The following is a 240,720-nucleotide window of genomic DNA, read 5'->3' as shown; positions in this document are numbered from 1 at the left end:
ATAGCAGAGGACCAAGATGAAGATTAAGGTGCATGTTATGATGATGGACGAGACAGCAATTGCAAATATTGGTAATACGGCCAATAATGATGGTGGGTTGTGGGTGACCTCCCTCTTCGGCATTTTGTAACGTCGAGGGGGGCAACTTTTCTCAAATTAGGACTTGGAAATTCTATGTCGTAGATTAAAGTGAATATCGGTTGGATAAAAATAAAAAGTTGGTTTCAGATTGGAGAAAGTTGGCAAATGTTATGCAGGGATTGTCACATTTTTCAGGGTGGTATTTTCCAAAATTTTAATTTCAATGAAGGTTATTTATAAGGGCTTTTGATTCAATAAGAGCAGATTAGTTAATTTTGAAATGATCAAAACTCAAAAAGTTTAAGGAAGGAAGTGAAAGTTGTAAGTTTTGCGTTCGAAGGGTGGTGCCTTACAACTGACATCACTAGTGCACAAGCTAAGCTTACATATGCAACATAAAAAGTACAACATTGTGTCAATTTCGAACATGAGTTGGAATATGAGTATTGAATTGTACATCAAAATCGTACCATCACGAGGGTAAAGTTGACGCATACGTAGGGATAGTTCTCTTATTGGACCCTCTTCCAACACAGTAATGGATAAGGGCATGATCATTTACATGTAAAAAAAAGTGTGCAATTTTTACATCATACTTACACATATGCATTTGTCCCGATTGATATTTGTTTAGCAGAATTGAAAATCGAGAGGGTATGAGCCGAACAAGAAATGCGGATTAATTATTCACTTTGCGGTGTGTTAATCGTATGTAGGAGTACGGAATTAGCGTGTACACATTTGTTTGTACAAGTTTTGGCTGGCAAATGAAAGTGTCAAGCGTGTTTTCCATCATAAATATAACACGATATCAAATTTAAAGTAGTGAGGAATCATAAACATGAAGTGATAAGTAAATCTGGGGGGTAAAATAGCTAATTTCACCCTCTTTCCCAAAAAGATACTTTAAATAGTTTCCCTCACGCAACAATTGGTTTGTAAAAATATTTTGTTAGAGTTTGTAAAATGTATGATACCAAATCTCAAAATTTTTTGCTAGTCTGAAATCTGAGTATGATTCATATGTATCTGTAGAATTTTCAGATGGTTTAAGTGACTCCGATCTATAATGTACCACCAAATGATGCTGTTATTGAGCAAGAAGCGGCTACTGCCACAGGTGTCAGTGGGACTGGTGATGCTAAAGGTAATACTCTTGGGCGCATTTGAATACTTGGTCACTCGGTCTTTAAAATACAGGTTTTAAGTTGATATTCATATAGTTTAATTCAAGTGTACATACATCTACACAATATGTAAATTTTGTGTTTACTTTTTATTTTTACTATAGGATAACAATTTGTGATTAATCGTCGTGTCATTAAAATTGTCACTTTGTTTGAACTTTTTTCTCAATTTTATAGTTTTAATTATATTTATCAAAACTGGAAATTTATACTTACATAATTACATTTTGTAAGATTATGAACACTTTCATGCCACCAATACAAATAAAGTCTCAAGTACTTAATTATTCACAAATAACTAGTGTGCATGATGCAAATGTATGACGACATGATGCTGTCACACAGGATAAAAGGACTAAAAATTATTATAACATTAACACTTTTTAATTTTCTATCAAAAAACTTTGCCTGACGAAGTTCACTGTATGTGAAAGAAAGCATGCAATAAAATCATTCAAGAAAATGTCCTCAGATGCCGATGAAATTACTTCAATTATACCATTATTCAGGTGAAATTTTCATCCGTAGGCTAAAAATAAGTTTTGAATACCATACCATAAGTACGACATATGAATTTCGAAATTTGTATAGGGACTACCGACCCCCACTTGTCCTGGTAATGGAACGACGCATATCGTCAACTTTCTGCTTGATGTTTTTTAAAAATACTTTTTTAAAAAACAAATTCTGCATTTCATTATCACATTACAGAAAAACGAATTATAATACCGCATTTTTTTAATGGAATACAATTTAGCACAACTTAAACGCCACTAAATAATTCATTTCATGCGTAAAATGCTTATGCATTCCTTACTCTGCATTGAATCAGTATAGCAAAAATGTGAGGGCAGAAATTCATGTAGATTTGCATTCAGTTTGTTTTTTTAGGAGAGAGAAGCTTTTTGGCGAGCTTTGCATCCGCCTGAAAGGAAGATGGAAAGTAGTCGTCGAAGTGCAGAAACTGGTGGTGCAAATGTGGCCAAAGTACGTTCCGTCCAAAATGTTGCCACCTCATAAGCCGTTCTGGGATTGAGGCATCGTCCTCACAACCGTCCTGTTTTATTCGTTACCGATCGTGGTTGCGCTATGTTCATGTATATACTAAGGACATTAACGCTGAACAATTCCATATGTAAAACATAATGCTTGTTCAGTGTTAATACAGAAATGATTTGTAAATTTCTGAAAATTTCAAAAATATAATTGTTTCGATTAAAGCGTTTTTTTAGACATAGCTTAATTTGCCATAAAGGACTTGTCGCAACAATACGCAAATTTTGTCATTTTCGCTTAAATCGCGTGTTAGATTCATCCTCTTGAAGCCTTTTTTACTCCCGATGGACAAAATATACAATGTGGCGTACGTTACTGCATCGAATTGCCCTATGCGGCAAAATAGATAGATGGACGACTATGCAATTTCTATAAATTAGTAGCGCATAGTTGGAAATAGTACTTTCGTGAAATGCGAGAGGAGTTAATGGGAAGAATTATTTCACTCGAGCTTTCAAGAATGCAGAATTTGCCGTCTTTGATAAATCCCAGCGATGGGAAACACGCTGTCAACATTCTTTGTCTTTTTCGCAAGGAGTTTGTACAACGCGAAAGGCTTCCACATCCAACCTTTTCGCACCATATTACTTTTGAGTGAACAAAGCACAGTACACGTTAACAAAGCTATGTATGAATGAAGTCAGATTTTTTATTCCTATTTGGTTGCGATGAATTGTATTGTTGTAAAATTTTTGGTTTTGAAAAAGTAAATATTAATTAATAATACATAAAACTAATGTATTAATATTAAGGTACCACAAGAGGTTGAATATTTCAATTTTTTCTGGACTTAGCAACATGATTTTTTGAGAAAATTGTGTAATTTGCCTGAGTCAAGCAATGAAGTATGGCTCAGTATAGCAACAAGGGCATTGGGGTATTTTTAAGAGCTCCCCGAGATCGAGGGGGTGGACTTTGAAGTAACAATGGCTGTTATTTGGAATCATTATATATTTCTGCAGGGCGTATAATCGGTTTGTGGGATCATTTGTGTCAGAAAATAAGATTTTAACTATTTTTGTCCTCGAAAATATGAAATAAAAGGAGGATCAAAAATAGAAAATGCTATTTCGAAAAGTATGGAAGACAATATGGAAATGAGACCCATTATGCTCCCCGTGTAAAACTATTTCGCACGATATGGGAGTCGTCGCACATTTGTGCTCAGAATGGTTTTGACGCTAGGACGTTTTAAAAAATTTCATCATGTTCGACTATTTTGGCTATAAATACATAAGTATAAGTAACAGAAAAAGGTGACATTTACCAAAATTTAGAGTACTGTATTTTTTACAAAATTTGTATTTGAACCAAATTCCCACCTACTATAGTTTCTGAGAAAATTACAATCAAAGTGGGTGGTAAAATTCCTTGCCAACTCTCTTGTGGTACCTTAACACACTCTAATTTGCAAATATTTTGTTATTACAAAAACGCAAAACATAATGTGATATTAAAATTTTGGCAGTTTTGTTGTGCAACAAAACCGCATGAGCCTTATCTTTAATTTGTTTTACAATTTGAGATTTATAAATATTTTCAATTGGCGTGGAGGTGAAGCATTTGCACTACGACAAATGATAGCTTTCTTCTTGCCTGGTAAAAATCGATATTATAATTACTAATGAATCTAATTTCTAAAATAGTTCAGATTTATCACAACTACACGTAATATTTAACAACTCATACTTATTCGATGCAGTAATTTGTAGTTTATGCATTCATGTAATACAGAATTAGTGACATATTTACTATAATATTGCATAGCAAATTGTCCTTGTCTCCATAAAGATGCAGCATTCGAGGAAGGAGAAACATACCTACATTACATACAAAAAGTGTATAAATTTGTCATTCCATATTAAATATTTACGAATATTGCACTTGTACCGGCAGATGTAAGGTGCTGAATTAAATAACGATTAACGACCAGGTTCAGGGTGAAAGTGCATGCATAAAACCAGCCTCCATTTTATGACCACGTATTCATTCACTACTTTGTTCTGTGGGTGGACCACCTTCTTCATCTTTTTCATGATGGAAGCCGTCCCCAATTACGGGAGCCCTTTGACCTACGCCTTGCCCGCCCTGACATGCATCTTCTCTGTCCTCAGAGACAGCCCAACTGGTCACAAAAGTTATCAAGGGTACGATTTTTAAATCAATATAGAAAAATACATAGAAAAATTCATGCTCCAATTTCTTTTCAGCTACCAAATCATGCGAATTTCCAACATTTCATCGAATGTGATGGGTTTTAAAATTTTGGAGGAGTTGTACAACTCCGACGTGCTGTTTGACTTTATGACGAGACCCAGCATGAAGGAACCCACGGATGTGATGCTCTGTCCAGAACAGGTGCAAAATGTTAAAAAGATCTTTGCCCAGTTTCACATCCCGTATGAAATTATGGTTCCAGATGTCGAAACGTAAGTAGCATGATTTTCATACAGCAGAATATATACATACTCGATAAGATTTATATATTCTACCCTAAAATATTTTCAGAGAACTCAACGCCGAGCTGAAGGCAAACAATTTAATCTTGAGGAAAAGTGAGGGCATGAATTGGAACGCGTACCAACGACTTTCAACCGTCAGTTTGTGTTCTTATTCATTTTGGAAAAAACATAAATTAAGTTTCTGACCAATATGTATGTAGATTCACGGCTGGATGGATTCCATGGCTGAAAAGTATCCAGCTCTCGTGTCCGTTGAAACGTACGGACTCAGCACGGAAGGTCGACCCATGAAATTGATGAAGATTACGACTGGAGGAACTCGAACTAAACCGGCGGTCTGGTTGGATGGTGGAATTCATGGTAAATTATCTACATAAAATTACATACACAGATTGCAAAATTTCAAAAAGTAGATCTAAATTTTATCCAGCTCGAGAATGGATTTCCCCCGCAACTGTTACATACATTGCGAACGAGCTAATACAACAAGCCATCCGTGGGGGGCCAGAGTACCGACTCGTCAACGCTGTAGATTGGTTCATTGTTAGTTCGTCGTGTTATATTTTTCTAAATACTTGAAGCCCTAAAATTTTAAATTGCTCTGCAAAGGTACCAAACATTAACCCCGACGGGTACGAGTACTCGCATACGAATGACAGATTATGGCGAAAAACACGATCTAACGATGGGAGTTTTATGGCCAATGTTTTTGGATGTCTAGGAACAGGTAGCTAATTTACATACGTGGAATTAATTAGTCACATCACTTCAGCCCAGCTTAAACATGGGTGACTATATAGACCCAAATCGCAATTGGGAATATAAATGGGGTGGGAAAGGAACCTCCAAGAATCCCTGCAGTTCGCAGTATCACGGACCAAAAGCTGCCTCCGAACCGGAAATCTCGCTCAGTCAGGCGTACATTCTCGAGAGGAAAGACCAGCTCAAACTTGTCCTAACTTTTCACAGCTACTCTCAAATGATTTTCACCCCGTGGGGCTACGACTATGTCCCTTTGGAGGACAAGGAAGAGCTCGAGAACGTGGGGAGGCAGGCGGCAAAGGCGTTGGAAGCCGTGCACGGGACCAAGTATCAAGTTGGAGCTTCTCCTGATCTCCTTTATCCTGGTATGACTTGTGATAAGATGTATTTACATACATAAATTTGTAAACGTGGGTTATCAATTAAATTTCAGCTGCTGGCGGCACTGAAGACTTTGCGAAGGGCGTGGCCGGGATAAAATTTGCGTACTGCTACGAATTGAGAGACACTGGAAAGCATGGCTTCAATCTGCCACCAGATCAGATAATTCCCACGGGAGAGGAAACTTTCGCCTCGGTGAAAGCGATAGTCGAAGGGGTCATGTCGTATCATCAGGTTGATGGGTTTTAAATAAGAGAAATGGAAATAAAAAGGAGTTTGTGCGATTTAGTTTTTTACAATTTTTGGTGATCATAAATTTTTTGCACACAAATATAAAAACAAATTCAACTTTCACCCGAATTTGAGCACGAAATCTGGACATAACATTCATTCTTTTTACATGAAAAAGTTCAGGGCGACGATTATAATTTATGGTTGTTGCATATAGGATTCATTGACCATTTGATAAGTGCTGACCCTCTGTCAAACTTTAACTTTTGTGAATATTTCAATAATAATATATATAAAATTGATCGAAAAATTGACCCCGGACTAGAGTCACACTTATTTCGAAGATGGATAAGATCAGTCAAATAATTGACCGGTGCGATTCTCAAGTATAAGTCGGAGAATATTCTAAATGGTTGTAGAAAGCTAAAATTCGAGAAATAGGTCATATTTAAGTACTACGCAGAAAATATTTTGACAGTGGAGGTTTCCCAATGTATGCTCACGGATTTTGATGAAACTAGTGTCAACCGAGCATAAATTTAATTAAAATGAAATATGTAAATGACAATATCTTCCAATGCTTAGATTCGGCGGAGCTGTTTACATCTGGGCCTGGGTAACCATTGTCGGCAAACAATTGTTTCAGGAAAGCTGCCGATTTTTTTGGAATTCTTGGTCGAGCTGGGTCAGTAAAGTTGACCCAGTGCACGCCGAAACGCTCCCTGTAGAATTATTATTACATAAGGTAGTACATAAATTTGCAAATCTATACGAAGAAGTGGATACTTACGAGTAGCCTCTCGCCCATTCAAAGTTGTCCATAAGACTCCACGCCGTGTAGCTAAAGGGTGGATTATCTTGCTCATTATTCCGCTATTTATAAGCTAAATCTAATTAACCAACCTTCGCACATCGCAACGGTCTTCTGTAATTGCTTGCAACATGGATTGCGTGTAATTTGTGTAATATTCCACCCTCAAATCATCCTCGAGACCGACCGCGTCAGAATCTGACCACCCGTTTTCCGTTACATAAACGAGTGGATTTCCATAATTGCGTTTGATCCATCTCAACAGATTTCCAAAGCCCCAGGGAACGGATCTCAACCAGTCACTGATAAGTAATAAATAAACAATTTCCTTGTTAAATTAGTACAAAATATACACATTAATTTTACTCAAACCTGGCAGATTCTGGCCATGTTGGATCTCGAGAGAATCCTACATCTTGGTCTTGACTCCAACCAGAATACTCCCCGACCTTATATGTACAAAGTTCTGTGGTGTAATGGTTTAACCCGAGGAAATCCCACGATCCTGATAAAATAAACGTGGTGGTGACACATGTTGCGATTAGCATGTTATGCAATATTTTAGCACAAACGTATTACCTTTGACTTGGGTTTCCCAGTATCGGTCAAATTCTGGAAGACGGCTTTGATCCAGACCTAGAATGTGCACATATATTTATAGAAATTGCCAGAAATTACCAAATTGTAATTTTAAAATTACCTTCCTCCTCACTCTTTTTGTCAACAAAAATTCTCATCTCGTCTGGATAATGACCATAAAATACAGGCCATGCAAACCATCCGTGCTGCAATAATTAGCATAATGTTAGTAATAAAATAGCTCCTATACACTGCACCCTGAAATCAAAGATGCAATTTTATTGAACTAGATTATACCTTGAATCGAACAGCTCTTTCGGCTGCTTCCACGTCGGATGGATTGTTTGGATCCAATGGGGCGTACCAGCCGGAGTCGATGGTAATTCCAACTCGACCGTTTTGAGCCTGGAAAAACTCGTCGTAATACATTCGATAAGCTCTAGCGTGGCTTTTGAGAATCGTGTGGGCACATTTATAAGGTTCCGTGTCTTCTCCTCTAATAATGAAAATTAAGAAAATAATATGTGTAGTTGGATAATTATAATATTGATTTTTTTCAGCTGCAAAACTTACGAAATTCCTGGAGCGTGCTTGCCATAACCATAACCGTGCATGCAAGTCACGAACGCTTCGTTGAAAGTTATCCATAGCTTAACGCGATCTCCAAATCGTTGATATGCTAATCTAGCAAAATTTTCAAAATGTGGGATCAGAGCTTCATTCGGCCAACCACCAATGTCTTGGAGAGGTTGAGGCAAGTCCCTACAGAATCATAGGGTTGTCAGATCTGACCATCATGAATGCAATCAGTGGCCAAAAAAGGTCTCACCAGTGATAAAGAGTGATCATGGGTTCGATGTTGTTGGCAATGAGCAAATTGATCAAATTGTTGTAATACGCGATTCCTGCCTCGCTAACCACAGCAAGCGTACCGTTTGGAAGGATCCTGCACACGAATTAATTTTCCATCTCATGTTTCTCATCATAATTTACTAACTCGATAACCAATAGTTTGATAAACGTTTGATAGTTTTACCTGGACCATGACAGGGAAAATCGGTAGTAGTCAGCCTATAAATTTTGTTAGTGTAATGTTAATTATTTGGATTTTTCAGGGTGCCATAAATTGACTTCCATGTTATCTAAATATTTGTATACCCCAATGTCTTTCAACATCTCAACATCTCGAGCATAATTGTGATAACTGTCGCAAGCTACATCCCCAGTGCTGGAATATTTAAAGTTTGGTTGTAAAATTAGGACAATTTGCAAAATTATTCTTAATAAATACCTGTTATCCGCAATATTTCCGGGAGTGTGAGTAAATCGGTCCCAAATATTCTCACCTTTTCCTATTTTTTTCAAGAAATCATACATTTTAGCATAAACGTGACAAGGTTAAGCTTCTAATTTTTACCATCCGCATCCCAACCCCCCTCAATTTGGTAGCTCGCAGTGGCAAACCCCCACCGGAAGTTGTCAGGAAATAAGGCACGGATCTGATTTTTCGGAGCTACTGATTTCGCCTCCTCTCCGAATCCGAGGAGCAACAGAGCGCCCAGAAATAAGCAAGAATTTAGCATTTTAACAATCGAGCTTCTCTCGAACACATAAAACGAACCACTGCCTCGTTCCAAATCTATATTTCAATTTAAATACTGTGTCCAGTACCTTTCTTATCATAATCCACAAATCAAACATGCCACAAAGTTATGATAACGTCTCCTCACTAAATCATCAGGATAATCTCAAGAATGCATGAAATCAACATATAAAAGTGTGCATGCAATATGAACAATCGGATTTATGCATTATCTGAATCACTCCTCATGATTGATGAATATATAAGATCACAAATATTTATAACAATTGCCAGGGGCTTATCAATTTTCTAGGAAACTGGGTTGGGTGACTGGGTTATATTTAATATGGGGCATGATTAGGTCGTGATAGGTCATCATCATTTCACGCTTGCTAAATATGGTAATTATATAATCGGAGTTTGGATGAAAATATGTTGATCATTAAATTGAAATATATGTTTAGAATTATTCAGCTTCTCAACAATCTTGATTTAATAAACATCCAAATGTTTTTGGCAAATATGTCAAGGGATGTACCAATTGGTATATGACTGGTCACAAATTTGTGTCCACTGTCCCATGAATCTAACTAAATATCACAGTCAAGACATGAGGTAATTAGTTAGCATATCACAGGTAATTAAAATTCGTCCACTTTCACAAATCCATTATTGGGTAAAGAGTTCTTTGAGAAATGCTGCAGATTTTTTGTCCTTCTCGTTCTGTCAGGGTCACTGAAGTTTATACCCAAATGCACGAAACCCCAATGCTCAAAACGCTGTCTGCATAGTAAAATAAAATTATTCAGTAATATTTTCAAACGTAAGAATTTACTTATTTATAACGCTTACGTGTATTTATCCACTCGCCCTGCAAATATTTTGTAATAATTTCTTGCTAAATTTTAGTTAGTTAAGTAAAAATACACATCATTCAAAATTATCGAAATTACCATTCAAAATTATCCGGCAAGCTCCAGCCCAAATATCCAATAACATTTCAGCCATTAATCGTCACTGCTCTGAGCAGTTGTTCGTATACTGTTTTAAATAGTTGACCCTGTCGTCGTCATTGCCGCATCGCTGAAGCCATTTTCCGTCAATGTTTCCATACGTTTTTCTGATCCAATTGGGGATGTGCCGAAATCCGGAGGGAACGACGCGCAGCCAGGAAGACGCCGACTTAGGCCAGGCGTCGTCTTGATAAGTGCTAAGGTCTTGATCTGTGTACCAGGATGGGGGGCCACGCGTTGGCTTGGCTGACACCATTTGCGTCGTGTAGTGATTAAGGCCGAGAAAATCGACAACGCCGCCTAGTAATAAATTACGATTAAATCAGACATTAATTAAATTATTGAGAAGGTATAAAGTATTTTTATACCAGACAGAAAAGTCGACCATTCTTCATCAAATGTTGGAAATCTGGATGAACTTCGTCCCTCATTTTGACTCTTTTCGTCCACATATTTTCTCACAATGTCGGGATATTTTCCAAAAATTAAAGGGCTCGCGAATAATCCGTGCTGATCTGGTTTAGTTGCACGTACGCACAGATTAATTGACAATCCAAATATATTTACAAGATGAATCACAGATATTTACAGAATTGCCTATTATTCATAATCAGCATATCCCGTGATTCTTCCATTGTACGAGTAATGACAACATATACATTTGCATATAACCAAATAACTCCAGCACATGAATACCAACAATGCATTGACCAGTTCAAGGTTATCGCACTGCCAGTGTCAGTGTCAATATGTGCTTGCTGGCTGTGTATTTACATACATATGCAATAGCAAATATAGCATAACATCTTTTTCATCTGACGTGCCTTAGTCATGCTGCTAAAAAGCATGCATGTGGTGAATCTCTACTGATATTACCCTCCACATTTGACATTGATAATTGTCAATTGAACAGCGTGAACGTGACCAACGGCCAACAAATTGTCTGTCAACACTAATCCAGAATCCCATCCAATTCATCAATTAAACCTGAATTTGTTTGTTTTGGGAGAAGGAGACGCGAGTTGTTTACATAAATAAAGAAGTAAATAAGCAGAGCTATCGTCATTCTCCAAGAAATTCAACTGGACCGACTGCATCACGTCTTCGTCTCTCGTATCAAGTAAATAGACACGTTTGTTATCTCACATACAGTAAATAGTACATATTTTTGTCTCATTTACGCACAGCTTTATATAATGAAATTCATTAATCATTCCTTAATTGTCTGCATTTCGACACGTAGACGAATGCAGTAGTGGAGACGTCTATTCAACGGTTTTATCCATCCCACGAGATAGATACTACCATAGAGTTTTATTAATATATAGATACTACTCCAGATAAAACAGGTAAACAAAAAATCCTACCATGCACTGATTTTATGCATGCAGTTTGGTTATCTTGCTGCACTTCATTTTTATTAGCGTAAAATACGAGCAATTCATTTCGCCTTCCTGTTCGCTATGTACAAGATGAATGAATTCAATAAGAACTAGTTTTTTTCTCATTATTTTTAAGCACAACAGTACAAAAATCTACATACAGCACAAGCATAAAAGAAATAAATATACGCACTGGAATAAATATACGATGGCCAACAATGACGATTCCTTCTACCACGTCTTTCCCAAAGGTTTCATCTGGGGCATGGCAAACTCCGCATATCAAACTGAAGGAGGTTGGAAAGCTGATGGTAATTACATAAAAATGTTACAATTAAATTTTATGACACTAAAAAAAGTGATGAGTGAGACGTGTGTCTGTTAATTTTTATCTGACTTGGCAATCATTGTTTTGATCGAATTACTTGCAAAAATATGACGCAGAATAGTGCATTCTTTCGAATAACAACAATTAAGTAGATACAAGAATGGCTAGAAAATAAGCAAACAACTCGTCTGGTCGTGCAAGATTTGAATGACATACATACATCCACATAAATAAATTGGTATGATTTCTATAAGGCAAGGGAGAAAGCATTTGGGACAGATTTTGTCATGAAGATGCGTCACGAATCAAGGATTCGAGCAATGGAGACGTGGCAATGGACAGCTATACGAAATACAAGGAGGATGTGAAACTTTTGAAGGATATGAATGTGCGTATATCACAATTTTTTGCTTAAAGGAACATTTAATAACATGACCTTGATTAGGCGAAAATGTACCGATTCTCAATTTCATGGCCGAGAGTTTTACCCAAAGGAACGAGTGAATTGGTCAACGAGGCTGGAATCGATTATTACAACAGGCTCATTGACGAACTCCTCGCGAATGGGATTGAACCCTGTGTGACATTGTTTCATTGGTAAATGTTACAGTTTAAAATTTACGAAGAAAATGGTGCACATTAATTTAAAATACACATTTACGAACTTTGAATCAAGGGATCTACCTCAACCCTTACAAGAAATGAATGGCTGGCTGAATGAGGAACTCGTCCAATTTTTTGCCGGTTAGTTAGTTACTTGATTAATTAGGACGTTTAATTAGGAAGTATTCCCAAGAAAAAATTCATGCGATTCATGCCATAAATTTGCAGAGTATGCTCGCTTATGCTTCTCACGATTTGGTGATCGTGTAAAATATTTTATAACCTTCAATGAACCTTGGGTGTTTTCCATGAAAGTCTACGATTTCGCTACGTTCGCTCCAGCCATTAAAGAGCCCTTGGAGTCCCCTTACAAAGCGGTTCATACGATGCTCAAATCGCACGCGGTTGCGTATCAAATCTACAAGAATGAATTCAAAGACAAGCAAAAGGGCAAAGTTGGATTTTCAGTGGACTCTTCCAATTACGGTCCCAAAGATCCCTCTTCCCCCACAGATTTAGAAGCAGCGGACAAAGCGTTTCAATTCAGAGTATACAAATTGATCAATTACTTTTAATTGCAATTAATACACATTTAATTGACCTATAATTCACTCAGCTTGGGTGGATAGTCAACCCCTTAATTAACGGGGACTATCCTCCCATAATGAAAGAATCGATTGCTCAACAATCCAAACTGGAGGGACGATCAACCTCCAGACTTCCAGTTTTTGATCCCGAATCGTCCACCATTCTGAAGGGTTCCATCGATTTCTTAGGCCTCAACTACTACACGGCCGAACTGGTGACCACCATCAAGGCCGGCGAAGAGGCCAACTGTCCGACAAACACGCCTGGCTGGAACCGTGACCTGGGTCTTGACCGAATTCGTGACCCTAACGGGAAGCTGTGCGGAGTTTGGTGGCAACGCGATGTCCCCACCGGACTACGGAACACGTTAAACTGGATAAAAAAGCAGTATGGAAATCCCCCCGTGATCATAACGGAGAACGGAAGAGCTGAGTCTGACGACCGATTGGAGGACGACGATCGCATCGCCTACTTCCGGGGTCACATTAATGAAACGTTAAAAGCCGTGTTGTTAGATTCTTGTGATGTACAAGGTGAATAATTAGCTTATTACGTACCGTCTGGCTTATGAGAACAATTTTTTGTAACGATGTTGCAAATATTATTTGCTTGTACACGTACAGGATACTTGGGTTGGTGTCTTCTGGATGTGTTCGAATGGTCTGACGGATATACGTAAGCATACATATTTAATATTAATAAATCAGTGCGTGGTGTGGAAGTGGGTGATTAACTGGGTTTCCCACGACTTGATACACGTTAATTACACCTGCATGCACTTTAATTTTCATTGTTGAAACAGTGTTGGATTCGGAGTACATCGTGTAGACCGTACCTCTCAGGAAAAGACCAGAACGCCAAAAAAGAGTGCAAAATATCTCGCACAAATTTTTAAAGAAAATGGGTTTCCCGACAAACAATGAATATAAGTAAATACGTTTATGCATTTTGGGTTGCCTATGTCATCACGTGAAAGTATGCCACTTATGACGGCGTTGTTATCTTTGTGGGAATAGGGTAACCCAGAGGAAGAAGACGAATAAATAGAGTAACATTGAGTATAAAACTATTGTTTCGCTCTCTTTCTAGCAATAAATATTATTGTCACACTCGATTTCTGTGAATTGTGGCAGTGATTTTACGAATTGCAAAAACGCAAAAATGCATGCAAATCTTTTCATCAACACACATACTTAATGACCTTCCTTTATTTTATTTATCAATATTGCGAGTAAAACCGGAATAATCAGTGATCTGAAGAATTTTTTCGTAATTAAGTACATTTACTGGACGGACTTTGCTTCAGTATCCTCGCGCGAGTATCGCCAAAGCACAGGATAAGACGGAATTGTTCTTCCAGATAATTTTTTATGATAAGAGGCGTAATTCAATCCGAAGTAATAACACGGTTGCAATAATTCTGGACATGTTCATTTTCACGATAAAATCTCATATTTACAGAGCGAGTCTCACACATTAATTGTTAAACAAGCGAATGATGGATCTATTAAATGTGCAAATTTTCTCCAACTCCTTCTCTCCCACAGATATATATATATGTCCATACATACATAACATATTTCTGCAAAAAAAGCCGGCGATTCATAACCATTAAAAAAAACGCCTGACCAACCAAACAAAAGGCCCTGTGAACGAGTTAGGTAAGAAAACCACTTACCAACCGCGGTGTAAATCCCCACATTAAAAACGGCTACACGTTATATCACGAAGGTTGCTCCTTGTCAATCAAATTGGTATTATTATCCAAAGGAAAATTATCTTTTGAGGGGATTTCCCAACGAAGCAGCAGTTGCTGAACCGGTTTACGGCTCAAGTTCATTTTCTGCGGCCTACCTACCAATTCCTACGAATTAAGAGTCAACAGTGTAGTTAATTCCCATGAGTGGCTGAAGTGACGCCTCGTGAAAACACAAGGATTTCTTGACGTCATTTTACCCCAGTAATGAAAATGTTAATGAGATTGTTTTCATTATGGCGATAAATCATTGAATTGTATGGATGCTAGTGTTTCTATTCGAGTAATTCTTATATCAATTAGACACATTTTTTTGCATCCCATCGGGAAAACTACGACTTGGCAGCAGCACGAGATGCATTATTGTTTCGCGTGGTGTGGTGACTTACGTACTTGTGTACTTTCCAATTTTACAACGATAATCATGTTATTAGAATTGCCGGAAACGACGACCTTTCATATTTTTAATATGCAACAAATGATAGCTCGCTGTTCGCCGTTTGCGGAGATATTTTTACTTTTTACGTCAATCAATACGTGACAAAATTGTCGCACTGGGATAAATTCAACAGCAATCTTTACAGAAGTTTGAGAAGTCTGTACTAGATAAATAAATACTAAAAAGTGCATTGATTCTATCTATGGATAAGTAAACTGGGTTCATATGCACAATCTCGCACACAAAATTTCCCCTCCGCATGATCTCACACACCGCAAACTGCATTATCAATTAATCGAATCAAACGCAATCACGAATCTGCCTCCTGTGCAAAATTCCCACATTATTTCTATACACTTACTTATCTTATTATGCACAGTCAGTTCTGTGAACTTTTCCGCTGTGTTGAGACATACATTTACTTAATCCATCGAGAACAAAATCCATCCATACATACATACATAATCTACTTCGCTTTAGCGTGGTCTTAATTGAGGAAAGTATTGCAGCAGGAGCTCGCAGTTCGCATAAAAAAATTTGCCAATGATGAAGAACCTGTTTATTTGTTCATCATGGAGTAAAGCTGAAATGAAATGCGGACCAGGAATCCCCCACGTCTCACCAGAATGTACATTTATTTAATAACTTGTTTATTATACACTCTTCACTTATTATTATTGACATGATCAAGTCTTATGTGTATGTATTTAAGTGGTTCACTTGCATGCAATCGAGTCAGACTCACTAGAGCAGTGATCGAGTGAAGAACTAATTTCTAGCAAGAAATTACGAATACGTGCATATTTTTGTGTGCCATTATTACTAACTAAAAGTGAAAAATAGTAGAAAATTGTTTAATAAAATTTCTACCATGCCTGTGCCAACGGAGGAAGAACACAGTCACAATAACCACGACTTTTTCGAACAGTTTCCTGAAAACTTTAAGTGGGGAAGCACCTCGTCCGCGACGCAGATCGAGGGCGCCTGGAATATTGATGGGAGAACGATGTCCTGGTGGGACTCGAGCAGTCGGAAGGGGTCCACCACGCTGGATCAGTCCCCACCTGAAGAGGGGGCTGATTCCTATAATAAATTCACGGAGGATGTCCTCCTTCTGAAAAATATGAATGTAAGTCATTTGAAAGATAGTGCAAATTTCCAATTTGAATAATTTTGCAAATTTTAATGAGTTGTTAATTTTACAGGCAACTTGTTACAAATTTTCCTTAAGCTGGTCTCGCCTCCTTCCTGACGGAACGACGCACAAAGTGAACAAGGCTGGCGTCGACTATTACAGCAATTTGATTGACACCCTGCTAAAAAATGGGATCGAGCCCATCATCGTCCTCTATCACTGGGACTTTCCCCAAGAACTCTTTGAACGCCACCCGCTCAACTGGATGGACAAAAATGTGATCAAAGCTTTCGGAAACTATGCCCAATTCTGTTTCAAGACGTTCGGAAGCCGTGTAAAGAGATGGATTGCGATCCACGATCCGTGGAAGCACAGCGAGTGTGGCTTCGGCTCGGGGGTTCATCCCCCAAATGTGCAAGGATGGAAGAAAGGAACTCCACTGAAAGTGTTCAAAAATTTGTTGAAAGCTCACTCCATCGCTTATCGAATCTACAATAAGGAATTCCGTAGAAGACAAGGTGGCAGTGTGGGGATCTCAATCAATTCAAAGTGCATTTCCACGTCAGAAAGACACTTTTGCAAGGATGAAATTGCAGTGCCAGATTTTGCGAGTTGTACTGAGGTAAGAATTCATTTCTGGAAAACAATTTTCTGAATCAATTTATTTTCTTGCATTTTATTAATTTTCCAATTTTTATTGTTTAGTTGAGAACAAATTTCAACCCGAACGCGTCGGCCGACTATGGTTCAATCTGTTGGGAAGAGATCAAACAGACTTGCGCAGACTTTGTCGACCTGACGAACGAAGACCTCCACTCTGAACTCACGCTGGCAGAAATCCGCGGAACCGGAAGTCTCGCCCAGAAGAGGAACAGTCTCCCAAACCTGAACAATACCCGGGTGGTTCTCAACACGATTAAGACTGATCTCAACAACCCTGAAGTGCTCCTTTGTGGGAAGGGGTATCCCTTGATTGGGGCAGAAATCACGAGTCTGGTCGACCTCAAGAGAACCCAGTACTTCAAAGCGCTGAGCAGCGAGATCCTCAAGGCTGTGATTCTTGACAAGTGCAACGTCGTCGGGTTTTTGCCAGGCACGCTGATCGACAGTTGGGAATGGGAGAACGGATTCACGATTTCGTATGGTCTTCACCAAGTCAAATTTGATAACCCGTTGAAGCACAGGATTCAAAGACTTTCGGCGAAATATTTGACTAAGCTGTTTGACATGCATGGGTTCTCGAAACATTGGGATATCCATTCTGTTGAGATGTTGTAGTTGTATTGTAGTCACTTTTAATTACTTGTTCGCCCTGTCACGATTTAAATTCCGATAGTAATTTATTAAATAAAATGGAATGCGTTATATATATACATATTTCTTGGAGTACTTGTTATTTAACTCATATGAAACAATATATTTAACTTGTCTCTTGAAATCATAAATTGCTATTCACGTATTAGTTACATTAGAGTTATTCTGTTCCCAATTATGCAATTAGCTTAATAGCTTCTCACATTTAGTTTCACAGACGATTTTCCTCGTGAGCGAAGGTTTTGTTTGCATGCAAAAAAAAATTAAATCAGAAACCATACGAATTGACATTGGGTGGGAGAGAGCTTTATTTATTAGCTTTATTTTGGTATTAATATTTCAATTCACTTCATAACCTTAATAAAGATTAATTTTGCGAATCCCCAGTTTTGGGAAAGACGACAAAATTCAATTGATCATTCGTGTACATTTTGACCAATCTGTTGTAAAATCGTCTTTTGGAGTCATCCGGAGCAGTTTCGTTGAATATGACGCCGCCCCCCGCAATGATGTGCAGCATGCTGAGGTAGGCCATGGAGTGGTACTCTGCCCTCACCCGGCCCAGCGTGTACTCCTCCAGAGCCATCCCCATGGCGCCCATGGCCGCCTGCAGCTCTCTGTGGTAATATTGCAACGTCTCCTCTAGTCCCGCCGTGAGCATGGATTCTTCACAATTTTGGATGAGAAAGAATGACAAATCCTTCGTGGGCATGGAACACATGCACGCCTACAACAAATATTCGCATTAGTATAATTATGATCAGAGAGCAATATGTAGGTATGCAAAATCGCAGATATGTACGTACTATTTACGAAAAAACGGCGAAATATTTATGAAATATGTACGAATAAGAATTTTCACAAAATGTGTATTTATGAATATAATGCTCTGGATTTTTTGTGATCCAATTTCTTTGAGCAAAAAAATTTCGTCTCAAAAAGCTGAAATATTTACAAAATATATGTATTTTTAAAAAATTACGTACGTATATATTACCAAATAAGAGCGGAAATATTTATGTCTGAAAACCTTAGAAGTACGTAAATTAAATATCACTTTGCAAGAAGGCATACCTGGAAATCAAAAAATACCACGGGATGTTCACCATTCTTCAAATTCTCATGTTTGTCACTCAGGAACATGAAATTGTTGACGTGCAAGTCATTATGAGCCACGACCCCCATCTGGTCCGCATTTGGTGTCAGAAACTGGAGATTTTCGTAAGCGTTGTCTCGCAGTATCTCCAAATGCTCCATAAGTCCGGTTGGCATTGCATGGAGTGGAAGCCCTGATGGGATTTGTGACCCCACTTGTTCATCCACGGCTTTGTCGGCATATTCTCTCATCAGCTTTTGAATGGTGTCAAATCCACTGTTGAAGAACATTTCCATCATATCCTTCGGATTGATCGATTGGTGATCGAGCAAAGGGACCATGCCGTAGTAGCTCTTAGCATCATCCAAATTCACCTTCTCGTAGGCCAATGACACAGCATGAAATAACGCCATGAGACGAATGCAGGGTTTGGCTTCGTCCCAGTTCAAGCTTTTCCCGAAACCTTCTGGCCACATTTCGAACCCGGTGGCTATCAAATCCTCCAGAATTAAGATTTGTTGATAACTTTCCGGATTGCTTGGGATTGCTTTGGATATGTTGTTAGATGCAGCATAGTAACATTTGGGGCGACGATAGCGAAAACTGGACGGTACATTTCTGACCTCTAGAAACTCGTCCCAAACGGGAAATAATTCCGTGTACATTTGGAGCTCCCTCTGAGCAAAGCCGTGTCGTACTGTAATATTTCGAAAAACGCTTCCTTCCGGGGGTAACGTTTTCAGGATGATGTTCAACATCTCGCCAGACTCCAGCTCGAGGCTGATCCTCTCGAGGGTACTCATCTGGCCGTGACCATTGCTGGCTTCTCCGTTCCATTGGAAGGACTTTACTTGATAAGCCGGGAAAAATACTGCCCTCAGCCAGGCCAGGGTCACATCCTCCTTAGATACGGGAACTTTGGGAATTACGTCCGGGGCTGACATGGTAAATACGTTATGCGCCTACGAAATGGTGGATGTAAGTTTTACAGGAGATTTATGTATATTCCTTGCACTCGGCTGACTTGTGAACACATGACTGAAAGGTTAACAACCTGCGTGGCTTTATATACACATTTTTACTCAAGGATGGTCGTTGAACCGTATTGTAGTGAGTTTTGCTGAATAAGATATTTTGGCATACATACCGCAAAAAAGTGACGCCCTGATTATATGTATGGTTGGACGCAACGAGATATACAATGATAGCGTCATTGACAATAGTTTTTTCTTGAGTTGAAGGTAGTTCATTGCACACTATTTTCACTGCACATATGTGCTTAACGAACTGATGGACAGCGTAGGCGACCTTGACAGATAAAGTATAGTTCATTCATGTGAGTAATCATCACTGGTTACATATGTATATTAGTATGTACCTATATATGCTGATATGTATGTATGCATACGCACATAAGTATAAGTACTAAAAAAGTGTGTTTAAATTGCAATGTACAAATTCCAATCATTTAGCTCACATCGCATCACCACCAATAAATAACCAAAGTTTACTACCATTGTGGGTCGTTCACCTTCAGAACTTAAAAAAGGTGAAATTATTTTTGGTCCAACCTGTGGGCTTTCAGTTTAGCCTGACGCCTCCGAAATCCACAGTCAGATTCTACCAATAATTTCAGTGACGACATCGACTTGCGGTAATTTCTTGGAGCCACGACCTGTCTTTTTTTGTTCTTTATCTTTATCTCCTTGTTTTTATCATCTCTTTGTCCACCCTCATTGGGGGAGCGTTAATATGCTTGGACTGTTGACGATAGACGACGACGCTTTATTATTTAGGTAGACGAATTAAATTAACGATCCCTGTTTTTTAGGAGCTCGGATGTCCGATCGTTGATTCTGGGGGTTGGTTAAACTTAAGAGAGGTTTCTAAATACGGCCTGAATCATAAGATGACAATATTTAAGATGTTAAGCTAAAATCAAGGAGGCAAATCCTACCATTTTTAGGTTTAGGTAAATTCTGGCACCTTAAATGTTTTTTTAAATTTAAATATGTTCAAGGAATAAACTTACAGATATCACCCTCCACAATTTTCCCTATTCTTCAATTAACTTTTGCTTATATCTCACTCTTGCAATTATTGTATCTGTCGTTCGTTTTTACTCCCAAATCGGAGATGAATTTCATAACAGTCATAGGTTGACAATGGTTCACCACGTAAGTAAAATTCAAGCCACAAATACTTTGAAAATAAAAGATCCGGCTAGTGGTGAAAGCTCCAAGATTTTCCATACATTAAATTATTATTAAATTATTATCCTGACAGAACAAACATTTGCAGAAAACGTTGTTTTTTACATTTTCTTATTTATTCAAGAATTTTAATTGTTGATTTCGTAAATACAATCATATAGATGTGCATGCATGGAGTATTTAGTGGAAATTTTAAGAAAATTTTTTTATTGTTTTGTCCAGCTTTGGGGTGCTATTATTTGCCCTCATTTTCAAAAATCTACGAAGAAAAATTGAAATATTTTCGAAAGTTTGGAAGTTATGCACAATAATTGTGAAGCGAAATGCACATCAATACGCTTTCCTAACGGTGAGAGTCCCCTTCTTCAAGCTGAGAGTTAAATCTTGCCCACTTTTAACATACTCTGCAACGTCGCAAGACACGTTTCCCAGCTCGTCGTCGGAACGGTTGTCGTCTTCGTCCAAAACCAGGAAGCGGAATGTCTAGAAAAACATGTTCAAGTGAAATTATAATATTTACCAAGATGTAGAGTTTAAATAGTGAAAGTATAATTTACAGATTTCACTGCTGGATTGTACGTAAATGTGTAAATATCTGGAAATTCGACACTCTCGAGATCCTGAAACTTTTGAGTGTTTCCAACAAATACTTCTTTCTCTGAGCCCGTCTGTGTATAAACCTTAATGTAAGGATCAGACGTTCCTAGGATATCTTTGTCCTCAACGTTCCTATAATTTAAGAAAATGTATGAAAATGTATGTTGCCAAAAATCAAATTACAATCACAATTCGTACACACTTGACGGAAAGTTTGAATCTCAGATCTACAATGGGTGACGGAGTTGATTTTGTGGGAGGTGGGGCCGTAGCTTTGGTGGGTGGGGGTGGTGGTGCGACCGGCTTGATTGGTGTGGGTGCTTCAATAGTTAACAAACTAGAAAATGACAAATTTTACGAGTTTAGAAAAGCTGGACGAAGATGACATGATGACGGGGATGACTATGAAAATTACCCAGTTTTGACCATGTTGACCGTAATTTTCTGCCCTTTCGTCACATAATCCTTGACATCCACCCAAACTTCACCGAGCCCATCAGAATCGCTACCATCAGAATCTCTCACTTCGAAAAACCATTTCTGAAAAGGTAAGTGTCAATTTCACATACTGTGTCAATTTTCTTTTAAACACGTTTTAAAAATTAACCTGATTTTTAGCTGGATCATACTGAAATTCAAATACTTTAGTCCAAACTGGATTATTGTTGTCCTGAATGATTTCAGAAATGCCTAATTTCTTCTGCTTAGAGCTTTCTCCTTCCGTGTATAGGACTTCCACGAACGGATCACTAGCTCCGGTTTTGTCCTTATTGGCCAAATCTTTAGCAGAGAGTTTAAATTGCAGCTTGGTCGGTGTATTAGCATTAAGGGGCAAGCTTTGTTGTTGTGCGGCGAGCACTGCAGCGGGCGTGGGTGTGACAGGCAGGATGGAGGCGATGGGAGTATTTTGCACGGGTGGTGCTGGGGTCACGACAGGAATCACCGTTTCGAGAATTACATAACTATAAATTAGCATGAAAAATTATTTAGCTGTTTACACATCTTATCATGATTATGCAAAACGCACCCTTTCTTGTTCAAATTCGCATTAAGATGTTGCCCCTTATCTACAAAATCTGCAACGTCGACGTACACTTGACCAATTTTGTCATCCTCTGCAATGAAGTACCATTTTATGATTTTGTCACCTAATTACGAGAATAATATATTCACAACCTCTCAAATTATCCTCGTCGTACAAGCGAAGAGTAAATCTCTGACGTTTCGACCTCACAAACTCGAAAGTAAAGACATCGCCCCAATCTAAAATTAATTAAATCAAGATTTATGTACGTCACTTTGTAATTTAAAGAAATTGATTAATTCTTACCAGGGTTCTCTGTGTCCGTCAAGGTTGAAGTTGTCCCAAGTTTTGTCTCCTCTTTGGCATTATCCTCCGTATAAGAGAGTTCAACGTAAGGATCACTAGTTCCCAGGTCGTCCTTATCTGGCAAATCCCTGTTTCAGGAAAACTTGATTTATTATAACTCAAAAATACACTAAATCATTAAAAAAAAAGTTGAATCATCACCTCGCCGAAATTTTGAACTTTAACGTCAACTTGTCAATCGGTGCAGCTTGAACTGCAGCAACTAACACGACAAGAAGAGAAATTAGTACTAATTTTGCCATATTTCCTTCGAGAGATGTGTCCCCTGAAGTATTCGCGACCAAGTGAAGACACAGTGATCCAGTGTCTCACCTTTTTATCGCAAACAATAAGCGTCCCCTCGTCTTTATATGGGCCGGAATCTGTAATGACGCTAATAAGCATTTAAGTACATGTGTAGCCGTAGTGGTCCACGGCATCCCAGCATAGCAACAAAAAAACAATAGAGTGGACAGGACAAACTTGTCTTACAGATTAGTACGCATGCATCTCCGTCCGTCCGTCCAGCCTCGTGGAATATGCACAATTGCAAAATTAGACAAGCGGCATAAAATTATGTAAAAATAATGGCGTGTAAGGTGAAGAAGAAGATGCATGGTTTTTATGCATGATTGTTCACCTGCCGTGATTTATTAGTGTTCATATATTTTAAGCAGTGACGAAGATGATGATGATGATTTACGATCAATTTATTTATTACTTGTTATTGTGGAAATATTGTATTATCCATATGCGTTAAGGTAGCTTTATACACATTTAGAGAGCAAGAGTCAAGGTAGACAACGAAGCCATAATGATTCAAGATTATAAAGTGGACCTTCATCAATTCTGGTGCGAAACGAAACTGCGACAATAATAATGCCATATTAAACTTGGAGTAAAAAAATCCTAATCCCGACACCACCCGTGGTCCGACTTTAATCTGTGATGAGGTGTGAAATTTACGAGGAGTAAATAATTCCTGGAAAAATGATCAAATATTCAAGACATCAAAAATTAATTTCAACGTTTTTTGCTCCAAGTAGAGTTGGAATATGTATGTAAGAAATTATTGCAATGTGCAATTTTCATCCAGTTGTCATTCCATTGTACATAAATACATGGATCCATTGTTGCAAATTGCAGGCTTTCCAGGAAAGTTCAACTCGACTATTATTAAATATTCTTACTTACCTTGAGACTTTACCGAGTTTAATTTCTTACCAAAATGTTACGTGCTGACGGGATGAGTATGAAATTACTTAAATCTCAACAAGCGATTAGTGTCAGCAAGTGATTAGTGTCGAATCCATTACAATTAAAGTATCAAACTAACATTTAATTCACTTCATCACGCACACATTCGTCCAATACATTGTTCCATCTCATTTTCTCATCTCTCCAGAAAAATGCATGAAATCTGCATGAAATCAATGTGCACCATTTTTTGCAACCTATTCTTCATCCCCAGTTGTACAAGCTTTCCAAAAAATTGCTCCCGTTATTTAGTTCAACCCCAGCCTTTCTTAAATTTTGGTTTACTTTTTATGTGTATTTTATATCGTAGATTAACTGTTATAGTATTTTGTCATTTTCTTTAACGTAGCTTATATAACTTTTTTATAGTGTCTTTGTAACATTATTTCATTTTTATAGACGGTGGTATGGCTTTGAGAGGATTCGAACTCGCAGAGAGTGCTGCAAAAGTAACTCGTTCCTGCGTTTACACAACTCGGGCCCTTGCTTCAAACCATCGGATTTACCAAATCACGTACCAACAACCTCCGTTATTAAAAGAGAGCATTTTCTTCTGCACAGTGTGCGTGATTAGTGATTGCAATTCACTCGCTGATTACTAGTTTCATCGTTAAAAACATGAGATAAATGCAAAAAACTAAAGAGACCAGTACAGTACGTGACACGTTCCAGCCGCTGATGTTACTGATTACGTAATTCTTCTCGTGAGAAGGTCATTACGTGGGGGGAAATATCAAGGAGTGTCAGATTGTGGTGCATGGTCGATGAATTTCATTTCAGATTTGGTTAAATCACGTTAAATATTTCAAAAATAAGAGCAGCACATTTACATTTTAATGGGAGAAAGCAGCAGAGAAAGTAAAAAAAATAGTTAAAGTTCGACGCCAAAAACTCAATTTTAGATTAAATTCGATATAATAAAATAGTTAAATGTTTGTTCACACTCAGGCGTAAAAATTTCAAAACTTGATGAAATCTAAATCTCAAAATATGTATTTTGTTCGGTGTAAAATACTTTTTTATCATTTTGCTAAATAAAACACAACTTCTGGATTCACCATCCATTTATATGGCATCTCTCTTCTCGTGATTTTGTGTAGAGCGTAGTCGTGGCATAAGAATCCCATCCTTTTATTTGGATGATCTCGGCCATTTACTTTCCGTGGTACAGCAGGTTCACACCATTTCATACCACACGACGAAGTGCAGTTAAAAAACCTCGTCGTATTGGATACCTACGCATACCATCCACATTTCCTTTTAGCTGCTGTTCTTATTATACATGGACACGAAGTCGTCTTTTGTATTGTTATTATTTTCATTAAAGGAGCTTCAACTTTGATCATAAAAGTGTTAAATAAACTATCGGGACAGCTGAAAGGAGACAAATATTGTCATAAATCATCGGTTGGTCGGTTGGTGGGTCGTTTTTTAAGTAAGTTGGACATTTACATTAGTGACCACTCAGCAAAATATTGTTCATTGATTTTATGCCCACTCATTTCCTTCCTTTTAAAGGCTTTTTTTGCAATTTGGCATTTAATTTTACTGTTTTATTGTAAACAAACTGTGCTTAATTATTAGTGAATGGCGAGATTGGAGAAACAATTAAGAAATTGATGGAATTATATAAGAGTTGCACTTTAAGCTACACATGCCACATGTTCGTTGAGGTGAAGTACGATAGATAACTCGAACTCATTTGTTAATGGTGTTAGTTATAAGTTAAAGTTAATCTGAGTTGTGTGGTGCGGTGTTACCAAACCAATTGTATTTAATAGTGTTGCAAAGTCGTTACAAAATTAATACAAGGAAGACTAACGCCAGCAGTTGAAATGAAATATTTTGAAGCTGATTAAAGTGCATTAACTTATTATTGGTATCGCTATATTGGTTCATTGACTGAATAAAACTGTCTGCAGTAGTGGATATTATGTACATACATGCATAATCCATACTAATGAGAGATACTGATTTACTATGCATGGTTGATTTTATTTATTCTGACTTATTTTAGTAGGTAGGTAGACTTGGTAGACAGTTTTTTATACATCCGTACATACATAGATGATAAGTCGAATTGTGCGTATTAATTAAAATATTTGTTTGTGGTGGTGGTGATGATGTCGTAAAATATATAGAGATGAGAGATAAGGTGGAAAAGTGGTTTCATAAAAATCCCAAAATGCAGCAGATTCGTCAAACTTGAAGTAAAGTGTGAGCTCCACGTCGTACGTGTTAATTATTCGTACTTTCACTATTTGTAGTTTGGTGAGATAAAATATTCCGTTTAGGAAGTGAGACTATTTTAAGATTATGTGTAAAGTGCAAATTTGTAGTTGAAGATAGCTTTGTAATTTGTGAAAATTTATAGTTGAAAACTTTTTTGTAGGACACGTGTAAAATTATTAGCATCTTGAAAATTAGCTTTCTTGGGACTTCGTCAAAAATAACTGAGCTGGAATTAGTGATTTCTATGCAAATTTTACATAATCTCGAATTGTTCTTGTGCAGACTGTTCAAATCCGGCCCGGTCATACACAAATAACAGAAATTGATCTCCCAAGCACGCTAAAACGCCAAATATTACTTGGCGTTGCTGCTGCCGATGAGAAAGATGCCACACAAAGTGGATAATACTCTGGACCCATCTCCTCCAGCCAATTCGAAACAGTCGGGTGCACCCAGTTCCCTCCTTTATAATGGTTCCAGATTCCAAGGACACCAAAAATCCAAAGGGAACAAGTACGATGTGGAAGTAGTCCTTTTGGTGAGACAATTTTTAAAGCGCCCTTAATTCTGATGAGTGTCAATAAATAATTTGTCGATTCCTGAATTTTAGCATGTCGACGAAGACAAAGGGTACTTGTGCGGATATCTCAAAATAAAAGGGCTTACCGACGAATATCCCACCCTCACAACATTTTTCGATGGAGAAATCATTAACAAGAACAATCCTTTTCTAACCCGAAAATGGGATGCGGACGAAGAAGTCGACCGTAAACATTGGGCAAAGTTTAGGTGGGTGTTTATTATCGTGTAGTTGTCGTATGAATCGGTATGTAACAATATGTTTATTTTTCATATAGTGCTTTCAGCCATTTCTCAAAAACTTTCAACTCTGATACCTTTGACTGTGAATCCCTCAAGAGGTCAGACTATGTCTTTATGCGGTGGAAAGAGCATTTTTTGGTTCCGGTATGAATTTACTTTGCAAATACCAAAATAATTTGTGGAGATCAATTTGTAATGAAATATTAATTATGCATGTAGGATCACACCATAAAAGACATCTCGGGGGCAAGCTTTGCCGGCTTCTACTACATTTGCTTTACCAAATCAGATTCTACAATCGAAGGATATTACTATCATCGAAGTTCAGAGTGGTTTCAGTCCCTAAATCTCAAACATATACCTGAGAAAAATGTCCAAATCTACCAATTTAGGTAAAATGTGTTACATACTTATTGGAGCATTAGGTATACTTTTAAGTTATTGACTGATCAACGCATATTGATTGATCACTTTGAGCCTAGGATAATTAATATTTGTACTGACTAAGTAAGACTACGTCCAAGTCGAGATGTATTTTGAACTAATCGTAAGATTTTTTAGGCGAAAATAACGCCTAAATCACTCAACTGGCGACGGTTAGAGATACCGTTTACGACCATTTACAACTACACTACAAAAGTTCTTGTCATTTAATACGTTTGTGGTGACGAAGTCGTCAGATTGCTTTTCATGGTGTCAATTTGACAGTCAAGTGGCATGTTTGCTTCCTAAAGCTACATACAAATTAATATTCACAACTTGGAGTTGAATAAGGTAGCTGTTTGCATAATAACAATTTTTTTACGTACTAACAAGCTTATTGTTCTAAATGTTAAGTTTTCCTATCCGTTTTCATTTTACATTTACATTTATTGCTACTGCAAAACTTTATAATGCTACGCGTTCGGTGACTCTACTTCCTCCCGGTAATGCCTTCCATTGTTAAATATCGTTTTACAAACAAAACCTAATCATATAATTTGTGTTTTTTAAAATACTTTTCTCGATATTATATTTATCTACCATGGAATGAGTCCAAATGGGACAAGGGATGCAATTGATACCAAAGTTTAGACGATAATTCTTAAAAATACTTGATTTGTTTGGTTGTGATTCTAGTTATAAATGTATTTATGATATCGGAAAAGTTGCCGTTGTTTTTAGTGAAAGTGAGTTTGATTTGACTGAAAATATTTGAAAATTGTGGTACGCAGATATTACTAAATATGATAATACATGTTATACAGTTTAGTTAGTTAGTATTTTAATTTATTGAATTGGATTGACCTGGAGAGCTTTATGTAGCTACCTCAGATTGTAATGTTGTTGCAACACCAAAATTGTTTAAATTATCATGTTAGTTAATACCTTTAAGCCAAAGCTGTCAAGTGCTACATTTCGAATACTCAATTGACTTGAGTATTGATTTTAACAGGTTTTGTGCTACTGCTACATAACTTATGACGTTGATAAAATAAATGTACCCAAAAATTATGTATGATCCAGTTAACATTTTCATTTATTTATTGTTGGAGTACATCACAATTATTATATGATTTGTTCACGTGTCTTGGAGTAGAATTTATAGGGTGGCGAGACGATATTATATTTTTTCTGTATTTTTTTTGCTAGTGAGACGAGCAATATTTTGTTCGAGACTTTATTTTTTGAAGATTTTAAAGAAGAATTTCTTGGAGTAACAGTCATAACTATTCTACACATTTGATAGTTAATTAATTTGATGTATGTATGTACGTATTATCATGAACCTTGATTTGAAGAAGGCGAGAATATGTATTATCTTAGTTAATGGTTGGACAATTTTTGTTTAGACAATGATATCTGGATAACTGTATGGAGCTAAATATGTACGGTCGTCCACTATTTAACTAACTAACGAATGAGTGTGATACTCTACAAAACTTAAAAAAACATCACAACGACTAAATAATCAATTAATTATCGAGTGTCCGCGGATATATTTGTTTAGTTCGAAACGGGAAATGTATCATATTTTTAGTGACAGATTTATAATTTACTGACAAACGTTTTATGTATGACTACAAGAGCAAAATACATTGAGGACTAAAATCACTTTCTCCTCCTCCTCCGTCTTCTACAACGCCTCGTCGTCCATCTTGTTCGGCTTGTTCAGGTTTACTAGTTAACGACCCTAATCAACTTATCACAGTCGTAATGCTCAGGTACTGGGTGGGCACGGCGAAAATTTCCTTGCACATTTCTGACGACTTTTGCTGTTCGTGGTTAAAGTCGTGAAATCGTACACTCCATAAATCAAGCTTCTTCAACTTTGGAAGCCTGCATTGATAGGTCAAAGGTCAAAATAAGTATGTACTTATCATATTATTTTGCGGATAAATTAATTTGTACGTACTTGTTCAGGATAGAGATCGAGCCATAAAATCTGCCGAGTGCCAAATATTTAAGGTTGGTCATCGGTTCGGGAAAAGTGAAGCGATGCAGGGGATGCTCCGGAATGTAGGGAAAACACAAGTGAAGCGTCTTCAACGTGGTAGCCGTCTGGGCGAAAAGGATTTCAAGAGACCGCTCCAAAATAACGTTCTGATTCTGGAACATAAGAAGGAGAAAGTTAGAGAGAGATAGCGGATAACTCGGAAAATGGGTCATGAATTTAATGACGACAGTCTATTTACATAAGCATGGATCGGATGATCGCACAAAAACGAGCTTGCAAAAATATTGATAATACTGTGCAAAAAGTGAGATTGCTGAGAAAATTGTACCCCATAAAAAGTAAGTGCTCCCTGCAAATCTCATTTCCATCTTTTTTCTTACTCTCATCATTTTTTTAATATATTTACATAGTTTACAAAATGATGGGAAGCTTGTCATTATTTGCGTTATCAACGTGGTTATCTTTCCTAAATACTATGATTACATAAACCTACCGGAAATGAGAAGTGGTGGATCTCTGCAAAGTCCAAGATAACAGTATTGAGCGGAAAGTTCTTCGTGGCCAACTCCACCATTTGGCCGGGATTGAAGGCAAGACAAAAGTTGAGGGTGGAAAGTCTGGGCAAATTCATGGAAAGAATGAGCCGACCCAAGAGAACGTTGATGTAGTCGTCGAAAAACTTTTTAGACCCCGGAATGCTAATTTCCTCCAGATTTGGCGTCGCCGAGAGTAACTCGGCCAAGAAGACTTTCACCCGGTCCGCGTCCCTCTCCGTCACGAGAATGTCCAACTCCAACTTCTTCACCGAGGACAAGATAACCCCGGAGTTATCATCGTCGTTGTTGTGGTTATCATCCTTCTCGAATAAGGATTCCGGACACCCCCACTTAATTTCTAGACGAAGCGTCTCCAAACTTGGGACGCGTCCCTTCCATATATTTCCCAAATGGGGTAGCCGCTTCGGAAAGTTGAGAGGGATCAGATCCGTGGTGTATTTCAGATCAACTATTTTCTGACCCATTGTGTCAAAGAAAGTCTCCAGAATTCCCGTCTCCTCGTCGAGATTGGAATTATCGGGGTCAAAGTTGAAGTGAAAGTTGGTATGAGACAGGATTCGTGCCGCGTTGGTGGTAGGATTAATGGGAACGACATGTTTTCTCTCCTTTTTCTTAATAGCTCCACTTTTATTGTCTTGTTGTTGTTGTTCGCCCAGCAGCAATTGTTCGTCCATTTCAGTTATGTGCTCATCTTCCTCTTCTCCGGAGATGGTGGTCATCGTCGTCGCATTTATCGTGGCTGGGATGGTGGACATAAGGGCCAGGTAAGAGGATAAATGTGACATCTTGTTAAAGGTTATGACTTCCTTTCGTCCCAAGTGGCGTGCGGCGATCTCATTGTACTGGGAATTCACGAGCCGACTATATCTCAACTCTGGGAGGTCCAAGTAGCTCAGGATATTGTCCACGATCTGAAAACATAAAAAAAACAATAAGAAATAAGTAATGAGCGATATGTCACTTCTTTTGGTCATTCGGGTGGGATTTATACTGCAGAACAATAAGACATGGTGGCATTATCTCTGTCCGCGTGTCACCTCCTCCGTTATTTCTCCACCCCACGACACCATGCACAACAGAAAGAAATCAATTAACACAACTGGCAGGAATTCTCTCCCAAGGAGACTTTCTTATGAAATAAACTGGGTGAAAGTGCAGAATTTCATCATCAAGGAACATATTTGCCCAGCTGTAAGTAAAACAATAATTGTGCAAGAGGGAAAACTAATGACAATCTTTTAACCGTATTACGGAGAAGAGTTTGCAGAATTTCGACATACTTTTGAAATTAAAGTGTCAACAACATCTCCCAAGTTTTCCTCCTTTTTTAGTCATTATAATTTATACTGTTTAAGCTGGAGATTCGTGCTTTCACCTCCTACTTTCATCACCAGAATGAAAAGGAAGGAGGACCACTCATGCAGTCTGTCCATTTCGCGTTGCTTGGGATCCTGCCAAGCACGACCACGAGCCAGCCAAGTGGAATGTAAATCTGCTACTGTGTCGAGATTGGGACAATATCTGACACGAGAAGGACGACATGACCGACTTTCTCATACTTTCTTTCTTTTCCTCTTTTCTCTCTCTGCCGGGGAGCTGTCGAGTCTGCGAAAACTTTCCCTTTTATTCTTCCTCTTTGAGTCTGAGTATAAAAATAAAACTGAAAGTGCATCCCGTCCTGCTTTTTGTCATGTTAGTATTTCTATTCTTGGTCTCCCCGGGTAGTTGGCAGCATTACCCTCTCATATTGACCAAGCCAAGGGAAAGTGTCTGAATTGATGCTGCACGTTACGACGACAGGCAGCCAGCATTGTCTTCTTTTGCTCCCTCATAACAAATTATGTATTAGTGCAAATGTCTTCGAGCTCTATGTACGACTCTCATTCGAGAAGAGAAAGTCTTTATTCTTGACTTTTTATGTTTCAGTGGATATGATTCCTCCACTGCAATACTCAAAAAAAAGTCTTGCACCACTGCAATAATAAATTGTGAAGATTTTCCCATTTAGTTTACTGCTGGATGGATGGCTTTCTCCCTCCGACATTAATCTCATCTATCCATCCATCTATTGAAAATATGCAGCAACAACATGATGAGAATTCCTCAGATATTTGAGAACAAATGTACAACAATAAAGTCGTCGTTTGTGAATTGTATTGGTTGCAATCTTGTTAGTCTCACGAACAAGGAAGCAGAAGAGTAAAGTTGAGCAGCTCGTTTCGCTCGATAAAAGTTGGACTGACTGGATATTTGAGTAAGTGTAATAACTTTCTCCACTCCACTTACTTGAAGAGGAGAACTTTCCTACAATCAGCGGAACGTGATTGGAATGTTGAGCAAGTCAGACTAATCCGACCTCTGAGTCCGTCCCCAGACTATCAACGGACGTTCGTTCGTAGGTTGTAATAGGAATGGTTCTACGTGTAAATATACATTATGTGAGTACCTCAAGTGTGCATTATCGAGGAGGATGCTCGATGGGACAAGTAAGCACGGACAAAAGTCGAGTTTAATTTAAATTATGCACGGACGTGATTATGCAACGGGTTTCCTGTCTTCGAATGACTACTTGATAAATGTGACCACTAAACTAACCGTAATGATCTCTCCGTTAAGTAAACTTTCTACTTTCTCCCTGAGTGGTTAAGTGATGACAATAATTAATGAAATATGGTCTCCCCGCATGTTCAGAATTTTTAGATTTCGTCATTAAACTAAAGTTTGTGTCTTGGGAGAGAGCGGAATTTTTGGGTTGTGTCCAGAATCGATTTCCATTTTCTCTGCTAAGCCAGCCAAATTATCAGGAAGACTGACAACAAAGTTTGACACATGAACTTGGCCCAAGTTTCGATCCTACGTATCTACGTCTGGTCTGAGTAACTATTGTTTATTGAGGATTTATGTATACTTTGCTTTGCTGGTGGGTAGGGACATGTGTATGTATTGATTATCGAAATGATGGGTATAAAAGTGTGCCTCGTGTGCATTTTGCATAAATAAATATGCATGTACATACATACTGCTACTGCTACTGCCGTATGATTATATTTTTCACCCAATCCACGTCATCTGCTTCTTTTGTCAAGGGCGCCGTAATGACAATCGGTTTTGAATATTCAATGGAAATCAAATATTTGAGATTGATGAGAACACTCAGCTCAGCACGAGAGGTTTCTCCAGATGACAAACACATAAAACAGTAAGCACCACCACGACCATTATTATTTCGAGAGAGGACGAATTCAAGTCATTCCATCAAGGAACAAAACCACTTTATATGTGCAAAACTCTGTCTGTGAATGACAGTTTCCTCCCACAAGGAGAAAGTTCTACTACCCACGATATGTACTTAGATACGTATGGACCTTGAACTTCTTAAACTGGATAACCAACAAGCCAACGACAATCGCATTAATAGAAAAAAAAATCAATTTCATACAATACACGATCATAAATAACTTGAGAGTACATTAAAATAAAGTATAATTCCATTTCCGTCGTCGCTAAGCTGTCCAACCCACTTATCTAATATGCATACATGATTCGCTATTTGTTGCCAAAAGTTGGGAGAGTACATTCATGGAAAATTTGGTAGAAATCCTCTCACAAAATTTTCCAGTATGACACACACTTTGCTTTTATGAAGTGCAAGACGTTCGGAGTGAGCTATGTACTTACTGATAGCCAAACATTTCGTGGGGCTGATTTCGTGTATTCATTCTGTATTCATATTACGTATTCATAATGTAATTGGTTCCCTGTTCGATACCGAATCAATAATGCAAAATTTCTCCCACTCATTTTCCACCGCTATCTACAAATATAAGCTCATGTGCATGTAGGTATGTATGCATCTACATAAAACCACATTACACCACCTAATGAATTTCTTATGTTCCCGTAGTATGGATATTATTGTGAGTGGGTAAAAGTTATTTCCAGCCAAAGGGCAGGACCTTGGGTTGGGCCTGCATGCATACATAATATCGTGGCCGTGATAATGGTGAACCTCAACTTGAATGAATCCACCAAATTGGAAATTGCCAATTATGAGTGAAGGTACATAACCGTGTGTACATACATAAACTGCGAAATGAGGGGGTGAGTGAGTGAGATTATGGGACGACCAATTTTTACCAATTTTTTCCATTTGCTCAAAACCTACGTATGTAAGAACATGCCTCCTTTTCAGGAGTTTCTATTCAATTTCTTCTCCTTTTATGATAAACTATGAGCTTCATTACCGGTGCCCTTTCTAACAAAAAATGCTAAAAATCAAATCTTTTCAGTTTCTTTTTTCAACTTGAAGTTATTAAAAACTTTGAAGAAACTGCAAAATTCCTTTTCACCCATCTTTTTTTCCTAATTTGGAAAATGGGGCACATTCATTTCAAAAGGTAAAGAACCTCGGCATACATACATAAACATGAAAACTTATGTACATACTGCGCGGCGTGCATGGTAGTCATCTTTCGACACGGCTATTATCATAGTTTAGTCATCCATCCGAACGGGAAAATATTTATGCAGCACTTTTTTTACCCTCCTGAGCACGCATTTTTTTCTGTTTTTAACTATTGACTCAAGTAATGTAAGTAATCACGTTAGTGTTTTGACTAGTGAATCTCACTCCTCAGTCCTTAGAATTTCGCTTCTCAAAAATCAACCACCAATGCGAATTCGACTGTTTTTTTCTTCTTCCAAGAAGTAAACACGGATGGGTGAGCATTAAGATGATTTTTTTTACTCAAGTCAAGTCTGCTACCTAATAATCCTGACTAAACGAGTATTATGTATGTACATACATACGTCGCAACTGATCGCATCACCACGGAAAGAAATATACATATGCGTACTTTCTGTGTACACAGTCTAAAATTAAATGGATCATTATATTGCGCAAGACTACCGACCCATTAAAGACATGCTGCTTTCAAAACCGAAAAGTAAATCTACCCCTTGTTACAATATTTACTGAGGGAGCGGTAAATAACTCTCGTGGGAGGTATTTCAACACACATCTATTTGTCTACATACATATTTCACCATTAAGCTTTAACGACTTTCCCCACAGATGGATGGATTTTGCAGATAAATAATTGCAATTTCGCAACAAAATATCGCCCCGAAAAATACAAAGGATAGACAAATTCGTAGACATATGTACATACACACCCATCCATCCATCCATGCTTTATTATTCTGCATGTGTTTGTGTAATCATGTGGAGCTTAATAACTTGGCGTGTGTATGACAAGCTTTATTTATTATTAGCCTCGACTGGGGAGGATGAAACCGGAACTGCAGTGTGAGATTACAGTGATTCACACCTAACTAACTGGGTTACGTACTCGGCCTGCCTGCCTGCACCACTTTTTGGCACGTAGTGCTAAATTTTGCATCCAACTTTTCCTCAGTGAGTGAGTGCGTTCGTTATGTATTAGTGGCAAACAAACGAGAGAGACTTCCTTCCGTCGTAAATAAATCTTGATTCCACGGGTCACAGGATTGCCTGAGTAATTTATGTGGTTCCGTGCAAGTTGTTTGTTGTAAGTAAGTCAGCCTGCCAGACAGGTCAAGCCAGCAGAGTTCTCGTGTCGTGTCAGAAATTACGAGTTGACATTTAAACCAGAAACATGATAAAGTTAAGAGTACCTACATTTATAAATTAGCATTTTGCATGTATCATGAAAATGTGGATACAATTTTTATATGCATATGATTCCATATTGTTAATTGATTTGATTGGACCTCGGTGGTCGTCCGTGCTTCACAATTTATGCAATTATTATTGCCAGCCGGTTAAATTTGCTTGCACGCCTTTTTCTAATTGTGTTCTTAGGAAGTGACGCATTATGAGGAGTATGATTGTCGCAATATGTTGGAACAGGAATTGATCGTGCACTCCGTACCGTTGAACTTGTATGCAAGGCTTGGTAAACTAGTCAATTTGGCATGTGGGCCATGCCGAGGGAAAAAAAGAGCACCCGGTACGACCATGCAGTTCTAAAAGCTAATCGATAATTGGACAGAACAGAATCATGTATATAAAGTCGCAAGCCGGCGGCGGCAGCGGCGACTACAACGAATGTCGCGATTAGTATGCAGTTCGTAAAAGTGTGTGTATGTACATAAAAGACTACTGCTTAATTAATTCGCCTGGAAATAAGCCTGACGAAATGGATGAAATCGTACTTACATGCGGAATACACAACGGATGCGGTCTGTCGAGATCCCAGACGAATTCGTCATGTTCGTATTCTTCTTCCCTCGCATAAAACGGTGGACCTTGAACGACCACAATTTCCTCGTCGTCGTCTTCTTCTCCTCCTCTTGACATCGTGATCCGATTCAGATCGCCCAAACTTTCCCTGGACGGGGACAATGGGAGAAAGTTGAGGTTTTTAATGGGATCCATCCTCTCTGCACTTTCTCTTTCTCTGATATCTTCCTCAACTTTTGGGGTGATAATCAATGTGTAATCAAAGCCTCGCAAAAATTCAATCAATCCAGTTTACTATCCTTTCTTCCCTTATGCAAATGGCTTTTGCAGACTTTCTCTCCCTAAACTTTTGGGTGAAAATGTCACTTTGAACTTTTTCTGTGTTGCTTTCCAAAGTGAAAAGTGGGTCACGGAGCGGTTTAGCGAGAATAATAAGTCCATGGATAACTACACGAGGCGAGATTCTCTTTCTCGGAAAAGAATGTGGTCGAAGTTGGTTAACTAAGGAAACGTGGTTCGTGGTGGTTGGTATTTACTACTCGTGGGAAAAACTGACTGACGACGACTCGATCTCTGCTGGTGCGGTTTGTTCCACCGACGAATCTCAAATGAAATGAGCACTCGAGGAAAGTTGGGCTTTTACAGGTTCCACAGCAGAGCGGTTTTCGTACTCCGGGAAAGTTTTTGCACTCTCCTCCGGCGAGACAAAAACCAAACCGCGTTTAACATCAGCACCAGCCAACCCCACGCTCACTTACAGATATTCTCGTCCGTTAGTTGTAGATTTCGCGTGTGCTTTTTGGTGCCTTTTGTACTTAATATCCGCATTCACGTACAACATTTACTGCATTGACTGTACAATTCGCAATGTCAAATGGCACACGTGTCGCTGCTTGCGGCAGGCAACTTTCTGGTATAAATAAGTATGTGCGATGAATCAATTATGCAGTGAGATTGCCTTTTTATTGGGTGTCTTGATATCCCATTCGGCCTGATAAGGAACTTATCTTAATCTCCGATGCAGAAATAACTGGGTAAACTTGCAGTTGTGAGTAATGCAGAAAAAATGAATTTGTTATACACATAAAATAAAACTGCACAAGTTTGACAGGGTACGAATCTGTGTGGATGGAAGTGCTTATCAATAATAAATCGTGGTTCCTCTTATCATGCTGTTCTCCAAATGAGAAACATCATTAGCAATCCGTTCGCTTTTATTTGTTTGTCAACTCGTACCCTTGTGTTTTATGGGAGCAATTTAAACGCATGTTATTTACATACTCGAGATATTCTCTGTACGTACGTGGTGGCTGAGCAAGTTTGTATGTATAAGCTGTCAAAATAAGTAATAATGGATCCACACTTAATTGCGTGATTCATCGGGTCGGGTGGGTGGATGGATGGGTGAGGAGACGCATAATATGTGAAGTCTGCGTAGGAAAAATACCAAGAAATTGTCACGTCATTGGACTTGTAGACATAAGACGAGTGGGTGAATGGATCACTTAGGTTAATAAAGGGATACGTGACCCATCACACTTATGTATGTGCATACAATCAAATCAAACAAACCCATTATTCAGGTTTGACTGCGTCGATTGTTGATGCATTCAGATTGGTAACAAACAACAATTATGTACATACATACAATGTCAATGAGTTAACCGGTGTGAAGGGCATACATACTTACAAACATGTAAATGTAAAGTTGTTGTGTTCAATTCTAATAAGTAGATACATACGTGCGCATATGTATGTACAAATTAATCGAAACGCAGACACAATCGCCTTGATTTCCGATGATTCGATGACGCAGATTCGTTCGCAACTTTTCTTGCTGTTTGTTTGCACTAATCTGTGCAAAAACTACAAGACAAATACACACTGCGGGATGGTGGTGGTGGTGGAAAATCAATGCTTATCTGATTTTGATGAGACGTTGAGTACCCCATCACGTCAACGCTTACTGAATGAAACATCGTTTCATCTCTGGAAAACTCAGCGGAGGGAATACGCACCACTTAAATTTCCTCCGTGGTCAGTTCAGTCAGCCCTCACGGGTCGTAAAACTTGACCTATTGCTTTACTTAATTTAAAGCAGAGGGACTGCTCGACTGGAGATATTTTTTACAGGATCTTCCTCTACCGTGCCTACATCTGTAATCCGATCCTCATTTTATAGTCTGTCTCAAAATGAAGAGATAGTTTTGGAAAATTCTACTATTTCTTAATAGCTTGGTCCTGGGGCCCACCGTTTTATTATATTATAGCTCAGGTATTTCTACAAGTTCATGCCAAGTTTCATTGAGTTTTGACTTAAGTCAAGAAATTTATTTGCAATCTTACAAAATTAGTCAAAACCAACTGTCTCAAAAGTAAGAGATAGGGCATTTTTTTTAATTTAAACATTTTATAAGATAATTCGAAGGGAGTAAGTACCCTCGAAACGTACTCTAGTATTTGGTAAAACCTTTCTTAGCTAGCATTAACGCGAATATTCATCGCTTCATGGAGTCGTTGAAGTGTTGAAGGGTCTCCAGTGGGAATTTGCCCATCCGCCATGCATCATTTGCCCCAATTCCTTTTTGGTTCGAAATTAACGCCCACCCGACGCGAGAAGTTGGCCCAAAAATTCTTCATGGGATTTAGGTCAGGACTGCTAGCCGGCTAAGCTAAGTTCCCGGCATTTTTCCTGGCAAAGAAATCCATGATTAAACGGGAAGCATGAATTTGGACGTTGTGCTTATGAATATCCAACCTCATCCGCAAATTCTCGGTCCCAAGCTGACGAGATTGGACTGGCGTACTCTCTGATAACCTCGTGAACCTGTTCTGTGTGTAATCGGTGCTATTTCGGTCTTTCCAGGATATCCAAATCCTCCTAAGATATTACAAAATTGCCCCTTAAAAATTACAAATTTAATTTAAATACGCTTCACATTTATTAACACATATTTTGGTATGTGGTATTTTCTAGACAAGAACATAGGTGATGCATGGGACTAGAAAAATATTCTGCATAAAAATATTCGTCTAAAAATATGAACCACAAATTTATATTGAATTTGTAATTTTTAATGGAAAATTTGGTAATATTGCGGGAGGTTTTGGATATCGTGGAAAGACCGAAATAGCACGAGTACACCCAGAACAGATTCACAAGGTTATCAGGGAGTACGCCAGTCAAATCTGGTCAGCTAGGGACCCAGAATTTTGCTGATAAGATGGGATATTCAGAATCACAACGCCCAAATTCATACTTCCCGTTCAATCATGGAGTTCTTTGCCAGGAAAAATGCCGGGAACTTGGCTTGGCCGGCTAGCAGTCCTGACCTAAATCCCATGAAGAATTTTTGGGCCAACTTCTCGCGTCGGGTTGACGTCAATTTCGAACCTAAAAGGAATTATAGCAAATGATGCATGGCCGATGGGCAAATATCCCTCTGGAGACCCTTTAGCACTTCAACGACTCCATGAAGCGATGAATATGGGCGCTAATTCTAGCTAGGAAAGGTTTTACCGAATACTAGAATAAGTTTCAAAGGTAGTTAGCCCCTTCAAATTAACTTATAAAATAATTAAATTTCAAAAAAATGCCCTATCTCTTACTTTTGAGACAGTCGAAATTGACTAATTTTTTAGACAGAGCGTATTACCTGTGCTTTTTATGATGCCTACGTCAATAGAAGGGCCTAAAATAAACATGAAAGCCAAGTCGGGGAAACCTTTAATTGAAATATGATACATTTTCTATCCAAAATGTGCAACCAGCGAAAACAAACTTTTGCACGGAGACGAATAGCAGTTTAATTAGTGAAGTTTTGGTGCCAGTAACTTTATCTGGGTCCCGTTCCCCTCGGAAAGCAATATATTAGCGAATGAAGCAATAAACCAAAATGTTACTCTCTCTATTCCTTTGTTTCGTGTGGTGATTAGCTTTCCAAATGAGGAGCCGAGCCGTTATCATTAAAAGAGAATCGGCACTAAAATGGCTGTGTCAAAACCGTGTATGTATTTGAACATTGATGTGAATAATGCATTTCCATTTCATGGGATGTGATGATATCTCGTGTTTCTTCCCATTGTTTTTAATACATAATATTTGCTGACTTAATGAGCTCACCGCCACAAAATGAGGGAGGAAAATATAATTTGAGCAATCAGTCGTGTGGTGGGTGCTTATATAGCTTATGTAACGTAAATCCTGGGATTTGGTGGGTCTTTGCCATTTTTATCATCGCGTCATGTCTCTTGGGCAATTTCCGTCTCACAAATCCGTCATTGGTGAATATGATCGTCGTTTAATTTGGTATTTTGATAAGCCCCCATTTATTTATGGTGGGTATTTAGTCGTGCATATGCTCTAATTAGTGAGGTAGTTAATAATGGTAATGTTTTTGTTGTGCAAGTTTCATCATAGTCCATTCATCATTAACGAAGTCAGTCAGCCAAAACAACCATTTTATTATCTAAACTGTTGATCTCCGCACAATGTGAAAAATATTTGCTTCCAAGAGCAAAATTGGTACGGGCGGAACGGAAATATCTAATTTCATGGGTTAACAGTAAATTCCTTTTTGTCATCGTGGCCAGAATATGAATTCAAATGATTGCACCCAATTTCAAACCCCGTCATAAAAATAGCACGAAACTTTTCCACCTTTTATACTTGACAATTGAACCGAATAAAAATGAGAATGTGGATTTGAGAATGCTTCAAAAGACCAGACCACGATCAAGCAAGATGCACGTCTTAAATTCCTCTAAAGGTAGATATGTATTTCTTGAATTTCTGCCTTCGTCACCGTCCCGTCTGGGAGGTGGAGATAGCGGAAAAATGGAAATATTCAGAGAGAGATCATCATTTTAATAATGCTCATCCTGAATTTTGATCTCGCAGAGAAATTGAGCTCTGCTTGGTGGAAACTAAGCCGTGTGTTTACTTTCACCACCACTTCCAAAATCTTTTAGGTAATGGAGGAGGGCGAATCTAAAATCTAAAATTACTTGTACAAATACCAAGAGAGATCACGTCCAGGATCAAAAACGGTATTATTGATCGGGCGAGAGTGAATAATAAAATATCGTATATCGTGGCCTGGCGTGGTATAATATTTCATAATTTCGCACATGTTTATCTTTCATAAAAGCCGAATTTTATTGCGTCAAGACAGATTTTATTTCATTTTTGTAAAGTGATAATTTCTCAACTTTCCTCGAAGAAGAAGGCGACGCTGGATGCGGTACTTAATAATTTGCAGACTTGCTGAAATGAAATGAACGAGGCAGCCGGCAGACCTTCAGATCCACACTTCCCCTCACATTACAAGAATAAAATGACACTTGACTATCGACAACGTGACATCTCGACCTGCCAAATTTTTCGTAGGAGACGAGTCTCTCGTGTGGCTACATATTGTCCCCTTATCCATAACCAATTCGTTCCAATATAGAAGAATTGAACAAGTGGTACGCACATTTTCCATCCCATCCTCAACACCCTCCTTCCTTCTTTTTACGAGCTTATTCTTATCGATCCTTCGCCCTGTTTGGTGACCCATATTCTAAAATTCGGGTCGTGTATATCCATCACACTAATACCACCACCATACCAGCTACACAATGAAGAGGAGGATGAGAGAAGAAGAGATCTCGAAACTTTTCGTCAGTTTGGGTTGGATGTTCCTTTTACTTCGCTTTATTCCTTCTGCTGCTTCAACTCCTTCCTCCATTAAGCAAATGCATCTGTGTCACAAAAGAGACAAATAAATGCAGTCCTTGCTGGCAATGAGAGTCCCATAAAAAAATTTGCCTTTCCATTTTACGCATACTTCGCCCACCTCCCACGGGAGGGAATATACAAGTGCATACATACCGAGTCAAAAAGCAAGGGCAACCGTGCCATTGAACAGTGGGCCAGATTTAATAAATTTTGGCCAAAAATGTATTTGAGCCGAATTTGAAGAACTAAAAATTAGATTTTGGTGTCCAACAATAACCTAAAGCACATATTATATAAGGAAATTTTTAATAGTCACCTGCCACACCCCCAGTGGGTGTGGCCCTCGGCGACTTTTTGATTCGTATGAAACCATGTCATATGATATATCATTTTTCTCAGCTCGACGAGGGGATCTCGACACAATTATTACAATATTGACACCACACCCCCAGTGGGTGTGGCTATAAGCAAATTGTCGATTTTAACGAAACCATGTCATGTAATATATCATTTTTCTCAGCTCGACCAGGGGGTTTCGACGGTATACCTAAAATCATTGTTCAGCGACTTTTCGATTTTAATTAAACCATTTCATGTCGTATAATGCATCATTTCTCTTAACTAAATGAGGGGAGTTTGGCAAAATAATTAGAATTGCATTACGTAAATTAAGAGAAACCCACGCTCAAAAAATTTAGTTTTTCACAATTCCTTGTTGCATTTTTCATAATTCCGAAATAGCATACAAAGTTTTAAATTATTAGAAGCGTATTTTTATAATTTTATTTTTAGTTTATAATTTTTGCGGAAAAATCTTTTAGTTCTTTCGTTTTTGATATAGCGTTAGAATTACAAAATATACAACTTTTTGACAAATTTAAATTTGAGTTAAAAATGCATTCAAAACCACCATAAGTAAAAACACGAGCATTCATGGAAACGCAAAAACACAGGTGGTGCTATTTCGGTGTGGAAGAAATTTAAAATCGGAGAAAACAACTTTCAGTGGCTGAACGCCACACCCACTGGGGCTGACTGGGGCATAGTTTCAAAATTCTAATAATTATGTCGAGATCCCATATGTAGAGCTGACAAAATTCTATATAACGTGACATGGCTTCTTTAAAATTCAAAAATGGCATAGGGTCACACCCACCGGGGGTGTGGTTTTTACATTTGAATTATTCTATCGAGATCCTCTCGTCGAGCTGATAAACATGATATAACAAATGGCGTTGTTTATTAAAGTCGAACATTTTCTGATAGCCACACTTACTTGGGGCGCGGTTTCCCAATTTTAGGTATGCCGTCGAGTCCCCCTTGTCGAGCTGAGAAAAATCATCACGTGACACGGCTCCGTTAAAATCTAAAAGTAGCCGAGGGCCACACCCACTGGGGGTGTGGCGTGTGAACTGAACATTGCTGGTGGTGCCCACGATGTCGAGGTATTTTCTCGACATTAACTTTGGTTTTTAGTTTTTGAAATTTAGCGGTATTCATAAATTAAATTTTATAATTTCTTTGACTTTGTGGCTAATTTCAAGGGGGTGTGGACGAATTTTTAAAAAGTCTGGAAATATTTGGTTCGCCCATTGATCTAAGGTTTCGAAAACCTCCACAAATTTGAAAATCGGTCAAAAATTTGAAAAGTAATCCGAGTAATTTCAACTGTCAAACCGAAGTACCTTCAAACTCACTTTAACCCAACCACTCCCATCGCAATTCGCAGGAACACTCTATTTCACTGTATTTCATCGATAGATTCAATTTCAGTGAAAATCTCATTTTCCCCCAGACCACACCCCCACGAGCTAGGGGGTGTGGCACAACTCGGGAACACTTAATTTTACCCTATTTCATCTATTGAATAAATTGCACGAAGAATCTCATTTTGCCCAGATCACACCCCCTGGCGCCAATGGGGGTGGTCCGATTAACCCCAAATGCTGATAGGATCCTCCACCTGGGGTTACATGTATGATGCCGGTGTTGGTTTTATTTAGCAACTTTTGCTTTCATGGGTTTAACAAATCCTTTGAACAAAAAAAGACGTACAATTTGATGCATTATATGACTCGGTAAATTTTCAAACGTCAAAAATGTGGACGATGTCGGGTCAGTTTCGTATACAACAAGGCCAGAAGTAACCTATGATATAAAAAGATCAGCCGGAACAGCCGGTGGCGAGTGGTGGGGCCCATTGAAACTTGTGTCCAATCATCCCAATGGTTTCTCAGATTTCTAAAGTCTTGTTACTTCAAAGCCAGAGTTCAATAATTGATGGAATTTTTCAACAATGATAATGGACTAGTACTCTATTCATTCAGTACAAAATTTACCCCGTAGTTCACCTTCAGTTAATGGCCACAAAATCATAGGTCCTGGCCCATCGTGCATTGGACGCTTTATTAGGTGCAGACTACGGAGCAAATAATATTTCAGAAACAGCAGCAACAAACCAATTTATCTCAACCTGATGAGAATGAATTACTGTACTCGCCGTGAAATAAAACATAAAGGGAAATGTTACACAAGCACAATATTTAGGGCTTTTTCCCAGACGTAGTTTTCGAGGAGTGTGTGGAAAATAAGAGAGAGAGAAAGCCAGGTTATTTATATTTTACACTCATGCACCCACCAGCGAGACATGATTTCATATCATTATGTATAAAACATGAAGGAGAAAGTTTCAATTTGCTACAGGCCACATACATAACAGATTTCTACGAACTGTGCATACATACATACCCGACTTTCTGCGTTGTTTTCCCCTATTTTAAGCACCAGGCTAAAACTTTTACCTTAAAACCGAATCAACATTTATTAACTGAAACATTGCTTCGCCTCGTCGTCAGACCCAATTTATCTCCGGCTTAATTGTCCACTCAGGATGAAAAAGAAGTGGGAGAGGAAATAATAAGGTGTTCCGAAAATAGATTTTGCTAGGTGCACTCTTATCTAAATTTTTTTTATTACGAGGAGAAAATGATCGTCTCCTATCTCCTTTTGATCCTGAAAAATTGGAGCGAGTGAAAGCTTGAGGAGCTTGAGGCGGTGGGTGAGAGATGGAAAACGGAAGAGTTGAAGGGGAAAGGCAACCCTTTTGTGAAAAGTTCCGCTGGGTGTTTTTAAAAGAGAAAGTTTCCTCGACTTGATGGTGGTCTGTCTGTTTATGGCAAGTGGAGGAAGAGAAGAAGCTGATGCTGTAGGGGACATAAAACCATTTACGAAACAAATGCAAACCGAATTACTACCTTCATTTCTAAATTGTGCGCTATTCTCTTCTCCATCCAAATCCAAGGGCTGGCTGGCCTTGCCTTCTGCTCCGGCTCATCCAGTGCACTGCTAAAAATCGGGTAGAGACAAATATGATAATAACTTCCTGGTAGTAGTTTGTTTCTGAGGGTAATTTTTTTCATTATAACAACTTTATTAAACGGTAATGCTCGTTATTACCAGTGGCAGTAAGGTCGTGTATGTACTCCGTATTGGTACTGATTTGTTAATAACTTCCTGCCGAATTGGTAGTAGTTTGTTTCCGAGTGGTACATTTTTCATTACCGCAACATTACCAAACGGTAATGCTCGTTATTACCAGTACCGATAGAGTTATATGTATGTGTACTTCACCCAGTAATAATTTAATACCAGTTTTCTAAGAGTGTGCACACAAGTGCTCGCCCGTTTCAAGTAGTGTTTTCCTTGATAATCGTGGTGAAAGCGAGTGAAAGCGTACAAGTAAAAACTGGTGAGCCTCCAGACCAGCTCAACTTCAAGGCAGATGCGATGATGACTACCGAACTGGTAGAAACGAGTAGTCTAAACATGAATACGAAGCTAAAAGTCTGTTAAATATTCCGCCGGCGGATGAGAATCCAGATTTGTGTCCTATTTTAGTATGTAGCATGAAATTCTGTTTTAAGCTGACACACTTGAAAAGAATTGAGTTTGAGAGAGTCGAGAGGCGGATTTTGAGAATTTGCTTGCTTTCTCTTTAGTTTAAAGCTTAGCAGGACGAGGACGAGGAGGGAGGCTGACAGGGTGGAAAAGTACAGAACTGTGTTGTTCTGTTCGAGAGTCAGCTTAAGGCGAAAGGAGGTTTAAGCCTCCTTTCGAGTCGTGTTTGATTGTTTGGTCCATGATCAAATAGTGAGATAAAAGGTTACGTTATTCCTGCTCCTCGTGGGTCGTGGCCTCCCATTTTCCAGCCTAACCGACAGACATATGTAGGCAGGCTTAACAAAGGTCTGTTGTGCTGCTGCTGCTGTGTAAATCATTTCTCCCGCTTTCACTCCCTTTCATCGGATTCCTTTCAATAATTCAATAAAGGTGAGAGGAGAGAGTAAAGTGGGCTATATTTACTTGTCATCGTCATCATCATCATCGTCTCCCTGACAAATCTGTCTCCCTTTGCCTGCCTCACTGGACGGCAGGATTAGCACAGTCTGGACTAGACTGGAAAAGCAAACAAGTTATAAAAAGACCTTTTGCCTCCTCTGAAAAGCCTAAAATTGCGTACGTTTAACCGTTCGGGGAATGGGTTTCGTAAATATTTAAGCAAGTAGCAGACTCGCAAAATGTGAACCTTGCCTTGAAATTCACATAGGTTTAGATTTGAGATGTTTTTTGCTTTCACCGGGATGAATACGACTCGTTGGGTTAGACTGCAGACAAAACCAGCATGTCCATTTTCAGGAGAAAGTCCATTTCCAATCAAAGATAAGATGTTCGTGCTGTGGTTGTCTCTCGTTCATAAAATAAAGAGAAAGCTGGAGAGAGAAAGTAGAAATTGGAGAATTTTTTATCCACCAGTTTCACTCTGTGGGATGGAAAGTTCGGAGAAAAGCTAAATAAAGTGTCCCTCACTTTATTGCTTTCCTCGGTCTTATCTTGTATCGCTTCCGGGAGAAATCGATCCCAAAAAAGGAAAAAAGAGGTAGCTTGTATGTATTTCGGTCATGGCGGGGTTGGTGCATTGTGATGGAGATGCAGCGTCTTCCAGCCATTTAATCATCAGAAATGGGAGTCTATCCTCAGATTGCTGGAGGTATGCGGACATGACGGGTGGGCAGAGGCAGGAAGGGTGCGGATGGAAGTGAAAGCGTATTTTGCCGATAGTTTTGTGCCCACATTTTTCTGCACGATGTTCCCAAAAGATCAAAAAGCAATTAGCTCTAATTGAAATACAAGTCATGATCGAAGATATACATTTATTTGGGCACGTTGAATGAAAGGAGAGCTAATTGCTAGCAACCCTGCAGAAATCAGGACAGATTGGTTAGAAGATCTCGATAATATTTGACCGGATTTAATATCCCGTATCGTCATGTCATGGCTGGGAAGAAAGGTTGTGAAGGGAATGGAATCCGATTTCTCGTCCGGTTTAATCTTACCCGTGTCCAGGAGGAAATTATCTCTATTGGGTCGACAAATTCCAGACTTTCTCCTGGTAGAAAGTCATAAATTGATGGATTACCAACCAACCGAAGTTCATGAACTGCAAGGCAGAAGAGAGGTTATCTGTTTAAGTGGAAATATGTATGCAATATTGCATACCATACATAGTTATGGACAGCAGCGGTCTTGTCTTTATCGAATAAACGTAGTAAATCAATCAGTTGAAACATATGTATGCAATTGGTAATAAATATTTACATGCATTCCGTCATGTTCAGTATTTCATTGACTTCTTAATGTCATGCTTTCCGAAAACAAATTCATGCCACGTTGAGAGACAGGAGCATAAAAATTCAGAGGATTCACAGGATAATTTAGCTTTTTTCGAAAAAAATAACGGCATGCAGATGAAACTTTCGTTGAAAATTAGTCTAACACCAACTTGTGAAATAACAAGCCCAGCTTTCTAACTTCCAGATACGCAGTTAATAACTTGGTATTATTAATTGCGAAGTGCGCCTAAAAATGGAGAGGTCGATCCCCTCTTGATAAGTCTCTTGCATGACGAATAATAGGATATGTCGCTAGGATCAAGAAAAACCCACGCACGTACAAGTTCAGAAATGTTCTCCCAATTGCAATTCACCCAAAGTCAAGAACAAGAAGTTAATAATAACCTCGCTCAAGTTATTTTCGAGTGGAGAAAAGGATTCCTCATCCGAAATAATGGATCGGACTTTTGATTAACTTGGGAACACAATGCAAACATGTTCCCGACTTTTAGCAATCCTTCCTCGCAACGGAAAAAAAGAGTTTGTTCAAACTTATAAATTTTAAAGGGCAAAAATAAACGAGTAGTTAGTTTGACTTGATAACTATTTACATGTGTACCCGACTGTTACATGGAGGTTATCTACTTCAATATCTCAAGTCACCCATCCACCACAGACATGCAACATTTGTCAACTTCTCGTACTTACAGGCCTATGTAATTAATTCGGCAATGCTTGGCTGGTCATGGCACGTTGTGACACGCACGCATGACAAGGTTAATGTCAGCCACGTTGTCGTTGTCCTTTGTACTTTCCACTTTATTGTTATCTAACTAGATCACATCACATATCACCCACCGCGATTTCTTCCTTGTCACGAGAATCTCTGGCTAGCGGAGGAAGTTGGACAAGTGCCATAACAAATAGGACGTGCTCCAACCTCTTCTTATAAGTTATCGCTTGTCCTCGTAGGTATTTTTTCACATGGCGAATCTTCCTACGGGACAAAATGTCACGTTCGAGAGACCCGAATGAAGACTCATTCGTTGCTAAAGTACGTATTTTTATGTAGGGCAAGCAGCAAAGATCTCATGGAGAGAGGATTAAGATATCTTAATTCATGTATGCATCAGATGCGACAGGAAACAACGGAACGAAATCAACGTCGTCTCGCCCTCGTCTGGCCGAGTCACACATGAATAATGAATAATTTGGCGAAAGCAAGCAAAGTCTATTCCTAGCTTAATTTTAAATGTTTCCTTTCCCACTTGGGAACAAGTTGGCTCTCTGATGTGCTCATTTTGCGAGGAAGGAAGCCTCACGAAGTGGGATAACATTTCCATTCGTCGTCTTCTCTCTCAGCATGTAATTAGAGTAATGATTATCTCTCCACTGGGCTACAATGAATTTCAAGGCGACCTGGTCGATCCATTGCCATCGTCGTGTACTTGGATATTCTTAAGACCCAGCCAAATTGGACTGGGGAGTCTCAACTCGACCAGCAACGAGTGAAAGTAAAGTACTCACTTTATCCTACTTTATACAGAACAAAGTGCAAGCATTTCCAATTCGTTCGGCCGTAATAAATCGCAAATTATACTAATAACAAGGAGTCAAGGGCACTCACTTCACCACGGCCACGTAGGTATTTATTTAGTAAAGGAAGCGTGTGCATGCAAGTAATGGATGGATGGGTTTCCCCACGTCTTCTCGTTCTCTCTCGACCACTTATTTGTCTCAAAGTCAGGGTTTCGGGTGGAATTAAGTCCTTTGCAATAAGAAGTAAGGAGGGATTTTTTGCAGGTATTTTGACCTGCAAGAAATGTGAGGGTCTAGAAACTACTTCTGGTCACTCATGTTCATACGGCTGGATGGCGCATATTTCTTGCACTTTCTCCCAGTTTCTTGCACCTCGCATTTCTTGCGTTTCTTTATTTGCAGTGCAAGAAATGTAGATCCCCAAGAAACGAAACACTGCCCAAAGTGCTTCTGCTGATAGTGCTTTCTCCAATTTTTGCACACAGCCCAGGTCGTTGTTTAGAATTAATTTCGACGACTAGAACATCGGTCGATGATGATTGCAGCAGAACTCGCTCTCCCTCATTCAGAAAATTTCCAATGTTTCGTCCCGTTCTTCTTTTCTGACAACGTCAAGGAACTAAACAACAATATTAAAACTGAATGGATGACATGTTGGCAGTCGTCGAAAGTAGAAAATCGTATTATGCAGAAAGCGAAATTGCATTTGTGCTCCACAGAATGGCCATTGACAGAAATTCGATGGCAATTCTACAGAAAATTCAGTCACCTTCCCGTTCTTTGCATAGAATTTGCATGAAAAGTGTACCATTTCTGGATGGAAAAGGGAATAATAAAATTTGCAAACTTTCTCCTCCAACTAAATAATCCTTCATTTCATTTCATCACATTTTCCAAGGACGGGGCACACCGGTGGCTGCACGTACACAATATTAACACATAACTAACTTGCTCTCTGATTTACGGGGAAGGTTGCCTTGTCAGACGTCGGGCTATAAATAGACCAGCGTAACAGTATCTGCTGCTGAGTAATGATCTTTACGAAAACCTGGGGGTGTTTTTTCCTTAAAAATTGTCTACTGTATGTACGCGACAGACACCTTAATCCACTTATCATGAGGGAAAACGTAGGTAAGTAACGCTGTCAGTAGGCATTAAACAATGAGACATCGTAAATAAAAAATGGATCTGAAATTTGCGTCATGTCTGTCTCGACTTTCACTTCATTTTACCTTTCATCAGCCGAACCTTGACATCTCGGCAGGTTTGACAAAGTCAAATTATTTTTTAGTGGAGAGAAAGAGAGGAATTTCACCTTTGATGAATTTACAGCAAATTAAGGATCCAAAATCAAATTAGAATTCCTTTCTCCAATTCTTTCATGTATGCAAGGCTTCAGTCGGACGGATGTCGGGGCTGGAATGTAATTTAATTCATTGAGAATTAATCGAATTGAAGAAGTCGCCGAGCCGGGTTCGGTGCGATATTGTTACATAGATTGAAATTTATACGGAATGTGAGACCTTTTCATGAATAGTAAAATTGAATAACTGAATTTGTCAAATGTCAAGTTAAAGTGAGACTTTATGCATTTTTTTTGCTATCTCTTTTCCATCGACGAGTGAAAGCAGGAGCTTCCGACAGTCGGAAAGTTACAGTATAAATTGATTAGATGAAGATGGATGGATGGGTGACATTGCTATCTACCTCGTTGTGCTACACGTTTCCACTGCTGGAATTTCGGTAGAATTTCGTCGAGTCAATTTTTTATGTAAATTTATTTGTTCTAGGAACTCAAATTTTTCGTGTATTTATCTGTATCGTAAAATAGGCTCAAGTTCATTATCAGCTCATAAGTGAGTGAAAGAAAGTAAAGGGGTTACAGCATTAAGGGGATACATTGATTCAATTATTTACAAGATGGGTGACATTGAATGTTAACAACTTGACTCGACTTCATGGCTGCATGCTCGTAAATGTTTGAGTGAGATTTGAATAATTCTTTACGATGAAATGGTTACAGACAGACAGACAGACGTAAGTGCTTATCCGTAGTAAATACACTTCGCATCGGACATTTATTTCAAAATTTGATATGCTTTTACGCAATAATGCTTTCTAAATGTAAATAACTCATTTTCTTCACATCCTGTGGACCCTAATTTCCTGCTCATTCGTCATCACTTTTGGATTTGTCGCCTTTTCTGTTTCGATATCTGAAGGTTCCATCTTGTTTGGTAAGTCATCATCCGGTTTCGAATGACCTCGTAATTTGTCTTGCTTTCTTTTCCGACTCTTCACCAGGGTTTTCTGGGACGGCGGAAACGTCCTTGTTGTCCATGGGATTTACCAGAGTGCGTTCCTTCTTTTCGGGGAGAACGATGCAAGTCATGTCGATCGTGGGGCAGGTATTAATGTTAGTGGCAGTGCTGCACATCTACCCGGGGGTGATTCAGATTTTTGAACCACGACGTCTGGAACATTCAAATTCCCTGCTTTTTCAACACCTATAGAATTGATATTCATATTTAAGTACGAATCCAGCATGGAAAAAATTTGAATGGCAAAGCACCTGAAGATCCGGATAATTTGAAAATAATGAAGAAAACAAAGGCGTACATGACCACGTAAAGCATGACGAATATCGAGCGAGGGATTTTTTTAAGGTACAACTCAATGCGACGACGCTCTTCGTCGGAAAGAGGGCCAATTATTTCTCCTGTTAGCTTTATTGACATCGGATCCATCTTAGTTTCTGTAAATAATATTCGAATTTAATATCGAATTCAGCATGAAAATTTCAGTAGTTTCATTTGTGACTTGGACTTTTGTAATGATAAAAGTTGGAAATACAAGTCACACATGAAAATGTTCTCTATCTACAAGTGTCTAAAAGCTGAAAAATAGTACCTATACCGACAATAAATTTGGTTATAAGGCCCCAAGATTATTTGACACTTTATCAGTCTATAAGGTTACGACAAATGGCCGAGTTACAAAATAAATTTTCATTTTTATTAGCCCGAATCTGGGCTTATGGAACCGTCATGTCCGTCCGTCCATAAACACGTTAGTAAAAATGGCTGAACCGATTGACTTGAAATTTTTACCGTGTACATATTGGACAAAGTTCGAAGATGGGCGAAATCGGTCAAGTGGTGGACCGGTGGGGTCATGTGAGTAGTTGGGATAAAATTTCGAAATTGTCGTAGAAAGCTGAAATTTGGTACAGAGGTAGCTATGACTTCTAATAGATAAAAATGATTTCAAGTTGGAAAAATTTTCATCTTGAGAGACCCTATGGGGTGACATACTGGTTTTTCAAAATCGATATATCGAGTTGAAATTTGGCAGAGAGGTGTTGCTTATGGGTCTTATTGGAAGAATAAGAAATGAAATTGGAAAAATTTTTATCTGGAGCGACCCTATGGGGTGACCTACACCGATGTTTAGAAATTGCTTTAAAAATATGAAATCCGGCACGGTGATACTTTATAGCTAGTCATGAAAGAATATGAAGTTAAAATGCCAAATAATAGAAAATATCTAACAAACATTTAGCTATCCACACCACGGAGGTTGGTAATATTAATATGTCGGTTTCGAAAAAAATAGAAGTGAGCTCTTTAAACACAAGCTAGCGACCTGAAATTTTCCGAAGTTCATCTTCGGGTAAAAAGTAAGGATAAGTTGAAGATCGACATGATGGGTTTTGTCGGTGGGGGTCTTTTAAGTGGTTAGGGTTGACAGAAAAAAAAAATTAAATGTCATAGAAAAGTCCCAAATTTGCCGTAGGAAGTTGAAATTTTGAGATTAAGCCCTACGGGTGAGACCATAGGGCCTAATCCATACAGATCTTTCAAAAATATGCCACTCCCACCAGTTAAATGGTGGGTTTGGACGACAACCGCAGTCTGACTCGGCTCATAAAGGCTGCCCACTGAAGATTTCAAGTTTACTATTCGAAATAGTACCCTCGAGATTTTCAGCTTAAAAAATCAAGCTAAAAATTACGATGATTTCATCTTTAAGAATTAAATCTCTATGTCTGTCCATTCAAAAGTTATTAAAGATCAAAGAGTTGTTTTTTTCGACCATCGGGAAGAAACAACTATTTTTAAAAATAATTATTTTATTTGTAACTCAACCATTTGTCGCAACCGTTAAGGGAGACTAACGTTACCTAGATACTAAATGTCAAGCAATCGTGATAAGGCCCGGTTTAACAAGTCTGACAAATAAATACAAATTGTCAAACATTACCAACACGAATTTCGAACTTGACAACCATATGCAAATATGCAAGAACCCATATATTTAGGCGCACAGAAAAATAATTTACATCTGTGACAAGTTATTTGAAATATTTATAATTTGTTAATAAAATACACTTATTTCTGTACAGAGTAACAGTTTACATCTTATTACTTTAAATTTTTCATGCAAGTTTTTAGGAGCAAATTGACACACTGCCACCGGTCCAACGGATGAACTTTCTCATTCAATTTTGAGAAAGTTGGTGCCTGAGACCCATGACTTTGCTAAGTGTTTAAGTTTTAGACTTTATTTGCATGTCAAATTTATTGCAATATATTTTTACATTAATTTTTCGAAAATGTAAATGGAATTGGTGGACAAGTGCGTTGGAAAGTTATCGGCGAGAGGATTCAGAATATATGCATGTATGCGAGCATTGATTGGCAATGCGTACATAAATCTCGCAGTCTCATGTGTCAATCAGAGTAACTGGACCAATTCTTCATTAATACATTTATTTAAAATTTTGATATGTTGTACGCAATAAATGCTTTCAAAACATGTGGACAATTCATTTTCTTCCCATCCTGTGAACCCCAATTTCCTGTACATCATCATTCCCCGTCACTTTTGGATTGGTGGGCTTTTCTATTTCGATATCCGAAGGTTCCATCTTGTTTGGTAAGTCATCCTCAGGATTCGAATGACCTCCTAATTTGTCCCCACCTGCTTTCTTTACCGACTCTTCACCAGAGTTTTCTGGGACAGGGGAAACATCATTGTTGTCCATGGGATTTAGCGGAGTGCGTTCCTTCTTTTCGGTGAGAACGATGTAAGTCACGTCGATCGTGGGGGCAGAAATTGGTGTGGGTGGCAGTGCAGCACTTATAACCGGGGGTGGTTTGGATTTATGCACCACGACGTGTGGAACATCCGAATGGCCTGATTTTTCGCCACCTATAGAATTTAGATTTATTTTTAAGCATATGCGAATCCACCATGAGAAAATTTAAATATGTAAATTTGAAAGTAACCCGAAAATCTGGACACGATGTCCACAATAATGGCGGCCACTCCAAGCATCCACAACATTTTGGGGACGATTGTGTACAAATCTGAGGTTTTGTAAGGTATAAAGTTATGCATATGTATGTAGCTGGACTGGAGTTACACGATGGTACATATAACTTTGCCCTACTTTTCTGCGAATTCAATCCGGAAGTCATAAATAAACAGGCACTTGTATTAGTAAATTTTCGTAATTATTTAATTATGCATGTGCCACTCAAATGTGCAGATTTTGTCAGATAATGACCTCGTACACTGTCCAGTAAAGTAAGTACGTGCAAGTGCATAAAGGACACATGCAAGGTTAAGAAAGCATACATATTTCAAATTACGTAAGTCAAGGTAAACAGAGACGACGGGAATCGCTTAAAATCTAAAATTTTAAGCGTACTTACTCAGACACCGCATTGTCCAAGAAATTAAGTGCATAGTCGTGTCCACACCTGGAAGCATATTAAATATGTCAACATGCAGACTTGATGGATGAGCATATCTGAATAATTCCATTGAAAAAACAAGCCCTAGACCCACTTTGTGTCTCTCTCCCACTCACTTTTTGCCCACCGTCTGACCATCTACACCATGGTGCTGGAAGGCTTCTCCTCCGCCCTCTACGTCGGCTGGGTGTCAGGCGTCCTCCCCCTCAAATCGCCCAAGGGTCCACCCACACCCTCCCCGATGAAGAGTGTCCACACCGTGGCCACCTTTCTGGGCTACGTGGTCATGACCCTGCTCTGGGTCGACTTCCACATCCGCCACTTGAAAGTCCTCCAGAAAGACAAAGACAACTCTGTCGAAAAGTTCCTCTCTCTCAGCTTATTCATTGGAGCGTCCATTTTCGACCTCTACTTCCGACTCTGCTTCCTCCTCCGGGTCAAAATTGTGGCCCGTTTTCTCAAAGCGTTGGAGACGGACATGGTCAAAATGACGCCATTTACCCGACTCGTCTCTCCCGAGGGAAGGAGGACATGGAACAACTACAAAAATCTCATCTTCGTCGTGCACACTTATCACTGCTTGGGCGCCGTGATAACCTCACTCTGGGTCGCCGCACTGATCCCGGACGACACAAAATTGCTAGGTTTCATCCCAAAGTCAGTCTACCCCATCATTTTCTTCCTCTTTGCAGCAGTTCCACTCGTGTCATCATTTTTCGTCTCGTTTTCCCTCGTCATCTGCACCACGAGTCATATCGAATGGGTGTTTGCTGATTTTTGTAAGTTTTTCGAGGAACAAATCGACCACCACGAGCAGCAGCTTTTGAATCCAATGAAACGAGACTTGGGTGAAATTTACTCGATAACGGGGTCCAAAACGAATAAAAATGTGGGATCGAATGCCGACGTGCTGAATAAATTTGAGCATTTGAAACTTATCTGTTCTCAATATGACAAAATTTGTGGCCCGTTACTGCTAGGATTGTTGGTCAGGGCGGTTTTCATCCTGATAAGCTCGGCAAACACGATGCTGCTCTATGATGGGGCGCACGGTGCGGAACATAAGAGGATCAAGCTTATCCTCAATGTGTATCATTTTGTGACGGAGATGAGTCAATTGGTTTTATTGCAGTTGGGACACGTCATGCAAAGCAAGGTAAATAAAAAAACGGTAGAAATAAAAATGAATGGACCCGTCGTCTCATTTTTTCCTTATCAGATTTCCGATAAGGAAGAAGACCTCCATCGGAAAGTCATCCTCATGAAAAATCTTGGTCCCCGAGATCAAATGAAGGAAGCAATCGCAATAATTTCCGAGTGGAAATGGTCAATTTCAGGAGGACCAGGATTCTTTGAGGTGGATCGTCCACTTTTATCAGGGGTGCGCAAATACATATTGATGAATTGCAATTAAAATTATTTATAATGCATTATTCTATTTGTTTGCATAATTAATTACACAAATCATCACTTGTTCAGGTGATTTCCAGTTTGATGACATATGTCACAATTCTGTTCCAAATGAATGTCGGTGCAGACGAAGGTGACTTGAAAATTGGAGATGGGACAACGTCACTTGATGGACAAAACACGACCACATTTTCCCCCCTGATCGAATAAGGGCAGTTTTGAAGTATAAACAAATTGTATGTATTTATATTTGTATAATTTTTAGGGAAGAAGGATAAATAAATAAATAGTAAAACTAACATTACTAATAAACTGAAGACATTTATGAAATAAAAATGAAAAATATGTTTACCAGATGAAATGTTTAAGACCGGTTTTCATATTTCTTGTAAAAGTAATTCCCAGGCAAGAAATTACAGCAGAGTTATTTTCCTCCAATCATGGACACGAACGAGAGCAACGCCACGAATCCCCAGTTTAGCGAAGTTCTGAATAATATTACAATTAAAATCATGCATGACTTTATGCATACAATTTGCACCATAAATAATTAACTTACTTATTTCCACTATTTTTCCCATTTTTCTTATCCTTGTCCTGATCAGACTTATTTTTGTCCTCCGTTCCCGACTTTGAGGCAGCTTTCCCCTCTTTCCCGGGGGCAGGAGGATGGCATGGATCGTCAGTGACATCGTTCGACTTGTACACCTTCATCTCATCCAACATCTTTTTGGCCTTGTCATGATCGTGGGTGCGGATTCCAGCCTCAATTTCAGCCACGATCTTCTTCAGACCATCATCACAGTCCAGGTACTTTTGGTCGAATCGTTTTTTCTCGTCGTCCAGATCATCGATGAGTTGGTCATGTTCGCCAATCTTCTCACTCGTCATGGGGGTCGACGAAGGCGAAACTGTGGACGCCGGAGTCGTCGTGTATGCGGGGGAGACTTGGAAGTTATCCGGCCCCACGGCCCCCACAGCAGAGATCAACCAGACCAACAAAGTTGCGACAAAGGGGGCAAGAATGTACCTCATTTTGAAAGTTGGAACCAGGGCTGCACGTTATAAAGGGACCTGAGAATCAGAGAGAGTTCGTCGTACGAAAGAATTATTTAGCAGTGCGATATCCAATCGTAACAATGGCTGCTTGATTGAAGAATGGAAATATGGAGCACGGCTTGGTGGATGACGAAGCGTTGTTTATCCTCAATTGATGAGTTCCGTGTAACTTAATTATAAACAAATAACAAATTTCTTAATTCAATCGAGCATAATATTTCTTTATGACTGCGCGATATTATTTGGCATGCCCTTTTAGCAGTGGTTTTGTTTGGTTTATTGGTTTGGTCAGCCACAAAGCGCATGCAAATCAGGAATGTACAGAAGGATACTGATTTCATTAAGCCGTAAACTCTGCTGCTACGTGATTTTTTCCAGGTTCATGTTACAGTCCGCCTGTACGTCAAACTTTGGAGGAAATTTGGCCACAACAAAATTTCTGATTTCTAAAAGTATGCGTCATATTCAATCCAGGAAGTAAATCAGACTTGTATTGTGGACACCATGAATGAAACGTGTATCAGACAACATGTTCATTTATCTGTACTTTATTTATTGACACATTTCTAATAGAAATTTTCTATGTATTACTTAATCCTGAAACTGTACAAATCCTCCGACTGTACTTGCCAGCAGGAGAAGCATCGTTTCATCCTTGATTCTTGTGTTCCTGTGAAAAGAGAAAAATGAGACAAGAGTAAATAACCCGAGTCTCACCAACTGGGGAAATTGAGACAGCGTGATTCTCGTTTTGACAGAGGTTCCCTTTCAGGAGAGACTTTCTAAATAATTTTCCAGGAAATGTCTAAAATATGACATTTATTTAGTCTTCATTTCCTACAAAATACCAAGCATCACGAAATCCACCCGGAATTAATTAACATAATCATGCCCCATTTTAGATTTTAATTATGCATTCTCTTGCTCTCTCGCTTTATTACTTACGCTCTACTGCTGAGAGAAGATCCCGACTGGGCCAATTTAACGTGTCCATCTCCTCCCAAAGTTGTTCCAAAAGTTGCAACTTTTGCATTAATGAGCTTTTGTAAAGAGTTTACTTTCTCGGCGAAAAGATCCGGACGGTTGAAAATTCCTTCTGCGGCGTCTCTCGCTTCGAAAAACTTTAAATTTATTAAATGGTCCGAACTTCCGTATTTGATGTAGAAATTCTGGTTGTGCTCCAAAAGTAGTTGGACATCCCGGATAAATTCTCTCTCATTCGGACTGGCAGCAGCGGCAGGAGGAGGAAGGTTGTTGAGATTAAGATATGGAAATAAGGCTGAGATTTTCACAAGACCAAGAAATGCGAATACAAAGAATTTGCAAGGTTTGTGTGCAAATAGATCCCACCACGACCAAGGCATTTTCGCTTCGCTGGATGAGAATTATATTATCGCGTGTCTGACTCCAGCTGGGTCGTGTATGCAAATGCAAATTTGTTGCATGCATATGTACAGCAGTAGCGTATGTTCAGTGCATATGTGTATCGATGCATGGTGGTTATGAAACTGTTCCAAACTGCCTCTGTCGTACTATTCACTTATTCTAATCTAATAGGAAGTTACATTTAAATGTGGACGAACTGGCTGACTGTTCAGCTTTCTTGAAATAATACATATGTAAGGTTACTTACTTACGAGGAATCAATCAAGGGAAATTAAACTCCTACTTTTGTTATCATTACAAAACAGAAAATACTGAAATTTCCAACAAAAATTGATTCACTTTAATCGAGAATGGTAAAAAAAATTGTCTTTATTTCACAACTTGTAATCTAGGATTAAAAAAAAGCTTATGATGAGTTTCGCAGGTCAAACGTTTTCATTACTTCAAACCTGAAAATCCAAACTTACTTTCGGAACCTTACCCCGCAAACATGACGCCTTTTCCGTCATCATCACCAGCAAATGTGTACTTCCAAGAGATCGACCTTTACGAAATATCGTACAAAACTGCCCCCGCCCAAGCCTCCATCAGATTTCAAGTTCCTGCAAATTTCACCGTGTTCCAAGACCATCATCACAAACCTGAATGCGAATCGTCATCAACGGGGGACAACAAAATCCGCGTGTTTCTCCTCGGAAGTGAATTTTGTCCAGATTTGTCCCACCTGAGTCAGTCGTTCTTTGACAGGATCGAGTTTCACGGCAGCATCCGGTACGAAAAACCAGTGTTTGAAATAATCGGTCACCTCAAGGAGCTCAAAAAGGTCAAATTCTTCCTCGGGAAGAGGCAAAGACTCGAATTTTTCGAATGGCTCGACTGGGACTGGACTCATCAGTTATGCATCAATCAGTCCGTGACAAGTTTGGCTATTTTTGTATCTAAAAAATTCTGCTGGAAATTGGACCATGAAGGGAAAGCAGCCACTCCTAGTGACGAGGAGCAGATGGACCAAGTGGTTTACGTGATTGAGAGAATTGTTCTCCGGATTTTAGCCCATGTTCCAATTTGCTACCCATCCCTGAGAAAGCTGACGATGAAAGCTCCAAATTCTATGCGGATTCATGAAGCCGTGCTCGACATGAGAAATAAATTGGAGCACTTAAAAAACATCAGGATTGGCTTTAGCGAAGATGACAATCAGGTGCATACGTTTTTTACCCTTCGTCTTTTTTACCCATTAATATAATGCTTCTGCTTAAATTTCTGTGCAGATTATCGTGTCTAAAAGGCTCAAGGATATGATATCCACTCCTCAACAGCAGGTTTTGGAAAACTGCGAATTGATAACGTCTCCTGAAGTGGAAGAGGATGATTATTATTACGAAGATCATGCCGAATCTGGGACACCTGAGCCTCTGCTGGAACAACTTGGACAAATTGATGATGACGATGTCCATATTAATTGTTCAATTGATGAGGAATTATGTGACAAGACTGACAACGAGGACGAGACTAGTGTTACAGATGAGGATGAGGCAGAATTAATTGCAATTGATGACAAGATTGTGGTTGACTTGGTACAAAAATGTGTTGAATCTTCGATTAATGAGGAGATTGAAAAATTAGAGGTAATACATAATCTAAATTTATTTGCATATATAAAAAAATTTTGTTAATTAAAAGAGTGAATTATTTTAGGAAAAATTTCTAACCGTGTTACCTGAACCGGCTCCTGCAAGTCTAGGAGAGGACAAAGAAGAATCGTCGCCAAACGCTTTGACCGGTATGGGACGAATATTGGAGTCCATGTTGGGTATTGGAAGTGGGAGTGATGTCGAGATTGGTGGTACTGGTGGTAGCATCGATCTAAAAAGATCCATTGTTAACATCGAACATCCCAAAAACGGAGAAAGTAAAAATCCCAATAATCTGTTATCAAATATCTTCAGTAAATTTCAGTGAGATTCCATCTCAAACAATTTAATTAATTAAACATGAGTTTACAATCCAAATAATATATATTTTTTGAATCTTTGTAAAATTTTCTAAACGTTGTGTTAATCATGAACTACTATTTATCACCATTTATACAAATTAAATATAAAGTATGTTACGAAATTCATTATATTTTCATTGAAGGGAAAGTTGGTTATATATAATTTGTAATATTTGTTTATTACTTGTATACTATGAACGGGCTAAAAATAAACCGTTAAATTATTATGTACTATATATATGTATTTGGATATCTGTACTACATCTATTTATTTGAAACAAAGGTCTTTATTGGGTAGTACTAATTTCGTGCAAAATGATTGCAGGTAAGTTTCTTCTTAATACCATCAATTTCATTGCATTTCGTACTCTGAATTCTTGTACCGGACAGTTTAGCCGTTGCAGTTTAGCCGTTGCAGTTTAGCATTGTAAGGACAAGGGCGCCTGGGATGGCTAAAGAAATGTACAACAAGTTTTTCTCGATTTTTGCGAATGAAACTCATACATAGATTTTTTTTAAACTTTAGGAGAACGAGAAAGCATTGCATGATGTGCAAAAAATGAATCATAAGAAAAAAATTAAAGAGTGAAAATTATAAAAATTCGAGAATTGCCGTTTACTATGCGATATGAAATGCTACCACATAAATTAGCTGACAAACGACACAAAAAGACTTTATTATAGAAATTGGTTTTATTTCTTTTGAATACAACAAAGAAAATGAGAAGAAGAATGAAAATACAGAAACATGGATAATCATCAATACGCGAGTATCAGATAGTAACATATTAATAAGTTACAATAATCATATTAATTATGTACTGACTGACTACCGCATACACAATCGGAATATTTGCACATCTCATGAAACGCATTTCTTACAATCAATGAATATTTACTTAAATAAATGTCCTATGATAGGACTCCTATCACCAATTATAAGAATAAGACAAGAATTTTCTTTGGAACTCTTCCCAACTGAACTGAACCAGTATTTAAATATATCAACCCAAGAACTCTACAAAATTATACTATTATATATTTGATTTGATAAATATTGCCTTCAATTAAATATCTTTGAACTTCATAAAAAATTATATTTTCGGAAAATTAATCTTTGACAGTCGCCTTAATATCCTGTCTACTTTCAAAAAGCAGCCAAAATATCAATCAATTCCACATTATTCATGAAAATACTTTTGAATATCTTTTTAAATTAACAATCATAATTAACTAACTAATAGTCTTTCTTTCTGTATATCAATATCTATAAGAATACACGAGGTAAAAGACAGCGAGGTGGCAATGAGTGATTCCTATTACTTTTCAGAGAATGACGACAAATGGTTCCTCCTCGCAAATCCACTTTGATCTAATTGCACCTCCCCTTACTTCACCCCTCTCGGAATTACAATCAGTCGGTTTTTTTAATAATTTATACGTATGTATGTAACTTACATAGGCTAATCGTAAGACTAGTTTAACTGGTATAACGCTCAGTCCATAGCACCAAAAAATATCTGAAAATTTTCATCTTACGTAAATGTAAGTTAAGTAACTGAAATTACTTACAAGCTCATTTCATATTTAAACACTAATATCGACCCCTCACCATTAATTATAATTTACGATTTTTATGATTCGGAACAAAAATACTGTTTCATCTGTGTGTTTTTGTATTACTATCAATTTTTATGATTTTGATTTAATCGTAGGATTACTTTGGTGTAAATTGAATGAGACCTGTATTACTAATTTGCTGAATATATATTAATCTTTGACAATCATTACTACATGGCTTTTTACTTTTATAAATACATAGCACAGACGGCACCTGGATATATTAAATCTAATGTGTTTTTTACGCATTTTGTTTTGGTAGATTATTTCATGACAAAATATAGAGATCACATTATTTCTGGTTTTGTTTCTAAATTCAAGAAGGTTATCTCGAGTAATCGGATGATGTGATTTGGATAGGATTGATTGAAGTAGTAGTTTTAGTTAGCACCATTTCCTCGAGGATCCATCGGAGGCGGAAAGAGATGTTGCAGACGGTGATCATTATCCAAAAGAAAGTCTTGTTGCATATCTTCGGGAGCGTCGAGCTCGATATCTTGATCATCATCTTGACCGAGTGCGAGAGCACCGTGAGCGAGAAACGGATTCAAATTAATATTTCCAGCAATATTATCATACTCCTCGTCCTCTGCGATTTCATTGGGTGGGGTTGGAATGTCATCTTCGTCATCAGAGTCGGATAACACGATGGCTTGGACGTTACGCTCTTCACCAAAATTCATGAATGCTTCATCCTCAACGAACATTGGGTGGAGTTCCATCAGCATCCTGAGCTCATCGTCATCCGGTAGGTTACCCATTGCTGGTGGAGGGACATGCATGGCAGCGGCAGCAGCTGGCGCAGCGACCCGACCCACTCGATGAACCATTCGAAGAGCGATGTAACGTCTTCTGAAAAGTAAAGCAAATAAACGAATATGAAAAATTTGCTCGAATAGACGTCTTAGAATAGACGTCTAAGTATAAAGAAATATGAACTCTTTGCTATTAATCGACGATTTCTTAAAATGTGAATATGGTGTGAAACTAGAGATTCGCTTAATTTAGATGTATATGCGTTTGTATTTAATAATAGTTCCTGTTGTGCTTTTTGTTCGTTTCTTTGTACTTTTCAAAGTGTGAACCAATAGCCTATCTGATTTGTTGGTCGTTTTCAAATAATAAAAACATTTATTTATCGACGTACCGACGATCCATCGCCATCAACATTCTTTCTCGCAGTGGGAGACGATCATATTCCTCATCTGGACCGTATCGCTCAGGGCGCACACATCTCCCCCTGTATGGATATCCAACTTGGCGGAAAGAATTATCAGTCAATTTAAGCTTTTGCATAGAGTATGGTTCCAAGATTAGAGTGGGGACATGTTGCATCTTCTCCTTCACGTAGAACTTTCCTTCCTCTGAAACATTCTCGCATTCGTGAATATCCAAAAACTGAAGCTGGGGCATCATGTCTGCGATTTTGAATAGACCCATATCCGAGATCTGCAATTTATTTTCATGAGTTAATAAAATACAAAAGGATAAAAATATACACGTAATATGCAAGTAAGATAAGACATACCGATGGAGAATGCAACGTTAGAGTTTCCAAATTCTTACAACCAACGATCCCAAACACGATGGAGATATCAGTAACGTCATCACAGACCAGTTTCAAGGTTTTGAGATCTGCAAACAAATAACCAATCTATTACATAATCTTGTGATAATAAAGTCATGTTAAGGTAATTTACGAATTATAAATTAATTATTAAACTATGATTAAATTTAGCTTACATTGAAGGCTTCCCAAAAACAGATCAGAACGGAACTTTGCTGGATCCACGAAAAGAAAGGTGGACGTTTCCGCCATGTCCTTGCATACTTCAAGCGGAACACCAGAAAGACCTTGATCAGTTACTTTTCCCTTAATGATTTCCAGCTCCTTGATATATGGAAGATTTCGATAAATGATTCCCAAGCCGGCATCGTCAACTTCAAACAATTTCAGGATACGGAGGAGCGGAAATGATGCCGCGAGTGAGATAATGTCTTCAGAATTAATGTACGAATCCGTGCGGAGCACTTGCAGGTTATGATCAACTTTTACTGCAGACATGGTCGACATAGGGCCCACGAGTTTGTGCACAAATCCGAAATAAGGCTCAAACTTTGAACCATTGATTGTCAATTTTCTGACCAGTTTCAGATTTTTCAACAAGTTCAGAGGTCCATGAAAATTCTTGAGGGCCAAATGTACGACTTGCTGCAAGTGGTGGACACGATCATGGGGTTTAATTTGAGAATAGGCAGGAAATGTGATTCCATCTGCGAAGAATCCATCGGGAAATGCAATCTCCAAGTATTGTAAGCTTGGACTCGCAGAGATCAAAAATTCTTTCAAAAATGAATTCTTTGTCCCCGTGTGCAGCTTGAGAATCACAGTGTTGAAACGATACCGCTTCTCGGTGAGTTTGGTCAACTCGGTGTTGCCCACCTCAATCGGGAAGTTGAGTGTTGAAAGCTTGGGGAGGAGAATGTTTGGATCAGTCAGTACTTGGACGAGAAGTCGAGACAAGCGAGCCCTTGCGCCAACAGCGGCAGGTTGAGGAATAGCTACCATTGGTCGATGGCCAATCACTCCAATATTCCCCCCCGCGCTAAGGGGAGGAATATCCGTCACCAGCAAACGCTCCAAGGATGGCATACTGCGAAGCAAGTCTTTGAGAATATTGATTGTCGCATCTTCATCTTGTTGACACCAACAAAGTGTCAGCTCTTTGATTTGATTAAACCGCAGTGAAGTCCAATCATCCCGTGGGGCTGGGAGAGCATGAGTACGACTGCTGCCTTGATGGTGATTTTCTTCAAGATGTTCAAGTTGATCATTGAGTTGAAACATTACAAAATTCAGTGGTGGAGGTGGAGGGTGACTGTTTCTTCGCAATGATAGTTTTCGTGGAAGAGATTTGATCGCCAAACGTTCCAAGTTGGGCAAGTGCTGAGCAATAATGTCAAACAGAGTCTCGATGAAGAGAGAAGCCTGGCGCAAGTCGAGTACCTTCACATGACTTCCAAAAATCGTCCAGAATCGTCGCATGATTTGTGGTTCAAGCAGATTCTCCATGTGAAGTTCGAAATGATGGTGAGGAAAGTACGTCGTGGTACTAAACTTTTCGAGATAGTACTTCATCGAGTCGATTTCCAAAAGGGCGACAATCTTTTTTGCCTGTAAAACGGCACAACTTTCTTCGTTCCACACCCGGCATACTTGACGGAATCTGTCGACATCAGCCATCCCCAATTTATTCATGATATCTCGGACCACCTGTACAAGTAAATTTAGAATCTTAAATTACATTGATAACATATTACCGATAATTATTATAATTTGTGTTTCATCCTTACGTCAGGAATGAGAAGCGGATGTGGCAAATTGTTAGGCCACTTAAAATCTTCAGGGTCACCATCGCTGTCGTCGCCTCCGTCTCCACCATCGTCGTCATCTCCTTCAAAGTCGATATTGTTGAAATCGATGGACATGTCCCCTCCCATCCCGTCAAAGTATGCACTCGTTTCTGGTGCTGATGTACCGTTCCTCCCACCACCGTTCATGTAGGTGACTGACTTGGAGCAGCCGGGCACTTCGTCGTCCCCACCCACCTGCGTGACCCCATTTTGTGTATTGTTCGGGGACATGTGTAATGAACAAGGAGGCAATGCCCGTTGTTGAATTTGTTGAAAATGTTGTTGAATCCCTCCCCCGACCATTATTAAAAGGGTGTCCTCCTTCGCACTTGGCAACCCTATATAATAAATAGGCAGAGTTTGCAAAAAATGTATTAAATTCAAAAATTAATACAATAATTAATTGTGCTTATAAATGCATTTATTAGTACAATTAATTATACTTTAGAATGATAAAAATGCATTAATTTAAAAACACACACCCACAAAATTGGGTCAATTAGTCAACCGAATTACGCCACCCACCTTATTAATTAGCCAATAGCCTCCGTCGTTCCACAAACGACAAGTATTTTATCAGTTCTTCCTCCCCTGATGTTATGATTGGAGTTTTTGGAAAGTGATGCAATACTTATGTAATTTAACTTTAATGGCTGACCAGACTTGATAATTGAATTATCAACCAAAATAGTTCTTCATTTTGTGGGGGGATTTCCTTCCTCTTTCCTCCTGCTCCTGCTGAAATCGAATGGACCGGTGGTGAAGCCTGGTTGGTTCTTTTTACAGCGAAGGAAGCAGCGTGCCATCGCTAAGGACCAAAATGAGACGAACGTTGATTTCTTAGATTTCCTGAAATGCAAAATGTCATTCGTTTGATATGACATTTTTCATAGCATGTGGCGAATTTGTTGTTTAAATTCGCGAAATTTGCACGTCTTGCTTTGCTTGTCATTGGGAGATTTGACTTTTGTTTCTGACAGGTAAAAGTTTAACCTTCAATTTAACATGAATTTAATTAATTTAAATTGTATGTAAATCTTGAATCAGGATTATGCAAAGCTGTAATCAGACGGTTTTCTATAATCTGCTGGAAATATGCTTAATTCTCATGCAGCTTTACCATCATTACAAAATACTCAATAATACTTTCCCATTTGTTAAATCGTTTTACAATTTTCAAGATCTTGGTGTGCAATTGAGCCATCCTTGACATATTTAAAATACATTCGAGAAAAGTGGATATTTTAAATAATAATGGCGAATTTGAGATGACCTGATCTTATTTACTCATACTTACATAAAGCGAGTATTAAAATGTGAAGGTGATAATATTCGCAGTTTACTATTTTTATTACACCCACGTACTTACTTACAAATACTCGATAAACACATGCAAACCCATTAATAAAAGAGTCCTCTTTATCATCTCTGTTCGCACAAAATCAAATGTGTCAAATCAACATGAAAGGCAAAAAAAATCCCAAGAATGCGTAAAAGTATTAAAAAAACACGTGCATGAAATATCACTTCGCAGCTACTGTAAAATAGTGGATGAGACAAGACAAATCGACTTAAATATTACTTAACACACACAATTTAATGATCATGCTAAATCGTGTATGCAAAACAAATACCACATGCAGCACGTTATGGAAAAAATAGTGATATTACGTACATACATACACACTTATTAACTTTAAGGGCTTGTGAAGTGGAGCGTCGTCAGGTCGAGGGTTGATACGATAGGCTGTGCTGTACAGTTCCCTTTGTTCGAAGGTGAATTGGTTTGGCCAAGTCAGACAAAAAACACAAAATTCATATGTATCTGCATTGTTGGGTTTCATTACATGAAAAGCTGTCGACCATCCAATTTCAATCAAGTGTAGTTTCCTTCCTTCCTTCCTGAAGGAATTTTGGGTAAGAAAATATTTATCGAGTAAAGTTGGTCGGCCTCATTTCATTTGAGATAAGGCTGAGATTGAGACTGATTGTGCATTTCAGAAATAAAGTGTTGCGTTATTTTATAGGTTTTTTTACCATGGGCGACTTGCGACAATTGGAGGATTGCTGTGAGGATGAGAAGTTGGCTTTGAAGCAGGTATGTAGTAAATTACATGAAATTTTCATTAAAGTACAAAACTTGAGATTTTAAGGTGATGTATAATTTCTGGAAATATGCTAATAGTTGAAGATAAACTTGGATTTTGACGAAAAATTCGATATGGACGATATGACGCTAATTCGATTTTTGCGAGGTGAAACATCACGTAATTAATTTGAATAGGCTGACAAATTTTTAATTTTATTATACATAATTAAACTCAACAGCCAGAAACTCTGACCTCAAAAAAACGGAAGCTATGATATCAGCCGTAAGTAAAATATTTATAAACTTACAAAAATTATTGAATAAAATGAAATAAAATAAAATATTTGCTTTAATTAAAGTCACTCGCATGGAGGACTCAATATGAAATTGACGACTTGATTATGTGGGACCCATCAGTCGAGATTGCGAGTGGATTTGATATTTACCATTGTGGATGCGACTTTGAAGGCAGACCAGGTAGGCAATTCCTCTCTCTTAAAGTGCATGCAAGTCCTGCATAATTACTGCAAAAAATTACTTCCAATCTGCACAGTGTATTACGCACCTCTGGGAATGTGGGCCTCTGCCAAAGATCTCTTCGACAATGGTCAAGAGGAGGACTGCTTACGTTACGCGGCGAAAACGATGGACATGGTGTACAAAGACTTGCTAAAAACGAAGCATCAAAATTTTGTCTGCATCGTCGACATTGCTGGAGCAACTTATAGAAAAGCTTTACACGAGTTGCAGAATTTCAAAGGTTTGATAATACTAAACATGCAAAATATTTCCATAATTCAATTAATTAAGTTTTTTGCAGGGATTCAAGACTTAATTTGGGTATTTAAAGAGTAAGTTGATAATTAGTTACATTATTTAAGCCCAATTAGTATTAATTAAGAACAATATGCATGTACGCATGTAGGTACGAAGCCAACTATCCTGAAACACTTCACAAAGCATTCATCATAAACAGTAAATATGCTTACATTTATTTTCCAATTTGTCTCATTTTCCCCATTTTATAATATATTACGATTATGTTTGATATTAGCACCTAAGGTATTCTACTGGGGATACAACATCGTCAAACCGCTCATGTCTGCGCGAACCTTATCAAAAATACGTATTTTCGAAACTTCCAATGCCTCATGGCAAACCGAACTGCGCGATTTGCTGCCCGAGTGCGCAATTCCAGAAATATTTGGGGGTTCTGGAAAAATGACGAGTTTTTATTGAAGTAGAAGATATTTAAATATTTTATTCTGTCACCGTTTTGTTTTGTTCGTTATTATTATTAAAGAGTTTAAAGTATTTGAATGGTGTGTAACCAAATAGTTGAAAGTCTTTCTTGTACTTTGCGTACAGTTTTTTCACATCGGTTAAAGTTAAGTTTTTAAAATAGCCATTGATAATTTTCCTGTTTGTCGACGTTCCAGTTTTATGGGCCCAACCCAGGCTGGCGACGTCGATTTTTGCATAGTTCAATGGTTGTCGAATCTCTCTGGCAAAGTTTTCCATCTTTATCACAATATTGTAGTCCACTTTGCATGGAGAGCATAATCTCGTAATTGGCATCCAGTGCTCGTCATATCTGAAATTTGAGAAGAAGTTATTAGACTACAAGATTTTCAACTACCGGTATTTGACATGTGTACCTTGCTACCGAAGTTTTCAGCAAATACTGCACAAATTCCGGCCATGTTGGTTCCTTCCTTGTCGTCGTGAAATTTCCGGTCATCCCCGTTTTTTCATCTTTGACCATAAATCTCCCATAATGGTCGTAGTAATAGCCATCTCTGCACAAATACAAAAATATTTTGTGGTGAGACTACTGATTAATCTAAAAATCCTCAATTTACCGATATTCCAAGTCCCTCTCATAGCTCTCCAACTTGTCCCTGTAAGCACTCAAAATCCTCTCGAATGGGTCTCTCACCACGACAAAGGTTTTAGAATCGCGGATCCTGTGCGTCATAACTTTTGATGAGAGGCGAGGATAATAGTTGCGGAGCAGTTTGTGAATTCTGGTCGTGTTGCTGATATCTTTGGCACCTGAGGAGTTATCGGACAAGTTTTGACAAAAATAGTAATGACGATCCTGGTGTAATGCAGAGTTTTAAAAATTATTTATGAGCACCTGCGAGACGTAGGAACATTTTCGTCAAAGTGGTCGAACCTGCCTTAGGAACCTTGCACCACACGAGGCTCTTTTTAGTCTTGACGTCTTCGTAGTAGTAAAAATAGTTCCAATTTATCCTTCAATAATGAAAATATCAGCAAATCTGACATATTTTGTTGGATTTTTGTGAAAATGACTTACGCCTCCTGTCGTGGAGACTGCTTACACAGCTTGTTCGTCTTGGAAGGGTCGTACCTTTTACTTTTATAAAATCTGGCCAGTCGAGCACTACTTGCGCCATGGTAGGCGATAAATACGACGATAAAAACGGCTACCACTGCGATAAAACCGATCAGCGCATTTTTGCAATGTGTCCATGAAGGTAAGGAGGAATAAGAACACGGAGGCACTTTCATAGCGGTCCAGACTCCCACCTGCGAACAACTCCATTAGGAATGGATTTTCGTGCCAGACTTCACACGAGGTGTGCTACACACAAATGTAAAAAATAACAATAATCTTATTATACGACACAAACAAAAACTGGGTCCGTTACGTTGATGGGCAAAAGGAGTTAAATTAGCAAATCAATTAGCTCATTTGCATCAAATTAGTGCACAATTCTCAGGAGGTGTACGGTGTTGACTGCAGCTATTTACAAGTACACATTTAAGCTCTAGAAATGCCAGAATAAATAGCAAAATCAGAAATGACGATGTCCAAACTAGATAAAGTTGCAAACGAGAAAGAGATTTGTAACAGAATTTTTTGAAAATCTTAATATTTTATTGACAAAGTTAACGCCATAATTATACTAAATGCAGATAAAGCCGTACGAGTAACAAGACGAGTTGACGAGGTAATGAATATTGGTTCGTAGTCAAAATGGGGAAATTATGTCTTTTTGTGTGTCCCTAATCTTGGATGAACTGCTTCTTATTGCCACCAAAGCGATTGGGCACAACTCCAAATTCCTTGAGAAGTCGGTTTTGATGTTGGTCTACTTGTCCGTGTTGTCCCAATTGTTGATGAGTTTCCTGTTTGGAGGAAATGTTGTGAAATGACGCCGTTCTTCTGGGTGAGTTGGACCGTTCTCCGCCTCGTTCTGCGGCGGATTCGACGGTAAGAACGTGTCGTGGAGCGCGTGCCGGGGTTTCAGAGTTGCGCCTCTCGCCATAAAAATTTGGCGGACTGACGCCCAACTTTTGGTGCTGGTGGGGATGATTATTGTGGATTTGTTGAGGCTGTGATATCGCGTGACCGTTGCTGTGACCGTGGTGATGATGATGGTGGTGGATCCTATTCGAAGATTGAGGAATATTGGTCAAGTCAGGATTAGATGGGAAGCTACTATTGTTCGAGGATGGAGGTGAGGATGACAACATGTCCGTTGACCCGGTCAACTCTTGGACGCGATTATGGCGAAAAGGCGACGCATCCCGACGTGGTCGCGGTATTCTCACGCCACGACTGTTTAACAGACTTTCGAAGGCTTGGAAAAGTTCACTAAAAGTGGGTCTCTCTTCTCGCCGTGGGGAAAAAATCCGATCCATAACTCCGCGTATTTCTTCGGAACAGGTGGGGTCTTGAAAATTTGAGGGGTTCATTCCATCCGCGATGAATCTACGCACTTCCTGTAATCGAAATTTTGATAATACTTTGGCACTGCGTTAGTATGCTTAAATATTTGAGTTTTTTTGTACCGGTTGCTTGTTTTCTGGTCCGTATGGCACCGCTCCCTGCGTAAAAATCTCGAACAGTAAAACACCGAAACTCCACACGTCAGACTCGACCGTAAAGATACATTCGACTATGCATTCCGATGCGGCGTGTCGATAAGGGAAAAGCTTCCCTCCCAACTATGTATAATACATTTCAATTGTGTAACTGATTTTTCTTCAGCTTTATCGTTGTTTAATTGCCTTTTGTTTCTAGCTTACCGCATAAGCACCGTCGTGATCCTCTGTCAAAAAACTGCAGAGGCCTAGATCCGCAATTTTAGCGACTTTCCCATCCAACAAGATATTTCTGGCTGCGAGGTCTTTGTGCAGAAAACTGAGTTTATGGAGAAATTCCATTCCATTACAAATATCTCGGCAAAATCGGACCAATGTTCTCTGAAATAATTTTATTGGTTAGGTTGGAAGCTCGATTTCTGTGTAAACTGCATATTTTTACCTCTTTTACATGATCCTTCTTGCGCATTACGTACTCCAATAAATTTCCATCCTTCATATATTCGAAAACCAGCCATGGAATATCTTGACAAAACGAGGCACAAATTTTACTTTAATAAAACCACGGGCATACTTTGAAATTTTGGTTTTTATATGTACCATCATCCACCATTCCTAAAAGTTTCACAATATTTTCATGGTCCAACACGGCAACTTTTGACAATTCATCGTACGCCGTTTCTCTCAATTTGGAATCAACATTGGGCAAAATTCCGATGAATTCTTGATAAAAGACTTTGACCGCGACCTGAACCTTGGCATCCTTCAGCGTTCCTGAGTGTCACACTAAATTATTAAATCCATATTTCTGCCCGTCATTGCATCACCACAAATTTTTGCATGCATAATTAATTCAAAAAATCTCGAAAATGGGGCACACACACCTTTCAAAACTTTACCAAAACTTCCACTCCCAATTTCCTTATGCAAGTCAATTCTGTTTTTGTTGAATAATTTGACAGAAATTGTCCTCTTTCTCTCCACGTCCATTTTGAAAGGTGGTATTTCTTATGGGATCAACAATTCAAGAAATTCTTTCCTTATTTAAAGTTCGTTAACGTTTCAACTCTGTCACCATATTCTATCTACACTGTACTCGCAAAAGTGTACAAATCAATCAATTTTTTTATCACAGATTCCAACTCACTCGTTGTATCGACCAAATGCCAAATCTCCATCAATTAACAAACCACCGTTCCATGAAGTGGACCGCTTTTGCCTTGCCAGTCAGGTGTGGGTAATACAATCGAGGTAAAAAGTCATGTTTTGCCACTTGTGCTCGTATCATATCATATCTTATCAGACTCGACTTGAAATAATTCATCATCATGATGTTGACCGGAGGAATGTCGTGTTCGCCGTAGTGGTGATGACTCTAAATAATGGCATTAAAGGCATGCATGCACTTCACTGAATCACTCTACGTCTGCACTCATTTATTAAACGTGCGGATAGACGCAAATATTTAAAACGATCAATCAACCATGAATGATATGGTCATATAGAGTTGACGTGCTTCTCGGAAAATTAAATACGCGACATTGCACTATTCGTAATAAATATGTACGAATTAGCTGCATTGCATGAGTAATGGTTTTATAGATTGAGCCAAATCTCAGTTGTTAAGGGAAGGATTATACTATGTGAGTGATTATGCAGCTCTCTATGGTACGATGAAGAGTTTTCATTGAAAATTAGTCATATGATAACGTTCTAAGTAATTTGCGATCAGATCAGGTTCAGGTGCATAGAGTTACATAAGCCAAAAATGATCAGGAACTCGTAACAGAAATTGCATCGTATGCAGGTCTGCAATGACTGACACTACTAATACTTTACCGGTTATAAAATTGAATTTCAAAATTTTAAAATCCAGAACTTCGCAAGGTTAGAAAAGAAGCGTTCAAATAATATTCCAAAGTTGAAATAATATAGAATTTATGCCAATATAGTCGAAAATATATACGCGAAAATGTGTGAAAGGCTCGAGTTTATTAAACCATTAAATAATACTATGCATCATAAATTGAGTTTATCTGGATTTCTTGTACAATGGTCCAGTTTGTTCCAGCTTTTTTACACAATCTCATAGTTTTAATGTCAAGCCAATCAAGTATCTGGGGTGGAGTATATAATACGCCGGCTAATGTTTATGTAGATATGAATCAGGACATGGTTGTAATGACATGTAGAAAAAATCCACCTAATTATGTATGTACAGTCATCTAGATAATTGCTTTTATGACGTTTTCGTAAATCTCCTCTCCTGACAATAGCGACTGACCACTCATGTGTAGAAAGCTGAAATGCATGCACACACGCTAGATACTCGTAAAAAACAGATAGATAAATGCATACACGAAATACAATGTCAACGGCAAAATTCAAGGTCGAACAACACTTCATTCATTTACTAAAAACTCGTCCATACATCATCCATCATACCCGGATCACCATTTCGTACAAGATCAGCTCCCGTAATAATATTTTCCACTCATCCCTATTTTTTTATAATTAACGTGAAATAAAACAAAAATAACAACAATGGCAAATTCGACGTACAAGTTGATCTATTTTAACGTAAAAGCGAGAGCTGAACCAATCAGTAAGCAGAATTAAGACTAAAACTAGACTAAAATTACCTAACCGATAAATTTTCAAAATTTTATTTGATTTTAAAATTTTGAAATATTTTAGGGTTCCTTTTCGCCGTGGCTGGAGTTCCATATGAAGATCGTCGCGTCGAAAGGGCAGATTGGCCCGCATTAAAAGAAGGTCAATATTTATGACAAATTTGTCAGATTTTAAGAATCTAAACTAAAAATTAATATTCTTCCTCTTTTTGTAGTGATGCCATGGGGTAAAATCCCAGTTTTGGAAGTTGACGGTCAAACCCTTGCCGAATCCACCGCCATATGTCGATTCTTAGCGAGGCGATTCAAGCTAACGGGCGCAAATGACCTTGAGGCTGCGAAATGCGACGAGTATGTTGACGCCGTCATGGATTTGCGAGCAGGTGGGTGAACCATAATTAGCGAGTATTAAAATAAAATATTATTTGTTCCCTAAAAAAGATAACGATTGTCGATTAAAGGTTGGCGAGCATTCCACTTTCTCGAGGACGAGGAAAAGAAGGCAGAATTGAAGAAGCAGTTCTTGGAGGTGCAAGTCCCTGCGTGCTTTTCAAAGTTTGAAAAAATTTTGGAAAAGAGTGGAGGTGTTTTTCTCCTTGGGGAAACTTACTCCTGGGCCGACCTTCACATCGCCCACACTTTGTCGTTCTTCGAAGAGACCGTGTCCCCCGACACGTTGAAGGGCTACCCAAAACTGCTCAAATTCAAGGAGGCTGTCTTCAACATTCCACAAATTAAGAAATGGGTCGAGGAGCGACCAAAGACCAATATGTAACACGATCCTTTATAAAATGTTCTTCGTATTTAAAGCATATCTGCAAATTTGGATGATCAATTCGGCTGTGTAATTCTGTTTGAGCAACAATAAATAAGAAGCAAAATTAAAATTATGAAGCTGAAAATTCTGCATGAATAACTTGCATGTACTTATTCATATTTTTCATGTAAGCATTGATCGATCGACAATGCTACATAGGTATGTAAATAATCTTGTACTCTTGTATGTCAATCAGCATAACTGGATCAATTCTTCTCCCAAAATTATGCCATGTACATATACAAATGATTTCGAGGACATTACTACGCCTACGCGAGAACATTCCATTCCAAAAGTGTGTTATTAAGCAATGCAAAAATAGTTTGGATGGAATAAGATACGGAACTGATGAGCACACAGATACTCATTGTAATAAAACCGTATTTATTTGTATCCCTGTTTGCAGATCATCGTATATCCTCTAATACTACTTTTTAGCCCGAGTCAGGGCTTATGGAACCGTCATGTCCGTCCGTCCGTCCGTCCGTCTGTCCGGCACGATAGAGCCAAAACGGCTGAACCGATTGACTTGAAATTTTTACCATATGCTTATTGGACAAAGTTAGGAGACGAGTTCGTAGATGGGCGAAATCGGTCAAGTGGTTGACCAGTGGGGATCATCGGAGTGGGTGGGGTCTTATGCACCAAAGTTTCAAAGTTGTCGTAGAAGGCTGAAATTGGGTACAGAGGTTGCTAATGGCTCCTAATAGATAAAAATGACTTCAAGTTGTAAAAATTTTCATCTTGAAGGACCCTATGGGGTCACTATGGGGTCACCGACACTGATTTTTCAAAATCGTCATAACAAGCTGAAATTAGGTAGAGAGGTTGCTAGTGGGTCTTAATGGAAGAAAATGACATGAAATTGGTGAAATTCTTATCTGGAGCGACCCTATTGGGTGCCCCATACCGATTTTTAGAAATTACTTTTAAAACATTAATCCGGCACTTCTTGATAGCAAATATAGCTTTAGAAGTTCAAAATGGTAATATTATGTCGGTAAATTCGGAGAAAAATTTAGAAACAGCTAGGACTCACGGAGTCAGGGACTCTGTCCCTGACTCGGGCTATATGGAGTCTGCACTGTAGGTTATTTGATAAGATGAGATGTTATGCATGCTCAATAATAACTTTCTGGGTTTAAAAATATACGCATTTTTTACTTTATTATTCATTCATTCAGCCAGAGTCGCACACCCTTTAACAACTTTTTTTTTCTACCAACTCTGACTCGATTTTTTATACAATTATCCCCGTAAAATGTCTTATAAACTGACCTATTTCGATTTCAAGGGGAGAGGAGAAGCCATACGACTCTTGCTGGCCACTGCCGGCGTAAAGTTTGCCGACGACAGGGTCAAACTGGAAAATTGGCCGAGCATTAAGCCACGTAAGCGTCTCACCTCGCCTCTCATCTTATCCTAACAGATAACAGATGTTGACTTATCCAGTTTTTAACTTTAGACACCCCTTGGGAAATGGTCCCCGTGTTGCACGTTGGCGATCGAAGTCTTTCTCAAAGTCTAACAATTTGTCGCTATATCGCCAGAAAGTTTAAGCTGATGGGTGCAAATGAATGGGAAGCGTCGAAATGTGACGAATATGCAGAAACGATTAACGACCTATATTTAGGTGAGTGGTTTTTAAATTATATGAGAATTTCAAGAATTTTGATAACTTTTAAAATTTTAGAATGGATAAAATTCAACTTTGAAGCTGACCCAGACAAGAAAGCCGAGCTGAAAAACGCCTTTTTGACCACCCTTGTTCCAAAATACCTCATAAAGCTGAACACTTTGCAGTCCAATAACGGAGGAAATTTTCTAGTTGGGAATACGCTGACATGGGCCGACATTTTTGTGGCAGATAAGCTTCAAACCTTTGAAGATACCGTGGATCAAGGAGTCCTAAATGAGTACCCACACCTTCGGAAAATGAAGGACGCCGTGTTTGCCGAGCCCAGAATTAAAGCTTACATCGAAGGACGATAACAGTTATTTAGTTTGTGTGCAATCTCGGAAAAAACATTGAATAAGTGTCACACCACATCATCATCGGCAGAATAATAAAACCTCACACAAAACGTAAATAATAGTCGTACAATTCTAATCAGCGGTGGGTGGGTGGTATTTGCGTGACGAGCAACGGTATGAATGAGATGATAAGTAAATGTCCACGTTCTTATCTTGTTTGTTTTGCTATTATATTATTATTATTATTACGTGTATACTTTATTCACAAATGCATGAAATTATGAATAACAAAAAGACAAAGGGTTTGCTGTTTGAGAGGAATATTATTTTTTATGAATAAAAACTTGACAAAATTCATAATATGGTGAAGGCAACAATACTATTAATACATGCAAATAAAACCTAAACTTTCGAAAAAATGGACACTGATAACTGATGACAACATTGTTCAGATCATAATAACAGAGTAGCACTAATTAACACACAATAATGCGTAAATTATATTTACTTTATCCATTATACATAATACGAAATAAATAACAGTGGCTGGGTCTACCTACGTTCGGTTTCGACATAATAATTTAGCAGATTTTTTAAAACTATTTTACCACAAAAAAACGAAACTAATAATACGAAGATGCGAGAAGCGAAATACTTAAGAGGTACTGAAAATTATAACAATTAGTATCATTATTTATGTATGGTATCAATTATTTAGTATCAATCAGAATCATCGATCATCAGAGTTATTATTATCTAACTAATCACCTTTATTATAAAGTTGGATAAAATATTAGCAGTTAAAATCAGCAGTTTCGTTTTCAAATGGTTTTGCTTCATTCATGATATAATTGTAGGAACAACAAAAGATTAACTATATTTTTAATTTTTAATCAAGATTCGTCAGAGTCGTGTAATTTTATTGTATTGTTCTCGTTCGTGGAGTGTGGATTGATTGAACGAGTTTTTTTTCTAATTTCCTAATCTGTAGGACGTGGAGGCCAAAAGTGGAATTCTAAATTCTTTGAGCTCTTTCTTGTCCTACTTTAATTTCCATTTCCCCTTTTCTATTATTGTTACTATTTGATGAATGGGCCAGATATATTGCAACCTTGAGTAAAATATTGAACAGTTCGTGACCACAAGTATATATTTTGTGGTGATTCTAGGGTGTTGGAGTTACTGCAATTTCCCACTCGATAAATGCCTTCGGACGAAAGACGATTCTCTCTTGTCTGTCATAACCTGCCTGGTTTTTAATAATAAAAAATGGGCGACAGAAAGTAAACTGAACACTTGTTTTTCGTAACAAATTGTGTGCTATAAAAAAAGTAAACATTTCAAAACATGTATTTATAGCACCATGCTTAATTGGCTGGCCAGACATAGATTCCTCCCTCCCTACGTATTTTTAACCCAAAAAGAAAGAACACGGATCGGAATTGTTGGAAATGCATAATTTGTATATATCGCTTTATAAAATGGAACTCTCTTGAATTTCACTTGCCATTATTGTTTTCCAAAGTTTTCTGTAAAAAATGTTAAAGGCTATAGTTTCCGGCTGCATGAAGAATCATAATATATTTCTATTTTGTTGTAATAAATTCTATTTATGATTTTTCTTCCTCGTTCGCGTATAGATTTTGTTTTGCCAAATTCTTGTGTTCGCCGAGTGAGACAGACTTCATTCATAGCCTGACTCTCCTTACAGAAAACCGTTTCGGGAGTGATTAGAGGACTACTAAATGACAGCGGAGAGTGGTCAAAAGTCTGATTGTCTCCGTCAGCTCATTTGTCCCCTATATCTCTCCATCCAACGAACTATAACACTTCATCAGTCTATGACTGCTACTAATTTAACCAGACGAACACAACATCAATATATTTTTAGGGGTTATCTTCCTCGAGAGGAAGATACTAAATCTCTGTTTTTAGAGTAGTTTATGTACAGTTTACAACAATGGATACAATACAAAACAATTGTTTTTAAAATAGTGTGATCAATTTTTACTAAAGCCTTCCTTTTGCAAACTTACTTTTTTGCATTTTACTGGTAAACGGTATACACGAAATTGAAATCTATTCATCTGGTCTTCATCTATAATACAATGAGTCTGGCCAGTGTACCAATATTTGCATGTTTTTCCTTTCACTCCACATTACATGGACAATCTCTTTTTTTACATCCTCATCCCCCCCCGTAGCTAACTAACTATTATCTGAACGATTTACTACACACTACGACACAACCTACTCGAAAATAAGTTACAACCCATACCACTCTAGTTAAAAAAATCGTGCATGTAAGTAAACTAGAACCATTTTCAGTATTGGTTAAAAAATGAACGGTTAAAATTTGAAGCGTTTGGCTTTCAATTCGAATACAAAATAATAATAACTAATGAATAGTAATAATTATAATGAAAAACTAGAACTCTAAACTCTCGTTAGGAAATTATCAATATTTTTAGCAGCAACAGCAGCAGTATAATTCACCTGCCGTTTCATTCGGTAACTTTCATTTTGCAGATTTTTTTCATAATATTTGTGGCGTGGTTGGTTATTGGACTTTGGGAAGGTTTATTATTTTTGGGACTATTATTGGCTGCCCAATATATTGTCTAACTATTACTTGTCATTACATTTTGTAATACTAATTTTTAAAGTTTTGCTCAAGTCATAATAATATTTCTTATATATCCATAATTATGTAGTTATATAACCTAGTTGCCTTTTCTTCTTCTTCTTGATAACAAGTTAATATTTTCTTCGGTATTACTCAGAAACTTAGTTCCCCAAAAGTCAAGAAAAAACTAGATGATACGCGGCATGGCATGTGAGGAGTCAATGTCAATGTCAAGCTACGTACTAATTAATAGCAAGCTTTGTTTTGGAATCCGTCCTGATGAACAAGAGACGAGTATTATCTAAACCTAACTATAGAAGATTAGTGCCATGAATTTATGCATGCATGGCCTTTCTGCATTTGAATCGTTGAGTAAACGTAGCACTGGAATTCTTCATATAAACCCGGATGGTTCAATGAATGGTTTTTTTGATAATAGATGTGAGACAAGTTGAGTGAGGTAGGTGAGTCCTACTTGCAATAAGTGATGATGGTTAAACCGTTTAGGTTTAAAGAACCAGCAGTAATATGACGTTCCCGTCTAACAATTTAGTCTGCAATTTTAAGAAGCAAAGAAAATAAGTTGCATGACTAAAATTTATATAATTAATTTGATAAGAATAAATGAATATGGCTTACCGCCTAACCGCGCCGAGTGCATCAAGCAAAGTACATGACCTTCTTGGTGTCGGCATGTACTGTAATTGCTCTCGCCATAGCTCCCGGAGTTCTATCGTCACTGCAACCACTTTGATGTGACCCTTCTCCACTGTCGTGCTCCTTTTCGACTAAATGATATCGAGCTCGGAATGCGACCAAGTGTGCGTAATATGCCGGAGCTGGAATTGAAAAAAGTTGTTAATTATATTGTAGTTTTACGTTTAAAATGCACTTTGTCAATTGTAAATAATATAGCTGCTTTGTATACTGTTTGACAGCATTCATGCATTCAATGAACTTTGCTACTGAAATTACCTGGAATGGAAACACTTCTAGTACAACGAACGTAAGTGTGACAGAGCTGGTATGTCAAACACTGCAGCTCATCTGCATCAAAGTGGTTATCGTCCCACAAAACATGATAATGAGATGGCCGACTTGTTCCCTAAAACAAAACCGAAATATATTAATACGTCACTCTTTAATAAGAATAAACAAACAATTGTAATCAACACTCACTTGAATTCCTTGGTGAGAGCACAAGTAAAAGTCAAACTCGGTAGGATGTGTAATTCCAACGTCTACGGTCGTGCCGGCAGGAATGTTCCCAGATTTACCAGACTGCTCCTTCTTATCGGCACAAAACAGACGTGTGTGATGGCGTTTCTGCACCACGATGAAAGTTATCCCTGGTTTGCTGTAATACAAAATGTATTTATTAATTTTGTCATATCTTATTACCCAAAATTAAATCATCTTGTCTAAGCTTGATATCAACTTACTAGTCTGCTTCTAATTTGATGCACGCCTCACGAATTGCCGTCAGTTCATGTTGAAGGACCTGTACAATTCATGAGTTATGAAGAAAAAGATTAGTAACTGTTCATGTTAGACACCTAGAACCCCAATGAATTAATACCTGGAGAAATTGTCCCTCGGACACTCCATCTCGGTAAAGAATAATACGGTGGGGTTTGTATCCACCTATAATTATTAAATTTCGTATTTTGATATTCAATCCGAATAGAGTTTTATTTTGTTTAGTGGTTTGTAAAATATAGGTCTCACCTGTGCTCTTGTAAAACATGATCAACAGTTCACGAACCATGGATGATAATTCTTGGATGATTTCTTGACGATGTTGCTGCACTCGCACAGTTGCTGCATAACGTGATGGATGAGCATCCATTGATCCGACGACAGCTATAAAATGGATGAAATGATTTAGTTACAAAATACATATTTTAATTATCATAACATTTCTCGCAAGATTAAAAAAATGAGCTAACCAGCAATCGAGGGTTTCTTATTGTCACCCGCTGGTGGGTGTGTCACATCAGCACCAAGGAACACAACTGGTTCGTTAAAGACCTGAACAAAATAACCATTATAAATCAGACAAATCATAAACAATATCAATCTCAGGGATTAAATGCTGTGAAATTATATGAATGTACCTTCGGCCGTATACTAGGCACAAGGATAGAATTGATGCCACCCAATTTTACGTTAATCTTCAAACACAGATTTGACAAGGTTTGAGGAGACGTTTTGTTAACATTTTTTGCTTGGACGCATTGTGTCGCCATCCCAAGAACTGTGTCACCCACTCGCTTTACTTCAGCATAGACTGGAGTTTTACCCGGAAGAACAACTACGACGAGTTGAAGCCCTTGGAAAGTTGACTTTAGGTACTTGAACATCGGTTCGACTTGATCAGGTCCGGTTGCATACTTGCAGAAACAAGGTTGTCCAATTATAGGCATTCCAGCGTCGTTACTGATTTTCTGCAGTTGTTGTGTAAATTGGCGCAGAGCATCTTCTCGTACCGTTCGTTGCGGAGCGAAGCAAGCAATGGCCCAAACTCTAATTTCCACACCAGTGAAAAACTGCTTCCCTCTCATATCCCATACACCCTGATTTGGCAGAGCTTGAGTTTTGGTCTAGAAAATTGGAAGAAGAACACATGCATAAAATAATAAGTTAACAAATAATAAAATATAATGATTGTAGCATTATTAAAGCGATTATAATCAATCATATGGATCATTTGGATCGCCGCCAGTACTGGTTTTATATAACATGAGAACTTTCATTAAACGCCAAAAAGTTTTTCAGCTCACCATCTGTATATTAAGAGAAATATTATTAAACCTGGATTCGATTTAGGATAAATTTGAAATAAGTGAGAATGTCGGTATTTACATATTGTGTAGTACTTACTCGTCCGCCATATTGAAGTTTAGGCGGAGGGAGCACGCGTCCTCTCACTTCCATCATGGAATTGCTAATTGTTAGTCCAAACTCTAGAATAGGCAGAACAGTAACAAGTTAGTCGAATGAAGATTGCTAGAATTTTTAAGAACATTGAAGACCTTGTACCTTGGACATACGGATCATTATTGAAGTCTGCTTTATGAACCAAATTGTTAATTTCCCTTTCTCTGTCCGGAGCCGAACGAGCAGTTGCTTTGATCATTGTGGAAGTTTGCATATCGGTCAATTTCTTGATGCAGCGTTGACCAGCCACGATGTTGCATACCTAAAAATTGTGAAAAATATTTATATTATTACTTTCTAACCGAAATGTTATTTAATCTAAGAATAAACAAAGAATCTCATCATGAAATAAATAGATTACCTCAAGAGGCAGATAAGTATGTTTGTGCTCTTGACCGACTTGGAGGCATGGAAGGTTCGGATACCGCAACTTCATTTTGTATTTGTCTAGGAAGTACTTGGCTACGGTGCACTCGACCTATTTTATAAAATTGGAAAAATAAAATAACCTTAATTGATGTATGAATAAAGTATACATACCGTTTGTCCGTTTTCCAGTTGGAGTGGGAAACTTTGCATTTGTGCTGGACGTCTCGTAACATTGCAGACACGATATTTCCTTTTCATATTCCCACAATGAGTTATTTCAATCTTAAGTCCCTTGATTTCCTTTGTAAACTTGACTCGGTGAGAGTCAGCAAGTGGCTTCCTCTGGTCATTGATATCGCGGATATCTAACACTTCGCACATAAACTCTATAACTGGTTGAGCCTATTAATGAAAAATACATTTCCACAATTATAATTACACGCATTTTAAATTTTGATATTGGAGTATCAGTTGGTTTGAATTATTTGTAATTATACCTTGTAGAATGCGGTAGCAGACACTGTAGAAAAATAAAAAGCGTTACAGTTAGGTAACAACCCGTACTAATTAATTAATACTGTTAATAATTACCATCAATGTTGAGCATCATTTTCCATTGAGACGGACGAACTGATTGATGGAATCCAAACCATACTTCTCTGCCCCCTCCGAGAGGGTGATAATAGCCGTCGGGGGACGAGAAGAAACTCCTGCCGACTGGTGTATACGTCATTGATGGCAAGTGTCTCATCACTACGTCTAATGCCTACAAACACAAATATAATTTCCACGTTAGTTAGCGGTATAATTACAGTAAAATTATACAAGGTTTGTTATTTTTTGGAAAATCAGAAAGACTAATCAATATGCATCATAGAACATCAATATCGAAAGATTTGTCATCATTTTTATAAATAACAAGAAATTTAGAATTTTAATTAGTTGATGGATGAATAAATACCTGTATAGCGTCATATGGAATTGTTCGAGATCGCCCTTCCAGTGCCTCTTCTAATGCATAAAGTGAAACACGAGCCACCCATTTAATCTGAACACGAAAAACTCTATCCTTTCCCTCCCCAGGCAATGTCACCTAAGAAAAAATAACACAATTAGCACATTATTGTAGAAAGTTCTACATATTAAAAGCAAGCACACTTTGTTACCAATATTATGAAAAGTTTAGATTGACTTACTTCGAGATCGACACGATCATTTCCAATTGGCAACGGGTCCCTTGTGTAAAGATTTGATCGTCCGTCGAACACGGGTTTAAGAGTCCCAAAAATTTTGGAGTAAGCGTGAACCATCGTTTCAATAATCTCTCTATTTACTTTACGTGGGCACTTGTCCGGTTGGATTGACACATCGTAATGGTGGATGAACCCTCGTGGCATAGAGATTTGGAAATGATTCGCTTTAAGGATAATTGGACGTCCCTCATGACCCAAGTCTGGTTAGGGTGAAATTAAAAATTTAATACGACTGTCTGGCATGGACAATCAATAATAATAACATAAATAAATCACAAAATTACTTACTTGGTCTTCTTGGACATAGAAATACTGCAGAAAAAATACCAGAAAAACGTAAATTTACATGATTACAAGCGGTAGGTAGCTAGATTCGACTTAATCGAGTCTACGAATCAAGAATGATTGTTCTTACCGGGCATCTCGGGTGAGGTAGGAGGTTGAATGGGAGGAGTGCCCTGTGGCATGAGGCCACCGATTCCGCCCGGAGGTACGACGACTGTACCCGGGGGGACCACGGTGGTGCCAGGAGGGGGGCCCACTGGCGGCCCCGGAACTATCCTATCCTGGCCTGGAAGATACGAAAGGGTTTCCATTTTTTTTACTATGTCAAGTAATTGATCCGGTTTTCTTTATGAAACAGGAAATGATTTAATCAACTTGAAGAATATAACGGACGGACGCGAGGATGAATATAAACCTGTACGATCACGTCCAACCAAAACCAAACCTGAACGCCAACTAATAAAGCCTCAAGACTATGCACGCCTCGTCTAATTTTAGTTTTCTGAAAGTGCCACTTTCCAGCCAGGGGATTGGTTAGGATATGATGCATGACAATAAATGTATGCATGTATGAAGGGTCGTCTACCCTTACACTGCCATCCTGGTAATGCATTAAGAAAGAATGAGCCTTTTTTCCAAAGGGTCTCAACTCAATCTTACACATAAAATGGAACCAAAAGTATTTTAGGGATGCATGCAGTTGCAGCAGGCCATGTAAATATGCAGCTGCTCGTCATTCACGAAACAAAGTCTTAAAATAAAGGTCAGACAGCATAGCTTTCACTCGTTCACCCACCCTTCTTCCAAGTAAAATACAACCCACATCATCATCATCGTCTGCTATGTATCTATCTCTATTCGCCAACTCAGGTTGTTGAGCTGCTTTTATCGATCCGGGTAGTGGAAGTAGTGAAGAATCGTCGTTTGGGTATTGGGAACGGAAAAGAACTGTAAATTATTATGCCTCGTTCTTCGTCTGGACATTCAGAGAACAGGTAATAATAGGTGTGGTTTAATAACAGGAGACGAACCAAATCAAATGTAAAGCATATTTGCTTAAAATGAGCCAGCCATGCATAAAGCCTTGTTCTTAAAAAATGTATTTAAATTTAAATCTCTCCTTGATGCAATATTATGCGTAAATTAAATCAGAAATTATCCTTATTTGCTGATCCCTTAAAGTAGAGAGCTACTTGCTTCATATCTATTGAAGATTAAACTAAAAATTTATCCCTCTAAAAACTACCCAGACAAGCAAAAGTGGGTGTTTTTGATAAATTTCTCTTGAAAAAATCAACAAATCCCCCTCCACCCCTCTTTTCTAAACTTAAAACCAGCCTGATTCCCTTAAAAGAACTGAACTAAAATTAACTAAACGAAAAATTCCATCCCCCTCTTTAAAATTATTGAAGAAAAGATCCCTTTAAAGTTGTAAATATTCATAAATAATTTCTAAATATGCTCCCCCCAAAAAATATCTACTAATGTCGCTTCATAAAGTGTGGGTCGTTACTTAATTGCACCACGGACAGGATAGGGCCTCCCTCCATTACTGTCATTGTTTTTCGATTCCTTCAACTTATTATTACAATCCGTTGTTTATTTATTCCCGTCGTATTATTAAACAAAGAACATCCGGATCGAACTTTTTCACTTTAAAGTGACGACGAAGACGAGGACACTCTCACAACCACAACACCGTGTTGGTGAGGAAAGTGAAGAATGCGAAAAATACTGGTATTAAAAAGGTACTTACTCTGTCCAACTGGGAACATTATAATTATATTTATACTTTAACTGAGGACCAATATTAAAGGAACACAAAAATGTGATCAATTTGAACGATCAAACTGGGAAGAAAGAGCCCTCTTCTCTATATGTTAGCCACCACCACCACCACTCCTCCGTTGCGTACTACTACTGCCTCAGAGGAGAAGAGCAAAATGGCTGGCCCAAGCCCAGTCACCACCAGCCAGCTAAAAAATTCAGTCGTCATCACACAATCACTAATTCCGTCATTTCACTCAATCTACATAATTCCTTCACTTTTCAAACACTAATTTCCATAAAAATCAAACCCACTTTTCAAAATCATCACAACAAATTCATCAACCAAACCAACTCCCCTAAAATATCATAAAGCCCCTCCTCCCACGGCCCACGCTATAAATTCAAACTAATGCTAACTTACTCAACTACTCGCTCAAATAATAATTGTTTAAAAATCTTGAAAAATTTGCAAATTACAAAAATATTCCAATTTCACCATCCTCCCTGAACATTACCTCCAACCCAGTTTTCTTCCTTGTGTCGCGCACTCATCACGTCGCCTCTCCTCAGTCGTCTCTTCTTGTATTTACCAATTAGCATTCACCCACCATCCAAATTCTTTGCTTGCCTTGCTGGCTCTTCCCATGCCGAAAAGTGAGGTCTGTTAAAAACGAGGATATCACGCAAAACCTAGGATAACCCATCTTATCGGAGTAATGATGATACAAAAGCAATACAAATACATGCATCTCCCGGATATCTCACCACGCAAAAAAACCCGTGAGACACCGAGCCGTTCCGTGGGCAGAATTGGTGGCGTTCTGTTGAGGGGAGCTCAACATTATTATACGCTTTTCACTGAAACGGCCGTTGAACTTGGACACCTATTTACTACGCACAGTGTAGAAAACACCTCATAAAAGAGCCTTTCAAAGGATTTACGATGTACGATTTTGACAAAAATACGGATTTTCAACCACATTTTATTTATTTTTCTGCAAAATGATACAAACTAGGGATATGCATAATAGCTCATTTTAAGTGGGGGTGTGGTTTTTTGAGTGATTTGAGACTTTTTTAAAAATCGGCAAATGGCCCTTTTTGACCACACCCACAACTGGAAACCAAAATAAACTATATTCACATGATAACTTCACCTTTTTGGTGAATTTTATGCACGGAATGATTTTTGGCCATTTTTTAAGGCATTTTGGACACTGTGTTCTGTTGAAAGAAAGTCAGTTGGCAAAGCTACAGCGCGGGAAATAAATTGTGGGGAAAATTCATAAATAACAATAATAATAGTACTAATTACAAATTAACTAATTATTATGGCTCAACGCAAATTGATATTTTGCACTCATTATAAGTTAAGTGAAGTTGTCTAGCAGCTTTAATTATGGGTAAACAGCGCCCTGTACCTCCTCACCTCGATAAGTTGTCAATAGTCCCTCCCCTTCCGACGGATAAAGCTACACAGTTCCTGTCAAATTTAACGTTACGATGTGACGAATTTATAACGGGAGGAATAAACATTGATAAAGCATTGATAAAGAGGAAGGAAAACGTAGAACAACTCACGAGGATTGCTACATCTGCGATTGAGAAAGAAGGTAAGAGAAACAATAAGAAAATATCCTTAATACGTAATATAAGGAAATATAGTTTTTGTGTTAAATTGACAAATCAAATGCTTAACTTTTTAATGTTTCAGAACAACTTGATATAGTTATAAACAAAGTGCTCGAACTACAACAACCAGAAAGTGAGGCAGAAACAGAATACAAACGTGTTAAATTAGAAAAGGCGCAGAAAACGGCGAAAATAAGAGTCGAATCCTTACAAAAGTGGGAAGTAAAGAATAAACAAACTACAGATACAGTGGACCGATGGCATCACGCACACGGTAAACTAATTTCAGCTAAAATCTAAAAAATACTGCTATAATAATTTAATTTCAATTTTCAGTCAAGTTAGAAAAACGCTTCGCTACTGCTGAGGCGTTGAGCGACGCCACGGGGAAAGTAATTGACGACCTGGGTTTACATTTTATCTTGGATGAAGATTGTTCACTAAATAAAAGTCATTTTGCTATCGGCATAAGAAATATTGTTCCGCACAACATGGAATTAACGGGAGTTCTTTACATGCTCGAGTTCAACAGTGAAAGTTGGACTTGTGCAGGTAATAATTTTCAGATTTCTTTATCACATGTGCTAAATTCGTTCGCCCATAATTGATTGATATTATTTGTCTCTGTAGAATTTACCAAAGTGGAACCAAGATTTCCAGAGGCGAAGGAGTTTTTGAGAGAAGTTAACAAAAGTAAAGATGTCGTCTATGCACTTTGCCTTGCAAGAAAATATTGGCGAATGCAGCTCACGCCTTCTACTATTCCCAAGGTGGTTGAAGTATCCATTAAGTGTAATAATAATAATAATAAGAGCAGTAGTAACAGTGAATCAGAAGAAAAGTCCCTAATGTTGTTTGATGATTCCAATACTTCCGACTAACGTATCTATAATTTGTAAATGTATTTTGACTACTCTAAAGCGATTGTTGATATAATTTACATTCAAATCAAAGATTATCATCAACTTATTTGTAATAGAATCATCAAACTTGTGTAAATATCTAAGATGTGCACAATATAATTTCATCATTTTAATTGCAACTACATAAAAAGCCGTAACATATTTTTTATCTTGTATGCATCATTGGGTGGAATAAATTTAAGAGGCCACTCGCTTTATTGGATATCCTAATATTTTTGCTTCATTAGTATAGACACTTTTGTACCACAACATTAAAGTAGATAATAAATAACTCTCATTGTGATGGCACACATGAAAATTTTTTTGAAACTCACATGGATGCAATATATCGTACTTACGAAATTGAAATGAAAAAATTTGCGAAACATTCCCAACTCGGTCTCCATAAACGCAGTCATAGGAATTTATAAGTTATTTACTCACTGCATAAATATAATTTTAGGATGATTTTGTAATTTCATTTGTTGTCGGATCAAAGTTACAATTGTTGAGTAGGTATTTTTTGTCCTTCTTTTTGTCACACAATGCCATTCCTAAAAAATAAGGATAACCGAATAACTCCAAAATGGAAGTCAGTGGACAATCTAACTCACAGAAATGGATATCGAGCTGCAGTTTTTGGAAAATCCATCAAGGAAAAGTACACGGGATGGTAAAATGCATACAAAAATGAAAATTTTGCACTGCTATGAATAAAGCTGAAAGCGTATGCAGAAAATTGGTCACTTCCACTCTTAACTTTCCCTGAAAATTCAGGTTCAAGGATAATATGAAACATGGCAAAGGATACCAAGTTTACGAAAACCAAACCTTTTATGAAGGAGACTGGGCCAACGATAAGCGGAATGGGCATGGATATCTCAGTTTTGTCTGCCCTTCTACAAAGAAAACTCTACGAATCTACACCGGAGGTATAAATCGCTAAGGACAAAGGACATCTGTACCACTTATATACTTATATATTCTTGTAATGCATAATTCTTTCGTGCATAAAATCCAGAGTGGAAAGATGACTTCCCATCGTCCGAAGGGATGAAAAGCTTTCCTGATGGGGGCCTATACAAAGGAGAGTTCAAGTTTGGGAAACGCCACGGATGGGGCACGTATCAATTACATCATTTTGAAATATTAAATATTTAAGCTAGCAGTAATATATTTAATACTAAAAAAACAGGTTGCATGTATTACGCGGATGGAGGGATTTACATCGGACAATGGGTGAAAGGTAATCAATTACAAAAGCCAGATTCGCAATATCGTATGCAATGTGAAAGGAATGAAATGTGTGATATGAATGAAATATCCGAGGATGAAAGATTGGGGATGAAGTGTCATCTCTTATTAATGAATTGTCTGTTATAGACATGCGACACGGCGTAGGTCGCTACCTAAACCACGAGACTGGAAATTACTACGAGGGGAGCTACAAGGTCGACAAGAAATGTGGGCTTGGGCGCTACCACTACTTGTCCACTGGTCAAGTGCAAGAAGGCGTCTGGTTCGACGACTTTCCCGAAGTGACCGAAATGCGAGACGATCTCAAACGACGAGACGGGGCTCCGAGGAAGACTGAATTTGAAATCCCACCATTGACCATACTTATGGATCCGCATCAAGTCTACTTGTCCAGAGCGCATGAAATCTTGGACAAAGTTAAAGAAGTTACGATGGAATAGTTGGGTAAAAAATTGCAGTATTTTACGAATGTGCGAATTTTTTGGGCAAATAATGTGTAATTTTTGCAAATGACGAAATTAAACATTTTAACCAGTCATTTTAACCTCTAGCAATATGTAAATACCTATGCACTGTTTAAAGTAAATTGCCTACTAAAAAGTTGGACTTTGACATTTGAATAGAAATGAACCTCCCCACTTCTGATCTACCTGTAAAGTGGTGTGTTGTTAGAGCTAAAGTCAACACGAATGGTCACATGCTAAACAGAAATAGAATTGACGCAATGCATTATTTTAACGTTTCATGATTCCACAATCGTCGGCTTTTAACATACCTATTTGCATATATATATATGCGAGACAAAGCAAAATAAATATGTACCGATTGGGTCAGATGACAGGATGATATGCAACTTTGGTACAAAAATTCTCAAGCACCTCTCGAACGAGCCGAACATTATTGTGAGAATCCAATGGGATTATATTAAATAAATAAATTTACGTCTTTTATTTATCACAAAATTATGACTCCATCTAAAAATAATATAGATAATAATCCTGCCTAATTTTTCTGCCATTTGTGCATAGGTATTAAAATATATATGCAGTTAACACATGAATGAAATGGTCATCATCTTGATATTTACTCAAGATTTATTTACTTACCTTGAGATAGTTTCATCGTGGTGATCGTGGTTTTCAATTTCATTTCATACCTCCACTCAAAGTTTCACTTTCTTTCATTTCATCTTAATTTCATGGTCAACTCCGCGGATTGCATAGTGAATATTTAAACATTGATTAATTTCTACGGTTGACGGTGCAAGGCAATCCCAAAATCAACACGTAGATATATACGTAGATATAAGATTAACACAAATAGTGCTCATCTTTTAAATACTTGCCCAAGTTTCTCTGCGACACTTATTTCCTGTTACCTATGAATTGACACGGCACAAAAGAATCCCATCATCCCATGAATTTATGGAAACATTTAAAAATCACATTCCATATTCTTTCTTGCCAAAAAGCTTGTGCGACCAAATCGAATCAATTTACAGCAATCTTTCTCTCTTTTTTGGCATCTTGCATATTGGAGGCAAAATCCTTTATCTTTTACGTACAACGACGACCCTAATGCGGAAAATTTTTATCGCAGTAACACAATCGAATAAAATAACAAACCGCTAATATTATTTATTTACAATACCTTTTTTTTGTTAAACATATATCTAAAACTATCTGAGACTCAGAGTGTCTCAGGTATTAGTTGAAATGAAACGAGTAAAAAAATTGTAAGAAGGTTAAGAAATAAAAATGACCATTGAAGATACGGTTCCTAAGTAGTTCTCCTTCCTTGTGCATGAAGAAGTGGTTTTTGGACGATGAAGATTTCTGAGATTTTTGAGACTGTCTGACAAAAATATAAATAAACTTATTTACATGGAAAAATTGAGTGCATGGACAGAGAAGCAGGTGTCATCATCAATGATACATTTCCAGTCCAGGAGAGATTAGGAGGGCGTGAAAGTGTGGTGTGGGCTAAATGTGGCAAGATTGCACTAATGAGAAAGCCCAGCCAGCCAACAGCCTTGTCAAGTCGTCCGTCTCATCTGTCCCACTGAATCTAGATCAACTTTCACTCCCAGACCACACCACCGCTGATAATGGCTTGGCTATTTCCGTCTCGCTTGAACACCACCAACTAAACTAACCAACTACTCCTCCTGAAAGAAGAAGGGGTTTAACCTTGAACCCTACGTAAGAATAAATTTGTATTACTGTTACATGTGACAAGTTCTGGTGACTTTCCATGATTACAGGTGGGCTTCTGGAGTAGTATCACTGGATAAGTGTCTCATTTTTAAGCTGTCATAATAGGTCGAGGGTAGAGAAAAGTAAGTACAAATATGCACACGCCACACACGGAAATGTGAGATGATATGAGACTAAGAGCGTTTATGACAACCTATGAAAACACTTGGAAAATCCATCATCTCCGATAAGATCTGTGTACATGTAAATATGCTTAGCCAGCACTCAGCAGGGAGTACATAAAATTTAAAATACAGGGAACGTGGAAGGATTCGCCTTGACCCGAAATGTTCCCAAATCAGTTTTCAGTTTTCTATCTACATAATAATCTTCAGAATAAAAAACATATTTGCTAAATAGATGCATGTGTTTTTAGCATTCTAAAATAAAATATTTACTTGATCAAATTAACTCCGTTTTTTTGTATTCCAGTTTTCCAACACCTATTTGATTCTTTTCGCTGCTAAACCCGAACTTTTTACTTACGACTTTAAACACCTCCAAAATTTCAGTACACCGTTACTTACGTAAAGCTATCAAATGAAAGTGTTGTATTGACCCGAGCGAGATCGTTTGGAAGGAGCAACAATGAGAAAATCCATACGGATCACCACAATAAAATGAGATTATAACCATTACATTACTACACTTTCCATTCCTCCAGCCAGACCGAATTCATATCCTGTCGTATAACATAACCTTCCTGGCTGCGTCAGCAATAAAAGCTGAAAGTTATTGTGAGGAGATGAATGGGAGGAGATGGCTACATGTGTAAAGTGAGGCTTATATTTAATAACTCCTCTCGTCCCCTCTCACCTCACCCTTTTTTCCATCCAAACAAAATCGAAATCGAACCAACATGAGAATTCTAAAGAGAATTTTCATGTCCAGATCCATGTCAATTTCTGTCTGGAGAAACGAGGGGATATTACATTACGTAACAAAATAGTTTCACTTTTCGAGAATTACCCACAAGAAATGTGCTCGAATTTCTTAAAGATATCCAAATTTTTTTGCATCCTAATTAAACTTGACAAACTGTGGATTAGATTAATAAAAGAAGAACCCCGCAGAACAAACTAGTGCAAAGCATGCATGCATACATACAAATCTCACCTAAAAAGTCGTGTGTCTCTTTAAAAACTCACGCATAAAAGCACTACATAAAACCTGTTCGAAATGTATCTCATCCTTTATTAAACTTGACTGACACGCAGCAAAGCACGCACAACTCCGAGCGCTCAGAAAAGTATGTACATATCCAACCTGAAAATTGTTTATTATGCATTTATCTACTTCTGTGTGTCCATTGGAAAAAGGTACTCACTTTTGTTGAGCAAAGTTCTTTTAGCAATCACGCTGCTATGTGTACACACAAAATGCGGACGCATCGTCGTCGTGCTACCTTCGTCTTCTTCCCTCCTCGACTTACCTGTGTTACCTGGACTTATTTTACCTGAGCTGTTCGCTATGTGAAGATTGAGCCACTCTGAAATGCAAAGAAGACGAGAATCCAATCCATCCAGAGGGATGCGACGACTTTACTTACTTTACTTACTGCCGTGGTTATGATGATGGCAACTTTTCATGCAATATGCAATGTAAATGCGTCGAGCTGCATGCATTGGCGAGAAGGCATGTAAAATGTTTAAGCCCTTTCCTCCAACTTGTTAGTCACGTTGATGCATTGCTCTCGACCAGTCGTTCATCATCATCATCATCACCACTTCAATGCAAGTCTTTAAACGATTTATTCAAATAAGTGGCAAATATCGGTGACTTGTAGGATTGACATTTTTCTATTAAATTAAACCGGCTTCACAAGTTAAGTAATTCAATAAGTTTAGTTTCTTCTAAAAAAATCAGCCTAATTTTTTGGATGACTTTGAAGCCAATTAATATAATTTTTAGTTGGATGTATTTAAAAACAAAAATATTTAAAGTGAATATATCCGTGATTTTTTTTAAAGAATTCGCATCTAATTAATACAGTGTCGGGTAAAGATTCTGCAGTTTAAATATTCCGTGATCGTGTCGTTAAGAAAAATTGGGCAAAAGCCGGTAGCCCTGCTCTTTATGCATGCGCTTGTCCCTGACATTTCACCAGGAGAAGATCAACACTATCCTATCCATCATCAGTCATAAAACCAAGCCAGCGTTGTTAATCACCACGTAATCAGATGCATGATTGATGCCGTACACGGACATTTACACTGTTGCAAAGTTAAAAACTGTTGTAAAACTCGATCCGTTTTAAATCTCTCAACCGAGTAAAAACTGATCGTCGTGGTGTGAGTGAGTGCGAGTATTTTTTTGGCAGATCGAACAAAAATTGAAGAAAAATACTCCGCTTTTAAAAACCACACTCATTCCGAGCCGTAAAAGTCATCTCATCTCGAAGAAGTGTTTATAGTACCCGTCGAACCCAACCAGCCAACCGAAGAAGTGATGATCACAGGATTGCATCCGTAAGTTTACATGATTTTTTTTTCTTTTTACAGATTTTTGCATTTCTTTGATTACTGACTGGCAGCGAAAATGCAGTAACAGTTTGAACATTCTGTGTCCCAATGCTTCGAAAATTTATGCCGATACGTATTGCCTCTCCCGTCAGATTGATTGGAGACGAATTTTTAGAATAGAGTAGACGTTTGAAAAGGTGTGATCGATACATGTGAACCTGTAACGCAATGATCCGTTTCAACAATATTGAGAGCATTTATCTATCATCCATCATCGTCCATTGTGCATCGAATTCCTCGTGGATTTCAAGGTTTACTATCTGCATAGTCTTAAAATGCATTTGTTTACTCACAAGACAACAACACTGCGATACTGCAGAGAAGACTCGTTTTTCGGTTAATGAACCGTAATTTCTGTTCGGTAGATCGGATCATTGTTATCTCCTGGTTGGATACGTACTTTATAATATAAAATCCAAAATGCCATGCTGCCTGCTGGCTGATCCTGCTACTGTACTGTCACCGTGCTGCTGGTGCTGGTCCTTGTCAAATTGATGATGCTGATTTAGATTAACTTGTCACTCGAGCAGCAGTGTTATCATTATTGTTATTATTTTATAGGAGACCTCTTCGTGCTTTCCTTTCTTTCCAACATTCTGTTACGTAAAATTGCTTCATTTCATTGTGTCAACCGGGATTTTCTTTTACGGACTTTGGTACATTTCCTAGTTTGGTGTAGTTTTTTCTTCATTGTGTTACAAAATCAGCAAGAATTCCTGAAGGCATTTTTATTTGTAATGGGAGGGAAAAAGTTTAATTAGAATTTTTTAATCATTAAGATTCCGTAATCGTCTTTAAGCAAATGAACCCTATTCATTCAAAGCTATTATTATTATTTAATCCGGTCCATTTTAAGACGGATAATCCAACAATGGAAAGGTCACAGATAGAAATTCAATCATGAATTTGTTATTTAATTCCACTCAGCAACTTATACGATGGTACATGCGATGGCATGTCATTCATACGTCGTAAGACACCACCCAGATTGATTCAAGTTTATTAAGGGTATCATTTAAGGCGAGTTTTGTTACATCATTTACTTCACCATTTAAAAGCAGTGACGGCTGAAGCCGTGGGGACATGTGGGGACATTAATATTGTAGGATGGGGGAGGGAGGGGTTTACATAACATGGGCAGATGATGGGGACATCGAATAACCGTGGGGACATTGTCCCTCTGTCCCCGCGCTTCCGCGGCCAGTACAGGAATAATAAGGGCTGAGCAATGTCATCTCTTTTTGTAGTACGGACCGATAAGGAATATTATGATGTTGTCGTTCACCAAGAGTTTACATATTTAGGCGAGAAGGAGTTGTTGACTGTTCATGAACTTTATCCTCTTAATTTCCATTGTTGTATGGGACGCTGTGAATGAATATGAAACTATGCGAGTGCGGGGGCAGGATAGTTGGAGGTATGCATGACGTGCGAATTATACTACGGACTAGGTTACAATGCCCATAATCATAATTTCTATTAAGTTGGACAAATTATTATCCAACTCGTGGTGCCCTTTATTATGCACGTATATAACTCGACACCAAATGGTAATTCATGCATTAACATACGCACATTAAATGCGAATAAAAACGTGAAGAAGACGAGCAATGAACGGATGCTGCTGCGTCTATTCATCGCATTCCTTATTATTACCGGTTGTCGTAAAACGTGGAAATAAAATAAACACGACAGAAAACCCATAACACACGCAGGTGGTGAATAAGTAGTAGTAGCATCATGTAATGGCTGAAATGATGATAATTGGTAATTGGTACGCTGCGGTGTAGGCAATGCGAATAAGGCGTGGGCACATGTGGTCGGGTTAATTTATTATTACGGATGAAGTTTAACGGTATTGTTGTCAGGTTTTTGCCATTTCCATGTCCCTCGACCGCATGGGACTTGCTTATTTATTGAAATATGCAGAAATTGGCCATGAAATGGAAACAAACAGTAACAAATGATAATATACTTCACTCGGTCGTCGGTGCGGATCGAGATGCATTAAAAGATGACGGACTTATCATAATCAAATCTTCCTAGCCCAACATACAGGCTACCGTTTGCTCCTGACATTGTTTTGTGTGACACGGTTCAATTTTATGTACGTATATGCGCATAAAAAATCGAATCCAATTTATTTAATGTGGCCGAGTAAGCAATCATTATTATTTGCAACATTTACCTTACACAGTTATTTGTGCATGCATATAAATTGCGAGATCATGAGGAAGGGGTTAACTCGAGGGTCACAAACAAAGTTAATAAGTACTTCACTTCACGGCTGTGCAATAAATATGCAGTTTTGTTTTTCGGACAGAAATATCAAGATCACTGGGCCAGCCAGCAGAGAAGAATTTAGTAAAAACTAGGAAAAATTATTTTCTTGTTGTTTTTTTAATTTCTTCATGAAAGCAGAAGTAACCCATGACCAACTCTCCGCTTAATAATATTTGCGTACGTGACGCCTAATTGCACACTTATCGAGTCATACTCATCACAGGAAAAGATGCAATTTCCTATCAGAGATAATTGTAAATGACGGCGAAATTGATGGATTGGATTGACAGGAGGGTAAGTCATAAGCCAAATCGAAATACTTTTCGTCTCACTGACTGGCGGACGGGTGTCCCAGAAAGAAGGAAAAATTAATTAATTGACTGCACCTCCTAGCAGAAGAAAATAGTGGGTAGAAAGATTAAGGGGGTGGTCCGTGATATCTCGAAATTGCATATCTTCTGATATCGAGAGGTACTTCACCGAGTAACTTTGATGTCAGCGGAGTCAAAGTCGTGCCCGGAATTTGGATACTTTTCTCGACAGGGAGAATTACCAGGTCATAATTTCATCCCATTAAATTGCTGCGTAACTCACTCAACTCAAGTAATAATTATTGTTTCCCCAAAAAGTTGTGATCACATTTTGCCTAATTTTATCGAGCCGACAAGAAGACAGCGTGGCATCGACCAAACAATGTACCACGTTTCAGGGTCTTTCCCACGACGAGAGGTGAGGTGACTGTGGCAGTGGGGATGACATTGGGACCGGATATTAGCCAAGTATTCTCGCAAAAGGATCATCATCTTCATGCAAATTACCACTTCACGAATTCGGTATTTTCTTCGCTTAAAATTATTATTATGTCTTCAAATCACGTCACTCGTACAATGGGAATTATGCGCGATTGGTGGTAGTACGTATGTATGTATGTACATACGCCGTATATATGACCGTGAATAGGTTTAAAGCCAATGGGGTTCTTATTATGCTATTACGCGTATGTATGTCTTTTTGACTTTGACTTCAATACCTGACTTGTGAATCACCAACCACTTTTGATTGCATGCCCTGCCGTAAAGTTAATTCCTTCTCTCCCAATTCTGCAAGAGTGTAAAAAAGATTGATGGATATTGGTTTCGGATAAAATTGCAAATTATGTTCTTTTGCAGATCGGCTTTTTTCTAAGAGGTTCTTCCTCTTACTTATTCTCTCGTTTGTTTGGTTTTGTCTGTTCCATTTCGCAATCTGTGTAGTAGTAGTTTTACATATGAATCGATATACACGGCCAAGTCATAAATCACCTCCATTTCTTCATATGTACATACACATATCGTACTACCGGTTTAATGAGCAGAATTTTAATTTGATTTTGTATTTATTCGGCTAATTTCCATTGCACAAAGCAAACCTTGTAAATAAATAAGAAGCTTGTGCTAGTTTCGCATTAGCAGGACTTTGTATAAGAAAAAAAGTTCATCTCTAGCCGCAAGAGTTAAGTCAGAAGGCGATTAATTAATGGTGTGTGGAAATTACAAACTTTACTAAATCCGATTGTACCAACAAAGTAAGTGTGTATTTACATTACATATGTAAAATACACACCCACACGTCCACAATGCTGACTCCATGTAAATATGAAAATATAATGGGATCAGCACTGCATATTTTCAACTTATCACCAATTAAAGCATCAGCACAACACCGCTAATCCATTAAGCACTTAAGCTATTTATCTACAAGCACACTTATTACCGGTTTAAAACTGTACCTCCTGCCACCAAATTCTAAAATTTATTATGAAAATCTGTCCTAGTCGTGTGGCACAAATTTTTTGGTGCGATTAAGTAATGTCTCGTACATACATGCATACATTTGATCGTTTTGGTTGCAAAACACCACAAGAGAAGCTCCAAAAACGCAGCATTTGTTCAAAAGTCAATAAACATTTAATTCTCTTGTACGTACATACTTATCGCTCTGTTGTTTGTTAAGCGCTTGGCAGGCAGCAATTTGTTGTACAAATCCTGCTGAATTTTATGAGTCAATTCATTATTTACCATCTCTCCTACGAACGGAGGGGAACCAAATAGAGAAGACATCAAGGATGATTCATCTCTGATTTTTTTTGCATGCATGCATACCTAACTTGATGTCTCTGTTGGTCAGACTTGGCTTGGTTGGGTGGGTACTCACATTTGTAACTGATCTCATTTCATCACACAAAGATTCTTGAACTTTTAGGCGAACAACAAAACCAACCTGTCAAAAGTGGGGAATGTCAAAGAGCCAATTTAATACAATGGTAGCAATAAGTACAAGTGAATGCAAAATATTTGTTAACACTGCAGTTAAAAAAACGGTATGGTATGTAGTAGTGTGTCATTACTTGTATTATTTTGTGGGGGTTGCACATTAGGAGATGGTGATAGGCACAGAATTTTAAGTGTTTGAAAGATTTCGAGATCTAAACAGGAATGATCATCGATCAGGATTAGATTAGAACTGGTCTGTTTATTACTAACAACGATAAATTTTACTTTGGCAGACGAACCAAATTGAATTTGATTGGTATTTGGCTCGTATACAAAAATTGTGAGGCGAACCACCTGCGAGGAGGAAAATTTTTTAATTGGACGGAAATGGAATCAAGTCCAAGTCCATCATATCATAATTCGTGGAAATAAATACACACGCCCCGTATTATCAAGTTACCGATATTTTTCATTTATTTATGTATCTACGACGCCTTGCCTTGTGGCTGGCAATGTCAAGTTCGTCGTATTGTTGAGAAGAAGAAGAATGGCCACCCCGATGTCGGTCCACTTTTACTTCCGTCTCATCCTCTGGTTTCATTTTAATGGCATTGTTTCCTGGAGAGATGGGCAAAGTTGATACTATCATGAAAAATGCATGTACTTAAATGCAAATTTCCGCTAACTAACCATCAACTTATTGCTTTACATATTATTCTGTGTTTCAAAAAGGAGCGGTTGCTTGCTTGCATGATAGTTTGGCATCTGGCGAGAGAAATGTTCATCAAACAGAACAATGGGAGACAATTGGAAATTTTTTTTTCTGACGGTTAAATGAACACACGTTGATTTGGTTTGGTTCATTGCACGGCATTTCATATCTTGGATTTAAAAGTCAAAGGACAGCAAGACGAAGAAGAAGATCGACGAGACAATTTAATGCTTAAATGAAGAAGAGGATGCGCATCGCGTGTGTGTGCGTACTCTAAATACTTAATAATCACACACGATAAAAAGCCACAAGAAAGGAAGAAAGCATATTAATTATTAGCATTGACTCGATGAGGCGAAATGATAAACTGTTCAATTTCTTACTTGGTTGGTAGGTCTGACAAGGAAAAAGAGAAAAGTGACATTAATACTACGATTGACAGATCTATGAGGATGAAGATGAGTCCATTTCGCTCCCTAATAAATAAATAAATGTTTTCAATCTCATTTGTCACGGTGGAACATCAGTTCATATGATTATTTTTTGTCCAACTTTTGAAATCAGGGAAGTCATCTGAATCATGATAAATTAATTGAGCATCAGTTACTCACTCGTCGTGATGAATGGCTCCTGTTCCTCCTAATGAGGCGACGTTTCTTCGTTTTCTACACAATTTTCCACCATTCCTCTTGACCTCACGTTCGCGACTGCTTCTTGTTGACGTTGACATCAAGTAAGCGGTTACTACATATGAAAACGTAGCGATTTTTTCCTCCACACATAAATTTTGACGTTTATCTGAATCTCGTAGTTTACTTCGATAAGTAAGTGGTTTCGTTTGTCTCGTGTCAAAAAAAAGTGACCAAAAACAAGAAAGAAACAATAAGTTAATATGTACAATCTGTCAAGAAATACAATGCAAGTGAACGCAAATCTTTGTGACATGACATTTTGAAAATTATTTATCTACAATCCTTTCCTTGACCGAGTGGTGTATTTGGCTATTACAATAAATAAATACATATTTATTTATGTAAGTACTTACTGTGCAAATAATGTGGTTAACATTCATGTTTTTCCGGATGTTCAGACATGAATTATGTATATAATACGTTTATTATTATTGTTATGCATGTCCATCCGGTTCTCTAAAAACTTATCTGATTGATAATGTCATATCAGGCAGCACAATTTCTAATTCGATAGAATTATGTAGCAGACGTATACTTAATGATATGCTTATCATTCTTCGTCAGGTGCAGCGTAAATAATAAGTTTTTATTTAAGAGTCGGTAAATACTTTTTAATTGTTGTTGTACTACAGAGAAAAGTGGGTTTTCTTTTCCTCGCAAAATGACTAAATAAGCAAGTTGCTGTGTAATTTGTCGTAATGCGAGCATAGATTTATGTGAATCTGATGAATCTAATAATTTTTAAGAGTATAATAATTTCTCGTTTTTTATACAAAAAAGTTAAGCACATAAACCATTTGGTTGGTGTGATTGGTTTGACTGGTAATTGAGTTATGCAGCTTGCCCTGTGTTTACTGTAAAATGGCAGAAACTCGTAATAATAATAATTTTAATTCGAATGAATGAATGAATGAGAAAATTAATGCTTCTTCTTTTTCATTGTTTGATTTATATTTGAATGATATCGGTTGGACAACTAATCCACTTTCGACCCACGAGGCCACGACTGGATTGACAAGAAAAAAATTCAAGCAAATCTGGGAAACGTAAAGTTGACATGAATCTGAATTAAAGAGAAGGAATTTTGCATGCATAACCCAAAATTTTTAATTTGCTACATTTCGACTCCAATTTTTGTAAATGTCGTTTGATCTATATAAAATTTAATGTAAGATGTAATTTTTTCTTCCCATTTATATTTCTTAATCTCAAACTCTATGATTTTTTCCACCGTTTAGTATAGATCTTATTCCAAGGTTTTTTCTAGAGTATTTAATAATAACAGCATAATATGATATACTCTAAGGTTTTTTCGGTTTGTCTTGTTCTTTTTTTGTCTTTTTTGTCTTCTTTTTTATAAAGCCAGTTTCATTTTATATTTTATTTTATATTTTTCGAAAACATGACATGAACATGTATGATACGATGATCTCAAAATTTTCTTCACTCACCAAAATTACCATTTCCAGTACCATTTTACTATAATTTACTATTAATACAACTATTTATTTGTAACAAAGCACAAAAATCTCACACCACCAAAACGTATGCTATTATTCACTCACTACACATCACGATCTTGAACTTGATATAATCCCACATTCCGTCAAGCTATAAAACATTTAACATAATTTTAAAGACTTTTCTTCTCAAGCAACAACTAGTCAAAAGATAATTGGATTAAATAGTTGTTCGATAAGGTTAAAAATACAAAATCAGACAAAACCTCCTCACCTCAAGCCAAGCACTATTATCCCCACAAATAGCAGGTCAATGTATGTATGTAATCCCATACGGTGTGCTCAACAATATAGAAATCTCCTCGAGGAAACAAAACAATGGGACTTCACACTCCTACCTGCACTTTGCTTGCAGTGAGTGCAGATGCAGTCAGAAAGTTTAATCCAAACTTACATATGTATAAAAATACCACGTCGTTTGATCCATGTAAATCAGAATGAAAATGAAATGAAATTTTAATTTGGCTCCTGCTCCACCATTCTTTTCTCATCTGTTCTAATTGGAAGGAAAATAATGTAAGTAACGCAACTCGCTGTGCAGAGATCGATCTCGAAATAAGTGGAAGAAAGAAGAAATGCACTTTTTGTTTTGTGCATGCGTATCAATTTTTTTCTTCGTTTCTTTACTTATTTGTGGTTGGTATTGAATGCAGGTCGAGTAATAAAAAAAATAATGATAACAAAGTTCTTATAATAGTTAAATAGTAGCAACTGATTGATGATACGGAGAAGTAAAGATATGTATGTTACGTTGTTACTTGCTGGTTTGATCTGTATTCATCCGTCACTAACTGCACTTTATGATTTTATTTTGTTTCACTAACTGTGGTGCAGTGCAGTTAGTGCGATGCAATGCAGATCATTCGTCCTCGTACCTGGCTGAACTGAGAAGCTGTGAGATGAAGTCGTATTGTGAAACTGAAAGTCCATTTATTCGTTTTCTACTCCAAACAAACTTGAGTGGGCGTAAGAACGCCACTAAAAATAAATAAAAATAATATTTTTTTTGCAAAATTTACTGGGTTTTTATTTTACTCAATGTAGTAAACCCAGTAGTGGCCAAAATGTGCATGGTTATCAATATTTTCATTTCACTGGTTAAAAAAAGTGTCGTTTTTTGTAAAGCTGTATCGTGTTAGTGGGACATCATCCCATTGTGGACGTCGATCGAGGTGGTTGTTGTTATTGTGGTTTTTGGTTTTTGGCGATGGACAGACAGCTAAAATTACGACATAATAATGAAAATGAGAAGGACCACAAGAGTTGACAGTAGTTGTGCATTCTTAACAAATAAATTGTGAGTGAGTGGGGACAAAATCGTGTTGAAAATGTGACTATTCGATATAGCAGGTCGTTCTCAGTAAATAATTTAGAATTTTAATCGGAAACATATTTGACTGACTTCAGAATTTTAAGACTGGAAATCAAATCAATAACTTTGCTGTAAAGGAGCCACATACATTTATAACCTCCACCCCTCAACGTAACATGACAATGACAGGTTAGTCGCAACTAAATGGATAACAAGCAACTTTTAATTGTAAATGAGCATAAAAACACCAATTAATAATGAGCATTATCTCTACATAAACTCACATTTGTATAAAAACTTGCAAAAACAATGACCACACAAATGAGAATTTTATACATGGCGAGATTTCTCTAATTATTACATGAAAAGAAATTCACCTAATGAACTGAAATAAATAGAAAATGTCAATAAATTTTTACTTTACGTGCATATGCACTTTAACTTGCTAACCAATATTGCACAAAAAAATTATTTGAAATACCTGATGTTGCAGAAAAGTTATAAATAATGCTAACTATTTAAGGATTGCAAACTAACCAACCAACTAAATAACTTTGTCTTCTGTTGTACGTACGTGCCGTACATATTTTTTGTGGTGAGGTGAGAGGAGGACGTATTAAATAAAGTGAATAAATTGATGGAAATTTTATTAATCGATCCCTTCTCTTGAACAAATATAGCTCCATCCATTGAAATATAACCTCACCTCTCGACTGGCTACTGCATCTGTCATTTGACGTCTCTCAATTTTTCATAACTCCGATTTCAGTATCATATTTAATAGTGACAAATAAATGCAAATGCAAAATGCAACCACAACAGCTTTCTGCACACTTTTGGCGAACAAACAGGGTGGCAACTTTTCAGTCCGTTGTTGCACTTCTACGTATCATCTTCTTGGTAAAATCGTCAATGAAAGTCTATTTGCAATATGCGCACGCATTTTACGCCTTTGTCGGAGAATTCGGCACATCTCCAACAAAGTGTTGTTGACTGACTTCCGCTAAATACAAAAGTGACGCCTCGGAAAGTACGAGTTTGACACCACATGGAAAATGCAAAGTCACATCGCTGGTGACACTCACTTATCGTCCATAGACACCAGCAGTTTAGTTCAGTTTACATAGAATTGTGTCGTTATAATATAAATTCAGTGCAAGTCTCTGCAATTATCGACACCTGGATGGATCGATTACTTATACATTATCATAATTTGGAATTTGGTCTTCCGCCCGGAAGGATTTTGAACAATGTCTGCCTTATTTTGTTGCCTTCTTAATTCAGTGAACAATTAGTACTTTGAAGCACAACAGGAGAGTTATTATTGGGGTGGATTGTTGTTAGTGCAGTTTATAGATACCACTCCAAACAAATTACTACTCGCTGTGCATGTAATAATAATGCGTTTATTTTATTCACGTCATATTGACAGTTGGATCAATTGATCATTAGCGTTACGAACATATTACGACGAGTACCACCACGTTTTACAATCCCCAACTGTCTCGTAGTCAATCATTCTTATGGAAAAGGAAGAGCCGCTCATTAGTATTCTTCTCTCGCCATCATCATAAATAATCCCATTTGATTTTGACGTGCTACAGATTTGGACATTTTATCATTACGCGATTATCGATTATAAAGAAAGTAGCGAGGAGATTTCTTTTTCTCGTCAATTTATTATGATAAGTTGTGAATGGGAGGGAGGTGACTTCTTGTTTGCAAGTTGGATAACATTTTTTAATTATAACAACAAAACTACTCATGAAAAAGTTAGTAAATTGCATCTCGAGTACTTTATCGCACGTGATGTGATCATGCTCTTACATAATTTTATTTCACGGAAGATTTTTTGCACGTTTTTTAAATTTTGCATCATTTTCTATGTTTCAGGAAATGTTGAACACTTGAGGAGACGTAACGGGTGGACACAACCAATTTAGGATTTTACATACATGATCATCAATTATGGCGACTCACCGTGAGTTAACGATTGATTGGAACATGTTGGATAACGACTGCAATAACTGGACGCTGCAAGGTAAATACATATTCTAAATTTTTGTTCTTATCATTTAGGATATCGTCGTAATTTCATGGTGCGTAATTAAGCGCATTGATTTGATTTACTCTGTTACACATGTCGTAAGAAAGAGAATAATAGCAAATTAGAATAGAATTGACAGTTGGGATGGAAAAAAAGGCAGATAAAAATGACGAAAACGCTCCTCTTCCGCGTGGTACTTGCTGCATTCATCCGTCTTTTTCTCATGAATTCGAGCATTTGTTCCCCGTTTACAAGATAACACGACGATCGCGTATCGTCGTCGATGAATGAATGACTAAAACTGAACATAATGAAACAGGATACATCGCACTTGTCGCGTCGTGCGTGATATCTTCTGGGCCAGTTCTGGCTGGGCAGCACAATATAATGCACTGATTGCGACAAATCGCACGAAATAACACACATGTTGGATTGGCCATGGTTCAGCAGAAGGGGATGGATTTTTATTCGAAAAAAGCATGAATGGTGTGAAGATGAGATGTTTTTTGGCATATGCACTCTTCTCATCCATGGTATTGGATTGGAACAAAAAGAGCAACTCGAGTAAATTGCGATGAACGTGTGCCAAATTTATTTTGCGATGCATGCACACATTTAAATATCTTTTAACGGAACAGGTGACTGTTTTTCTTGTGAATGACGTCTGTCGTCTGCTTCTGCTTTAAATATATTACGCAAGTAAATAAGTACGTTGTATAATACTTGTAAATACGAATCTGAGAATTTTTTAGGACCATATTCTTATTAACGAAGATGCAATGAGTCAGAAATTTAAGGAGTAAATGTGGTGTCTCAATTTCAAAATATTTGTTTGTCGCCGATGTTGGATAAGGTCCAGGGTTGACTTGAGTTGAGTCGAGTTCATCGAAATACTAAGCTTTTTTATTGGCCAATGTTGCGAAATGTGGCATAAAACACGTCCCATGTAATTAATTGGAGATCAAACAGATTCTGAAAACCAATGCTAAACACTATACATCATTTCGAAAATTGTTTAGCCAACGTGCATAAATTAACTCGTGTCCTTAACTGAGATTCGTGATGAGTACATACTTACTTTCTTACAAATAAGTATTCATCTCCGCTGGGAAAAAATCGACGATAACAACTTATTCACTCCTCGAGAGTAAGAAAAGCCTTCCAACATATCTACGACCTGCATAATATAATGGGCCGCAATTTAATTTCAATTTAAATCTTGGCCACTATTCAATTACTTGAACAAACTGATTAGCTGCAGATTTTATTGCACAGTTTGTCACTTAACCATTGTGTTCATCATATTATACACAACACAGCAGTGGTAGGAGAACTTTTTATAATTGCAATCTCTGGCCAGATCGTCGTCATTGACCTGAGACACAATCGAACTTTGTCAGAATCTGACCGAAATCAAATTTCATTTCTCATTTTCAATTCGACGAGAAGATAAAAACCTTTCTCTTTCTACGAGCATTAGATCATTATTATTATTATTATTGCTCTTTTGGCTGCTACTGATTTGCTGTAATTTAATTGAGAGGGGTTTAAACTGTTGTATGTATGGTTATAAAATGCCATTGGTGACACTCACTCACTCGCTACTTTATGCAAATATGTATAGAGCTTCAATTCATTTTATCCACTACTAATGGAGTCTCTTAAGTATTGATCATCTTTTTTGGTAAAAGTCCAATAAGTGTACGATTCAGGCATTCTACGCTGAATGCACGGTGACATTGTTAATTGTTGACTGAATTTGCTTTGAAAGAGTTAAGTGACTCAAATTTATTGTTAAGCGATTGAAAGGAAAAGTTCACAGCCCTTGAATTGATAAGGGTTCAAAGTTTTGTAAAAGTTTGTCTTGAATAGATTTCTTCTGGGTTGGCACAAAGAATCCCCGCAGCAGCAGATTTTAGTTCTTGTTGTTGCTAATTACGTCCTGACTTTTATTGCCCACAACATACAAATACAAATGCATACATGTAATCACCACCTATTTGTCAAGGAGCAGTTTTCTGGCTTGGTGGCGACGTGATTTCGTACTGTATGAAAAGATGTAGGAAGCAGAATGGATGGAATTAAGGAGGTGGTTTTATTTTACTCAGCAAAAATGGTAAATCTCAAGGTTTTTTAAAACATAAAAATGAACCTGATGCATTATTTCCAAAGCTGTAAATTTACAATTTAATAATAATGCACTTTATACAGCTAAAAGTGTGAAACGGAAAGTTTCAGAGAAGATTAAGGTCGTCGTCACTTTTATTTACTATTTGTTGGTTTGTGTTTTTACCATTTTTCGAGTGAAATCAGAAGAAATTTGTAATATTTTAGTAGATCAAAAACATTCTAATAAGAATGCGCATGATTTCAGATTTTATTACGTTTAACCCTTTCCTGATGAGGGGTGAACTTTGGTGTAAGTTGCACATTTACAGATTTCGCAGATATGTAGCAAACATGATTGAGGCATTTTTATTAGTTATTTGAAACTAGAAATTAGTATGTACTGTACTTTGGTCAGTCTACCATTATTAAACACTTTAATAACAACACAGTACACACGGACCAAAGACAAAACAGATCAGAAATTGCATGACGTGCTCTTATTTTACGTCTTAAATATGAATTATTGCCGCAAGCAGGCAGGCAGGATTAGTATCTGACTCAATAATTTCGGACCCTTTGAAATTATACGTGACCAGAAGCATCATGTTTTTTTTGCATGTTGCAACTACTAACTTGCAAAAAAGGTGGGTGGGGTGGATCATTTTGCTTATTGATCTGACTTGCTTGGTGTGCATTTAATGGCTTTATTATTATTATGTTATCGAGACTTTGTCAGGGTGCAACACGCACGCACACTTTTACCCAAGAAGAAATGGATGATGGATGACTTATCATGTACAACTTTTACTATTTTGTAAAAATTGAGAAAATCGAAGGCAAGATTAATGAGCGTTTTGTTCAGCGAAACAATGGGAGATGGGATCATAGCACCGTTGGGCAAATCTAGTGCAATTATGAAACACTTGACGTTTTAATTTCAAGAGATCCATCATCATCTTAATAAAGTTACGTACGACAGGTAAAAAATTCATGCTCAAAATTTGCGATATTTTCATGATTTTCGTATAAATAACGCATAAAATGCGGATATGTCAATTTGCCATTATTTCACCCACCTGTTTGCCAATTTCCTATACATATGTTGCCGAGATTGCTATTATTATCGATCAATGCAAAGTGCAAATCTAACGGCGACCTTGCACCTTCCATACGAGACTATCTCGCAACCAAACGTTATCCTTGCTGCCAAAATGTTCTTTTTCATACCTTTTCCTGGGCTGGCCTGAATAGAATTCTACATATTAGCACCATTAAAATGTCACAAAATTTATTACTTGTTATCCCAATTTTATGCTAATTGTGAACTCATAATAAAATTTGCGCAAGCAATTACACTAAATTTGCCAACTATCCGTATCACAAGTCATACACACGACGATAAAACAGTCTATTTTCTGGGTGGATCCGATCAATCATCAAAGCATTCAGTCAGATAAATAAGGTGCAAGATGCTGTTTTTGATAAGTCCACAACTCATTAAGGAATGTTCAATGTGAACTTACAACTTATTGTTCAGCATACAAATGTATGTACAATCAACCTGCCGACTAACCAAACTGAGCGAATTATCATTTATCATTACCATTGACTTCACATTCTTAATACAAACTGACCAATTAACGTATCCAGTTAATCATTAAGGCATTCTTACTTTGGATTGTGAATTTGTATTTATTAAATAACAAAATAATCATCACTTTCACTATCGCACATACATATCCATCCATTCGATTGGAAGTATTATTTATTACTATTTATTCTCTTATATTCATGCGTTTAATGAATAGGGGAAATTTAGCTGATTTTGGAATTGAATGGAATTTACAGATCATTTCGTCTCTAATTTTTAGTCACGCACACCGAAAACCTCATCCCTCATTCATCCTCATTCATCTTCTTTCTTCCCTGATTGCGTGTCTCCCCTGTGTAAAAAAAAGCAAACCCAATTTCGATGTCATTTCACACTTTAGCAAAGCGCATAAGGAAGGAATCACTGCTTAAATAAATCAACCAATCTTCTTCATGCATGCCCTTTATGGACGGAGGCATAGGGCAACCAAATTTAATTTTACGCCTGATTACGCACCTCTCTATTGGTTTCGATCATCTTCCCAAAAAATGGTGAAATTGGAATTAATGTGCTCGAGACGTTAATTAAGATGCGAAGATAAGTTATTGTTTGGAAAGAAACTCTTAACTTTTTTTCTCTGTGTGCGGTTAACTAGGAGCAAATTAGATTTATTATTTTTGTTGTGATTATTACACGTACAATTACCACACCACCGACCAAGTCGGTTATTAAATTGATGCGACGCGATGAGTACTGACTGACCTAGATGATTACTTATTTTATTATTATTATTATGGGGAAGATGTGCTAATGTTGATTAGAATTTGATGCATATTATCCTGAGGTGCTAATTGGCAGGAGTGGAGGGAGGGTGGAAACCTGCATGCTCAATTAGTATCTCGTTGTCATCTTTTATTATTTATTCGAACGCAATAAAAACTGTTTGTGCTAAATATTGGCGAGTGGGAGGTAAATGTGCAAAATTATAGATTATGGAAATCTACGAAGTTCTATAATTGACATAGTTTTCATTTTTCTCGCATCTCTCAAGAAAATTGCACGACGGGGAACAAGAAGATGAAGATGGGAGAAAAATATTTTTTTAACGAGAGCAGTGAACTAATTCGCTCGCAGGAAAAAAATTCTGACACGATAAATATTTTAGCAAATTAGCAATTTTTAAAAGCTTTTATAACTACGTATCGATTATCACGGATAGTTTGGAAATTATATTTTTTGCGGATATTTTAAGTATGTTACAGAGAATTGATTCTGCTTAAATCAATTTTGCTCTTTTTTGGGTATCAATCACTTTCTGCGCACCTGACTGATCGTAAAAAAAGGATCCCAACAAATAGTAGGTACGTATAATAAACAAGAAAGCGGAGAATCGAGTCTTTCATCAGGTTAAAAAATTCCTCCCATTGTGAAATAAAATTTTAATGGATTTCCAATTAGATCTATAAAAGTAAGTGGTGGAAACTACGATTTCTGCACAAAAGCAAATTAACCTGATCAGTTTCAAAAGAGGAAAAAATCGACAACAAGAAATAACAACACTGCTAAATTTTCGCTGTAAAGTTTCTTAAAGTAGAATCGATCGACTCCTATTTAATCACATTTTTCTTCTGTACATTTCATTTCATTTCTAGTTTGTGAACTGATTATAATATTTAATTAACACACTTTATCTTCATCATAAAACTGGGATACGGATACAGAATTTACGCAAAAATGCGCATCGTTCTCAATAATTTTGCATGAAAAATTTGCGACTTTCCTTTATTATTAAAAGGGGACTTGTTCCATGTATTTTACAGCTTTGGATTCAAATGTCATTATTTTCGTGATTGTATAAAAATGAATATTCCGATATTCATCCTCATCCTCAGCGGAGGACGCGCATCTTTCTCGACTTGACGAAATGGAAATGGGGAGACAAATTGAAAATTATTGAAATTTGATGTGACACACGATCCATTAACGAAAAGATAGCTTGTTGTTGAGGTGAAAAAATACAATTTGTTTTATAGCTTGTTCACGAACAAGACAACTATTGACAATCTTGTTATTCTTAACAAAAAGCTGAAATTATTTCTGTACAGCTAAATTATTGGGTCCTTATATCATCACATTCGTTCGCACCACTCGACACAAAGGGGAAAGTTCAGTTCACGAACGAAGAATCATAAAATTTTTCTCTAAAGCTTTTTAATTCCGACGACGACGTGTCAATTGAATTCAATTTATTCCGCAATAATTATTGTCGTCGTCCTTATTACGATTTAGGCAAACTATAACTAATAAGATTTTTGTGGGTTCTTATTTTACAAGTAATAAAATGTTTTTGACACTTTATTGCGAGAAAAATACAGAAATCTGAAATTGAAAAGTTTCCACTTTACCAAATCGTGTCACTTGACATGATGTGATGAAGGGTGAAGTATTGTTGTTATTATGGCCTTGTTAACCAGACCAGAGTTACACGAATTCATACAGATAATGCATACTTTTAAGAGGAGGTGGAGGTAAGGTTGTACCAAGAAATTGTACAATTTACGATGTGATCGCACATAAACAATAGAAAAACTTGTTGAAATTTGGGGAGGATAACTGCATGTGATAATAATTGGCCCCTCTCTTGTTATCGATGATCACTGGGATTTCATCATCGGAAAATTGGTACTTAACCTATAATAATTGAGCAAAATATAGTTTATCTACTGACTACCCGAACAAATATATTTGTATATTTTTAGAAAAAAAATTGTTTTCCATCCATCCATCCATCGTCACTGATCATCGGCTAAACTTGGTACATCAGCTACACAGCTTGCATTCCCATCAAAATGTCACGGTCATGTCTTGAACAGTTGTTACTGTGGCCTGCCACCTGCAGTTAGTTAGTTGGAGTAGTTTTTTTTGCCATAAACCATAAATTCCAAACGGATGCAGATAAAAACCGCAGCACAACACATTTTCTGAACAATTGAAGCAAAACTTTGTTCTAGTCTCTGAGTGAAAATATGTTGCACATCGGAACAATTGCCCACCACGAATCTTCAACATGAATATATATTTATTTATTTGAAATTATATCAATAAGGACGTCATTGACTTACAAATATGTAATTTTCCTGATTAATTATTTGGTCCATGAAAAATCTTCGGGTTATTTAATATTGCTTACATATTTCACTCCTCATGATCATTCGGATACATCGACACATTTTACTTTCATGATAAGAGAGCATTTTCATTCTGACCGAATAAAAAAAGTAAAAATCGTCGTATCCAACTCTACTAAAGTAGTGAATGCATAGATATATCGCTCCACTGATTTTTTGTCGGTGCGGTGCCATCACATGCCATTTCATCATTTGATACATATCCCATCCATCCCATACGTTTTAAGTATAACCTTGGTTTGAAAGACAAACCGTGGAGGAGTAGATGACTGGAAGAGTACTAAAACAACAATCAAATTACTTCAAGTCACCGTACCGAGAAAAAAATAAACGTTTCTTTTTACAACCAAGAAGAAGAAGAAACCTTGCTTGCTTATTCCTGCATGGCTGGATTTTGCTTAAACAAAACCGTATTCATCATCATTATTGGATACAAATTGAAGAAGATGAGCTTCTCTCTCGTTGCGTCAAGTTTTTACGACTCTTTTTCTATGCATTAAAGCTCCTTTTATTTTATTGTATTGGTGCTTAGACTAAGGAGGTGTCAAAATTTGCTAATTCATCATTGCAGAAGAATCAGAGATGTGTATGTATAGTACACGTCTTGAACGTATGTACGTGAGCCGCTGAGAATTTTGTATTCATCAAATTAAAATGAAATGCTGGCTGGTGTGATTATGCAAGAAAGAAAGTAAGCTGCTAATAATTAAATGAGGTCCGCGCATTTAAAAATTATGAGTGAGCAATATTTCAGATCAATGCTTAATTGATTTATTTGCGTGCGTGTTTGTGTGACATTGCGCAATTATCAAATTTTTCTTGCAAAATTAAATTAATTATGATTTAATTCGTTCCTACTCTGAGAGGAATTTTAAGAAATATTTTAGTAAAATAAAACATCCCAACATTTTTTTCTGGCGTGGTTTATGTAAAGGATTTTTTTTCTACGTGAGGAGACAAATCCCATCCCATCCGACCAAAATAACAAGATTCCTACATATTTTCTCTATGCAGGCAGGCAGCAGGCTTTTTGTAATTGTGCCTGTTTTCTACTAGGCGTCTAGAAAACGCCATGTCTTTCTTCATGGCAGACTGATTTTTCCCACAGATTCGATTCGATGCATCCCACTCCTCATCAGCGAGAGGCTTCTTTTATAATGGTTAATGAAAGTAAAGATGACTCGTGATTTAAATATGTTCGAGTGTGGAACCAAGTGTGAATATCCTTCTCTGACATTGAATTTATTTAAATGTTAAATGCTAAATGGGACATCAGGTGGGTTGGATTGGAGGGATGTGCGTAAGTAATTTCCATTTTTTAATCGGAGAAAACACAACAATTTGCAGCACTATTCTATTTATTAAAGGAAAAGTGTGCCTAATTAACCTAAGTGGTTATCTCAGGGGGGATGAATATCACTGCAAAATGCGTACTCACACACGCAGCCAGCCACTTCTTTCGAGTGATAATTGCTGAACTCATGCATAATTATCAATTTAATTGTATTGTATTAACAGCACTTTGCATACTTTATTGCCGGACAGAAAATACTGGTTTCTTTCTCAGTCTCTCTTCCTGCCTTGATTTGCATATGCTTTGTTATGACCACAACAATACATGCAATATCATACATATGTACACGCATCAACCAGGTTCGTAGATTTAAGTATGTAGTTTGCGATTAAATCGTTTACGGGACTTTGGCAGAATTTGCGGTAAAGGTTGTGGGAATTTTAGGCGTTTCTTTCTTTTTTCCTAAAGTGACGTAAATTCACGAATATTTGAGGTTACACTCAAATGTCAAAGGTCACCCGGCTTGCAACATTTTATTGACCATTCCACAAATTGAAGTTGTAAAAGAGTTAATCACTTTAATTTGTTTTATTGCTTGAACCAAATTTGTTTTATAAATTGGGGTAATAATAATCTCGACGAGAAATTATTTGCTGATTTGGTCTCTTTTATTGCACGAATTACTAGTTGAGGTGTGTAGTAGGCAAATATTGTAATAAAGGGATAATTTTGCTCGCCACATTATGAAAATGCATGTATACACAGAGATTTAATGGGGATAGGAAGTACACCTGATTTATATTTATAAAACCGTTACGTTACCATAATAATTGTGGCTAATGGGTCTGAATAATGAATGCAAGCTAATGCAAGTCAGTTATTAAACTTGGCCAAGTTTAATTGCAATTTTAAATATAAATAGTTCCATTCATAAATAAATGAAAAAAACGAGACAAGAGTGCACATTACGTATGAATTAAAAATTTAGCGTAATAGTAATAAGGAACAAGGCAGTGACCGAAAGGTACCTGCCTATCGCAATAACAGAAGCGATCTCTTTATGGCGAATTTGTTGAGTAATAATAAGAAACAAATTAAGCTTTTCCGTGCGTATAAAAGAATTCTGAAATTTTTCGAGTAAAAATGACCATCGTTCTGGAAGATTCATTAATCATCGCTTCATCACGAACGGTTTTTGCCCTACCAATTTTACCCTTGGTTTGGTCAAAGTCTGTACCAATTATGTACGCGATTTTTTACCCAACTGCCAATTCTGATGTTGGTATACCGCAAAATTCTCCATCGTCAGCCAGAGCAAAACCTTAATTATGGTTGGTCTTGTGATGAAACGTATGTACATGTGCATTTAATGTGGCGTATATCCAATACGGCTGGATTTATTAAGGGGTGCATCCCCCTTTATGGGAATGTCTTGTCCGTCTCTCCGTCTGTCTGTATCCACGATGACTTTAGAACGGGTTCGAATTTCGAGATGCGGCTTTCACCAACGTGTTTCTAATTTTTTTTTTTGGGGGGGGGGAGTTAAATTCGAAGATGAGTGTAGTAGGTCAAAAGGTCACCGCGCCACGGTGATAAGGTCAACAGTTAAAAATGTCGAATTTTTTGTGTCTACCGTTTTAGACGTTAGTTCATGGAAGACGACGTAAGGCATATCCCATGTGTGTTCACCCCTTTGCTACATTTCGTTTGCAACGGATTATTAGAGTTTGTTCCGTCGCAATTACTTTTTCTTTCTGCTGCAAGAAAAGAGTAAATGTGGGAGTTGAAGTAACAATGCGAAATGATGTTGGCAGTTTTACAATCCACACTGATTATGATGATTATGATGGTCATCGTGACGACTCGCAGGCAAACAGCATATGTCGGGAATGACTTGGAGATGAGAATTGTTCGAGATTATGTGTGGTACAAAAGGGGTAAAGTTATTGCCTGGAATTTCCTCCGTACATAATAATTAATCAATGCAAAACTTCGGATTCGACTCGAACGAGGAACTCACTAGTTTTGCTACCTACTTAATTTTAACGAAAAATTAAATGTTTCAATCGTGTAAACAATTTCACACGACCTTCTGCAACTTCTGAATGATGATGACCTTTAAATTCTCTGCTGCAATTATTGCACAACATTTTTGATCTGTTTTTGATCGTCCGTCCGTTGATGATCTCGCCACCGGACCAACTTCCGTAAAACATTTTCGTTTTAGCATAGTTTCATTATTTTTGAGTTGATCTACCGTCATGATAACTATATGATAACTGATATCCAATGTATCCTTGATACTATATATACGTAAATACATATACTGGGTCTCTTATATTATTGTTACTTATTTTTTGTGGTGGAGAATGCAATGGGAAATTTAATTTTTTGCATGAGATTACAACATTATGCAGAAACTACTAGATATGCACAATACACCACAAACTTAATGGTTGTGGGTTGATGTTGGTGTGAATCTGTGTAAATGAAAAATACTGAAATACTGCTGCATAACTACATGGGCATTCCGGCAGCTTTTGTTATGTTTCTTCTTACTTACCCTTCATGATTGGCTAGCTCTACATACCTTCATGAATGGCAATTTTCATTTAGGAAAGCCCAAACCGAGTTCATCATTTCCTGAGCTATTATTTCATCAATCGACTTCTCGTCAGTTTCGCTTAGTCGTGGACCGGAGAGAGATAAGCGATAAAAGCTACTCGTGGAAAATTTCGCAAATCGAAAGGATTTCTGACCGTTGCTGCACTTTCGGGTTAAAAATCAAAGATAAGAGATGACTTTGGTTGTCATCTTGTTACGCGAGAAAACTTATCATTCGTTACTCACATAAATATTGGCATCGAGACATCATTTTTACCAAGTGCCAATTCGTTTGTGCAACCAACGCCAACTTTTTACGTTTGTTTCTACGAAGTATTATTTACAAACGTTTCTTATTTTTAAATCTTGGCTAAGTAAATGTGTCCATAAATAAAATTTAGGTCGGTTTGTGTTACATATTTCAAGTAAATAGTAAAGTGAGTAAAAAAGTGCAACAAACTGAACTGCATACATACAACACACGTTTCGTAAACTAAACTAAAAACCTTATCCGCATTTTAATTTAAGCCGTGGCACGGACAAAAATGCATGTGCACAAGTTTTTCATCACACAAAAGTAACACCAAACACCATGCACGACGGAAATCAGTAGTTTCTTGAAGAGTTGGTCTTCTAAAATAAGTGCATTTTAGTAATTTTAATACACAGCCTGGCGTGACTACTTTGTCTCATTCAAGTATGTATTTAGACTAATAAGACTCTTATCGGGTACATTCTTTTATACAGAATCAACTCAAATATTCAATACTTATCGTAAACAAATTATTCAAAATTTTAACAGTTCCTCCTCATTCTCTGATTCCTAATTCTTTCCGTTTATGTAAACGTAAGTACTTGCTTTAATAAAGCTGTGAGTCTATGCAATGCATGGAACAAATGCCTGCATTTCCTGTCTGCTGCATGCAAAAGTGAACTATAAAACGAACTAATAAGCTCTACGAAACAAAATCTCTGCTAATTCTTCCCCGAGTCGAGTCAGAAGAGTGATAAAAGTCGTGATATGATTTTGTTTAAAATCTCTCAGACAATATAATAACATGGCAAATGAAACTTAAAAATTTAATGTGGACACACTACTCCCAAAGTAAAGCACGGTGCACCCTCGACTTGATCACCAACCATCGTCTCGTCGTCTCATTCATTAGTCTCAACTTGCCGTATACAACTAATAATTCCTCCCATTCACCAACAACAACCACAGCAAGATTTTAAGTGCTCATTTTTCTCAACTTTTTGTCGAAAGAAAGAAGGCTGCATCGTACATTATGGGACAAGTTTTAGTTTTAGATGCAGTCTGTAATGAACAGTGAAAAGGGATTGACTTGACTTCCGTCTTCACAAGTGTTGCTTTGCTGCATAAAAATAGTAAATATATTTAGTTTCAAAAGTCTGCTGGACAAAAGTCTGCCTTGTAATTGGACACAATTTTCTACTTAAAAGGGCACACGTACATATAACATTGTTATTATTTTTGGGGCTTCACATACATGTACGTGCGTGCGTCAATCCATCTATTTATCTGCTCAAGTAGCCTTTTTAAAGTGCCGATGAGTCAGGGTTTTTAACCTCGTGAAGTAAAGCACCTTAATTTTAGGAACCATTTTCTCCCAAACTATTTAATCTCATAAGTTCGTAGGACTCAAACAGTTTAGTACATAAATTGTAATAACGTTACTGCTGGTACTGCAAATTTTGTACCATTTTTCCTCGCTCCAGCTTCTTCCAGCGAAGCGAATGACGCCATCAGCACAAATTATTATTATGCAATTCCTACAGTAATTTTGCCACCGTGCAAATTATTTCCTTATCTTGCACGTCGATTGCTAAATTATTAAAGTGTTGATTAGTTTTTAGTTAGTTAGATACGTTTTCCAAGCAGATACACAGTTTATTGCTACGAAAGTCAGAATTGTTTTATATAAGCAAGCCCATTGTCCATTATTCTTTGTAAAGCAAAACAAAAATTAAAAAATCAATTAGTATTTGTAAATATTTTTTAGTTCGGTGAATTGTTAGTAACAGTTCATTTCCTTTGCAGTAGTTTTATTTCTACGTTTCAATAATCATTATTAAACAGTTTCTTTCTTCAGAGTCGATTAGTGTGTACGTGCGTGTCGAGTTTTTTTTGTTTTCTACGAGAAATTTAAACTGAGAAAATAAGTTTAAAATGGAGGTGATAAGTTCATCAAGCAATGCGCCCGATACGCCGGGAAGTTATCGGATCACTGTGCCGCCCCCACTGCCCTCCGCCCGGCAACAGCAGCTGAACAAGCAGCAACAGCTCGCCAAACTGAAATTGGCCAAGGCCACATTCGACGATATTAAAGGTTTGTTAACAATTTGTCGTCTGGGGTGAGAATTGTGCATCACTTTCACCCACCAGAACACGCAATGAGATTTGCATACATATTTATGCAAAGTAGGTGTAATAATTTGCATCCTACAACAAACACGCCACTGGTTTAGCAATAATAACAATATTGATGGTTTTTTATTTAGCTGCACTCCATTTAAGCTGACCAACCATGGCTTTTTTAACTCGGCAAAAAAATGAGTAGCCAACAATACACGAATTGTTATTTTGTTTAAATGGCCGAAATAATCCAAGTTAAAAAACATTTTGTAAAGATGATGCGCTCCGTTTATTTCAAAGGGAAAAGTTGTTTCGTAAAATAAAAAACTTAGTTTTTAAAAGTGTGACAGGAAAAATGAATGTTGGTGGGAAGAAGAAGACGCATTAATAAATTCTCTCAATTCTGGTGCTATCTTTTCATAACAAAAAGATATGTTATTATTATTTATTTCTTGCTTTGGTTGGTCGTGGCAGTGACCACGCATTAAAAAAAAACGAGTAATTTAATCTGATGGGCAATCAGAAAAATCTTATCAGATTAAAAAAAAGATGTTGAAGATATGTAAATACAATTTTCTATTTTTATTATTTGCAGACCTCCAGCTCGCCGCGGAATTGGGTCGGACCCTTTTAGAGAGGAATGAGGAACTGGAAACTGAGCTGAAACAGCAACAAGTCGTGATTGATGATCAAGCCCAAGAAATCGAGGTTTGTAACAAACATAACATACTTAATAATAGTTATCTTATTAGCGAAATGACGAGTGGATAAGAAAACAAAAACATGTCACTTAAAATATTATAATACGCAAAACTCGGTGGGTAGTCGGTGCATGTCATGTCCGGTCGCACCTAAAATAGAATTCGACAGCATCTCCCAACCTCAATTTCCTCTTATAACAAAGGCATCTCTCTAGCTGTACATTGATTCGTCGTCGTCGTCATGCTTCATTTCTTTAATCCACTCCAAAACCTTGAGTACGAGTGTGGATTTAGCCTCAATTAAAGTTGTTAAGCTGCATATAAATTGAGTGTTTGACATTCAAGGGAAAAGCACACGTTTGACGGGACAAGTACGTACATATTTTATTTATAAACATGTCGATTTAACAAACAACAATGCATTGCAATTTGCCAGTAGGTACGCAAGTCCTTCTGTTTGGATTGAATTTGTCGTGTTGTGAAATGTTAATGAGATATTTGTTGTGGTGTCATTACAGCAAAGAGATGCAAATAAAATAAGTGGTTACGTTAGTTTTGTGCGTGTCTTGGAGTAATTAAAGAAGCGGAATTGGTGGGGGGTTAAGACTTGCTTGTCACCTACTCGACTCTCCTCCAAATTGTCGGCATTCCTCGAAGATGTGTTTGTATTTATTGATGACAGACGAGTAATTATGCCATCTTCGTTTCATCAGGAGTAAAATTCCGCTCAATTTTTTTTACCATTGCAGACGAATTTTTGTATTGCGTATTTATGTACTAAAATTTGTAAACTTGTGACCAGAGGGTGGATATGTATTTATTTTCAACTTTTTCATTTGATGACGACCGACAGGCAAACTTTGTGGGTGCGTTCCTTAACTCGAATAGATCACAAAAATTTCAAATATTTTTACGTATTGTCACATACCTATTTCTAGGTTTTCAGACATATAAATATATTATAAAAATACGTAAATCTTACATGGTATTTTAAAAAATACGTTTTGTAAATTTTCAACGACGTGAGACGACTTTTTTGCAAAAAGAAATTAGATCATAAAAAACCCAGATGCAGATTTGATGTTTGCGTGTACATATTTCGTATAAATAAATTATTCGTATAAATTATTTTATAAATTATTCGTATTTCGTATAAATTCGTATTTTGACGTGTTTTACATAAATATTATTTTTAAATATTTCAGTGATTTTTCCCAATACAATTCAATACATATTATGCCATTTTTATTAAGGCAACAATCTTATTACTTATGTATGTACATGACCAGTATCCTATCATAACAAGCATTTAGTCGAGGGGCGTTTTCTTCCAAATGTTCTCACCGACCTGATTGACATCGCTTAACTCTGCGCTCATCTGCACCCATTATGATAAACTTTTAACTTAATTTTCTCACACCAGTTAGTCAAATACGTACGTACGTACGCAAATGATTAAACATTCCCAGATTAAAACTTGACATTTTTCATAACGAGGAAGGAAACAAGAAAGAAGCTACTTGCAAACATTGCTAAATACAAGAAGTTGGTCGTATCTATCTATCACTTTGTTGGTTGGGACATACAATTCTTGCTATTTGATAGTGCATTACATTTGCATTTATTCAATTTTACTCCTCGAATGACAAATGTGTTGAAAGGACATTGACTGTCTTCTTTATTAAACCGGATGAGATTTCTCACTTGATAAATGCTCAGCGAGAATGAAAATTGTTTTATCCGCTTCATTTTTACGAATATTCATTTACTTATTCACGCTTCAGATAGTAAAAAATACAAAAGTGTCAGAAATATGTGCGTCAATTCCTATGGCTCACTCACTCACTCTCAATAATAAATAGGCACTTGTTTTCCAAGTGTTAATTAGGCCACTGCACTGATTTTAATTGATCATCATTCTGCTCGCACGCAGGGCACTGAAAGAAAATGGAACAGTTTAGAAATACATATTTAGTAGGACACAAAAAAAACCGAAACATTTTTCACTCACAGGAGTCTCATTTCGTCGTCATTTTATTAATAGAGGTGTAATAAAAAGTAGGCACATTGATTCCTGCTGCATGAACTATCACAATTTTGTGTTTGTTAGCATTCGTAGAATTCGTAGAAAACACAATGAGAACTAAAGTCATGAATGAAATGGAAACAGTTAATTCATGATGCTGACGGAGATCGAGCTGTTAACATTTGCCATCAATAAAACATCTATAATGAGTAATGAAAGCGATTACAATGGCGGCGGTTCAATCGATGATCGGTCTCCTCGTGATTATAATTTAGTCTGATAAAAGGGACAAATTGGAAGACATAGCGGGTGGTACGTACGTAGTAGGTGGAAAACTCTTGCTAAAAAATTAGCTATGGCTCGGATGGCTTCAATTTCAATTTGAAAATTGGTGTTAATGAATTATTTTTTTGGGGTCCACGCCCACCTCGGAATATTTGATGTGTTATTTACACTTGGGACAATTTTGAGAGAAAAACGTCCCACTTGTCGGAAGTACATAAGCGGATTTATTTCAAAGATTTTAAAAACTTCTTCTTTTTTTATTATGTATTTAATTTTCCATAATTAAATTTAAAACGAAAATGCAATTCAGTGATCACGAGGTTTCGTTTATATGATTTTGATACAAGTTTTGTGAAAGTTCTCGTTGAAATCCTCTTCGAATTGAGTGGGGAGATAGTATTGTTAGAATTTATTTTTCGTGTTTATTTTATTGACACAATTGGATCTCGGGAAATGATAAGTGTATGAGGATTCACTTATTCGGTCATAAATACATATGCCGAACGAAACAAACCACTCGTGTTTTTTTTGTAAATTATAAATATACAAATCAACCCCAATCTCTCATCCCAAGTATAATTATGCGATGCCAGGTTATCAGAATAAAAGCAAGCTGGTGTATGTACCTATTTTAGAAATTAGTGATCTTTTCATAGAAGAATAGCATGCTTATCTTATACTTATCTTGCCGATATCATATCACATCAGGATCAAAATTGTGGTAGGAAATTCCTCCTATGAAATCGTGAACAGTGAACTTTTATTAATTGGTTATTCATGAAGAAAATCGTGCCGTGGCTGGTCGCATAGGTCAGCGGAGGCTAATTCTTGAATGAAATGGAAGTTCTCTTCTTGGATGGATCGTCGTCAATCGTGTCCTGACAGCCAGCAGCTCGCGTAATGTTGTAACCCTTTATTTATGAGATGTTTAATTTGAAATGTACTGCATGTAAACTAGTTTCTCCTCCTAACAACTGTAACAGACCACATAACACCATAAAAGTTGACTTTAGAAAAGATTCTTGTTTTGTTGGGGTTATCATCCATCGCTTTACGAGACGACAACTAAACTAATCACTCGTAGAAGTGCTTAAGCATCTAGACGACCAGACGGCCAAATGACGATTTATTGTTCACAGTAGACGCGTTAATTTCCGTTGCGTGGTGGGTGAGGTCATGCTGCGTCGTCTCGGCGTCTACTCGTTCCTAAGCATATTGACCAATGCAATGGTCGTCCAAGAAATTAAGCCGAACTGTAACAAAAGAGTAGAAAGAAACACATACAACATATTCAGCAAATAAAACAAAGAACTTTTTGCGAAATGGTTTCTACGTACATTATTTCATTATTACGCAAAAAACAGTGTGAAAAACTGCGTTATCGGTAATGTTGGTTAGTTTCGGCACTTTACCACCACCAACCACCACCACAAAGAATGAGATGCATGCATAACGCAAAAAAAGTACAGTGTACACAGAACAAAGTGCATTAAGGTATCGTAGCAAGCGAATAAAGATGCATTTTTACGAAAAGGGGGTCAAAGTAATCAATACCTTTGCAAAAAAGTAGAATCAATTCAATTCACAAAATGTTACGGTAGATCATCACAACTGACTCGAGTTGTTTCATTGTGGCGAAGTGAAAACAAAAGTTATCTCGTTAGTAGAAAGCAAATTGCAATAAAGTTACAATCATGCAAATTAAATGGCAATCCTCGGCACACCCTTGACTCACAATGGAGGTCTCCCAACGTATGCTCACAGATTTGGACCAAACTAGCGTAAATCGATCACAAATATAATTAGTATGAAATTCGCAAATAGAATATCTCCGCCAAACCTGCGCATTGGCAGATAGTTCTATTTGAAAATTTCATCCTAATTATATTTGTGATAGATTGACGCCAGTTTGGTCCAAATCTGTGCGCATACGTTGGGAGACCTCCATTGTCAGTCAGCGAGGATTCAGCACTTAAATGCTAAAACAAAGCTCACTTTACTTATATGGCTACCACCACCTGCAAGCAATTTGTTATCTTTCTTGTCCACGAATTTCTTGTAAAGAGTGTTTTTCAAAGGAACTCTTGTTCTCTATCCCACGCCACGCATGCGAGAAGTCGAATTACGAAGGGACGGATTAAAGATCGTGAACTTGTCGGAAAATTAATACGATGAGAATTTCAAATGAAATGAAAGGAAAAGTAATAATTGACGACATATGAATTCACAAAAGATGAATGAAACCACAGCTCTGTAATTACAGGGATTGGCAGGTGATGAAAATGAATCAGATTTCCTCTCTAGATTTTGTATGTAGACAGATCTTGATACTTTATTTATGTGTGTATTGGCTGATTGGGTGGTTCTTCTCGTTACGTGATGATGAGACAAGGGAAAATTAGTAAATTAGCATAACCGATTCGATTACTATTTATTTCACACCCAATTTTTAGAATAAAATGTCATCGGCATTTCTTAAAAGTTTTTTCTTTCTTCCGTTCGTAAATAATTTATGACCATTTTGTCAAAAATGTGCTTAATTTATGTATCACTTTCGGTACAAAAAGTTTCACATGTTGGTCTTCACCACAGGAAACCTTAACCAACTGCGGCTATATGCAGACAGACAAATTTATTTAGGTGCACTTACAAAGTTCTTACAAATTAGTGTTCATATACACGACGAAGATAGCGCATTTTATTCACTCACATCGTGTTCTAGATTGCTTGTCGAGTCTCAATTTTATTTTATGAAATTTTCACCCTTTCTTCAAAGTGATCCAAATCAAATTGAAATCTTCTGGATTGCAATCAAATCACGATTCTCTCGATTCTTTACATGAATTCGACAATGTATGCATAAATCGTTGGCAAATTGTCGTCTGAAAAATAAAGAGCAAACAAGTAGTAGATTTTATTTTATTCTATTTATTTGACATGTTTATTCATATTTTATCCAAAAGTTGATGGAAATGAGATGAAATTAAATCAGAGTGGAAGATTCGACTCGGATCAGAAACCATGCATGACGACCAGAGGCATTTTAAGGTTTCATTGGAATTGGGCGATTTCAGACGAGATCGACACTCGACAGCCAGCCAGACTTTCTTTCGCTAAATTATCGTACTTACTCCCAAATCCAAAGTTGTCTGTTTTTGCTTTGCTTTTCGATTGGGTAAGCATGGGAAAGTTTGATAAGTTACGAGACGACGACGATGAGTTAAAAGTATTTGTTATTAAGCGAAGACTTTGTCTGTCTGTCTTTCGGGAGGACGCATCGAGATACTCGAGATCAGTTTGCGGTATCATAGATATGACCCCAGGGGGAGGATCGATCAATTTTTGGGGCCAATCGGACTACCCCCTCGAGGTCAGAGGGTGTGGTCACATATTTTTTGGAGGAATTACTTGTTTCACCCTATTGCTACATTTCGTTTGCTACGGTTTATTGAATTATGATCCCATGCAACTCGGCAGTACAGGCACATTACAAACATGGAAAAGTCAATTATTTCGTGGGCCCATTTATCTCTGACAATCACTTAACACTTGTCCAACTGTATGCATCTGATTATGTGCATACAAAGTACAAACAACGTGTGCTGTGTGAAAAGTGTCGTGGCTTCTTGTCGCTTGATTAGTTACGCATTCCACTCGGCACGGCACAAGACGCTGAAATTCTCGCGAGTCAATTACGAAATTCATTCATGATACCTTTTGGAGAAACGTGGAGTGAGAAATGAATTATTGCATTTCTTCGACCCAACATGTTACACTGCTTACGCAAATACACACTTCCTTAATTTGGTGGCTTGACTTGACTGCGGTTATAGTTGACGGACTGGCTGTGATTTCATTGTTATTTGATTAACAATGCGTCTCATTATGAGCGATAAGAAGCCTCTCCTTGTTTGGAGCTTGGAGATGTCGGGTTAATTTGGATATTTGATTGAGAAATACAAATATTTAAATAGGTAGATCTTATATTAGTTGGTTAGTTCACTGTGTGAGATAAGTACGTCCATGAGTGCACAAAAAATGTCTCATATTTTGTTTGGGAAGTAATTAGCAGGTTATAATCGTGCCTTGCATGGTGGGCATTTCTGTTATACAATTATTTTTGTTGCATGATTGACCAGTCTCGTTCGGCCGGTTGCATAAGGACAATTGAATCTTAGGGAATAAAATCATGCTTTAAAAATAATAATATTGATAAATTAAACTGATCGATCGATCATTGACAGGAGTTTCATGACGCGGTTTAAATTGGAACACACACAATACTTTCATTCTTGATTTGCATGTTATTCTTTTTTTTGTTCATGATGGGAATTTATTTGCAAATGTTTATCATATCATAAATTGGACAAGGATTTCCTTCCCTTGTTCTAGATTATTCTTAAGGGTTAATCGTGGATTACATCTCGATTTATCAGCCTGTAAATTGTTTTTCCTTCACCTCTTACTTAGTTGTCACCTCACACACGACTTGGAAGTTGTGTACTTCTTCGTTAGTGATATAAATGATGATGTATGTATCGCAAGGATTTAATAATATCTTATCAATTTACTTATCGTAATGAATTACATTTCTGTAATTGTTGTTGTACTCGACTTATTTATGTATTGGTGGTGTAAGCAAGAGTAATTGTACGCAGAATATGTAAATTATTGCACGTGTACGTAAATGCGTGTGGCATTTGCAGTGCAGTTTTCATTTAGTTGAGAAAATTTGTATGACATGAAAAAAAAGAGGTAGCTGCATTTTTATACATATTTCAACATATGCGTATGTTAATGTTCCATAATATTTTAGCGTCTCAATAATTGGATGGAATTTCCGAACTTAAGATTTCCACCTTGATTTCTCACCTAATTTTTGTACACTTTTCCTTCATACGTACTTTATGTATTCGACATCCCGCTTATGTAAATCCCATGAAACAATAGGAAGACCTTTGTTTCCTCTACCTGCTCAACCCGCACCTGTCCATTGTACACTGTGACGCAAAACTATCTACCTCAACGCTACTGGATAAAATCATGGGTCTAAAATTTAGCTTCTTAACGAAATCCAACGCTATTCTTTCGTAAGAAAGTTTCCTTTTCTCGAAACCCCTCGACTTTGAATGTTCCCATCGTCATCATCCTTCCTGTAAGGTTAGGTTAGAAAACCCAAACGGAAGAACTCGACATAAAGTAGCTTACTGGCCAAAGTGGTAGAAGGCATACAGAAATAGCACTGGCCTAAACAACCTTGCCACTGCTATTGTCATTATATGTAAACGGGCCTCTTCTTATTCTATGTAATATGGGCTTCGTCCAAAATCCAAAATAAGAGCAGCAGGAAAAGAGTTATACACAGTTCTTATAGAGAAATCAGCAAAAGTGAAACGTTGACTTTACCACTGCCCGTTCAAGGTCTCGTACTTTTACAATACTGATAAATAAAATGATAGCAATTTTATCCGCAAAATGGTGTTGAATTACGAATCAAATTCAGATGATCTCAGTTTAATCATATTGTGTGTGTGTAATAAAGAGGAAGTTGAACCACACCATAAGCAAACTCACAAAGTGATAACAGATTTACCAGATTTTCCTCGTTTTTAATTTTATGCTGGGTTTACATACTAAGATCGAAGTTTGGATACAAAGTGTCACAAAACTAAAGTTTATATCATCAATGGGAGAAAAATTGTGAAAAGTTGAAAGTACAAAAAATGTACAATTTAGCTGCCACAAAGTAAGTTTATAGAATAATGGGATTTAGTAAAATTTGTCATCAGATTGGTTAAAGTACGTTATTTGGTTTGATAATGAATTGTCATAATTTTATGGTAATTAGTAATTACTCGTAATTTTATAACTATTAAAAAAATGATAGTAAATTTTCTCGTCATTTCCAGTTCCTTACGAAACAATCGATTTCCATGAAAGAAGAGAGTGCTAACCGTTCGAAAATTTACGAAAATTTGGAGTCGTCAATTTGCGAGCTGGAGAAAACCAATTCTCAATTGAGTAGGAAACACGAAGTGGATAAGAAGCGGATTCAAAGGTAATTACACATATTTCATAATATTTTATTCTGCTATCACCGACCATAAGAAATATGTCGAATTCTGTCAAATTCATTTATTTCCTGAAATTATTTTATGAAATACTTATCAACTTATTCCATACGTATGTAAACCTGTCCAATTAAACTTATCCTTTATTACTGTGTATGAGAACAAGCACAAAATATGCTGTCACATCAATTGCATAAAGAATTTGTATATAGGAAGAAGTTTTTTTCTTGCTTAAATACCCACAAAATAGCACTTTTCTTGGCAATCAAATCATTGCAGTTAAGTTCTCATCTTCAGTATTATACATAGTTTAGATAGGCCAAAATCATATTTAATTGCCTACTTTTAAATAATACTCAAATCCTCTCTCACAAAAAGATATGACGAAATTCTCAATGAATAAGAAATAATAAAAAACTACATAGTAAATACCCCCTCAGTCATCAACCTAATTAAACCAGCAGCAAAATAAATCCTTTATTTGTTGCATTCATATTAAAATCTAAGCAGGAAACGACGACGGTGAGCAAGGCGTCCTTTTTTATTAATAAATGCGTACGTACATAGAATTTATCTAATGAAATGGTTGGTTCCCGTAACAAGCAGCCACAGTCATTTTCATACAAATACAAACTAGTTTAATACTGAAACAATTAAGATTATAATTGATAGCGGAAATAGATCGTAATAAAAATAAGCAATTCAGATTTAATTCAATTAAGAAGAACACACTTCTGCTTTGATCGAAATGAATGCATGAGTGGATTTACGTGTAGTTGTTGAGCTATTTTTATTTATAAAGTAATAAATAATGGCATCTCGTAATGAATTGAATGAATGACCAAGTTGATAAGACGCGAAAAAAGAAGTGGCCATCTGCGATGTAAAGAATAATCATTAAAAATTATTGTCACGTAAGAAAATTAATTTTTTTCCTTAATTTTTTTTCAGTCTTGGCGAAAACATTGAATATCTCGAGAGGAAATGTGACGAATTAAATGTCACCCTGCAATCGTTGAAGAATGATCAAGGCAAGAAATCTGGCGGAAGTGCGGGCGGAGGAGGGGGAGGAAAATTGAATCGAAACTCGTACTTCAGTTTCGGATCGGATTCTTCAGAAGAAGAAATGAGTTCTGGATTCGGGTTGTTTAGGAAAAGATCGCATAGCTTGCAAGATTTGAGGCATGTTTACTAAACCATTAATCTCCAGTTAAGTAAAATTGGTTACGTTAGAATTCCTTGTTTGAATACTGCAGGGACTATACGCCATCACCGGATGAGTTTGATTCTGGCAATTCCAACAGCCCAGACCTTAAAACTTCCGAATCTGAATTTATCGACAGTTTGGAAAATCGTATCGAGGAACTGATCGCTTCGAGGAATAAGGAGAACGAGAAAGTTCGTCAGTTAGAAGCGCAGATTCACATTTTAGTTCAGGTAAAGTCAAAAATGCGTAGGATTGTTAGAAATATTTATGTAATTAATATCAATAATTTGGATTTATTCATGTCTTGTCGAAAACAGGAGAATGAACATCTTCAGCAACAAATTGTCCAAATTAGCAACGAGAAGGATGAAGAAGTTACTGAATTACGAAAGGTACCGGAATTGTCGAATCACATAATTTCATAACGTAAATTCAATGTAAATTTATTTTCCATCAGATTCTCCGCGATTCCTCCATTTACGGTTCTCAATCAAACCTCAACTCTGCATTCTCCACGCCTCTAACTTCCACCAGGAGGAACTCAGAAACAAATTCGACCCCTGGGCGTGGTGACCACATTAACCCCAGTGGAGATTTGCCTGCCAATAATAATGTCACAAATAGTACAGGAATTGGATCCACGGTGCTTTCCTCTTTCAATCGGACGTCATCATCCAACTCTTCGATATGCAAAAGATGTGCGGCTGAAATCCAAGTTTTAAGTTTGGTCAACTCTATCGAAAACGATGGGAATTTACTCTACGATTGGGACTTTGCCAATCCCGATGATGACATGGAATTCAGTTCGTTAGAACACGAACTCGCCAAAGCGACGGGAACTCCATACCGACGAGATAACCGATTTAGCGAAGAGTTCAAATTCAGCAATGGGATGATTCATCCTTCCAGCCCGTCCTCCAACTCGCAAACTGCTCCGAACAGTAGGAGAACAAGTTTCGAACCAATCCATAAAAATGGGAATGAAGCCATCTTTAATTCCCATCGGAAGATGATGGTTGATAATGCCAAACTAATCCACGGATACTCGGGTCACATGGACGTTGATGAAATGGATTACGATAGCACAGAAATTTCCAACATTTTCTTTGGCGATAACAGACATTCATCACTTACACCAACTCGAGCACACAGTCCGACAAAAGTGCGATTCAGCAATAATTTCGATGTACTAGACGGCAGCCATAATAATAATATTAACAACAATAATCACCAAGATGGAGAAATAAGCCCATCTTCCGGCTCGATAACGAGTGGGGATGAAATGGGAAGTTGTGATGATGACGAAAGAATGGATGAGGATCCGTGTCTTATCAAAGACAGGAAACCAGAATTTGCTAAAAACAAGAACAAATCGTCCAAATCGAAGAGAGCATACGGACCCTGGGGGTCGGAAGTATTGTCATCTAACCCTAAATCAAGTGATGGCACCAACAACAATATCCTGTTGTCCGGATCGACTTCGTCCGTCAAGAAGAATCCCAAATTTCTTGAGCTGCCAAAACGAATTCCAACCGATGATGAGGAAAGCGATAATGAAGATGCTGTTCATAATTGCCATGAAAAAATTGGTGTTAAATCCTCTGCAGAAGGATGTTTACCAACGATGGGCAGCATGGACGTCACGGATGAATTGGACCTCACAGAGAAAATCATAGAAGAGGAACCCTCATCCTTGCTGGTAAGAGTAATAAAACTGCATCGTTTCGTCATAAATTTTTACTAAGCCTGGGTGAATTGTATGATTTATAAAAAAAAACAATAATTGGTGGGCGAATTGTGGTTGAGGCGGGCTCATCTTCGAATAATTGAACTATTCTACAATTGCGAAAATTTACTGAAATCCGAATGATAATTAACCTTTATTTCATGGGACCATAACTAACTAATGACTCCACTTCTACTAACTAATAATTATAGTATGAAATCTTACCATTTCCAATAATAATTAACCAAAATGCTGTACAAAAAATTGCATCATCATTTCTTACTTAATCCTAATCCGATGAACCGCTATTTAACAATTATACTCGATTTAATAATCCATAATTATTTAATTTTTTTACTAACGTGTAAATACGAACGTCTTTAATCCAATTATGTAAATTACTACATTATATTTTGTTTGTTCTCTTTGAACTCCGTAGTATCGGGGGTTGGCCTATATTCTCTTTGGGTTTGAGTGCCTTTGGTTCCTGTTTCAATTCATGTTCTTCCTCACGACTGCGGTGATTCTGCCGGGCAGAAATAATATCGCGCCCCAAGTCGTCGCCCCTTCATCGACAACGTCGACGTCGACGACATCTCCAAAGTCAGCCAGGTTCTTCTTCTTCTTCTCGTCGAAAGGTCAACGGTTGACGCCACCAGTACCGTTGCCCATCAGCGGGAGAAAGTTGTAGCACTGACTCAAAGAACCAATAAAACTTAACTTATTATTATTGCCATCACACAAATACACAAGTACATCGAGAGATTCAAAAAGACTGATTTTTTTCAATCTCAGAAAAAAATATAAAACGCCAATAACGAATGGTATGTAAATCATCATCAATTGTATATAAATTTCCTCTTGAGTAGTTTGTATGCCTGTGTATGTAGTTTTTAGTTTGTTGTTTGTCTTGCCTAACCCGACTGTAAAAATGTGCTTATCAATATGTCTACTTATTGCATCCTCCAAGCATGTTAAGCTGCATGAAATGAAATAAGAGCAAAAATTTTACAGATTTTGCACACAACTTTTTTATGGCTCCCTTTTTTGCCCAGCTAAAGTGCACGTTTCTCTCCTGTTTACACGCACACAAAGTTTGGTCATGGACTAAAAAATTTATTATCTTTACCCCCAAAATATTTTTAGCTATGCCAAAATCCGAATTTCGATGAGGACGATACGATTTCCGAATGTTCTGAAGCGAGTGAGACGGGAACGTTGAGTACTTCGTCTGCTGGATCTGCGACATCGTCATCTTCAAATTCGTCATCATCCATCGTCTCCACGTCCTCATCGCCTCCAGAGTACAAGCAAATACTGACGAGTTTGTTCAGTATTTTTAACAATTCCAAGCGAAAGTACCCCATCCCGATGTATCCCTTTATTCAGGAAGCTCGGCGACAATCTGGCGGCCTCATTCATCACCATTCTTCTGGACGGAATCATTAGTTTTCCTATTATTCTGTCTTTTTTTCGTAAAAGACATTAATAATTTCTTATGTCGAAAAGATACTTATTATATTTTTATATACCTTTACTTTCAAAATACCAACGATTTTATTACCTGGTAGCTTATTTTCTAAAGTATGTAAAAGTAAGTGTCGGAGAAAGCATAAGAAGTGAAACGAAATATGCTACATATTTTATTAGTAAGTATGTAATTAATTATACGTAATTTTAGTTGCGTAATCATAAATAATTACTGCATACAATCGCCTAATTAACAAACGAGTACCTTGCGAACTTTAATTGCAATTGGAATAATTAACCTCTACACATTTAACAAAGAAAAATGTACAACCCAAGACCGGTTTGATAAATTATAAATTAAATATGTAACTAATAATTATGAAAGTATATTTCTAAATATTGATGAGAAGAAGAAGGGAAAACGCCATCCGAAACTATATTTCCATATTAATGGTGCCATTTAACTGCTGACCTTTAATAATTAAAAATAACAGAGTAATAATTAATTGATGTACCAATTAATAGACACTTTTTTAGCAGATTAGTTCGATTACTTTAGGTATATATGAATATCTACTATATTTTAGTAATAATAAAATGTGTCAACTAAATTATTGCGTCCCAAGAATCTGTAACATGATAATCATTCAAAATTCAAGTTACAATTTTGAAGCTCAGCATAAAAAATATGCTTTAATTCCAAAAAGAAGAGATTATATATTTTCACCCACTAAATTTTGTCCAATACTTGAAACTCAAGTCAAAAGTTACCATAAACCATACGATCCGAAGTTAGTAATTATAAGTAAGGAAGAAGATGAAAAAGAAATGATTAATGTTTAATAAATAAAATAAAAACAGCTAAACGACTTTTGAGTGAAACAGTGTAAAAACTTAGTGTCTGTTCATTTACTTTTTTGGTTTGGCGTTTATCACTCACTTCATCCCCCAAATTTCTATTTTGTTGATAGAACTGACCAGATGCCGATTCATAAAACTGCACATAATTGATCAGTCTGCTGCTAATCTAATCCAGCAATGCTGCACTTTAAGATGATTACATGTTTTAGTGGTTAGAAATGTGGTGATTCATATTAGATTAACGTCATGCACATTGTGGTGGGTCGTGGCGTGGGTTGCTGGCTAGATGATAAAATTCTCAATTGAATTGAATGCATCATGAATTTGTTAGATTGCAAAAAATCGAGTGTGACGCCGGTCATGTTTTTTTATCCGCATTACAGTGAGCACCGCGTTATCTGGAATTATGACAAATGTGCGCAATATATATAAAGAAAGTGCATATAAACAAATGATGATTCTGAAATTTCCCAGTAATGTGGTAAAAAAAAGTTTGCTAACGAGTTTCTTGGTGTCATAAGTATTTAATTCAATCCTCGTCTTTACCATTAACGAATTTGGCGTTACTTATTACCGCAACGCGAATTCGGCAATACGTACCTACATTCATATTACCACAGCAGAATAAATTAAATTTTACCCAGAAACCTGTATTTGTAATAATAAATTTTGTGCCATTCATATCTTGTAACGTGCAACAGTATGTAAAGGTCACCCTACATAGACATGCTGGAAACCTTGACATTCGTTTACTGGCTGTATGACATTTGCTAAAATTTGCTTAGATTTTATTAGTTCATGCATGAAACAATGTCGGATTAACACATAAAGTACATAACTTTGGAATAGGTTTTCAACATCTTTCTCTCACGTCTGAAAAACCTGACAGTTGTTACGAACAAATCAAGCCGAGCGTGTCGTGTTGAGGTGACATGAAATTATATAAATCGCAATTACTCATGTGCACAATAGCCCATCAAACAAAGTGAATTTAGTCCTTTGACAAGTACTGTAACGTGTTTCAAATCTACTTAATTTGCTCCTGTACTGAACCAAATTGCCGTGTTCGTTACTGGATCCAGTTAATTAATCGGGTCAGACTACTCAACTCCCATCCTATTTGGAAAGTCGCCAGGCATCCGTACGGATGAAATATCATGTAACCAATTATTCAGATGAGATTAGATGTGCACCAAGTCATTCCGAGAGTGTGTGTGAGATCGTGACAATTATTGCAGGGACAAAATTGTTCAGAATTTATATATATATTTAAGTTAGTGATGATTCATGAATCTCAGAAAAGTGTCGGATTTGCAAGTTCATTAAATCTTCTGTGTCGTGTTTCGTTCATGTTTTTATTTTTACATATAAAATTTCTCAGAGAGTCGCCTTCCCCACATTTCTCCCACACATAAACAACATCATCCCGATTTTATTACGAGATAAGATAATAACACCACGAGCACGACCACAACCACGCCATGAGACGTTCTGTCCTGTCGTGAACAGTCTCAGTTCACTTTCTGACGCTTCGTTGGAAGCAGTTTTAGCCCAATTTTCGGGTGATTCACAAACATTTACTTTTCAACAAGAAGCAGAAGTGGCATCTTTTTATTGCCATAAAATAACAGGGCAAGCAGACCTCGAAAATAAATTAAATGAAATTAGTGTGGAATAACAACATCAAAACCGCAGAATTTCCGGCTTGGTTTGCGACAAAAATAAACAAATAGCTACATTAAAACGTACAATTTTTCCGGGTGTATTTCAACTTGTAGGAATTAATAATCGTTCGAACATGCGAAAAAATTTGTGATGGTGAATCTGTGAAAAAATCTGGAAAGCGAATTTTAAAATCATGACGGTTACTGCTACTTTCTCCTGGACGGTGTTTCTATTTGTACTAATTTTGACCTCCTCCCTGATCACAATATCCACTTCGCAAAATAGCCCTACTCTTATCAATCCTAACCTCAGGTTGAATAAGTGCTTATACAACGAACTAGGTAAAATGAAGAATATTTATTTGCCAAGCACTATCATGGGGAATAATGAGAATGCGACTTTTCCGTAAGAAAATACTATTAAAATTGCATAATTTTATTTCGTCACAATTATCAGTAGCTATTCTTAATTGAATCAAGGTTGCAGTTAAAATGTGCGACACGACTGCCGCACTGTTTGCAACCTTGCTCGACAGAAATTCTGCGAGTCAGAATCCCATTTCCGGAAGTGCGTCCGTCCATCTTTAACGTGCACTTTACACCGAGTGGCTTTATTCGATATGGGTCGGACTTCTTCCCCCCGGACGAATATTGCATTTTAGGGTAAAACTGATTTTTACAAAAAATTGTAAATGTATGTACAAAAAATCTGTTCAATCTGAATATTTCTAGGAGTTCACAAGAATCTGTGACGATCGAGATATGTCGACCCGAATGTAAAAAAACGCATGGTACCCAACGCAATACCAGAAATATTTCAAATTGGTGCATTTTCGTAACTTTCTAATTTTGTCTTGATGAGCAGTCTGTGTTCCAAAATGCTGCTCGGCCGACAAAGTTCTCGACATGCAGTCCAACTCTTGTCAGTATTCGCTCCAGAGGATTTGGGAGCCGTTAGTGCACAAAACGGAAGATTTGCAGTTGTGTGGCGAGAAGAGGGCGAATATCCGCTTTCACTATTACCAAGCACCACCCTCCTGCCAAACACAAGCCTTCTTCCTCAAGTCCGTTCCAGGAGATTTGGAGAAATTCAGGGTCAGGTGAGTGAAAACTTAACTAATACCCAGGGTTTCGCTGTGGTTTTAACCACTGTCCAAAACAGCTGTCCAAAACTAGATAGTTTTAACCAGTTTTGGGCACCGAATTTTGGCGTCCAAATTCTCCAAAATAGAAAGTAGGGAAAATGTTACAAGTTCTTTATGATTGAATCTTTCGATAATCCGCTGGTGTATATGTAATCTCCTCTTCACTTTGAGCATTTTGGGGTGTATAGTTTAGAAAATTTCTTAATTTCTCTTAAGAAAACATTAGAAAAAAAGTTTTTCAGACAAAGGCGTTTTAAGTTACAATTTATGATTAATTAATTATAGAAGAACAGGGGTCCGGTATTGTAAAATTGGTTTAGGTTAGTTTACGAATTTTTACAAAATCAAGATACATACATGCGCAAGAAAATTTGTATAATTTGTGATTTTCCCTAGAGTTTTATTTATTTTGTCAACATTTGCCAGACGGATTTACGACGTCAAAGGTGTACAAATTTATCTGTAACAATGGACTGGGTGAATTGTCTCATTATATTTTAAGGTGAAAAAACTACTTGATGGAGAATGCATTGTGGAAAATGCCAAGATTTAATTAAATTTCTCACAATTTTGGTAGAAATGATTCATAGATTTCTTTTGTTTTCGCATTTCTAAAAATTCATTAGAACAGAAGATTTTCCAAATGCTCAAAATAATGAGAGATTACATATCTGGGCATAAATTTGCAAAAAAATCGTTAAGAAAGAATTTGTAACATTTTGACCCATTTTCCAATGTTCGACACTTTTGGACAGTTTTTGACGATTTTAATCGGTGCCCAGTCCTAAAGTCCAAAAGTAGTTTTGGACATTCAAAACGAAACACTGCTGACAAACTTTGCATAAACATTTCTATCTCGCAACCATTAATTGCTGCATGCATTCCATCCAGATTTCGACTCCTCGTCGATGGCAGCGTCGTTCTTCGTGAACTTCTCGCGAGCGAGTGGAAACGCCCCCAACCAGGTCAGTTCTGTTTGGACGGGGTACAAAATCTGGACACTGTTGGCCCTTACAGTGGTGACCCCTTAGACCAAGTTCTCCTTATTTGTGCCGATGACGAGGAGGAAATCGTATTAGGAAAAAATAATGCTACTGCTTTCTCCAACAACAAAAAGGTATGTCAGTTATTATGCAAATCAGCATTATACATATTTATTGTGGAATTAAGCTTGAATGTCTCTCTAATTAAGGCAATCACGGGTATATTGTACTCCATTCTTCTGTTTTTGGGGACACCATTCCTTCTCGTGACTGTAATCGTGTACATTTTGCTGTGGGGGAAACAGAACGTTCACGGCTGGACCCTCTTTTCCCACACCCTCGCCATGCTCCTCTTCTACTTGTTGCAAGGAATTACCAACGCTGTGTCCAGGCTGTACGACAGTGACGATAATGCGTCCACGAGTTGCATGTTAATTGGTAACCAATCATCAAACCATTTCAGTAATTAGTCAGACGCAGTAATTGATTCGACTTTAATCAGGAATCGCAAATCACTACTTTGCCCTCGCATCCTTCTGCTGGATGACCATGATCAATTACGATTTATGGTCAATGTTTCGGTAATGACAATGACACAATTATCAATGTGATGATTAAATTGGGTACAAAAAGACTTGCTAATTTCAGCTATTTGCAAAATACTGTTGGGAGATCGCGTGGAATGAAGAGATTTGTCGTGTACATGATAATCGGGTGGGGCGTCCCCTTCATTGCTGTTTTAATTTGTGTCGTACTCGACCTTGAATTCGGATTGTATGGCGACGATGGTGCCGAGTGTGCCACGGAGATCGTCGTGCCTCTCTATGGACACAAATCGTGCTACATTTTTGAACAGTCTAGGCCGTACTTTCTCTTCTACCCGATCGGAACCCTGATGGCGATTAACGTTATATTCGCTGGTCTCACAGCATTCAACATGTATAATCATAATCAAAGTTCGAAAATTGCGGAGAAAAAGTCGACCAAACATAAGCGAATGTGAGGATATGAAAATCTTTAATGAGAATGGAGGTCCCCCAACGTATGCTCACAGATTTTAACCACACTGGTGTCAATCGATCATAAATGTATTTAATATGAAATTTGCAAATGGCACTATTTGCCAATACTCAAGGTTGGCATCCAAAGAGGCGAAAACGTGGCCTAAAGTTGACACATGTTACAGGTTCTAAAGCTTACTGTGCGCTTTCTCCTCTTCGGATGCAAATATCTCTGCCAAACGTGACCTTTGGGAGTTCGCGTTTTCTGCAAATTTCATATCTTCTGTATTATACGCTGGAAATGTGTGTCCACAACGGAAGTGAAAGCAGGCGAAAGTTCATTTGCAACTAAATATGACCAAATTCCATCGCGTATCTTTTCACTTCAGACATCTCAATTTTAGATTTTGAACGCTGAACACGAATGTGGTGATAACCGTTTCGACCTATGACAATCCAGTAACCGTGTGGGTCAGGTAAAGGTCAAAAACATAGGACAAACGCTCGCCCGGCGGGAGACGAGCTTATACGCTAATTAATTATATTTGTGATCGATTGACACTAATTTGGTCAAAATATGTGAGCATACGTTGGGAGACCTCCATTGCAAATTGTAAAATGCCTGGAATATCTAAATGCGATTTTTGTCTAAAAGGTTTTCCGTTTGGTTTAAACTGTTCGTGGTGATGGGCCTGGCCCTGACCTCGGAAGTGGTGGTGTGGTACTTCAAAAAGAAGGACGAAACTCTGCCCTGGTATCTCATTTTCCCAGATGTTCTCAGCGTCATGCAGGCCATCGCCATTTTCATTTTGTTTGCATGCCAGCCAAAAATCATTAATCAACTTCATGACGCATATCCAAAACTGAGACGTGAGTTCTATCTCATTAAGAGTTGACAATATTTTATGTTATTCTAATCCTCATAAATCACATAGTGGCGAAACTGACGAACTCGGTGGGGTATAAAGTTCACAAGTTTCGGTGGGAATTTTGAATTTTTTTGCAAAAAACTGCAAATATCATCTGGCATTGTTTATGTTTTTAGTGGTTTCCAGTGGGAAGAGTATGTGTGGTGGTGGCTTCCCACCACGCATACTCAAATTACGCATATGACAAATTGAGACGAATCAGGAAAAAATGCAATTTTTTGAGCTTCTCAATCTTATACCGAGATTAAATGTGCACTCAAAAATGTGAAATTTGTTGAATTACAACTATTGATAGTTGGGCAACAAGGGAGCATGCCCTTTAAGGAATTGATATGCTACTTTTATTTATATTAAATGACCAATATCAATTTCCATCAAAATTTTGTTTTCCTCGAGATTAATTGATTAATATAAATAAAAGTAGCATATCAATTCCTTAAAGGGCATGCTCCCTTGTTGCGCAACTATCAATAGTTGTAATACATCAAGTCTCACATTTTTGAGTGCACATTTAATCTCGGTTTTCGAATTACAAGATCAAAAACCTGTGCAAAAAATAATGCATGGGGTAACATACGGGAGAAATATTGAGCGAGAGACTGTATTGGCTGATAGAGCGGCCAGAGCAAACTATTACGCCCCGTTAAATAAAGTGGTTTGTCGTCCAGTAATAATTGTTTTGATATTTGTTACAGCATTTCTGGACAACGTTCGTCAACTGCCGTGCTATAAAAGTAGGATGCAACAAACTATGCCTGCAAAAGTTTAGTTGCTTTTTACCATTTCTTTTTTGTATGCAATGTCGTTTTATGCAAATTTTTGAACAAGTAAATCGAATTATTTTCAAAAATAAACACTATCGAAAAGTTTATTTTCAAGTCAACCCGTTAAGGTAGATAAAGCTAAATACATAATAATTTTTAACGGGTGTGCATGATGCTAAATGTCCAACTACGTAATTGTACAGCTAACCTAAGCATTACAATTAAAGTTAATTATTAGTAAAATCCAATCTAATTAGTAAATGGTGAATATCAATGAAAGGATTGACACAGGATGGAGTGAAGTACAAGGCTTTTAGGCATTGTGTAATATTATTATTGAATTTGTGTGCGTAGATATAGAACAATAGTTGAGTAGTGGTTGATACCTAAAGAATTTTTCAGTTCAGAACAAGATCTCCTAACTTTTGGGTTGATATTAATAATGTAGTGTTAATATTCTAAATTATGTATTGGGATTTTGTTAGAGAACATTACAAACTGTTTCTAACTTAATAGTAGTATACAATCAGATCGGTAGGATTTTATGTATGTTGTGGTGGTTGGTTCCTCATTCAATTGACGCTGGCCATGTACCGCGATAAATTACAAGCGTTTCTTACAAATAGTTGAAATGAGCTATTCCCAGCTAGAATTGTACGAAATATTTATCGAAGACTACACACGTAGAGTCGAGGAACGAAATCTATGTAACTACTGGCATAAGAAACGTTTCAAGCAGCACCGCATACACTTGTCATAATTATCTGTATTACTATTATATCAATATTTACAAGATTTACGTTATCATAAGTACATTTGCCCGACGATGGGATTAACTTAACCTAGTAAATCACAAGTCAAACCAAATTCTACAAAAAAATTGCTACTATATCTACGTACACCACTTACAAGTTGGATGTATTGGTTCCTTCTACAAAAAAATGAGATAACGTTTGATCTTATTTTAAATGTAATGGATTGACTTAAAGTGAAGAAATAAATCCCACTATTATTATTCTAATGCTTGGTTTACTATAAAACCAAAAACGGCCTACACCATGATTAATATGGCAGCGATGAAGAAAACGCGAAACAAACTAACTTTTTATGTACAAATTAAATGTGTTTAGATTCTAGTTGCCATTCACGTTATCATCCCAAGGTCCTTCCTTTGCACCATCATCTGAAACTTTGCTTTCGACCGAGGCCACAGAGGCGTAGGACTTTTTGCTGCCATTGCTAGATGCGACGCTACTGCCACTCCTGGGAGTCGTATCTGAATAGGTTAACTGAGGTGTGTCGTTTATCATTGCTAGTCCGCGATTGATTAATTCGTTCCCAATGTTCAAATCCTATAGGAAATAATATTTATTATTTATGATGATTTTAAGATGTAAAATGTGCGTATTATTAGTTCTTGATATTTTGTATGCATAATTACCTTATCCAGTAATTCTACCCATAAAACAGTCTCTTTTGCATCACTTGATCCTTTCAAGTAATCTTTAACCTTTGCAGTTAAACTCTTCCACTGAGCACAAAATGTAAGGTCACAAAAAGTTACGATTGCATCATCGGACCACCTCTCGCCGGTGGTACAACTATTTCATATATACATAAAAGTTTATTTTGGTTTGGTACTATTTCCAGAAAGCCGTCATGGTTGTAGTGGACTAAATATTTTTGTACTTACCCTAAATTTAAAGTTGCTTGAATAGCTTGAAATCGTAACTTTAAAAACTCTGGATGAATTCGCCTGATATCAGATTGCTGAATGACTCGCCGATCTCCATAATCCACGTAGGAAACTTCAGCCGTGTCGTCTACCAAACTAATAATCTTTCCTCGATACCTGTACAAGTTAAAACATTGACTCAAAATAAATATAAAAAACAATTCAAAATAATACTTGTAAATACTCACATTTTTCCATCCACGTCAAAAGGAGCTGCAATTATTTCACCAGCACTTAACCCCAATAATGGCTCAGGTGGAAATTGTGAATACCACTCCGTCATGGACTCGGTAAGCTTATCCAAATCGATCGATTCATGACCCATAACTGAAAGAGACATCAATGTTTGTAAGAAACAATCCAAATGAAACAATACAAAACTAAATTCGATTTTAGACCTTGAATCCAAAAATCATTAGGATGATAAGCACATGAAACAAACACTTCCAAAACTCCGCTTTGTTTTGTGGATTGATGATTTCCGTTAACAGCGGCGGAGGGGTTAGCGGAAGTTGTTGGAAAACCGCCACCTGCAGACTTTCTTGGAGCCCGGCTTTGAGTCATCAGATCAATTTTTCGCCGCATTGACTGTTCTTCATCGACCTTTTCAATTATCATTTGTCTCGCATTAGCAATTTGTTCTTCCGTTCCTCGAAGGGTTACAAGCACCATACGAACAGCATCTGGTCCACCTATGAATTTGATTATTGAGGTTTTTATATATAAGCAACCGTTACTTTCAACATTTGGGTGTATTCTATTACCTCTGCTATGAAACTGATTGCCGGTATCAACATTCACCTTGGCCCTACTCAAGTCTTGAATTGCTACAAATTTACAAAGGAGAGAGAATAACAATTGACAACGTAAATACAGAATAGCCAGTCGATTTTTTTTCTATGAATATGTACTCACATCGAATATTTTCTCCTCCCTTGCCAATAATTCTTCCAACGGATGAATGTGGGATATGCATTGTTTGTGACGTGACGATGGGCTGTTCTATTATGTATTTTTCAATAAGAGATTCTGCAACGGTAACATCTTGAGGCTGGCCACGTATTAGACAAATTCGGTCACCATTTCCCAGAGCTGATCAAACAATAAGAATTATATTATAGATAATCAAGTTTTAGTTTTTGAAAAAATAGAGTAAAAATTAAGATGTTTGACCCATACATTCATCCTTAAATGTAATGATGGTATTCGAATCGGCCTGAATAGCTCTAATATGTGTCCCCTTCTTGCCAATCAGCCCAGGAACATGGTCTCTACTGATCTGCAATTCTCTCGTAATACCCGTCCGATCATAATCCGTCTCTGGCGTGATGGCTTGTTTTAAATTTTGACCGTGACCGTTTGCAGCATGGTTGACACTGTTTGACAGTGTTTGAGATGGTGGTAATGAGGTTTGTGGTTTAATTTCTTCTGAAGTCACGGTCTCAACGACAGGACTTTTGATGGGTTCTTCCTGCTTAATAGAAACTTCCTTATTGACAGAATCGTCCTTGTCTTGCGCAGGCCTTGGCGGTGATTTTTGTGTCGGAGGAATTGAATCGACTTCAGTCTTTGTTGGCGACTTATTAATTTGAGGTGAAGAAGGTTGTGCCGGTGGCGAAGGTTGCGCCGGTGGTGCGTCTTCATTTTTAACTCTAAAAGGAATAAAGTCCTCGGCTTCCATGTCATCTTTGGTAAGTTGGGGCGATGGAGATTTCACAATTATTTCTGTCTGATCAGAAAATGTCACTCGGTTTCTTTCTCCGCTGGAAACTCGTTTTTTCTTCCGTGCCAAGGAGGACGTTACAGTAGAGGCGTCTGAAGATGCATCCTCCTTCTTCTTTTGGCGAATGTAAACGAGATACATTATTCCGATCGCGGCCCCAATCGCTCCTCCAAACAAGATACGCGACACGAATGCTCGACTTAAACCGTTTGGTTCGGACATTTTGATTTACGAAATTGTTTATAGAGTTGCAGGAGTTATTCCAAAAACACGAAATTCAATAGAGTTTACTAGTTTTCCCTTTATCGTTCTTCTACGGTAATCATTGACATTTCCAATTTAGTAGAGTCTGAAATTGAAAATAATTTGCATTTTATTAATCATGTTGAACTTGAATACCAAATAGAATTAGATAATTTTTAATAGCTCACTTTTCAAGTTTAGTTCCGACTTTGATAATAAATGTACTTAAAATTGCTGTCAAATCAGGGTAATTCCACTTTCGGGTCTCGTTCTACAAACAAATTTGTAATAATTTATTACCAATCAATAAATTACGACTACGTAACATAAATTGCAAATTTCAAAGGTCACACCAAAGTCAAGAAAAGTCACAAGATCCTTCAAAAATGATAAATTTAGGAATTACATCACTCCAAAAAATCTAAAAATTTATATCTTCCAGTGCATCAAACTAGCTAAAGCTTTTATCGAAATGGAAAATTCATCCCGAGAGTCACATTTCTATAAGGTTTTGGAAGATTAATAATTTAATTGACTTACCAAATTGGGCGACTGTTTTGTTTCTTAACTTGCTTTGCGTGCAAGCATGCAGCAACCATTTCTTCATCCGCTCTGTAAATCAAAACCAATCCAGAGAAGGGAAACACGCGAAATGCAGCGCCAACACGCCAAACAAGCTGCTTTCGGCATTTAAGAAAGCAAGTTTTAAGTTTAAACAAAATTAGATTAATTAAAATTATTATTTTTCTTTAAATTAATTGCTATCTTGTGCTTGAAAAATTTGCTACTGTTGGCGTTTGGAGGTTACAAGAATAATAAGTAAGAATAAAAATGTAAGAGCAGAAACAACTATTTCTTTTCTCTTTGTCTATTTAAATTCTAAATTTTAGAAATATTTTAAAGTTTTTAAATTTATTGTATTAATTTGCTTTTGAAGATCTAATGGATCGTCACCATTCGGGCGGTCCTCCCCCAGTGGGTGTGCCACCACCTCCAGGAAGTTACAGTAGAGGAATGACCAACTCGTCTTCATTAGCTTATCCTCCTCCTCCTCCAATTATTTCCCATCATCCTGAGCAGAATAAGGAAAATCCTAAACTCGAACCACTTTTAATTGATTACCGACTGCAGCAGAATCAATTTTTGGGGGCCAGATTCATATTTGAATGTGGTATGAAGAAAAACATTAAGAATCATAAATATATTGCATACAGTTGATAATGTTTTATGTAATTCATGTTTTTAAATCAGGAGTCAAGATGGACGCCAGACCAATGACGATTGCGACAGCGGCAGTGCTGTACCACAGATTCTTCAAGGAAATGGATGATAAGAAATATGATATTTATGTAAGAATTGAATAAGAGATGTTATGCAAATTATGTATATAAATCTGATTTTACGCATTTTGTGATTTTAGCTAATTGCAGCTTGTTCCTTGTACTTGGCCGGAAAGCATGAAAATCAGCATTTAAAATTGCGTGATGTAATTAACGTTGCATACTGCACGATTCACCGGAATGAGTTACCTCTCGACTTAAACGACAAGTATTGGTCGTACCGTGATGCCATAGTGCAGTCAGAGCTGCTAATCATGAGAGTATTGAAATTCCAGACTGATTTCGTGTATCCACACAAGGTAAGTTGACTAGCACAGTATTAAGAGGTTCATTCAGTCCATTAAGTAACTTTGTTGCCAATTTGTTTGAATTATTTCAGTTTTTGGTCCATTATCTCAAGACGCTGGAGGAGTGGATTGGCTACGATGGCTTCAGCAAAGCTCCCGTAGCACGAACGGCGTGGTCACTGTAAGTTTTATGTTGTACAAAATAGTACAAATCATATGAGACTCATTGTCAGATTGGGTATTGGTTGATAATCTGAATTATAATTAGGCTTCAAGACTTTCACCACGATCCGTCTGTCATTTCATATCAACCTCAGGCTCTTGCTGTGGCTGCTATTAAATTGGCAATGGATATGAATGGAGCTCAAGTACCGCTGTGCTCCATGTCAGGGAAAAATAGTTGGGAAATGGTACAGAAAAATGGCCAACATAGACATAAACGTTTCAACTGCAAGTATTGAAAAATTACGTTTTTATAGATAATGTACCCAAACGTGGATACCGTCATCTTAGAAGAAATCATGTTCAAAATGCTGACAGTTTACGACAATGAAGCAACCATCTTTCCAGCCCTGCTATTCAGAGAGACGACTAATGGGAACTTAAAATAGTTCTAAAAATCCATTTAAATGTCAAGATCTTTTTTTCGTAATCGTACATGTCAGCCCGACAGTTCCCACTTTCTTATTTTGTTACGCAAGTAGTATAATTATATGTTTTCTATGTCTAGTTTGTCTACCATCTTTTACATTCTCGATTAATCGATTTCTTTATCCAAGAAAGAATATGTATTAAAAGGTTCGATTTATATTACGTTGTTTGTTTGACTAAATCATTGTATTCAAGTGTTATCCTCTCATCCTCCATTCCATGCACTAAACTAAATCCGCACTAAACAGATTAAGATAATACTTTCCACCATATTTCATTCAAGTGAGGACATTACAACTCGGACTTCAACTTCGTTCACTTTGCTACATCGATATATCGATCCATGGAATGCAAATGAAGCATCAACTTCTCACACACAAATTGAATGTGATAAGTTTGCAATGTAATTTGTTTGCCAAATGCCAAATACATAGTTTGCAAGAATCGCAATTTATTGGTCTCGTTCTCACCCCGAGTGAGACTTGCTGGGCGTGGAAAGTTTGACTTTCTCCAAGAAAAGGGAAAACAAATCTCGTCGCTCTTCATTCTTCTCTTTCCTTTAAAACTTTATTGTTCAAAATTTCTCAGTACTTTCTTCACAAACACATTTAATTTGTAAAATAATTACAAAAATTCTATCAATCAGTCAAGAAAAACAAGTGCCACATTAAGTAGAAGGAAATTTAGCTAGAGATAGTTTAAGTTTATCCGTCCATGCAATCTTATTCTTCTAACCGAAAACCGAATACGTGTCAACTTATAATTTATCTTACTTACCGTTCTTAAAATATGAATTAACAGTTAATTTAACAGTACGAACTTCGAATCAGGAATTGTCGTGAGGAAACTAATATAATTTGGGACGTCCTATTCGTGGGATGAATTATCAAGTCCTCCGTGTCCTTCATTCGACGACCCAGAATGTCGACCTTGCCAACGACTAGAATTGACACACTTTCTCCACCAAATGGTGCCCCTGATGGCGGAAGTCCGGCAAGTCATGACTCGGTGCAACAAATTCGCCTCATGGACTTTCCCTCGACTAACAACCATCAACAAAATGGGATTGGAGGAAGCAGTTCTGGAAATGGCACCCCCACCAGTCATCTATTCTCTGGGGGTGCAAATTACCACACAATCCCGACCCAAGTGCAACCAGTAATGCCAGTAACTAATAATCATAATCATCACCATAATTTCAACAACGACCTCAGTAACTTTACTCTAGTCAATTTATCTAATCAAAACGATAATGAGGGGGAGGAAGAAGGAAACGAGGAAGAAGAATCGCCCATGATTCCTCAGCCGCAGTATCACAAGAAAAGAAATTCAATCAATTATTTGCCCACGACGAAGCGTGGTTCATTTAGTTCCTATCAAATCCCTGCAACTGCAATGATGGGAGGAGGTGGGAATAATCATGGTGGGGGAAAATTGTCGTCATCTCTTTCATCATCGTCTGAAGATAGTGATACCGGATTCCTTGTACCACATCGAAATCATAATGGAGGTCCAAGAGTTCGAGGGAATAAGGAAGCGTGCCAATATCGTTTGCAGAAACAGAATGTTCCCTCGTCGCCATTAATGTCGCCGGATAGAGTGGTGGGCAGTACTTTCCAGCAGGGGAACAATCGGAAAAGACTGAAAAGGTGCTGAAGGAATGTGTTCATTTCCCTGGAATATATATATTAAGAAGACATTCAATTTCTAATTTTGTATGCATTTTTGTAGGAAACGATCCACTGGACGAAGAGTCACCAGCAATCGAAGCAGACCTCAAACTACAGAGGCAAGTGATTTGTTCCCAATTTGCTGTTGTTTTGGAGAGGAAGCAGATAACCGTGATACACGATCATCGCCTAATAGTGGATCTTCACTGACATCAAAATATCTTCGGTTTAGTTGTATCATTGTGATGATTATCTTTATCGCTACTTTTACCTCGATTATGGTCAGTCTTCAGAGGAAAGTCGACTCGTTAAGTTTTGAAGGTTGGTCATTATTATGTTTAACAACGATTCAGTAATTTCAAAATTCAATGTTGATGTTGATTGAAATTATTATTGTTTTGAAATTTAAGTCAGCAAACTAAAGTCAGACGGTCGTGACACGCCATCCCAAGTGCCCTCGGCGACTAACCAAACCAATCTGACTAATACTGTAAATGCCACCCTGGTGCAAGACCTAATTTCGAAACAAGAGCTACTGAACGTAACAATTACTTCACTAGCTTTAAAACTGACCGAGTTGACCGACAGAGTTTCTAGTTTAGAAAAGCAACCTTCAATTGAAGAAGTACGCAAGGACTTGGCTCATCTCGGCTCCGAGATGAAAGGAAGCATCGAGGAAATGCAGAAATCAATTGATAACTTAAAGCAGAAAGCCGCTGAAGATAGGGCTGCCTCGAGTGCTACGAATGACAGTAAACCGTCGCCTCCACAACAATTGCAGTCTTCTTCCATGTCAGCTTCAGTCGTTCCTCCAAACAACAATCAATAATAAAATTGATACAAAGATATACTTTTTAGCTGTACAGCCAAGATTCTATTTTATTTAACAGTTTTTTTTTCAAGATAAGAACCTTTGATTTAATTTAAATTGTTTTGACATAACATTATTAGAAAAAGAAAGTAGCCAAACCTTAATAGATTCTGGTAAATCTATGTAAATGTAAGCGCATACATAACTAGGCTACAAATATGTTTTTGCACTCGCTAAAATCGCCGGCGAAGAATTTTTTCTTAGAAATCTTGATGTGCAATTTTCAATTGACGTAAACGCCACTGCGCCACGCGTACATACACTCAATTATTTTGCCTTCAAATTGTAACTAGTTTTTAGAATAATACTTCATTCGAGTACTGTGTGAGCTACCAGGAATATTCTTGTCATGATGAGATAAATGAAATAGTCATGATCAACATATATATGTATACGTATTTTGCATAATATTGTTAGTAAAATGTAATTAATTATAGAAATCAATGTATGTTTTTAATTAACAGCGACAACAACGCAACTCAAAATAACTTGATTGCTGCAAAAAACTTAAGCCATTATGCCATTCATATCTGCACAACACCACCAAAGAAAGCCTAAGATTAGTTAATGCTATGCTATGTATAGTGCATACATACATCAATTTTTGTATCTACATAATTATATCAATCAATATGTTATTGCCAATAATATATTCTGGAATAAAATTAAATCCATTATAATAAATACTGATACAGTAGTACAAAGTTGTATACCTATGGTTTTTTATCTATGTATAACCACTGCACTGGCCAGACCGAATTCATACATGAATACATCCAAATCGTACATAAACGTGGGTTTTTAATAATTCATGAATTTCTGTATAATAAAATTGTTTCAATTAAAACATGGCTCAGAAATACCATCGTCATAAAGCGTCTGCATACACGTAGAATTTAGGGCAAAAATGTAATAAGGAAATCGGGAAGCGTGTAAGATTTGAACGCCAAAATCCAAGTTTCAGGCGTTTAGATTAAAATGACTGATTGGTGGTGGCACTTCGCCGACCAGAGTGACTCACATTTTATTGTGGGCCACCATTTTTTATTTTTGGGTTTCGTCTTCACTCCAGTTTTTTCACAAACCATTTCTGAAAAATTTCTGCTCCTTATTAATTTAAAATATTTTAATTCTTGAAGCAGCACCGTGATGTCAAATGCCGATCAATCCGTCGCTGGACCTTCTCACGCCGGAAATAGTAGCCAGGTCATGGCTGACACCATCTCCCCGACCTCGACGATAACAAGCAAAATCAATTCACATCAAAAGAGAACGGAACCTGAGGAACAATTTGTGGTGTATTTGAGCAGTGACGACGAGGATGAAGAGGACGAGATCGAGGAGAAGAAAAAGGTGAGGAAATGTGAATTTAAGGTGGTCCCTAACAATTTTGTAGTTGTACTTATTGTGGTTCTGTTGTTATCATTTTTCCAGAAAGTGGCTGACACACTAATGGAAATTAGACATTGGGTTAAAATAAAGAGAAAATCCTTCGCACGAAAAACCCCTGCCGTACCGGTGAGATTATACTGTTTCATTTCATATTTTCTCCGTTTTTAAGTTTGACTGATTCCTCCTGGTTATCATTTTGTGCAGATTTCCGAAGAGAGGTCTCCAGTTTCGGCTCGGATTATTGACCGCAAGTTTCACAGCCTTGTCACCGCGTTGGACGACCTTGTCGACGTTCTGGACGAGAATAGAGGATATCGCCTCTGCGAGATGAGAAGTGCCCAGCGTAATAAACTACGAAAAGTCGCAACAGCAACAGTGCCAGAAATAGTAGACTTCGTTCAAGACGAGGAAAGGTCGACAATTTCGGAACCGCCAGCCACACCAAGACCGTCGACTCCAACACTGCCAGTCGCTCCTCCAAGGCCAGTCTCGAACCAATTTGCAGCTCAGAGAAAATCAAGGCCAACTGGGAAGCGAATTCGGAAATTAAACGACTCTACCAAACTCAAGTCCACCTCTGACAGAAAAATGGTAATCTTTTCTTACATATTTAATTCTAACAATTTAATTTAATTTAATTATTATTTACTATTAAATAATAAGGGATTACTTGTGGCTAGTCAAGAGTAAAAGATTAAAGGGTTGCATTATGCTTCCAGTGGAAGCCTTCCACTTGCCTGTAAAGCCCGACTTCTTTCTACCTAATTATTGACTAATTAATATCCTTTGTCCAGAGTTCTAAAACCAAACGCCACCGCTGTCACAGTTGTCACAAGACGTTCTTCCACGAATCAGACCTGATCCGTCACGGCTTCATCCATCTCACCGAAGAAGAGAAGACCGTGGTGAAGCAGAATTGGAGACACGAGTGCTTCTTTTGCCAGAAGAGGTTCTCTTTGAAATCTATTTATCATGTTCACCTATTCACCCACACAAAGGAAAAATGCTTTCGTTGCGACCAGTGTGGGAAGCAGTACACGCAGAATAATAATTTGAAGGTGCATAAGCGCAACCACAGCGCTAACCCAAGACCATTCAATTGCGAAGAATGTGGCAAAGCGTTGTCATCCAAGCATGCTCTGTTCCTCCACAAAAAAATGGTCCATCAGAAGCTAAAGGACGTCGACTGTCCTCGGTGCCCCAAGAAGTTCAGTACCAAGGGGGAAATGGTCAAACATATGAACGGCGTGCATCTCAAAATTCCACGCCTCTGCCCCCACTGCAACAAGTCATTCACATATAAAGGGGGTCTTCTAACACATGTGAAGAAGGTTCATCCTTCAGAATCCCTTTCTTCTCTTGCTAAATGAAACTGCATCAACGGAGTTTTCAACCGTTTTAAATTATACAGATTAGTTTTTATTTTCTAATAAATAAATATTTAAATTAAATATAATTTTAAATAATGAAATGATACAATAGAATGAAATGCGTTCTTCTCACAGAATTTGTATTACAATTGCCAATAATAAAACCAATAAACAGAACACAGTTCTTGATCGTGGATAATTTTTATTAATATTAAAAATCTCTCGCAATGCGGGGACTTTTTATTTTCATAAAACCGTAGCTTTAGATTCGTGGCGATGAAATATTTTCTGTTGGCTGCCGAATTCCTTGTCTGATTAAAAAAAATTTTATAGATTTCCGACTTTTTCTTTCCATGTAAAAAGCTACACATACAAAATAAATGCAAGTTTACACACAAAAGATAAAAATATTGCTGTCCAATTTAATTATCCATCTTTCAATCATGATACCATTTCTGGGTTAATAATCATCGCAGTTATGCATTACTTACTTCTTACCACTATGTAAAGTACTTACTCAAGTAAAATCATAGGAGAGGACTAATAATGAACACACTTCTCAAAAATTACATCACACAAAGTCCTATACATCCATGCACAAAGTACATGGTTTAAAAAGCCGATGCGCAAATCGGTAAATTAAAGTCACGATCTATGTACTAAAAGCCATGTAAGAATCCACTTTTAAATTAAATATAGCTCTGCTGGCCGTACTGGAAAAATGTGTCCAATGGTTGAAACAGATAAATAATAATAATAACCTGATCTGCTCAAGGAAATCAAAGTTCAGCTTTTACGACTAGGCGTTTCTATATTCTCTTGTGTTATTATGATGAAAATTTTCCAATCTGATCATGACTGGGCCAATACAATATACCTCACTCACCGTTTATTTCTGGTCAATCAATTCTTCACCTGATGCTAAAGATCGTGCAATCCTGGCCATTTTTTTGTATGCAAACTCATCAAGTCTTCGTTCGTTCGTTAGTTAGTTGTCGACCCACCTATCAAACCGCTTTTTCATGCTAAATTTAATCGCACTACTCATCTCGGAAAGGAATCCTCTCCTTTGTTCCAGGCAAAGCCTTACATACAGCGATTAAACGACGCCTAGTTATAATTTTTGGTATAAATAAGCCCCCCAAAGTCTCAGTTAGTATCACCAGCTTTTCTAAACAATTTTATCCTACAACCTCCAACAAAACCAAAAACCAACCTTCAAAATGAACAAGCTTGTAAGTTTCCAGTTTTCTGGACTTTTGGGAACATTGTATTTTGAAAAGTATTAAATTTTTTAATTAACTTTTCTATAGTTTGTCGTCCTCCTCTTGGCCGCCGTCGTTGCCGCCGCCAGCGCCCAATACTACGGCTCCTACGGATATTCAGGCCTCGGATATTCCGGACTTGGATACTCTAACTACGGATACTCTGCCTACCCAGCTTACACTGGTAAATTGGAAATTTTCATAAAATTCAAAATTTTGAAAATATTTCAACTCATAATTTTCCCTTATCAGGATACTCCTCTGGATACTATGGTGGTCTCGGATACGGTGGTCTTGCTTACTACAAGAAGTAGATTCCCTTCTTCTTATTCCTAGGACGCAATCTTCTCCAATCAGCATTTTTGTAAATCAACTCGGCCCGTTTTCTTAATCAGCTATATAAAATTAGTTAAAATATGTCCAATTCCATCAGAAAAATAGGTTTTGTTTTCTCCATCAAACGAGTAAATAAATTTCTATTTGAGACATTTTCATCCTACTTTTAATCGTGTTTCGATCAAAACTACTTATTTTTTTCATCTTCATAATCAAATCATACAACAAAATTTGTATTTGCAACTCTTCTACAACTGTGAATATTTAGCTCTCCATACATGCAAACTAATGCATAAAAATGCAAACCATGCAAATTTTTGCAAATACTTTGTTATATGCTACACACGCAATGCAACGATACTGATCTTGACCTTGTAAAATGTTTAGATTAATAAAATAGAAGAAGACTCTGATTAACAAAACTTCATAACACATTCACCGACACAACAGCAGAATGGATTACCAAATATGTATGCACATATTTACTTACATATGCACCAGCTATCAGGGCAGGGAGTTGATGCTGATAATAACCCGTTTTACATGTGACTCTGATGCCTAAATAATATAATGTGGGTTACATTTTGTAAAGTAAACATTCAACGACCATTAAATCAGTTACGTACGTACATATGTAAATACTTTAACTTTAACGTGCTGTATAAATAAATATGATTCCAAACTGTAGTTCCAAACTGCTTAACTACTCCAAAATTCCAGCCATATTTTTTCAACGACTTGACTCCAGCAGTGAACTGGTGACTGTATACATAATGAGGACCTGATTACATTCATGCAGTAATTGATATTACACATACGCAGACATACACACATTAAAGTCAAGTGGTGTTGGTGTGTAGTAAATACTTATATAGCTTAAACCACAATTATTTATTACTTTTGCCTGGCGTGATGTTATCCGCAATTCCCAAATGTGTTCGCACATTTGCTGCTAGAGATTCTCTACAGCATATCTGGAGGAGCAACAGATTATTCGCGACAATGGTTGGTAATCAATTCAAGATCCTTTGTAAATTATTAATTCGTAAGTATTGAATACTGATTTATTACAGGGTGGAGACAGTTATACTTTAAAATACTTTAATTTTCGCGTGTTGGGCGAGCCGATAAGATGGTAAAAACTCAGTATTTAAGTAATAATTGGATTGAAATAATTAGTTAATTGGTGTAAAAAAATAGGCAATTTGCACTCGCCGGTGTTCCCTTTACGGATCAACGGATCGCACGAGATGAAGCTTGGGACGCTGAAGTGAAATACAGTAAGGACATTTAATTGTGTAAAATGACGAATAAAAATAAATATGTATATAAATGTCACAGAAATCGGATGGGGTCGCCTTCCCCTTTTGGTCATTGGCGAAAAGACTGAAATTTCCCAATCCGCAGCTATATCTCGGCATCTTGCGACAAAATATGGTCTCATGCCGACAAATGAGTTGCACAAAACTCGGTGCGACGAGTTGGTCGACAATCTTCAGGACATGAGATTATGTTAGTGGCATTAAATTTTATGAACAATTACGATTTAATGTAGGACTCATCGCCAAAATCTGCACATTATTAATCATTTATAGGCTCTGTGAATTTATTTAAAAGCTTTGAACGACAAATTTGTAGAATAGGGCCTTATGAATTTATTAAAAACGTACACTCCAGATTTTGACAGCTTTTTAAAGAGGAGATCTCAAGTTGAAGAAGCCTTCAGAAAAATTGGAACTTATCGAAACTGGCCTAAAAACTCGCTGCCATTCTATTAATCAACTTATTAGATACAAATTGTCGACCAGAATTTTAACATAAATTCCCAGAGTCGAGAGATAATTAAAAATGTGTCGATTTTGACAATTTTCATGATGAGTCATTGAGTCCTACATTAACTGTGTGTGTTTTTAACTAGTGTGGAGACCATACATCCGAGAAAGCGACCCCGTCAAGAAGAAAATACTCGAGAAGGAGATGGTTGAGGTCAACTTTCCCTTCTATCTCCCCAGATTTGAGGACTTCATCAAGAAAATGGGTGGCAAGGAAGGTTACGCTGTGGGCGACAGTTTGACCTGGGCTGACCTTTATTTGGCCAATTTCATCGAAATCTGGACCGATAATCATGGCAAGGAGTTGATCGCGTCGTATCCTCTGTTGCAACAGCACATGAAGAAGATATTGGACATTCCTCAAATCAAGGAGTGGAATGCCAAACGACCAGTAACAAAATTCTAAAATGGGTTTCATTTCGAAATAAAAATTCACAATTTATTGGAAAAAAGTGTTCAATTACATTAAAAACTCAATTGTTAAATACAAAACCAGTTTAAAACAAGTACATTAATGCAAATTAAAGGTTCAAAGCTTTGCTCGTGATCACGGCACTTTTTGGTGGAATCATATCATTTTCTGAAATCAGATCGGACAAAGTGTTGACCTGTTGGGGAATCGGATTCCTCATGGAGTTATTTTTAAGTTGTTGCAGCGTGGGGACATAAAAGCTGTTTTTGACGGGATATTCTGGAATAACTTTTTTGAAAATTTCTGGTTGTTGTTGTTTGGGTGGTTGGACGGGTTGAAAAGGTGGCACATGGTTTTCACCACCTTCTTGTTCCGAGAGATTGTCAGCTTGAAGATTCTGGTGCGATAATTCTGGTCGTGGTGGCGCCGGAGCCTTTGTCGAGTCCAGACTTAGCGGCTGATAACTGTTGTTATCACCTTCCGGCCAAAATTCTACTTCAACTTGGGCAATATCATCGTCCCTGTTTCCTGCTGAGATGACCCCAATGGATGCCACCGAATTTTCCTCGCATTCCTCATCCTTTCCCAACAAATGGATAACTTGAGGGGGATTATTTGTCGCGAATTCTTCCACGTCGACAATTGAACGCGTTGTTGTCACATCTTCAGAAGTTCTTATAGGTTTGCAAAACACATTGCTGAGGTGGCACAAAACTACAACGAAAGACATGAAAATATGTCTCGAATTCATTTTGAGGACAAAATAAAGCTGAATATCTGTTAGTAAAATGTTTAAAGATGGGGATGAACAAGTGCCCAGGAATGTTGCCGTTCGAGTTGGACGAAGAAGTGACTCCGCACTTGTTATAAAGTAAAACATGATGATGACGTCTTTACATCAAGAAAAATCCAACCGAGACAAAAAAGAGTGGAAATTCATGCATGCAAGGCATACTAATTAAAATTAATCTGTTTGATATTGTATAACACTGACCATTTTTATACATGTGCATTCTGATCTGACGATGATGTTGAATGAATTTCTTGGAAAAAAACGTCACAAAGTTTGCACGAATCAACTTACAACACTACAACTTCTGAATTTCTTTGAATAATTTTTGAAAACAATGAGACGAATGTAATGATTGCACAAGTTTTGAAATAGTATGCATAATGGTAAAATAGCTGGGAAAAATTCTCCAAACTATGAACGTATCTCGTTGATTAGCAATTAAGTTTCATTAAATACTTGTATGTATAAGTAAATTATACTTAATTTGAAAAATTTCCTGATTGATAAGTGTGGGTGGCTTGGAAGAGGAAAACCTCGCAGAGGTTTCATATTGGTCAATTTGGCTCTAAATGTGGCTTATGCATCCTTTTGCATCTGTACCTTCTATTCTATATAAATATTTGTATGTTCAATGCATGCATACATAAATGTGCAGATTATGCATGTACATACACACTTACATAAATACATTTAAATCCTTACCGAAATGTGCCCAAAGAGCACAAAGTTAACCCCATAATGATTGCATAAGCTCATTCATCCCACCAAACGTCACGATTTCATTCATCCCACTTTCACCGCTTTCTCCCCATTACAAAACCCATCTCTCTCTCTCCGAATCCCAACCTCAGAATAAAGAAACAGCACAAATGCATTATTAAGATTGAATGTGAATGATGCACATAACTGGGTTGCATAATTGCATAGCTTGCCTTCTCCGTAAACCACCCACCCTCCCACGAAAAATATATTATTATTAACCAAAATTCCCCTCCGAGTAAAAATTGTTTATCCATCTTTTGCATATTTCAGTATTTCTTTCAGACTTTTCCCCTCTCTGTTTGACCAAGAGGAGTTTTTAAGTTGGCTGGTTTTTGTTGAGCCTAGTTTCACCTGGGTGAAAGTAAATGTTTCTTCTCCAATTGTGGGGAAGAAGAGGAGAAGAGAGGATGAAGATGGATGAGGCAAAGTTGGCGAAATTAACTTAAAATGTAGATTAACTTTGCCTCTTGTGCTTCTCTCTGGGTTCAAGTCAAGTCTCAAGAATGAGTGTTGCCTGGCTGATAGTAGTGTTGCATAATAATAATGAAGCCACCACCAGCTTTCGTTGTTGGATGATGGGTTTCGTGCAGTACCGAAAATGCATATTCCTACGTTTTCAAGAGGAGGAAGGAGGAGGCATCCATTAAAAATAGAAATATGTAACTAGCAAGTTGAGAATATTCCTTGCGGAGGAGGACTGCCTGAGATAATAAACTCAAAGAACAGATATAATAAACTCACGGAAACGGAGTTTATTGGGATGCGTCCTCAAGGTGGAAAATTTGATATTTTTGACACCTCTACCTTTAACCTCGCTTACACGGTCAATGTGCGTTGAAATGATGGTTATTTTTTAAACCCCCGCCCCAAACTACGTCTAAAACGGCTAAAACAAAAAATTCGACATTTTTGACCTTCGACATCATCACCGTGGCGTCGTGACCTTTTTACCTACAAGGTCAGTTACCAAACTCCCTTTTTTAAAATTATATGTAGTAATCCGAAAACATAAATAAAATAGTTACTCATCGAGAGTTATCTTGCTGACAGACAGACAGACAGACGGACAAATCGATCGCAATAACTACACTTCATTTCATTCCGCTCGTTAATAATGTCACGTCAAGTTCTCTCCTCTCTGCTCGTCGTTTACCTGTGCCTCCTATTTCTTTTACCTTTGCATCTCTTATTCCATCCATTGTGCTCTTATCATCCTCATTGAGGTCTCGGTGCGTCCTGAACGGATCGGTTTTTGATGAAGCTCTTTCTTTGAAACTGAAATTTGAGATAGATTTGCTATCAGTTTCCCCTTTTCTCATCTATTTACATACTTAATATAGAACATTGAATTTATTTGGCCCTTTGCTGTGGTTCCTGCGAGTGGGACATCATCAAGGCTGGCTTTCTCTCCTTACATACCCAAATGCCAAATGGAATGAAATATGAGAGTACTTTCTCCTCTCTTCTCCGCCTTGTTCTGATTTTGTCCTCCTGCTGCTGCTCAGATTCTCGTTTGAAGTCTCAGCTTGCGGTTTAGTTAACTAAATAGGTTGGTCCTTGTCATTTCGAATATATATTTGGAAAATTGGGCTGGTGCGACAGTGTCTCTTCGCCATTATGGGAAAAGTTGAGAGGGTAAAAAATATATAAAAATACTGCGATTTATGGCCGTGTCAATAATGACGTGAATACATAGACGCAGGAAAAAATGTGACCTCTTCTTCTTATTCGTCTTCTCTTTTTTTGTACGTAGTTCCCGCTGTGTTTAGCCAAAAATGTGGTCCGTTCAAATAGAGGAGCCAGCAAATAGTACGAAATTGCTCAAGAAAATGGAAATGACACGGATTTCAATTTGTGGGAAGGAGGGGAAGAATGGGGTAGAAATTAGAGGAAATAGGGAATCGGGGAGGAAGGAGGGCGACCTTTTATTGCGGTAATGTGCCTCAAGGCCGGAAGTGCTTTCACTCCTTGGTGACTACTTACCACACGAGACGACGATCACTAGATTCTCGCCTCGTCTTACGCTATTACTCAGACTTCAGGACAATAAAGGAGCAGGAGAGAAAAGTCGAACAAATTCTATTTTTTTTATCAGTCTGACTTTCTCCGTGTGCTCTTAAATGTTACATTATTTCTCTGAATAATTGACCGCATACTGACAATATTTGTACAATTTCTTATGTAAGTTTTTGATTTGGACTCAATTTTGGGGAACACAAATTCTATTTTGTATCAGTCTGTCTTTATTCGTGTGGTATTTGCAGTTTTAAATGCAAGTTTTATGTTCTATCTATGTATTTCTGAATAATTACTTAAAATATTTCTACAATTACTCCTACAAGTTTTTGATTTGGTCTCATTATTAGCACACAGTTTGGCTAAAGATCACCCAATGAAGAGACTTGCACAAGTTACTAAACGAGGAAGGATACGTCCAGAGGAGTTTCATCTCTTAAAAGCTTTTTGCTCCTCCTTAAGCTTGCGGCTAACCTCACTCTCACTCACTCACCACGGATTTTGGCTAATGTTTCGAATTTATCATGATATTATGAATTCATGAGAAACATGTAAAGTCAAGGAATACATAAGCAAAGCGGTGGTTGGCTCTTTCTCAAGTATGTAACAGGAAAATAGTTGACGGCCTGGTTCTGGTTTGTCGTCTTCCTTTTTGGCGTTAAAACTCGTGTCACTTTTTTCCGTCCGATGAAAACATAACCTTTGCCATGTACGGAAAAAATGAAAACTTGGAGAAAGTACAGCTGGACTATGTATGCATCTCTCTAATGCAGTGCTTATCTACACGTATGGATAAATATGCAACATTTTTTTTTACTAAAGCCACAAAATAAATAAGTGGGAAGAGACAACATGATGAATGATCAATCGCCACGTGATAAATAGCGTGTCACAATATGTTGCCATTATTTATATTGCTTTTTCTCGGAATGGTCAAGCAAATTTCCTGGTTTTCCTCATCGGAATTAAGTATTTCGCACTGCCATAAAAATCCGTGTTTTCTTGATTGCGAATATTAATAGATAAGCAGTTGCATAAGTTGATTGAATATTGGAATACGCACAAAGCAAACTTTTATTAGCTTATTTTACACTTTCCGCAGTATTCTCAGGCCCACAAATAACGTGAAATAAATGTGTGAGGAGGAGGAGGAGGATGGCATTTCGGAATTTTATTTTAACCAATTTATCACTGGAGTCAGTTCTGTCAGAGTGTCCATATGTCATAGGTTTTCATCCCATATTTCGCCCAACAATTCACTGGGGAATTGTTATTTGTTGTGTTGCCCTCTCAGAGAGATAATTAATGGCTACATTTTATTAGAAAATTCTACTCGAAGCGATCCACGCACCAAAAACTCTTTACTTGACTTGAACTCACGTATTGTTGGGCCACACATGTGCCAATGAGGAACAAAACAATTAAATCAACACGCTGACAATATGTAACACTGACAATGGAGGTGTCCCAGCGTATGCTCTCAGATTTTGAGCAAACCAGTGTCAGTCGGTTACAAATTTAAGGAGCATGAAATTTGCAATCGACACTATCTGCAAATTGGCAGGAATATTTGCATATGAAAAGGAGAAAGCCTGCAGTAAATTTGGAAAATGTAAAATTTGTCAACTTTTGGGTGCATTTTCTCCTCTTTGGATGCAAATATCTCCGTCAAATCTGCGTATTGCGAGATCATGTCATTTATCAACAACTTCTTCAATTCTTCAACAATTCTTCAACAATTCTTCAACAACTGAAGAAAGGACAACCACTCCACAGCAAGAGCAAAATTCTCTCCCTTTCCCCATTTCTGGACGAAACTGGTGTTATCCGTGTTGGAGGTCGTCTCAAATCCTCATCACTTTCTCCAGACCAGAAAAATCCAATTCTCCTTCCGTATCATGGCCAGTTAACCCACCTCATCATCCAAGACGCCCATATCCGACACTTTCACGCCGGACCTCAACTAATGATGGCAGTGATCCAACGCCAGTTTTGGATCATCCGAGCCAGGGACGCTATTCGGTACTTTACACGAAAGTGCGTGAATTGTATTCGACAACGAGCCAGCACCATGCAGCAAGTGATGGCTGACCTCCCAGCATTTCGCGTCAATCAATCCCGACCCTTTCTCAAATGTGGTGTGGACTACGCTGGACCCTTCATGCTCAAGCCCCTACTCAAAAGAAGCAAGATCACAATCAAAGCGTATTTAGCAGTATTTGTATGCTGTGTAACTCGTGCCCTCCACCTAGAAGTCGTGAGTGACTTAACTACTGAGGCATTTCTCGCCGCCCTGAAGAGATTCATTGCCCGCAGAGGTCGACCCACCGATGTCTACAGTGACTGCGGTACCAATTTCGTTGGAGCCATGAACGAGATGAAGGATGTCATGAGACTTCTCCTTTCAAAATCCCATAATGACAAGATTGCAAATTACATGTCAACTGATGGAATAACCTGGCATCTAAATAGTCCTGCCTCTCCCCATTTTGGAGGACTCTGGGAAGCAGGAGTGAAATCTATCAAGTACCACCTCCGCCGAGTGATTGGCTTGCAACGCCTCAACTTCGAAGAGATGACGACAGTAATATGCCAAATAGAAGCAATCCTTAACTCAAGACCCCTCACAGCAGAATCCACTGATCCCCAGGATTTAGCTGCCTTAACGCCAGGCCACTTCTTAATCGGTGCCCCCTTGACTGCAATCCCTGAACCGTCACTCGACCACATCAAGCAAAATCAATTATCCCGTTGGCAACTGCTGCAGCAACTGATGCAGTCATTCTGGAAACGCTGGTCTGCAGAATATCTCACGCGCCTACAACAACGCCCAAAGTGGATGGCTGGAAACAAGAAGATATCAGTTGGTGAACTGGTACTTATCAAAGATGAGAACCTCCCCCAATTGAAGTGGAAGCTCGGACGCGTTCTCGCCCTTCATCCTGGACCCGATTCAATCGTTCGAGTCGTCACCCTCAAGACATCCAACGGTGAAATCAAACGCCCCATCGTGAAAATTTGCCCACTTTCCGTACCTTCATCCGACCCCAATCAAGACGACGATTTAGTGCTTACTTTGTAATTATTTTTGAAATAGTTATTTCAACCCGGCCGGAATGTTGGGATTCGTACAGTTTTAAACTTTAGTTCAAGTTTTATCCAAAATAACCTTCTATAATCATTATGCTATGCTTATTTATTTATGTAATTTTGTGCACTGACTTGAGTTCATTCCTTATCGTATTTTACATTTAAGTTACCCATGTAACTTCATTTGAGTAATTGTGTACGAGTTCATTTCCTTTAATCTCTATTGTGACTAATAAGTTGAACCCGAGTTCTAAGTATTCTTATTTTACCTTGACAGTAACTTTCCAGAAGGTCTAATTTTACATACTTAATTGCTCATTTACTTACCATAGGTTATAAATACAAGTTACATATTTTTCCTCGTTGTCATTCTGGTTACACAATTTGTCCAAGTCAGTCAGGTCACGTCAGTCTATTTTCCTAATCTCAATTTGCCTCAATTTGTATGAATTTAATAACTTGCATAAACTGACTACAATCAAGTACTTCACATTGCCATCTTATTTCTCACCGATCCACACACATATTTGCACACATTTCAATACCCATAATCAGGGAACATTCATTTTAATCACTCACACAAACCCCCTGCTCGTTGGGAGCCGTCATCCCCAACACGGAGAGCATACGCTGGAAGACCTCCGTTGTGAGGAGAGCGGACGAAATATCTCATGTTGACCATGTGAAAATAGGGGTTAAACAGAAAAAGGTGGCCAGTTATGCGTATTAAATATGGATACCACTTTCTGCCCAGCACTTTCCACCAGTTCCTTAAAATTATCCAACCCTGCATAGCAAATATTTTGTCCCGAGCGGAAATCGAGCTGGTGTGTGTATTTATATTATCGAAAAAATCTTGAGATGTCACATCACGTAGGCAGCCAACCAGCCAGACCTTCCACCCGGTTAGCAATGGGTTTGACAGTTTTCAACTATATGCGACACATAAAATCGAGGTCATCCCAGTCACCAACAGCAGACCGACCAGACTTCCTCGCAAACAGCCATGTACATTTTTTTACACGAAACAGGCGAATATTCCCCAGAGACAGTTTTATAATTGAAACGAAAATGACACGTCCTTTGAGATGCACATCAAAAAATCGAAATTACATAAAAACACGAAAATCCTATCTGATCCGGGATTCTGATCCGGAATGTATTTTTTTCCTCTCTTCTGTCTGGTCCTGAAATTCTAGGTGTGTGGAACGTGGTTTCTCTGTGTTGTTCACTTTTTCTTCCGACCACATTTCGTTGACATATCATTATCCGGCTGCAATGGATTGGATGATATTTCAATTTCAATTTTGTGGTTGTCTGCTCTAGAAATTCTTGACCTGACACTTTACGCAATCCTCGTCCTCCGTAATGCCGGGAATGAATCATAATTTCCTGTGGGATGGGATCCAGATACATAAATGAATACATATCTTCCACCCATAACTACTTGTGTCATGCTAATGGAAACATTTCACTTTCACCTGCTCCCTCTCCACTCGACTTTCTCCATCATCCATCCCACGGACAAACAGACCAACAAAAGCGTAGTCACGCATACATATGCACGAATCCTACACAAACCACACCACCCACCCCCACTTGGTCCGTTTTAACGGCACGTACACATCCACACTTTTACTCAAAGTGGTCATTAATTTCGTCGTCGTCAACCATTCTCAAATTTTGTGTCATCCTTTGTGTTGTTAAAGTGTGTAATGGGATCCTTTTGTGTGGCCATGTGAAAGAAACCGTGTTCGAATAAACCATGGGTGGCTGGATGGTGATGATGACGGAAAGAATTCCCCATTTTGTTCGTCAACATGTAAATTTTCATTTATTTCGTGAAACCAGTCCAGCAGTGGAGAAAGGATATTGCTAATTACTTTGCAATTAGGTTGTGTATGTATACAGAAGAAGTTCTCCCCCTAAAAACCTCAACCCTTTGCGTCACATCACTACCACCACCACGGCCGTTGAGAGGAGTGAATGAATTGAATGCTTTTGCTTCATTCAATCATCAGAGGAGGCTTGAGCCGTGCTGGGCGATGTAATAAATTCATAAAAGGAATTTCTGATGGGATATGATGGGCTCATTCTTTATGGTGAAATGAACATTATTTTCACTTTACGCAGCGACAACCCCCCATCGAGCGACCGGCTCCCTGTTGATCTTTCTCGTCCATCCACACTTCCTCCTCATCCTTTTAAACTGTGTTGCTGTTTATGTAGCTGGGATGTTGACGTGGTCCGTATTTCCAGCCCCCGTATTGTTCGTCCATTAGCTGTGAACTGGAAATTTGGAAATGCGTAATTTCTCTTTTGTTTGTCAGATTCGGAGCTGGAGGTGGATGAGGGGTTTTGGTGGAGAAAGAACTTATTAAGGCTGGTGATGAGGTTGCGTGATGGGTTTGAAAATAACAACTTTCTCTGGGCGAAAGTTTCTGCAACCTGTCAAACATCCGCTCGTCCAAATCATTACGATTATTATTTTCCGTCCCAAGTAATTTTCTCTGTTTAACGATATCTTCAATCATCCTCTGGAATGTGGGAGGAACGAAATTTGGGGTATTTACACAATAACATCTTTACTCTTCTGTCTCAAAAAGGGGGAATTGTTCTGTTACATAATGCATACGAGACGACATACAAAACTAGATCTGTTATTTACTAATACACAATATAGCATCTTGACGCTTAATTGTACGTCTGTCTAAAAAAGCGTGAATTTTCTGTTACATAATGCATTCATACGATATATAAAACTATGTATGTAATTCTTCACAGTGAAAATTACTTCTCTTAAATATTTGTTTCTACAATTAAATGAAGACAATAGAATTTGAATAACAACGACCAAACCAAACCATAAGCATCCATCCATCCACCATTAATAACCGTGTTCCAGGCGGGATGGTAATAATAATAACAAAGGTATTTAACTAAAAGTCTAATGCTTTGACATGATTACTCTCTCCACAGACACACCGACCAAACCACACACACACAATACAATAGAAGAATACAGAGATTAGTTCAAGCTGGATACACACGTTTGCTGTCATGAATGATCATCGTCGTCGTCGTCGAATTGAATGAGACGACTCTTCTCTTATGCAAGCTAAGTACATACAGTTCCAGCACATTTTACTTCTCTGGACTACGCCACAGATTGGTCTCGGACTCTCGAGATGTTAATTGCAACCTTGAACTCGTCTCTACTCCAAAAGTTTTTAACGCTTTAAACTTTCACGTACATAGCAGAGAACAAAACCTTTATTGCCAAAAGTGTGCATAATGCAGGCAGGCAGTAATATCTATGCATGAGGAGGTTAATCAACCAGACCACCAGTACGTACAGTAGAAGAGAGGGGATAATATCATCCAGTTAGCAATTTAATAATACGAGTGTGTGCTTGCTTTTGTTGTATAATAGCAAATAGTTTTTGTCCCGTCGTAATAATCCATCCGCATCCTGGTTGGGGAACTGCAGTGAATTCGAATTGTGTTGTCATTCCGATTTCATAAGTATTCCGTGCTGCTGCTGCGCTGGATTATTCCAGATCATAAATTATTTTAATCAAAATAATATTTACTCGGGCAAACAAACTTCATCATCATCATCTTCATAGCAAGCACGGCACGGCATGTTTTCCAGCTTAATAAATTCCTGCATAATAATAATAATAAGCCTGCAATGATTCATGTTGCGAGGAGGAATTATGTGTCCAAAAAGTAATGTCGAAGTGAAATTGTTGCCCATCGTGTTTTTGCAAATTTTTCTCGTTTTCTCGGGCGTTCGTGGGAGGTGGAATGACACCTACGATAAGTACGACTTGGCCTATTTGAGACGCGATTATTTGGCGAAATACTGTCCAACAGAGAACTTGGTGAGAACAAAAGAGTCATAAATTGCATCGTGGTTATCTTCTTGTTCACTCAGATTTGATGTCTCACTCCATAGTTTCTGAACTGCAGCAGCCAAAAACCACCCGGCCTGTCATTTCCCAACCTACCCGAAAACATTACGAGTGAAGAATTCTCGGACAAGTTCCATGGTCAGATTCAGTCCTGGTGTGAATCTTCATGGTCATCGCAGCGAGATTGTGAGAGGCAGAGGGAGCAATTCGTGGATTCCTGCTTCCTCACATTTCCATCCAGTTCGGTTGGATTTGATTTAATTTCTGCCCTTTTCGAGGCTGCGTGTCGCCAGAAAAACAATAATGATAATGCTACATCATCATCATCACCGATTGCATGTTTGTTGATCGATGCGGACATGTTATGGTTTGATGTGTTGTAATTATTTGTAATTTTCAGATTTGGTAATCCTCAGGAGAAACTTGCGTCACTGGTGGTACAATGAGCGTGATGTGGTCTCCTGTTTCAACGAGATTAGTCTGGAGTACTATAAACGGTAATTTTTATGATTTTTTTAAAAAGAAAAATATTGCAGAATAAGTCAGAGGGCGGATATGTATTTGGGAAAAAATCGCAAAATATATGTTTAATATTTACGAAAAAACGGCAAACTATAACGCCAAATACGTGGGAACAAAAACTTAAAAATTTCGGTAAATTGTATTTCAGAATATACTGCGGATTTGTAGTCGAATTTGTTTGAGGCAAAAAAATTCGTCTCGTATCATTTAAATATTTACAAAAGATGTATATGTATTTTTGAGAAATATCTAAAATATTTATAAATATATTTATGTACATATATGTCTGAAAACCTCGAAATATGTAACAATATGTGGAATAATTTTTTTTAAATTTTTCTGATCTATTAAAGTTAGGGAAAAATTCACAAAGTTTGATCCTCATTCAGTAGTCATCAAATGAACAACTTGAAAACAAATCCCTAACCGCACTCTGATACTAACAAATAAATTGTGCCCATTTTTACCTACTTATTTATGTACTTTTCAGGGACATCAACATGGTGCTAAACTGTCTCAAGTATCAACTCCGCTACAGAAATTGTGTAACAAACGAGCACGGTGGCGAAATGATCAAATGCGATAATTTATTTCAAAAACTTGCCGAAGCCGTGAAATCATCGTACTCAAGTTCTGGCTACGTTTACCTAACAAGCTATAACTTAACGTTAATTAACTCTGAAAAATTCCCCGTTGTCGGTGACCTTGCCACCCTTGGAGGGAACAGCAACACGCCTTGTACTTCGGGAGGGTTTGCCTATATCGCATTTTTCTCACTTTTGGTCCTCATCGTAATCACACTCGGACTGTTTTTGTCAGTAAAAGTGAAATGCATCAATGCAACGCAGTGGCGATATCAGGCAGGAGGAGGGGTGCGCCACCAAGAACTCGTCCAACAAGGCAGGAACTCCATCGAGATGTAATCGCTACCAAATTATGACAAGAAACCTATTGGCGGCGGAAGCAGGGGGACATTGGGGGGACATTGGGGGGACATTGTCCCCCCAGATTATCTGGGGCCCAGAAATTTGGCAAAATCGCGTTAATAAGTCCCTCCTCCTCCAATTCCACAACTGCTAACGTCCCCACATGTCCCCCCCAACTTCCGCCGCCACTGAACAAGCCTACCTCAACTCACTGTTGACTTTACTTGATTGCTTTTTGGGGCGAGAGAGTGCCTGCTGCATTATTCGAGTAGCGTGCCCTTGCCTTGAGCTATCAAGTGAAACAGAAGCCGGTCTCAGCATTTTGTTTTACACTGCAATTAGCAAATGTCTGTTTATTGATAAAACTCGATAAATTAATGTCAACATTGGATAAACCTTGGACTGTCGAAAATTTTTAGAGTGTGTAAGTGTAATACATATAACACCTCGAATCTACGCAGAAATATTTCGACCTGAATTTGCCAACGACAAACCCTTGAATTTTGCACGCTAAATATTTATTAATGCCCAAAAACTGCGCCATGTCCGCTATCGTGGGAAATAAAATGTTGGTTGATTACTTAACTTTACGCACTAAATTAGTGCCGTCGTTTCATGTAAATTCCTCTCTTCCACAAAAGTATTACTAGATTTTAGACGTTGTGCAATTTAAAAAATGTCATGGTCAGTACATAAGAAAAAAAGACGAAAACGATTGACTATGGAGTATTTATGACCAATCCTTCATTATTACCTTGTTTCACGAACAGATGAATTAAATATTAAACAATCAAAAACTAAATAAGAGACCGACCAGCTATATTTAATGACTTGATTATTTACTTATCATCATCATTACACACAGAACAAGGAATAAAATAAGTGGTCATCTCATCCGTATAGAATTTCTTATTGAAATGTGCATCATGCAAAATAAGAATATCTTCTCACCTTAAAAATTCATTGCACAATGCAACTAGCAGACGCGAATTGCATGTGATGGATGCAAATATCATCAGAATAAATATTCAGCTCACATGCATTTAAAAAATTCATGATTCAAATACTAAACGTCGACCTATTTATTTTCGTTCGATGCGTCTTCTTCCCATTCTTCCCTCGAGAATGGTCCTTTATTCACCCAGGGATTAAATTACCATGCTGTTCATCGCCCATTGTGCTGTATTTTATTCATCCTGTAGCCATATATGAGCGATCTTGTACGGATTGCTATTCCATGTCCTGTAGCCTGTCCAGCGAAGTGGCGAGTCTTGGGGAGCACGATAATTCTACCACTGGCTATTGCAGTGCTTTCTCAGCAAAAACTGAAATTTGGTGTCTCGTATCTCACATTAATGCTGATCTGTTGGAATTTTGCAGTCGAAAAAATTTGAAATTTGGCATTCACATTCATGAATATATTGTTAATCATAGTATATCATCAAATCCCGTTTGGATCGCTATAAATTTTTCAGGAAAAATCAAAAACCCTAAAAAACTCTTTTTTGATTTTTCCTGAAAAATTTATAGCGATCCAAACGGGATTTGATGATATACTATGATTAACAATATATTCATGAATATGAATGCCAAATTTCAAATTTTTTCGACTGCAAAATTCCAACAAATCAGCATTAATATGAGATACGAGGCACCAAATCCCGGTTTTTTCTGAGAAAGCACTGCAATAGCCACTGGTAGAATTATCGTGCTCCCCAAGACGCGCCACTTCGCTGAGCCTGTCTATTTCGGATTTTGCGAGAAAAAAATGCGAAATACCTTCTTTTCAAGACCTATTAAATTTCACTATTGATCATCACACACATGCAAAATCTAATCTTACATAAAAAAATGCCATTTGAAATTGACCAATTACATTTTGGCAATAAAACTACCAATATAGCATCCAATTCACTTTCCATAATAGATAATTCCCATAATGCGAAAATGACAGCGTGCATGTCTACCTGATTAAATGCGTAAGTAACTGATCCACTTAACTCAAACGGTCGTATTTATATATAGTGATTGACTGAAAATGACAATTTCTAATTTAGCACCGGTTTACGTACATAATTGTAATTGTGGATGAAAGCGAGAGTTAAATTTTACAGTAAAAGTCACAATTATTTCAGCCACAAAATAATTTATCGCTATTAAAGGGCTCAACTTGACAAATTGATTACGCAAAATTATTGTCCTCCTATTTTCATTGGAGCGAGAAGAACAGAAAATAAGACACCGGTTACAAGTGACAGGCGACGATAATAAACAGTAAAAGGTTACACACTACATTACGACTTGTTCACCAAATAAAGTACATGCGAAACATGGGCCCAATTATTTTATCGCTCATGAGGAACCAAATTACTCACTACGCTACAAATATAAACGAACGAACGAGAGTGTGGTTTGCTTGAGCGTAGGTAATCCTTGCCAGCCAATTACTCCTCAACGTATGTATCAGTAAGAACAAAGGCCGAGATCTGATTCTGTATGTATCAAGCCTTGTTTATGTATGTACAGCCTCAGCTCAATCACTCTCTAAAATATTTCAGAAGATGAAATCGACAAAAAGTTATATTTTGCTGATTAAGAAAAAAAGTTTCAATTGTCGTCGTTGTGCGTGCAAACAGGAAGCAGCGTGGACGAGAAATTTGAAAAATCAAGAGTTACACACATGCACGACTTGATTTATTTGTGACGTGTTTGCTTCCACTACTGCATTACAGCCGTAATTAAGGGATCAATAATAATTAATTTTATAAATGATGCTTGACGAGGCTTGATTATTGTCAAAAGTTGATGATTATGTATTTACAGATTCGCAAACTCACGAGTTTTACGCGATAATAAACATTATTATAAGTTTTCATAATAATAAAATAACGTAATAATGTGAACGGGACATGATTTTCGAAAAATAATTCATCATCGCCACACCACCAACGAACCACTTTCTACAGATGCGAACCAAGTAATTCTTCTCATCACTGAGGCAGCAGTTACATACTCGTAATGACATGAGATTCAGATAATCAAATAAAATTACTTCTTCTTCTTGAACAAATCGTTTACATGAAAAAGTTAGATTTACATACATCCCATCGAATTCACTTTAAATACTTATTCTTCCAATTCCACCACGTGATGATGACTTTGTTAAGTGTTGCATGGCAGAAAATGACGTCGACCTTCTTAAACCCATTAGGCTTACCTTTAACGTAACCAACGCTTCAATAACAGAGATACATACCTAATTGTTTTATTGGGAGGGGTACAAATTACGTATCTACGTACTCTCTTGCACATGAAACATTTAAAAATCCCGACCTCCAACAGACATCAGTATTAACAAATTCCTTCAAATTTGCCTAAAACTTGAATAAAATAGAGACCACGAAGAAAAAAAACACGAGTAAAACAAAACCTTTGACTTTCTGACACGCAAGGTGAGCTAAAATTGCATGCGGAATCATTCATTTATTGAGACCTTTCAGTTTTTGTGGGTATACAGACAGATTACATGTAAATTGTAAAGGTTTCCTCTGTAATACATGTGTTGTGCTGTATGGAGGAATGCCTGACAATGGCAATTTGTCTGATAGCATCAATCACTGCAGTATTGCATTACCTTATTATTTATTATTGACGGAGGGGGTACATTTCCAACAAAACAATTCCTCGTCTCACTCACCCCCTGATCGAAGTTTGTCGTCTCATACATACGAAAGATAAAGTTAACACAATGGTTCGATAGTGCGTTAAGTGATCTTCGAGTGGGGTGGGTGAGACCGTTCTTTTTCTCATTATTCTATTCCCCATCCATCCAACTGAACTAGTTATCACCACACCACACCACACCACACCACCAACCCATGCAGCAAAGTGATAGTGATCACTCGTGGATGTTGAATTGTTGACGACGACGAAGAAGAAAGAGCGTGCAGAAAATCTTTCAAGGAACCAAACCTTAGTACAAGACTGGCACTGGTAATGAAACCTCGCATAAGTGAGAAGTTGGGCAAAACTAATAAAAAGTGAACTTGCATCTCGCAAAGGAACCGGAATTCGTACGTATTATCAACAACGACGAGTGACCACTATGTACTCAACGAGTGACCAACTAACGTGACACACATATCTACTTGCAAGAAAGTAAATGCATATGTATGCATCTCGACTTCCTTGACGAATCTTTTTCATGAAGAAGTCGAGATTTTCGGAAATGTGTTCGCAAGTAGTTTTTAAAATCTTTGCAAGTAAATAATTTACGCAAGCTTTATTCTAAAGTGGTTGTCGAGAGTGTAAAGTTGTGTTAATATGTAAATCGAGTGTCATTTCCAAATTTTCATTACGTCGTTCTCCTTCCTATTAAATATTCCACTGTTTAAAAGGAAAGTTTCAATAACTTTGAAGTTTGGGAAACTGGAAAGTCAAAAAGTGTGCATGCATTTGCTGCTGGTGCTGATCCAGATTTAGGGTTTGAAGGAGCAAAGTAATTTAAATTTAACCAAAGTCAAGACGGAGGGCGACAAGGACTCCTCGCTGATTTTATATGGATCCATGAAAGTGCAAAGAAGTTGATTAAAATTCTAATTAAAATGGGCCAAGTGGGATTTATTAGGGGGCTCTGTCGAGGTAGCACTTCTTCTTCCAGCAGGAGGCTTAGAAATGAAATTCTACTCGTTGGACTTGTTTTGTTAAGTTTTTGTACCAAAGTGCTAACCACCCCTCAAGATTCCTCGCCAAGTGGAGATGATAGCATTCAGGAAAAGATGAGAAAATTCCTCAGTAATCATTGCAACAGACAGAATCAGACGCTGGAACAGGAGGAATATGTGAGAAGAAGTTATAAATTATAAATTATGTAACTGCCCAAAAATGTGGTGGGCAGTGTTTGCGAGTTTGCTACATTTCTTACAGTGCAAAGCTAGAAATGCAAGAAATGCGAGGTGCAAGAAACTGGGAGAGAGTGCAAGAAATATGCGCCATGTAGCCACGCGCCGTATGAAATATGGCGACGGGGTGTCGTTTCTTGCGCTTTGCATTTCTTGCAGGTCAAAATCGTTGCAAAAAACACTTTTTTGCAAGAGCTTATTTGCACGCGAAACACTGGTGGATGAAGAAATGTGTCTATTTCTTTCTAGGAAACGTTCATCAAATGTAACCCCACTCAGGCGGCAATGATAATCAAAAATATTGACTCACACCAAGAAGCCGATCCAGCCACGAGACACAAAGAGATTCAGAACGAGATCAACAAGCAGTGTGGCGACTGGCCGGTCAAGAGGGCTTGTCAGAAGAGAAACTTCAAATTGATCGAAAAATGTTTTGACGGGTGAGAACTGAGAAGAAGACCTACATATCAAAATAATATTCGCGAAGAAATGTGCACATGAAAAACATTTTTTTTCTCTCTTGATTCGCAGACAGCAGAAATTCGTCTTTTATTTTTTGCTCGCACTGACAGATACCATTTGCCAGGATGGAGATCAATTCGTCGGTATGTATGGATTCCTCCAGCTCTTTTCAACAAAGTTTCCTATTCATGTCATGAGATTTGTTTCCCAATTTTCAGAATTTTGGGAGTCAGGAGGCAACAAGTGCTTGAACGAGCATTTGATGAAATTGACGAACGAAATTTCAGATTGTTTAACATTCACGTCTACCATGACGAAGGATGAGTTGGACAAGTATGGAAATTTTTCTACGTCCATTTAAAAAAAATCATGATAATTTCACTTTTTTTTCAGAAACATTGACAAAATTACGGGCTGCATCGGAGACAAATTTGCCAACTGTGGAAGCCCCGAATCCAACAAAGTTATTCAAAACTTGTTACAGGATATTGAATCGTTTTATAATGAAATCAAAATTTCTGCCCTCACTTCATCCGCTGCACCTTCGCGATTCTCCTTGGCTGCTGGTGTTGCAACGCCATTTACAATTCTAATTAGCTCCTCACTATTTATAGCCGTGTCAATGCAGAATCTCTTCACTCCTGCTTTTCTGAGCTGATTGTATGTAAATGAGATGAGATGAGAATGCAGTACAGAAGATAATTGGGGAGACTGGTTTAATTAAGTTGTATTAAAGATAAGTAGTGAGTAAAAGTCGTCTCGCTGTAAACTGATCCTGTTATTAATGCGGTTTTATTATACGGTACTTAAAACAAGATAAAGAATTAAGTAGTGGCTCAAAAAAATGAAATGAAATGCAAAAAAACTAGTGAAACGAGAGATGAATTAAATGCGAATCACGGAATCAAGTTGTTATTTACAAAAGTGAGTGAATAATATATTTCTGAGAAATTGTTCAAAATATTAGTTTTATCCTCAGATCAGTGGCAGCGGAAGGGTGGGGACAGAGGAACATTGTCCCCACGGTTGTTCGATGTTCCCATCATCCGACCATGTTATTTAAACCCCTCCCTCCCCTATCCTACAATGGTAATGTCCCCAAATGTCCCCACGGTTTCCGCGGTCACTGCCGCCGAATTCCTGGCCTGATACGATTTGAATGTTTGGATTTTGGTGAGAATCACGGCTTCATCAAAAGTTAGACTTTCGGTTCGTTCGTGTTAATCCAGAAAGTCAACAATTTCGTCACTTGAATACATACGTCTCGAACACAAGGATTCAATTCCACTGATTTTTAATTCTATTATCCTTCCTCCTCATAATTTGCTTGCATTCATAACAATCTTGATCCATCCATTTCCCCTCCATCGGTAATCACGTTATGAAATTAATTTGACTTTTCATGCTAATAATGAGTTCATTAGAGACGTGAAATGTGAATCCCTCCCACAGAGAGGAATTCAATTAAGACATAGATCACTTTTTAAAATGACCTTTTAGATTTCATTATATAGAAGCTGATTAGAAACAAGTCAAGCTAAAAATTAAAAAAATGTGACATTTCAAGATAAATTGGTATAAAGTTAGTTAGTCGTTTCTTGCTTTCCGCTTTGTGATGCTTGCCAATATAAAATCATGAAATATCAAGACTTAAAACGCATCTGTAATACGAATTCCGTATTGCAAATACGTATTTTGTGACGATTTTGATGCCCAAATTGCACGGCTTTTTGCTTACATCGGAAAGGCAAAACATATTTATTTTGACAAAAGCAAAGTCATCCATGAAATTAAAACTTGCATTCGTTAGTGTTACTTCTTCAATTCTAAGATTTTAATCAGCGTCAAAAACTTATCCTTCTTAGTTGTGACTGCAGCTTAACCTAATTAATTAACAAAGTTGAACTAAACACCGATCGAGCTCATTTATCTCCCTTTATTAAATACTACTTCGTCAGAAGTACTTTCAAGTCAAGATGCAACAAATTTCAGAGCAGTCAAGTGCGATCGAGTCAAGTGCATCTTGCCACGGGGAATTGCAACTTTGAATCAATCTAGGATTACGAGGCGAAACTAAACTATTCAAAAAATAAAATGAATTTTCACTAGGAGGAAAAGCAAACTTGGTGAGGAGAAAAGCTGGATTTCATCGATTTGTCACAAAAGTGGGGAGACATTATTGACTGATCAGAATTATTTAATGAGAATTTTTTATTTGATGAGATTTCATTATTCCACCAGTAACAAATTTTTTAACCTTTTAACTTAATTTTTTAACTTCTTAAAAAAAATTATTAAAAAACTTATTACAAAAAATTTAAATGACATCAATATTTCAATATTTCCAATTCGACAACATTAACATTAGTTGATCTGCAGCTTCATTTGGCAGAAGGATTGTTGGATACATTTTAGGGATGAATCTTCTTCAGGTGTTTTCTAAGCTTCCCTTTTCTTGAGAATGACTTATTGCAGTGGGGACAGGGGTGCCGAATTTTGAGGTGAACGCTGTTCAGATGATCCACCATGTTCCCCTTGGTGCTGAACTTCTTGGGGCATTGGAGACAGTCTACGTCCTTCAGCTTCTTGTGAACTGATTTTTTGTGGATGAGCATAGATTGCTTGGTGGTAAAAGCTTGGCCACATTCTTCGCAATTGAATGGTCTTGGGTTGGCGCTGTGGCTGCGCTTGTGCACCCCTAAAGGACCCCTCTGGCAGTACTGCTTTCCACACTGGTCGCACCAAAATGTCTTCTCCTTCGTGTGGGTGACAAGGTGAACATGATAATCAGATTCTGCGGAGAACCTCTTCTGGCAAAAGAAACACACATGTTTCCAATTCTGCTTCACCACGGTCTTCTCTTCTTCGGTGAGATGGATGAAACCGTGACGGGTCAGGCCAGCTTTGGAGGAGAACGTTCTGCGACAAATGTTGCAGCGGTGGCGTTTAGTTTTGGAACTCTGGACAAAGGATATAATTCGTCAATTACTAGGTGGAAAACAGGCGTGTTTTACAGGCAAATGGAAGCATAATGCAACCCTTTAATCTTTTACTCTTGACTAGCCACAAGTAATCCCTTATTATTTAATAGTACATAATACTTAGAATTAAATATGTAAGAAAAGATTACCATTTTTCTGCCAGAGGTAGACTTGAGTTTGGTAGAGTCGTTTGATTTTTCGCTTCCCAGTCGGCCTTGATTTTCTCTGAGCTGCAAATTGCTTTGAGATTGACCTTGGTGGAGTGACAGGCGGTGTTGGAGTTGACGGTCTCGGTGTGGCTGGCGGTTCCGGAATTGTCGCCCTTTCCTCGTCTTGATCGCAGTCAACTATTTCTGGCACTGTTGCTGTTGCGACTTTTCGTTTATTACGCTGGGCTCTATTCTCGTCCAGAACGTCGACAAGGTCGTCCAACGCGGTGACAACGTTGTGAAACTTGCGATTGGCAATCCGAGCCTCTTCGGAAATCTGCACAAAATGATAACCAGGCAAAATGAGTCCAACAGTTGGACTCCAACTTCAAAGATACAGAATAAATTGGAAATGAAACAGTATAATCTCACCGGTACGGCAGGGTTGTTTGTTGCGAAGGATTTTCTCTTTATTTGAACCCAATGTTTAATATCCATCAGTGTGTCAACTATTTTCTGGAAAAATGATAACAACAGGACAATAAATAATACTGCACAATTATTAGGGACCACTTCAAAGTCGTCATTTCCTCACCATTTTCCTCTCCTCGATCTCGTTCTCCCCATCCTCGTCGTCACTGCTCAAATACACCACAAATTGTTCCTCAGGTTCCGTTCTCTTTTGATGCGAATTGATTTTGCTTGTTATCGTCGAGGTCGGGGAGATGGTGTCAGCCATGACCTGGCTACTATTTCCGGCGTGAGAAGGTCCAGCGACGGATTGATCGGCCTTTGACATCATGGTGCTGCTTCGAGAATTACAATTTTAATTGAATATGGAGCAGAACTTTTTGGAAATGACTTGCGAAAAAACTGAAGTGAGTGAGAATGATGATGAGATGAAAAAATTGAAGACGGAATAAAAAATGGTGGTCCAAAATGTGACTCAGCGATGAGTGCCACCACCACGAATTAAATAAAATCGTCACGTCTGTAACTCGGATTTTGGCGTTCAAGTTGAACAGATGAAGCTGAAATTTTACATTTTACAAATATACATGAAGTAATTAATACATAACACAAATTGCGCTTTATTAAAATAATATTGGTCATGGACAATGACTCATGGTCTTCGAAATTAGCTTGACATCAAATTTTAGCCACGAAGGGCTAAATCTTTCTTACATCACACGAAGTAAAGGTTTACTTTAAAAAAAAAGCTTTCGCAATTTCAAGATTTGCAAACGACTTGTTAGTTTTTAAAAATTTTGTAAGTTCCAAATACGTGTAATAGTTTGTGCAACTTATTATAATGTACTAATTCCATACAGCGTTAATTCATAATTATCGCACATTAAATTTAAAATACCTACACATTTAAGGCTTGTTTAACCGAAGTCATACTCTTTAAATGTCGTATTTGCATGATTAAAATTTTCTCACAAAAAATTAATCAGCTCTTCAATTATTGCGAGTTCCAAATGTCAGCACATATGTATCACACCAGATTCTGTAATTAGATATCTACTTGTAATGCAATTTGTTTTCCTAGATTGCATTTTCACCCTGAAAATCATGCACAAGTTCTTTTCATCTCGCTCACTTAAATGGTTGATGAGCCCATTCAAGGCTATTTAATGAGCTTGGTTCTGAAATCCTCCTCTCCGTTGCCCCTCCAAGATAAAAGTTTAATCCGATTATTTGGGAAAGTTGACCTTCTTGTGAAGTCAATTATGAAATGAGGAGTGCGGATTATGAGACCAAACTGAAAGAAAGTCAAGTTTCCTCCACCCTCAATCAAACCCCTCCATTCTTCCAGGATCAACATGCATAACTCTCTGATTTTGCAACTTTGAATAGATTCATTTCAAACTTGGACAAACTAATTGGTTTAATTAATTTTAATTGAAAGTTGATCAAGTTGATGAAATAGAATAAAATAAAAGTTTTAATTATCTCCTATTGAAACTTGTTTGCGAAATGAAGCCATGCTGAAACTGCGCAAAATTCGCCCACCTATATACCTACCCAGGTTATAAATAGTTTCGAAAGTTGCCTTATAAAATGAAATGAAACCAAACCACACTGAACACATTAGTAATTTCACCTAAATTCAAAAACTAGGATTTACAACACGGCAGCAAAACTTATTATCACACGTAGCATCATAAGTAGAGATCGGTTATGTATGCATTTTCAATTTCTTCGTTTGATGACGACCGACGGTCAAACTTTGTGGGTGTGTTCCCTAACTCGCATAGAGGACAAAAATTTCAAAATGTTTTTACATATTGTTACATATTTCGAGGTTTTCAAACATACAAATATTTATAAATATTTCGGCTATTATTTGACAAATATTTTTCAAAAACAAATACATTTGTAAATATTTCAACGACGTTAGACAAAATTTCTGAAATTCGTGTTTTTAGTACATACAGAGGTGTATTTTTGTAAATTTGTTTTCGTAAATATTAAATACTAGCGTATAGCCCGGCCAAGGCCGGGTTCTAGGGTTCCAGTGGGGGGTGTGCCCAAAGCGAAAAATTCGTCATACTATACTTTAAATAACTCCCACTGGAGACTTTGTCATACCACATGCATACATCAGAGTGAGGGTTTGCCCAAGTCATGCTGCATTTTAATTAATCTGGTCACAGTACAATTTGATTTCCCCCTGTGGGAGTAGTTGAATAGCTAATTACTTAAATTCCCGTCGCGTGGGAGTAACTGCATAGCTAACTATTTAAATTCCCACGCTTCACGCTCCCGTTAAGTTCCATAAACCCCGTTAGCTTCTACAATTAACGCCAAGCTATTGACGGATTCGGATTCAGCGTCAAAAATATATTCAAATTGATATGGGACATCACGAATACGCCATATTTGGACACCACGGTCACGGCAAGGTCACGCGGGCCTCGGAGGTCAAAACCATTAACGGCGTTGGATTTAGTGTCAAAAATACATTCGAATTGATATGCGACATCACGAATAAGCCATATTTACCCCCCACGGTCACGGGAAGGTCACGCGGGCCTCGGAGGTCAAAACCATTAACGGCGTTGGATTTAGCGTCAAAAATACATTCGAATTGATATGCCACTCGTTGCAGGTGGAGTGTCTCAAACTAAAATAATTAATTAATAGTGTTTATCAAGATCACTTATCATGATAACCACTATTGATGAGTGATGTGATGTATGTATGTATACTGCACACTCAATTTACTTGCGCACTGTGTTTATATATTAAAACATTTAATTTGAGTTTGATGGCAAGTGTACGTACGCGAAAGTCACGTGCAGGCGAAGTGAGACTCGTGCAGAAAATTCATGCATGCAGTTTTTGCTCCGCTTTCCTCTTTGTCTCCTCTACGGGGCAACTTGCATTGAGAGCCACAGGGACTCAGTCAGCGACTTAACACTAACGCTTTATTAGAGTGGATATTTAAAAAAAATAGCCAAATGTTTTACATATTTTGCAAATATTTCAACGAATTTCCTTGCTAAAAAGATTTGACCACACAAAATTTACAAAGTTTAAAAATGTAAATTTTGTAAAATTCTTATTTTTATGCTATTTTTCCGTGCGCATTTCGTGCATATTTTGGTGTTTTTCCCTTTAATACATATTATAGCAGTTTTTCATGAATGCATATCCACCCTTTGATCATAACCAGCAAGATATACGTTCCAGGTCGAACAAACCACCACATCGCACATCAACTCAATCCAACCAAAATCTGCTCACAGATTTGGGTGAAAGTGTTTTCATCCCATTCAATTCTCACAGCTCGGTGTTCATCTCGTATGTACACACATATGTTTGCCCGTGTTGTTTGGAGGAATAACCCGACATAAATATTGTGAATGTAACAAAAGTCATTTGTTTTGGGTTTTGTGGTTGCGTAGTTTTCAATGTGATGTGGTTATAGCACGCTCTGCTTTCTGCTTTCTACAGACCGGCCCCGCACATATCTCAGCAGCGAAAGCAATGGGGAAAGCATACGTATGAACGTAGTTGTCCTGTCTTTCCGGCTTTTCCATTTCAGTTCCGTAAATCATTGTGACGACAGCCTTGCACTGGAATACAAATTACTTACTTTCTCCACTAGCCAGCCACACCATCACCGCCAACAATCCTAATCCATTATTCCGAGCACTTTTGCTAAACAGCTTCTACCTAAGGGAACGATGGTGGGCATGTGATGTTATGTTGTGCCGGATAAAGTGGGATAACCGTGTTTAATGTTTTGTGCCAGTTTTGTACGTACATAGATATCTACTTAATATTCTCGTGTGTTTACATATGTACATACATACGCACAGACGCCAATGATACCAATCATGATTCGACTTACTAGGGAGGGAGGTCTTCTAGCGTATGCTCTCCGATTTTGAGCAAACTAGTGTCAATTGATTACAAATGTAATTAGTATGAAATTCGCAAATCGCACTATCTGTCAATGTTCAGGTTTTGCGGAGATATTTGCATCCGAAGAGGAGAAAGCGCGCACCAAAGTTTACAAATTTTGCACTTCCCAGATTTACTGCGCACTTTCTCCGATTCGGATGCAAATATCTCCGCAAAACCTGAGCACAGGCAGATCGTGCCATTTGCAAATTTAATACTAATTAAATTTGTGATCGATTTACACTAGTTTTCTTAAAATCGGAGAGCATACGCTGGGAGACCTCCATTGTTATATATCACTACACATAAATAAACCTAATCTATATTTTAGTAAACGTCTCAAGTTGGGAGGGTTCCCTCTCTCGCGAGGATTTCGGAATTTGTGAGATTTTAAATTGATCAGCAATCTGTAAACTATTTTGAGACCCATTCATGCCTTAAATTTGACCATTTCCTTCAAGTGGAAACACTTTGAGGTGAAACACTACAGAAAACAAATCTGCCAAGTAGCATTGCACCCACACACTTTCCCTCCCCATTCTTCCTCCTCTTACGGGCTGCATACTTACATATCGCCGCCATATATTTGCCGGGATCATCACAAATCTCCTGTTTTGTGGATACAGCTAAATCTATCCGACCAAAAAGGGAGCATTTGTCCAAATGAAATTGCTCGTTGAACAAATCCAAAGCAATTTTCTGTATTAAGTGGTGAATTGTATGCCTCGCAGAGAGGAACTAAATCAACTCGTTGTATCGTATTTTTCCAGTGTTAACACTTTAATGCAAAGTAAACTCTTTTCTTTAAGCCTCCAAAATTTATGCGGCCCAAAACCAACCAACCCGCAATTGGCACCCTCGTTCGCACATGCATATAAGAGGTCAGTCCGAGCATAATGTGGGTCACCCCATCGTCTCCTTCACACACATGGAATTATTACTCCGCACAGCTTCTAACTGTGAACATAATTTTCCATAAACTTTCCCAACTTTCACCACATGAAGAAGAATGAGAGTAAAAAAGTTGGTCACTCATAAAAAGTTGTGGCGTGAGTGAGTGGCTAGAAGAACAGCAGGGCTAAAAGTATGGAGTCCAACATACTTACGATGTGTAGTAGTAAAACCACCAACTTTAGTGGAAAAGATGTTTCACCACGAACGAACGAACGACCAGCCCTCTCGACACCACTTTCCCCAAAGGTTCTTCTTCTTCTTCTTGGAGTAGTGTGGAGGGATATGTATTTAAGAGCCTGCTTCTTCTGCTGGTGGGTGGGTGGTGGTCGTGGTCGTGGAAATGATGGGGAAACAACCAACAACTTTTTTTTCAGAAATTACTAATGAAGTTTTACATGCATACTCGCTTTCTCCCCTTAATTTACGAATGCAGAACACCCACTCAGCAAGAAGTGGATACTTTCTCCTCCTCCCAAGAAGTTGCAACATGATTTATCAGCCCGAAATAGATATGTACACACTCGGATCGAGATAAGTATGAACCTTGTTAATAGATATTTTCCTCCCAGACGTTTCGATTAAGCGTCCGTCTCACTAAATGCGGGGGAATAAAGAAGATAAATATGCAGTATTGGACACCTCGGGTCAAACTGCAATATTGCTCCAAGAAGCAAGCCGGCTGGCCAAGAACAAGCAGAACAACAACCCCCATCATCATTTTTATGGCTTTAAGCAACCCACAAGGTACCCGGGTAAGTAAATACGTAAGTAGTTTATTCGAGGAGGCGAAATTTCCATGGTCTGGCAGTTTAGAATCTCCTGGTAGTGACGGGAGGAGGAGGAGGCCGAGGACACGACCAGACCAAGTTTTGTATCATAATGCTAAAACAAAATTTAGTTTTTAGATGGTCCAAGTACAAGATTAAACTGACACTTCTTTCTTTCTCCCTCTCTTCCTCGGCGGAGTGGGCAGAAGAAGGAAACAAAAAAGAAAGCACCGCTAACTCCCATCTTGGCATGTTTTGTGCTCTCAGAGAGAGAGAGAAGTAGATCAGGAGGATGAGTGTGGATCCATAATAAGTGGGAGAAGAAGAAGGCCATCAGACTTTGTTGGTGAAAATATAACTCAAAAAGAAAAAGAGGAGAAAACATGTTGAGCGCGGGTTGTGTCTTATCCGTCGTTGAGAAAGTGATTTATTAATCATTAAATCTAGAAGGATGTTCTCAGCATCCGCCGTCGTGGTCCTTTTTATACATTCCCCTTGCATTCCACCACGACCACCACGACCAACAAGGACGCAACCCTTCCTCCAACCAGTACCCAACCAAGCAGGGAAACGACGACGACACGAACAAAGCGCTGTCTTCGAATGCGATGCAATGCTTATTCAAGAAAACAGTTTGTATCTTCTTCTTCTTCTCGGAGGAGGAAAAGTGGTGCGATGACAGGACGTGGTTGCCTGCATCGTATTGTTGCCAAGAAAAGAAGAAAGCAGTTTGCTAAAATTTTGGCGGATTTACTATCTCTCGCAATAAGTTGGGCCATCTATTTTAAACATTCCACTCCTCCTCCTCCTCCCACTTATTATCACGACCAGCCTGCCATCCATGCAGCCACGGCCACATATCTTTCCCAGCTGTTTTCTCAGACGCGGTGTGGTTGATGGAGATAACTTACAACGTAGAGCACAAAGTGGAGAAAGTGAATGTGTGCAGAGTCGACAGGATGAGAAAGTGCCGTGTGGTGGCCGCCACGCAATTACAGAATGTATTGTATGAGATCACTTCTTGATGGAATAATTTAGAAATCATCGTTTCTCCCTGCATCGTAATAAATCTCGGTGGGCTGCTTTGTACAAGAACGGGACGAACTTTCCAAGCGATTCATAACTTATCTTTTCCTGCTTGGGTGAAAGTAAGTTTATGTATGTATGTATATTTGGATAGGTGGGTCTAATCAGTGTTTCGGGTGCAAGTAACCACCTGCAAGAAATAACGGGAAGAAAGTGGTTTCTTGCAGCTATTTTGACCTGCAAGAAATGCAAGGCGCAAGAAACTACGTCCCGCCGCTAAACTTCATACGGCGCGTGGCTAGATGGCGCAAATTTCTTGCACTTTCTCCCAGTTTCTTGCACCTCGCATTTCTTAAGTTTCTTCCTTTGCACTGCAAGAAATGTAGCAACCCCGCAAGAAACGAAACACTCCGTTTAATAGAGCACATTAGAAAAATTGGTGCCCAAAAACAGGAAATAATTCACCATTTGCCCCCAATTACGAGCCGAGTAGGATGTAAGTACTTTACGGAAAAGTGTGAACTGCTCGTTACACACATTCCTACATACTTTCACTCCCACGAAGAAAAAAGTGGGCAGCAGAGGAGAAAACAGCGGTGCACTCAGTTAATCGGGACGAGAAATTAGTATCTAATTTAAAGATCTGCTTTGGAGGAAAAGTTGGAGGAGCAGGAGAGCAAACAAACAAGAGTACTGGTCGGTATCTTAGTGGGGGATCACCATTAACACGCTCAAATTGAAAGTTACATCCGACAGGGGTTGTATGTATGTGCTAATTTCTAAAGTTAAGGTACCTTTATTAGCCCAAAAGTTGCCTATGAAGTAGTAACAAGCAACTGAGTAAATAGCAGTAAAGTACTTACTCCTCCTCCTTCGTACGTAAGTAGTTAGGAAAAGTTTGTTTCTAAATTCTTTAGTACATACGAACGAACAAATATTTTCGATCCAATAATTACTGTACATACATACGTACACTTTATTTTAACGAGATAGATTCTTATCCCGCGTTAGATGTACGATTTCTCGGGGAAAAAAGAAAAGTCAAAAGAAAAAGAGCGTTCGAACAAAAATTGAAATGCTTCTGCGACGCAGATTAGTTTAAATATTTAAATTTTTCTGCCTCCGCCTCATTCAGTATTAACTGAAACGATGTAGGCGGGCAGCAACTGTTTGCATGCATTCCTGCTTTTTCGTCTTTTAATTATTTCTAATTCAACCATTTTAATCACGCCTTTTAATTAAAAGTTTTGGGAGAAAGTCTGAGAAAGTTGTTGTGTGTGAGAGACTTTCTTTTTCCCATGTTGGTCTGGTCGTTTATTTTTCAGTGAAACAAATTGGTTTTGCAATCCGTTAGTGTGCATTGTGTATTGTGGTTTGGCTGGCTCCGCATTGTCTTCAGCAGCGTCGAGTCGGAAAACAAATAATTCTAAGCTGGCTCGTTTAGAGCTTTTGTTCATTAAGGAGAAGAAGTGATTTGCTTCAACTTTGAAATTGAGCTTGTGCACTAATGTGCAAATTTTACTTGACGAATATTCAATTACTTTTAAAAACGGGACATGTACACAATTGCAATGCGGAATCGTAACTAGTCACGCTATTTACCTTTTTGCTTGAGAATTTTAAAAATTGCTGTAGCTGGGAGTATGATTTTGAGAACAGTGTTTCGGGTGAAAGTAGACATTTGTAAGAAATAACGGGGAGAAAGTGGTATTTTGCAGCTACTTTTGACATGAAAGAAATGCAAGAAAGGTACAAGAAACTTCGCCCAGCCGCCATTTATAGTTCATCCGGGGGGCTAAATAGCGCATATTTCTTGCACTTTCTCCCAGTTTCTTGCACCCCCCATTTCTTGCGTTTCTTGTTTTCCACTGCAAGAAATGTAGCAAACCCACAAGAAACGAAACCCTCTTTGCAAGATTATAGATCAGCCATTGTGACGTGCCGAACAACTCGCGTGTGCCGTTATTTCCCAAAAAAGGAAACTTGACGGCCATTGCGAAAAGTAAAAAGTACTTTCTCATCGTCTCCGTAACGCTGGTTGCTGGTTTGGTGGTGATGCGGATGAACTTATTTTCCACAGGGTCGAACTTTTCTGGGTCTTCTTTTCTTGCCCAATTTCATTCCTCGTTTCACATTTTTGTTGGAAGTCTCTGTTGTGGGAACGGGACCAAAAGATGAGAAGAAGAAGGAGGAGGAAGGAGGAAAGCCATCAGGAAAATTAGTCTCAAGAGCCTTGGGGTGTCCCCATGTTTAATGTTTTTGGCTACAGATAGATAGACACTCACTCCAACCAAGAAGACGCAGAGTTACCCACAGATAGATAAGTAATGCGATACTCGACGAGATTGTCAGAACCCAACAATCACCCACCAACCAACCTTCCCTCACGGAAAAGCAGCCATGAAAGCACAAGTTGATCACTTGTCGTCCAATGGAGAGAAAATAATTTGAGGTTTAAGGGTAAACTCGCTCGCGACTCGTGCCGTGCGTGGTTGGTGACTTTACACAATAATCAAAGTCCTGCTTCTCCACCAAACCAAACCACTGATCCGATCCGACCTAGTACATACAAAATCACGGAGAGAAAGTCAAACCAAGCCAGATAGCTTTCCCAATCTCGGAGGAAGAGTTAAGTCCCGTTTTCCCAAATAATATCGACTCCACCTTCGATATTATTCGCTCCCAACAACCCAAAATTTAGCCTCTCTATTTCTCTAATACTGACATATCCAGATCCGATAAAATGATGACACTCCCCAGGACAGGAAGTTATCCGGAATACCAATTCGGGTATGGGATTGGCTTCTAGTGTACACTCTGAAATCAGCTCTTGCCATCATACCCACCAACCAGTGAGATACATGCACAAAGAGTTTGTTCCCCAGGATTCCGGTCCATACAACAAACACACACAACAACTTGTGCAAATACAAGTACAAATAGTGGAGGACAAAGAGGAGATACGACGGCTCAAAGATCAATGTTGGTTTAGAGGTTCATCCTCCTCCTCCTCCATCCACCGACCCGTTTTAGGAGGAAACCAACTCGTGGGGATAAATCTTTTCTCCAGTTAATCTTGTGTAACTGAGATAGAACACATACACGGAAGCGTGGCACATATTTCATTTCATTATTATTTCAGGAAAGCAGTGGCCGCCGCGGAAGCTGTAGGGACGTTAACATTGTAGGATAGGGGAGAGAGGGGTTTGCATAACATGGGGAGATGATGGGGACATCGAACAACCGTGGGGACATTGTCCCTCCGTCCCCACCCACGCTTCCGCGGCCACTGAAGTAAAGGTCGGATATCGAACAATGTTTGGTTTGAGACCGCACTACACGATTTTCCTCCTCCTGCTGCTGCTGCGGCATGAGGCGAGATGATTATTTATATGATATTGATTGATACTGGATACAGTTTCTGCTGGGTGGAGGATGACGTGCTCCGATTACCGCATCAAGCAATGAATGATTGATGTCGACAAGTTTATTATAAGTTGAATTGAGGGGTAAGTTGCAACAAAGGGGAGGAGGCGGAGGGGAAGGAATTAAATTCGGCCGAGGGGAGCAAGAAGTTGGGTGAAAGTAAAATTTCCCTTACATGTCCATCATTTTCATAACTTTCACTTTATTAAAATCTTGTTCGGCTTACACAAATTCGGACATAATGATAAATACATCCGCGTATTATTACTGCATACACAATGTAACCTAATTGTTAATAAAGCAAGAAGGACACAATATTAATAAATACCATGTATTTATCCACCAAACTTTCTCTTCCCCTCACTTACTTCTTATTAGATAGATAGACATAAATTCTAATAATAATATTTACCAAAGTTGCAAATCCTCCCTTCTACTTTGTTCTCTTGCTAGTGTCTAAATTATTTTATTAAAAACTTAAAACTTTCTCCTTATCACATTAATAACATTCATACATACGTTATTTGTAAATTACTAAATATTCGTACTTTCTCTCCCACCCTAAAAAACCGTTTGGATATGTTTACGGAAATTTATTCCATACTTTCCTAAGATTCCATACATAAGTCCTCGTACATATTTATGTATCTATTTAAATTAATTGTGTATGTAATTATAGTATGGAATCTATACCATAGATTATTGATTGCCTCTCTGCATATCTTTTTTAATTACTTTTCCGAGCCGACTCTTTCCCCTGATTCTTATTTATTTATTTATTAATGATCCAATTATTTATTAGTTAAATTCGAATCTGTTTTTTCTTACTGTGTTATGATTTTTTTTCGTGGACAAAGTTTCCCTCGTCATCATCGAAAGTACATATTTATGCATGCATTTAGTGGTTTGATTTGATTTGATGTGGTGGCAGCCGTGTTAATATTAACACTACCGCATTTTTGCTATTAAACAAGTTGGAGCACATTCAGTTTTTCCTCCTCCTCGCTGTTTTTTTTTAAACAGGATGACAGGGGTACTTACAAGTCTACTCACTAGACACGTACGGTAATTACATACATGTGCACTTACACAAATAATAAGTAAACATCACAGTTTGTTGACATTATCACAGAGATGGTGAAAAAATTAAAGCTGGTGGTTGGGTTAAGAAGGAGCATTTTTTAGGGGGTAAGACTGTAAGACAGACAGAAGGGAAGACGACGACGGTGACGATTGATAAGAAATAAGTACATAAAACATGTATCTAATTACCTAAAATACAAATTCAGATTACGTAAATGTGTGAAGTGGAGCATAAGTTCCTTCCAAATCTCGTGGTTAAGAACATTTTGAAGAACAATTGATCAGGACATGATTACTTCTCCCCCAAACAACAAACCAAACTTATCAAGTTAGTCGTCTTGTTCTTGTTGTTGGTCTTTGTCTTCTTGGTTTACACTGTAAGTAAATACTTTGTTGACTTAACTCCTTGTTGGGAACTTGGTTGATTGGGTGTTTTGATGTGATGACAAGTTGAGATAGGAAGAAAGGAGGAGGGAAACAAAGGAGAGGAAGAGGACGCAGCAGGGATGCGGATATGATAGACCACTAATGGCCGAGCTGATATCTTCACATCTCCCTGAAAATTAGAAACAAACGAGCCCATGGTTAATAATAACAACTTTGCATTCCACACGACCGGCAGAGCTCGAGCTACTAATTCGTATATACCCAGTGGCCGCGGAAGCTGTGGGACATTGGGGGACATTAACATTGTAGGGGTTTATATAAGATGGGGAGATGATGGGGACATCGAATAACCGATTGTCCCCTTGTCCCCACGCTTCCGTGGCCACTGACTAAAGTTTTAAGTGGCAGTGTTACGCAGGCAGGATTGGATGGACGAATTTGGCTCAGTAATCGGAAACTTGGTTGGGACGTACAATAGTTGGCCAAGAATTTAGAAAGCGATATACAATACAATGATACAAACTTTATGGGTTAATTAGGGACGAAATTAGAGCTCATGGTGGAGAGCGAAAGGGTTACTTTGTTGAATTCAAAATTGACAAAAGAACTCCTTCCTGGGCAAACTAACTACGGAATCTAGTCGAATTTCCTTTGTAAATTGCATCCTACTCAGTGTGGGACATTGCCACACTACTGATCCAAATTCGAGACATGGTGGTTCTCCTGCCATGTATTTAAACTTGTTCAGCTCAACTACCATGTAACGCGGTGCTATCATCATGAATGGTAAACTTTCCCCCATCCAGTTAGCAAATTAATCCACTCGCCACCATCACCACACACAACTGACTGCAACATTCTCTCGTGGAGGTGGGCAAGCTTGCCAAAAGAGTTTCATTTATTTTACAGAAACCTCTTCAACTTAAAATGGAGGTCTCCCAGCGTATGCGATCAGATTTTGACGAAATTAGTGGCGATCGATCACAAATTTAATTAATGTGAAATTTGCCAAAAGCACAATCTGCCAATGGTCACGTTTGGCGGAGATATTTGCGTCCGAAGAGGAGAAAGCGCGCAGTAAATTTGGAAAGTGTAAAATTTGTCAATTTTTAGGAGCGTCTTCTCTTTGACTGCGAATGTCTCCATCAAAACTGAGCATTGGAAGATCGTGCCTTGATTGAAGAAAGTGTAAAACTTGTCAATTTTTGTGTGCGTTTTCTCCTCTTCCGATGCAAATATCTCTGCCAATCGTGAGTATTGGCAAATAGTTCCTTTTCCAAATTTCATATCAGCTAAATTTGACGTCCATTGACACTAATTTGGTCCAAAATCTAAATCGGTGAGCATACGCTGGGCCACCTCCATTGTTAGTATTTCAACAGCTCGCTTTAGTACCGAGTGAAAGTTTTGAAAGCACACAGAGTAATAAGGGAAAGTCCTCTTATGCAAGTCGTCCCTGCTCCAACTTACTCACCATGACTTGTAACGTTGAAAGCCAGCGCGCCCTCAATCCCAGGGGCTACGTTGCGTCTGCAGGAGTCTGCAATGCTCGAAAAGTGGAGAATCCTTTTGAATTCTGGGGCAGAATCTTCACCATCGCTGCCACCACCACCACCAGAGGACGGATCATCACCACCCCCAGAGGTTCGAGGCTTCGTTAACGTGAGCCTGTTCTGCTGCGGCTCTAACGTTTCGCGGAAGACGAAGCAGTAGCGCCGGGCCCCCGTGGAGGCGCGGGAGAGTGGCGTCGTTATCAGGTAGCTCACCCCCATCTCCTCCCACCACCCGTGACAGGCATACTCGGCACGAAACAGACCTGTTTGTCGGACAAAAGAAGTAAATACATTCTTAGAAAACTGGTATTAAATCATTCCTGACTAAATGATTCTACCGGCACTGGTAATAACGGGCGTTACCGTTGAATAATGGTATGGTAATGAAAAATTTACCACTTACCAACAAAATACTACCAATCCGGTAAGAAGTTATTACCAAATCAATACCAGTACGGACTATTCTATATGCGACTCTACCGACACTGGTAATAACGGGAATTACCGTTTAATAATCTTGTAGTAATGAAATGTTTACCACTCAGAAATAAACTACTACCAATCCGGTATGAAATTACTACCAAATCAATACCAGTACCGGAGTACGTATATGACTCTACCGGATTTGTATCAGTGCCCCAATCCTTAATTGGTTCATAATTCGCCCCCTAATTACCAACTACCCATTGGAACTAATCTAATTTAAAAATATCTATCGCATCAGAAAAGTGGTACATGGTTAGTTACCACAATAATTATTGGGGCTGGGTTACGCTATCAGAATCTAATCTAATGAATAAACTAGCCCCATATCCGAGCGATACAATCAGCCCGGCTTAATGGAGAGTCATCCTTGTTGCGAGAAGAGGAGGAGGAGACCACGATGGAATATTTATTATATCGCGTGTCTCCCTCTTTATGTGTCCTGCTTTTGCTGGGTGTGTGTCCCAATTTCCCGGAATTCGCACTACTTTGCGAATAAAATGTTCCGGGAGCAGAATCAAAATGCATTTACCTCACAGCCTGACTTTCTCTCTCACTGATTTTCACACTTTCACCAAAATTCTGTCGGCCTTCACTTTCACTTTGGCCCGTTTGGCTTGAGGCTTTCGTGCAAAATGTATAACGAGCGAAAATAAATATACCCGCAATGACATCCGCGTTCGAACATCCCGACCTGAACTGCAACGTGTCCAAAGTAGAGCAGCCGATTCGCAACGTGGTGAAGCCCTCCGACCCGCACTGATCCTTCACCTCCCGCCCGTCTCGGACCAACCCCGTGACAGCGAATTGTCCCAAATTCGGACATTGCCTTGTTTCCGGTGTGCTTGCTGTGTGGATAGAAAAAAGTACTCTTTTAGCGTCACAAATTCAAAGGATTTTTTCATTTTCATTCCGCTCTGGTGGGGAAAGTGAAAGGAAAAAAACTTTGTCGGTCAGTCGTCCGTCCGTCCATCCACGACTTTTTAAATTTTAGGGTAGGTTGAAAAAAGTGAGACAAGGGAGCCACTAATTTTCCTGCTCGGCTTTCTCCACCGGGAGGAGAAAGTAGGTAGAGAAAGCTAGTCTTTGTTGTTCAAGTAAAAGTAGGGGCTGCATGTGATGGGGCATTGTGCATTAGGTCAATGCACAAGAGGACATTTATTGCTCCCTCCTCATCTCGTTCGTACAATGCTCCAGAGCAAATGTTGAATCTAGCGGAACTCAAATGGCAATGACTATGATGTCATTATGTGCAAAATAAATGCTCCCGGAATGGAACAAACAGAACAGAAAGAAGGAAGGAGAGGAGATGCTTTTCGCTACAGTAGTAAACTTTAACTTCGGTGTACACCCAGGCGCCGCGGAAGCCGGGGGGACATTAACATTGGGGGATAGGGGAGGGAGGGGTTTGTATAACATGGGGGGGATGAGGGGGACATCGAATAACCGTGGGGACATTTTCTCTACGCTTCCGCGGCCACTGTGCACCCCCAACTTTTCCCTCCTAGTCTACCCACACCCTGCCTGGCCTGGACTATAACCAGGTCGAAAGTGGACATAACGTTAAGATTAAGTAGACTAAATTCCTCTAGAAATCCGCTCACTCACTGCCCCCATGCTTTACGACGATACAACTTCTTCTCTCCAGGCAGCAGTTTCACCGGGTTCTATTTCTTCTCAGGAAGAAGAAGAAAAAAAACTGCTTTTCGGATTGGATTTACTCACAATGAAAAGTTTGGAAATAACGGAAGAACAAGTGGGAAAAGAAAGGATGGAATGGTGGTATAATCTAAAATGAGAAACCAGATCAACAAGATGTGAAAGTTTTTTTTCGTGTGGGAATTCGAGACAACTTGTTTATATTGGGCACGACAAAAATAAAATACGACAAGAAGAAGAGCAAGTGATGGAGTGAAAGTTGGTTGAGACAATAATCGATAAGATTCCGCCTGCTCAAAAACTTTTCCCATATAAAATTTTTATAATTGATAAGAGAAATCCAATCCATCTCACAGGGTCGATTTGCTAAATTTTTTATAGAAATAATGGAATCCCTCCAAAAATTTGAACTCACTTCACTCCCACCACAAAACTTTTTATAGTAACAACAGACGAAGAAGAAGAAGAATGCAACTGAGTGAAAGTTATGGGTTTACGAAACGGAACGAAATAAAGTAGGGGCAAGCAGTGGTAGTTAGAAATAATGTGAGTGCACAAATCACTTCATATCCTCTAAACCCCGACAGACTAGGGAAGAAAAGGAGAGGAAAAGAACTGGACTAGATTTTTGAATAGGATGTGAAAAGGTGAAAGTAATTCTATACGTAGTTATTTGCTCCAGTTTGTTCTTCCATTTTCCGTCTCACATCCCCACATAATTTTCCCGTAGAGGAAACAACAACCATGTACGTACGAGGAGAGCATCAGTGTTTCGGGGGCAAGTAAGTAACCACTTGCAAGAAACAACGGAGAGAAAGTGGTTTCTTGCAGCTATATATTTTGACTTGCAAGAAATGCAAGGCACAAGAAACTGCGACTCGCCGCTGGAAATAGTTAATACGGTGGGCGGCTAAATGGCGCCTATTTTGACCACTTTCTTGCTTCCCAGTGCAAGAAATGTAGCAAACCCGCAAGAAATCAAACACTAGGTGAAAGTAACCACTTGCAAGAAATAACGGGAAGAAAGTATTTTTGCAGGTATTTTGACCTGCAAGAAATGCAAGGCGCAATAAACTACGCCCGACACTGTACTTCATACGGCGCGTGGCTAGATGGTGCATATTTCTTGCACTTTCTCCCAGTTTCTTGCACCTCACATTTCTTGTATTTCTTGCCTTGCACTGCAAGAAATGCAGCAAACCCGCAAGAAACCAAACCCTGCCTAGCATACATACATAACAGGAGCTACTCCATTGTTTAGTGTGGGTGGTTCAAATAACGAACCCACGATTCACTAACACTTTCACCCCAATAAAGAAAGTAACGAGGAAGAGGGAGCAAAGGAAAAAAAATCCAAGGTTTGATTGGACCCATCAACCGTGTTCGTACTCGTTCTTTATGCTTGCATTAACTAATACAAGGGCAGAACAATTGCAATATGTACACACTGCGAGGACTTATTATTAGCCAGCCGAGCAGAAGTAAGACATAGATGTCGACCTTGTTTGAAGTTGGGAAATAATGATGATTTGGAAGAACGGTGTGCTCTACATACTGAGGACGCTGGTCGATAAAAGGGTACCCAGGGAGGGAGGGAGAATAAATGCGGAGAAAATAAGTGGTACTTACAGACGAGGGTGACATAAGGCAGCTGGCCATGGTTGAAGGAGGAGATGTGACAAGCATCGTCAGGACGACGGGCGATACTCCCTGAAATGAGAATCGGAGAGGGAATGTGTAATTAAAAATTAATTATGCAACGCCTCGATGGACGGAACACCTGCTGGTGTGGGTCTCCTACATACGCAGTTGGACGACTGTACCCACTTCCCAGTGTCATTCGATTGTGACGTAAATTGCAGTGGAATTCTGGAGAAAATGTGGGTCTGCATGTGGGGTCACTATTCCTGCTGCACACTTGTGCGAGCTACATATTTACCTGGTCTAGACGAGATTTGGATAAAGTTTAACCTACTTAAAATTTCTAGGTCACTGATTTGTTTCCGAAAAAAAACGTGATAATAATGCTAACTTGTTATTTTTTAAAACTGTACATTTCGAAGCGTGCTTTTAAATTAGGAGATCGTTTTTACAGTTGGACAAATAATCTGATTATCTTAACTTAAATAAACACAATTGAACTAATTATAATTGTACAAATAATTAATTGCACAGTTTTTGTACCTCTTGTTACATAATTATCGCAACTTCCAAAATACGTCTTTTCCCACTAATGAAACTAATCCAAACTATTTCCTTTGTGGTTTTTGGATCGTTTTCATCACATTTCTCTCATCTCTTGATCGATTACACAGTTCAAAGAAAATCTCATTATTACGGCGAGCTTTGATTTGTCAAATTATACGCTTTGAACGGGAAGAGATATTCTGTAGGAGTCCTTCATCTGCTGACTTGTGTTTGCAAATCGTCCACTTTGCCATCGATCCGTAACTTATTACGCGTTAATCACAAGACTAAAACCAAAACTCACCCATCTGCATTTCCACGATGTGACCATCACGTCTGTAAATCGCGGTGCACATGTATCCACTCTGGCTGCAAATTGGATAAGCAACGCAACATACTCATTAATTATTCAGTTGCGATATGATTACCCCGTCAAATTAGTACGTGCATTAGTATATTAATCGTAAATTATTGAAACAGAAACAAAGTCGCAAACTTTCCTGGTACAAATTTCCGCTAGTCCAATTATTCACTAAATTATTGACCACTTCGTGACACGGCTTCTTCCCAATTCATGTAGGGACGTATACTTTTACTCGCATAAAGTTGTAATTGCTAGTCTCTGGATGGAGAGAAAGTGTGGGATGACATGTCATAAATTAATGAGCATGTTCCACTGAACTAAATACACGTCACTATGTATATATTCGCAGTCAGGGGCCGCGCAAGGAAGTGTGGGGACAGGGCGACAATATCCCCACGGTTATTCGATGTCCCACCCTCTCCCCATATTATATAAACCCCTCCCTCCCCTATCCCACGTGAAAATGATTGAGTTGTACGCCAAAATTATTATTTCTTTAGTTTCTAGAGGAAGTTCTTCTTCTGGTACCTTAATAATTTATAAAATTGGTTAGATAACTCCTGGTCTTGGTCCATGTATTCAACAAAATAGCGCATTATTAATAATAAAAGGAATATAAATATGAAAAAAGTATGCCCTTAAAAATTCTCAAAGGTTATCAGGAGTAATTTGTTTATTTTGATTGTTATCCCTTGGATCGGCCCAGTGGCTGCGGGACAGAGGAACAATGTCCCACGGTTATTCGATGTCCCCCGCATCTCCCCATGTTATACAAACCTCTCCCCTCCCCTATCCCACAATGCTAATGTCCCCACAGCTTCCGCGGCCACTGTTTCGCAAACCAGATAAAGTTCTGCTGCCCAGCCCACGGAATTCATTCACCAAGCGAACTGCATCAAACTGCTCGCGTCGTATTATTAAGTAAGTCGGCGACGAAGGGAGTACTTTGTCACAACCAAATTGCTGTTGGCGTGACTCGAGATGTAAATTATGATTAATATTTATTGCTTTCTTCGCTGGTGAAAAGGTGTGATATGCATCTCCTGAATTTAAATTTGGTTCCATTTTTTATTTGTACGTCAACTTGTCCCAGTTGAATTTGAAAATTTTCACATTTCTTCGTAATAATAGCGCAGTTTTACTCATGATATAATGTTTCCTGCACTGTATTTCTATAATATTTCATTGTAATAATAATAATGGAATGGTGATTCAATGAACATTTTATGTACTTTCTCTCTTTCTTTTACCTCCGTGTTTGCTTGTCGTGTTACACAACAAGCACTCTGTCGAGGCCATGCATAATTCCATTTGGCGAAACATTCCCAGTGAACGAGGTCCATTTAAAATTTAATGTTTCAAATTTTCAAACGGCATATCTAGTAGCGGAGATATGCATATGTTTTTGAATGAGTGGGAGGGTTGCAGTGATGCGATTTGAATGGGACTTATTCCTCCGTGTCGACAAGGACAAGTGGTGAATAAACCGTATTCTGAATGTGTGTGCTACGTGTTGGTTGGTAAATTCGGTGCAGTAAACGACGACGCAACACTTTTATTTATTCATGGCCATTTCTTCTTCTCCTCACCCTCGTTGGCTGGATGGAATAAATGCTGAATGAATTCCACGTGTTGTGGGAGGTTCGTGTCATCTCATTTTATTAACAAATAGTCGCACTCATTCATGATCACGACGAGCATTGTGGTGGGTGTGTGAATATGGTGGAAGTCTATGTTTACGATTGTGTCGTCTAGTCGTTGGTTGGTGCCAAAGAGTTGTGTGTGCCGTCAGTCAGAGGTGAAGGAAGGGGTGAAAAGCTGTTGTATGATTTACTCTTGTACATACATACATGACGACATGAGAGCAACTTTATTATTAAAGAAAGTATGTAGAATAAACCGTGTCATAAGAACGTAAAGAAGTGGCGTTATACAGTAAAATGTAAAATGTAAAATGAATGATACACGAAAATTATGTGATTTATGACATTTGATCTCGTCCTTACGGCCATGGGTTTGTCGGAGGTCAAAAATATTAACGGGGTTGACTTCGTGGTCAAATTTCCTTTAAAATGACACCCATGTGAAAATTAAGGTCAAGTTTAATTTGGGCCACACCCCTAGCGTTGTGGGGAGTGGTCCGATTGACCCAAATATCGAACTCGACCGACGACTAAAAATTAGAAGCACAATTACGAAAATGGCGTTTGATTGTGTTGAGGCATTCTGGAAATATCCTGCCATAACCGAAAAAATTCAAGGTTTTTCATCATTCAGAGCCAAAGTTTACATAGGTAAATGCTTACTTTTGATTTACTGGCCTATCTAGTTTGCAACTTTGTTTCTCCTCTTGACAATGAAAGCATACATAACTTACCACTCGGACGTGACATGCAACGCGAGGACGACCCTGTCCAGCGTGGGGTTATCCGTAATGTGATGACAGACTGCGGTCATGGTCAGTGTGGAAGGCCCCATCCCCGCCGCGTCCGACGAGTTGCTCACTTTGAGCACACTCGAGTCGAAGTTGAAGGTTGATCTCTGGTCGAGGGTGTGCCACTGGTGAACTTGCACCCACGAGGGGAACTGACACTTGGGCAGTGGTGGGGCTGAAACAAGTACGATTTATTCCTCTCAAAACGTGCGTAGCAATGAGCTTAGCGGTGCGTACGTGCAGTCAGAAATAAGAAAACTCGCTGTGTAAATTTTTGATAAGCCGCCACCGCCGCGTTGCTCGTTGGAGAGATCAGTAAACTGGGAAACCACGAGAGGAGGATTTTCTGGGTTATGTTTTCCAGGCTCTGGAGACTCTGGAGTGAACCCGAGATAAAAAAACTGATCCAACCAACCGGACTTGAGCTGCTGGCGGACTTTCACTTTCTTCTTCCTCGATTGCTGACAAGTTGGTTTCTTTTACTCGAAAAGTGCACTATTTGCTACGTACCTGCTCCCTCCCTCCTTCATGCTACATGACCACATAACCATTCATGCTGATACAGCCAGCATTTTCCTAATTCCTCCCAAACCAACTTCAACCAGGAGATAAAAACACTTGCACAAAGTTGAATTGGGTTTTGTGCAGGAGAAGAAAAGATTGACAGTGGCCGCGGAAGCTGTGGGGACATCGGGGGACATTAATATTGTAGGATAGGGGGAGGGAGGGGTTTGTATAACATGGGCAAATGATGGGGACATCAAAACATTGTCCCTTTGTCCCCACGCTTCCGCGGCCACTGGAGACTGCTTATCTATGGTTCCTTAACTTTCTAGTTACTCGAATCCTTCACTCACCCTTCTTGAGAATCAATGTTCTCGATCCGTCCATTGGAGTGAGACCGTTGCAAGTTGCATCGCCACTCTGCGCCACGCGAAACAGGATGTCCGACGACCCACCGGATCCTTGACCTTGAGGTGCCACGCGGGTCGATGAGGTCAGTGCCGCTGCGGCGGAACTATTGCTCAAACTGCCCTGAACAACTTGGATCGTGGGGGAGGAGAAAATCCCACCTTTTTTGCTCTTCTCGTATACAAAGCACCTGACAAAAAAAGTAATTATTTATTAAAGCTTGTTAACAAATGTTGATTATTTTTTAGATTATTTGTACCTGAAACGCTCTTCGTACGAGGCGTGATGCTGGTAGCGAATAAGCCCTAAGAGATAGCGAGAACTGCCCTCTTTCCAGGTACCCAGACACGTCAACTCTTCAACTGCAAGGGAGAAAATTATGGAAATTTTAATATATTTTGGTTAAATTGGATTAGTTATACGCCAAAATTGTATTTCTTTAGTTTATCAATTTATATAATTGGTTAGATTAACGAACTCTTGTTCCTGTCCCATTCAACAAAACAACGCATTAATAATAAAAACAAATATACGGATGAAAAAAGTATGCCCTTAAAAATTCTAAAAGGTTATCAGGAGTAAGTTGTTTATTTTTATTGTTATCCCTTGGATCGGCCCAGTGGCCGCGCAAGGAAGCGTGGGACAATGTCCCCAAGGTTATTCAATGTCCCCTTCTTGTGCCAATGTTATATAAAAACCCCTGCCTCCTCCTATCCTACAATGTTAATGTCCCCCGATGTCCCCACGGCTTCCGCGGCCACTTGGCTCGGCGAACGCCACACTTTTTTTACATGAAAACTATTATGGAAAACCCGAGCAATTGAATCCTGACCCTTAAAATTTGATATAAATATCTCTTAAAACTATTAGATTCCAAAATATCCCAAGTTTCACTTCAAACATCTCGTGGAAACTTTCCCACAAAGATTTATTCTGGATGCAATTCCGTATTTATAAACCCTTCGTTAAATCCTTTCGCTTAAATAATTTTATTGAAAATTAAAACTCAGATCACGTTCCTCCTGCATCTGATGATATGGAAGTTGAACATTCTTCTCCTCCGCAGTTCCTCCAAGTCTCTAAACTTAACGGAAAGTATCAAGTTTGCATTAGCCAAGTTACGTAAACTTTGCGGCCGGGAAAGTAAGTTGCTTGCTTGCAGCCCATCCCTTCTTCATATCCCATTCATTCATTCGTGACCGTGTGGTACGGCATTCCGATTGATATGCAGCCCTGCAATCGATGGAGTTTCGGGAACACGTGAACAAATTTTACGAGAGTGGAAATTGAAATTTGTGTCCGGATAATGAGTTGAGTAATCCAAAATTTGGTTAGCTTTCATCTTGCAGGGGAAGAAATTTAGAAAATGTTTCACAAATCCGGATAATAATGCCGTCGGTTAGTTATCGGTGTGATTGGTACAATGGACAAAAAGGAAGGGGAAAAGAAAGAACAACCCCGAGATCAGACTTGCACAGCTTATTTGATTATCATAAATTTTGAGGGGAAAGTTTTCACCAAGTTTTTGAAACATTGTGAGTGTTTTGGATGTGATGATGACGACGGCAGTGATATCTCTGTCGTATCGTAGAGACAACTTCTTCTCAAAGTGAAAGTGAGTGCTGGACATGGAGAAAGCCAAACCGCAAGATTATTCTCTCCATGTTGCTTCCTGGCTGCAGTACACCCTACTTTTTTTCACTTCACCCGCGGAACAAAGGAAAGTGGAAAGTTTTTCTGTTTTTTTTTCTTCTCGAAAAGAAAAAGAGGGAAAACTTTTGGCTGTGGCTTTTTGAGAAACGTTGCCTCGTTAAGCTAAGTTTCTGGGAATCTTTTACTGTGTGACACGACAACAATATGCTGACTATATGCATGCTGACTTTTCATTGTCAATAGACTTCTAGTAGTGATGTGATGTCCTCGTACGTATGTATGTGTTACAGAAATGTAAAAAATATTTCTTTCTTGGAACAGACAAACGAAACTTTGGTAAAAATGCAGTTTTCTTTTAGAACAGCACAGATGTATGTATGCCTCGAGAGAAAGTTGCTGCGCTGGTGGGTGGGTGGGTGACAGCCAGCAGCCGGGTTGATTGACGGTATGAATGCGTTGTAAAAGTGCAATTCTGACTTTTTTAAGGAATTTTATTGACTGAGATTTATACAAATGTTTAGTTCCACACTTGTAGAGAACGGGTATTAAAGTGTCACTGACCCGAGTTTGTGACTCTTCTGGCACTGGTTATATATAACGGGCATTACCGTTTAGTAATTTTGTGGTAATGAAAAATTTACTACTAATCCTAAGAAACAAACTAGTACCAATCCGGTAAAAGTTGTTACCAAATCAATACCAGGACATACGTGACTACCAGATTTCTAGCATTGCGAGTACAGGTCACACCGTTGGTCAACTTTTTTTTACAGTATATTTTTTCAATTTTAGATGCACATAATCCTTCAATTAAAGTTCAGAGACCAATTTAGTGCCAAATACTGCTGGCTAAAATATCTGTATGTGCTTGTTCTTCAGACAAAAGAAAGTCCTGCTTGACAGTTGATTTGATGCTTTTAAGGCTTAGGGCTTTATCGTGTTTCATTTTGGGTGAGCATGTCCTCGTGCTTTTTTTCACTTCCACCTCATCTGTGAGAAATCGGCTTAAAGGCTCCTCTGCTTCTGCCTGTCTTTGTGTAAAACAAAGAGCGCAGAATTTTTCTCTCTGGCCGCGCTTGGCTTCTTTTCCATCCAACAAGGGAAAATAAATTCACATAAATATTCAAGGGAAGGAAGAGCACAAAATTTCCCAGGAGAGAGCTCTTTCCTCTTTTGTGAAGAATTCCCGTAGGAAGAATACAACCGCATTTTTATATCTCATCGGCCAAGAAGAAACCCCGCAAAATCCCAGATATGAAATGGTCCAAATTGGAAACGTACATTTGCATTTCATCGCTTTCTATGAGGTGGATGCAGACTTATGAGCATTGTCAGGAGTGACGGGAAGCATAGAATTGATATTCGTGTAGCGCAGTCTAAATGTATGTAGAATCTATGAAAAATGTGTAAGTCGGATGTGTTAAAATTGGTTTTAACCTATGTTAACCGGCATTAATTAAAGTCCGGGATGAGTACATTTGTCAACATCAATTTTGTGCTACCAATTTTTTGGTTCTATTTTTTGAAATTTTGCTCACACATTGAGATATGCAAATAGACGTGATTGGGGAAATTTACCAAACAAAAATTAGGTACGTAATTTTTTTTGCTCCTTATGTTTTAAATCTCAATCTTAGGAATTGTCCAATGTGTCACTAAACTCAAGCAACAGATATAATAAACTCGTGGAAGTGGAGTGCATTGATATGAATACTTGAGGTGCATCATTTGCTAAGAAAATTTGACATTTTTGACGTTTCGGCATTTTATGACATTTGATTTTGTTCACACGCTCACCAGGTCGATGCACGTCGAAACGATCATGATTTTTGGAATACCACCCCGATTAACTTCTAAAACCGGCAGAACAAAATATTACACACTTGCGACATTTTACATCATCGCCCAACGGTCTTTCGACTTATAAGATCAATTAACGAACTCTCTCTTACTTTAAAAATTAGATATCGATATCCGAAAGCATAACCAGTAAAAGATTGATTATTTCGAAAGCTATCATGTTGACAGATAAATTAACAGACGGACAAATCGATCCCACAAACTATTTTAGCTTCACTTCTCTCCCCGCTCGTTAATAAAATTAAGAATTTGTACAATCTTAACCAATAAAAGCCAAACCACATTTCATTCCATACAGCTCAATGTAAGGAAGAATGTGACAAAAAGTAGAAATTCCAATCAAAGATTGGAATGAGATTAGGTTACTTCTCTCTCTCTCTCTTCTCCTTCCTCTCCTTTTCTCGTCGTGCCACCATTTTCCACGATAGCTTTTCCAACTTGGAGAGACGACGAAGGAGAAACCTCCCAAAATGTGAATAGTCATCACCCATTTGCACTTTTGGAATTGCCAATTTCATCTTTTCCTCCAGGATGAAAATGCTGTCTTGGCACCACCAGAATAGTAAAATATTCTCCGTATAACAGTTTCCTGTTCGTGGTTTGGTTTGGTTTTCGTACCGGAAGGAGTCAAGATTTAAATTGAAATGCACTTTTTGCCTGCATAAAATAAAACTTGTCCAACTGACTGCGTGAGTAAGTGAGAGTTGGTCGGCGGTTTTAAGTTTTTTCCTCCTCCTCTGCAAGTTGTATATCAAGTTGTAAATCTCGAGGGGGGAGGCTGAAATATTTCAGACGCTCCGAAATTAGTACGACCCGTCGGAAAAGGAAGGATAAACTTTTTCCCGTGTTGGTTAGTTTAGTTTATCGGTTACGTAACTCCTTCCCGCGAAAGAGAGAGAAAAACATTTCGCAATCACCGGTTGCAGAAGGAAGAGATAGTTAGTGCCAAGCAATGGCCGCGGAAGGCGTGGGGACATCGGGGGACGTTAACATTGTAGGATAGGGGAGGGAGGGGTTTATATAGCATGGGGAGATGATGGGGACATCTAATAACCGTGGGGACATTGTCCCACGTTTCTGCGGACACTGGATTGCCGGGTAGTAAAAATATAGGTGAGGCCGGACTCGGGCAGGAAAGGAGAACCGCGGGTAATGAAGCAGGAGAGGATGAATGGGATTCTGGGGAACTAGAGCTCGTAAAGATATCTCGGATTAGAATATAATTAACCTGAATTCTCTCTTATTGGTTTTTTATCTGGGGAAAAGCGCAGCATCGCAAACGAACGACTCAAGGACCACTAGACCAAAACTCTCTCGATAGTTTGCTCCCACTTTGTCCCCGATAATTTGGAATTGAGCGAGAGAAAAGCGAGAGGATTTAAAATATATGGGCAAGAAAGGTGGGCAAGAGAGCAAACCAACTAATTTGAGAAGATATCACCCGAAAACCAAGAAGATTTCCAGATTCCACTTCTACAAAAAGTAGACACCGAGACGCAATAATTCTTCTTTCCTGAAGGACCACCATTACCACCACTAACCAACCAAAATACCAATCAAGTTAGTTGGCTTCCCTGTGAAATGAGGTGGAATAGGATAAATGAATCTCTCAGGGAACTTGCTACATGAAAATGGGTAGTTGTTCCCATGCTGGACGAAGGGAGGCCTCAACTTTCTCCTCTCGAGAAAGTAACAGTACTTAGCGAGTCGGGACTTTAAAAATTCTGCAACTTTTGCAACTTGGACATTAAACGATTTCTCATTTCTCATCATGTCCGTGGTGGAAGAGGAGGTAACACGAAGCTTTCTTTGTCGGCAATTTATTCCGCCATGTAATGAAACATTATTCACGCGGGGAGCAGAAAAGGAAAAGAGCCGAGTGCTTCATTTTTTCCTCGGAAATGTTGGCCAAGTGGATGGGGAGTAATTTAAAAGGCTTCTTTTTTCAGTAGAAAGAATGGGTTTGCTTGTTCATAAGAGAGAATGAATTTTTAATTACCTGTGGACTCGGTTCCCTTAACGTCCGGACAGGACTCGTAGTTGAGGAGTTGCCTGGAAGGGTGGGGATAAAAAAGTGTATTAGAACGACTTATAATTTAAGGAGAAGACTGCAGGTGGGGAACAAAGAGGGACACGTTTTAAATATTGATTCAGCAAGAAAGGCACCTGTTCGGAGAAAGTTGGAGATAAAATTGCTAATTATTTGTTAACCTAGGCAGTGAGAGTTTAGCGTGGAAATCGATCTGCCGAAAATTGGCACATTTTCTACGGAAAGTGTCTGCAAAGTTTTGGCAGGTGCTAGCAGAAAAATATTCTTCGCATTGTACGCTAATTGTATTTATATTCGGAGAAATTGTGCCGAATTTGCAAAGTTTTGCTCAAAAATTGGCCAATTTTCGACGGGGCGTTTTACGAATTGTTACAAGTTTCGATTATTACTTATTAAGAAATTTAAGCTACCGATATCAGCTTTTAGACATTACATAAAATCCTGCACATTATACACTAATTGTAAATTCAGAGAAATTTTGCAAGAAGTGAAAGTTTTGCAGACAAATTGGCCAATTTTGACAAAGTGTTCCCACTATTGTTGTAACCAGTTTGTATTATTGCTACAAAACATGCTCATTTATTTACCTGGAAGGTTGGATGCAGGACTCGATGGTGGAAACTAATTATAGAAAAACACAATCAATACCCATTTAAAATTTAGCACGACAAAAAAATATGTATTTACCCGGGTAGCTACAATCGCCCTGGCCACGATTATACGTGAAGGTGAATGGTCCCTTAAAAGGGCACTCAATAGGCTGCCCATTCAGTCGAAACAATGAGAAAAGGTTAGCATCACCCGTTATAGTTGAGCAAACGTTCTTTAATGATCTCCGATCTTTTATGCAAAACGCTGCAAAAAGAAGACAAAATGTAATTAGTTTCTGCTGGGGTAAAATGCGACGCTTTCTCTTTCATTCTCTGCCACTCTTACTTTCTTTGTATTGCAGTATATTTCTATCCTTCTCGTGGAAAACTGTGCAGCGATAACAGTTCTCCTTTCTGCAAAGGAAAATTTCATTAAATATTTAACCCCGTTTTGTTCCAGGTATATAACAAACAAATGGTACGTACTCGTTGTAGAATAAAAATTTGTCCCCGTCATTCTCCAAACATTTTCCTTTGATGTTGATAAAACTCGAGTTGATTGAAATGGTTTGATGAACTCCGGACTGGAACCAGTTTCCTTCCCAGCGTCCGGGCAATTGACATCTTTCACCGCCTGGAAAATTGGGAGAAAGTGGTAATTAATTGAAGACAACAAGTTAGAAATTCACACTGCTACGAATTTTGTTCTCTGAACTCCGTGTCACAAACATCGCCACACCACAAATCTCGTTTGTATAAATTCCTGGGAAGAAAATTGTGTTGACTTTTTCCCCTAAAAGATTAATCCGTTGGGCAGAAATTCTGCCAAAACAATGCTTAACTACAGGAGTCATACGTTACAGAAAATAACGAGGACGGAATGAGACAACACAAAACAAAGCAAAACAATAGGCAACAAAACTGAATGTCATGCCACAACCAACAAGGATTCGCTAAGTAGTTAAACATTTGGTTTTTGCTCTCGAACGAAAGCTACGCAACATTCCACACAACCTCAGCCTGTGGCCTGTGTCAACAAAAAGACAAAAGACGACAACTCCAAAACCTGAGAAAGACATGATATCTACCAAAGAGAAACTACACACAGACACGATTCAGAAAAAAAAACAAAGATCAAGATTCGCTTTATGTATGGATATAGTTGGTTGGTTGGTTGGTTGCTGATCTATAGAGACGACTTGAAATGAAACACATGACACAATTTCCCATCCGCCTGGGCATGAGGTTCCAGTGCTTCGTTTCTTGCAGGTTTGCTACATTTCTTGCACTGCATTTTTGGGAAGAAACGCAAGAAATGCGAGGTGCAAGAAATGCGAGGTGCAAGAAACTGGGGGAAAGTGCACGAAATACGCGCCATCTAGCCACGTTCCGTATGAGCTATAGCGGCGGGGCGTAGTTTCTTGCGACTTACATTTCTTGCAGGTCAAAATACCTCCAAGAAACCACTTTCTTCCCGTTATATCTTGCAAGTGATTCTTTCCCCCGAAACCCTGTACCCTCCATTTTTTGCACAGTTGTGTCCCTCTCTCCCTCGCTACACGGTTGGTTGTTTCTGCAATATAAATCACGTTTTTTCCCCTCCGAAATGGCCTACCCTCCTCCCACCGTAAATAAACAAGGGAAATATTCCAACCCAGCCATCATCAACATTCAGACGGAGAGAGAGAGGACCAGCGACCATTTCCAGCAGCAGGGCATGTAAGAGAAAGTATGTGTACCAACATTAGGATTAGACGACGACGACGACTCGAGGAAAAGACCAACAACGAGTTAAGGAACCATTTCGAACCACAAATGTGGCTGCCGAGGGATGAGAATTATTCCCCGAGTGGGATTTCAGAGTGCAATTTTCCTCCTATCAAATGCATTCAGATGAGACAAGATGAATAATATTAGGGGCAATGGGAAGCAATACTCGTTTCTTCCGTATCTCTTCTTTTCACAAGTTTTGGCAAATGTTGGTCCTCTTCTGGTCTTCTGGTCCTCTGCTGACTCGCAGTATTGGCACGGCCACTGCTGTGCACCGCACTTTTCACAAAACGTAGCAGAGGTTAAACCACAAATCCTGTGAGCCGATAAATGACCTGACTTCATTCGTGATAAATTGGACATCACAAGTGGCTTTCTTTTCCACCAGAGAGAGTCAATTTGGATTTATGGGAAATAGATTATTTCACAAGTTCGTAAAAAAAAGAAGTCGCAATTTTTTTTTGCAGCCATCCGTCCCCGTAAAAATTCGCTTAATTCCATCCAGGTGAAAGTACATCACGTACGACCATGTATACACAATTACCATTTCTACTAACCCACTTTGGCACACAAAGAGTTGAAATAAATTGAATTTCCATTCCCTCCTCCGATTATTCAGGGATTTCTTCTCTTCTCGCACAAAATTTGGCAAGATTTTCATCCCAAAAAAGACGACCCAAAATCGACGACACACATTATTTCCATATATGCAATGCCAGTTATCTAGTTGTAAACAAGCGCAATATGAGTCGTCTCCTCTCTCTGCTGAAAATTTGATCCCATTCCAACCATCTACCTCTCTCCGTGTGGGCCTCTGATCTGAATCTCGCAGGATTTCGAATCGTCGTCGTCGTCATCTCAGAAAATCTCCAAGAATGTGTGTGTACCAAGAAAAGGAGCAGAAGCAATCGATAATAAAAAGAGTTTTTATTGGGGGAAAAGGAAAATAAGGGAAATTAATGACTCCCCAGACATCCAGTCCAAATGGAATGACGGAATGACTCCTATAAAGACACAGCCAAGCCAAACCAATTCACCATCAACATGCCAACAAACCCACCACCACGACTGCTAAAAACTTCAACTCTGCCTGTCTCTCTCTCTCTCCAGTGACCGCGGACAGAGGAACAATGTCCCCACGGTTGTTCGAGGTTCCCATTATCTCCCCATGTTATATAAACCCCACCCTCCCCCATCCTACAATGTTAGCGTCCCCAGATGTCCCACAGCTTCCGCGGCCACTGTCTCTCTCTCTCTCCGTGGTGGCAAACTTATTTAGAGAGAGAACTCTTAAACTCAACCAGCATCTTAGTTTGAGTTTAATACGCAATCCAGAACTGTGGCAGTAATTCTTTGACCCGTCTAACCCTTTTATGTCCCATACTTTCCTTTCCCACTAGTTGAGATGCAGCTGCTTTGTTGTGTGGGAAAGTGGCTGGATGGATGACGGAGAATGGTTGGCAGGCAAAATCTGACAGTCTCTCTTTTCCCTCAAAAATCTCATTTTCTCTCAGAAGAAGAAACCTCATTGTGAAAAAATCCTGCCCGAAAAAAAACGGGAGGATGCCTTTAAGGAAGAATTAACACAGTAAATGACAACCAAACAACATACAAGGGAACAAACGACCTCTTCTCTCCACGAGGCAAACAAGTGCCGATTTCTCCATGATTATTTCTCATGATGACAACAACTCCTCGTAAATTCCTTCTTTATAGCGACATTACATTACCCGACTAAAAAGTTGAGAGAGAGAGAAATGTCAAATTTCTGGCAACTGTTGTATGGAAATTTTCCCAATGATGTGTCCCACTCAGAAATTCCGGGTAGTTTGTAGAGGAAAACTTTGAGCTAACAAGGACTCTGCACTAGTAGGACTTCTGTTGTCCAATATTATCATGATTATATTCCCATTATCCAGCATCATTGAGCAAATTCTCGGAAACATTCAGCCACGCAAAGTAGTTGAAAGTATGTCTTTGTCGTCGTTCCCGTTCCGAGAATTTTGCTCCCTTTTACATCTTGGCGATGACATGGAGCGCAGAAATTGATTGTAGAAAATGAGGCGAGGACTTTGTCAACATAAGATTCAATCTCTTCTTGCAAGATTATGAACCACAACAGCAAGATCAACTAAACCAGAGGGAGGACGACAAGCTTGATTAGATTTCATGTTGCAAAAGCAATATTTGCCAAGTAAAGAATCCCTCCAGTTCATAATTTTAATTAGCTTTGCTTGCTCCCTTCACAAATCCAATATCGTCATCTTGTCGAAAGTCTCAAGATAGATACATGGGAGTAATCTACAAACAATCAAATATCCAATCACATAAAGATTAGATGGCATGTCAACTCGAAATTATCTGCTGCTGAAATCTCCTTATTTCTCTAACCGAGACAGAAATTGTGATGAAGATGAATAGCTAAGGAGGAGGAGGAGAAGAAGCAACTTATCTCACTTTTGGGGGACTTGATGAAAACCAAAAGCCACCTCTACAGACCAACTAGGGTTTCGTTTCTTGCAGGTTTGCTAAATTTCTTGGACTGGAAAGCAAGAAACTGGGAGAAATTAAAGGTGCAAGAAATGCAAGAAATGCGAGGTGCAAGAAACGCAAGAAATGCAAGGTGCAAGAAACGCAAAAAAATGCGAGGTGCAAGAAACGCAAGAAATGCAGGGTGCACGAAACTGGGAGAAAGTGCAACAAATATGCGCCATCCAGCCACGCGCCGTATGAAATATAGCGGCGGGGCGTAGTTTCTAGCGCCTTGCATTTCTTGCAGGCTAAAATACCCGCAAGAAACCACTTTCTTCCCATCATATCTTGCACTGGCACCCGAAACACTGCCACCAACTTTACCAGGAAAATTCTATAGCTGTATTATTCTTCAGCTACTTTAGCTACTCGTTTACCCAGTAAATATAAATATGTACGAGTTGACAGTGCCGTATATTTCCGCGAGAAGGTTGTAAAGTCAGGAAGAAAAGAGTAACAAACAGAAGAGCAAAGCCATTAATGTCAAGTCGAGTCAACAACATCAAATGAACATTACAATAACGTGTATAAATAGCGAAAAGAGGGAAAATAAGAGCCAATTCAATGAAGACGAAGGGCTGTGTACGACTACGACACACTTTGTATGCACAAGTGGGTCTATATGGGTGGCAATGCAATGGTGGTAATAAAAAGTAGAGAATCATGCATGATATGGCAGAGAGAGGAACAGTTTGTGAAAAAGAGAGCTTCTTTTCGAGACCAAGTCAACTGACAAAGATTGGAATTTTGGTCGTTGCAGACAAAAAATTGAAATTATTATGTTTTCTGAAGAAAGGCGATGTTCTATTAGCAGGGCTGAATTTATGGCGTGACAAATGTCTAAATTTCGTTGGCCAATGAAGACGCCACAAATAATTTTTTGAGACAAGATAAATTTAATAAATTCTGTTAGGTTTTCCTGTGGGTTTTCGGTTCGCGTGAAATTCATCCAAATTCTAAATTGTCTAAATTTTGTTGCCCAATGAAGCCACAAACATTTTTTCAGACAAAGCGCAAACGATAAATGTGTCAGATCAGATTTGATTTTCATCCTTTATAATTTCAATGAGTTGGTCGAAGCCACGAATAAATTGAGAAGGAGAACTTTTCCATAAAAACTTTTTTTACAAGACAAAAATTCTATTCGCTTATGAAGTTAATTAATTTCTTAATTCGTAAAATGCAAAAATTCATCTAATTTTATATACATCATTCTGAAGAAATTTGCAACTTGATATTCATATTAGTAACTAAATGGACTAATTTCTGCGCATTGAGTCGAGAATTAGAGTCATCAAACAATAAATAAATCGAGCATTTAGCATTGTGCTAAGATTTTCCTAATTACTAATCGATGATTCCCCCTCGTTTTAATTTTGGCCGGACTCCCACGCTTCCACTTCCAGCCTCTGTATATTTTACTTTACATTACCCTGTAGTTCCCCACGTTTAGATGATTCCGACATGAACACAATACGTACAAAGGGCTCCTTTGTTTTAAGAGATTAGCGCTCATCAAATTCATTTAACTCCGTTTAAGTTTACCAGAGCAAATATTTCAAAATTAGCGGATATCTTGATCACAAAGATCAAAACTAAACGAACAACTTAATCGTTTCCCAATTATTTCGCTCGTGAATTGAACACTTCCAATTTCGGGATAATTCGAAAATTACAGACCTCACAAAGAACATAATTGACAACCCGACTCGTTATTATTCACGTCATTCATTCATTTCCTACGCTGAGTTTTGAATTGAAACTGCACCAGTCAGTCACGCACACGCCCAGCAGCACCAGCACCACCTAAGAGTCAACAAAACCAGTGGCAAAAATACGTACAGTTTATTCCAAGTAAATAGAGCTAATGGGGCAAAAATTCTCTCCTTCAATTTCTTCAATTTCCCAAGAGACTCTTCCTCCTCCGAAGGAGTCGGGATGTCGGAGAGAAGCCTGCCCAATAACACCCGGGTAGCAGCACCAGAAAACCCGGTTTGAACGAATACTTTAAAATATTATTAGCCCACCAGCAGAAGAGTCAGAGATTTGAGAGATACGCACGACTGGAAAATTCCGTTCCTTCCAACTCCATTAAAAATTTATTGAATAATGTTTCTCTCCCACTGCACTCATGCAAATGAGGCACAGGTTGACATAAACAAACACATCATTAAAATTTAGGGCATTCTTGTATGTCCCGTTCAGAAAAAAAATTGACGGTTTCATGGCCCACACTTTTTTCCCCAGACTTGGCACTGAACCACCCTTTCCGAAAAATGAGTAAATTGCTTGTAAATTCGTTACGACCGCTTTTCCTGGGTGTGTCGCACAGCCAAAGTGCTTGTTTTTAGCGGGGAAGAGAGGTTTATAAAAGTGCAGCTTTATTGACACCTTGGGACCTCCCACGGTACATCCGACACGGTCATAACTATTCGCACTTTGCCAGAGAAAAAAAAGTAGCTCCATCCATTCTCTAAAAAATCAATCTACTTACAACGATCCCATTACGAACGAGTCGACGACGACGACGAGTGAGCATGATATTAATCGCGAAAAAGAGGGAGAAACTAGAACAAAGAGGACAATAGCTACTTAGCACAAAAAACTGCCACTTCGACAAAACTCGTCGCTGGTTTGTCAACGTCAAGCAGCTGTCACGTTTCGTATTAGTATTTGTATCAATCAGGCATGTTGATCCGATACCGGGAGAGAGAGAAAGTTTCCGGGTTAAACAACCAGCCAGCCAGCAACCTCACCTATCAACATCGCCTCCTCGTCGTCTCTCTAACAATCAAACATCGCTGGATGAGAAAGTTGGATGGATGGCGAAAAAAAGAAAGAAAACTAGTTATTGATTTGCTTAGCTGCATGTAAAAGAGCATCCACGCAGCACTTCACGACTTTCTCCTCGTTCTAAAAGTAATTTGTGTACATTAAGATTTATTTAATAAAGTGGTCTCGTTTACTTATCGGAGGAGGCACAAATTAGGGTCGAGATTATACATGAGTGGTCTGGTCTGGTCGAATTACTTAATTTGTTTGTACTGGTGGCACACTTTATTAGCGCGAGTAATTTGTTTGCTGTAACACCACCCATGCCAGCCACCTAGCTATTTACTAAGAGAGCAAGTCTCAATAATGGCACTACTCTCAACTCCAACTTTTGGGCTCAACTTGAGAAGAAATCAATCAAGACTTTCTCCATTAATTTTATCAAGAAGCAAACCAAGTCGAACAATCCTTACTTGCACATTCTTGGTCGTGGTCGTGGTCTTATCCATTCTCCGCTCTCGTGCCTCTCTCCCTAGATAAAAGGCACATTCAATTCGCCTCTCACTAAATCAAACCACATCACTAACTCCTTCTCCTCCGGCTTTGCTGCAACCATTACCACAATCCGGCCAAGGAAGTACGTAGTCCTCCTAATAACGTTGCATTACATCACCCACCACCCACATTCAGTCACGGATGAGGAGGAGGAAGAGAAATCGGTGAGGAAATACAACCATGTCCACCAATAAGTACTTAAATAAGGTATGAGGAGAAAAAAGAGAAAGTTAGCTGGCTCTCATCTCGATAAGACGAATGTACGAACATACAACTCAATTCAATGAAGAAATCGGGCCTGATCTTCTCTTCCTCTTCTTTATCCTGATCCGACAAAAAAAGCGATATGATTCATGCACCACGCTCGCTCTCTCATCCTCTCTCTTATCTCGCTAATGTGAAGCTTAACGACAAAAACGTTGGTTGTAAAGATAACTCGGAGGAACAATGAGGAAGAAAGAGTCGTGCGGCACGTGAGAGAGTGGGGCCAAAGATTCGGGAAATGATGAGGATTTGAAAATAGTTCCGAAGTGAGATAAGCTGAAATCGAATTTATTTATTTTTTGGGAATATATCAATTATTACAAAATTAATATGAGACTGGGGCAAAGAATTTCTGAAATGAAAATATTTCCGATTTCGAAGGGAGATAAGCCAAAAAATAAATATTTTTTGGGAATATACTGATCAATTACGAAATTAATGGAAGTGGACGTGCATCACTTTCTCCTACATAACTTGTCACTCAAAGAAAGCTGTTACGTTTCGCACCTATCACTTTTCGAGGAGAAAGAGACACCTGGGAATCGTATTTTGCTTTTGTTGTTGGCAAGATAGTATCGAGTGGCGTTTAGATACTCTCAAATGAATCGATTCCGAGCAAACCTTACATTTCCCACCGTTCATTCAGTCAGTACCCTCCTGAATAACATTCTCGTTCCGGGACTAACAAATGTACATACATACATGGTGCGTATCTATTCAACAAAATGAAAAACATGCAGAGAAAGTACGACGACCGCATCATTGTAAGTACATGAATGCATTCTCTGAAAATCTCCTTCCTTGGCAATAAGTAAGCTTCTGAATTTCAAACTTGTACGTACGTCTATGTATGTCAGACTCCATTATATTCCAGTCTGCGTCCACACGCACATCAAGATCAACTGCCATCATGCCATCACATCCCATTACCAGCGAGAGAACCACCTTCATTGGCCGGATAATGCGAGTGTATGTGCAAGGCTCAGGTTGGCATAACGAGCCACAGTACGTAGTGGAACAAGGGGGAAAAGACAGACGGAGGAGGAGATGGGGCCAGAATAACTTCCAAGGAAGGAAGGATCGACGACTATCTAACGAATCTAAATCTACTTCTATCTCTGGTCGACCAACTTTCTCTCTCTCGTTTCACGGATGATCAAAATCTAGAACGAGTGTACGGGAGCGTGCACGAGTTTTGGGTAAATTTGGTCCAAATTAGGATTTTACATGACATAAATTACAAATTATGGCACAGATGGCAACCCCAATTATAATTATTTCTTTGTTTGCACGCCCTGAAATTGTCGCCTGTTTCGTAATGAGGCCTAATTTCGCGTCGTGAAGTGTACTCAAGTCCTCTTCTTCTTCTTGTTCTTCGTCTCGTTTAAGTTGGTACTTTCTCCACTTTCACTTTCTCCTCCTTCCTCCTCGGTCCATGGGCAGAGGAGCGTGTGTGCGCGGGTGAAGTGTTCTTTTCACGGTGCGTGAGTGAGCACTCGAACAAAATTCGAATGAATCCATCATCTAAACCTAAACCTGCTGATTGCACCGGTGGGACGTGATGTTAGTTCTGCATACTTGAGCGAACCCATCGTTCGTATCTACCAACCAACCAAGGACCACGGTGTTTCCGTAAAATAATGACGGTATGTACACTCTAAGAAATTTTAGTACCACCGGATTATCACCGAGTTTTTAGAATACATGACTTTACCGGATGGTGATAATATGTCATCGCTCGGTTACAGCAGAATCATCCCGCGGGGGAACACCTACCACTGTCTCGGTGACCGTCTATCACCAAGCGGAAGCATTTTACCACCGAAATGATAATAACTTCTATTACCAGAGCCACGTTTGTCACCGTATTTTTTAGAGTGCTAATACATCCACCTTCGTACATACATGCGGTTCACCACCACCTATAACTCACCATATCCCCAAATTCTTCGAAGACGACGCAGCGAAGAACTCGACTGAAAAGGAATACTACACAAATTGGCAACGCGAGTTGATCAGGACGAGAAAATCGAATAATGTGTGGTTCGCTTCACACATGGAAATCTGTGAAATTCCTACGCGGCTTTGAAATTTCTAACCAAATTTATCGCCCTGCACATTAATTAACCTTTCCCTCTCTAATCGTGGTAACCTACCCGACCCGACCCACTAATGCGTAAAGCTTGTCGGCCCACATTCCTGAATAAATATTGGTAAATTTTTCATCGATCGGCGGAACTAAAATTCTTTAAAAACTCTCACACACACACACCACACACTTTCCCAATAAAGTCGGTGTAGTGGTGGTGGTTTAGTTAACAAGTATAAAAAATAGTTGCTCCACTACTTTCTCTCCTACCACAAAATTTTGTTCAGTGAACTGTTGTGTTCTCATCCATCCATCTCCCTAGCTCGCTCTCCACCCGGCGTTTTCCATTGACTGCACTTACTCGACCATAGTGAAGTTCTTCTTCTTCTCAGGACCACCAGGCCACATTCCTCTGTTCATCCATCCACAGGACAGCGTAGAGCCAAATAACGGCCCAACTTTCTCCAGAGATAGATCGATGCGAAGTTCAGTTCAGATACGTACGTTCGTTCCTATGGCATCATGTGTGTATAGTATGTACGATACACCAAGCAACGGCTGCCTGGTGCAGTTCCTCGCCTCATCCAGAAGCGTACATATAATGTGTAGGGAAAAGCAGGATTGTGTGAGAAAGGAACATGACAAGGGCAAGGCGAGAATTTAACACGAGTGCTGAGAAATAGATCGTCCATTATGTTCAAGTACCACACACGTAGTTCGTTATTGCATTACACTCATTGCGTTTTATAACTGAGATCGTCGGACAGTAGTCCAGCCTAAAATCTACTTCCTACTTCCGAGCTAAAGCTCAAGTTCCGTTTTATCCGATTTATTCTTGGACTGGACATTTCGACGAACCAGCAGAACAGAACAGAAGATAACACCATCCGGCACCGTACTTTCTCCAACTGCTGCTCCTGCTTTCTCTGGAATTAGTGCTTGCCTTATTATTTTTCGCTTTATTGCGAGTAAAAATAGAAAAAAGAATGGTACAGTCAGTGAAACATGTTTTGTAGGAGTCTTATTGGACGGGTGGGAAGTGAAAGTGTACAAAAATGAGGAGGCTTTTTCTTAGTAACGTGGCACTCGGGAGTTTCTCATTCAGTTGAAAAAAAGTTGTAATCCTTCGGATATAGAAGATATTTGGCTAACAAGGTGAAAGTAGCAACTAGTTTTATTTATCAACCTGCGTACATAATTTCGGAGTGAAAAAATTGTATAAAGTTTACACTGACTACCTCATTTTCAAATTATGTAGGTACTGATATTTCTACATCTAAAATAATCCAAAAAAGTACAATTCCCTTAATAAACGAGTATACAAAATATGCCCGAAATCCCAACCAACCCCACCCCATTGTCACTCTTACATTTGGAATCCTTCCATTTTAACCATAATTTATTAGACAACAACAAATAACAACATGCAGCGAAACTCTGGCGTAAGAGCCACGGATCACGCACGTTCGTAATAACATTCCCACTTTCTCTCTCCTCTCACAGATACGTACGTACATACGAATTCTTGGCGTTGTTTGTGCTGTTGTGGGAGTACGGCACCAGAGAAAAAGCTCCATTCGCATAATACCAATCATCATTACGAGATGATGAGCTAAGCTTCACGCTGTTGAACTCCTACTCCCAACCCGCACCACGAACGACGTAGGTAAAAAACCCGCCTGGATATTATTACGGTGCCATTCTTCAATTTATTGCAACTTCACTCAGCTTTCTCTTGCTTTCTCCGTCCACGAAATAGCACAAAGCAAGCGACTCCGTGCCTACGAGTGAGTCTGGTGGTGGTGGTGGTGGTTGCTTTGGTAGTATGTAGCGATGCGGAGAAAAGGGCACTTGTACAGACAACCTTATTTATTTTTATGACAGGCAGGCTAACACAACACGGTTGCACTTCAACAACTCAAACGTCACTCTTACTTTCTCCTCCGTCTTCCCTTTAATCCCGAGACTGCGAGGAGAAGAATTACCCCAAAGTAGCCGCCGATGTAGGAACTGTGTTAATCTGGAGAGTTGTTGTTGTTCCCGCACTCTAAGAAATTTCACCAACAGATTATCACCGACCGGTAGTATCTGCGACTTAACCGGATGGGGATAATATTTGGGTACAGCGGAATCACCACGTGGGAACATCCACCACGTGCTCGGTGTCAATCTATTTCCAAGCGGAAGCATACTACTACCACCGAAATGGTAACAACCCCGATCACCGGACCCACATTTGTCACCCGATTTTTTTTAGAGTGCACTACGAGTGGAGAAAGAGAGATGGTTATGAAAGAGGCGGAGGGCGAGACCCGTGAGGCTGCTTTTCTTCGTCGTGATCATGATGAGTAGGCAACAGACAGACGAAACTGGCAAGTTATGACTTAACATTCTCCATATTTTGTGATGAAATTGGATTTTGCTCGTCCGACCTGCATCAGTAGCAGTTCAACCAAATCCCACTTTTCAAAAGGTGAATACACAACTTAATGAGGTTCGAGTTTACGGAGGAGAAAGGAAATGGAGGAGGGAATTCATAAAGCTGACCCAAATTCGGACGGAATATGAACTAGTATTGATTTATGTGCATGGGTTATACACAAGCTAATCGTATTTATTTGGCGGAAAGAAGAAGAAAAAATTCCGGTTGCAAATAAAAATAGGGTGAGTTTGTAACCGAATCGGATATAAATTCAAATTTGCAAGAAGGTAATTAATTAATCTAAGATTGTATCCAAAACATGCAAATAATACAAACTCATTACTATTTATAACATAATTATAGTTTAATTATTTGTAACTTTCCCCAAGTGAAAATTACTTAAAATACCTCATAATAAGATGCTACTCAGTGTAGTGAATCCATTAACGAGAAATAACACGCTTTATAACACGAGAAATCATCACTTATCACGACTCACTCACGAGTCTCATTTTTGTTCGAATTCTCCCATCCACAAAAAGGTAAGCACATCAGAACCTGAAGATCCCATCTCGTCGACTTTCCCCCGATAAACTGCGAACCCTGCACAACACCACTGTTGATTTCTCCTTCATCTCTATTGTTCCCAAAACACGTATTCCACCGCCTCCCACCAACGCCCTCCATGTCTGGCAGTGTTGCAAGATAACCAACTTTTTGTTCCCATTCTGCTCCTCTCCAAATCACATAACACCCCTTTTGTTCCACGTAAGTTGGCTGGCGAGACTGGAGTCTCCTCAAGGACTTTCTCCTCACTTGCAAGAAAAGCAGCTTTTCCTCTGCACACCAACCAAACGTCGTCATCATCCACATCATCCTGCATGACGAGATCTTCTCTTTTCTCTCGCCCCGTCCGTAGGTTATCATCATCAGCGCGAGAAAAGGGAGGAAAGTGGAGAAGTAAACAAAACATAACAATGCACCAAAGCCCAAGTGCCAACCGAGTGATAAGGATAAGAGACGTAAACCTTTGTAAATGGCGACGTTTTCGCCCGCCCGCCCGCCTGCCGACAGCACTTGTCACCCAATGCAAGAAAATGTATCAGAGATGGAATCTCCCTCTCCTTCTTCTTCTTCTGGGAAGGGAGAAAGTTTTCTCGAATCGCAATTTCACCGAGTGCTTATCTACTTGAAGAATATGGCTTCAAGTACATGTACATAAGTACGTACGTACAGGATGTGAAAACAAAAGGAGAAGACTTTTTCCTCCTTGGATGATGATGGTTTCCTAAAAATATATTTATTTTTTGCCCAAGTCAGTCGTACATATCTTCCTTTTGCACTATTTTGTTTCGTGATTAATCTCACGCTAAGTAAAATGGGGCCATCAAATCGTCTCGTACAATACAGAAATTTGGAACAATGAGGGATTTTGAGATAGTAAACTCTTATTTATTTTGAGCACCTGGAGCAACAAATGAGCAGAGAAGAGGAGAAGAAGAAGGCCACAACAAAAAACGTGGGTCAAAGATTACAATCGCAGCTTTGAACTTCCAAATGGTCAAAGAAAGCCCATCAATTTACTTCCGAGCTCATCCCACCACGAGAAAAAAGAGAGTTCATTGTATGGCCATATCCCGGAATGAAGAAGGAGAGAGAGACGAAAAGGAGGAGGATGAAGGACGCGAAGGCCAGGAATATAAATATATCCATCTATCTACTCCCACCCAGAACCGCACTTTTACTTGTGGATGTGCGAAGTGACTGCGGAAGCCGTGGGGACATTGGGGGACGTTAGCATTGTAGAATGGGGGAGGGAGGGGTTTGTATACTATGGGCAGATGATGAGGGGGGCATCGAACAACCGTGGGGACATTGACTGGTATGAATAAAACCAGGGAAATCCTCCAAGGAAACGGGAAAGGCATTTGCCTGAGGGAAAGTCTCTCAGGTCAAGGCTATTGCCCCTTTTCGTATGAATAAACTTTTGCCTTTCTCGCCAGGCAAATCCCCCTGGTTTCGGGCAATTCCCCTAACTTTAATTACATGTAATTAAAATAATACCATCGCAACTAAGACAAATGCATTTTCCAAAATTTCTGACCATGTTTTTGATCAAATTCTTAAAGAAATGTACCCCTAGTGACCCCCACTGGTTTGTGATGTTGGTTAAAAAAGCTGAAATTCGGTATGGTACAGGCTAATCTCAGAATTGCAAAAATTAAATAAATTTCAGTGTTGTATATGAGTGTAGGTATTTGATTTCATGTGTTTGAAAATGTATTTGATTTTTTGAACACCCTCCAAACTCAATCAGAGTAATCCGAAAAAACCATCTTCAAATACTAGCCAAAAAATTCAGTTTTCTCGGAATTTACAAACTCTTGTACGATTTTAGTCCCAGTTGTCGTACAGTTGACAGTTGTTTTATAATATCCAACATCAAACTAATTTTTGAATTTTTATAGATTTTCGAAATTTTCCTAACCAGGAAAAAAATTAAAATTCTAACTTCCTAACTTTGTATAGACCTAAAAATCATCTAATTTTTGTAAGAAAAACCTACGGCGATGAACAGGTTTCAAAATCGCCTTTAAATGGAAGAAGGGAAAGTTGAGACACGAAAATTCGAGTTTAAAACCCGCACGCAATAGACCCTTAAAAGATTAATAAATGAGCGAAAGCGGAATTTTTCCAAAAAAAAAATTTTGGAAAATTTTCAACATTTGCAATTACATAAGTGCATTTAATATGCAATTTGGGAGATACCGGTAGCTTGACCCGTTGGATATCGACCCCGAAATTTGAATTTAAAAAAGTTTCAGAAAACATTTTCAGTTTTTTAATGAAAATATAAAGTACATTTTTTCGATGTCGATAGCAAATAAAAATCTGCATATTTTTGTCGATAAATCTTGTTTTGTAAGTTTTAAGGCCCTAACATGTCCAACTAGTGTCCAACGTTCATAAAAGGTGCAGCAGATGCTTAAAAACTAAGTTTTACTGGTAATTCCGTTAGTTAGGGTCAGCATAATAGCTGATCGGTAACTTTTGGGGAGATTGCCTGAAGGAAAGGCTTTCACCTTGGTTTTATTCATACAAAAGTCCCCGTCTCCAGGGAAAATCTTGAGGTTGAGGGAAAGGCTATTCCCTTTTTCCTTTCCCTCGGGGAAAAGCAAATGCCTAAATTTTTATTCATATAATTACGGGCATTTCCCCGATTTTTTCCGGAAAAAGGATTTCCCTGGTTTTATTCATATCACCCATTGTCCCTGTGTCCTCAGGGTTCCGCGGGGACTGGATGTGGCCGACTTGATACGACTTTCTCCTCTCCAATAACTTACAGCTTCTCCTTCCTCTCCCATAAACGGAAGAGCTGTTTTTGATGGAGAAAGTAAAGTGAAAGTTGTCACAGGTCCAATATTTTTTAGATGATTTTGAACAAAGTGGTGAAAAGCAGGTTGATCCAATTTTTCTCGGAAATAAAAACATGAAAAGAGAGAAAGTGTCGCCGTGTTCTCCTTGACCCTCGACCGAGAAATGGACTCGATCTCGAGTGATCGTGATGATGATGATGACGATGCGACGTAAATTCCTCGTATGGCCAAAACCCTTCATCTTTTGTTACGTTAACAAATGTGTAACCCTTAAGTTGAGAGGAAGACGTCAATATTTTACTTTTTTAAGCTGCTACACACATGCTTAGCAGAGGGCGGATATGTATTTATTTTCAAATTTTTAATTTCATGACGACCGACGGTCAAACTTTGTGCATTTGTTCCTTAACTTGTGTAGAGCTCGTAAATTTCGGGATATTTTCAAATTTTTACATATTTATAGGTTTTCAGACATAAATATATTTATAAATATTTCCGCAATTATTTGAATATTTTAGACACTTTTTCAAAGATACACATTTTGCAAATATTTCAACCGTGAGACGTAATTTCCTCAATGAAGTTGGACCACAAAGAATCCAGTGAACTTGTTTTAAAAAATATGAATTTTGTGAAAATTCTTATTTATTGTTTTTTCGTATATATTTCGTAAATATTTTGGTAAAAGTATTAAATCCATATTTCAGCTATTTTTCGCAAATACATATCCGCCCTCTGATCCTTACATATCATGTATTTTGGTCGTTCCTACCCCGTTGTCCCTTTAACTTTAAGGAGGAGGAGAATGAATGGATGACGAGTAGGATGAGGGGCGACTTTTTCAGATATTGATATTGCCAAGAATAAGGAAGACGGGATATAATCGTAATTTTTAACTGTCATATTCCTTTCCAATTTCGGCTCCACATTTTCCCCTCCCTCTGGGTTAGTAGGCACCCCGGCTATCCATCACCACAAGTAAGCACTACATACGAGGATATGGACCCCATCAGACTTTCTCTCCAGCATGACCAACTTATTTCATCGCACACACACAACTTTTGAAAAATTTTATATTTATTTACTTACTACCCTCCAAAACTTTTATTTACAATCTTGCAAATTTGCCTAAACCATGGGTGACACTTGGACTCGTAAACAAATCCCACCGGAAATGGTGAAAGGTTACGAACCAAAATGTGCAAAGTTCACCCACCCAGCCACTCTAAATAATCCACTGTTTACTATCCCTCAAAACCAAGCTTTCTCTCGTACACACTTTATATTTTACTTTGCTCACTCAAGGGAAAGAAGAATGCTTTGTTCTACATCTGACTGCTCGGTCGGATTTTCTTCGCCACGAATAACAGCAGAAATCGCATCGAGTATTGGTTGGACGGAGCGGATTGTAAAAAAAGTCTGTGTCCCTTCGTACACACGTTCAATAAGTGAAGTTGAGGAAAGAATGTTCATAAAAGTCGACCTTTGGTGGGAGACCAGGTTGCTTTCTCTTTTGCTTTCTCTACGCTTGTGGAGCTTATTCAACAAAGGCGGCAGGCCAGGCGAGGCGAGCGAGTATATATTGGCTCTATTTTCCTAAGGGAATAATAATTCAAGTCCTGCTCCACTCGGTCCAACTTTCTGAATGAAATGGTAAGTAATGTAATGCATGTAATGTAATGTGTCTGGCCGGCATCACAGATCGAGTACGTTACGTACGTAGTTTTTTAGGTGGTGTTTTTTTAGTCACTCTTTTTTAATGGGTGGTCCATCTGGTGCCTACTTTCTCTCGTGTATTTAGAGCTGCTCAACAGATTTTCGACTACGTATTGAAAGCTATGTACGAATCAATAAGTAAACGGCAAGCAAACCTAAGGTATTTTAGTGCGGAGACGCAAAGTATACGTACAAGGTGGTGGTTAAAGTGTTGAACCCCTGCCAAAATTCTGATGGGGAGACGAAATCAGAGTAAACTGACTCGTGAGAAGGGGACCCAGCGTGATAAAGTAGTTGTTCCATGAAGAAGGACAATCCCTAAATCCGTACCAACTCAGCAGAATAAAAGCCAAACCAAACATACTTGATCTTCCAGTGCCAATGCCAAATATCGAGGATAAACAGTCTTCCCATCCAGCCAAATAGTGTTGCTCCATTACAATCAGCTCCCCCGTAATAATCGTGATTGCTTCAATTTACCAAAAAAAGGAATGCATAGATTATCCCATCAAACTTTTACGTAAGAAAATAAGACAAAAAGTCATGAATGTTATTCACATCAAGAAATTGCTCGCAGACTTTTCCCGAGAGCCTTTTCCAAGGCAGATTTGTTGTTCTCTCTGCCAAAAAGGGGAATATATACGAATTTTAAAAAGTCTAGACTAGTTTGCATTGGCACAACAATAATAATATTATTCTTTGCGAAGGAGGAGGAAGCGCAAAAAAGAAGAGACATGTTTAGGTATTATTATATTATTGCCAGCATTTCATTACTTTTTGGGACATGTCATTCTACGTGACAAGATTATGATACCTTTGCTTAAATGAGAATAAGAGGAGTCACTCCAAAACTCTGGAGCTGGAAAGTTGGCTCGTCCTAAGTGCTGGTCCATGTTCTCGTTAAGTTTCAAGTTGGCCTCTTAAAGTAGGTGAGTAAACTTGGGAATGCTATGCTGAATTTTCATTGGGAAGGAATCCCGTCATTCGCCAGAGAAGATGTGCCAGGGAGACGGTTTATATTATGCTTTACCTCCCACCAGTGCCCGCGGAAGGCGTGGGGACATTAACATTGTGGGGTAGGGGAGGGCGGGGTTTATACAACATGGGCAGATGATAGGGACAACGGTGGGGACATTGTCCCTCTGTCCCCCTCCGCGGTCACTGGCTCCCACCCCTCGTCCTCGGAAGAAGGAGGATGCCGTGCTGTCAGGGATGGCGAAAATGCAAATGACGGAAACGTAAACCCGGTGGACTTCTTGGATGAGTATGCAGCAGAGAAAAAGGAATAGTTGAGATGACGTATTTCAAGATTTTTCCCCCAGAATAAAGTAAAAACGCGCGTCTCAAAAAAATTCTGCTGAACAAGAAATCATCATCCCATATTTATTGATGGTCCATGTACGTATGTCGATACAGCTTTTTTTCCAGGGTTTTGTTTGCCTTGGAGGTAAAGTAGCTAAACATGAAGAAAAAAAATCAGTGAACTGTTTTAAAAGAGAAAGTTGAAGAGTTACAAAGGGAGAAATCCACATCACTTTTTCCACCACGTTTTCTGTTCTGGTTAAACCAGTGGGTCCTGACAGGGAGTTATTGTTCCCTATAAGTTACCCGTTGGTGGACGACGGCGGAATGTGGAAAGAGGAGAGAAAGTCACAGGAAGTGTAAACTGAACCGTATTATTTATTATGTGGGTCACAAGGACATATTCGATATGAATGCAAAATCATGATACTACCCACTACCCACCCAGCTCAATTTTTTGTTGGGCTATGTCCAATTTTCAAATTGAGAGAGTCTCCGTGTGACTGAGCACATTGAGACCGTCCACTTTGTGAATTTTGTGGATCGATGAATTTCTTTCCACACGAGCCAAGCCAAGCTCTGGCTGGATTTCCCTGCGAAAAAGGGACTCTCTCTCGACGAGGACGACTATAAACAAACAAGGGAAAGTCGACACACTTCGTGTCTTACTTACTTAAAGACTATTAAAGCCGTAACTCAAAGAGCCAAAGGAACGAAACCAGCCATGCCACGCCACGCCACGCCGTGATCATGGAGGCATTAACTTCATGAACCAACAAAGAAGGAAAGTTTTCTTCGTTGTAAGTAACTAGCCAAATATTCACTCTCTGTCCCACTCTACTAATGGTCTCCCTTGGTTTGAATAGTTCGAAAATGGTGCAAACTTGGGAGACTTATCTTCCAGCCAGCCAGGGTATGGATATAGTTAGCGTCCTAATAACCAACTTTGCCTGCCTGAAACCAACGACCATGACAGACTTGACATTGTGAATGGCATTTCCAAAACCAATGAGAAAACCAGAACTAGAACTGAACTGAAACTATGCACAAATATCGGGAGGTAATGTATTTTTTGGGAAAAAATACGTTACTGCCAATAAGTCGCAGGGCATGACAGCAACTTCCGCAGCATGTAATAATATGCAAATAAGTGAGTCTCCAAAACAGATCGATGCATGTTTCACTTCCTTAAAAAGATTACAATCAGGAACAGATTTGAGGTCCGTCTTAGTTTCCAAAGTGTTCTTTAAAATTGACATGATTGTGGAAATATCCAAAGTCGGGCAAGTAAACTTTAAGGAAACGTGAATTCAAAGTTTGCCTCATTTCCACTGTCAACATTATGGTTCGGGATGAAATTATGCAGTTAAGAAGACTGGAATCTGCTGGGTGAGGTTTTTAGGTTCTACTTCCTTCCTGTCAGCCCAGAGTCACAGTTGAAATACCTGTTTGAAATTATTATATTATGATTTTTCGTCGTCAGCTTGCGTCTGGGTCGACCTTTCCTTCTTATTAAGTACTACTTACATCCTTACTTATACGAATTTATATGGAGTATGCAGCAGCGAGTCAAAAGTCATATTCTACACATATCCGTACCATTAACCTTGTAGGGAAGGAAGAAGAACGCACCATTTCTGTCGCCCGATTTTACTTTATGTTTCATAAAGTAAGTCATACCTCGCGACGACCCACCCACCCACCCCGAGAAACCTCAAGAATTGAGAAAGGATGAGTTTTGATACTTTATTCTATTACGGACGTAAACCAAAAAGTTTTCATCTCTTCCTTTATTCCTCCTGCCATCCAGCCGTTTGGCTGGCATGAGACGCACCAGATGTTTCTCGGGAGAAGTGTAAGGTTGAAAAATGGGTCAATTTTTGTCAAGTCTAAAAAATTCAAATTCAGACATGATTCATAAGTCCTCCTGCGTAGCCAAATCTAAGCGATTCGCGTCGGAATCAGGCATCAGGCATGCCAAATTTTTTTATGACAAGTTCTCCTCTCTCCTGATTCATCACACGGCGAGGGCGAGGGCTGTGCACCCACCAGTTTTTTCCCACACCACCACGCATGCAAACTCTGATATGAATTCCTGCCACTTATTTTTGCGGTTTTTTATTTAATGTCTACATTTGCTCGGCTAAATGAGAACCAACCAGTTCCACATTAATCATCCTGCAAAAACAAGAGTCGTCTTATGTAGATATTTTTGTGTGGGGAAAATCCGTCCCATTTTATTTTTGCACACCGGGTTTCTTCCCGATATAATTCTTAATAATCTTGACATTAACGACGTGACCGAGTGATACGGAATATTTAGATTGCTTGGTTCGAGGCAGAAGGATAATATTTTTGGCGTGGTGGTAATCCCCCCTCGCCCAAAAGATACTACTACCTACTGCTACTCCACGACGTCGACATCATTTGACACACCAAAATTCGTATGATGTGGATGGAATGGAAGTGACGCTGATGACATAAGATTGGCAAGGAGGCATGCTCATTAGAATATTTGTGAAATACGATTTCCGTCCTCCACCGTAAGTAGTAAGTAGTAAATTGTAAAATGCTTTTAATAAACAGTCTTAAACGAACATGAAAAAGTGGCGTCATACTGTAAAATTTAACATGAAACTAAATGAAAATTATGTTATTTATGACCTTTGACCTCGTCCTCACGGTCATGGGTAGGTTGGAGGTTAAAAATATGAAGTTGAGTTCTTGAGTTCGTGGTGAAATTTACTTTTAAATGACTCCTCATATAAAAATTTAAGTTAAATTTGATCATGAACCACACCCCCTCGTGCTGTGGGGGATGGTCTAATTAACCCCATCGAATTCGATCGAGAACTAAAAACCAGAAGCACAATGGCGAAAACGGCGTTAGATTATGTAGATATATTCTGGAGATATTTTGCTTAGGGACGGACATACGGACGGACAAAACGATCACAATAAACGCCACTTAATAATACTTATCCCATATGTCGTCTAGTAAGTACCTAATACATGAATATGAATACCGTGGAATATTTCCTAAAATAAAATTGATTTCCATTCCACGAAAATTCCATGTACTAATGAAACCATGTACTTGGCTGGCATTGGCATTTTTGTTGTGATGTTTTCCTTGTAGCACAAAATGTACAAAGTTTGACTCACGTCTAAACAAGCAATAATCTTATCATTAGTTTGAAAAAGAGGCAACACAAAAAAATCCACCCATGACAAGCAAAACACTCACTTCACACAAATCCTGTTTTCCTCCCGTGCCAAAAAATGCATGCAATATTTTCCCGAAGAATACCCGCATTCATTCCATCCAGCAGTAGTGATTTAACCTTCTTCTTACCTCTGGCTTCAGCTGTCGCGGACGCATCCAAGGAGGAAGACACTAATGAGGAATGCCCACTCTCCCCACCAGCCGCGGTGAAGAAGAAGATCATCGTAAAAATCAGCCGACCGGAGAGCAGAAGCATCATCTCCATCTTTTAGCGTTCGGCTCTGACACTTTTATTCCAACGATTCAAATTAGCTCCGAAATCGGGGAGGAGAGAATCTGTAACATACAAATTAAAAGGAGTTCCATTAAAATGAAAATGGAGAGTTTTTTGGGTCCTGATAAATTACAAAAGTCTGTTTTACTTCAATCTACGCAGACAAGTGAACGAATAATCACCCATCCAAAAGTAAAAGAGATGGATTTCCATCCCAGCCACGGAAGAAGGAAAACGTGCCCTGTGAAAAGTTCCATTAACGGATAAAGTTGCGACGACGAGTGAATGCTTTTTGTCTGTCGCCGCACACACACGCACTTTCACTTAGGGCACATATTTACCTGGTTGGTTGACCACCATTATTTAGGTGGGACAGACAACCTCGCATGTCAGATACATATGTACATAGATCAAGAATTATGCGGTTATCCGACATTCTGACACGGCCTGCTTTCTCCAAAATATGTACCTACATTCCAACCACGACATTAACAGCAAACCCGAGTAAATCATTTATTCCGGAAATATATTATATTATATGCAAATATAGGATCAGAAATCCCTAGAAATTCGTGTATCCCGAACCCGTGATTGGAATTGGAGTGGAGAGAAATTTAATTGAGCAGATATATCAATGCCATTTGTGAATGCGTTTAAAGGTAATGGTTTCACGGAAGAAGAAGAATCATTCCCCAGCAGCAGCAGGAGGAGTGGAAAGACTGCTGCAAAAACAAGACAGGGATATCTCCGCGGAAAGTCTGTTGCTGTATAATGTATTGCTCAACCCTTTAATTTATTGCTTATAGAATATTCCCTCGGTAATAATCTGGAATTTGGATCAGACTCTCCTAAGTTGGCCTGGCTGGTGGATGGATGGGCATGCAATTCATTATTTTTCCTCAAACTTATTCCTCTCGGCTGGCATAAATCTTTCACACTTTTGATTCCTGGCCTTTCCTTCCGAACAATAACACGGTTTTTCTTCTTCTTTTGTGGAGAATAATGAAAATGACTCGGGATGAAACATAATTACGAAAAGAGGAGAGCTACCTAGACGAGGTTATGATCAAGTATTTAGGGCGGTACGTGTCGAGGGGAGAAGGATGGTGATTTAATAAAATAAGGAGAAATTCAGTGTTTCCGAAATTCAGTGAAAGAAACAACGGCAAGAAAATTTCTAGCAGTAATTTTTACCTGCAAGAAATGCAAGGGACACGAAATAACGTCAAGAAAGTGGTTTCTTGCAGATATTTTGACCTGCAAGAAATGCAAGGTGCAAGAAACTAGGTCCCGTCGCTATTCTTCATACGGCGCGTGGCTAAATGGCGCATATTTCGTGCACTTTCTCCCAGTTTCTTGCACCTCGCATTTCTTACATTTCTTGTTTTGCACTGCAAGAAATGTAGCAAGAAACGAAACCCTGGAGAAATTCCAGTTTTTTTTCGCTAAAAAGGAAAATTTGACTGTCTCATTTTTTTGAAGTGTGTCATTATTACTGTCAACTTCGCGAATACATATTTTACTCTCTCAACTCGACTAAGTATTTATTCACGAACGACGACACGTATTTATTGCACGTACACCTTAAAAATAATGAAATGAAGACCAACTCAATTCTATATTCTGTAATATACTTTTACACGCTCGTTTCACAATTTTCTCTGCCTTTTATTACTCCCCGAGAGTTAAACTGTATCGAACAAAGTAATTGCATTCGGACCCTTTTGTGCGCAAAAATTGAGTCAATTTCAAAAACACAATTTCAATTTGAAGCCCGACGTAGCATTTCTCTCATTTTACTGCCGATCAACTTCTGTCACTTTCAACTTGAGAGTACGCAGTGAATTTTACAGGCTCACACAAAACCCACCAACCCACCAACCAACTGATGCTACCGAGCACTGAGCAGCAAGGAGAGAGTCAAAATGACTTAGTGAAACTGGATGAGTTTGGTGATTTTATTTGGCAAAACATTTTCTAAAGCTAGTTACGCCCTTCTCTCTGGTACTAAAACGACACTTTTATGGCACTGGTGCAAAAACAATGAATCAACTTTAGTATACAATCAACCACGAGGATCCAAACCCAGCCCGGTCTCGTTTTCAGTTCCAAGGAGTGCATGAAACCCAAGGCAAGCTTCAAGTCTACCACACTCTAAGAAATTTTGCCATGCACCGGATTATTACCGACGGGTGACTTTACCGGATGATGATAAATTTTACCGCTCGGTTACAGTGGAATTATCACGTGGGATTAGCTCGGCCACAGTCTATCACCTAACAGAAGCATACACTCTTAAAAACCCGGTGTTAATATCGTCACCGAACGGTTTGCATACGTTGCTTAACCAAATGGTGATAATGTCTTTCACCACATGGTGATAAACCTTGCCCGAACAGTGACAAATTGTCACCGGCTGCTGTTAATTTTACCATTAGATGAGCAACATTATCACCGCACAGTGAAATGTACACCGTTCGGTGACGATTAACACCGGATTATTAAGAGTGTACTACTACCGAAATGATAACAACCCTGATCACCAAAGCTAATTTTGTCACCGGATTTTTTAGAGTGTACGCCACGATGATGAAGGGACGCCGCCCGATGGACGTACTTTTACTGCCTATCCCATCCTATGAAGTAAGAAGGAGCGACCAACTTAGCATGGACGGATGGAATTTACGGCTTCACAAAAGATGGATATGGATAATCCGCTTTGTTCGTGACTCTGCTATTGTCATTTTGCTCCAAGTTGTGCTTTATTTTCTGTGAAAACTTGAATGGTCGCTGTGTATCAATTCTGAGATAAGGATGGAATGGCTTATTGCGAAAAGGAGCTGGAGAGTAAATGGTTTATTTCCAGCTTGGGAATTGCGAAATTCCCATTCATCCAGTGGTCATTTTATGCTCTACTTCCACGTATTCTTCTTCCCTTCGTCTAATACAAGAATGGATATGACAATGTGCAAACCAAATTCACTTAAAAGAAAGGGACAAAGTCAATCTAATCCTTATTCGAATGGCCGTATTGATGGTGTCATTTCCTTTGTCATTTTTGATAAGGTGTGTTTGCCTTGCTGATTTTTTTACGCGTGGAAATTGGTTATTTACTTAAAACTCAGTATCAGTGTTTCCTTTCTTTCGGATTTGCTACATTTCTTGCAGTGCAAATCAAACAACGCAAGAAATGCGAGGTGCAAGAAACTGCAAGAAATATGGGCCATCAAGCCAGGCGCCGTATGAAAAATAGCGCAGGGACGTAGTTTCTTGCGCCTTGCAAGTCAAAATACCTGCACTTGACGGGGAGAAACCACTTTCTCCCCGTTATTTCTTGCAAGTGGTTACCTGCACCCGAAAGTGAGCAGTACGCCTAAATTCGGGACATTTTCTGTTGGACACAGCAGGTTAAACTCTCCGCGTACAAATCTCCTCATCCATCTCGTATCGTCACATGTCTGGCTGCCGAGAAGATGAGCCAAGTTAGTTTAGCTTTTAGAATTTCGGACCAATTTGCCGTAAAGTCAAAGTCCCAAATCTCGAAGGCTCTCACAAAATAGTTTATGCCTGCCAAAATCCACCACAGCCAAGCCAGCCAGCGAGATCTTCCCCTCTAGGGAAAGCCAATTTCGGTCCACTGCCAACCAGCCAGCACTACCACCACATCACACGAGACCACCTCCTCCTCCTCAGCCCGACCACCACTTTCTCTCACCGCCAAGGGCTAGCGAGGTAAACGATCCACGAGAGAAAATTCACGCCCAGTCTCGGATTTAAATACACAATCCCTTAACCGTTTCCTTCCTTCCGCGGAATTATATTTCCAAAATCCAACCAACCCAACTAAACAGTCGGCCGAGAGTAAAAGTGAAGCGAGGCAAATTCTGCGTGTGTATGTAGGTGTAAGCTGGCTGGCTCATATTTCATGTATGTATGCAACCAGGAGCATCACTTTCACCCACCGCCACACCACCACCACCACGTCTCACAATCCAATCTCAGCTCTTGGCCGGAATACAGAGAAGCATGAAAAGTGATGCATTTGGAATTTTACTCACAAACTTGTACAGAATTCACCTCTCTTCTTCTCCACCCACCCAAACCAAACCACACGGGCAAATAATATCTGTTGGCAGAAGAGATTGCCTTCATTTTGCGACGGCACAATGCAAAGGAGACCACACACCGAATGTCAGGCACATTAGTGAAGGTCTTCTCACCACCGCAAAATTATATTCGCCAAAATGAAGTCACTCATCCGCAGATTTTCGTCGTGGTGGTGATGGCAGTGGTAAAATGAGATTGACTAAGGCATCAGAAATGCTCGATTTAAAATGCAAATTAGCCTTGATTCAATTCTGGGGTGTGAATGCATTCTCACTTTATCACAAAAGAAGAGCAAGACGTAGAAGTAAATACGAAGGCATATCCGCTATACAAAGTGCAATACATCTCCAGTTCAGCATCGCCAGATTCCAAAGATTCCATTCCGTCCCCACCACCACCACCGACGCCACTTCAATCCTGCAGAATTCTAGGCGAGGAGGCAACTTGTCACCCGCAGGCGGACCAGCTCACTCCATCACCAACAAAACCAAGAGAATCTTCAACATGCAAAATACTTGTATCAAAAGCAAGTCCTTTGTGTTCGCATAAATTCGAAATTTGCATTAAGATGGCCTCGAAAACATCCGAGGAGACGAGGCTGCTTTGAACTTTAATTACTGTGCTGCCTCTTTATTAAGAAATATCCTCCTATCCTACTTTCCCAGAGAAACATGAAAGCACAGATTTTTACTCGCAATTAAAAAGTTACCGGATCATGGTGTACTGCATTTGACCTTAATGAAGGCATCCTTTAATATATCCCGGTTAGCCAGGGTTTCGTTTCTTGCGAGTTTTGCTACATTTCTTGCAGTGCAAGGCAAGAAATGCGAGGTGCAAGAAACTGCACCATTTGGTGAAAGAAAATTCAACAAAGTGCAAAAAACTGTACGAAAGTGCAAGAAATAGGCGCCATCTAACCACACGCCTTATGAACTACAGCGTCGTGACGTAATTTCCTGCCCCTTGCATTTCTTGCAGGTCAAAATACCTGCAAAAACACACTTTCTCCCCGTCATTTCTTGCACGCGGTTACTTACCCCCTCTGAAACCCTGCCATTCACCAAAGGAGACAAGAAGACAAGTAAAATCCAGCCAGGCCATGAAAATAGTTAATCTCATTCTAATTTTCCTGCTTCATTTCTCCATTAAAAATAAGGATCTCTCTCTCCCTCTCCCTACATCTTATAACGCGCTACAGATTTATATTTTCCTCCGGGAAGAGATAACCGACGACTAAATAAAATGGCTCAATTCTCCACCCACCTTAAAACGCCACTCTTTACGACACTTCCCCACGAGGAAATGAGTAGGTGGCTCATATTTGTTTTTAAATTGAGCGTAGAGAAGCCAATTAACCCATTCTCGTGAGGAGGCAGAGGGTACATAAACCTCGTTACAGAAGAAAACCTGCACGGATTAACTTGTGCCAGTCTTTCTTTATTAATGCTGTTTAATTTTATGCCTCCGTGAGGATAAAATTTGCCTCACAACCTTTAACTCGCTCGACTTTATCGTTTCGGTTGTTTTAATGAATTTTCACTTTGTTTTATGCCACTTTAAAATGACGGAATTGATCCCTCGCGGCGTGCGAATATTAAGAGAGGCGCCTTATCCGAGGTGAAAGTTGGGGTGAAAGTCGAATTTTTGCCAAGTTTACGTAACTATGTAGAACATGTATCGTCACGTATGTATCCACTTTTTGGCTAAAAGACGGGAACAAATCTGCTCTCACTGCTGTAACATAATCCTCCGGATTAGGAAAACATTTGTATTCTCATCTTACCACTTTGTGCAGATACGTAAATGCAATGCACAAGGAGAAAATGTTTCGGATTTGAATTCGCAAATCGAATCGGGCACCGGGAGCAAGTGGGTCGGTTTCGTCGGAGTAGGAATGGCTGTTGCTGACAGCACTATACCCACACGCGGACTATGGTGTATTTCCTACGTACCTTTTGTTCCGTCCCGACGAGAGGGTAAAGAACAACCTGGCCTGGATTCAGAAGCTGAGGACTGAGAACCCTCTTCAGACTTGTAGATATTTTAATGATGGCAACACGAAATGAAAACCACTTTAGAGTCGTCGGAAACAATGGAAATTGGACAAATCCAATGGAAATGTTTGCTTCGTGGGAGTCTATCTCGGGTTGGGTTTCTCTTTTTAATTCAATTGGATCTACGTATGTATTTCAGTCTCGTATGTATCAGAGTACAAGCGATAAGTGAGGCGAGGAGTAATTTCGATGCGTGCAAGAGTACCTTTTAAAACAAAGTGGCACAAACAGATTATGACGACCGCACGACATGGACGCTCGCTTTTGAAATTATTGAGTTGAGAGATGGTCAATCGTTTTGGACACGTGCGACTCGAAATACAGACGCATTTCTAGCAAAATTACGGTCCAGCTTTCTCTTTTGGTTCATAAATACTTCTTACGACTTGGGTACACTTTAAGAAATTTACCATCAGATTATCACCGACCGGTGAGTATATGCGATTTTACCGGATGGTGATAATATTGTTACCGGAATTACCACGTGGGAACACACACCACTAGTTCTATCACCAAATGGAAGCATGCTACCACCGAAATGGTAACAACCCCGATCACCAGAGTCGCATTTGTCCCGGATTTTTAAGAGTGTATTATTACGCAATACGTACGTACGTAAGGTGGGCTGACAACTCTTTGAAATCGGAGACAGTTAATCCTTCCCTGTGATGTTTGCTTTGCTTTCCTCTCTTCTGCCAACCTTGAGTGGAGTGGAGGACGAGGAAGAAGCTTTGAAATTTTCACGAGTTAAGCTTATCATTGTGATTTGAACTGCTTTCTCCTTCGCAGGAGGAAGGACACGTGCAGCAGATTTGTTCATGTATACTTCTTCCATAAGAAGCAAGGTGGATGGATGGATGGAAGGGCGAGCGCAGCTTCAAAGGATGTACATCAAGTTTGTTTACATATTAATACCGCCAGTCTACATACTAGCCTTCGGCGAGCTGGGAACCATTATCAGTAAATACGTATGTACATACGTAGCTGCGATAACAACGTCGCAAAAGTTTAATGATGTGGATCTTATCGAGTTATTAGAAGAGGAAGTTGCTGATATTATTGCCCAAAAAGTGAAAGTGATCACTTTCACTTGAATATGATACCGGCCAGGGGTGATTGTTACATTCTGTGGACGTCGTATGTACATATTGGTAAATAGGAGAAGATAATGAGGAAATCGAATCCTATATCAACCAAAGTTCTGGGAAAAGTAAACAATGGTGACAATGGTTCCTATGTGACATATTAGTTGCGCATTTAGCTACGTATGTATTACTGTTTTCAAACAATGGAGGTCTCCGGACGTATGCTCACAGATTTTGAGCAAACTAGTGTCATTCGATTACAAATTTAGTTATTATGAAATCAACAAATGACACAATCCGCCAATGTTCAGGTTTGGCGGAGATATTTGCATCCGAAGAGGAGAAAGTGCATCCAAAAGTTGCCAAATTTTAAACTTTCCAAATTTACTGTGCACTTTCTCCTCTTCTGCAAATATCTCTGCCAAACATGCCCATTGGCAGATTATGTAATTTGCAAATTTCACAAAATTTCACATTAATTAAATTTGTCAACGATTGACACTTATTGGTTCGAAATCGGAGATCACACGCTGGGAGACCTCCATTTTCAGTAACGTCCCTACTACATAATGCTTTCTCCTTATCATCATCCCCACCAATTTCTGTCCTCCCCCTCCACATCGACACAATTCCGCATTAAACTTGCTGCCCACCGATTATCAACAATTTCCCCAAAAATCTTTTAAAACTAAAAAAAAACTAAACTTTTTTCCCTTCCTCATTCATTCCACTCCACATATCTCCTGAACCCTATTAAGGAAATGTTTCTCCCGTAAGTAATGCACTCGAGCATTAAATTATCGCCCAAGGAACTCGATACAAAACACGAGTTAAGTGAAGACTGCGGAGAAAAAAGGGGAAGCAAAACTTCTCCTGCGAAAAGAAACTTTGAAATAGATCTACCTGCTACAGTACAAAAAGTGTGTAAAAGAAGGCCTAAAAAAGTTCAAAGTTTCGTAATTTTCTACACAAAAAAAGAAGAGAACTATGATGTTTCTCTCCGTCCAGGGAATAGAATAAAGTCGACCAAGAAACTTATATATAATTCTTCGTGAGAGATAAATTTGCGAGATATTAATCGACGCATGCACGACGAGGGGAGCAATTATTTTACGCTTTTCTTCATAAAATACATACACCCCAGAAATTCTACGTAATCAAATTATGCAAAGTTTTTCCCGGGAACGTGTTTCGTAATATTTCCTTCCACATTAATAATAATCCCGGAAAGAGAAAAGCTCCTTACTAGTTACCTTTAATAACTAGCAATTAATTTTAATCGAGCCTTATAACTGACGCAATTAGACGGTATCATTCAATAGAAAAGTAACTAAATTACTAATAATCTCTGGATCATTACGAGGCTTCAATTATCCTCATTATTATTTTCCGAAGCCCACAAATTGCAGCGACATAACGACGTAACACCACCACCATCAAAAAAGGACAAGAACATCTGTCGTAATATTTAGCAGACTCTCTGACCAAGTTTCGTCTAGCTCCTTTTTATTCCGAGACAACGACTACTTAACTTTATTGCATTACTGTTTATCCGATTTGTCCTGTCAAATTTGTCACCCACGGAACCTGAACCGGATCAGATAAGGGGATTCTCCTCCTGCTATTTAGAAGCAGAGGAAAAAATACAGAGAGGGAAAAAGTAAAAGAATTTTCCTCCAACTAATCTGATCCGTGTCATCGTCGCCGTTGTCTCGTTACCGGAATTTACAAAAATTAGAGATACTTATTTACAGCAAGATGTTGAAAAAAGTCGAGGAGATAAAATCAGTCACTCCATATTTTGTGGAGGAAGAGGATTTTCAGACTCGGGCTAATTTACCACCCTGTCTTCAGAAACCTTGTTGTGCTGTCATTGCCACTTATTGTGTTATGTCAATCGGCTGGGTCGAACCTTTTATCGTGTAAAGTAAAAGTTGGCAGGAGATTCTCTCCTTTCGTACGTAGAAGCAAAGTCAAGTAAAGTTCGGTTCGTGTCAAAATGTGAGATACGACCGTGGCGAGAGAGATATGTACAGTTCTTCCTCCGCCTATTTACATGATGATGATAACACGGTGTGTGGCGTGGCGGGCAGTGTTTCGGATGCAAAGAAGTAACAGTTTGCAAGAAATAACGGGTAGAAAGTGGTTTCTGGTAGGTATTTTGACCTCTAAGAAATGCGAGGCGCGAGAAACTACGCCCCGGCGCGCATATTTCATAAAGCGCGTGGCTGGATGGCGCATATTTCTTGCACTTTCTCCCAATTTCGTGCACCTCACATTTCTGCGTTTTTTGTATTCCACTATTTCCACTGCAAGAAATGTATGTAGCAAACCCGTAAAAAACGAAACACTGTTTGTGTCCCGTCTCTTCTACAAAGCATGAGAAGAACTCTGTATGGAGGAATATTGAGCAACTAATTTTATTTTACAACTTTTCCTCACTATACAGCCGACCACTTATGCATAGTGACTGAGAGTGAAGTGTCACTACTCTTTCTTACAGCTCATGCATTTTTCATACAACTTTTCCAGATTAGATTAAAAAGAAGAAGAGGAATAAGAGGGCTGGAAAACATGGCAGATGATGAACCCGATTAGGATGCTAATCTGTCAAGGAAATTGGAGAGGCTGAGCGAGAGAAAGTGAGTGAGAAAGAAAGGCAGAGAGACAATTAGACAGCCAACAGTTTTCTCAAACATCACCTCATTTTTCTTCCCCAACTTTTATAAGCGTTGTCAACCAGGCCAAATATCACTCCTACTTTTACATCATTACATGGATAGAATTGCAATTTCTGTTGCAATCTGCCCCCTAGATTCATTTCCGGACCGGAAGTGTGCATTTTTATCGCAAAAATGAAACTATCTTATACAATTTGTTTTGATAAGGTTCATCATCATCAACTTACCTCACTATTTTTCCTGTGCGTACAGTTTTTGCGGTCGTATGATTGTGATCCAGTGAATAAATCTTTTCGCGTATTATCCCCAATTTTTTCACTCCGTTGCGTCCCCGCTGCACACACGGGCATGCACGAAGAAGAAGACTACGTATAAAATATTTTGTGGAATTCTTGTCGAGCTTGAATGGAAAGTCAAGTCAAGTGAACAACCTCAAGCTGCTTAGATTCCAGGCTGAATGCAAGTGTACGGTTGGGTGAATTGTTAAAAAATTGATTCACTTTCACCGGCAAGAAGAGATGCAGCAGCCACGACACGATTCTTCTTCTTGCTTATTCTTCCTCCACCGTGAACCACGACGACGACGACACAACTTACAAAATCAGTTTATTCGACGACATTGTCGTGGTTTTGTGGGGCCAGCAAAGGAGGAAATTTATTTTTCTTCTCGGTATATACCTCAGCACGAAGGTTTCTTCGATCAGAGAGGAGCTTGTTGGGAGGAGGAGAAAGTCTTTACTGGTGAAATTGGGACCACCACATCACTAACAAACAAGTTCAAAGTCAGATGTGAGGTGGGCACACAGAGTCAAAGAAAAAAAGTAGTCGGTGGTCGTGGCGGAGAAAGTTTTTTTTTGTCAAATAGAAATACGTGCACCGTTGGAGTTGATTGGATTGAAGTTTAATTTCCAGAATTACTGGAGATTGGGATGTTAGCAAACATTTGAGAAATTTTACAATCAGATGAAACTTACAAGAATGACACTTTTTGTAAAACCGGTGTAAAATGAAAACTAAAAATTGAACATTTAGAAGTCGGCAATTTATTTGCCATTCTTCTGCCTTATTACGCGTGAAAATTCACATGTTATAATCACGAAAAAAAATATGGTAGAAGATGAGACACCGCTTTCAGCACACACTTCGCGAGCGAGCAAATGTTTGGCTATCACGCCAAAATAAGAGCAAATGTTTGCTGCCCAACACCAAAATCTGGACTGAACTCAACCTCACCGAGTGCATGAGGTTGACTCTGCTGCTCTGCTCTCTCACTTTCCGAGGAAAATGGGAAACCCTGAGAAAATCGAAGAGATTCAGCTGCAGCGTGGAGAGAGAACGAGACGTAGCGTGTACGAACTACCCGGGTATTCTGCCCAGAATGATGAAGATGAAGAGAAATGCTGGGGTTCTGGTTCAAGCAGCTAGATTAAAACTGCACCAAGCAGGATTTCTCTAGTGCACCTCAGCCGAGTTGTATGTACATACACACTTTCCCCCACGACGAACCAACCAGTTTTGCGCAGTGATGACTTTGGTTGGTCAAATGGGAAAATGTTTCTTCCAAGGAGAGAAATTGTAGAAAGGGAGACAAAACCGGTCTCCGGATTTCACCAGCACATCGTATTCTTCACCCAGCCAGCTTTCTCTGCATGCAAGCTTTCCTTCTTAAGCAGCACTTACGACCACCACCTCTTCAGCCAGGAGATGAAATACACGAAGGAAAACCTGGACGCCATCGCTTTCACTCCTTCTCATTCTTTTCCTCCTCTCATTCCATTTTATTTCGATTAGATTCGACACTTATTCACCGTGTGCGTGTGAAGTGAAAGGATGCATTTTTCTGTAAGGATTGATAATAAAGATGTTGAATTAGATGGGAACGAAGAGAAGTGCTCTCTCTCTCTTATCAGTTGAATTTTTTTTTCTCGGTGAGGTCTACTTACTCAACTGCTTTCTACATATGTACGACTTTATTATAGGGGAAGAAGAAGAGGTGAAAGTGGATGCAGATGAAATCCAAATTCACTCGTATTCTTCGTTTCGAAGTGCATATGTGTAGAAACGTGTTGATTGGAAATGTAAGGGTCCCCTGAAACACTCTTAGAAATCCAGGATTAAACTAATACCAAGCGGTATTCATGTATGACTCTACCAAGGTGGTATTAATAAGTAATACCGATTTTACAAAATTTTACCTGAAATTTTTACGGACCGGTATTATTTCAATACCAAGTGGTAGCAACGTTAACACCGAGAAATCAATACCTGCCCAGATTTCTAACAGTGCACAAAACTGACAGGAGTGCAGTAACTCTCCCTTTTTCACGTAGACGCAGATGTTTCCTGCAATTGGAAAGTCTTAAATTTTGTGTCACTTCTCATCCAGGATTTTCTCATTCCTACATCGCTGCCAAATAAGAAAGTTGACAACAATAAAATATAACCAAGTCTGAAATTGTGATAAAAAAGACCTCCGTAGGTATGCATTCATGAAAAAAAAGAGCAGCCACATTTTTTCCCACGTAGATACATAATAACCCAGCATGTATGTCAGTCAATGTTCAGCTCAGCATAATTATTCATGCGAGAGCAAACATTTGCTAAAAATCGGTGTTTGTTTTGTCGTGCCAGGGAAAATCTGGCCTCCGCCCAACACAATTATTGACAATGCCTTTGGGTCGGATAAGAAAATGGACTTGCTGCTCCTGGAGGGAGGCAAGACTTGTCTTCTTTGTCCATACCACTACCACGACGGCCTGCACAATCCTTCCCCACATTACGTAATATATTGGATGAAAATAAAATGAGTGCAGTTTGGTCGTATGGCTTTTCAGAGAACTGAACGTGTTGGTAATAGGGGAAGAAAAAGAAGAGGAATCATGAATTCATACGAGGCAGTCATCCGTGTGAAATGCCCATGTAAATCAAAATGATAGAACCATCAATAACTTTTTTTGCGAATAAAGGTCTACTTAAAACGTATGCTTGCTTTTTCTCTCTGCGCCCTTTCTGCACATTATGGCCCATTTCTTTATCCTCCCTTGTGTGTACATAAGATCCCCAGTTGAACAGAATACAGACATTAAGCTCAAAGGTCAACTTATGTATTATTTGTTCAGATTATATAAGTATTTGTAGCCCAGTAAAATTTCAAATATATAAAAAAAACAAGTAGATATTAAAAAGCGTAACAATTCTTTCCTTTAAAAAAGTTATTTGTAAAATGCCTGAACTTTATTAAGAGTGGAATTTTCAATAATTTTTTAATGTGCTTGATGAAGGTGACTATGAAATCTTGTGACTTTTCAAATAAAATCCTAAATTATCCCCAAAAACTACAAGAAATGTCTGTTCAAAATTTCAAATAATTATTTCCCATTCCAAATATTACGGATAAATACTTTTATGTATCCTCCGAGTCGGTGAATCCACCACCACCACGACGACGACCACCACCAGCCATAAAAACATAATAGAGTTTAGCAGATTCCATGCATCATCATAAAGTTAATCTGTGCCGCCCGGGGTATAAAAATGTTGTAAGAAGAAGAGCTCTCTTTCTCTCTCTGGGCTGAAAGGAGTCGCAGTCGTAGGAGTAGCTGCATTGCAGGCGGAAGGAAGGAAGGAGAGAGAACCTTGGCAAATATGATGAATTAAAGCCAGCCTAAAAATAACAAAGGGGAAGAAGAAAACTCAATTTCCATTTTCACCAAAACCACTCACCCCAAGCGGCGGAAGCAACATTTAACCCGTACGAATGCGTAAGTACGATCCATCCGAATAGTCATTTAAGCTTTCACTTGTCACTTTTGATTTTGTTATGTAACTTTCCCACCACCCAAAGAGAGCCGAAGAGAGGAAATGAACTTTATCGCGATGATTTGCTTAACTGTTGACATTTCAATGCTGCACTGAGCAGCAGCCTTGGTAAAAGCAAAATTCGGAGCAATCCTTCCTTTCTCCGGGTACCAGAGGAGCGAGGATGGAAGGAAATCTTCACTTCCTTCCGCCCCGAACTTTCCCAAGTATTGTGTGAGGAGGACTATCGCTATTCAAACTATTTACTGCTCGAATATCGAATTCAATACCAAATTTAATTTCACTTGATGAATTGAAAAGTCAGATCTGGTTGGTGAGTTGAGTGGGAGAGAAATTCGGATCCAGCTTATTCCATTGAATTTCGTGGTGAATGATGACGGCCTTTTATTACTTTTGCATTGTGACAATTCTACAAAATTATTACGTAACGGGGTGGGCAGTAATTTTGCTGAACGTTGGTAGTTGAGAAATTTTGGTGATAAATATTCCAAATTTTTTGGGTGTTTCCTTTCCTTCCACTTTGCGCGAGCATGACCGTGATGATGATGAATGAATAATCTTCATGACATGAGGACATGACATGACACGAAGCACAATGGAGGTCTCCCAGCGTGTGCGATCCGATTTTGAGCAAACTAGTGTCAATCGGTCCCAAATTTAGTTAATATGAAATTTTCAAAAGACACGATCTCCCAATGGGCACGTTTGGCAGAGATATTTGCATCCAAAAAGGAGAAAATGCGCAGTTAATTTGGAAAGTTTAAAATTTGGCAACTTTAGCGTGCATTTTTTCCTCTTTGGATGTAAATATCTCTGCCAAACGTGCCCATTGGGAGATCGTGTCTTTTGCAAACGTATTAGTCAAATTTGCGATCGATTGACACTAATTTGCTCAAAATCTGTGAACATACGCTGGGAGACCTCCATTGTCAGTCATGAACTCCTCTTCCATTCTGCAACCACCCACATCCCGTCGATTGACGGCATCTGTGTGATGTGAACATTCCCGACAAGGCGAATATAATGCACTTATCGTTATTAACCCATCCACCACCACCACCACCTCCTCCTCGGAGGGTAATAAGGGAAGGAAGACATAAAACGGCGAGAAAAAACGGCATGCTCCCTCATATTCATACACATGCACATTCACGCATACCAA

General features: G+C 38.5%; 33 protein-coding genes and 2 long non-coding RNA genes across 58 annotated transcripts; 20 read left to right on the top strand and 15 right to left on the bottom strand.

Moving 5' to 3' along the window:
• Positions 1-4,308: 4,308 nt before the first annotated feature.
• On the top strand, positions 4,309-6,228 carry LOC110860514 (carboxypeptidase B). Its single transcript, XM_022109570.2, has 8 exons — positions 4,309-4,471; positions 4,535-4,753; positions 4,833-4,920; positions 4,987-5,146; positions 5,217-5,329; positions 5,396-5,513; positions 5,587-5,913; positions 5,982-6,228. Exons 1-8 carry the CDS (start codon positions 4,359-4,361, stop codon positions 6,176-6,178), a joined length of 1,335 nt encoding a protein of 444 aa, XP_021965262.1. The 5' UTR covers positions 4,309-4,358; the 3' UTR covers positions 6,179-6,228.
• A 61-nt stretch (positions 6,229-6,289) lies between these two features.
• Positions 6,290-9,386, bottom strand: LOC110860515 (myrosinase 1). Its single transcript, XM_022109571.2, has 13 exons — positions 8,968-9,386; positions 8,842-8,902; positions 8,709-8,778; positions 8,587-8,621; positions 8,380-8,496; positions 8,124-8,312; positions 7,848-8,046; positions 7,672-7,756; positions 7,551-7,607; positions 7,344-7,476; positions 7,064-7,273; positions 6,951-7,001; positions 6,290-6,882 (listed from the first exon to the last, which is right to left on the bottom strand). The coding sequence occupies exons 1-13, from the start codon at positions 9,131-9,133 to the stop codon at positions 6,684-6,686; spliced, it is 1,572 nt and encodes a 523-aa protein (XP_021965263.1). The 5' UTR covers positions 9,134-9,386; the 3' UTR covers positions 6,290-6,683.
• Positions 9,387-10,880: 1,494 nt separating this feature from the next.
• Positions 10,881-14,187, top strand: LOC110860551 (myrosinase 1). Its single transcript, XM_022109613.2, has 11 exons — positions 10,881-11,265; positions 11,389-11,494; positions 11,664-11,838; positions 12,110-12,243; positions 12,301-12,452; positions 12,532-12,599; positions 12,687-13,006; positions 13,075-13,579; positions 13,670-13,721; positions 13,849-13,975; positions 14,063-14,187. The coding sequence occupies exons 3-10, from the start codon at positions 11,736-11,738 to the stop codon at positions 13,967-13,969; spliced, it is 1,455 nt and encodes a 484-aa protein (XP_021965305.1). The 5' UTR covers positions 10,881-11,265; positions 11,389-11,494; positions 11,664-11,735; the 3' UTR covers positions 13,970-13,975; positions 14,063-14,187.
• A 1,782-nt stretch (positions 14,188-15,969) lies between these two features.
• LOC110860519 (cytosolic beta-glucosidase) lies at positions 15,970-17,749 on the top strand. The gene is made up of 3 exons (XM_022109574.2): positions 15,970-16,370; positions 16,447-16,998; positions 17,082-17,749. The coding sequence occupies exons 1-3, from the start codon at positions 16,113-16,115 to the stop codon at positions 17,652-17,654; spliced, it is 1,383 nt and encodes a 460-aa protein (XP_021965266.1). The 5' UTR covers positions 15,970-16,112; the 3' UTR covers positions 17,655-17,749.
• Positions 17,750-17,974: 225 nt separating this feature from the next.
• Positions 17,975-19,849, bottom strand: LOC110860679. Its single transcript, XM_022109771.2, has 2 exons — positions 18,765-19,849; positions 17,975-18,417 (listed from the first exon to the last, which is right to left on the bottom strand). Exons 1-2 carry the CDS (start codon positions 19,728-19,730, stop codon positions 18,058-18,060), a joined length of 1,326 nt encoding a protein of 441 aa, XP_021965463.1. The 5' UTR covers positions 19,731-19,849; the 3' UTR covers positions 17,975-18,057.
• Positions 19,850-21,093: 1,244 nt separating this feature from the next.
• On the bottom strand, positions 21,094-23,324 carry LOC110860713 (synaptotagmin-5). The gene is made up of 9 exons (XM_022109803.2): positions 23,128-23,324; positions 22,927-23,054; positions 22,773-22,859; positions 22,624-22,711; positions 22,204-22,558; positions 22,012-22,136; positions 21,799-21,933; positions 21,557-21,728; positions 21,094-21,482 (listed from the first exon to the last, which is right to left on the bottom strand). Exons 1-9 carry the CDS (start codon positions 23,226-23,228, stop codon positions 21,330-21,332), a joined length of 1,344 nt encoding a protein of 447 aa, XP_021965495.1. The 5' UTR covers positions 23,229-23,324; the 3' UTR covers positions 21,094-21,329.
• Positions 23,325-25,359: 2,035 nt separating this feature from the next.
• On the top strand, positions 25,360-28,772 carry LOC110860714 (glucose-induced degradation protein 4 homolog). 2 transcript variants are annotated; one of them, XM_022109804.2, is made up of 5 exons: positions 25,360-25,657; positions 26,737-26,992; positions 27,065-27,243; positions 27,312-27,420; positions 27,496-28,772. In XM_022109804.2, exons 2-5 carry the CDS (start codon positions 26,831-26,833, stop codon positions 27,670-27,672), a joined length of 627 nt encoding a protein of 208 aa, XP_021965496.1. In that variant the 5' UTR covers positions 25,360-25,657; positions 26,737-26,830; the 3' UTR covers positions 27,673-28,772. The 2 variants fall into 2 exon arrangements, with proteins under 2 accessions (XP_021965496.1, XP_035716348.1); XM_035860455.1 differs by lacking the exon at positions 25,360-25,657 and adding an exon at positions 25,739-26,242.
• Positions 28,773-28,774: 2 nt separating this feature from the next.
• LOC110860712 lies at positions 28,775-37,709 on the bottom strand. The gene is made up of 4 exons (XM_022109802.2): positions 36,470-37,709; positions 30,207-31,181; positions 29,672-29,865; positions 28,775-29,595 (listed from the first exon to the last, which is right to left on the bottom strand). Exons 1-4 carry the CDS (start codon positions 36,686-36,688, stop codon positions 29,454-29,456), a joined length of 1,530 nt encoding a protein of 509 aa, XP_021965494.1. The 5' UTR covers positions 36,689-37,709; the 3' UTR covers positions 28,775-29,453.
• Positions 37,710-54,178: 16,469 nt separating this feature from the next.
• On the bottom strand, positions 54,179-55,459 carry LOC110860678. Of its 2 annotated transcripts, XM_022109769.2 has the most exons (4): positions 55,302-55,459; positions 55,144-55,191; positions 54,715-54,795; positions 54,179-54,637 (listed from the first exon to the last, which is right to left on the bottom strand). In XM_022109769.2, exons 1-4 carry the CDS (start codon positions 55,321-55,323, stop codon positions 54,252-54,254), a joined length of 537 nt encoding a protein of 178 aa, XP_021965461.1. In that variant the 5' UTR covers positions 55,324-55,459; the 3' UTR covers positions 54,179-54,251. The 2 variants fall into 2 exon arrangements, with proteins under 2 accessions (XP_021965461.1, XP_035716383.1); XM_035860490.1 differs by having other exon boundaries at positions 55,144-55,413.
• Positions 55,305-56,805, top strand: LOC118439314. Its single transcript, XM_035860545.1, has 3 exons — positions 55,305-56,341; positions 56,405-56,566; positions 56,665-56,805. The coding sequence occupies exons 1-3, from the start codon at positions 55,331-55,333 to the stop codon at positions 56,803-56,805; spliced, it is 1,314 nt and encodes a 437-aa protein (XP_035716438.1). The 5' UTR covers positions 55,305-55,330.
• LOC110860592 lies at positions 56,563-59,070 on the bottom strand. Of its 2 annotated transcripts, XR_004837343.1 has the most exons (4): positions 58,600-59,070; positions 57,155-58,324; positions 56,948-57,083; positions 56,563-56,793 (listed from the first exon to the last, which is right to left on the bottom strand). XR_004837343.1 is itself a non-coding variant. In XM_022109658.2 (3 exons), exons 2-3 carry the CDS (start codon positions 57,628-57,630, stop codon positions 57,020-57,022), a joined length of 540 nt encoding a protein of 179 aa, XP_021965350.1. In that variant the 5' UTR covers positions 57,631-58,324; positions 58,600-59,070; the 3' UTR covers positions 56,822-57,019. The 2 variants fall into 2 exon arrangements, 1 of the variants encoding a protein (XP_021965350.1); XM_022109658.2 differs by lacking the exon at positions 56,563-56,793 and having other exon boundaries at positions 56,822-57,083.
• Positions 59,071-59,244: 174 nt separating this feature from the next.
• LOC110860529 lies at positions 59,245-61,274 on the top strand. The gene is made up of 4 exons (XM_022109588.2): positions 59,245-59,393; positions 59,465-60,241; positions 60,312-60,668; positions 60,739-61,274. The coding sequence occupies exons 1-4, from the start codon at positions 59,391-59,393 to the stop codon at positions 61,000-61,002; spliced, it is 1,401 nt and encodes a 466-aa protein (XP_021965280.1). The 5' UTR covers positions 59,245-59,390; the 3' UTR covers positions 61,003-61,274.
• Positions 61,275-61,707: 433 nt separating this feature from the next.
• Positions 61,708-66,863, bottom strand: LOC110860564. 2 transcript variants are annotated; one of them, XM_035860480.1, is made up of 6 exons: positions 66,596-66,863; positions 66,011-66,408; positions 64,400-65,930; positions 64,185-64,291; positions 63,804-64,105; positions 61,708-63,505 (listed from the first exon to the last, which is right to left on the bottom strand). In XM_035860480.1, exons 2-6 carry the CDS (start codon positions 66,371-66,373, stop codon positions 63,037-63,039), a joined length of 2,772 nt encoding a protein of 923 aa, XP_035716373.1. In that variant the 5' UTR covers positions 66,374-66,408; positions 66,596-66,863; the 3' UTR covers positions 61,708-63,036. The 2 variants fall into 2 exon arrangements, with proteins under 2 accessions (XP_035716373.1, XP_021965317.1); XM_022109625.2 differs by having other exon boundaries at positions 61,708-63,508; positions 66,596-66,859.
• Positions 66,864-67,396: 533 nt separating this feature from the next.
• Positions 67,397-69,494, top strand: LOC110860522 (SEC14-like protein 2). Its single transcript, XM_022109579.2, has 9 exons — positions 67,397-67,987; positions 68,098-68,168; positions 68,256-68,325; positions 68,399-68,442; positions 68,519-68,636; positions 68,713-68,919; positions 68,980-69,010; positions 69,085-69,134; positions 69,214-69,494. Exons 2-9 carry the CDS (start codon positions 68,109-68,111, stop codon positions 69,396-69,398), a joined length of 765 nt encoding a protein of 254 aa, XP_021965271.1. The 5' UTR covers positions 67,397-67,987; positions 68,098-68,108; the 3' UTR covers positions 69,399-69,494.
• LOC110860521 (carbohydrate sulfotransferase 8) lies at positions 69,395-70,717 on the bottom strand. Of its 2 annotated transcripts, none has more exons than XM_022109578.2 (5): positions 70,483-70,717; positions 70,300-70,418; positions 70,022-70,214; positions 69,818-69,958; positions 69,395-69,753 (listed from the first exon to the last, which is right to left on the bottom strand). In XM_022109578.2, the coding sequence occupies exons 1-5, from the start codon at positions 70,695-70,697 to the stop codon at positions 69,420-69,422; spliced, it is 1,002 nt and encodes a 333-aa protein (XP_021965270.2). In that variant the 5' UTR covers positions 70,698-70,717; the 3' UTR covers positions 69,395-69,419. The 2 variants fall into 2 exon arrangements, with proteins under 2 accessions (XP_021965270.2, XP_021965269.1); XM_022109577.2 differs by having other exon boundaries at positions 70,300-70,386; positions 70,483-70,692.
• A 327-nt stretch (positions 70,718-71,044) lies between these two features.
• LOC110860520 (receptor-type tyrosine-protein kinase FLT3) lies at positions 71,045-73,262 on the bottom strand. The gene is made up of 6 exons (XM_022109576.2): positions 72,902-73,262; positions 72,618-72,791; positions 72,460-72,542; positions 72,222-72,398; positions 71,985-72,140; positions 71,045-71,915 (listed from the first exon to the last, which is right to left on the bottom strand). Exons 1-6 carry the CDS (start codon positions 73,005-73,007, stop codon positions 71,196-71,198), a joined length of 1,416 nt encoding a protein of 471 aa, XP_021965268.1. The 5' UTR covers positions 73,008-73,262; the 3' UTR covers positions 71,045-71,195.
• A 1,162-nt stretch (positions 73,263-74,424) lies between these two features.
• On the top strand, positions 74,425-75,540 carry LOC110860523 (glutathione S-transferase 1). Its single transcript, XM_022109581.2, has 4 exons — positions 74,425-74,622; positions 74,715-74,792; positions 74,866-75,033; positions 75,112-75,540. Exons 1-4 carry the CDS (start codon positions 74,562-74,564, stop codon positions 75,423-75,425), a joined length of 621 nt encoding a protein of 206 aa, XP_021965273.1. The 5' UTR covers positions 74,425-74,561; the 3' UTR covers positions 75,426-75,540.
• Positions 75,541-76,627: 1,087 nt separating this feature from the next.
• Positions 76,628-77,861, top strand: LOC110860616 (glutathione S-transferase). Its single transcript, XM_022109688.2, has 3 exons — positions 76,628-76,858; positions 76,933-77,100; positions 77,161-77,861. Exons 1-3 carry the CDS (start codon positions 76,729-76,731, stop codon positions 77,457-77,459), a joined length of 597 nt encoding a protein of 198 aa, XP_021965380.1. The 5' UTR covers positions 76,628-76,728; the 3' UTR covers positions 77,460-77,861.
• A 544-nt stretch (positions 77,862-78,405) lies between these two features.
• On the bottom strand, positions 78,406-86,844 carry LOC110860608 (protein argonaute-2). 4 transcript variants are annotated; one of them, XM_022109675.2, is made up of 21 exons: positions 86,671-86,844; positions 85,045-85,200; positions 84,918-84,941; positions 84,573-84,829; positions 84,338-84,469; positions 83,968-84,142; positions 83,874-83,896; positions 83,548-83,778; positions 83,369-83,485; positions 83,110-83,269; positions 82,933-83,033; positions 82,851-82,853; positions 82,185-82,670; positions 82,017-82,098; positions 81,796-81,930; positions 81,647-81,711; positions 81,510-81,568; positions 81,247-81,424; positions 81,043-81,172; positions 80,707-80,906; positions 78,406-80,621 (listed from the first exon to the last, which is right to left on the bottom strand). In XM_022109675.2, exons 1-20 carry the CDS (start codon positions 86,687-86,689, stop codon positions 80,728-80,730), a joined length of 2,712 nt encoding a protein of 903 aa, XP_021965367.1. In that variant the 5' UTR covers positions 86,690-86,844; the 3' UTR covers positions 78,406-80,621; positions 80,707-80,727. The 4 variants fall into 4 exon arrangements, with proteins under 4 accessions (XP_021965367.1, XP_021965365.1, XP_021965366.1 ...); XM_022109673.2 differs by lacking the exon at positions 86,671-86,844 and adding an exon at positions 86,428-86,642; XM_022109674.2 differs by lacking the exon at positions 86,671-86,844 and adding an exon at positions 86,428-86,642 and having other exon boundaries at positions 82,951-83,033.
• Positions 86,845-87,777: 933 nt separating this feature from the next.
• On the top strand, positions 87,778-89,537 carry LOC110860614. Its single transcript, XM_022109685.2, has 4 exons — positions 87,778-88,297; positions 88,399-88,590; positions 88,653-88,868; positions 88,947-89,537. The coding sequence occupies exons 1-4, from the start codon at positions 88,084-88,086 to the stop codon at positions 89,195-89,197; spliced, it is 873 nt and encodes a 290-aa protein (XP_021965377.1). The 5' UTR covers positions 87,778-88,083; the 3' UTR covers positions 89,198-89,537.
• Positions 89,538-89,679: 142 nt separating this feature from the next.
• Positions 89,680-91,060, top strand: LOC110860677 (MORN repeat-containing protein 3). The gene is made up of 5 exons (XM_035860540.1): positions 89,680-89,891; positions 89,996-90,150; positions 90,240-90,338; positions 90,414-90,464; positions 90,602-91,060. Exons 1-5 carry the CDS (start codon positions 89,764-89,766, stop codon positions 90,913-90,915), a joined length of 747 nt encoding a protein of 248 aa, XP_035716433.1. The 5' UTR covers positions 89,680-89,763; the 3' UTR covers positions 90,916-91,060.
• Positions 91,061-94,408: 3,348 nt separating this feature from the next.
• Positions 94,409-133,609, top strand: LOC110860609 (uncharacterized protein DDB_G0283357). 6 transcript variants are annotated; one of them, XM_022109678.2, is made up of 9 exons: positions 94,409-95,198; positions 105,917-106,064; positions 119,826-119,938; positions 128,152-128,300; positions 129,265-129,495; positions 129,570-129,750; positions 129,838-129,912; positions 129,978-131,219; positions 132,393-133,609. In XM_022109678.2, the coding sequence occupies exons 2-9, from the start codon at positions 105,992-105,994 to the stop codon at positions 132,693-132,695; spliced, it is 2,367 nt and encodes a 788-aa protein (XP_021965370.1). In that variant the 5' UTR covers positions 94,409-95,198; positions 105,917-105,991; the 3' UTR covers positions 132,696-133,609. The 6 variants fall into 6 exon arrangements, 5 of the variants coding, with proteins under 5 accessions (XP_021965370.1, XP_021965371.1, XP_035716339.1 ...); XM_022109679.2 differs by lacking the exon at positions 94,409-95,198 and adding an exon at positions 103,894-104,212; XM_035860446.1 differs by lacking the exon at positions 94,409-95,198 and adding an exon at positions 105,779-105,795.
• LOC118439279 lies at positions 98,731-103,850 on the bottom strand. 5 transcript variants are annotated; one of them, XR_004837331.1, is made up of 9 exons: positions 103,587-103,850; positions 102,926-103,202; positions 101,111-102,802; positions 100,883-100,975; positions 100,478-100,779; positions 100,248-100,405; positions 100,073-100,141; positions 99,922-99,999; positions 98,733-99,794 (listed from the first exon to the last, which is right to left on the bottom strand). It is a non-coding gene; the product is annotated as an uncharacterized LOC118439279 (long non-coding RNA). The 5 variants fall into 5 exon arrangements; XR_004837328.1 differs by having other exon boundaries at positions 98,731-99,794; positions 102,926-103,850; XR_004837329.1 differs by having other exon boundaries at positions 98,731-99,794; positions 100,087-100,141; positions 102,926-103,850.
• An 826-nt stretch (positions 133,610-134,435) lies between the features above and the next one.
• LOC110860676 (G-protein coupled receptor Mth) lies at positions 134,436-140,347 on the top strand. The gene is made up of 10 exons (XM_035860447.1): positions 134,436-135,647; positions 135,722-135,904; positions 135,974-136,032; positions 136,107-136,341; positions 137,278-137,503; positions 137,579-137,807; positions 137,872-137,950; positions 138,018-138,368; positions 139,026-139,240; positions 139,995-140,347. Exons 1-10 carry the CDS (start codon positions 135,436-135,438, stop codon positions 140,066-140,068), a joined length of 1,863 nt encoding a protein of 620 aa, XP_035716340.1. The 5' UTR covers positions 134,436-135,435; the 3' UTR covers positions 140,069-140,347.
• LOC110860610 (tudor and KH domain-containing protein) lies at positions 140,150-144,444 on the bottom strand. Its single transcript, XM_022109681.2, has 10 exons — positions 144,305-144,444; positions 143,953-144,035; positions 142,978-143,870; positions 142,714-142,890; positions 142,563-142,625; positions 142,197-142,490; positions 141,987-142,125; positions 141,757-141,915; positions 141,505-141,664; positions 140,150-141,415 (listed from the first exon to the last, which is right to left on the bottom strand). The coding sequence occupies exons 3-10, from the start codon at positions 143,741-143,743 to the stop codon at positions 141,197-141,199; spliced, it is 1,977 nt and encodes a 658-aa protein (XP_021965373.1). The 5' UTR covers positions 143,744-143,870; positions 143,953-144,035; positions 144,305-144,444; the 3' UTR covers positions 140,150-141,196.
• A 2-nt stretch (positions 144,445-144,446) lies between these two features.
• LOC110860612 (cyclin-Q) lies at positions 144,447-146,204 on the top strand. Its single transcript, XM_022109683.2, has 7 exons — positions 144,447-144,597; positions 144,702-144,935; positions 145,016-145,113; positions 145,185-145,403; positions 145,484-145,572; positions 145,660-145,801; positions 145,871-146,204. Exons 2-7 carry the CDS (start codon positions 144,707-144,709, stop codon positions 146,000-146,002), a joined length of 909 nt encoding a protein of 302 aa, XP_021965375.1. The 5' UTR covers positions 144,447-144,597; positions 144,702-144,706; the 3' UTR covers positions 146,003-146,204.
• A 314-nt stretch (positions 146,205-146,518) lies between these two features.
• Positions 146,519-149,267, top strand: LOC110860611. The gene is made up of 3 exons (XM_022109682.2): positions 146,519-147,691; positions 147,774-148,033; positions 148,123-149,267. Exons 1-3 carry the CDS (start codon positions 146,964-146,966, stop codon positions 148,539-148,541), a joined length of 1,407 nt encoding a protein of 468 aa, XP_021965374.1. The 5' UTR covers positions 146,519-146,963; the 3' UTR covers positions 148,542-149,267.
• A 111-nt stretch (positions 149,268-149,378) lies between these two features.
• Positions 149,379-151,762, top strand: LOC110860674 (zinc finger protein with KRAB and SCAN domains 1). Its single transcript, XM_022109766.2, has 4 exons — positions 149,379-149,936; positions 150,018-150,101; positions 150,180-150,566; positions 150,770-151,762. Exons 1-4 carry the CDS (start codon positions 149,733-149,735, stop codon positions 151,343-151,345), a joined length of 1,251 nt encoding a protein of 416 aa, XP_021965458.1. The 5' UTR covers positions 149,379-149,732; the 3' UTR covers positions 151,346-151,762.
• A 1,120-nt stretch (positions 151,763-152,882) lies between these two features.
• LOC118439280 lies at positions 152,883-153,693 on the bottom strand. Its single transcript, XR_004837333.1, has 2 exons — positions 153,577-153,693; positions 152,883-153,504 (listed from the first exon to the last, which is right to left on the bottom strand). It is a non-coding gene; the product is annotated as an uncharacterized LOC118439280 (long non-coding RNA).
• On the top strand, positions 153,677-155,296 carry LOC110860615 (glutathione S-transferase). Of its 2 annotated transcripts, XM_022109686.2 has the most exons (5): positions 153,677-153,951; positions 154,020-154,081; positions 154,147-154,226; positions 154,288-154,458; positions 154,865-155,287. In XM_022109686.2, exons 1-5 carry the CDS (start codon positions 153,859-153,861, stop codon positions 155,182-155,184), a joined length of 726 nt encoding a protein of 241 aa, XP_021965378.1. In that variant the 5' UTR covers positions 153,677-153,858; the 3' UTR covers positions 155,185-155,287. The 2 variants fall into 2 exon arrangements, with proteins under 2 accessions (XP_021965378.1, XP_035716342.1); XM_035860449.1 differs by lacking the exon at positions 154,288-154,458 and having other exon boundaries at positions 154,865-155,296.
• Positions 155,297-160,730: 5,434 nt separating this feature from the next.
• Positions 160,731-161,843, top strand: LOC110860673. Its single transcript, XM_022109765.1, has one exon. The coding sequence runs from the start codon at positions 160,731-160,733 to the stop codon at positions 161,841-161,843; it is 1,113 nt and encodes a 370-aa protein (XP_021965457.1).
• Positions 161,844-165,039: 3,196 nt separating this feature from the next.
• Positions 165,040-168,036, top strand: LOC110860573. Its single transcript, XM_022109636.2, has 4 exons — positions 165,040-165,738; positions 165,813-166,107; positions 166,169-166,265; positions 166,781-168,036. The coding sequence occupies exons 1-4, from the start codon at positions 165,553-165,555 to the stop codon at positions 167,211-167,213; spliced, it is 1,011 nt and encodes a 336-aa protein (XP_021965328.2). The 5' UTR covers positions 165,040-165,552; the 3' UTR covers positions 167,214-168,036.
• A 3,026-nt stretch (positions 168,037-171,062) lies between these two features.
• Positions 171,063-173,545, top strand: LOC110860550. Its single transcript, XM_022109611.2, has 5 exons — positions 171,063-172,057; positions 172,367-172,557; positions 172,649-172,722; positions 172,798-172,912; positions 172,973-173,545. Exons 1-5 carry the CDS (start codon positions 171,821-171,823, stop codon positions 173,235-173,237), a joined length of 882 nt encoding a protein of 293 aa, XP_021965303.1. The 5' UTR covers positions 171,063-171,820; the 3' UTR covers positions 173,238-173,545.
• Positions 173,546-174,548: 1,003 nt separating this feature from the next.
• Positions 174,549-175,907, bottom strand: LOC110860672 (gastrula zinc finger protein XlCGF49.1). The gene is made up of 2 exons (XM_035860503.1): positions 175,710-175,907; positions 174,549-175,539 (listed from the first exon to the last, which is right to left on the bottom strand). The coding sequence occupies exons 1-2, from the start codon at positions 175,710-175,712 to the stop codon at positions 174,991-174,993; spliced, it is 552 nt and encodes a 183-aa protein (XP_035716396.1). The 5' UTR covers positions 175,713-175,907; the 3' UTR covers positions 174,549-174,990.
• A 10,571-nt stretch (positions 175,908-186,478) lies between these two features.
• Positions 186,479-237,097, bottom strand: LOC110860671. 6 transcript variants are annotated; one of them, XM_035860486.1, is made up of 16 exons: positions 226,154-227,097; positions 225,961-226,053; positions 225,668-225,874; positions 204,000-204,147; positions 203,860-203,927; positions 203,611-203,778; positions 203,511-203,544; positions 202,873-202,925; positions 197,620-197,722; positions 197,306-197,550; positions 196,392-196,623; positions 193,955-194,019; positions 193,093-193,173; positions 190,467-190,652; positions 189,243-189,584; positions 186,479-187,937 (listed from the first exon to the last, which is right to left on the bottom strand). In XM_035860486.1, exons 3-16 carry the CDS (start codon positions 225,801-225,803, stop codon positions 187,780-187,782), a joined length of 2,019 nt encoding a protein of 672 aa, XP_035716379.1. In that variant the 5' UTR covers positions 225,804-225,874; positions 225,961-226,053; positions 226,154-227,097; the 3' UTR covers positions 186,479-187,779. The 6 variants fall into 6 exon arrangements, with proteins under 6 accessions (XP_035716379.1, XP_035716381.1, XP_035716378.1 ...); XM_035860488.1 differs by having other exon boundaries at positions 225,995-226,053; XM_035860485.1 differs by having other exon boundaries at positions 225,961-226,281; positions 226,398-227,097.
• Positions 237,098-240,720: the final 3,623 nt, after the last annotated feature.

This window comes from Folsomia candida, unplaced genomic scaffold (genome assembly GCF_002217175.1).
Source record: "Folsomia candida strain VU population unplaced genomic scaffold, ASM221717v1 Fcan01_Sc033, whole genome shotgun sequence".
Taxonomy (NCBI): domain Eukaryota; kingdom Metazoa; phylum Arthropoda; class Collembola; order Entomobryomorpha; family Isotomidae; genus Folsomia; species Folsomia candida.
The sequence above is the reverse complement of the archived record's forward strand: the minus strand, read 5'-3'. Positions and strand labels throughout refer to the sequence as shown.

Excerpts from the sequence above, each read along its gene's own strand:
- LOC110860514 (XM_022109570.2), top strand. The coding sequence starts at position 4,359 with ATGATGGAAGCCGTCCCCAATTACGGGAGCCCTTTGACCTACGCCTTG. Across the intron at positions 4,921-4,986 it reads CGTACCAACGACTTTCAACC|ATTCACGGCTGGATGGATTC; the intron begins GTCAGTTTGTGT and ends ATATGTATGTAG. Across the intron at positions 5,914-5,981 it reads TCCTGATCTCCTTTATCCTG|CTGCTGGCGGCACTGAAGAC; the intron begins GTATGACTTGTG and ends ATTAAATTTCAG.
- LOC110860515 (XM_022109571.2), bottom strand. The coding sequence starts at position 9,133 with ATGCTAAATTCTTGCTTATTTCTGGGCGCTCTGTTGCTCCTCGGATTC. Across the intron at positions 8,313-8,379 it reads ATGATCACTCTTTATCACTG|GGACTTGCCTCAACCTCTCC; the intron begins GTGAGACCTTTT and ends ATGATTCTGTAG. Across the intron at positions 7,608-7,671 it reads CAAAAAGAGTGAGGAGGAAG|GTCTGGATCAAAGCCGTCTT; the intron begins GTAATTTTAAAA and ends TGCACATTCTAG.
- LOC110860551 (XM_022109613.2), top strand. The coding sequence starts at position 11,736 with ATGGCCAACAATGACGATTCCTTCTACCACGTCTTTCCCAAAGGTTTC. Across the intron at positions 12,244-12,300 it reads AACTTTTGAAGGATATGAAT|GCGAAAATGTACCGATTCTC; the intron begins GTGCGTATATCA and ends GACCTTGATTAG. Across the intron at positions 13,722-13,848 it reads GAATGGTCTGACGGATATAC|TGTTGGATTCGGAGTACATC; the intron begins GTAAGCATACAT and ends TTGTTGAAACAG.
- LOC110860519 (XM_022109574.2), top strand. The coding sequence starts at position 16,113 with ATGCCTGTGCCAACGGAGGAAGAACACAGTCACAATAACCACGACTTT. Across the intron at positions 16,371-16,446 it reads TCCTTCTGAAAAATATGAAT|GCAACTTGTTACAAATTTTC; the intron begins GTAAGTCATTTG and ends TTAATTTTACAG. Across the intron at positions 16,999-17,081 it reads ATTTTGCGAGTTGTACTGAG|TTGAGAACAAATTTCAACCC; the intron begins GTAAGAATTCAT and ends TTTATTGTTTAG.
- LOC110860679 (XM_022109771.2), bottom strand. The coding sequence starts at position 19,730 with ATGTCAGCCCCGGACGTAATTCCCAAAGTTCCCGTATCTAAGGAGGAT. Across the intron at positions 18,418-18,764 it reads TGGTATTTTTTGATTTCCAG|GCGTGCATGTGTTCCATGCC; the intron begins GTATGCCTTCTT and ends TATTTGTTGTAG.
- LOC110860713 (XM_022109803.2), bottom strand. The coding sequence starts at position 23,228 with ATGGCAAAATTAGTACTAATTTCTCTTCTTGTCGTGTTAGTTGCTGCA. Across the intron at positions 22,860-22,926 it reads GACGGACACAGAGAACCCTG|ATTGGGGCGATGTCTTTACT; the intron begins GTAAGAATTAAT and ends AATTAATTTTAG. Across the intron at positions 22,712-22,772 it reads CGACGAGGATAATTTGAGAG|AGGATGACAAAATTGGTCAA; the intron begins GTTGTGAATATA and ends ACTTCATTGCAG.
- LOC110860714 (XM_022109804.2), top strand. The coding sequence starts at position 26,831 with ATGAGAAAGATGCCACACAAAGTGGATAATACTCTGGACCCATCTCCT. Across the intron at positions 26,993-27,064 it reads ATGTGGAAGTAGTCCTTTTG|CATGTCGACGAAGACAAAGG; the intron begins GTGAGACAATTT and ends CCTGAATTTTAG. Across the intron at positions 27,244-27,311 it reads AAACATTGGGCAAAGTTTAG|TGCTTTCAGCCATTTCTCAA; the intron begins GTGGGTGTTTAT and ends TTTTTCATATAG.
- LOC110860712 (XM_022109802.2), bottom strand. The coding sequence starts at position 36,688 with ATGGATCCCATTAAAAACCTCAACTTTCTCCCATTGTCCCCGTCCAGG. Across the intron at positions 31,182-36,469 it reads ATCCGTTGTGTATTCCGCAT|ATCGTGGACAATATCCTGAG; the intron begins GTAAGTACGATT and ends TTATGTTTTCAG. Across the intron at positions 29,596-29,671 it reads TCGATCTCTATCCTGAACAA|GCTTCCAAAGTTGAAGAAGC; the intron begins GTACGTACAAAT and ends CTATCAATGCAG.
- LOC110860678 (XM_035860490.1), bottom strand. The coding sequence starts at position 55,255 with ATGGAATTATTCAGATATGCTCATCCATCAAGTCTGCATGTTGACATA. Across the intron at positions 54,796-55,143 it reads TTGGACAATGCGGTGTCTGA|ATTTGTACACAATCGTCCCC; the intron begins GTAAGTACGCTT and ends ACAAAACCTCAG. Across the intron at positions 54,638-54,714 it reads CATCGTGTCCAGATTTTCGG|GTGGCGAAAAATCAGGCCAT; the intron begins GTTACTTTCAAA and ends TAAATTCTATAG.
- LOC118439314 (XM_035860545.1), top strand. The coding sequence starts at position 55,331 with ATGGTGCTGGAAGGCTTCTCCTCCGCCCTCTACGTCGGCTGGGTGTCA. Across the intron at positions 56,342-56,404 it reads GACACGTCATGCAAAGCAAG|ATTTCCGATAAGGAAGAAGA; the intron begins GTAAATAAAAAA and ends TTTCCTTATCAG. Across the intron at positions 56,567-56,664 it reads ATCGTCCACTTTTATCAGGG|GTGATTTCCAGTTTGATGAC; the intron begins GTGCGCAAATAC and ends TCACTTGTTCAG.
- LOC110860592 (XM_022109658.2), bottom strand. The coding sequence starts at position 57,630 with ATGAGGTACATTCTTGCCCCCTTTGTCGCAACTTTGTTGGTCTGGTTG. Across the intron at positions 57,084-57,154 it reads GGGAAAAATAGTGGAAATAA|AACTTCGCTAAACTGGGGAT; the intron begins GTAAGTTAATTA and ends AATATTATTCAG.
- LOC110860529 (XM_022109588.2), top strand. Across the intron at positions 60,242-60,311 it reads TTAGCGAAGATGACAATCAG|ATTATCGTGTCTAAAAGGCT; the intron begins GTGCATACGTTT and ends ATTTCTGTGCAG. Across the intron at positions 60,669-60,738 it reads AGGAGATTGAAAAATTAGAG|GAAAAATTTCTAACCGTGTT; the intron begins GTAATACATAAT and ends GAATTATTTTAG.
- LOC110860564 (XM_022109625.2), bottom strand. The coding sequence starts at position 66,373 with ATGGTCGGGGGAGGGATTCAACAACATTTTCAACAAATTCAACAACGG. Across the intron at positions 64,292-64,399 it reads GTTTTTGGGAAGCCTTCAAT|ATCTCAAAACCTTGAAACTG; the intron begins GTAAGCTAAATT and ends ATTTGTTTGCAG. Across the intron at positions 64,106-64,184 it reads TAACGTTGCATTCTCCATCG|ATCTCGGATATGGGTCTATT; the intron begins GTATGTCTTATC and ends AATAAATTGCAG.
- LOC110860522 (XM_022109579.2), top strand. The coding sequence starts at position 68,109 with ATGGGCGACTTGCGACAATTGGAGGATTGCTGTGAGGATGAGAAGTTG. Across the intron at positions 68,326-68,398 it reads GCTAATTCGATTTTTGCGAG|CCAGAAACTCTGACCTCAAA; the intron begins GTGAAACATCAC and ends TAAACTCAACAG. Across the intron at positions 68,637-68,712 it reads CGACTTTGAAGGCAGACCAG|TGTATTACGCACCTCTGGGA; the intron begins GTAGGCAATTCC and ends CAATCTGCACAG.
- LOC110860521 (XM_022109578.2), bottom strand. The coding sequence starts at position 70,697 with ATGAAAGTGCCTCCGTGTTCTTATTCCTCCTTACCTTCATGGACACAT. Across the intron at positions 70,419-70,482 it reads CAGTCTCCACGACAGGAGGC|GATAAATTGGAACTATTTTT; the intron begins GTAAGTCATTTT and ends TCATTATTGAAG. Across the intron at positions 69,754-69,817 it reads CTGAAAACTTCGGTAGCAAG|ATATGACGAGCACTGGATGC; the intron begins GTACACATGTCA and ends CTCAAATTTCAG.
- LOC110860520 (XM_022109576.2), bottom strand. The coding sequence starts at position 73,007 with ATGGACGTGGAGAGAAAGAGGACAATTTCTGTCAAATTATTCAACAAA. Across the intron at positions 72,543-72,617 it reads TTTAGGAATGGTGGATGATG|ATATTCCATGGCTGGTTTTC; the intron begins GTACATATAAAA and ends CGTTTTGTCAAG. Across the intron at positions 71,916-71,984 it reads GACCAGAAAACAAGCAACCG|GAAGTGCGTAGATTCATCGC; the intron begins GTACAAAAAAAC and ends TTTCGATTACAG.
- LOC110860523 (XM_022109581.2), top strand. The coding sequence starts at position 74,562 with ATGGCAAATTCGACGTACAAGTTGATCTATTTTAACGTAAAAGCGAGA. Across the intron at positions 74,793-74,865 it reads TTGGCCCGCATTAAAAGAAG|TGATGCCATGGGGTAAAATC; the intron begins GTCAATATTTAT and ends CTCTTTTTGTAG. Across the intron at positions 75,034-75,111 it reads CGTCATGGATTTGCGAGCAG|GTTGGCGAGCATTCCACTTT; the intron begins GTGGGTGAACCA and ends TGTCGATTAAAG.
- LOC110860616 (XM_022109688.2), top strand. The coding sequence starts at position 76,729 with ATGTCTTATAAACTGACCTATTTCGATTTCAAGGGGAGAGGAGAAGCC. Across the intron at positions 76,859-76,932 it reads TTGGCCGAGCATTAAGCCAC|ACACCCCTTGGGAAATGGTC; the intron begins GTAAGCGTCTCA and ends TTTTAACTTTAG. Across the intron at positions 77,101-77,160 it reads GATTAACGACCTATATTTAG|AATGGATAAAATTCAACTTT; the intron begins GTGAGTGGTTTT and ends TTAAAATTTTAG.
- LOC110860608 (XM_022109673.2), bottom strand. The coding sequence starts at position 86,473 with ATGACAGTAATGGAGGGAGGCCCTATCCTGTCCGTGGTGCAATTAA. Across the intron at positions 83,270-83,368 it reads ATACTTATCTGCCTCTTGAG|GTATGCAACATCGTGGCTGG; the intron begins GTAATCTATTTA and ends CACAATTTTTAG. Across the intron at positions 81,931-82,016 it reads TAAGAAACCCTCGATTGCTG|CTGTCGTCGGATCAATGGAT; the intron begins GTTAGCTCATTT and ends TCCATTTTATAG.
- LOC110860614 (XM_022109685.2), top strand. The coding sequence starts at position 88,084 with ATGGGTAAACAGCGCCCTGTACCTCCTCACCTCGATAAGTTGTCAATA. Across the intron at positions 88,298-88,398 it reads ATCTGCGATTGAGAAAGAAG|AACAACTTGATATAGTTATA; the intron begins GTAAGAGAAACA and ends TTAATGTTTCAG. Across the intron at positions 88,869-88,946 it reads TGAAAGTTGGACTTGTGCAG|AATTTACCAAAGTGGAACCA; the intron begins GTAATAATTTTC and ends TTGTCTCTGTAG.
- LOC110860677 (XM_035860540.1), top strand. The coding sequence starts at position 89,764 with ATGCCATTCCTAAAAAATAAGGATAACCGAATAACTCCAAAATGGAAG. Across the intron at positions 89,892-89,995 it reads AAGGAAAAGTACACGGGATG|GTTCAAGGATAATATGAAAC; the intron begins GTAAAATGCATA and ends CTGAAAATTCAG. Across the intron at positions 90,465-90,601 it reads CATCGGACAATGGGTGAAAG|ACATGCGACACGGCGTAGGT; the intron begins GTAATCAATTAC and ends TGTCTGTTATAG.
- LOC110860609 (XM_022109676.2), top strand. The coding sequence starts at position 119,045 with ATGGAGGTGATAAGTTCATCAAGCAATGCGCCCGATACGCCGGGAAGT. Across the intron at positions 119,205-119,825 it reads CACATTCGACGATATTAAAG|ACCTCCAGCTCGCCGCGGAA; the intron begins GTTTGTTAACAA and ends TATTATTTGCAG. Across the intron at positions 131,220-132,392 it reads AGGAACCCTCATCCTTGCTG|CTATGCCAAAATCCGAATTT; the intron begins GTAAGAGTAATA and ends AAATATTTTTAG.
- LOC110860676 (XM_035860447.1), top strand. The coding sequence starts at position 135,436 with ATGACGGTTACTGCTACTTTCTCCTGGACGGTGTTTCTATTTGTACTA. Across the intron at positions 138,369-139,025 it reads TCGACCAAACATAAGCGAAT|GTTTTCCGTTTGGTTTAAAC; the intron begins GTGAGGATATGA and ends TTTGTCTAAAAG. Across the intron at positions 139,241-139,994 it reads CGCATATCCAAAACTGAGAC|CATTTCTGGACAACGTTCGT; the intron begins GTGAGTTCTATC and ends TATTTGTTACAG.
- LOC110860610 (XM_022109681.2), bottom strand. The coding sequence starts at position 143,743 with ATGTCCGAACCAAACGGTTTAAGTCGAGCATTCGTGTCGCGTATCTTG. Across the intron at positions 142,126-142,196 it reads TAATGATTTTTGGATTCAAG|TTATGGGTCATGAATCGATC; the intron begins GTCTAAAATCGA and ends TGTCTCTTTCAG. Across the intron at positions 141,916-141,986 it reads TTTGACGTGGATGGAAAAAT|GTATCGAGGAAAGATTATTA; the intron begins GTGAGTATTTAC and ends TAACTTGTACAG.
- LOC110860612 (XM_022109683.2), top strand. The coding sequence starts at position 144,707 with ATGGATCGTCACCATTCGGGCGGTCCTCCCCCAGTGGGTGTGCCACCA. Across the intron at positions 145,404-145,483 it reads ATTTCGTGTATCCACACAAG|TTTTTGGTCCATTATCTCAA; the intron begins GTAAGTTGACTA and ends GAATTATTTCAG. Across the intron at positions 145,573-145,659 it reads GCACGAACGGCGTGGTCACT|GCTTCAAGACTTTCACCACG; the intron begins GTAAGTTTTATG and ends AATTATAATTAG.
- LOC110860611 (XM_022109682.2), top strand. The coding sequence starts at position 146,964 with ATGTCGACCTTGCCAACGACTAGAATTGACACACTTTCTCCACCAAAT. Across the intron at positions 147,692-147,773 it reads AATCGGAAAAGACTGAAAAG|GAAACGATCCACTGGACGAA; the intron begins GTGCTGAAGGAA and ends GCATTTTTGTAG. Across the intron at positions 148,034-148,122 it reads CGACTCGTTAAGTTTTGAAG|TCAGCAAACTAAAGTCAGAC; the intron begins GTTGGTCATTAT and ends TTGAAATTTAAG.
- LOC110860674 (XM_022109766.2), top strand. The coding sequence starts at position 149,733 with ATGTCAAATGCCGATCAATCCGTCGCTGGACCTTCTCACGCCGGAAAT. Across the intron at positions 149,937-150,017 it reads AGATCGAGGAGAAGAAAAAG|AAAGTGGCTGACACACTAAT; the intron begins GTGAGGAAATGT and ends TCATTTTTCCAG. Across the intron at positions 150,567-150,769 it reads CCACCTCTGACAGAAAAATG|AGTTCTAAAACCAAACGCCA; the intron begins GTAATCTTTTCT and ends TCCTTTGTCCAG.
- LOC110860615 (XM_022109686.2), top strand. The coding sequence starts at position 153,859 with ATGTTATCCGCAATTCCCAAATGTGTTCGCACATTTGCTGCTAGAGAT. Across the intron at positions 153,952-154,019 it reads ACAGATTATTCGCGACAATG|GGTGGAGACAGTTATACTTT; the intron begins GTTGGTAATCAA and ends GATTTATTACAG. Across the intron at positions 154,082-154,146 it reads TTGGGCGAGCCGATAAGATG|GCAATTTGCACTCGCCGGTG; the intron begins GTAAAAACTCAG and ends GTAAAAAAATAG.
- LOC110860673 (XM_022109765.1), top strand. The coding sequence starts at position 160,731 with ATGGCAGTGATCCAACGCCAGTTTTGGATCATCCGAGCCAGGGACGCT.
- LOC110860573 (XM_022109636.2), top strand. The coding sequence starts at position 165,553 with ATGTTGCGAGGAGGAATTATGTGTCCAAAAAGTAATGTCGAAGTGAAA. Across the intron at positions 165,739-165,812 it reads ACTGTCCAACAGAGAACTTG|TTTCTGAACTGCAGCAGCCA; the intron begins GTGAGAACAAAA and ends CTCACTCCATAG. Across the intron at positions 166,266-166,780 it reads AGTCTGGAGTACTATAAACG|GGACATCAACATGGTGCTAA; the intron begins GTAATTTTTATG and ends TGTACTTTTCAG.
- LOC110860550 (XM_022109611.2), top strand. The coding sequence starts at position 171,821 with ATGGGCCAAGTGGGATTTATTAGGGGGCTCTGTCGAGGTAGCACTTCT. Across the intron at positions 172,058-172,366 it reads CGCTGGAACAGGAGGAATAT|GAAACGTTCATCAAATGTAA; the intron begins GTGAGAAGAAGT and ends ATTTCTTTCTAG. Across the intron at positions 172,723-172,797 it reads GGATGGAGATCAATTCGTCG|AATTTTGGGAGTCAGGAGGC; the intron begins GTATGTATGGAT and ends CCCAATTTTCAG.
- LOC110860671 (XM_035860483.1), bottom strand. The coding sequence starts at position 225,803 with ATGGAGATGATGCTTCTGCTCTCCGGTCGGCTGATTTTTACGATGATC. Across the intron at positions 197,551-197,619 it reads TCGTACGAAGAGCGTTTCAG|GTGCTTTGTATACGAGAAGA; the intron begins GTACAAATAATC and ends TTTTTTTGTCAG. Across the intron at positions 194,020-196,391 it reads TTGCATGTCACGTCCGAGTG|CCAGAGTGGATACATGTGCA; the intron begins GTAAGTTATGTA and ends TCCAATTTGCAG.